The sequence below is a fragment of the Xiphophorus couchianus genome, chromosome 6 (assembly GCF_001444195.1).
Source record: "Xiphophorus couchianus chromosome 6, X_couchianus-1.0, whole genome shotgun sequence".
NCBI lineage: Eukaryota > Metazoa > Chordata > Actinopteri > Cyprinodontiformes > Poeciliidae > Xiphophorus > Xiphophorus couchianus.
This window is the reverse complement of record NC_040233.1, coordinates 16,081,724-16,364,071: the sequence shown is the minus strand read 5'-3', so window position 1 is coordinate 16,364,071 and position 282,348 is coordinate 16,081,724. Positions and strand designations below refer to the sequence as shown.

At 37.8% G+C, this 282,348-nt stretch overlaps 12 protein-coding genes and 1 long non-coding RNA gene across 16 annotated transcripts; 5 read left to right on the top strand and 8 right to left on the bottom strand.

The window, feature by feature from the left end:
- Nucleotides 1-36,110: 36,110 nt before the first annotated feature.
- Nucleotides 36,111-38,276, bottom strand: foxc1a (forkhead box C1a). The gene has a single exon (XM_028019512.1). It carries the CDS (start codon nucleotides 38,052-38,054, stop codon nucleotides 36,636-36,638), a length of 1,419 nt encoding a protein of 472 aa, XP_027875313.1. The 5' UTR covers nucleotides 38,055-38,276; the 3' UTR covers nucleotides 36,111-36,635.
- Nucleotides 38,277-41,950: 3,674 nt separating this feature from the next.
- foxf2a (forkhead box F2a) lies at nucleotides 41,951-45,343 on the bottom strand. The gene is made up of 2 exons (XM_028019731.1): nucleotides 44,057-45,343; nucleotides 41,951-42,966 (listed from the first exon to the last, which is right to left on the bottom strand). Exons 1-2 carry the CDS (start codon nucleotides 44,994-44,996, stop codon nucleotides 42,785-42,787), a joined length of 1,122 nt encoding a protein of 373 aa, XP_027875532.1. The 5' UTR covers nucleotides 44,997-45,343; the 3' UTR covers nucleotides 41,951-42,784.
- Nucleotides 45,344-46,611: 1,268 nt separating this feature from the next.
- foxq1a (forkhead box Q1a) lies at nucleotides 46,612-47,975 on the bottom strand. The gene has a single exon (XM_028021864.1). The coding sequence runs from the start codon at nucleotides 47,803-47,805 to the stop codon at nucleotides 47,053-47,055; it is 753 nt and encodes a 250-aa protein (XP_027877665.1). The 5' UTR covers nucleotides 47,806-47,975; the 3' UTR covers nucleotides 46,612-47,052.
- A 29,135-nt stretch (nucleotides 47,976-77,110) lies between these two features.
- irf4a (interferon regulatory factor 4a) lies at nucleotides 77,111-84,038 on the bottom strand. Its single transcript, XM_028021639.1, has 9 exons — nucleotides 83,953-84,038; nucleotides 83,073-83,272; nucleotides 82,651-82,837; nucleotides 81,854-81,933; nucleotides 81,565-81,742; nucleotides 80,829-80,909; nucleotides 80,223-80,621; nucleotides 78,845-78,957; nucleotides 77,111-77,981 (listed from the first exon to the last, which is right to left on the bottom strand). The coding sequence occupies exons 2-9, from the start codon at nucleotides 83,268-83,270 to the stop codon at nucleotides 77,832-77,834; spliced, it is 1,386 nt and encodes a 461-aa protein (XP_027877440.1). The 5' UTR covers nucleotides 83,271-83,272; nucleotides 83,953-84,038; the 3' UTR covers nucleotides 77,111-77,831.
- dusp22b (dual specificity phosphatase 22b) lies at nucleotides 84,027-90,703 on the bottom strand. The gene is made up of 7 exons (XM_028021640.1): nucleotides 90,492-90,703; nucleotides 90,263-90,296; nucleotides 90,097-90,179; nucleotides 89,280-89,329; nucleotides 88,138-88,212; nucleotides 85,530-85,701; nucleotides 84,027-85,102 (listed from the first exon to the last, which is right to left on the bottom strand). The coding sequence occupies exons 1-7, from the start codon at nucleotides 90,510-90,512 to the stop codon at nucleotides 84,962-84,964; spliced, it is 576 nt and encodes a 191-aa protein (XP_027877441.1). The 5' UTR covers nucleotides 90,513-90,703; the 3' UTR covers nucleotides 84,027-84,961.
- A 3,750-nt stretch (nucleotides 90,704-94,453) lies between these two features.
- ripk1l (receptor (TNFRSF)-interacting serine-threonine kinase 1, like) lies at nucleotides 94,454-103,552 on the top strand. 2 transcript variants are annotated; one of them, XM_028021133.1, is made up of 11 exons: nucleotides 94,454-94,725; nucleotides 94,872-95,037; nucleotides 96,701-96,857; nucleotides 96,952-97,089; nucleotides 97,182-97,413; nucleotides 97,512-97,661; nucleotides 98,754-98,830; nucleotides 100,153-100,237; nucleotides 100,347-100,949; nucleotides 101,051-101,188; nucleotides 102,303-103,552. In XM_028021133.1, the coding sequence occupies exons 2-11, from the start codon at nucleotides 94,877-94,879 to the stop codon at nucleotides 102,590-102,592; spliced, it is 2,031 nt and encodes a 676-aa protein (XP_027876934.1). In that variant the 5' UTR covers nucleotides 94,454-94,725; nucleotides 94,872-94,876; the 3' UTR covers nucleotides 102,593-103,552. The 2 variants fall into 2 exon arrangements, with proteins under 2 accessions (XP_027876934.1, XP_027876935.1); XM_028021134.1 differs by having other exon boundaries at nucleotides 94,467-94,725; nucleotides 94,855-95,037.
- Nucleotides 102,928-110,700, bottom strand: opn7a (opsin 7, group member a). The gene is made up of 6 exons (XM_028021135.1): nucleotides 110,533-110,700; nucleotides 109,356-109,443; nucleotides 108,148-108,310; nucleotides 107,735-107,862; nucleotides 105,607-105,941; nucleotides 102,928-104,856 (listed from the first exon to the last, which is right to left on the bottom strand). Exons 2-6 carry the CDS (start codon nucleotides 109,441-109,443, stop codon nucleotides 104,227-104,229), a joined length of 1,344 nt encoding a protein of 447 aa, XP_027876936.1. The 5' UTR covers nucleotides 110,533-110,700; the 3' UTR covers nucleotides 102,928-104,226.
- A 6,265-nt stretch (nucleotides 110,701-116,965) lies between these two features.
- mep1bb (meprin A subunit beta b) lies at nucleotides 116,966-124,444 on the top strand. The gene is made up of 14 exons (XM_028020764.1): nucleotides 116,966-117,104; nucleotides 117,210-117,228; nucleotides 117,323-117,373; nucleotides 117,477-117,520; nucleotides 117,604-117,682; nucleotides 119,294-119,411; nucleotides 119,580-119,758; nucleotides 120,281-120,499; nucleotides 120,669-120,821; nucleotides 121,377-121,592; nucleotides 121,699-122,166; nucleotides 122,256-122,435; nucleotides 123,186-123,336; nucleotides 123,972-124,444. The coding sequence occupies exons 1-14, from the start codon at nucleotides 117,030-117,032 to the stop codon at nucleotides 124,198-124,200; spliced, it is 2,181 nt and encodes a 726-aa protein (XP_027876565.1). The 5' UTR covers nucleotides 116,966-117,029; the 3' UTR covers nucleotides 124,201-124,444.
- Nucleotides 124,442-175,706, bottom strand: phlpp1 (PH domain and leucine rich repeat protein phosphatase 1). Its single transcript, XM_028020763.1, has 17 exons — nucleotides 173,787-175,706; nucleotides 144,657-144,853; nucleotides 143,680-143,805; nucleotides 141,575-141,723; nucleotides 135,994-136,140; nucleotides 134,001-134,228; nucleotides 133,347-133,549; nucleotides 132,963-133,023; nucleotides 131,814-131,909; nucleotides 131,058-131,213; nucleotides 130,115-130,315; nucleotides 129,522-129,684; nucleotides 129,317-129,447; nucleotides 128,988-129,101; nucleotides 127,922-128,116; nucleotides 127,061-127,289; nucleotides 124,442-126,977 (listed from the first exon to the last, which is right to left on the bottom strand). Exons 1-17 carry the CDS (start codon nucleotides 175,393-175,395, stop codon nucleotides 125,658-125,660), a joined length of 5,325 nt encoding a protein of 1,774 aa, XP_027876564.1. The 5' UTR covers nucleotides 175,396-175,706; the 3' UTR covers nucleotides 124,442-125,657.
- Nucleotides 169,948-171,820, top strand: LOC114146572 (uncharacterized). Its single transcript, XR_003595914.1, has 2 exons — nucleotides 169,948-170,215; nucleotides 171,415-171,820. It is a non-coding gene; the product is annotated as an uncharacterized LOC114146572 (long non-coding RNA).
- Nucleotides 175,707-177,896: 2,190 nt separating the features above from the next.
- On the bottom strand, nucleotides 177,897-223,339 carry LOC114146876 (phosphatase and actin regulator 1-like). Of its 2 annotated transcripts, none has more exons than XM_028021291.1 (12): nucleotides 223,123-223,339; nucleotides 202,417-202,581; nucleotides 195,452-195,532; nucleotides 194,360-194,563; nucleotides 193,633-193,963; nucleotides 191,541-191,740; nucleotides 191,092-191,248; nucleotides 186,519-186,574; nucleotides 185,527-185,588; nucleotides 183,524-183,664; nucleotides 181,320-181,396; nucleotides 177,897-180,158 (listed from the first exon to the last, which is right to left on the bottom strand). In XM_028021291.1, exons 1-12 carry the CDS (start codon nucleotides 223,232-223,234, stop codon nucleotides 180,143-180,145), a joined length of 1,602 nt encoding a protein of 533 aa, XP_027877092.1. In that variant the 5' UTR covers nucleotides 223,235-223,339; the 3' UTR covers nucleotides 177,897-180,142. The 2 variants fall into 2 exon arrangements, with proteins under 2 accessions (XP_027877092.1, XP_027877091.1); XM_028021290.1 differs by lacking the exon at nucleotides 223,123-223,339 and adding an exon at nucleotides 205,349-205,938.
- Nucleotides 223,340-223,938: 599 nt separating this feature from the next.
- Nucleotides 223,939-232,088, top strand: LOC114146803 (NAD-dependent protein deacylase sirtuin-5, mitochondrial-like). Its single transcript, XM_028021185.1, has 9 exons — nucleotides 223,939-224,092; nucleotides 225,392-225,496; nucleotides 226,922-227,055; nucleotides 227,148-227,373; nucleotides 229,181-229,268; nucleotides 229,366-229,419; nucleotides 230,585-230,708; nucleotides 230,876-230,991; nucleotides 231,159-232,088. Exons 2-9 carry the CDS (start codon nucleotides 225,397-225,399, stop codon nucleotides 231,229-231,231), a joined length of 915 nt encoding a protein of 304 aa, XP_027876986.1. The 5' UTR covers nucleotides 223,939-224,092; nucleotides 225,392-225,396; the 3' UTR covers nucleotides 231,232-232,088.
- Nucleotides 232,089-241,195: 9,107 nt separating this feature from the next.
- Nucleotides 241,196-281,339, top strand: LOC114146909 (adenylate cyclase type 1-like). Of its 2 annotated transcripts, none has more exons than XM_028021353.1 (20): nucleotides 241,196-242,125; nucleotides 246,598-246,747; nucleotides 246,964-247,082; nucleotides 256,690-256,801; nucleotides 268,852-268,979; nucleotides 270,031-270,189; nucleotides 270,657-270,798; nucleotides 271,755-271,910; nucleotides 272,716-272,913; nucleotides 273,494-273,591; nucleotides 273,703-273,787; nucleotides 274,249-274,338; nucleotides 274,660-274,922; nucleotides 276,171-276,297; nucleotides 276,729-276,845; nucleotides 276,983-277,129; nucleotides 277,221-277,319; nucleotides 278,040-278,154; nucleotides 278,232-278,356; nucleotides 278,658-281,339. In XM_028021353.1, exons 1-20 carry the CDS (start codon nucleotides 241,517-241,519, stop codon nucleotides 279,072-279,074), a joined length of 3,456 nt encoding a protein of 1,151 aa, XP_027877154.1. In that variant the 5' UTR covers nucleotides 241,196-241,516; the 3' UTR covers nucleotides 279,075-281,339. The 2 variants fall into 2 exon arrangements, with proteins under 2 accessions (XP_027877154.1, XP_027877153.1); XM_028021352.1 differs by having other exon boundaries at nucleotides 276,729-276,890.
- Nucleotides 281,340-282,348: the final 1,009 nt, after the last annotated feature.

Here is a 282,348-nt window from a genome sequence, read left to right as displayed (position 1 = left end):
TTTCTAAAAATGGACAGGTTTGTTTTTGTTTTTTTTACTTCCAAAGCATACATCCAGGTGCCATATGGGTTAGGCTGTATTAACTAACTATTTACCCTAATTATCATAAACGGAACTGACAAAAAAAAGTGATAGAGAAGAGATTAAGATTTTTCAATTTAAACAGATTCATTGTGCTGATGAAATTCCTCAAAGCTGTAGGAACAACATTCCCCTGATTTAGTAAGAAATAGCATTTCATTTACAATCAATAAATAATGCTACTATTTTTAGTGGATAACTACTTTCAAAGGTGTCAATGATAACAAGCAAACAAAAAAAGTGTCTACAAAACCAAAACCATGTTTCCTTTTGAAAAGCTGACAGTAATTTTTGTAACTTTAGTTATTGTTGGATTTTACGGCTGTATATGGAGTTTCTAGTTTTTATTCTTTTTGTCCTTTTTTAAAATGGTCTCTTTTGCCTGCTTCATTGGTGTTTTGTTTTGGATTTGCTTTCTAAACTATATCAACATTTGTGTAAGTTATGTAGACGTGGGTTTTATTTCTTTTGTGTGTTCCTGTATCAGGATGATGGCATCTTTTTACTTGCAAATTTCAATGTCTGGCACTTTGTCTTTTTCCTCCTACTGCACAAACAGCTTTCAGTTTTTGAACAGATTTAAATCTAAGTCTGCAGTATGCTTAATCATGAAAATGAATGATCACATGCGATGCAGCTTTAACATTCCTAATGAGCGGACTTGCAACATTGTTTGTTTTTGTGACAACAAGCAGCTGTGAACTGACATGCTAGTCAGAGAACCTGTAAAAATACAACAAAAAACATTGTTTTGGTTTCTATACCATTTCCCAGTATAGAAGACAGAAGCACCAACAACATGGATTCCTAGCTGTTCTTTGGAGTAGACATTATTTTGACATCCTGGACAGCCCTCATTCTGCTCACAATTCTTAGTTTGTCCTTTGCATCGTTCTCTTGACAGCCCCCACTATATAATCCTCTCCACAGATTTAGGAATGTATGCGGGACACAGCTCGGAATGCCACTCACAATTTCTGCCAATCAAGAGAGAATAAGAGGGCAGTTAAATATATTCAAAAACTCCAGACCATCTTTACAGCATTTTTAAACTCTAAAAGCTTTATTTTGCTTCCTGCTCTGGATTGTAGGAATAAAAATGAAGTAAATGTTGCATTGCCTGTAACGACACAGTGCCATCTGGCTGTTTTGCCATTGAGTTTCTGGCATTGGCTGTTGTTGTGCACAAGGGCTAAAGATATATTCAAACATTATGCGATGGCTAAAAATAGCTTTGCACTCTGCCTTGAACAAAAAAAGACAGTCCTGCTAATAATCACAGCTCTGTGCAGTACAAGCTGACCAAAGCATCTAGTCTGAGAATGTGTCATTTTTTTTAGGAGGAGCCTGGGAAACTTTAGACACCACGCTTGCTGCCCGGAATAAGAACCATGGGAATGATTGAAGAGGTAGTTTTATGAGTGTGGGCCAGAACCTAGAGCTAGACCACTCCGAGATTAGACTCCTTTCCCCTCTTCTTTGTGGCCAACAATCCTGGCATAATTCACTCAACGACTGGTTTGCGAGAAACAGATGATTTTATGGTAACATAAATGGCAATGTACACAATGAGGTCAGGGAATCATGGACTGTAGGGAGAAGTCACATCTTGCTCAGACATGGTCTTATATCACTGGGTAAGAGATTTTTTAATGGTTTACGGCATGGTTGCACAGACATGTAAAACTGCAACCAAACAGCAACCAGTAAGCCATCACTTCCCAGGTAGAAACAATTGTGACTGCTGAAAAAGACAAAAAAACATTTATTTAGACCCTCTCTCATTTCTATATTGTATTTCTTCCGATCGTTTCTTTGAATATTCCATGTTATAGGTTTTATGTGCAGTTGCTTACAAGACATTACAAATATATGCATGTTTGGAACAGTCAAAGATGTTTAGTATTTTGCATAGTCACACTATGACATACGGCAGGGTTTCCTATGGATTGCATATCCTGGCATAAGACAGGACATTCCATATTTTACTGGAAATACATCTTGCATTATTGTAGATAAAGTGCAGAAGGCCTGCCGTGGTGGCGTAGCGGTTAGCGCAACCCATATATGTAGGCCTTTAGTCCTCGACGTGGCCGTCGCGGGTTCGACTCCCGGACCCGGCGACATTTGCCGCATGTCTTCCCTCCTCTCCTTCCCCATTCCTGTCAGCCTACTTTTGTAAAAAGGGACACTAGAGCCCACAAAAAGACCCCCTGGAGGGGTAAAAAAAAAAAATAAGTGCAGAGATAAAAATTAAGATTTAGTTTTGTATGACTTAAGGATTTAAAATGGTTCTGACAGTTTTGAATAGTTTGTATACATACTAAAAGATGAATGTTTAAATATTCAAAAAGGGTGTACAGCATGCATTTAATTAGTTAATGTGTTGCAAATATTATCCTGAATTTTTGCAAAGAAAAAGCAAAGCCATTGCTCGGCTGAGAACGATAATGCTTTTGTTAATATAGCTAAAAATTAGCTTTTTGAACAGGGAGAGGTGTTCAAGGGAAACAAACTGGTTAATGAGTGCACTCAGACAGGAACTTGTAATGCCTTCTGAAGGTACCTTTACGGAGAAGACAGGTTTTTAGAAACTTGATTTGAGTTTTTCTGTTTAGCTTTATCTATAGGTGAATTAATGGTTTATGTATTGTATTGGGGATAATCATTTCCATGTCTCGTGATTCTCCGGCTTTTTAACAATATTCAGACATTACAATGGAACTAAAGGCAATTGCTAATCTAAAAAAGTAAATAAAATGTTAAGATAGTAATTGCCAATGTCCAAAATCTCTTATGAATTTGTGTAAAATATTGACTACCAGTACGCTTATACTTCTCTTGGGAACAGCGCATTAAAATGTCTTGGGAACAAAACATTATATGAGACAATATGGAGTTAATTTGCACTTTCATTGATGTTGCATGTTCTATACAGAACATGTAATAGAAACTACTTAAGTATTAGCTTACTATATACAATAGAAATGTGTCTTGTGCCTGCAAAAATAGTGTCACCTAATTTAAATGTATTTAATCTGAACTGTGGAGTTTATAAGAAATAACTCCTATTTAGATAAACATTTGAAAAATGCTTGAAATATACACGATTTGTTAATTCAATAATGAGCTATGATCAGTTCTCATAATGTTTGGGTTTTCTACTCTACTACTTCATTTTGTGGCGGCACCACAATGAGCAAGTGACAAACTGTGAATGAAGCAGTCATTTGGCATCTTTTTTTTTTTCTTTTTTGGCTTCGTTGAGTGCCAAAATAACATAATTGTGGACAGATTCATTTGAAACAAATGAAACAAGTGCAAAATATAAACTGAATGAATCACAAACTAAAACTATGGTCTTTGAAGATTGGTGGGGCCCATGTTCAAAAAAACAAAACAAATATTTGCAGGTGCTGAACAGGACAGCGCTGTTTAATGTGCAACTCCCCCTTAATGTTAGTAAGGCAGAAGAATAAGACACTCCCAGTTATACTGTAACTCATATAGAATTATAAGATTTAAGTGTGACAGAGTTCTTGAAAAAGGTTTTGAGATGAGTAAAAATTGGACAATTATGTGTAGAACAGTGAAGCTCTCGTTGGCGTTGATTCACTTTATATTGCAGAGGCAGTACAGGGTTCGCTAATAGAACTAGTTCAAGTAAAACTGATGTTCTTTTGTAAGGAGTACTGAAGTATCCCCATGCAGTTTAGATTATTTACTTTTTCCACAATGGGCCGGGTTGGGTTGGATTTTTATGTTGTTTTTTATTTTTGTTTGTTTTGGGTTTTTTATTGCCTGAAAAGGCTGGTGCCCACCCTTTTCCCAGTCACTGGTGCTAGATGATTATGAAATCAACAAACAGATAGTTGGTTGACTCTTGACTTAAAAACAATGGCTAGACAAAGGACTACTGTGCTTTAATTGCAATCTATAGTTAAATATTTAGGTCTTGAAATGGTTTTAAGCTGTATTACAATCCATTATAGGTAAATTTGTGGAACATATGTGTTAAGACATTTTTTAAAGATGTAGCTGGAAAAAAATATGATTTGTATGCCTGTATTTTCAATGTTTAAAAGTGAAAATGATGGCTGTCATCAGTTATGTGTGTCAGCGCTGTTTCATTATTGTAGAAATAAGTTACTCATAAATTTCCAATGAGTTACACAGTAGGTAGTGCTTAACCACAGATAAGGGCAGTATTACACAGCCTTTATCATGTCATCTGGTCTCCATTGGTATTGTGATTCTTTTCCAGATAAAAATGTTGTTATTGATTTTAAACATTTGTGATCATAGAGTGTCTTCACAGAGAATCTCAGCGTGTTTTTTTATTATTATTATTATTTCCAAACTACCTCATTTAGTGAAGGGTTATTCCTAAGTTGCATCGTTGTCATATATATTTATCATAGTTATTTTGGGTTATCATTTTAAAGTTCTGAAATATTTGTTCTTTCCAGTATAGAGGAGGAGTTTTGTGTCTGTCTGTGTTTGTAATGTGCATGTATCCACTTACTACCAATCAAAGCTCCATTACTACTGCTTTTAAGGCATTAGAGATGTCAACATTGTTAAGGCATGTGTATTGTTTTTCCAGTCAAGGAAAATTAGAAAATGAATTCCTCTGGGCTTGAAGTAAAGTGTGTTGACTAGGGGTGTGGGGAAGAGGGCCAGAGAAGGCAATGATAACGTGTGGTTAGGGGGTGGGGACTGCTGCTGGTGACAAGGTGGGGGTGAAAGAAATGCCAAATTGTGCTCAGTCACTAGCTGATTATTTTTAAAGAGAGCTGAAAGGTGAGAAAAGAAGATACCTTTGTGGCTCTGCCATTTGTTTACTGATAATTTACACTGATATGCTGAATGCATGCTAATTTAATATAGTAATATCCTGCTTTCAATATACAGCTATAGTTAAATATTTAGGACTTGAAATGGTTTTAAGCTGTATTACAATCCATTATAAGTAAATTTGTGGAACATATGTGTTAAGACATCTTTTAAAGATGTAGCTGGAAGAAAATATGATTTGTATGCCTGTATTTTCAATGTTTAAAAGTGAAAATGATGGCTGTCATCAGTTATGTGTGTCAGCGCTGTTTCATTATTGTAGAAATAAGTTACCCATAAATTTCCAATGAGTTACACAGTAGGTAGTCCCTACATAAAATTGTCCCTACATGACCCAAAGAACATTTTGAGAATTAAAGCACGAATGTCCCAGCAAGAAGCAAAAAAACTCATTCGCACATTTGTCTTTAGTCAGATTGATTACTGCAACAGTGTCCTTACTGGTCTGCCTAAAAAAATCAAGAACAATGCTGCTCGTGTTCTCACTAAAACCAGGAAGAGAGAGCACATCATCCCAGTTCTTAAGTCCTTTCACTGGCTTTCTGAATCTCACAAAATAGATTTGAAAATGCTGTTGTTAGTTTATAAATCACTGAACCGCTAAGGACCAAAATGCATTAAAGATGTTTCATTGACCTTCCAGATCTCAACAAACATGAGATCTGGAAGGTCTGATGCTTTCAGACCTTTCAGACCCTAACCTTACCCTTCAGTGCACCACAAATCTGGAACAAACTTCCAAAAAACTACAAAACAGCTAAAACACTGAGTTCCTTTAAATCAAAGGCAGAATTCTATTTGTTTAGAATTGCTTTTGAACCATAACAAATGTAACATTGACTATAATGTGTTCATTGAAATCTCACGTTTGTCACTGGTTTCTCAATTGTCGACTGTTTTTTTTTTTTTCTGATTTTTTTTGTTTTTGTGTTATTACGATGTAAACCAATTTGAACTGCTTTGTTGCTGAAATCTTTTATATAAATAAACTTGATTTATTAATACAATATATGTAAACCTAAACCAATATAAACCCTAATCAACATTTGTGGTGTGCCCAGCCTCAAGCGAAGGGGCAAATTGTACGTAAGGGAGGAGGGCTAACAGCCAGCAATGACATGGGATACAGGGTCAAGCTACAGTCCCAACCAAGTGAACAGGAAAGGTGTGTGAACTTTTGCCTTGTCCCCTTCTGTCTATCATTTAGCAAATGGAGCACATCAGCCTCACTGGGGGAGAGAACCTGGCTGAGTAGGAGAGTGAGAGCTGGGAGGTGGGGTTGGTTTAACACCTCACACAGACTCCCTTTGTGCTGTGGGCAAAGGTTAGCATTGCTTTTGGAGGCGGGGGAAGGGGTTTGGGGGGGCAATATGGAGTGAAAGGTGTTAGTTGCAAATAGCGGGGTAGCACAAAGAGGTGGCCAAACTCACAGAACAATTACCAGTTGGTCATTACCAAACTCAAACATTCTGTCATCCATCTTGTCTCCTTGCCTAATCTGACAAGATAAAAGCTCTAAACCTTGACTTAAACCTCCTTTTTTCTGATTGCAAAGACACCCCAGCAAACAAGAAAAGTCAACATTACTAATTATTTTGTTGATCTCTGATTATGATGCCTTTTGTATTTCCTTTTTTTTATATATCTTACTACATATTCCATCACTAAATGGAACATGTAGTGATGGAACATAGAAAAGTCCAGCTTTTCTCAGATACACATATGGATTAAAACAGAACAAGATACCTGATTAGATAAGGCATAACTAAGTCATATAATTAGACATATACAGGAAGTTTTGTCTAACAATATTGACCTTAGATGCTGAAAAAAAATATCTGCTGGTGTTTCTGTAACTTCAAACATGTTTTCAAACGACTGCTAAACATTTTATAAGCCAGAGTTAATAAGTTTTATAACTTATAAACCTGTTTTATAAGTTATAGTTAATTATTTTAAGACAAGAAGGAGAATATTTGTTTTGGAATATCGTCAAGCTCAGATTTTAAAGTGGCATCACTGTAAAACAGCTGATGAAATGTTTGCATTTTTTCTTTTTTTTTCTTATAGGTAAGCCACATATTACTGTATAAAAATGGCCTAACATTCCACATAAAGAGGTGTTCTGCCCTATGCCTAAGCCCTTTTATGTGGCACATTCAGTCAATCCAAATATCAAATTCAAAGATATTTAAATCTCACATTCTCATCTTTAGATGTACAATTATTGAAACACTTTTTATATCATCAATAGCGTTTATGGACTTTTAAAACACTCATCTTATAGAACATACAATATTTCCCAATAAGTTCCCTTTTAAACAGTTTTTTAAGCTGGTTTGTGTTTGTACTGTTTTTGAACTTATCATTCAATCCATTACATACATCTACTCCACACACCGATAAATAAAAACTCTTCTTGGTTGTTCTAATACATTGTTTTTTGAAATGTCCTTCTCCTCTTAAATTATAACCCCCCTCTCTGTCACAAAACATTTTTTTTGTATATTTGGTGGAAGTTGATGATTTCTTACCTTAAAAATGAATTGTACAGTTTTAAATGTTACAAGGGCCCAGAATTTCAGTATATTTGATTTGAAAAATAACAGGTTTGTGTGTTACCAATATCCCACTTTGTGTAGTATTCGGATTGATTTTTTTTTTGTATGACGTATAATGGCTGTAATTGAGTAAGGTTGTCAATAATGGAACAGAATAGTAAGAGTTAAAGAATTTCAGATTTTGTCCCTCCATACGATTGATTTAATTATCTGCAAATCTCTGGCTGTGACCCCTGTAATCCTGTTTTTTTTCACCCAGTAAAAATTAAAGTTTAACTATAAATAGAGGGGGATAATGCAGTTGACCCAAGGGGTTAATTCTCAGTCTTTTGGATGCTTTCATCCCCTGTAGGCTCTCTGTCCGTGTTCTCCTCAGGTTACATTACCATGAACCCGAGAACTACCACAAGGAAATGAGTTCATATGGAGAAATGATGCTAGGATTTGGTGCGCTTGGGCACTTTCACAAGCACTCCCAACACCAGAGCCTGGAACAGAACATGCCTATAAACTATAATTAATGCCTCCTCTCCACTCTACATCATGAGGTCAGTGGGAATTAAACTAAGGTAGAACGTGTGGAACAAACAAACAAAAGAAAACATTAAATCACTGAAAGGCTGCAGTAGACAGGAACCGAATGTGGAGTAGCCTTCTTGTTTCAACACCCGTCAGAAAAACAGACAAACATGCACTTGAGGAGAAAGAAAGTCAAATGAAATATCTCAATTAATACCAGATGAAATGGTTTGTTGAGTACAGCCAGTGCACAGTTTGTCCTTGCAGTTTACACAGCCAGCAACTTTTCTGACTAATTGTTCCCGTCTATAATCCTTAAATGTTTTACATAATCCCAAATATTGTTTAGACTTGAAAACTCCTGCAGGATCAGTTTTATAAAGTACTTCGTGGTGCCAAGATAAATATACATCTCATGGTACCGGACCCAATCGTTTTAGCATTTATCTTTCTACATTTGTTCACCTAATCAAAATACATTTGGTTAAATAGATATATGTGGCCTGAATACACATACAGAAGTCAAACAGCTGATGACACATCAGTCGCTCTTTATTGCCCAGTGTTTATTTTTCTATGGTGGTGACACTTTTAGCCTGAAGCCAATGGATTTATGTCACACAAATATGATAAATGCATGATGCTAAACATGTTCACACACCACAAGCTACACAAACTCACAGAGTACAAACAAACACACGTGTCTACGGTTTCACCAATTAGAAAAACACTGATTGCCAAAGCAGCTGAGGTCTGGAGGTTGCATTGGAAGTGCTACTGCCTCCTTAGGTGTTGAGCTAAGAAAAAAATGACCAATGAAAATTTGCTACAGACAGAATCAAGTAACACAAAGCCTGGATTCTATGGCAGGTGTCTTGCCAACATGTGTGATTGTAAAACAACTAAGGTTAATTTGTTGCTGAAAGAGTAAATTCAACAGATTTTAAGATTAAAAAAGGATTTGAGAAAAACAATCAATCAGACAGCTACAGCTCAGAAAACAATTAACTGAAGCAAAAGTAAAAAAAACAGGATAATTGGAAAAAAAATGGATAGGCTATGTATGTCTTTTTATTCAGTGTGTACAAATAAATACCATTTTTTTGTTTTTTATGTGTTTGTTTTATTATTATTGTTTAATCTACTCTCACTGCTATGTCTCAATTTGATTAGGAATGACAAAATGTTATACCTTCATTTAGTTTGACTAACCACACTTTTGATAGCACATCAAAAGAATCCTGGACTATGTTAAAATAGTTGAACGTTTAGGATGTTGTCATTCAAAGCTACCCCAGTTTTAACGAGCAAAGCAGCTAACTATCCAGTTTGTTGCTCAGAATATATGAGCCCAATGCAGCAGTAAAGAAAAAAAAAAACAATGGACAGATTTTTTTCAAATGCTAATTCATTTATCCTTAAAAACATTGTCATGTTTGCATTTTGGGCTTTATACACAGTAAGTCATTATTTTATGTAAGAAGTAGATGGTATGTCTGAAATCATCTTTTTGTGGGTTTGAAACTTGCATAAAAAGCATTTCCAGTCATAACTATCTAATATAAAGGTTGACTTTACATTCACACAAGACAACTGAGCTTAATAGAAATGTTTTTACATCTTTTTTACTCAGCAGTTTTCCCACTGATACAGTCTTTCATAATGTTGACATTACTTTGTAATGGTGTTGGAGTTTTGAGATGGTAAAAGTCCACTTTGGTCTTATACCTGTGTTAAATTAATCTGGATTTGTAATAAATAATAATGTAGAGAGAATTATACACTACAGATAAAGTAAAACCTTTTCACAGAGCCTCAGTTCAGAAACCAGTTAGAGCTTTTAGACAGTGACCCTTACTGTGTATTGGAAATGAAAAGATAATCAAGCAATAACATCACTGAAAGTTTTGTTTTAAGGGTAAAACGTTTTGATGTTTTAGGTAATTAAATACTTCAAATAAATTTAGCTAATTTCCCATTCTCTACATTTCACTAGTCCTTTGTAAATCTTTAGACATATCTCAAACCATTCTTACTTGAAATCCATATGCCTCTATAACTGCTTACTGCCTATGTTCCTCTAAACCCCCAGTGCATGCATTAATCTTGTCGACTCAAGAGGGAAAAATTCAGCAGCTGCCATCGCAGTCCCACCCAGAAAGCTGTGTCCCAGGAGTTCTACTAATTCCAAGGTCATGTGCATGCCTCCACCCCTTTCCTCTCACCCTGTCTGCTTACCTCAGGGAGGAGGATGTAGGATGGAATGGCAGAAGGGGACAGAGAATGCAAGGTTTCATAAGTTTCTCTGTCACACAGACCTTTGGCTGCAGAGAAAGTAGAGATTATTAAGGTGTGACGGGGCACGTATATCTGGAGGTGGGAGGACAGGGGAGGCCCCGTGCTGTCCACTGGCCTCTCTCCATCTTCAGTGATTGAGTACTTCATCAGTGGCGCCCAGACCAGTACCAGACATTCCTAAGATTTCCCTCCTCCTCTTCCTCGGTGACCCCTGGTAATGACAGAAAGAGATGTGACCACTATTCATTTGTTCCACCAAGAAAGTGTCCTATCAAATTCTGCTTTGCTTTTGGGGATTTGTGAGGAAAATCTCTGACAAAAATCATATATATGGCTATATATATATATGGCCAAAATGGCTATATATATATATATATATATATATATATATATATATATATATATATGAATTTTGTATATATATGGTAACATATATATGGTAAAATTCTGGCAATCATGGAATTGCTGGTATTTTAACAAAATTAGAGACTTATTTAAATAATATATTGTCTCCAACTGATGATAGCCCAACCTACTTGCTGATGACAAATTTTGCAATAAAATTAAAACAATACTCTTTATTGCATTGAACACTAATCCTCACATGTTCACATTTTCATGAAGTACATAGGAAAAAATAGTAATGTCAAGAAAAAAAATCATACTCCTTTCTGATGCAGAGATCACCAAATGTCACTCTTCATCCAAATTTTAATGCATACATGCACAAATACTGATGTAGGCATGTCAACATCAGAAGTTAACATTTACTGTTTGCATATTTAAATGTTTTCTACAGTATCTTTCTCATTTGTACATCATTGTGGAGTGTTATATATTGTGGTTTGTTACATAAGTTACATAAATCTTAAATACTTGTAGCCTATGTTTTCTACAAATATTAGAAGAAAGGTTTTATGTTTTATGTCACCTGACCATGCACCCCAGGGTTTTGAGTAAGATAAATAAAAAATAAAAAAAGTGTGACAGCACAAACAGCGTAGTGCTGAGGGCCTGCAATTTCTGAACATTCAAACAGCAGATTTCTGCAGCGTGTATAGTTTTCGGATGGTATTGTACACAACCGATTTGTGTACACAACCTTTTCCAAGATGGCGGCGCCCAAAATGGCTGCGGCTGCATGGGCTCTCGACAACTTGCAAGTATTTGAGCAAAATACTCCGCCTAAAACGCTACAAACTTTGCATCCACTCAGTAAGTTAGCATATGATCGCCAGCGTCTGCTGGAATTACGATCAGCAAGTGATTTCGGACTCATAAATACGACTACTCTCGAGTGTTTACGTGATCTCGGAGTGCTACGCAAGCAAGACCCAGCGGCCCGCAGCGCAGCGGACTCGCCTAGCAGCACTAGCCGGAGGAGGAGAAAGCGAAGGCGGTGCGACCGGCAGCGGAAGCGCGGCTGTCGAAGTGGACTAACAGCTAAGCTAAACGCTAACCCCCACAGATCGCCGCTTCCGTCCATCTTCCTCTCCAACGTTCGCTCTCTGGACAACAAAATAGACCATCTGCAACTAGAACTGTCTTCAAAGAGGGAGTTGAGGAACTGCTGCGCTCTCATTCTGACGGAGACATGGCTTAACTCGACCATACCGGACAACGTTGTTAGCCTGGAGGGGCTCGCTACATTCCGCGCAGACAGGAGCAGCGCTCTCAGCGGTAAAACCCGAGGAGGGGGGCTGTGTATCTACATCAACAACAACTGGTGTAAAAATGCCATTACTATCGCCAGTTACTGCTCCCCGGACATTGAGCTTCTGACTGTTAACTGCAGACCATTCTACCTGCCCAGGGAGTTTACTGTTGTTAGCATCACTGCCGTATATGTGCCCCCCAGTGCTAACACTAAAGAGGCTATGAGTGTTCTCTACCGGACCATCAGTGATTTGCAATCCTCACACACAGAGGGCGTTTTCATCATTGCTGGGGATTTTAACCAGGCCAACATGAAGACTGTTCTCCCTCACTTCAACCAATATGTGGAGTTTCCAACCAGGGGAGTGAATACTCTAGACTTGGCCTACACCAACATCAAAGAAGCATTCAGAGCAGCCCCCCGCCCCCACCTAGGCTCTTCAGACCACCTATCTGTTATGCTAATTCCTGCATACAAGCCCCTGCTGATCAAAACAAAACCTACAGTGAAGCAGGTGAGAGTGTGGACTGAGGGGGCCATGGAGGCACTTCAGGACTGTTTTGAGTGCTCTGACTGGGAGATGTTCAAGGCAGCAGCCACTTACAACGACCAGATCAACATCGATGAGTACGCCATGACTGTGTCAGCCTACATCAACAAGTGCACAGAGGACGTCAGCATCACTAAGAACATTATCACCCGGGCCAACCAAAAACCCTGGATGACTAAGGAGGTACGTGGAATGCTAAAAGCACGGAACTCAGCCTTCAAGTCTGGCGACAAGGAGGCACTGAGGACAGCGAGAGCCAACTTGAACCGTGCTATCAGGTTAGCAAAGCGGACCCACAGTCGAAAAATACAGGAGTTCTTCCACGACACCAGCAACACCAGAAGTATGTGGCAAGGCATAAAGGCGATCACAGATTACAATCCATCCTCCCCCCCAGTGGGTGAAGTTGATGCCGACTTTCTAAATGGACTCAATAACTTCTTTGGGAGGTTCGAGGCACTGAACAGTACTCCGGCAAAGAAAACTGTTCCCCACCAGGAAGAGGAGGCACTCTGCCTGGACACAGCCGATGTGTTGAAGACCCTGAAAAGAGTCAACCCACGGAAGGCCCCAGGCCCCGACAACATACCTGGGCGGGTGTTCAGGGAATGCGCAGGTCAGCTGGCTGGTGTCCTAACAGACATTTTTAACACCTCACTGGACCAAGCCACAGTGCCAGCCTGTCTCAAAACTGCCTCCATCATTCCGGTGCCAAAGAAACCTCAAGTCACCTCTTTCAACGATTACCGGCCTGTGGCACTGACTCCCATCATGATGAAGTGCTTTGAAAGGCTGGTAAAAGAACACATCGTCTCCAGACTCCCCTCCACATTCGACCCGTTCCAGTTTGCCTACCGCCGAAACCGCTCCACTGAGGACGCTATCTCCTCTGCCCTACACCTGAGCCTGGCTCACCTGGAGGAGAAGAACACTCATGTGCGGATGTTGTTCCTGGACTTCAGCTCAGCGTTCAACACAATCATCCCACAGCATCTGGCAGGAAAACTGGAACACCTGGGCTTCAGCACCCCCCTGGGCAACTGGCTGCTAGACTTCCTCACCGACAGACCTCAGTCAGTCCGGATCGGACAACACACCTCCGATGTCATCACCCTCAGCACAGGCTCCCCTCAGGGCTGCGTCCTGAGCCCTCTGCTGTTCACTCTGATGACACACGACTGCGTCCCCAGGTTCGCCACCAACCACATCGTGAAGTTCGCGGACGACACAACGGTGGTGGGCCTCATCAGAGACGACAACGACCTGGACTACAGAGAGGAGGTGGAGCAGCTGGTGGACTGGTGCAGAGACAACAGCCTGATCCTGAACGTTGACAAGACGAAGGAGATGATCGTCGACTTCAGGAAGAACCGGCCCAGCCACGCTCCACTGCTCATCAACAGCTCGGCTGTGGAGGTGGTCAGCAGCACCAAATTCCTGGGGGTGCACATCACTAACGACCTCACCTGGACTGTGAACACCACGTCTCTGGCCAAGAGGGACAGCAGAAAGGATCATCGGGGCCCCCCTTCCCTCCATTCAGGACATTTCATCCCAGCGCTGCGTGTCCCGAGGCCGAAACATCATCAGTGACAGTGAATTTAACTGACCCCTCACACCCCCGCCATGGACTGTTCTCCCTGCTGCCCTCTGGAAAGAGGTTCCGCAGCATCCGGTGCAGGACCACCAGGTTCCGAAACAGCTTTTTCCCACTTGCCATCAGACTGCTGAACTCTTAACTGGACTGCACTTAAAATCTGGTCTCCACTTTATACCTTGCACATGTACAGAGCTAAATAACTTATATTTTACTGTCATTACTGCACTTTATATTCTATATTTATATTTATATCCATATTTTATACTGTATTTTATTTTATTCTGGAGTAACCTCACAACATTGAAAGCTCAAAAACATTGTCCTGAGCCGTATGCAACGAAATTTCGTTCTGTATTCACCCTGTGCATGCAAAATGACAATAAAGTCAGTCTAAGTCTAAGTATAAAATATCTATTCTGTCAAACTGGAAACTTAAATAAAGTCTAGTATTAGTATCCTAATTGCTCCAGAAACATTGATGCAGCAAAGTTATGTTTGTTTGGTCCAGCTTTCTCAACACACTTTAGTGCATGAAATGTGCTGAAAAGACAGTCTCCGTACTGGTTATAGGTGAGATATTCATTATAAGAATAAGCAACTTTTGTCAGCAGCATTAACTCTCTCGCTAACCTTCAGCAAACACTGTTCTATCAAACTTTGAACAGTGTGTTAACTTCTCTCAGGTTGGGAAAATATTTTTTTTTTCACCATGATGTAAAGTTTAATGGGAATAAATGTTATGCATTCAACAAAAGTCATTTTAAAATAGGGTGTTTTCTAAGCTTTTGTTTTCTTGAGTAAATTTATTTGTTTATTTTCTTTCCAATGAGATATAGGGAGTTACATAAATTGTGGTCTGTATGCCTGCCCTCCCTCCTGTATTTGGTAAAGCTGTAGTTCTTGCTTAATCCAAGCTGTGGCAGGCATAAATCCTTTTCAGGCAGGCAGATTATAGTATAGAACAACCATGGGAGAAATTATCAGCTCAGTCATTCACAATTAATTGACTTGCCTACAAAGGGCAGATGTGGAGAGTTAGAGGAGAGAGAAAAAAGCCAAAACCTTGGTGTCAACAAGGTCCATCATCTTTAGCCCAGGTTAGTGGGGTTGTGGGACGCTGACAGTGGGAGATAAATGGGAGGGAATTATCTACTCACTCGGCCAGATAATTGCTCCATTTGGCCCTGAGTTAGAGAATAGCTTCTAATTAGCTCCCTGCAGTCCCCTAGAACTTCATTCAACCCCCTAAAAGAAAACACTCACACACATGTTGGAGGTTTAACCAACTGGGTGACTTTAATGACACCTAAAAGTTTCTAACTCATCAGCCAGTTGGCAGCATGTCTGATTCGATTGTCCACTTTGGAAAACAAAGAAAATGCTTGACAAATTTGACATAAGGTGCAAGTTAGATTTCAAACGGCCCTTGGCTAGCAAATGACATTCAAGTTTTTACTGTTTTGTTAGTCTTTGTGGTAGATATTTCCAAAGACCACAGAGTGATGATATAATTGAAATAAACAAAAAAAAGTGGAGAAATCAAAAGTTAGCTTGAAGGAGAACTTCTTAAACTTTAAAAAAAAATTTATTGGTAATATATACTGAGTTACAGTATATATAAAATATATACTGTATGTATATAATTTAACTGTAGTCATTTGTATTTCAGTTATTGTGATAGGTGATTTTTGTTTGTAGTCCAGTCAAAGGATTGAAAATAGTTCTTATGAATAAAAAAGCAAGACCCCCATTCTTGATGAGCACTTTGTTGTTAACAGTATTAGTCTTGTCAATGAACTGAAAAAATAGCAATTAGTGATTCTCTTCAGAACTACATCTAAAGGTGGCAACATTGGGTGGGTGTCATTCCTACTTATAAAATACAAATAGGTATAAATGTTTAAAAAATAAAATAAAATTCGGAGAAAATATATTCTGAATTATGGAAATTGAATGAGAAAGATCTCTGTCAATGGTATGGCTACCCTAGGTATTAGAAGAGAGATTAGTCAGTAACATAAGTTTATGTTTAAAAAAAAAAGAGAGAAACTGTTCTAATAGTTCTAATAGGGTGATTACCAAGGCTTGCATCAGGATGGCTGAGAACTATCGTTTGAAAATATTTTTTTTTGTCTATGTGAATGCATCACGTGTGAATGTGAACCCAACACTCTGAACAAAGACATTCAACAAAGAGATGCAAAGTTTACACTGCAGTCTTGGAGAGCTAGTAGAAAAAACGATTTCTGAACATGAAATCTATTCAGATTTGTGTTTGGCTCACAGATTTCTTTCTTTAACTGTTGTGTGTTCAGCACCACAGTGCTGAACACACTGTTCAGTATTTCTGTTGCTGTGAGTTTGGTTCCATAAATCTTGGCAGCTTTTGTGAAGAGTCCAGATGGACATAGTTGAATTTGCATCACATATGATCAGTCAAAGGTATTGGGAGGAAAGAATTCACCCTTTGTCCTGAGAAGTTGTACTGTAGGGATGCTAGGGCATCTGGCTGGCAAGGCTGGTGTTGCATTTCTTGAACTGCAGATACCTGGAGGTGGTTAGGCAAAGCACAGTGAACATGAATAAGAAAGGAAGAGAAGGACTCTCTCACTGGAGACATAATGGAAGATTTGAATTTGGTTTTCAGAGACAGGGACTCAGGAATGTAAGCAACTTTAGTCATCTAGAAAAAAAGCAGCAGGATGAATGTCTTTACTGAAACCAGTGACAGGTAATCTGGCAGAGAGCAGTGGTTCATTCTGGTCTTCTTAAAGTCTTGAGTTGCAGCAGTATTGATTGTAGTTAGTGAGGATGACTGTGCTCCCAGAAGAGCAACATTACCACAAGAAGAAGAAAGTGAGCGGAAGTTGAAAAAAAAGATATATATAAAGAAAAAACAAAGTAAACCCAACCATCCAGTGATCATGACACAAATAACTTCTTCTTTGTCTAATTGTCTAATCAGCGTGAATCAGTGTTCCTTTGCTCTGCCTTGAAGTTTTGTTATTATACAAAGGTTTCAAACCTCATTCACCTCTGGATCCAGAAAAAATATATCTTGGTGGGGAAATAAATAGGTGGATAAAAGAGAGCTATTACAAAGTAACTCATCACTTTAGACTGAAGCCATTCTGCCCCAATGGTGCTAATATATAACATTCTCTTTCCTTATGACAGTTCACAAAGATGAAGCTTATCACAATACTCATGTAGGCTTAAAGACAAGAAGCCTTCATTGTAAACCAGTAGAGTGACAGGAATTTAGCCATTTAGGCTATGTAAATAAATCTGTTACTGGACGAAGGAACATATAGCCAGAGGATTAACTTTAACTGTCTCTTTACTCCATGTACTTTCATATGACATTCATGTGAAAAAAGCACATTGGTCCCATAGCTGAAAAAAGGGCTTGAGACTATTTTGCTGCCAACTTAGAGGAATACCATTAACTTGACCAAACTAGAGATGTTTTGTTAGATATGCAATAATTTCCTTCACTGTGTTAAAAGCTTAATCTCAGTATGCAAACATGTTTTTGAACATCTCAATCTGAAGAACTCCATAATCAGTCCACATATAAATTTTGGTGACATAAGGGGCTTCTGTAGGGAAGATAACCCCCGGTCCTGGCACATGAAGAAGGTGGTGACAGTTTTAGAACGCATATCTCTGTCCCTGCGTCTGGACCGCATAGGGACCTCTGACATATGTTCGCCTGCAAAGAGTGCCTCATCTCTGGCCTGCTGTTAGGGTTGAGTGGGGTTAAAGTGGGTGATGATGGCTACAAGGATAGATGAGTTGCAAAAGGTTTACAACTTTGCGATAATCACTCTGATGATTTCTTGTGTTAGTCTTGGAAGCAAGAAGGACAGAAGGTCACATTAGGCATTGAATGCATTTTATCCTGCATGATGTGTTTCCAGAACCACCATTAAAACTGACTTGGTTGGGTGTAGGATTGTGAAGCACTCTCAGTTTAGGAGATGCTGCAGAGTGCTGTTTCAGTGTCCACTTTAAAATTGATTAATATAGCCATGAAACTTTCATTAGAGCCTCACATTCAAGTCTCTACTTTCATTTTTTCAGAGTTTCTTCTCCAGTATCAGCTGTTTGTTTGAAGGGATTTGAGATATCCCAGTCTAACCACAGCAACTAAGAGCTATGGAGATTTCACTGGCAAATGGGTGGGGATAATGGGAAGGGCAGCCTGGGAAAATAAACTACACCACGTTATCCCTGTATGCAACACAATCCTTTCTCGAGCTCCCCTGTTTATGGATGTTGGGATTTCATCTGCAAGTGTGACATATTTCTGACCCCAAACATAAGACCATTCATCCAAATAAAGGTGGTATTTATAAAGGTAATGATTTGTCCATTGACCAGACATGTTCAACTGCAGGAAAACTATTGGTTACTAAATGATGGCACTACACCAGGGGTCCTCAGAGAGAGTGGTATATCATTAAGTCATTAGTCAATTGTTTTGTTTGAAATCCAGGGATTTATCACTTTTCTTTTAAAAGTGGTTTAGGGTAAATGAGGGTCAAGATAATATAAAGATTTACTAAACAAAAGAGACGGAAGACTTGTTAGCTGTTACCTTATTGTCGTGAGTAACTTCAGCAGCATGTAACCTTCTTTTGGTGATTTAAATTCCTATAAATCACCCCGTAAAGCTGGTATTGGCGAGTTGAGAATGTGTCACACATCACCTCTGTGAGAATGAGCATAGCAGAGCTCAGCAAAGTGGATGGAGCTGATAAAGCTGGATTGTCTGGCTGTAATCAGAGCCAGATGTGGTCAGGCTCTCGCCACGGTGGTCCAACCACATCTGCTATTTCAGGAGGAGGGAGTGGAGGGGGAGTCACAGCTGGATGACCCCTGACCCAAAGAAAGGAACCACGAGCCAAGGCTGACAGCCGCCATAGTTGAGGCAGGCGACCTGCTCTCATCTCCTTCATTTACATTGTTAACAATTCAGCTCAAACGTTCTAGATGAACCCGCTGAGATGATTTAAACTTGTAGCTAAGGACAAATAATAAAAATAATCTGATTTTATGCTGAGTAACTGAGTGTTATTTTAGAAACACAGCAAATATTTCAAATTGATTAACATTATTAGTAACTGTTGTTATAATTATTAAAATTATTCTTAGAGAAAGATCAAACAGTTGCAATATAAAGGCAACATATTTTGTAGAAGCTAAAATCAAATAAAAATAAATTGAGTTAAAAGTTACTTGAGCAAAAGGTATAAAAATGTTATATAGTTAAACCAATCAAACCTGAATAGAAATATTCTACACTGATTACAGATTCTTTATAATATGTTTTGGATTTGCTAAACCTATTTGTGCGATCCTCCCCATGAAATTCTTTCTTTTCTCCCAAGAATCTTATGATGTAATCACACTCATAAAAACTCAGTATTGTGCAAATGTGTATACCATATACTCATTATAACAAAGCTGTTATAAAATCAGTTTAGTTTTCAACTCTGGATAATTAACTAACATTCAGTCTTCTTTGAGTTTTTCCCCATTTTTTTTTTCATTGGAAAATGTCACACCTTTATTGTACCCTGTATTTTTACCACAGGTCAATCTAAGGTGGAATGTACATAGAAAGTATTCGCTGAATGTGTTTCATGTATGTCATCAGTTGCCCACAGGGTAACACCCCATTTCAGCCAAAGGAATTATACAATAAAGGCTTTTCATATTTGGTTTTGATGGATAAGGTGGGCAGCCAGTCAGACGTAACTCCCTACACTTGCGTGATAGGGGTAAGTCAGCGTCTCTGTGACAGCAGGCCTTCTATCTCCTGGACCTGATGATGGAATTGGCATAAAAAAAGAGATTTATCTGTCTTCACGGCACAAGAGACAAACGAGGTGCTGCATAAATATCTCCACGGCAACCTCTTCACTTACTTTCAATTCTCCTTCACTTTTCCCTCGCGTGTTACTTGAGTAAAGGCATGCAGTTGAAGCTATTGGAATGCAATGGCTAAATTGGGTGGAAACATAAACTTGCAGCGAAGCACACACATACACAAAATATGTTGACAGGACAACTATTAGTTGTGCTCAATACAAATCTGACCTTTATCTAAAATGGATGAATAAGTCTCAGGTGAGAGGCTGAGGCTTAGGCAGAATTTTACCTTTCAACAGGACACAGACCCTACTCATGCAACCAAAGCCGCAGCTCAAGTGTTTTGGTCAAACCATCTTCAAGTGTTACAACAGTTAAAATCCAGGCATTAGTCCAAATGAGAATATTTTCCCAGACTTGAAAATAAAAATTAACGGACTTTAATTAATGGATCCTTGAGTTAACTCTGAGATTGAGCTATTTTCTCTAAACTTTTTTTTTAAAAAGCTAAGACTTGCAGCTGTAATTGCAGCAAGTAAAGTAGAACTTAGACTTTGTCTATCAATAAAATTCCATTAAAATGCAATGTGAAAATGTGGAAAAGCAAAGTACACTATAAGCAAATACAAGTATTTAGAATCATTTTAGTAAGGCTTTTGTCATAATCAGTGTTGTTAAATGTGAACAAGTCCATCTAAATTTCACTTTATTTCTAATTACATATTCAAGTACATAATTGAGCAAAAGGTTACTGTTATTAACTCCCATCCTAATTTAACACTACAATAAACATAATCATTTTATGGCGTTTCATCTGACTACATTTCTGGTTTGTTGTTGAAAGTCAAACATTTATTATTTGATGCTTGCCTTAATTAAAACAGAAAGAGACATTTAAGATCAGTAACAAAAAAGATAGAGACACTGTGTCTTCAATTAGTTTGCCTGTACAAACAATTAAATAAAATTAAAATAATTCAGTGTGCTTTTTTACTATTTGTCAAAAATTCACTGTGTGAGATGATCAGTCATAAACTTTGCCACCAAGAAACTTGTTTAGGTTAATTGTCTTATGAAGGAGGGAGAGTCAGTGTGATTTCTTCTGACATCCTGTTATCAGCACCCAGCACCAAATTACATAAGAGTGATAACACCCAGGACAATGCCAAACGCAGTGAGGGGAAGATACAAAGCACAGGCACCTCCTTTAGACCTCAGGCATTTCCTTCTGGGATATCCCCCCATTATGACCCACGATAGTAAAAGGAGAGATGGTGGTGAGGGGAAAAGTAAATGTCAAACTGGCAGGGTCCATTAGGAAGTGTCCTCCTGGGAGGGTTTGTGGGTAGTAAGCTACACTGACCTATAATGGGTTTGAGTGACAGGCAGTCAGAGTTGGATCGGCCGGTAAGGAGTGGCTCGAAAGAGGCCCTTTCTCTATTGTTCTTTCTATACTCCCGGCAATGCTTGAGTGAGGGCAGGTGCTTCAGAGTGTCAAAATAGGAAGACCCACAGACAGGCCTGGCTGCAGTCCATGCTCTTCTGACATATGACAAAAGCTCACCTCTCACCTTAGTACAAAAGGGACATTAAGTGAGAGCTGGTCATTTTACAAATAGTGGCTGGAGACTTTTTGACTTGCTTGGGTAGAAAAAAGCTAAATAACTGACCCAAATAATCCAAATAATTTTGTATAGTCACAGCAGTTAGTCAATATCTTTGGAGTTATCTTTTTTCATTCAATATCAATCTGATGTAAAGTAAAGCGAAATTAAAATTCAATAGCACATTTAGCGCTTCATAACTAAGTGCGAGCCTCAGATAAGGACTGAATTCAGAACAGTTTCTGAATTATGGCCAGAAGAAGTAGCATAGTTGTTATCAGAGACCAAGTGATTATTTTCCACAAGATTTTCCTGTCAGGATGTTATGAATGTCTCCATCTGCAGTGGTCAGTGATAAATGGTGTCCCTTTTGCTGAGCTGATGTCATAGTCAAGGACTTTCTTCCCCTTCGGTGAGTGAGAGAGGGCCGAAGAGTGAACTCACAATGTCCTGTCCAGGACGCATGGCTAATATCTGTGTGTGTCAGTGTGGCACGAAGGGCTTTATGTTTCCATATTTTCCACCACTATAAAAAGTATCTTGGGGGATTCTAGTCTTTTCCAAGCCACATGACCCCCCTCCACACCACCGACTCTTGGAGTACTGCAAGTCCTGAGCACATTTCTGTACAGAAGCAATTGGATCTTTCGTCATTACATCTGCACCAGGGGGCATTATTTACACTAGATACAACTTTATTGATTGCTTTTAATTCCCAGTGTGAGACTGGAATGTATTTATGTTGGCAGCCAGGAATGCTTCCTCCAGAATAATTTATGTCATAGCATTACATTAACAAGTCTTGGAGCTTTGTTTGTTTTCATTGGGTATCTTGCCTTTGCTTTGCATTTGGGTGACTGGGGGTTAGGTTTCCTGCTGTACAAAGGAACCAATGACAGCAATGTTTTCATTTGACTGGTTGCACTTGAGAAGAGAGTGGCATAAATTTTGTAAAAATGGATTTCAGCAGGTTTAAGTGTAAACACTTATTACTCCGTTCTGCGCAAAGAGAATACAAAGTTATTTAAGCTATGAAAGGAAACACTGCCTCATATGGACGTAATGTACTTTGCAATTTATTCAAACATGTGACTTTATCTCTTTTATTACACACATAGACTCATGATTTTATTCAGAGTCGGCCTGAGGCGCAAGCAAAACACTTACAGGAGTTCCCATATCAACAGGAGGCCACCCAGCAATCTTACAATTTTACCAGAAAGTTCTGAAAACTTAATATTTGTATTTATAATCACTTAATTGTTTTGTTAAAAAAAAAACTATTTTTAGAAATAGCAAATTTAGAGCAATTTCAGATTATTTTTATATTATAAGTTACATTTATTTAAGGTTAAAGGAACTGGAAGTTGTATTATTTCTAAGCAAAAGAAAATGTATGTATTTTGATGTTTAGGTTACCATAAGTAGTATTTTTCCATAACATTTTTTTTTTACTCTTGCTGTTTTGTCACAATTAAATATTTCAGATCATCTGACAAATCTTAATCTAAAACTCTGCAATTTGTCACTTATGTTTAAAATAAGAGTGGCAAATTATCACTAGTGTTTTAGTTCAATAATAATTGCTGTATATTCCCAGGCTTCACATCCTCTGTAACTGTCATCCATGATTCTTCCAAGTTCGTGTTAAAAAATTGAGACACAACTGCCAGACCAAGAAAATGGAAGTGTAAAAGTGACAGTCTCATGCCATAGTGTGAATTTATTAAATTTGTTGCTAACTAAACCCGTAATGAATGTACAAACCGTAAATGATCAAGCTTGCACAATTCATTAAACATTTGAGTAGTGACTGGTGATTGGTGGTAAATAGGCCTGCAATTCTCCCTTTAGGCCCTATAAAGCTTTGGGATGGTTCTGCTTTAATTGAATATCTGGACACGGTATGACTACATGGGCCTCTGTAAAGCCAATTTCCCTGATTACTTTCTTTTATTTTCCCCTTAACTTTATCTTCTCTTTTCCTGCCAGTGAGATTACGCACTGACTCAGTTTTTCCCAGTACCAGAGGGAGTTTGTGGCCATTGTTCTAGACTGTGACGGCAGCAGGGCTGTCGTTAATGGACAGCAACACTGATTCGCCTGAACTTCCTGTGCAGACTTTGACAGAGCTCATACCTCGCTTCTCTGCACCTACAGCATTCTCCACCATGCCAAAAGAGAAAAAACAGAGAGAAACTTTAGGATACAAGACATGTTTTTATTATTATTATTATTATCATCATCATTTTCATTTTAGTCCTTTACTGGAAAAAGAGTTCATATTTAACCACGTTTACATATCCTACAAGTTGCAAATTAGTTTCATTATTAATGTGCACAATTTTGTGGAGGAGTGTAAAGCTGCATGACCACTTTTATGAAAGTTCTTTTACTCCCTGTTTGGGCACGATTCAACGTCAGATTGTTGCTGCTGATTAGATAAGAATGTTGCAGCCGTCAGCTCTGGTCGCTGGTGCAGAAGGAGGAAATTCCTATCTGATGGGGTTTTGAAATTGAATTCTAGATGGTCAGGCTGGAAAAAGAAAAATATTTACATAAATGACATCTCCATCCCTTTCAGTTGTAGGCATGGCCTATTCACCATATTATAAACAACTGAAATTCATACAATTAAACTGGGAAGGTTTATAAAGACACTCTTGTCTTTAAAAAATTTGATAAAACTTATAGCTCACATTATATTCATGACACTGGGTTTGATGTCAAAATCCAATAATTTCTTATTAAAGATTGTGTTTATTCAATTTCCACAAAATTATTAAGTGATATTAACTTCCTGTGTATGGTTTTGCTACTGTTTTAGGACTGTGCCATTTTCATTTCATCTTTACCATCTAGAGTGCCGTCAAAAGACTTTACATGTTGTTATTCACAGGTACAAACTTCATTGTATTTTATTAGTATTTTGTGTCATAGGTCAACACAAAGTAGTTTTGCACATCTAGATTTGGAAAATACACTGCTACTTTAGCAAAAGTACCTCAAAGTAAGTCACATTTGAAGGATACCATCCATGATAGCATCCTTTTTTAAGTCTTACCTCAGATTCTCTGTTGGATTTCAGTAAAGACAATGACCTTTATAACAAAGGAAATATCACAAAAGTAAAGCAGTGTTTATTTAGGGTCATTGTCCAGCTGGAAGGTGAAACTCTGCTCCAGTCTTAAATCTTTTATAAACACTAAATAGATTTTCTTCAAAGGTTGCCTTGTATTTGGTTACATCCATCTTTCAATTAACTCAGAGCAGTTTCCTTTTCCCTGTTGAATAAAAGCATGCAAGAGCCCACGTAACGATGCCGTGTTTCACCATGGGGGTGGTGTGCTGTATTCATTCTTAAATTAAATTGCTTACAAGTAGACTACGTCTACAAATGAAGTGACTTCTGAATGACATTGATTGCACTGGATTCAGGAAAATCAAAGTAAAGAAAGCCTAACACACCACATCTTTCTGATTGTTACTTATAAATTTAAACACATGTATTTTTTGCTTTCCTCTTCTCTATTGTCTTAGTTTGTATTGATCCACTTTGCTTTTTGGTTCCAGGTTTAGATAACATCACATTACTTTCCTTTGCAGTACTTTTTACCCATCAAAGTGGATTTACTGGAAGCATGGTGGAACTGTAAAATCAAAATTGGGTTACCATTCATTTCTTTAGATATTTTTCAGAATTGTTAAATTGGAAAAGCAAACTAATACTGCTGCAAAATTGTTTTGTATCAATAAACCCTTACCAAGGTGAAGCCATATCTTTCTTCCAAAATACTAGAGAACGTTTTCCAAACTTCTATAATGTCCAGTCTAGACTACTGCAATGTTCTTTAACATTTGTCAACATAATTATTCTACATCCTTTTCTGTGAGTGCAATTATCAGCAGTATATGTTTTAACTGGCACTAAAAAGAATGACCACCTCACATGGCTTTAAGATTTTTCTAATAACTAAAGCTAGAAGCTTTATATGATCTCGTCTCATCAAATTTAACAGATCTTCTGGTCATCGATACAGCAGTGAGGGTACTTTTGTTTTGCCTGCCAGATTCCACGATCCAATCATAAAAATAATGGTGATTGGCCTTTTACAGTAACTGTTCCAAACTTTGGAATAGCTTACATTTTTATGTCCACAAAACACATTCAAACTGCGCAGATTTTTTTCTCCCCTTTTTGACTTCAATTTTTTGACCCAAATCCTTATGCTGCATTTTGGGATTTTATTTTCTGACATTTTTATGTATGCATTTTATGTTTTATTTGCAATACAGAGCAATGCATTGTCTGTTTTGCTTGTGAAGCACTTTGGTTAACCTCAGTTGTTTTTAAATGTGCTATACATATAAGTTCGCCTTTGAATTTACAGTGTCATATCACCAATATCAGAAAGAAAAACACAAGAAGCCATTAGTTGTTCAACAGCCCGCATTAGAAAGGTGAAACCTGTTTGCACCCCTGAGATACAGATATGGTGCCTTTCTCCCTGGTCTTATGCTAAGTTATCATGTAATACTCCCAACACACAAATATATTTATTTTATTTTTTATTTATTTTTATTTTTTGCGGGGGGTTTTGGGTTTTTTTTTTCCTTTCAGCGAAAAGGAACCATAGTTGCATTTCCAGATCAGATATTCAAGATGAGGCTTGTGGAAGAAACAGAGCTTCATGGACATAAGGAAATTCTGTAATGGCAGCATACACTTGTAAATAAATGAATTATGATGACCTATTCAAATTATCATATCACATGAGTCACTTACATAAAGTATCCATTGTGTGCACTCTCCCTTGCAAGAACAACACTTCCTGAATGAAGCGTGTGCTGCTTGAATCCCTTTCAACTTCTTTTGCTAAATGCCAGAACACCACAAACAGAAGCTCAATTCAAGTGAACTGGCTTACTGGATTCTTGACCTCACTGTCAAGCATTTGTCAGACCCCATACATTTGTTCTCGCACATGGCAGAGGCAAGTCAATTGTTCACAAAATGCATGAGCGGAGTGGCTCGGTTTGTTTCTTAGAGGTTAATTTAAGAGAGCAACCTCCCAACAGCATCATGCCAACCAATTAAAGCACACAGCCTGGGATTTTTATAAACTTCTGAGCGACTGGAAGCCCTGGCCCTCAGTTTAAAGGATGTGCTTTGCCAGGTGGCTGCAGCACAGAGCTGTTTATTTCTGTGAACTGCTGGGGATTGGAGTCCTGCAAAGCTGCCCGAGCGCTTTCATGTTTCCATATACTGCATGCCCCATGCAATCCGCTGGCCTGTTATGAACATGAAGTAAACAAAACATTAGGTCATCATAAATCACCAGCCAATGACATGTCTGGAACTGAGATTAGACAGCCAGAGTGGAGCAGTGGAGCATGAGTAAACTGGCCTCTCCTCCAGCAGCTCCTCCTCGGTCCCAATGTGTAAGATCATTATTAAAATTGCAGCTCAATTAAGATAAGACTAAATGACTTTCTCTGTCTACTGCTTTGATGTACAGGGGATTTTTCTTCTTTCGAAATCTAAAAAAAAGGCAGTTTAGAAGGAGCAAAGGGCTAGACAATTGCTCTAAGCATGCTTTGATGTTTGAAGTCACAGCACACTGCACGGGATTTGGGTTGATTGGAAACGTGCATGATTTTTCTTTTTTTAAAATTTTTTTAACCAGATTATTTTCAGACAAACCTCCGTCTTCAGAAGTAAATGTTACAACTCATTTGCTCCACTGCAAAGAAAATGTAGCCGTGTGTAGGGGTGTGTATGTTGGGGTGTGTGTCTGTGTGCCTTTTTTTTAATTCCTAAATTGCTCATTTGGGTCGCTGCAGGCACTGAATGCTGAAGAGTGGCTCAGCCGATGGCCATGCTGAATCAGTGTAATTGAACACGTTTCCTACTGTTGCTAGTGTACAGACCCAATGGTAATTTTGTATTTATAAAGCTGCTACTTCAATGAATGTTTGAACATTTTTGCTGGAAAGGTAATATTTAATACAAGAACCATAGATTTTCAGAAGTAATGCACATCAGTCAGCAATTTTTGTTTGGTAAAAAAATTTATTCTTTTTTTCTTTCAATAAAATCATAAATGCTGCATCATAAAAAAGTATAATGTTTCTCTGGAACTCATTCAAGCAGAAAGCTTCTCCTTCTATTGTTCATCCCTGTTCTCTTTGTCCCAAAGTTCACATATTTGCTTGACTTCTCACTGTAAACACAAAGGCAGAAACATCAGAGGCCCATGGACTGGGGATGTTTATATGAGCAGAGAGCCTGGAGATGGAACAGAGATATGAGTGCTGATCTGTGAAAGGAACCACTGCAGTAAATCGCTGCTGCTTGCCATCACACACAAATGCCATCTGGCTGTTTCACGAATCACGGAAACAGCCTCACACCTGGACACCTCCTCAGAAACTCACAAAGAACCACAGCTAATATATGTAGTTCTTTGAGACTTAGTTGATTTTTGACAATAACCGCTTTTGTGGTTTCCACAAGTATGATTTTCCATTTTTGTGCTGTTTATAATCTGTCATTCCTCTGCATGAAAGAGTTGACTTAAAGAAAATGATTTAGCTGGCTGAAGAAAAAACAACTGACTGCTGAAAAGAGTCACCGAGATGAAGAGTTTCTACTCTCAGAAATCAGTATGGAGTTTGTCTGCAGACTAAAGTTCAGACAACTCCTCTATGTTGACCTCTGCTGAGCTTTCCATATATGGAATGTTATATAGACATTAATTTCTCAGCCCTTTATTGAGTACCTCCACTGCTTTAGGTCTCAGGAAATATGTTCAGATTGATGCTGGCAGGTTTGAAACAAGGACTTTGCAAGACATAAAGCCATATTGTGGCATGTAAAGATAAGCACAGAATAATTTTACATTTTCTTTTAAAATTTAATTTAAAACAGGTTTTGTCTGCATTTATTTCCATTCATCCTATAATCAACTCTGATCAGGTTTCCTATACCTGTTAAAGATAAACATTCCCACAGAATAATACTATCACAGCCATTTTACACTGTCAAGCTTATGTTATCAGGGTGATGTACAATTTTACTTTTTAATGATAAAATGTATTTTTAAAAACTTTATCTTCTTTGCCAATGTACAGTACAGACCAAAAGTTTGGACACAACTGTGTGTCCAAACTTTTGGTCTGTACTGTATATATGATTGAAATAATGGGCTTCACGTCATTTTTTTTTTCATCCCAACATAATGTTTGTAAAACCATATTCACATTAATAGTTGAAGAAACAATCATTTTGACAAGCTCTTAAGTTTGGGGATGTATCTTCAATATTTTTCAGATGTTCTCAGGATTATTAGTGCATGTTTTTTAAAACTAAACCGGCTTTATAATAATTTCAATTGTTCATAATTATTTGGAGTTTCCTTCATATATTCATTCCAAACAGACAAACTTGTAATTTAACAATGTATTGTTTAATTCTTTTTAATTTGGAATTTTTTTTAAGACCTAAAATCTGTGGAAGAAGCACTAGATTATCGATCTTGATGATGCCCATTACGGTTTCAAAAACAGTGAAAATATGAAAGTGGTTTTTAAAAAGGAAAAGGAAAAGGAAAGATGTTTTTTACTCATCTATGTTTCAGCTCAAAATTTTCTTCCTGCAAAATAGTTCACCTTGTACCATGACTTGCTGAAATTTGTTGGAGGAGGTGAAGGGGATGCTTTTCGTTTCAGTTGTGCTGCAAGTATTCAAGTTGTATTGAATGTGAATGATAAATGGAAAAAAAGAAAATGCATTTACACAAGCATGGTTAGTTAGCATGCTTTTTAGAAACTTACGGAGTAAATTACATTTGATGAAAATCCAGAAATACTGTAATGAAATGAGATATTCCTTTGAACCTTATTTGACGGAACAGCTCATATCCACTCTGTCAGCAGTACTATAAAAACAGGACACACTGAGGCCAAGATGGAGGAAAAAACTGTTTTCCCACTGAATATGTTATTATTATTGTGTGATTAGGTCTAGTAGCTCTGAATCTGATAACTTTATGACCTGGTGACCGCTGTAGAAAATCAACAGTTAAAATGTTATCTGATATATTAATCTCTGGGCTGATCTGCCCAAGTGTCTGTTTTCCATGAATAAATCACTTAATACCAGAGAACAGAGTGCTGCTTTTGCTATTGTCTTTATTTTCAGCTTCTAAGCTACTGCAGAATAATCCAGCAAGAGTAATAGCCTTAAAAATTTTATTTGCAAATTTCAGGTAACACAGTTCATGCTTCTGGGACTGTGTTTGGCTGGTTTATACACATAAGTACATGCACACATGCCTTATTTAAATTAAATTTCAAGGTTGTTTTATATATATATATATATATATATATATATATATATATATATATTATTTTTTTCATTTTTGGGGAAAGTTCATTATTGCCACTGTCTCTGGTTTACGTGACACTCAAGGGATTATTGTTAGTAGATCAATCCCCCATCCCTGATTCTTCTTCCTTTTTTATCTTTTCATTATTTAACTTACTTTAAATGATTTTGGCCAGGTGTGCTGACAAATACTGAATGAACCAGAGGTAGATGTTATATTAAAACATGTTTCTTATCTATACAGACTGTACCTACAGTACTATACTTAGAAAATCCTCAGGAAAAAGCAGTTTGGGGTTACATTACCGATTTTTCAAAGTTATATGTTTTATTCAAATTTTTCGGATTATTCTTTTGGCCATGTTTGAGGGAAAATGTACTGGAGATATTTCTTACAAACCATTAGTTTTATTTATTTATGTATTTATTTAGAAAAAGAAGAACAAGCAAAGTTTATGGATCACACTTTAAAAACTAATTGTGGATTGTATTATGAGAAAATTCAATCATAAAAATGTTATTAATATTAGTGCATGAATTGTTAAATCTCTAGTGTGTAAATAAATCCTATACTGAAACATTATGATAACACATTAACCCAAGATGACGCTTCGATCAGCTGTTCTCATATATGGTGTTGAATGTTCAACAGAGAACAGTATGACTAAAATTGCATAAGTTGTATTGTGAATTAATTTTATTCAAGGTTTTCTCTTTTGGGGTTTTTTGTTTTTTTGAGTGAGAGGGTGGCAGCAAGAATTTAGGTATATACCAGGTTTTGCTAGTTTTGCAGCAGCACCAATGCTGCAGTAGCAAGCTGAACCTTGCTGGGAGACTTTGCAATTCAGAGGTAATAATTGCACCGCTTAGATATGATTGTGAAGAAAAATGTTTCAATATTAATTTAAAAGTTTGTATCTGGCTTAGTAGCAGTTTTAATTCTTAAATTAAAAATAGCTAGAAAGCTGTACATCCTAACCCCAGTTGTTGCTTAAATTTCACATTTTTGGAATAGGATTCCATATAAAATAGGATTCTATAGCTAGAAACCTATACTATTTTTTGTTTACTTTAACATAGAGGTGAGTTCGTTTAGCAAAGGGCTCATAATGATGGAAATGTGCCATCCAGTAAGTAAAAATTGGTTAAAATTAAACTTGTGGCTTTAACTGTACTTAAGTTATTCAACTTACATAATTTATCATCCAAAATATTGATCAGAATCTATCAAAAGATAAAATCCACGCAAATTGTTTAACCACTTTTACTGATAAAATTTTTAACAGTTTTTTTTGTTTGTTTGTTTGTTTTCAGTGCAGTGAACGAATCACACGCAGGGAAGGCAGTTCTATCGCGGCCTTATAGTTTAGTAGTAAAAGTGGTCTTCTGCTGACGTTTACACGGCTCAGTGGTCGCCTTGCACTATAAAATGAGATGGGACCCTCAAAAGACACAGACAACTGCTACTGTGGCTCAGATAGCAGGAGCCGAACTGCTTTGAAGTGATACAGAGTTCAAGTCTGTTCTTTTGGCCCCTCTCTGAAAGTGAATTTGCTCCTCCCTTGGACTTCATGTCATGACCTAATTGCTCATTGGTACATATAAAATACTGAAGCTGTCGTATATTTATTTTTAATTTTTCAAACCACAAAAAATAGCTATTTTTAATTGCTTCCTATATTTTATTGGATTGATTTAATTTATTATAAAATACTGTCCTTTAAACAGAAGCGATGCTATAGAGACGTACTTAGGCATCATGTGAATATAATTATGTTCAGACGCAAACTTTGCCTTTTATTTCTCTATATGTGAATAACTCCTATGATATTTTAAATACAAAAAACAAATCTTGGAGTTTGACTTTGTTATCATTGTGCTCCAAACACATATAGACTGCACACGAAAATATGACAATCAAATTACCAATGGCAATGCATTTTGAACGACTCGCTTTTTATTGCGGAAATGATCCAATTCACCAACATCAGGTTTTCTAAAGCATCGTATAATGTGTTCTTGAAAATCATCTTCCAACTAGAGCTGAAACATTTTGACCAACTCATGGCTTCCAATACGAAACATTTCTTAAATCCACATTTTTCATTTTCTAGATATAACCAGTCACACAATGCAACCTCATCTTGCATTGTGTGCAAGATGAGGTTGCACTATGCATAATTGTACAGTCTAAACCTGTCGGACTGTAGTACAGTCCTTTCAAGACACGTGACCAAACTATTGCATTAAATTATCTGAATTTTACAGATTTATTTATGTGACTGTTGTAAAAAAAAATAAACAGCCCATTATATATGCTACTTTGAATACACTGCATACGCTTCCTATTTAAAATTAAACTATACGGTTGAAAATGTATTTCATGCTGTTCTATAACTGAAACATTCATTTGCTCGCTCCTTGCGTGAAGTTCCCATAGTTTGAAACCGCGGGGCCGAGCTGCAGAAAAGCAGGTTTTGTGTGGCGGTCTAGAAGGCAACTCTGTTCCTTTCTCAGTCTGCCGGGTTACTCGCAGGTCGGCAGTTTCCTCCTGGTCTGAATAAACACTACTCCATTATCCCACCAAAAGGAGTTAGTTTTATTTAATATGAATACAATCTCCGCATTTAGGCCCCAACATTTATTCTACACCAAAACAAAAACAAAACAACGATCGGTTTATTCACTTAAAAGAAAGATAATTTATATTTTGCCTTTAAATATATATATATATATATATAATAAAACTTGCAACATAGGAGGCTGCATGCGGTGGTTATATTTCCCTCTGAGAGACAAGTGTTGGACCTCCGGCCTTTCCCTCGGCTGGCGGTACAGCACAGCAGACAGAATTTGAGTCTGTGAGCTCCTAATTAGAAACAGATGGGTGCTTGGAGCAACCGAGAGCTGAAGCAAGGCATTTTCCATCCTGAGCTGCGGTCACTCAGCCATACAGGTGCATACAAAGTCTGCAGGGACTCCCCGACTGGCCTTAAGTCCATTTATATTCCCATAGTCTCCCCGCGGAGAACTTAGTGAAACGAAGTTAGTGTAAAGCAGTATTTTTAGTGGAGTTTTGTGATAGTAAAAGTAATGCTGACACAGATTTCATTTTCGAGCAAATTGCACTGCGAGAAATGATAAAGTCGTGTGGGGGGGTGATTGAGTCCCAGGTTGGCAAATAACGCCACCATTACTCGACTGCCTCCTCGTCTAACTGCAACTAAAAAAAACTGCGCTGGTATACAGCCAACATCATGATAAAAAGCGATTTAAAAAAAAAAAGACTTAAAATATACAAATAATTATCTTCAATCGTCGTAGTTTGAATAGTCTAATTTGGGATATGAAGAAAAATCTCAGAACCTAACCCAACCAGATCAGTTATACTCTGTCTCTGTTCGTGATTATTTGGGATAAACAGGACAAAATGTGATCACGGAGGTAATGGGTTTAGCTTAGGGGTAGGTCACTTAGTAAAAGTGAGACTAGTCTTTAAATCATCCATGAAATAATCATGTTTTCGTGTCTTCTGTGCATTTCAGGGACTTTAAGTGGCCTTTAACCAGCGGCATTGGCCGCATCAATCCGAATGTAAACAAACCAATATAATTTTGGTGATTTCCTTGGCACTGTAAAACCATGGTTCAGGGTGATGGGGTGTCGATGGAATGTGTCTTCAAAAATAAAATTCAAAACACCAAGAATTAGTATGCACCTTTTTTTTTTTTTTTAATCAACTATACAATCCCGATTCTGGATTAATATGAAAGGCAGGCCCGACAGTACGGCTTTTGTCTCTGGCATTTGACCCGAAGCACTGAGGGAAGTTGTGCATTTTCAGGAATGTGGCGGAACGCTTCAGGAAGACGCAGAGTATAAAGTCTGGAGAAAGACTCGCGCTGTGGCCTTCAGATTTTCTGTACGTTTGGGTGCCCCGGAAAGACTCGAGCCCTCGTTTAATGACGTGTATTCCCCACGAGCCCCATCTGATTGTTGTGTTTTGTGTGTGAGAAAGGATTTTTATCTTTACCATATCTGCTTTAGGTGGGGCACAAACAACAGGCTGAGGGCAAGTTAATTCTTACCACCACCTCTGAAAAACGGGAAATGAAAGTGAAATTAAATGTGTGCTCTATTTTTGCTGAGCAGCAGGACCCACTGGGAGAAACTACAGGCCTGGAGCCAATTGTTCAATACGTTCAGTGCCAAAAGCTCTGTGTTTTTTGACGTTCAGTCTGTAGGCGTTCTAGATAATAAAGCCAAAAATCATCCAATTGTAATTAAGGAAAAAATTAATACAATCTCAACGTATAGGCTCCCTGTCATGCTCCTTCTTTGTTTGAGCTTCGTCCTGTTTTATTGTTGACGCTCTGGCGGCCGACATCCTCCTCATTGACCTCCGTCTCCCTCTCTGCCTTTTCCGTCTCATGAAAAACGATTCCTGCTCTCTGATTGAATTTTATTCCTTCCTGACCTGGTCCGTTCTCTGAGAGCGCCATCAATCTTTCGACTAACTCGACGTTTGTTTATTGGGCCCATACACTCGAAAGGGAATCTAGGAGTCTGACTGAGCTGCAGTTGGAGAGGCTGCGCACATTAAAGGATTTTGGCGATATAGCATCAATAATTAGATCAGAGACAGATTAAAATCCACAGATGTGATTGCGTAGATCGTGTGTTAAACGTGGTTACACTCAGATATACGAACGTGCTCTACGTTAAGTCAGAACGCTTCGAATTCTAATTTTGCCTTTATAATCTGCGTTTTTTTTATTTTATTTTATTTTATTATTTTTTTAAAGTTTTTTTGTTTGTTTGTTTGTTTTTTGAAGCATGTGAGGCTACATATTGACAGATGTGTCTTGAATGGTTTTTCAAAGTCTGCGAGAAGAAGCTACCAGCCAGTGCGTTAAAATAATTCTATTAACGGATTGTACATTTTGGGATTAAAATGTGCAAATTATTCAAGTGTTTAGATTTTAAAAAGTAAAAAAAAAATGTTTCATTTAAATTAAACTTCAATTTTTTTATCCTTAAAATTACCTGATCTTTTTACCATCCATACTATCGCCGTGGTATCGCAATGATAATGAAGTATTTATTATTATTATTATTATTATTATTATTATTATTATTATAACAATAATAATAATAATAATAATAATAATAATAATAATAATAATAATAATAATAATAATAAGTTGTTTGTTTATTTGATTTGTTAGTTAATTATTATAACTGCGCTCCTGCGTTTACGTACGCACACAATTTCGGCACGCCTTTTCAAGTATACTTGCCAACATGTCTTTTAAATATAATTCCTAAATATTTTCAGCACTCAATAAACAACATAGCATATAGCCTATAAATGTTTCAACATCTAAAAAATTCAGAAATGTGGATTATTGATGCATATATAAAAGCATTTTAGATCTACTTGATAAAAGATATTTTACAAACCTTTTACAATAGCTCTACTGATACAACACACAACCAGTGAAAATCTACAGTGGAGATTTCCAATATATCCGTCTGAAACACACAGAGACTCGGAGTTAATAAAAACGTGCAGGTCACATTCTCTCTTCCTTTGAGTCAACAACCTGTCAGACTCGCGAGAATCGAAACGTCCAATCTAAAGTGACAACGGGAATATCTTTGGCATGTTTGGTATGATATTAAATCGGCAGCGGTGTGAGCCAGTAACACACGACGCAGTCCAACACAAAGTTGTGATGCGTGTACGGCTAACCTCCATGCTTCATAGCTGCTGGCTCAGGTTGATTTCATTTATTCTGTTACACATGCTGATGATATAGACTGAAACAATTTAAATTCAGTGATGTCAACCAAAAAGACCGTAAACAGGCAATTTATGGTGTATTTGTATAGAAACACTCACAGCAAGATGCATTTTAAATTATGAAACTCTTTGTAAAAAAAAAAAAAAAAGGCCTATATTTTAGGATACAGCAAATATTTAGATTTCGTATTACTTTGATAAACTTGTGAATTTAAAAATTAAAACTACAAAAATTTAAAGATGGACGAGACTGCATGTAAGTTACCATCCTAAATTCTTGTTTGTAAGAAATGAGGCGCAACTCTAACTCACATAAAATGACAATTTATTTAACAAACAAACAAATCCTTCAGAATACTTTTCAACATTTAATTAAAATATCACGGTGATATACACGTTCCTTTTCTTCTTCTTTACTTTTATAGTGGAACATACTTTTGGACAGTTAAGGCAATTCAATTTAGAAACACGTTTGGAGTGTTTGGTCCATAATATTTGGCGACAGTTTTAGAAATAAATTACTATATATGCAACTATACACGTCCAAGACAAGTGACACATCTCTAACATATCACATAAAGCCAGAAAAGACAAAAAAAAAAAAAAGAAAAAAAAAGAAAAGAAAGAAACTTACGTGTTATTTGATGTAACACTGTTCTTTAGAAAAAACCAAGATCAAGTCTTTTCTGTCTTTTTATGTCTCACATTTGTCCATACTGTCATGGGGCAGGAAACAGAGGTAAAATAGGGTTTTAATGACAGAGTTCAAACACCGTGTGGTTAAGAAAATACTGAGCTTTCCTTCTTTCTTTTCATTTTTCTTTGGTTTTTGGTCAGAATTTGCTGCAGTCGTATACAAAAGCTCCCGAAGTGCGATAGATGGACTGACTCGGTGGGAATGACATCTGACAGCTGTTATTCCCATTCACCGGTGAGTTATTCAAGCCAATCCTCTGGGATTCGAACATCTCACGGACTGAGTGGAAGTTCTGCTGCTGCGCCGGGTACGTTGCACCCAGATGGCCCAGGTCTCCGGCCTGGTTCAGGTACCATGACGCTAGCCTCCCTTGGTGGGTATGAGGGCCCTCCTGCCCTGAGTTCAGATTAGCGTGGGTCAGGGAGGACGAGGTGGTTGTGACTGAGTAATCTGGCAACGTTTCGTCCACGGTGCTCGGTGCCAAGTGGCTCGACCTGTCCCCAGCGTAAAGGCTCATGTTACAATGATAGGTAGCGTTGGAGGTAGTAGAGATGGAGTTCTGGTTACAAGGCGAGCTATAGACAGATGTCTGATTTGGAGAATAGTTTAGGGACAAAGATGGCGTTATACCTGTTGTCCTAGTGGAAGCGGTCAGGCTGGAGGGGAGCTCGGTGACCCCTTGTGGAGACCCCCGGAGGGAGGTCATGATGTTGTCCACACTGAAGCCCTGCGTAGAGGCCTGACTGTGGTGCTGCTGCTGGGGGTGCTCGGAGCTGTCCATAGCGATGGACCTGCTCGAAGGGATGCTGTGCGGGCTCCCGCTGGACATGCTGCTGCTACTGTCTGGACTCTCGATTTTGGGCACTGCGTTCAAAGAGGGCGAGTCAGCCTGCGGCGGCGTGACGGCCCCGTTTTCAGTCTTAATATCCTGGATCCGTACTGGCTGGGAGCCTTGCACTGGCTGGTCCTGATCCCGGCCCTGCTGTCTCGGCGGCACGTCCTTCTGCAGCCGCTCCTCTTTCTCCTTCAGCGCGTCCTTCTTCTTGAACCGCCGCCTCCTCCTCAGGAAGCTCCCATTCTCGAACATGTTGTAGGAGTCCGGGTCCAAGGTCCAGTAGCTGCCTTTGCCGGGCTTCTTATCATCGCGGGGCACCTTGACAAAACACTCATTCAGAGACAGATTATGTCTAATGCTGTTCTGCCAGCCCTGCTTATTGTCTCGGTAGAATGGAAACCTCTCCATGATGAACTGGTAAATCCCATTCAGGGTCACTTTCTTGTCGGGCGAGTTTTGGATCGCCATGGTGATGAGCGCGATGTAGCTGTAGGGGGGCTTCACCATGTCCTTGGGCTGAGGCTGGGGAGTGTACGGTCCGTAAGCCCGGGCCATGCTGGCGGGGTACTGGTCATGAGCCGCATGAGAGTACATGTTCATAGGCGCTGCCATCCCCGTGTAGCCTCCACCGGCAGCGGCCCTGTAGTAGCTGGGGTCGCTGCTGATGTACGGAACGACGCCCAGAGAATTGGGGCTGGAGACGGAGTAGCGAGCCTGCATGTCTTCGCTTTGATCCGGAGTCTGCAAAGGGTGAGCTCCACTTCTCCCTCCGATGATGGTTCAAATCACAGCGCCTTGCTGCTTTACTTAAAAAATAATAATAATAACAATATGAATAATAAAAAAGAAACGTCTTCAAGCGGTCCCCATCCTTGGAACTATTCGAAAAAAGTTCTGAACTTTGAGACATCCGTCACCACACAGGACTTTTTGCGCAGTTAAATTCTTTCCTCCTGTTTTTTGCTGGCCGGGATCCCCCGCCCCCTTTTCCAGAGTGTGCGGGTTGTCCAATGGGAGGCCAGCCCGTGCACTTGCCTGGCCACACTCGCAGCTCTCAGGGAGAAGGTTTCAGGAGGTGTCGGTAACTCCCAGCGCGCTCCTGCCAAAAAGCTTCAGACGTGACAGAGCAACTAATATGAACACAGAGACACAACATGATCGCATGTTCCTGCGCGGCGCATCCTCTATCAGTTAAAGCTATTGCCTTTAAGGTGAAAGGGAGAAACACAGTGCGACACTTTGATATTGGGGGGAAAAAAAAAAAAAAATCTCGTTTTTTGTCTCAATTTCAAACGTATTTTACAATAGTAAAATATAGCAAACCCATTTTAAAATATTATTATTTATTTTTATATATGTTGTTAAATTATAGCTGATGGTTTAATTAAGTTATTCAGCAAAGCAGATGGTGTGTCTTACACCCATGGGAACGTCTCTAAGGTGTTGACAAAAGAGCTCCAACTGTGGCTCAGTGTGACATCAAAGGAGGAAATAAATGTCCTTTTATATTGAGCAGTAAGATGCAATCTTATTCAGACCAGAATTAGAGACAATTTGGGTCGAAACTCACACCCTGCAGATGTGAGAAACGTGAGGAAGTAACGGAGACCAGCATAGCACGCTACGAAACATTTGAAATAAAACTGTTTTGTTTTATTGTGTCGGAAGCCAGACAAACACTGTGAAGAATTATTATTTTTTAAAATCTTTTAATTAAACATTGTTTTATTTATTCTTACAACAGAAAAAAAATCATATTAAAATATTATCATATGCATTAACGTGAATGCTATAGTTTTAGAGCCTAACGTAGAAAAAAAAAGTGATTCAATTAAAAAAATTTTAAAAAATTGACTGAAACACAAAAGGTTCAAAAAGCTGACACCTAAGGCCTCTCTGCTTTAGGTCGACAGTTGCTGCTCCTCTGACTGTCGGGAGCAGCAGCGCATTAAAATCAGCACCGAACACCCTGAGACAACAGTAATAGCCAGAGTTTCACTGAAATCCTCCTCAGGTCTTCTTAATTAAATGTCCGTGCGGTGGCCTGCAGCGTTCCGCTGGTTTCTCCTTACATGGACCCGGGCATGAACTTTTTCCACCGCCCTGGGCTGTTTACACAGTTCACGACGGGCCTTTTACTTAATGCGGCGCTCTGCCCACCCAGTGCCCCCCCCCAAAACTCCTGATAATTTAAACTATTTGCAACTGAGGCACCGTGACAGGCATAACAGAGTGTCAAATTATTTCACAAAAAAGACGACGCAATGATCATAAACATTTCTTTGAAGAAAGGTACATTTTAGGGGTCACTTTAACGCCTTCAGTATGGTACTGCATCTAGACATGTTATGGTGTAAAGTCATATTGGATCAAATTTAGCTCACTATAGATTTAGAATTATTTTTGATCTTATGTTTTCATTACATCTAACCACAAATATTTGTCTGAAATAGCAATAAATAAATAGAAGCATGTTTATATATAATCAAAATGCAACATCTTTTGATGTATTGAGATTACTGTACAGGTCAAGACATACACCAAAGTCTCTATATATTAATAACAATAGTCCTGATTGTGTAACCTTAAATTATGATTATGATGACAAACGTAAGTGATGAAAATGTGACTAACAAATGGAACAAATTAATGTAACACAGAAATGCAGTGACTTTACTTTCGTACAAATTACTCTCCTGCAACTTTAAAAGTGAGCAAGTAGAAAGACCACGTTGTTTAAGTCTTACCATCAAAATCAGAAGTTCGGTTCCCTCTAGTGGCCAGGAAGGGAAACTTGTACAGACTGTGAAAATAATTTTGTCATTTTTAGACCTGTATTGGATTTCAACTTGATATTTGTTAGTAACCATGGCTTGTTCGTTTAAAGGCCATGCAATTCTAAATAAAAAAAAATGCAGGAAAACCCCCCACAAAAAATTAACAAAGAAATTTTAAAAAGCACGTGTCAAGTATTACTCACCCCGATATTCATTTTTTAAAACCGTTTTATAAATCACATACTTAGTATTGGACATAATTTCTCAACAGAGACAGAACAGAGTGTTGCAGGAAGTTTCTGGTGGGGTGCTGCCATCTCTTGATACACTTTAGTACTACATCACTGCACTCAGATGAAATATACTTTCTCTCAGTCGCTTCTCGAATCATCATGCATTTTGCAAAGCAGTAAGTGCATCTCTCAAAACATTTCATACAAATAGCAACACGCTGTGTATTTTCTGCAAAAGTCAGGCTCTTTCTCAAAATACTTAGTTGATTTCTCAAATGTAAACATCTGTCAATGGACATGTCAGCATTATCAATATGACAAGTTCTTGCTACCATGGATACCGTTTTTTATTGCTTTGATACCATTCTCAACTCAAACTCCATATTTTAGAATCAGTTAATAGTTACAGCTCAGGAAAAAACGTTTTGCAATCAATAAAATTTGCATTCAAGCATTTCTGATTCTGGATTCATGCCTGTGTGAGAGACAGAATTGATGGACTTTTAGTATCTAAAGCTACAGAGTCTGGACAAAGAAAAATAAAAATAATGAAGTATTAGCATGATTACGTGAAGTTGGAATTTTCATGGCCTAGATCTAAAGATACTCCACTGCCAGTGTTGCTTACAAAACCCCGGGAGTATTTTTGATAGGAGGCTGATTGAACTGCGACCATAGCAGAAAGAGTTCATAATTTCAGCACTGTAAAGGACAAGTCTACATGAAATAATGCTTCAACACTGCCAAATTCTCCTTCTTGCAAAGAGTTGGATCTATAATCAGAAATGCTTAAATGCAAATTGCATTGACTGCATTATTTATTTTAACGGACTTGTAAATAAAATACGGTAAATAATAGGCAAAATACAGTAAATGTAAAGCAAAATAAAAACCCAAGAATAAGAAAGTTAGAAAACACAGCTATAGAGCACAAAAAAGTGTTCAACTAGGAAACTGCACAGGCAGAGCTGGAGGAACAAAACACAATTCTCCTGTGCTCTCCATCTCCATACTAAAGAAAATAACTCTGGGTTTATTTAATGAGGAGTAGCGTCAGAGGAACGCCATCACCATCTTGTTGTGGATCACAATCCATTGCCTGGTGATGTTGGAGCATACAGTATGTCCTTGGCTTCTTCCAGTGTTTTGCCTCCTAACTTCTCTGTCACAGCCTCGTTCCTCTTCCTCCTCTTCTTCTTTCTGGCTGTTGATCACGTCAAAATCTTTGTCATTCTATTGACAGAATTATAACACTGTGTTGTTCTCTGCCCATGTACATTAAGCTTGATTGGCAGTTGATGGTTCATGAGCCATACCTTTGAGCTATTTCAGAAACTGGCTGATTATTGGTTGATCTAAAGCTTCACACATTTACCAATATTGGAGAAATGCAGGACTCACCCGGCAGCAATTTACCAATTCAGTACAGATCAATACGTTCAACATGCATGTTTTCTGCTCTCTGTTATCTTTTTTCCTTCATTACAGGCTATTTGGAGTGTCATTCCAAATCCTATTTTGACAGCCTGAAAACACTGTAAGGACAAAAGACTGAAGCAAACACCTGAGGAGACTAAAAAGGAATTCAATGAAATGCCACTGATGAACAAAATCATCATACATTACCTTTATTTTTTGGTGTGTTACAACAATTATCATGAAAGTTAGATGTGAGTAGCTGAAAATTAAGATTCTAACTTTTGTAAAGCCGGTGTTTGATGAGCAATGAGTTGTACATTTTTTATTTACATGCAAGGATTAGGCCAACAAGTATCCACAAAAAATTAAATATTCAACCTCCAAAAATATTAATTTGTTAATTTTCCTCCTTCTACAGAAATAGTAGTGTCACATTTGTGGTTTTTAACTCACATGAAGCTTAACTTCCAGTACTATGCACAGTAAAGAAACAGGTTGCTGAAAGTGAAACAACCCCGTGCACAATTCTTAAAAAATAAATAACAATGTTTTCAGAATGTTTAAACGATGATTCGAGAATAGCTTCGGCCTTTGACTTTTAGCTAGCTGCACTCACACTTCTGCATCTGCACATTACCAGTTCGACGAAACCAGAATTTCTTGTAGAAGCATGCACGCATCATTAACGCCTCTTTTGCCAGAAATTTTATTACAACTTGGCTGTTGCTTAATGCCCAGAAACCCTGTCTTTACATTTAGACACCTCAAGATGGCAGTGCAGAACAAGTCAATGGGATCGAAGGATTTGAACTTTGCAGTTTGGTGGAGAGCTGAGTGGATAAAATGACATCTTAACTGAATAAGCATTAGAAACTGGGTATTTCAAATAGACTTCAAAAGATAAATTAAAATTTTGTATTTTGTTCAGGTGTAGAAAAGGGAGAAAGAGTCTAAGATTGAAAACAAGACAATCATTGAACGGAAGGAAAATAACGCGCATATGGGCTATGTATAAATGTGGTCATCGAGGCACACATGGCTTTACGTCCTGGCAGTCGCTGTGGTTGTGGTGGTGATGAAGCTGAGGATAATCGGATTCTCCGGTACTCGGATGGAAGGAAGAGATTCCATTTAGGTTCAAAACGAAATCCTTCCTTTCCGGCGCTCGAACAGCTGAGGGGCTGCAATATCGAGGCAATCCCACTGGAAACAAACAGAACCAAAGTCAGGATCAGCATGTGTGTGGGGGCGTTGCCGCAGCAACACCAACACACACCACACAGGGCAGCTTTTTTTAAAGCTTTTTTTTTTTTAAAGCCCTTTAAAAAAATGCCAACAGATTTTTCATGTTTTGTTTTTGTTGCTACAAAAAGTTTTTTTTTAAACTTGTTTATTGTAATATTTTTTCTCTTTTTGCAAATGAGTTAGAGAAGTGACTATGCTTTCCATGACTTAAAGAAAATGTTTTAAGTAGTTTGTAGAAAACTTTTTTTCAACTTAAACATGCCTAAATTAGTAAAATTAGTCAAAAGTTTGGCAATGTTATTTCAAATTCAATCTTAAATATAATATTATGCAAATTAAGTTTAAGCTAAGTTAAAAGATAATAATTTTGTCTCCTTGTGTTTGAGTGTCCACATAGTGATGTAACTTCTTAGCATCATTTGTGTAATAATTTGCTACTTTATTGCATCTTCTATGTATTTTTATAGTTGCGTGTGCTGTTTATAACAAAAATAGGGACAAGGCATAGGTGCAGCATATGTAGGACATACCAAAGGTCACAGATAATTAAAAATCTTCTCAAATTGCACCACACAGTTTTGAGGCCCTGAAATGTAGCCAGATCTCTCTTCGAGCAGTTTATGCAGCTTCCTTTTCACTCATCTGTTATTCTTTTTTTTTTAAATTTCACGACAGGTGCCATTTTAAATGGAATGAAACTATCAACATTTAAATGTATCACAAATGAAAAAGCGTCTATAATTCACCTACAGTTTGACGTCCTAACATTTAGGGTCAATCATCGTCTTTTTTGGAAGACTTTCAGTGAAAATAGCCGTTATTTTCTGAAATGTATTCGAACATTATATACAAAAAAAATATAAGCAAATATTTAAAACACACTACCGGAAAATATCTAGAATACACATCCACATTTTTAATTCAAAATTAAAAATATACTGGAGAAAAATTCTAAACTCGTTTAAGACAAGCCAACACCAAATAAGTAAATAAACTGCAGCGCAGATATCAGCATCATATCACAGTTTTCTTTAAGTGGATTTTTTACCTGCCACCTCAGATGATTCTCGTGTGTTATGATGAAAATGGATTTGAGGCAAAAAATAAGGTGAAGTTGCAGAGGGATTGCTGCAGCTTGATGGCAGAGCTTGCTGTTTTCTGTGTGAGGACACCCCGGGTGCGCTCCAGTGCGAGGCGACATTTTCATACGCACATGTACGGTCCAGAGTGGCTGTTGTCTTTGGTGAAGAGTGTAAGGGACTGCTGCTGCCGCTGCCTGGGTAATAATTGGTGGGAGATGCTGTCTCACATGCCGTCACGTAGGATGTCAGGGAGGTGGGTGAAATATGCGGGTTGAGATGGCCTACTCCAAGTCCTTCAAATCCCCCTTGAACTGCACTACCCACTAAATCTAGGTTGTAGTTACTGTGGTATGGTATTGAAACTTGAGGAGACTGGAAATCAAAGTTCTGCGCCAGCATGGACGCGCCAAACCCGATGCCATTCATCATCCTGTGCACTGGTTTCATAGCTTGGCATTTCCTCCGGAATCCTCGCGGTCTGCGGCGAAAGGACCCCTCCTCGAACATGAACTCGCTTCCTGCGTCTATGGTCCAGTAGTGACCCTTTCCAGGTCTTCCCAGACCTTTGGGCAGTTTTATAAAGCATTCGTTGAGAGACAGGTTGTGTCTAATAGAGTTCTTCCATCCCTGGTACGATCCTCTGAAAAAGGGGAATGTGGCCTGCAGGAACTGATAAATTTCGCTCAGAGTTACTCTTTTGCTCGGTGAGTTTTGGATTGCCATTACTATGAGTGCGATATAAGAGTAGGGCGGCTTTTCAGGGCGCCTCAAGCTGGTGGTGGATTTTTTCCCTCTAAGTGCGCCCTGAGCGCTCTCCAGGTCTGGCTGCGGGCTGAGCAGCGCGGCGCAGGAGCGCGCAGAATCACAGGGATCCAGCTGTTGCTGCTGAGGCATCTCAGCAGTCATGTTCACGGTTCTGTTTGAATGCAAGCCTTCCCTGTATAACGTAGTTTACTCCGCTTTCCTGACGCAGCATTTCAAGAAGTTTCTTTAAAATGCTTTGCGAGGTTTACAGCCGTGGCAATAAGCGGTCCTCTGCCGTCTTTCGTCTCACTGGCCATGTTGGCAATGATCCTTTATGTCAAGAGGAATAAAGATATTCCACTTCACTTGTGCATTTGTTACCCGGCCAAACAGAACTCGACTGTATCCGTTTTCTCCTCTGTGTCCTTAGCCCCATTACATCCTGCGTTTCCCCCAAATCACTGCAAGAAATCAGGAAATACTCCCTGCCCCACTGGCCAAGATCCAGACAAGGAGTCGGACACAGCGCATTACAGCAAGACTAATCCCCACCCACGATTCACTTTTCAAAGTATTTCTGTCCACATTTGATAACCAAATATCTTTCGTTGCAAAAATGACATCTTTGACGGTTTGTGCAGAAGTTGTTTAGTATTAGAGTCCTACTGTGTTATCTACAAGACAGGATTTTATTTAAAAAAAATATTTTTATTTTATTTGTTGAGTTTGTCAAAGCATGTAGCTTGTATAGGAATACCACAAACACAGATTCCATGTGCTGTGTTTCCTCTTGAGTTTGAAATCAATCCCTTGATAAATTAATTCTTAATCAAGAATTGTTTTTAAATGAAAAATCGCTCAAAAAATGAAAGGGGAGGGGGGCTTAAAGGGCTTTCTTAGAGGGTGGATTGAAGGGGTCCACTGATGTTCATGTGTCAGGTGACACTCAAAAGATATCAGCAAAAACAGAATTTCAAGTGTTTCATTAGACTCTCCAGCAAATTGCTAAAGCAAACAAAAACATAAAATATTCATAGATAAATGACAAAATGAACAACCCTGCACCTGGAAATATGTAACCTATTTTCCTCTCCCCAACTTAATGTAAAACATTGGTTAAGCATTGGTTAAGTGGTCTTTGGCAGCAAAGTTACAGTCCAATTGCCCCAATTGTTATAATTGTTTGGCACCACTGTTGCCTGGCAGAAAGATAAAGACGATCCTGGATTTGAACACTGTGGGTTCAGTCTGTGCCCCGGCTTCCTCCCACAGTGCAAAAGCTTGGCTGACAGGTCAAATGGTTTCTCTAAAATTGATCTTAGATGTCTGCATTGTTGCACAGGATGGAACGGTAACCTGTCCATTGTGTATCTCCTCTGACCCACTGCTGGACATACATACCAGGCCTCTGTGACCCTGCAAGGACAAAGGTATATACCAAGGGTCTCAAAATCTAGGCTTCAAGATCTGATGTCCAGCAACTTTTAGATGTGCCACTGATCCAACACACATGAATCAAAGAACCAAATTACATCATCAGTAATTACCTGATTATTTGACTCAAGTGTGTTGAAGCAGAGGCATCTAAAATGTACAGGACACATAACCTTGAGGCTTTGATTTTAAGGCCCCGGATGGATGGATGGATGGATGGATGGATGGACGGACAGATGGACAGAATAAAAAATAATGTTTTAATAATAGTACAACATTCAAAATGAACTCCATCAAAATTTCCAAGATTTATATAAACGAGCAAACAAATAAATGAACACTATTGCTTTGGTATCTGAGGAGCTTTTTATTGGTTCCAATAAGAATAAGACACACAACACCATTGTTTATTTCTTTTTGCTGTGTTTAAATATTTTATGATAGAGGTTTTGACAAAGAAAACAAAGTGCATTTTGAGACTTTTTGACTATCAAATAACAAAAGTGTTAGTGTACTGTACACAGTCACATTTACAATTAATTGTTGTCAACAAAGTAATAAATAAAAAAAGGCGGCCTGTAAAGGTAAAAAATAAAATAAAATAAAATAAAAAACCAAAAAACAAACAAACAAAAAAAAACATGCCAGCATCAATAAGGTAATAAATTAAAGCATCACTCACTGATGACTTTCAATTCTCAAACAAGAAAAAAAAAATACAAACAGTAACAAAATGAGTCTGTCTTTTGTTCTGTTCATAAAGAAAAGCATTCCAGCACCAGGTTCAACGAGCAGCCCAGCTAAACGGATGGGGGAAAGCAGATGCACTTGAGTGAGGCAGCATAAGTTCAGAGTATGGCCAGATCAATGCAGGGTAAAATGGCTGCTTGGTTGAGTCTCTTTTGAAAGGCTTGCTGAGGATGCTCTCAATAGCAAATGAGCTTGTAAACTTGGGACGGGGCTCAGTCTTGCTGCTTGGGTCAGTCTTGTCGGTACCCTGAGGATCCTCTGCGCTCTCCGACACGTCCTGCACTCGGTTGAACTGCTTACTGATGCGCTTTCTCCTGCGCCGGAACACCCCATCAGCGAACGTGTACTCGCTGTTAGGGTTGAGCATCCAGTAATTGTCTTTTCCCCAGGGCCTGGATGGGTCCCTGAGCACTTTCAGAAAGCAGTCATTCAGAGACAGATTGTGTCGCACAGAGTTCCTCCAGCCGGTGTAGCTGCCCCTGAAGAAAGGGAACTTTTTCATCAAGTAATCGTTTATTTCCGCCAAAGTCAGACGTCCGGTGGGGGAATCTCGGATAGACATGGCGATCAGAGCGATGTAGGAAAGAGGGGGCTTGGGTCTCCGTGTGTATGGTTTCGATTTGCTGCTCCCACTTGGAGTAACCAGTGGAGGGCTGTGGGCCACGCAGTCTCCATCGGACCCCAACTCCTCCTCTGCAGAAAGAGCGGACTTCTCTTTCCCCTTTCCATCCACGGGGATCTCAAGCTGCGTCATATCATGGTTTCCACACAACACTTCTAACTTCATGCTGATAGAGGTGATGAGTTGCAAGATCCAGCGTAAAGCGCAGAAAAGCTGTTTGCGTAAAGGTGGTTTGTGCGTCAAGACGCGCGGTGCCTTGGAGAGTCTCTCAGGGCCAGTGTCTTTCCAGTCATACCTGCCAGAGCGCAACAGCCCATCTCACCTTTACTCTACGGACTATTGTTTATATCATCCTCACCTCAGGACCAACCCAAAAAAGGCGGGGCTTTATGTAAAAAAAAAAAAAAAGAAAGAAAAATGCATGTTTACCATCTGAATAGGTATTACAAATAGAGTACTGGCGTAACAGTGAATAGAATAACATAAATGAATACTGACTGATCACGTAGTATAAAACAAACATAAAGAGACAACTTCTCTCAGCATCGCACCTGCTGAACGTGTTCAGTCAAACACTCTAGAACTATCTCACCTGTTACAACCAGGGGGCGTAACTCTCTACTGTAAGTTAGTGACATGACAATAAGAGCATTAATAAAGATACGTGTTCAAAAAGCACATCAAAACTTTGAAGAAGCTCCCTAGATCAACTGTTCTTTTGGAAAGAGTCAAAAAGGAAGTCATTATTAAATAAAAGCCAAAAGTAATCCCACTTGCTACAAACAAACAGAGAAAAAAAAAACACTGCTCATCTTGAACCCACCATTCCTACGATGAAACATGGTGGTGTCTGCATCACAGTTATGGAGATATCCTATATCTATATATTATACCCTTTCCAGTTTCACATGATACATTTCAGCTTTGTGAGATGTCTGCAGCTTGAGAAATTGTTTTAACCTAACCCTGCTTGAAGGGAATTGGTTGCACTGTAATTTATTGAGGAGTTAGAATTGTCAGAGTAAAAGGGGGTGACTACAAATTTTAGATTTTTATTTACAGAAAAAATAAACCATGTTTCAGTTTCTCTCTACTTTATAAACATGTTACTTTCACACTATATGCTAATAAAATACTTTTAACTTTGTTGTTGTAGCAGGAGAAAATGTGAAACGATTCAAGGGGTGTGACTATTTTTACGAAGCACTGTAAAAATTCCTACAGTGGGTTTAAAACTTACTAGTATGACATTCAAACAAATCAACAGAAGTGCTGCTTGTGCCATCAATATTTGGACAGTTCAATGCACTCATGATCTGCCACATCAAATCTGTCAGCTATAGGTTGTAGCTTTCACAACCAGACTAGAAACCAGTGTTGTTCATCTTGTTGCTCAGTGCCAAGAGGATGATTGATGACAAATTGCTTCCAACGATTTATGTTCTCTCTAAATGAAAAACCTCGGTTTTAGACAATTTGAGTCAAGGCTACAAACCAAACAAACCAATTAAAGTCTGAACTCTGCCTTAAAGTCCTTAAAGCTAATGTTTATGTTTTCTTACTATTTCAACAAATTATCCTCATAGTCATATATTTCCCTGGGAGTTTGTTTCGGCTAAAATAACTATTTGTTTAAGAGTCACCGTCGCTCTTTAAAAACAAACACCAACACTGCTTTCTTCTTGGTTCTCCAGCAGCAAAAGATTATCTGAAAAACAATACCTTTTAGACACACCTGCAGACAAAAGCTGACATAATAGTCACGAAACACATAGTCACCAACTGCTTCCATAGAGGAGTGTGCAAACCATGGTTTAACACTGTTGCTTACACATGTTTGTACTGGTGTGGATGTTTGGATTGTCCATGTAGTAATCTGTTTGTGTTAAGTGTGACACCTGAAGCTGTGGTAAGGTCACTATTTTCAATGGTGGCATGTCAAGTGGAGATTCCTTTAAGCCAACCACACAATGACAGGAGCCCAAACAGTAGGTATTTGTTTGCTTCTCTGCAAGTAGGAGCTTGTGAGAGCACAGGGTGCAACTCTGTGAGTTCTCTCATGCATTGTGATTTGCTGAAGGAGAGCTTAAGCAGTAAGTTATAGCGTCATAGCTGGAATTTCAAGTATGAATGCACAGTGTAAATAAGGCGTACAAAGTGCGATCTATGGATATATTTAAACACCACGTTGCTAAGCTAAGACAAACTAAGGTATTAGTATGAAGTGTGTTTCTAAAATAGTATAATTTTCTAAACATATTCTGCCATTAACTAGTGTCAGAATTACTTCATTTGTGAAAATGTATTTTCTATGAAGAGAAGAAGTTTCCCCAAGCTTTGAACATTCTATGTCTTTGTTTCTTTTCTACTTACACCCATTGCCCAGTTTTTTGCCTGCACAAAAAAATTGATTCTTGGCACCCACAAAGAAATTCAATACAGTGTAGTTCAATTTGAAAGTTATTGCTTTGCTAGTTTCACTTTGTGTCTTCTAATATTTGAATTACAAAAGTATTACATGAAATAGTAATAATAATAATTTGAGCAGATACACAATCAGAGAGCATCTTCCCCTTTCATGAACTAATTTTTTTCAAGCTTACACATTATCAAGCGTTATGGTGAAAACTTCCTCGGTACAAAAAAAAAAGTTTTTGTCTGAGCTGCACAAGTATGTCAACTATGGCTCCTTTTTAACAGCACCGACGGTAAAATAGCTATGAAAGCATCGTCGTGCACATGACAGACAAACTGATTTTGAGATTTCAGATCAAACTTTTGGAAATGTCTGCTATTCTGGGTTTGACACTTGTCTGGAAATTTTGGAATGAGGAAAACAATGACGTGAATAATCACGGCTTGGTACATACCACTCCCACACATGCAAAACATAGCGCAACAGTACACCTGACCATTTGATTGGAAAGCACATGGGAATTCCAGGCATTTGCCAAAGTAAATAAAACCTCCCCACGCAGATTTCAAAATAGATGTCTTTATTGTGTGTATGAGTATTAATAAGCAGGAGTTGGACTAAGTCACTAATGTTCAAGTCTTTCCGTGCAAGTAACAATTCAAGTCACAAGCAAATACATTTCATTATTTTTTTAAAGACACATATAATTTCTCATCAAACACTAAAATACTAAATTAAAATAAGTTGAAGCCTAAATATGCCAAAGGTATGGATAACCTTTGGCTTAACTGTACAAAACTTTGATTGGGAGATTGTCGTGTGGTGCATCATGCACATTATTTCTTCCCATGAACATTCTTTGGACAAGTCACGATAAAGTGCACAGAGACTTAACAGACCACTAAACTTCACCCATGGGTGGTTTCTTTTGTAGCTCTTACAAATGAAAATAGAATAAAGTTGATAAGGTGACATATGCCACCAATGTGTTTGACCTTTTAGAATTGGATATCTTCGGGCGTGCCGTGGTGGCGTAGCGGTTGGCGCGACCCATATTTGGAGGCCTTGAGTCCTCGCTGTCGCGGGTTCGACTCCCGGACCCGACGATGTTTGCCGCATGTCTTCCCCCCTCTCCTTCCCCATTTCCTGTCAGCCCACTGTCATATAAGGGACACTAGAGCCCACAAAAGACCCCCTGGAGGGGTAAAAAAAAAAAAGAATTGGATATCTTCAGCACAAAGAGCAGCACTTCATACAGACCCAGCTGAGTTCCAATGGACATCTCAATTGGTTTTCCAATGCAGGCTTCTCCAAGTTCACATATGCATAGGACATGGCCAGTTTGACTGATGTTTTATGAATGGCCAGAGGTAGCTGAAGGATGAGTTCCTCCTTGTGGCATTTCAATCTGGAGAGACTCACATGGAGAAGAAAATAGCAGTTAAAAAGATTTAATGGTACAATTTCTTTGGTGCTCGGACCCGGCAGAAGACCGTGAGCCGAGGATCGCCGTGAGCAGGTGGTCTGCTCGGCGAGCTCGGGATAGTCTTCCCCCCCGGGACCGAAACTGGTGGTGGAGCGGAGCTTGGAGAGGAAGAGCACAAGGGATCCTGGAGGACAACCCTCATGGTGAAGGTGGAGAAGGGGAGGAGGTGGGTCGAAGCGCGGCTGACGAGCAGGAAGACTCCAGGGTAGCTTGGACTTTTGAAGGTGTCTTTGGACGACGATTGGCTGGAGTGGCGTGAAGCTCCGGACCGGATTGGCTGCGGTCGGGCGTAGTGATTAGATGATGTGGTGAAGCTGGTCGAGTCTCCCAGTTTGAATTTTCGCCAAGGCTCCATTATGATGCTGTCTTATGATCTTGTCCTATGAAAGGACAAGTTGTTCTTATTTAAAAATTTCTGAACACAAATGCAAAGCATGCAAATATATAATTTCCTGGACAGAAACCTAAAAACGTACAGTTGTCGAGCAGCACTAAGTTGATCTTGCAGAGAGCCTGTAACCTGTAATCTCTAGCCTATAAACTGGCTCAGAAGTTCATTCCCCTTCTTTGTCATTAAGGAGTGTAACAAACCAGACTTATGTGCATTTGAGACTGAAATCAAACCAGCAATGTGTTTTACTGCCCGGATAGCAACCTTTAAGTTGCACTTTTGTGTTGTTGTTCAGTCAACTTTCTTTAAGTTACCCAGTTAGAATTTGTTTAAAGAAACACAGAAATGAGTCAAGAAAGTTCCCCTTGACTAAGTGTTTGCAATGGAATTTCTTCCAATCCCTTGTTTGAAAGTATGAGGAAGAGTAAACAGACTTAGATGTGTATGGAGTTAAGCTGTTGCTAAAAACAGCTCAAAAAGAGCAAGACACAACAAAATGTTCAGAGGTGTTGCAGTGTGAATATCAACTTAGCCTTATCATCTTTTTTTTAATGCGCTCAACAAATTAGGAGTGGTCAGCACACCATTGAAACATTGATTAGCTCCTCAGTGACGTAAAAAGCTGCAGCACATACCACTTTGTCCAAAATTAACCGTATGATGATGTCAGCAACTCTATCTGAAAGATTTCAATAACAACAAAAAGCCTTTGCGTGCAAAACTGTGAATGACTTCAGATGGCCAGATGTCTTGCCCTTGATTAGAAGAATTGAAAGTCAGTGTCTGGAAGACAGTTATTGTTCTACCCACTCCTTAGAAGGGCAATTAAAATGTAATCTAAATCCAAAGAGTTTCCCCCATATTATTTATGCTGTTGTGCAAATCACTGAAAATACACCTCAAAATGCATTCTACAACTAATTATAGTTTTCTTTCCTGTCTGGTCATGATAATATGCTGACATGCTTTCAGTGTGTTAATATTCTATACATTGCTAAAAGCTGATGGCTGCTGAATACATGTACATGTTTTTACAAGTTAAAGACTGAAACCATGTCAGCATATTGTCATTACGTGACAGAAAGAAATCTATAATTAGCTACTGAGTAAGCATTCTGAGGTGTATTTTTGGTGTGTTGCACAACAGCTTAAATATTATGGAGAAACTTGGGATTTAGGTAAAATTTTAATTACACTTTTAAACAGCGGGTAGGACCACAACCGTCTTCCATTGACTTTCACCAGCTCTGATCTTGTGAGGAGCATCTGAGATTATCCCCAGTTTTGCACACAAAGGCTTTTTGTATGTATTAAAAGTAGTTTTATACTCCAACGACCAGAAGTATGTGTAGGTCACCCGGATTTATGTTTTGATTTATGGCTGTAACATTGTCAAAAATGCAAAAATTGGGTGCTGGTGTACTCTTTTTGAAGTCTTCACCTTTCAGTAAGTCAGTCATTATGAACTCAGGCCAAATCCCATCTTTCACTGTTGAGATGGTAATCAGAGGGTTATAAACACATAAAGTAAAAAAAAAAGAACAGGTGCCAAATGGCTCTGCGATAAAGATCTGTCGTTCTTTCAAGGTCATTATAGCAGTGGACCTTGCTAGCTTATAAGCACTCATTGCATAGTTAAAATAAAGATGTATACTTATTCCCCTTTACTTACCGTGCACATACACACTCACATATAATGACAATGTTGGACAGACATATCTACCTAACAGTTATGTTTTTGAACTGTGGGTGGAAGCTATAACACCTACAGAGAATTCGTGCACGCACAGGAAGAATATGCAAATTTCATTCCAAAAGACACTTGGCCAGGATTCAAACCCAGAGTGGAAAAGCTGCAAGGCAGGAGGGCTACCAGCTTTTCCACTCTGCAACCCTGCAAAAACACTTATGCTCCTTTAAGTTTTTATCATTGTATTTCATTGGTATTCTGTGTCGTAGACCAACACAAAACATGTCATTTTGAAGCAAAAAAATAGTGATCTAAATGTGAAATAAAGCTAAAAAGTGAATTGTATTTATTTGATTAAATGCAACGGCTCAAATGGGACTGAGTCACTTTCTTTCGCAGTGATTGCAGTAGAAAGTCTTTTTGCCATGTTTCTGCCAGCGTTGCACTTTCAGAAGCTGATATTTATGGGCATTTGTCTTCGGATGGATATAATTTGCAAACATCATTTTTGCAAGTTTTGCCACATATTCTCGTTTTACTTTAGGTCTGGATGTTGACCGAGCCATTATAAGGAATGAATACTTTGATCTAAACATTTCATTTGTACATTTGGCTATATGTTCAGGGTATCCTGCTGGAAGATGACCCTACATTTAAGTTTGAAGTCTTGTGCTGCTTTTAACAGGTTTTCTTCCATGATTACCATGTCTTCAGCTCCATCTAACTTTCCATCAACTGATTTTTTTTTTCTGTCCCTGCTGAAAAAATAACAACCCTACAGGATGATGCTTAAACCACTGAAAATATCATTCACCACTGGGAATGCTCAGGTATCAAGCATGATATGCACATTGGGATACATTAGGATAGTTGTTTTCCTTTACTTTCTTTTTTCTTTCCCCCACTCCTCCGTTTTTTTGCATGTAGGTAAATAAGTTTGGTGTTGGACCTATTATGTCAGAGCACATCTTTCACAAGTTTACTGCGTCCACAAATGACTTATGGCCGACTATAAAAGGGAAACCATATAAATTCTTTTCAGAAGTGGTTTTCTTAATGTCATTTCTATCCCCTTTTTTCACCAACAAACCGACGCGGTACACAGATGGACACTATTTACTGCTCAGGTAACTTCTGAAGGCCATTTGCTGCACTGGGTTTTATTTAGGGGTATCAGAGTACAGATGTCTGAATGTAAATGCATACCAAAATTATGATTCTTAATCACCAGCCATGTTTGAAATGCTCACTGGAAGTTATTTTAGGTCAGGCATACAAGGCTTTGTGGTGAGCACAGATGCCCTGTGTGAAGGACTAATAAAAAGCAGACATCTGAACTTCTTCCAAGCCATATTGTAGAGCAGCCTACATTCTCAACTTCTCTTAAATAAACTTACTCAAACCGATCATTTTTAAAAAGGCAAAATGAGAGCAATTCAGCCAAAAACATATCACAGAACGTTCAGAAAACATCGTTGGTATAACATCATAACAGCCTTGGCGATGACAGAGAAAGAATCAAAAGACCAAGTCTTTCTCTGTTTGTTATCTGAAGGTTTCTGTTTGTAGTGATGTCTGTGCTGAGTCTCTCTTAGTGCAGACAAACACCCATAAGCTGTTACTGACAAGCAACAGAGGTTCAAAACCACTGCCAGCATCACTGGATGATGACTAAACATTGCAATCTGTGTAAAGCAGGGAGTGTGGGAGCAAAGGAAGAGCCGTTTCAACACTGTAACGGAAACTGTTACAGTTTGGACAATTTTTGCAGATTAACTGCAATTGTAAAATAATAAAGTTTAATCAGAGTTTTGGTACCATTCCTTTGTGTTCATATGCTTTTTAAGTGCCAATGAAGCGTACCAATGAAGCAGCTCTCCAGTTTTATCACCTTCCCTGATCTCACAGTTTACAGTTTCCCACGGAAAAACATTAGAGGAAAAATTAACATTAGGTCTTAGATCTAATTATTACAATCTACTGTATGTAGGTGTTTTCTGAAAGTTACATCTTGTGGCATTCTGTGATCCCTGTGGTTACAGATAATTGTAATCACTGGTCTGAGTGATGGCCAGTAAACCATTAAAAGAAAAATAATTATTTTTTGTGCCGAAAAATCTTTAGAAGATTGCTCCATTGAAACACAACAACATTTTAACCAATTTGAATAAATAACTGAACTCAACTGCAATGTTTGATTAATTGGAATATGTACTTTTCTAGAAATCCGTCTGTATGATTTGATTGAATTGACTTTTGTTTTCTGCATACTTTGACATGATGTGTGTTGTGAATTGGCACTATACAAATAAACTGACCTGAATTGTATTGTATTTACTCAGGCATCTATGTAATTTATTGGTGTTGCATGTTGTCATAGAACAAATTTTTTTTCAGTGTGAGAGGGACATGATATTTAAAAACAACTCAATTAATTACATTAGTCGTTGCATTACCAAAGACACTAACCAGTCTTTGGTGATAAAAACCACACATCTTCTTCATATGAGCATACGGTTTAAACTTTTACACCATATTAGGATGTTGAACACAGTAAAAATCTTTTATATAACAGTTCTGTTGTCCTGCTGGAAAGTCAAGCTCTGCCTGTGTGTTAAGTCAGCCTCAAAAAGGTTTTCTTCCTGGAATGCTCTGTCCAGAATATTGCCCTGTGTTTCCAAAATTATGAATCAATTTTCTTCATCTTCACAGCTATGTGCCACTCTGCATTAATGGATAACATAAAATCCCAAACAAAAATATTGAAACCTGTGGATGTGACAAGATAAGATGTAAAAAAAAAAAAAAAGAATAAATAAAAATTACTGAAAAACCAAAATTGTTTCAAAATATTTTAAACTGTACAAGACAAAGCATCTAATTATTGTGTTTTTTGTGTGTTGCACTTGTATGACCGTAAGTCAGACATCTCCAACCTTAATCTCGAATGGACAACAGTTGTGTGAGGTCATGGTCTGGTGCCCTGTACCTAAACATTTTAGTCCTTTTTCAGAAGTCTGTATGTGGAATCTTGATGGGCAAAAATGTTCAAGTTTGTTGGTGCCTAATTGTTTAATGAAGCCTGAAATAAAAAAATAAATAAAAAAATGACATCTCACATGTGGAATCACAGCAACTGCTTGAAAACAGAACAAAAATATCTCAAAGCTGTTAACAGGATTTAACCTGTTCCAACTGTGCTCAACCTGTTTTTGCTGCCTACAGGCACTCCAGTCCTAAAAAAGAAACAAACGAAAAAAAGGAAAAACCTGTGCACTGGGATTCCCTTCAAGCGAAGCATGCTTAGATAATATCAAAGTTACTAAGTCTGCAGGTCTTGTTTGGGTAACTTTCAAACAAGATAAAAAAGAAGGCATGAGAAAAGTAATGGCTTGGCGTGTAGACAACAAAGGGCCCTGCGTGCCAATGAGAGGAGGAACTCCCTTCAGGTGAGTGCCTGTAAATTGTTCGCTTTGCACGAAACCGACACTGATCTTCTAACACACACCTTATTCACACCTACTCCAAAAAGAGTCATTGAAAGGCCAAATGCCATCTTGTCAAAGTGATTTAGAGTTGTATGGTTTCAGAGCGATCATAATGTTAATGATCCCATTTTATTTTTAGTGTTTGATGGCTATATTTGTTGCTGCTGTTGCCAGGGTTGTCTACCAAGTTTAATTGCTTTGTTTCTACAAAACATCACAAAGCAAAGTTAAAAATATTAACTGGTATTTACTTTGCCACAAAGCAGTTCTTGCTGTTTTCCTTCTGGGTTGTTTGTTGTTTTATTTTTTTTTTATTTTAATTAAGTACATTTTCCAATTCCATAAGATTTTTGGTAGAGGAAAGTAACCCAAAGTGATTCGGGTTTTGTCGTATTCGGTAAAACAACGCATTTCACTAGTACACGAAAGAAACTGCATGTGCATGGAGTAACATTTATCTATTTCTGTGATGGTGGAGCATGTTTATGTTAAAAAATGGAGGGAATAGATAAAACCAGCACTTCCACTGGAGGACTGCCAAGCTGTCATGCCAGAACACTCTGCAGAGTAAAACACAACCTGACAGCAAAGTTAAATGGCATTCACTTCCTAGCAACTCACTTCCAGACCTGTTCTGGATCCTTTCTTTTGACAAGACCTCAGCTAAGTTGAATACTTAACGTTTGTGAGGTTATTCATAATGCCTGTGAACAGAGACTGTTTACAGCATGGTTACAGCAGTGTGTGTTCCAACTACGAGAGCATGCGAGCACTGTGTTGTTTGTTTACTGTTTCTCTATGTTTTTGCACACGCGCTGAAAACAGCAATGGATCATTTCTGACGATTTAAATACACAAGCTGTCCTGAGGGGGAAAGCCTTCTCCTACCTGCCATGCTATAAAGATTAAGCACCTCAGCTGTAGTCCACACATTGCTGTCCCACTGTGGCTCTCCACATAGCTGTATCAAATTAGCACTCAATGCTTCATTAGCTTAAAGGGGTTCTATGTATTCTCCAGGCACATAGTGCCATTTTATAATGCAATGAAGTAACTATGTTACCATCAGTTGTTATAAAAATACTGGGCGCGTGAAATATAACTTAAAAGAAACTTCACTTTGCAGATTGACAAATTAAAATTGGCCTCTTTCTGACATTATGCCATTTACAACCTTTTTTTGGAGGGTTGGACCGAGGGCTAGTTTGTATCAGCTCAGCAGACTGGCAGTTCAATTAGCAGTTTGCTAATTGCTGCTGTCGCTGGTCGTCACTTATATATTGTCCACTACTCACAAATTACGAAGCGCATTGTAAGAACATTAAGCATTCTCACATTTTGTAATAAACTGAAGTGAAAAGCAAAACTGTGAACTGGAAGGAGAAAAATAAAAGGTTTAGAATCTTTTTAAGTGTTAAAACTGAAAATTGTTGTGATTTGTGTTCATGTGCATTTACTCTGCTGAGCCATCCTTTACTAAAGTGGTACAATGAAATGCTTTTAGAAATGAACTAATCAGTAAATAGTCCATCTCTGTCCAATTTGTTCTAAATACAAATATAAATCCAGCCATTTTGTAAAGGCAGCAGTGGTTTCTTAGGGAGGGCTAATGAACAAACTGCTTCATGAAAAACAAAAAACACTCCAGACTGTCAGGACTAAACTTTTAGAGAAGTTTAAAGGAAGGGTAAACTCTGAAGATAGCATTTAATCTTCAACACACGGTATTACAGCGTCATGCTGTTGGGAAGCTTTTCCTTATCAGGGATAGGAAACTTGATACTGCAAAAAAAACTTGAGAATGTTGGTTTAAGTACGCCTTCCAGCAAGTCAAATGTACTAAAGTAAATGGCCATTTTAAAAGACACATGTTTTATTGTTTTGACATTTCACTACCAATTAACTTAGCAAAGTGGACACTTCAAAAAGCACAAAAAACTAGAACAAAGTTCAAAGAGGCAATATTATCTTACTGCATTTACGATTTGTATTTTAAATGATGTGTTCAGTGCCTCTGATGTTCTTGTGATATTGGAGAGGTGCTGAGCTCAGTACTGGGAATGATGTCACACTGAACCTAATCTAACCACTAAAACAATTTTCTCCCAAAAAATCTTTCTTCACAATAAATTAAATAAGCAATATTTGAGCAAATTAAAGAAGACATTCTGATTTCTGTAGAAAGGGATCTGTAAATCATCCTTGTACAGGAAACACAGAAGGGTCTCACAAGATGGTTAAGACAATGACATACACTGTATGTTCTCAAAATTCTTGAGATAAATTGAATCACATTCTAAAGTCAAAAATTACGTATATGCTGTACAAGGCAGCAGCATAGTAGTGGAATCTGAGTTTTAAACTAGACAACATTAAACAATCTTTTGCTACGCTGCGTAAGATCTTTTCCACACCTTTTTTTGGTTGCTCCTATAATCTTTGGCAAATCGGGGTTGAATGCCAAGGGGTTGACGTCAAAACCACGGATTATTCAAACCAAGGTCATGGTTTTAAGGACTTTATGGAAGATTTATCTTTCATAAAGTTATAGGATCAATTAAATTAAAAAAAACAACCTTTGGACAAATTAAGTAAGACACTTTCTACATTTAATGTAGCATCTTCACACCAAGTGGAAGGATTAGATTTATTCAACTATATGTAACAATATCTTAATGCATGAAAGTAATACTTCTAGATTTCATGGAGATTTGTTTAAATAGGCAGATATCGTAATAATGTCTTAGTCAAGCAATTATAAAGTTTCTTCAAAACTACTTTAATGCATTGCTAGCTATAATTCCAGATTTGTATCTCTGGCAGGTCTGCTGTGAAGAGAATAAAAATTCAATATTTATAAATTCTTTTCATAGACTAAGATGACACATTGTACCAGAATTCATAACTTCTGGTATTATAATTGGTGTTACAGTTTTAGTGGATATGGCAGACTATGAGATTTTCTCTTTCATTAACTGAACTCAAGCTACAAGGACATTCTTGCAGCAAGAACTTAAAAATTTTCCAAATGTTGTTTTTTTACCAATCATCCCCTTGTAACCAATGGCAGTTGGTGAAGGTGCGTGACAGATTTGGTTCCACCCTTTGGCATGAATCATTTGTCATTTGACTGATCAGTAACTTCAGATAAAGCAAAAATGATTCAGTTCTTTACATAAACATTCCTGATTGTGAGAAGAAGGGTGGGTTTGAGTGCTTGAAAAAAAGCCAAATTGGCTTATGAATCATGAGGGTAAGGCTTGAACAAGGTCATCAAATGAACAGGATCATCAAATCTGCACCTTGGTTTTCGGCTAACTAGAAATTCACTCACGTAAATAGAAATTGTCTCTGCAGGAAAGATTGGAAGGAAAGCCAAACACAAAGTTTCTGAGTAACTCAAATATGACATCGAGTGTACATGTCAAACACTACAATTCCAAACCAAATGTTATTTAAGTAAAGGAAGAAAATAAGGTTTGTAAAACCTTCATAGTATCCCAAACCAGAAAATCTAGACATGGTACATTTCATTCTTCAGTTGAAAAAATATTGACAAAATGGAGAAATAGCACCGTGTGTTTTAACTTCAACTCCACCATGAGTATTGTCCACATCTCATCTACCATTAAATATTGTTTTTTTTCTTTTTTTCTTTTTTGGACAATGTCATGTTAGGATTTTTCTGGACACAGTTTATTGTTTTTATCATACTGAATCTCTCCCAACTAAGCTTCTTCACATTTTCATTGTCAGGAGGGCTAAGCCCTTCCCAACTCAGCTCTCTACCCCACAGGTACTGAGATCCCTAAGCCTGCTGGATATTACCTTATATCACACAGATCACAACCATTGAACAACCACTTCCCCCTATTACAACTGGCTGTTGACTTCTGATCTGATTATGACTCAGTTTTTAGGAGATCCCTTGGTGAGCCGGGAATTCTAAGAAAGAAATGTATGAACACAATGCAGGGCCCTTTCCCATCAATTGACTTGGTCATGCCCAGCTTGTGAAATTTCTAAAGGAGATGGAAACAATGCGTTTGTAATCTGACCTCCATTCAGCATCAAACAGTCAGCACCAGCAGGACACAAAACAATAAAAGAACATTCATAGTTTGGCAAAGGGCAAGAACATAATGCCTTAGTAAGTGAAACCAAATACCAGATTTTTTATTATTATTAATTTCAAATTGGAGCAAGTGTTTTATATTTGGTATAAGTTGGTTTAGTTAAGTTTAATCACTTTGTAAAATTTGTAGTAAGTACAGAAAAACAGGTGTTTGTTACTGAAGAATTTTAAGTATCAAAGGTCTTCTGAGGCGCTAAAATGTTGATCTCTCTCTCTCACACACACACACACACACACACACACACACACGCCCACACACACACACACACACCCCACACACACAAAAAAAACAATTAATCTCATCAAGTGACAGAGAAAGCAAAAAAAAAGAACAACTGAAATTCCTCACAACTCAGATCTAAGTTAGAGTATCTTCACCTCATCTAAAATGAATGCAAATTTCCCAGGCTAAAGGAATGTGTCCGTTTTACCACCCTTCAAAAATAGACCGGAGAAAGAAATATTCATGTATCTTGTTCAATTATAACTTATTTGGCTCAGTTCATCTAAACAAATTCAATAACTATACATTCAGTGCAGAAAAGGTGAGTCCAGAACAACAACAATCGACTAATGAATGCTTACAGTTGAAAAACCAGCAAACACTCCCTGATTGTAGGAGGTGATGAGCTCTTTTTAGAAAAGCATAAACACTGTGTGACTCATGATGACACATTGACTCAACTTTACAAAAACAGTTTTCTGTGGCTTCCTTTGGTAAACACAGCATTCAAATATCATATAGAAGGGTGTTGTTTGAAGTCATATAAAACGAACAAAACAATAAGCATTGAAAAGAATGAAAGTTGTTTTTAGCAGCTTTCACATGACAAAAAGTAGTGTTACGTCTAGTTTAACATTTTTACTGTTGATGGCAATGCTTAGAACACGTGTATAAACTATTTTTAAACTATCATTTTATACCCAAATGGGATAGAATAAAATGGTTATACAATGGTAAATTTAATACATTTTTGCTCTTTGTTTTGGTATATTTTGACATATTTCAAAAAGGGCTCATGCCAGAGTTAATTCTCACGTAATCTTGAACAAAATAAAATAAAAATTAAATTGTGCTTCTGTTGTGCAGGAAAAATGAAGTCGTATCTTCAGACACTGCTTTACTAACAGGTGCTCAAGCAGCACCTGTTAGTAAAGCAGCACACATCACATCTCTTGATAACAAAACTGAAGAAGTTCTTGTCAAAAGAAAAAAAAGTGACACTCCCTGATTAACAATGTCTGCCCAGCTGGTTGTGTAACCACACATTGTACTGGGCAATAGCTGGTAATCCCCATAATTTTTCAATATAGTTTTGGGCTTTATAACTCAGATATGCACCTAAGCATCTGGAAAGGATGTTGTTAGCTGTCAGCCTGTTGGTATGTCTGGCTGGATGTTCCAACATCAAGTTAGATACAGCAGGGTGGTAAGAGGCAGTCAAAAGTAAAAATCTAGCAGTCCTTTTCTAGTAGGTGTACATGATTGGTGGCTGTTAATTAAACATCATAAGATTCAAGCAAACCACATAGAACTCTTAACATCAACATATCCACACAGCATTTAACTACTCAAACATGCACCCAGGATGTAATCTAAATGTTTCAGATACTCACTCAGAAGAAAATGTTTCAAAGGAATGTTTAAATCATAGAACACATTGAGCCTCTTTAAAAAAAATGTAATGATTTTCCACTATGTCAGCTCATCATTAGCATCTTATACTCATGCATCACTATGTCTCTGTGCAAAATATATTGACCTGCCAAGCATCCAAGCACTGATTTGAAGAAGTCCCAAACTTTTGAATTCTTAAGTCTTGGAAAACCTTGAGATCTTTGCTAATTTTTCAGTGAAGAAAGAAATTTGTCCAACTTGATTATATTGATGGTTCAGTTTGAACAAAGTTGAGTGTCATGAAAAGGGAAGGTGATGGAACACAGTGGTAAGCATGCCAAATGAGTAAATAATGGCAAAAACAGAACAACAACAAAAAACTAAGTTTATCCATTTGAAAATTACACATCTTGTGTTTGTAGTGAATTCAATTGAAGATAGGTTGAAAAGGTTTTGCAAATCATTGATTTCTGTTTTTATTTGTTTTACGTAACATCCCAACTTCATTGGAACTGAGGTTGTAGGTACAGCATGTACAGTATACAGCATACAAATATTTTCAAGACACTGCGAGTCAAAATAATTTTTTCTGCCATACACAGGCGTCATATAATGACACATCATAAGACTAAGTTTCATATTAAACCTTGCATAAACCTTTAATAGTTCCTATAAATTGTTCCTAATTTATGGGAATAAATGATGTTTTATAACTAGTTTTACGACAGCAAAACACTATTTCAGGCAAACACTCTTTGTTGAACTGAAAACAATAAAATCAACAGTAGCAGCAAATATAGTTTCATTGAAGATTGTTGCTTCCAAAAGCTGAGTGTACTTATTGCACCTTTATGAAGTGATATATTTGGTGAGTCATCGCAATTTGTTTTATGTTTAAGAACAAACTGTAATAAAATAGAATAGTTATATAACCATATCTTATGCATGTACAATAAGGCACAGAAAAACTGCCTGCCCGTTAGGAAAATTAAAGTTGTTCAACCCCTGAACATAAACATGCTTTCTGTTGTACCAAAGAAACAGTTCCAAAACAAAAGCAGAGTTTCTCCTGCGGGGGCTGTCAGTTAGGGTGAGGCCCGGATCCAAACAACCCGAAGAGAAGCACTGAGATACACATTCATACCAGCAACCTTGAAATTCCTCAGTTTAATCCTCCAGGAGATTTCACAGCATATCTAATAAGGGGACTGATGACCAAGACACAAAGTAACGACACAAACATTGGAAATAGTAAACAGTAATGACTAATGTCTCCATGCAAGGGAATTCTATGATTCGAGATTGGTGTTGACATGGGTGACTGCTGTCTGGCACGCGATGTGGGATTAAGGACATAAACAAACCTGCGTCTGGCTCCGCCCAAGACTCACATGCCCAAACTCCCTCAGTCAGGAATGTTTCCCCAGGTCCACAAAGAAGCAGGTTTACAGGTATACTATCTCAGATCTTGTCAGAGTACAACTCAAAGAAATATGTGCATTCCACATCAAATAAATAACATTATGCATTTTATTTTGCATTTTGCAATAAAGCATTGGATCAAAAAGGCAGGAAAAAGATGGAGGGAGAAACTAATAGTGATTTGTTTCGGAAAAATCTTATTGCTAGTACTAAATGACAACCATATTTAAGGAACCTGTTTGGCCCTCTGATCCCCAGTTGTATGTAAAAGTTTATGGAGAATGTGTCCATCCAACCATTATCTGAACCTGCTTGTCCTTGCAGGGCTTTGGGGGCTGGTCCAGAAGATATATATATATATATATATATATATATATATATATATATATATATATATATATATATATACATATATATATATATACAATTTTAAACAGTTATAAATCATATTATAATTATATTCTATAAACATCAATGATGCTTGCTTCAGATAGTTCTCAACAGCTTCACATAGGATAGTAAATTTAATGACCTGCAACTTTTATCTTGCTTTCTGATGTTACATCTGCTTCTGTCTTTGTCACCATTTACAGTAAGTAAACAAGTGGTTTCAAGAACCTGATGTACAATCAAACCATTAACTTGTTTAACTTTACCAGCAGTAATATCAGTAGGGAAAAGGATTCGGGAACGCTGATAAGGTTTTACCGCTCGGTAAGAAGTTATTCATAAATCCATAAAAATCACCGGATAAAACATTGCAATTGTATCTATTGTCTGTGTATGTCAGGAGGGAGAGCCATAGAGAGAGAGAGATAGGAAGATAGAGAGAGTGAGAGGGACTGCCATTTCCAGCAAACCTCTTTAGAGCATGCAGGGTGGGATTTAAAGGAAGAAACCTGAGATGAACAATTGTGTTGGGAGATCTAATGGGAAACAGTTACAATGAGCTTGTGTGAGGGTTTATCTGAAAGTTAAAAACTACAAACAGCAAGGTATGCTTTCTTTGTACCAGAACAGGCCAGGCTGGCACACGATGAATGAGATCAAAAGTTACTGTGAATCCAGTCTGACATAACTCGTCGCTCTTTCTCTTCCTCTCTCTCTAGTTCTTTTTTGCAGACACATACACACACACACACACACACACACACACAAGCAAACAGTTATGCTATATAAACATACCATCATTATTGTCACTGCTTTATGTCTATTATTATATTCACCTATTTCAATTTTCAGGATTTTCATTACACAGCTGGAGATAGGCACCAACACCCTCCCAACCCCAATGGGATAATGGTGCAAGAAAATGGATGGATGGATGGATGGGTTTTCATTACCTTTATTGAGGACTATAAATTAGACAATCTCAGACCTGAGACCTTATAATTTCCTCATTTCATCATTTCTCTTTTATTGGAACAATTTGTTTGTTACTGCTTATAAAATCACAGTGACATTCTAGAGTGAAACAATAAAACACACCCCCTACTGGATGAAAGAGAGAACGTGTTTGTAAGTTTACCTTTTATATTAGAGTCTGTACAATGAACGTGTTATAATTACTTTTAAATGACATCTTTAACTATATACTTCCAACAGAAAGTCAGTTATAAAAATTATATATTGTGTTTTGACTATTCTTACTCTTCGGGACAAATGTGAAATTAATGCAAAAGTAATCAAGGGGATTACTTTGCATGCTTTTAGCAATGCTTTTCTTTTAGTTATTTAGACAATATGAAAGTAAACATATCTGTGACAGAATCAAATATTGATTGCTTTAGAGCTTTTAGTGACCTTGCTCAAAATTTGGACAAGACTGTCCAAACAACATTAAAAAAAAGACAATCTTACCACAAAAAGGCTACATTCACAGTATACTGACAGATCAGATCATCACTAAACAGTGTTATTATACAACACAAAGATATTCTCTAGCTAAGTACACCTTTGTGATTTTATTATTGATGTTCATAACATTGTCCTATCTAATGTGTACAGGTCTGCAGCACGTTGTTCTAACCTGAGTTGTTAAAACAACCTCACTGCTGTAAAAGTACAACCCCTGGTGGGTCTTCATAGGTCTTAATGTTAAAGAAGGAGAGAAAGCTTTTGTCAGGATCTGTGTTTTTCTGTGTATATTTAGAGTTTCCTGTGTCTTTGAGTCTCCGTGTTGTCCTGTCTCCCCCTTGATTGTTCCCAGGTGTGTCTCGTTTCTGTGATTACCCTCCCATGTATTTAATGCCACCTGTGTGTCTGCATCTCTGTCGGGTCCTTGTCTACCAACAGTCAGTCATTTGTTTTTTCATTCATGTCCATTCGTGTACCTGTGCTACCAGTGCTGAGCTTTGTTTTCCTGCTCTGCTGTGCTGACAGGGTTTTGGACTGTTTGGAACATTCAGACATTATCATCATTAAACTCCGCTTTTTTTCACTTAAACCTGGATCCTCAGTGTCTGCCTCTCCACCTCACCCCGCACCTCATGTCAGCTTTGAGTCTCATTTTAATAGAAGATCAATATTAGTTTGAGGATTACAGTCTTTCTCATTTCTGCACATTGAGAAATTCAACTCCTGTCAGGTAGTTTATAATGATTTTGCATGAATTTGTCTGTTTTCTTCATCCAGATTAGCAGGTTTGAATTTACAGGGATCCATGATTAGTTGAACATGTTATAACATTATTAAATATGTTATAATTTTCCTATTTACTTAAAAATATGTAATTACTTAAACATTTTTATATCTTTCAGCCATAGAGGTCGCCATATTTTTGTTTTCTTTTTTTCTTTTTTTTGATGACATGGTCAGGTCTGTTTTGAACTGCAATACAGAGTAAGCACAGTAAGGTTAATATTATCCAAGTTGTTTTTTAAAATTATTATTATATTGTGTTTGACTGGTGTAAGCTGTTGGTTGTATAAGAAAAAAACCTGAAATAGTCAGGTAAGGCTTCTTCGCTTCAGACTTTGCACGTTATTTTTGTTGATCTAAGAAATCAATAGCTTTCATCATGTTTGTCACTATTTGTAATTCTGTTGATAATAAACAGGCACCAGCTCCCTGTGAAATGCTCTGCACTCTCCTTGTTTAAAATAAGACAAGTAAGTTTGTTATTTTTTGTGCCTGAAACATTAGGCAGGTGCACAATAATGTGACAAGGATATGATGCTGACTTCAGAATACTGATTGAACATTATTTTTCTGCATGCACGGGATATTAATTCTACTGAACTATGAAACCCTTAATGCGTATTAAGCAAATGCTTTAAAAAATAATACTTTTTATTTTAATAGGAAATAGAATCTTGAACAGGACAGTCTTTGATAGTGCTTATCATCAAGCAGTCAATGTTGTGAGACCACTTTCCTATAAATTGCTTTAAAGGTCAATATGCAAATAAACAACAAAGTGCTAGTTCGTGTGTCTGTTTCTCACCTTACAAAAAAAATGAAAATCACGTTTCACATGACGTTTCACATGTGTGATTTTCATGGGATTTTTATCTTGATACTTTGACCACTATCTTTTTGAGCGATTGCTTAAGTTTTACATGGAAATTTCAAAATGATTATCTAGTGTTTAGGCAAAGCGTCTGCAGCTCGTGAGTCAAATCAAGAGAGGATCTGCTTATCCCTCTGTTTATGCTCCCTGTTTCCTGTGCTGCTGTTTGGTAGCCGGTGTGGGAAGAAACACTGCATCAGGAGACCAATTAAACTTCAACAATGAATAAATAACAGAAGAAATGACATTTATTCCAAGACTAAGTGCTTTCTGGTGGGTTAATCAATCTCACTGTTGACATCCGAGGATAGCTTAATATGGTGGCAAAAATGTTAACTGCTCTGCATATATAGACATGTAGGGTAAATTATTACCCTACCTTGCTTCTTTAAGTGTTATCTAAATGAGCTCAGCCCTTTCCGGATGAATTATAGTCATTAAGAAACACTGTGGTCTCCCCTTAAGCGTATCTTGGAGTGAAAGTGACTTTCATGACACAGCTCTTTGACTATAGGGTGATTACACTACGCTGTGTTTATGTCAACTAATAGGCCCCATGATGTTTATTGATTGACCTCAACCAAAGCAGCGACCGTAAGGGATGTTAGCCTGATTTAGGTACTCAATAATAGACATTGATATGCAGTATCATGCCTCTTGCTTCACTGTCAAAGCACTTTCTCAGCTTGGTCTCCTTATAGTTGCAAGAACTTAGCCTGCCCTCTGTAAGTGCATTGAATCTCCTGGGTGGTCTCAGGGCTTCAGCTGTGTAATACGGGTGTCTTGCTGTTCCAAGGACAATGCGAAATACAGTGGGATTGCCTTATTTTAGTCAGATAGGAATAGCACATGAGCTTGAATGGACTGATCAGAGGTGATGCCCGTATTTGTGGTTTGGGAAAAGGCTTTTGAGTTCAGCTCGACAGGTAGATTACAAAAGACAACCAGAGTGGAGTGGGACGTTGTGCAAGAACCAGTTATAATCAGAGTGTGGAGGTCTGTCTTGTCTCTGACCTGGACCTGGACTCCTTTTGGGAGGATTGAGAAGAAGGTGTGGTCTTCTCTCGTCTACCCCATTTCCTGCCTACAACACAAGCTCTAATTGAAAATTTGGGTGGGCTTGTTTATTTACATGGTTGAAATGTGGTGAGGTTGTATTTATATTTTCATGGCGTGTTCTCAGCAGTACTGCATTACAAAGCCTTCCCATGAGAATGTCATAGGAGTGGAAGAGGAGCATAGAGCTGTGGAGCACTACCAGGGCTTAATATATCTGTGCATCTGGTATGCATGCTTTAGAAAAATTATGGATATTGAGACTGAATTTCATTTGTAGCCAGCAACGCAGGGATTATGAAGTCAACCATGTCATGTCTCCATTGCTTTTAATATGTAACTAGCTCCATCTGAAGATTACAGTGCCTAGAAAAGTGTTACCCCATGAACTTTTCCCCTTAGCTGAATTTTTAACCACAAATGTCAACGTATTTTATTTGGATTTTTTTGTTACAGACCAACAGAAGATAGTGCATAATTCTCAAGTGGAAGAAAATTTATTCATGGTTTTTAAAATAACATAACATTTTAAAAGTGCTGTGTTAATTTATATCCATCTCCCATTACAGTTATGACCTTAACTTATTTATTGTAACCAATCTTTCAACAATTTTGTTGGGTTCAACATTTTGTAATTTATTGTAATATGACTCCAGCTGTTCTGCAAAAGTCACAAAGCACTGTTTAATCCATAATCGGAAAAAATACAGGCCATAATCCCTGTTAATATTTAGTTACCATTACAGATTAAAAAATTATTCAACAGTAAAACCATACTTATTGTTGGTGAGAGGGCCCATTTAAACTTTTGGTAAAATTTAGTATAGGATGTGGACTAACACCACAAACATGTTCAAGAAGGGAGTCTAGTCAGATGAGATTAAGGCCTACATTTTCAAACACTGTGCAAAACTGACACCTGCACATCACCCTGAATATATCATCCAATTCAAAAAACATGGTGGTGGCTGCATAACTTTGTAAGGATGTTTTTCTTGAATGTGACAAAATATGAAAAGGTTAAATCACTACTATTGTACCTACTGTTACTGCGGTCCTCTAGCTGACAAGTCTCTCAAGTGCTGTAAAGATGAGTAGTCGAAACTTTCTTTGAGTTGTGTCAGACTGGTTGAATTGTATGTTTGTGTATGATTAGCTAAGTACATCTTTTTAGAAGAGACATGGTCACAGAGTGACTGGACCTATTCGAATAAATACATGAAAAGACATAGACATATGCACACACACACACACACACACACACACATGCAAATATGTACTCCAGGTCTCTACCGTCCTCCCTACCCGTCTGCTGCAGACCACACACACAGACCACACAGAGTCTGAAAACAGCCCAAGAGCCACTCACTTACGAATAACCCTCAGAGCTACCACTCTGACCACTTCTGTTTCTCTGAATCTGTTACTTGATTCATAAAACAAGAACGAGGGACCGTATGTTAATGGAAGACTTTCAATTTAGGAAGATGTTAAATGTATTGATGTGGATCGTCACAATGTCATTTAGCTTCACTTTAGTGGCACTTATGTGTTCTCTTTTCATTCACAATAACAACAACGTCCAAAGGGTAAGCAGTGACGAAATGCAAGAATTATGGTTATTAATTTTACTTTTTCCGATAGCTGGCAATATATCGCTCTCTGCTGGCCATTTTCCTCACTCCACCTTGGTCCATACATACAACTTTGTTGAATCTTTAAAAAAATGTACACTTGCTGTTTGTTTCTTTAAATAAAAGGAAAATGTGGATTGTTAAATAAATTTGAATTTCCTACTCTGTCAATTAATGTTTCTGTCTAATATCCCTTATGTTCAAAGGTCATGCACATTCCCAGCCAAATTAAGCACACAATGTAGCCCCATGTATCAGTGCCACGTAATGTACCATATTGTTCTGCTTATCAAGTTTTATCTGTTTATAGTCATGTGTTTTCCATTACACTGACTCTCCTTATCCGATAACTGTTGGTGCTTTCCTGTCATCATAATGTATTGAGCCAGGAGCATTGTTGTCTGAAGACACTTGTATAAACAAAGACATCTCAAACAATTCACTTGAATTACTTGTGCTAATAAAAACGTAATAGATTTTTTGGAAAGAGAACAATTCTCATGATTTTGGTAGGTCACATACAGATAATCATTCATGCTACAACAGGAGGCTATAATCATTTTAATCGCACAATAAAATATAAAGTACATGGGAAGCGATGAGGAAATTATAGGAACTCAGCTTCGAGGTAGGCTTACAGGCAGTTGCCCATTTTGTTATGACAAATGTTTATTTTATTTGCTGTCTCTCAAACTTTTACGACTGCCTTGCAAAGATATGCAATTGGTTTATGAGGATATGTATTTTCAGGAACTGGTGGAGGAGAAATGACTCGTGAGTTTTCATGGCCTAAGTCAAAAATTAACTTACTAACCTAATTTTAGCTATCTGCAAACTTTTAGTGATATTGTTTTGTTTCCTTCCATAGATAAAAATTCAACACAGGCTCCTATTCCAAAAGAGTGTGTATTTACGGGCAGACAGACAGAAAGACTGACAGATAAATAGATAAATAGAAAAAGAAAAACCTCCAAAATGAAAATTTCTCAGTTGAGATTTCAATCAGTTTTCCCCCAATAGCCTGTGTTTCCTTGCCCATATGACATAATAACTGTTCTCTGTGATATAACTTTGATTTTCAGAATTTAACGTTGTACAATGTGATGACATCAACAGGAACTAGATTGTTGTGACAGGAGTTTACTGATGCTTGTGTGGATTCATTATATTTTTACTGGTGCATTTGCCACTTTAGTCAAAGCCGGTAAAGTTTTCCTGGTCAAGAATATTAACAATTAAAACGACATTTTCTTAATCAATAACTACTGGCTCTTAGCTTAGCTTAGTGATTACTGACTTTGAGATCTTCTTGAGTTTTCCTAGTCTTATTCTAAATGGATATCTAAATCCATGAATTTTTTCACTATTATATTTTGCTACTTTCCGTTCACATTTTTCTTTATTACGGGCTGTGATGACATTTACCAACCTGACAAAACAGTAAGGATGAAATCCTGAAGCAAACCCCTAAAGTGACAAAAAACATCTATTCAATGAAAAGCAATTGATGGACTAATTCATCACAAATTAACTTTATTTGCTGGTCTGCAACAACAACTACCAAAAAACAGACAGTTATTTATTAAGTTAGATAGTATATGTCAGTAGCTAAAAATGAAGCTTCATTATCTGCAAGGCTGGAGTTTGATGAGTTGTATGTTTTTTTTTAATTACATGCCAGGACCATGACAACAAGTGGTCATGAAAGAATGAAAGACTCAACCAAAATCATTATGAATTCATAAATCCTCCTCCTTCCACACAAATAACACTGTCCTTCTTGCTGTATAAGAATGACACAGAACAGAGGCCGGTTTTGTTTTAGCCAATGGGCACAGTGGAAGATAAGAAGGGAGGTAAAGATCTTCAAAGCTTACACTTGGAGGAGTGCCAGAAAGAGTAACAACTTGACAAGCCTACACAACATTAGATGTTATCTACACCTCAACATGTTGCTAGAAAGTGACGGCATGAAAACACATTTTTTGATATCTATCTATCTATCTATCTATCTATCTATCTATCTATCTATCTATCTATCTATCTATCTATCTATCTATCTATCTATCTATCTATCTATCTATCTATCTATCTATCTATCTATCTATCTATCTATCTAAATAATAATCATTTCATTCAACTGCATATATAAAATGTATATGTCAAGTGGAATTTCACTGCAAGGCTCCAGCAATAATAAATAAATAAAATAAGGATTAAAAACATAAAAACTAGTTAAAATAAATACGTAAACAGGTAAATACGTAACTGCAAAACAGATGAGAGTTTGCTGCATTTTAGCAGAACATGAAATGATATTTGATTAGATAAGACAGTCAGTAACAAATTCTCCAAGATATCTTGATGTAAAAAGGGACAATATGTGGAAAAAGCACCTAGTCACTGTCGCATAGTGCGTGTCTTACTTTACACTACGGGTTCTTTGTGGGTGAAACTTTATTTCTCTGCTTGCAAGCATCAGTTATGTTCCTCAATTGGGGCATAAACTCAACATTAACCAGCAGATGTCAGCAAAGCACAACAGAGTGTTTTCTGTGACAGAATCTCATTATTTTCTTGCATGAAAACCTTGCTGTGTTTTCACAGATCAAATTCTCTTTAAAAATGTTTTTTTTTTTATTGTTTGTTTTGTTCTTTGCATATGAGCAATTAAGCTCATAAGTGAAATAAGTGAAAATAATACTGGAATGGAGAAATTTAAAAAATGTAATTACTGCAGTGGTCTAATATAATGTTTCTGGTTTTTAATTATTTAGCATTAAATCTTTAGTGGGATTTACTTGTATTCTGTATGTTTGTAGAAAAAAAGAGCTCTGAGAAAAGGGAACTGGGGTGAACCCATTCATAGACCAAATATAATATAAAGAATGCTGACAGGCTGATGATTGATTCAGTTGAATATGTGTCTCCAACGTGACTGCAAATGAAACATGATTTAGAATTCTTGACTGTGAAACAAAGATATGGTTTTAATTACAACATGAAGAGCAGGGTTTGCTCTAACAAGTCAGGATTAAGTTCTCTGCACTATATATACACTTTGTAAAGTGTTTAATGAATACAACAAATGACTTGTATGTTGAGTTTGCGATTGCTGTGCTGGCATGAATGGGATAAGCTCTTTATTTGGTGGAGAAATCACACAGAAATTAGAGAGTTTTATTTGATTTGGAGGTAGATTTTTTTGGTGCTCGGACCATGAATGAACTGATCAGGATGAGGATTAGTTTTTCTTGGAGTGGAGACTGGAAAGGAGAGAAGCTTTAAGGAGCCTGGGAGGATGAAGTTGGAGGATGGGGAGGAGGCGGGTTGAAGCTCGGCTGGAAAGGTAAATCCATGCAAGAGGAGTCTTGTAAAGAGATTCTTGAATGATGATTGGCTGAGGTGGAGAGAGCACTAGATGCTGGCTAGCTGTAGCGGAGACATAGGCATTGGATGAAGGCAAAGTTGGTCTAATTATCAGCAAATCAAGTGTCGCTCCTATTTAAGTAATTTTACCTTTATACGATAGATTATGATTATACCATTTCTTTGTTATAAGCCCTTCATTACAGCATATAACACCAAAATTATATCTGAAACTGCTTACCTCTCATATGTCTTGGGGCAGCCACTGTAGTATTTACACTTACTATGTTATAACTTCTTGCATTTCCACATCCAAGTTCTGACTTTAGGGCGTCACAGAAGGTTTCTCAATTTTGTTTGGAATATACTTTTCCTTTTAAAACATTTTTGACTGAGGCATAATATGTTTGAACTACTCATCTCTTTGGCTGTTTACTAGCTTTAAATTACACTTCAACTTTCAATGGCCAAACTGCCTTAGATATAGTTTGTAAGTAGTTGAAACTAAAACGTGTCGGGCTTTCAGACGAGTACCACAGAAGGCAGCTAAGTACCGTTAGCTGTACTTATACTACAGTTTGACCACAATGGCTGTAGTGTGAAATGCAGTAGAACAATTGAGATGCTTGATAAAATTGTGTTAGACTCACAGCAAATTTATTTTGACGTTTAATTTATCTCTACACAACATTGTTTCATCAGAGATAAAAAAAAAAGAAGCAAGTACAATCAATCTCACTACTTTTATGAAAGAAATCATAATGTAAATTGTCTCAACATGAAAATCGCTAAAGTTCATCCTAGTGATTCTGTAGAAACCAGTCCAGCATCACAATATGTTTTTCAGAATGCAGATATGATATTTGGGGTTTTATTTTTTTATAAACCCTTTATATAACAATATATATGAGCATCCCTTGACTAGGATTTCAGCTCCAGAGCTTCAAGCAAAGGACACAAACAATGTCACTACTAGCAACAGCTTCTACAGACGGAAAAACTAAAAGCCTAACTACGAATGATGTGGCTTCCTGCAAAAGGGGAAACACCATGACAAATGCTTGAATGTATGTTTTTTTTTCCTTTTTTTTTTTATCTTTCTAACCACGTATCACTCTCATTCTTGCTCTCAGTGTCTGCAAATGTTGACAGCGCAGAGATAAAATGTTTCGAGTAGAATAAGGACAGCTTTTATTTAAACGCTTGTTTAAATAAAGTTTTTTTTGATATGGCTTTTTGACTGTCATGATTTTCAGGATTTCCTCTGATTTGCTCTTTACTGTAAGTCATTAAATGTGATGTGAAATAGGTGTCTGTTTTTGAGTCACCGATGCTGTAGGTGGGGGAGTCACATGTTTTATCCTAACTCCATAAATGTCAATTCCTGATAACAGTAATACCACAACTGTGAACCCACGCACACAAAGGCATCTGGTCCTTCACTATGCATACTCGCGCACATGCATATATGCAATGCTGACAGCAAGAATAGGAACTCGTCGGCTGAATCATTTTGAGTTCTTGACTGTGATATAAAGACTGAATTTCACTCATCAGACAGTCTGGGGGCTCACTGGCAAGACATTTGAGGAAAAAGGATTTATGGTTGATGAAAAAAGAAAGCATTCCAGACTGTGATTTTGGTCAAAGTTTGTGAAAGGGATGTGGTTTAAGTGTGAGGGAAGTAAACGCAGAGATCGAAACTCAGGACCACAGAAGAAAACATCACAATGTTTAAATCTCCTCTACCTTGCCTTTTGACATTAACAACATCAGCAGAACGAGGAATTTTGCTAAAACAATCAGTGCTTTCCATGTTTGTGGCATAGTTAGGAACCTAGTTTGGCAAGGTTTTTGTGTTATATTTAAGCTGTGAGCCTCTGCATCAGAGATGCCCAAATTCAGGATCTGCAGGATGGTTTTCCGATCTATTTATTCCAAATGGATCGGAATAAATAATTTTTCCACTGCAATTACAGTAATGAATTTTAATTGGCTTGGCTTTTCTGACTTAACTTTACTTCTGGTAACACTGCATTATTAATGTGCTTCCATTTTGTCCACAAAGAAGCCAGACTGAAAGAAAGATAAACAAGCCATAGAAAAATACTGAAAGTTCTAGAAGAAACTTTTTTTACTTTAAGAAGAAAAGCGCTAAGAGAAAATAGCTTTGCTTTATTATACCCTAGAGGGACACTGCAGAGACAGCAATTCGAACTTAAGCCTGCAAATCAATTTGCAACATACTAACATACTTAAAGAATGGCATATTAATGTATCTTCCTTGGTAATTAAGTATTTCGAGGAATAACAGAGGTAGATGATTATAAAAATACAAAAAGATTACAATTGTATATTATATGATAATGATGACTGTGATGATTATTATCCATTCAGTAGACAAATTCAGACCTTTCTCGACATAAGTGTCCCATTACACCTGTTATCATTATTTACCATAAATTCTGCTCTGATTGTCCGACCATCAGTTCATGACCTTAGATTCAAGCATGCTGGAGTCATGCAGTGGCACTATGACACAAAGTACACTAGTCAGTCCACCTGCAAAGAGACTATGTGGCTGAATTAAAAAATAAAACAGTAAAGAAATGTGGGTTTAAATTCATCCATGGTAATATAAAACAATCATTAATCATTATAGCAAACACTTTAGATCAGCAACCGCCAAACATGGCACACCCAGGTACTGGAGTTGGACAATAACTTCCTTTTTTAATATATATACTTATGAAGGTCATTAGGTTAGCTTGGGTAGTTGTTTTTTTCTTTCCTTAAATCAGGTTTCATTATTTCAAAACTGTATTTTGTGTTAACTCAGGCACACTTTATCTGATAATAAATTTACTCGGTTTAAACGATCTGAAGTATAATTGTGAACCACTGCTCTAAATGAAGGACCTCATGCATGGAACCACTGCTCCTTCTGTGCACAATCTGCACTCCGACCATCAAGGTAGTTTTCCTTCCCACTTGCGAGGCCACTAGTTTCAGGTCAAGCGCTACAGGTATCATTTCCCTGTGAGTTACGGGATGAGTGCTATTTTCCAGTCAGCCTGGCCCACCTCCACTGAGACAGAGTTTGAACCACAGATTGTTCTCTGATAATTTGCTGTGCACCATTTGTCCACTTCTGTTGTGTGGGTAAATACCACACAGAAAGCTGTAGCTACAACTCCTGACGCGCTGCATGTCTACAGGGTTAGGTAAAAAAAAAAAAAGACCTTCAAATCGAACTGTTTTAAAAACATTTATTACCACCCTTGCAAAAGTTAAACTATACAATATTTCACAAGGAACAGAGCAGCCAAAAGGCCAGAATAAACAAGGGATGTGCCAATGACACATAAAAACAAAACAATCAAACAAAAAAAAACTGCCTTAGAACCAATCACTGTTGTAAGTTATCTTTTTCTGTAAGCATATGTCTTTTATCTTCTTTCTTTATCTTGCATGTCAAGTATTGTAGACTATAAAGTAGATGAGCTGCTTTAAGAGCGGATAACCAGAAACTGTCCTCAGTCAAAAAAAGAAGAAACAATTACTGTTGTCTGCAAATAAGTATTCATTCACACTGGCTTATCTCACAGACGTATCAATGTTTGTCTTAGGGGCCATTCTTCCTGTGCACCTGTGCTAGTACTTCCTGTCTCAGTTTGCCCTCCGCTCCGCTCATCTCCCCCACCCTCAAACCGCATCCTTCACACTGTCACAATAATATTTGCTGAAGAAGAAGAAAAAAAGAAAACTCTTACTATCCCAGTCCCTGATACAACAAGCATGTAAAAACTTACAGGGTCTTCCCCATCTCAACCCCTCAGTGCCTAAATTAATCATTTACAGTACACATGGCTGCAGCAATATTAAGGCACAATACAAATTCACAGCTTTACATTCACATTAATACTCTTGCTGCTTATGTGATTGTGTGGCGAGTTGGCATTTTTGGCATGCTTTTCACTCCTGAATATGCTGTACGGGTCTCTGGGGAGGATAGTCAATAGCTGGAGCGGTGTTTGGTTCCTGAATGTGATCGTAGGCTCGCAGGTAGTGCCCAGTGTTCTGTTGGTAATAATAGACCAGTTTCTTGGCAAACATCGGCTCTATCTGAAATGAAATGAAGCACAAAATAGGAGCGATTAATCTAAGAATGGGAGCTAAAAGTGCATATTCATGTTGATTTAAACAGCAATATTTTTTTATTTTTGATTTTTACATTAATTTTATTTTATTTTTTTTTTTACAGATGTGAGTTGCTTTAGTAGAGTCTTATTAGAGTATCTTATTAGATGTTGCACTTTCTTTATTCAAACACCTCATTGATGAGATGTTTAAATTAATTACAACTATTATTTATGAAAATACTGCGTGACTAACAAACAGTTCAGATCATAATATAGATGCATGTTTCAAGAATGGGTGAAAAATGGGTGAAATTTATGTGAATATTTTAACAACTCTCACTTTCCACAGAGCATAATAAAGCAGTCTCACTTCAGCATTTTATAAGGACAGTACTATAAACTCAAAAAAATATCAATACCTGATAGAAAAGTAAATGCATCTGTTTTTATGTTTTGCTTGCAATCCATTTACTTTCTTGTTTTCTGAAGTTATCTGAAGATTGAGATGCAATACACTATCTCGAAACGCATTTGTAATTTTTGACTGATATTTTTTGGATCTGCTTTAAAATAATGAAATAAGATCACATCATGGCACAGAAATTAATTCATTATAAGTATGACTACTGCTAGCTAGGGATCAAATAAGTAGTTGCCAATTGCCAAATAAATATTAATTAGAATGTTAAAAGTTGGCTTGAAAAAATGTTCTATCCACACATCACTTTATTTAAAAAGATATCATTGATTCTGCTTTGTTCATCATATAATGCTTTAGCATCTTCTCTGCTTTTAAAAACTGCTTTGTTTACAAGGTAAAGTTTTTTTTTGTTTTACGCTCATCACCTGCGCTGTGATGAGCTTCCTGGGGCGCTGCGGGTCTGGATATTCGTCTCCAAAGCAAAGGACCACCTGGTGTCGTGGTATGTGACGACCATTATGGACAAAGTCTTGTAGATCTGAAAGCGGATCAAGAGAAGATTAGTGCTAACTTGACATTTGACCCCACAAAGACACTGATGTGTCACACTGGACATTTAAAAAACATTCAAAAATCCAATTTTAACTGTATGTCATATCCTCAGTCACAAAGACATTTCTGGTAACTACTAGTAAGTTTGATGGAAATTCAGAGCAAAATGGCATAAAAAAAAAAAAACGGTCTCTTGTGTGGTGTGGACCACATGTGGGTGGGGACTCCACACACTTTGGCCCCCTGATGCGACGTCTTTGTGATACTTCAACACTAAGAGAGGGAATTACCCAAATCAAGCACCTGCAGCATCTCTTTCATCATTGTCATCTCATTCCCAGTGACCTCAACTATTGTTTTTGAATGGCTAGTGGAGCATTATTGCTTCAAAACTGTTTGCTACAAGGCAAACATATTATATCTATTTAAAGGGGAAATAATCTGTATTTAAAAGGTGGGAGAACTCCTACAACATTTTTCCCAATGCTGTAGGAGTAGTTCTCCAATGCTTTTTCTGACGAACTTGAACTACTAACAGTACAAATAAATGCTATACAAAAGCAGACTAAGATCATGACATAAATAAATGTTAAAATCTTCTGACCAATTTTAAAATGTACAGAACACCTGGAATAACCACACATACTGTGCACTTGAGTGGTCTTGAACAATAGTTGAGGAAGATTTTCTATCATTTCTTTTACAATAAATTGTATTATCAGTACAGATCCAATATTTGATCATTAAAAAAAGTATATTTTGTTTTATTCAAATTTCTATTAAGTCATTAACACTGATTTATGAATTGCTTAAGAACAAAAACAACCCAACATAGGTAAAGTATGAGCTAGTATCATGTCTATAAAGAAACTACTTTCAGGAAGTTTGATGTTTCCACAAACATTGCCTAATTCAAGTGTCAATTCTTGAGCTGCATCATGAGAAAAACGTCAAACACAGCACAACTGGACAAGCATGAAATAATATGTTTTCAGCGAGATTGCACCCAAAGAGTTTTCAGACAAGAAATTGTCATATCTTAGCAGTGCTACATGTACTGAAATAATTTGAGGAAACTGAGCGTCCAGAGAAGAAAAGAAGAAGTGGCAGGCCTAAAATACTAGCAGATTAGCAGCATCTGAAAAGGCCGAGAATCTGTAAAAAGAATTGCAATGATCCGACGCAGGACCTCAGAGATGTGTCATCTACGAGTTGATGCAAAGCTGCAAACAGCTGCATGTTTCTGCTTACCAACAAGAAACTGATGGGTGTCAAACAGTTTGCACGGTTGCTCCTTCTCCAGCTTGTTGGGTTTGTCCACATACGGAGCCAGCGGTCCTTCCCAGTACACCCGTCCCTGACACAAGCGCTTGGCATACAGCCCATCAGCTGTCATCCACAGGAGCACCCCTTTCTCCAGGATGTTGGGAAGCAGCTCGGCTCCTTGCCTCTGAGACTCGGGGTAGGGGGCCGGAAAAAGAACGATTTCTGCGCCGCTGTGGAACCTGTCCTCTGAGCATGGAGAAGAAGAGGAGGAAGAGGAGGGAGAGGATGGGGAGGTGGAGGTAATCCGACAACCTTCTGGAGTGGTGACAGTGACTTCCTTCACCAGTGTTTCTCTGTAGTAAAGGGACACATGGAGGCTGAAATCTGTGAGAAGGAGGGAGACGTGTTTAATAAATGCACCAAAAGGAAAATGACAGAAGCTTGATCAAAACTCAACCCATAGCAACAACACTGAAATATAGAGCATTACTCTATTCACTCAGATCTTTTTAGATTGAAAATTGTGCACAGACACATTAAAACAATCAGTCTTCCTGTAATGTATACTTGTATTTGTAGATGTTGTTTCACCTGACATGGCATTGTTGTGGTCCATTGTATACATTGGTGGCTGAGACTCTGAAAAGTATGTGTGGAATGAGAGCTGGAAACCTGGAATTGATAAATAAAGAGGGTAAATACACTGATTAACGGACCAAATGAAAATCCACAAAAATGTGAAAGGTTGTCAAACGTCAATTGTACAACTAATATTTATAGATTTATTTTAAACACCCCATCCCCAATAGATATCTAAAGAATGCCTGATTTTATCAAAATCTGACTCATTTATGTCAAATAATGCTTAATCAATAATTTTGTCAAAAATAATAATAATAATAATAATAATACAAGGTCAAGCTACCACACAGGAATTCATCAAAAACTTAATAATTACTGAATTTGCTTTTTATTTTATATTTAGATTACATTACTTTATATCAACAGCCCTATACATTTATAGATAAATCATCTTATATATTAGACATGTAACATTTTAAATTACTTGAACACAAATATCAATTTGTCTTTACACAATGACATAAACAAGAACATTTTCAACATTTCTTTCTCCTTTGACTCGACAACATCATGCATCTCAATATCTTTGGCTGTATGATGTTAAGTTCACGATAACAGTAAATAATATGCAAGAATAAAAGGCAAACATCCACAGGATGCAGTCCTGGTTTGTCAACTCGTTCCTTAAACCAATTGAAATCCTGCTACATGCAATGCAGTTCATTTCAATTGTATGCTTGCTTACCATTTTCTGTGTGCGAACTGGGCCAAACTCGACTGATTGGCGACTGATAGTGGCACTGACCATACTGCAGGTCTGTGTGTTGTCCATGGTGGTTTGCATTAGGAAGAGAATGTTGTTCTGATGGTGCGTGGAAATCTCTCCAGTCCCTTCTTTCTGGAGAAACAACAAAGCTGGGTACCTAAGGTGGAGGGGGACAGGGACTGTCACTCAGAAAAACAACCGTTACTTTCTCTTTAAAACTGATCGCTTGTGGGGTTTTAGTTTTAGAATGGCAGCCAAGTCTACTGACCTGGTTGTGAAGTGACGTATATGGTGGAACATATCCAAGCGGGTGAGATGGCGTCTCCTCCACACGGTTCATCTTCATACCTATTTACGGTCAAAAACAGACATGACAAATATTTTGCCTTCAAATCTAAAAACATTGCATTAAGATTGTGTAATTTAACACAACTCACTGATTAACAGCACTCAGTGAGTTGATATGGATTTTGCAATAATATTTTGCAATCTTTTTTTTTTGTGATCCACAGAATAAAGATGTTTCATGCACATGTACAGTGTGCTTTTTTTATTTAGGGGATATCTTGCAAAGAGTGCAACAGACCACAGAGTGAGAGAGTGCATCAAATTAGTCAATTAACATAAAGTCCAGGCAGCCAAAGCTGCTCATGTGTGACAATGGCTGTTGTATGATGGTAGAAACTTAGTTATGCAAGGCTGAGGTTGTCTTGTTGTGTTCTGTGCACTCTGCGCTTAGTAACCGTAGCCCTCTAAAAAAAGCACTACGGCCTTTTTGGTTCATGCGTTTGCTTCCTGTGCTTCCTGCCTCACCAGAATCAGCAGTGGTGCAAAAACGTATGTGAAAATTAACCAGTAGAGTATAAACAGTGTTAGTTGCTGTGTAAAATGCGGGCATACTTTGAGTGTTTTTGCAACTGCACAGGCTTGTAGCAGACTTTATGATTTGCTTTCAAAACCTAACCACAAATCATCTTACACTTACCACGTTCTCTCATCTTCGATGCACATGTAATTGATCTACATGTTGACTGCTAGGTTGCATGAACAGCTTTTAACACTCACCCTTTTTGGTTCCCTCTGGGATGATTCTGTAAACTTTGTACGGCTCTGAGATGTCCAGTTGGCTTCTTTCCACTATTTCATCAAAGTCGTTGCTCTTATTAAGGGCACAGCGTAGTCTGGTTTTCCATGTGGGGGGATCAGGTTTGTCAACTCCTTCCTTAAACTTTCCCTTGAACATCGCCCAAGCCTGTTAACAGCAGAATCACAAAATTCAAGAACTGATTAGATTTATTTCTAACTTCCTCTTTCTCCGGGACAAACTAAGTTGAGACTATGTTAATCGAGCAAAAATTAGCTTTTGCTAAGGAAAATCTTAAAAGTTACTAAGCTTTTTTGATGTTTTATTTTTTTTACTTGTGAATTTTGTGCATTATATTTGCTTTTGCAGCATGAGGCAGCAGGTAAAGACAAAACTGCCTAACCTTAAAGAGTGCAGCATCCTCCTCTCTGTTGTAGTCCTGTTTTCCTGCATGTTTCCATGGAATCCTAAAGATGGTTTTTTCCTCATTTTCCCAAACCAGGCCAGGATATCTCCTGCTGTCAATCTGCTCTATGAGCCACTGCCTCAGCTTGCCGTTGCCGCAACTGCCTGACAGACCACCATCTTCATCCAGGTTCATATCTGCAAACAAATGAATTAAAATGAGATACAAAGCAGAAATGTGGCAACATGAGGATATTTACAATTACACCTAATGCTTCCAGAAAGGTTTTGAAGAACTAATAGGATACAAGATATTGAGATGCCAGATTTAGTTTAGATGAGTTATAATTGAACTTTCCAGTTAATCGTATGCAGTATTTTACTGTAAGAGATGTTCGTTTAGTAGTAAATATAAACTGGTTTCTAGGCCACCGAATTTCTCTTTAGGCGTACATCACATCACTTTTGGTTACATGCCATCTATACATTCACTTCTGTGCATGCACATTTAGAGTTTAAAGGATTAAGACATGGATGCTCTAATGAGTGATTTTCCTCATCACGATTGGTGGTTTGTCAAAAAAAATAAATAAATAAATCTGACTCACTTATGTCAAATGCGTGAATGACGTAATTCATCAAGCTTCTGTAATACCTAAACACAATAAATGAAAGGAGCTTAGAAAATATTTTAAGTGGTGATCAGGCATTACACTATCGTCTAACAAGAATGCTTGATGAAAATGTAGCGTTTTCGTCCCCGAGTGTATTAATGTTCTGACAGAAACTTTTTTTTTTTTTTTTTTGACCTGCTGCAGTAAAAGTTTGCATTCTGGTTGTAATTTGTAATCATTTGAAATCGGTCTGCTGCAGCTTACCTTTAGAGATGTAGAGTCCACCGCGGAAATCTCTAATGCGGCTCTCGGGGTCCTATAAACGTTATCACGTCTTCTTTTTTTTTTTTTTTGCTCACAGGGAGGAGTCTGTCGGAGGTTCAAGAGGAGATGAGGAGCAAACACAACTTCTTTTCTGTAAAACTCTCAGCTCAACCCACGCAGCTCTCAGGTGGGGAATCCCTTTAGAGACACCCTGAGCGCAGATCAGGACGAAATGGAACAATCATACCTGTACAGTCACATACATACCCCCCGTGTTTATTTTTATAAATGTTCAAACTATTTTCAACTGCAAACTATCCTTACAAAACATTTAACGTTAACATAATGTGTGTTCATGGATGACACCCGCAAAATACGTTAATAATAAAAAATACACACATTTCAAAATAAAAAAAAGAAACGCGCACACACACCACAGACTTTGTCCGTTAGTAATACTGCCACCCAGTGGTCACACCATGTCATTATACCAAATATATAAGACTTATGGTAAATTTTAAAAGTAAAACGGAACTTTTATTGCTGTTCTGCAGCTTATGAAAATAACCAAGACCAGACTGATAAAAGGGTGTGATCTTGATGTTTGTAATGCCACCATGCATGACTTCTCTTGCACATGAGACAAACAGGAAGAGAACCAGGAAACCAAGTAGCAAAAGGCGTAGAGTGTCTTATCACCTCCAACCTTACAGACCATCGACCGGCAACCTCTACCCAAGCAGTTGGCTTTACTTCTTTTATTTATCAATTTCAGGTCACATAGACACATTGAAAAAAAAAAAACATTTACAAGCAAAAAAAAAAACAACCAAATCTTAGAAACAGTTCAATGTTAGAAACATATGCAATGCATGTAAGAAGTCCATGACAGTCATTGAATGTGTAAGAAAGAGTCAGAGAACAGTGCATTTCAGATTTCCACCCAGGTGCAAACCTCTTCAGGATGTCACAGTCAGTTTGGTTGAGCTGCAAAAGATCTTAGCTCACTTCAAATACCTTCAAGCGGAGTAGACACGTGGTTTTCCATCCCCTCCTGGTTGACATCAGGCACCCTGCCCAGTAGCTTAAGTATGTCTGCAGTATCATTGAAGGGGTTGTCCTTGTATGTCATTTGAAACCATTCCCTGAACTTATGGGGAAGAGAAAGAAAGATTGGTAAACAAAAACTTCAAAAGATGCATAGAAATGCACAGATCACCTTCCATTAGAATCTTACTCTTTTCCCTAAATCAGATCAGTTGTGTGATCTGCAGGTCTGAAAAATCAGATTTTTTCCCCCCTCTATCTTTATTACTTGTATGAAAACAAAGAACTCCCATTCTTTCAATCTATAAACCCATCAACTAAAAGTATGCAATTACATGCACTTTTTGAACCAAAAGTGAGTGAGGTTAAAGATGTACTTTGACACATGAATGGCATTGATCACCCATTTCCATCACTTTCTTTTGAATCTGAAGCCACAATCTCAAAGTCTAAAAGGATCCAGATAATTTTTCTCTTATGTGTTACAAAAGAAAAACAAAAAACAGCAATTACTTTCTCATACAACCTACCTTTCCAGCTTGAGTATCTTCAAACTCCTGCAGCTGCTTCTGGAAACCCAAATTGGGGTTGGCGCAGGGCCGGACCACTCTCACCGCATTGAGCACGTCCTGCCAGCCCAGGCCTGTCATTGTCATGATGTAGGCTATGACCAGGGTGACGCTGCGAGACACTCCTGCCAAACTGAGGGAAAACCAAACTACATGACTTTCACTTTTCACAAATATTCCATATACCTGCATTTTGGTAAAAAAACAACCAAAAAACAACATTTTGTTAATTATTTTTTGAAGTTGGTATTACAGAAGATATCTTCTTTAAATTATACACACTGAGTTCATTATGTATTATTACCTCACAAAATTCTTCTAAACGACTACATTTTTTAAATTCAGTCTGTTCTATTGCTGTTCCACCACCAACCTACAGAAAACTGTTCAAATGCTAACAATACAAATGTGTGTTTTTAAGTTTCATTTAAATTGACATATTTTTTTTACACATGTATTTCTGAATATTATAACAGCAAACAGGACAATAATTCTGCAAAGAAAGAGCTGCATATAATTTCATCAGTCTTAGACAGCTAACAAAATGAAAATGTTGCCCGTTTATTATTGTGAGCAAATGCATTATAATCATCCATATCAAGGTTTTGCTAAAATGTATTGAATATGAAAAAAGAAAAATCAAGAGTATGTTCACTTATTCGCAACAAAGTCTTTATATGAAATGATATGTTATTTTATATTATATTCTTTAAACAAAGTCATTTAATAAATAACAGACATAATGTACCTACCATCTAAACTCTTGTGTTTTTATAAGTAAAAAAAATAAAGTTACTGTAAGCAGTTTTGGACTTTTAAAGGCACATATTTTTGATTACGACTCTTATTATGAAAGTCTACAGGAAGTTATGTCTCACCCCATTTAGTGTACTGGTTGACCTATTTCATGGAGTATGCCAGTTTTGTTTTGGTAGTCCTCCTGAGTATCATCTACAACACTAGAAGCCCAAGAAACCTGACAAGTTATAAACAAGTTAAAAGAGATAAACTATTCTCAAGATCACAAAAATCCAGCTGAAATTTATCTAGCTAATATGCAGCCTGTGGTATCGACTTTCTTTTTCCATCTTTGAAAACCTTCCTTGTGCAGTTATTACTTTCAAAATACAGTTCTATTTATCACCGTACTCTTTGGTGTTTGAATTCCATCTTATTGAGCATCTGCAAAATGCTCAGGGCATTCAAATCCTTTTAACAGTAATTTAATCTTTCACCAGTATATTTACATGTAGGGGCTAAATACAAATGTAAGTGGCGCTTCAGATTTCTTTGGGTGAAAATGTTTGAAAACCATGCATTTTCTTTCATTTCATTTTATACACTACTTGTTGGTCTGTCACAATAAACCCAGATAACTGAGATTTGTGGCTGTAAAGTAGTAAAATGTGACGTATACAAAGCAGGCACAGTAAAATGCAGCAAAATGGTTATTGTGGTAATACACCTTTAAATGTAAACAAATTTGGAATATAAAACAAAAATGAAACTAATAGTTTGTCATGTGTGCTTTCTGAGTAACAGCGTTTCTCTGTGAGTCAGAACAGTTGTTGTCATGAAACATGCGTATTTTTGGAACATGAATGAAAAGTGAATTTTTAGAAGAGGCTTAATTAAGATGCACCCAACTAAAGAGAGGAGTTTTAAAGGTTGGACTCAGCAGCGCGGTTCAATGCTCGTTTGTAACTGATGAACACCTATAAACCGACATAGATATGGCCTTCTCAGTTAGCAGCAGTTATTTTCTGCATATGTCGACACTCTCCTAGATTACACTGTGAAATACAGATGCCACACTCACTGGACCAGCATAATCATGAAGTGCAGTAACCTCAGACCAGAAAACACAAAAAATGCTTCACTTTCTGCCAACTTTCATTTGAAAGGCAACTGAAACAAGGTGAATTTTGCAGAGTTGAAGATATTCAAAGTTTTTTGTTGGAAACGCAACTGAAGAAGACGTTGAAGACATTTTGTGACTTGATATAAAAAATGGATATTCATTAAATGTGATACCATATAGTATATACATATACATAGTGAAAGACATAGAAAATGAAACTCAGGAACTACTGGGTAATAAAGTGGAAGTAAGATCTAAGTACTGACTAAATAAACACATTGAAAGTTTGCTATAAATTAATAGCTTTTAGAAAGGTTTCTTTGAAGTCAAATTTTTGTGTCAAGAATCTTTTGACTCAAGACGTCTTTATAAATAGCCAAATGGATTTCTGAGAAGACCCTCTGTAAAACCAAATATAGTTGTACCCTTTTAACACATAAGTGAGCTATCACACCACACAAATACAATGTGGTAAGCCTTGTTACTGTACTCTGTTTTGGGAAGTTCAAGAATAGGCCTTCCTTTTTTTTTAATCTTGCCAGTGCAGAAGTTACACATGGCTTCACTTGTGAGCAGTAACCATATATATAAAAGACCTGAGCACACACTTAAGTTTGTGACTTCATGGAAAATAACATAGCTGTGCAAAATGTAGCTGGAATCCAAGCAATGAAGAAAGGTGTGATGAAAAAGTGACTTTGAACTCACCAGTGAACAAGGCAGCCTTCTCCTTTCAGCCGGCACTCGTGCATGAACATTATACTCTCTTTAAAGTGCTGAGTTCTAAAGGGTGATAAAATATGTAAATAGTACTTGTTATTATAGGTCATGACGACAATAAATATTATGGGAACATCACAAGTTGTACAATGAAAACTATACACACACGCGACCATTACAACTAATTATTCATTTACATATTTGATCACATTTGCAGATTTTACACATTTTTGTTTTAAAAATCTTGCAAAAGGAAAGGGATAACAACAAACTTCCTTTGTAGCTCAGCGAGAAGCTCCACAGATTTTCATGTTCAAAAGCCAATTCAAATTACTACATGCAGTGTGTATAATTTACATAAATATCAGGTTTGATAAATTATCCAATTTTGCATGTAAGCAAGGGCATGTTTAATAATCTTTTAGAAGCCTTGTACATCAACCTAGCCTTGCAAAAAATAATCCTTTCATTGCCATCATGTTTTGCTAGTTAAAATTGGCATTTCACAACAAAACACTAAACAGCCGCTAGGTTCTAAAGGTTAGTGTTGCCTACAAAATATGGCAACATTAACTAAAGACACTTTCATTCACTGTGTACTTTTGTTAATAATTACAAAATAATCTAAATATATCCAGTTGGCCGTGGATGGACAGATGGATTTTAGATTGATTGTGCTTACAAATCCTACTGACATATTTTTATGGTGTCCCAATGAGCTTCTTTGCATCATCTTGGCACCATCATCCTCAAAAGAGTAATCTTCTTCGTGTGACTTCTGTTCTTGAAGTTAGTCAATTTCCAAGTGGTTCTTTGGATACTTCCAACACCAGCATTAGCAATTGCATTGGAAAAACGTTCTTAAAAAAGGAAAACCCCTTACATGTATCCTTTATTTATGTCAAAGGAACAGTTGCTCATCAGCAACTGATTGTGGTTGTGCTACTCTGGGTCATGTGAGAGATTGAGTTCACAGTCAAATATTAAACTTGTGAAATCGTATCATTTACACGTTAACTTATGGAAAATGAACCTTAGACACCCACAGAGCACAGCCCTATGTGAACGCCCTCTTTCTGGTTGGCTCGCCTTTCCATTGTTGCATGTTGAGCTCCGTGAATAGTACTTACAGATCCTGTGAGGGCATGTCTGTTGCTGTAAGGCAGAGATAGGTCATCTCCTGGTGGACAAAGCACACTGGTCACCTGCTAGCCCTTAAGAATTTGGAATAACATAACATCCAAATTGTCACAATTCTGGTTTCACAATTGTACCATCATTCTTGCAACTGGATTTATTCAAAACATAGGCAAAATGTGGGTGACATTGAATTTTTTCTTTAATAACTTCATTCTTCTTTTTTTTCCAATTTGTAAATGAAACAAACTAAAACTAACACAAAATCAAGAAAAAATAAATAAACAAATAAATTGCTGGTATCAATAACAATCAACAGTATATGAGGCTTTTTTTTTTTTTTTTTTTACTAATATTATTTATACTAATCTGTGTTTCTGGTTTTACACAACAAAAAACTAATTTATTTCAGAGCTATTCTTATGTGTGCAATAATAAATGTAACTGCATTTCAGAATGAAAAAATGTAAAGCAGCTTAGGGTTCATTTTGATGTTCCATGAAAGAACACTGCACAGTGGATACTGGCTACAACAAGAATAACTGCCTACTCTGACGCCTACACAAGCTGACAGCGAAGCACAACACCATGACTACATCGGCTGCTGACAATTGGCACAGAGCAGGATACTCTGAAAAGCACCAGAGAGAACTACAGTGGCTGGTGGAGCACTTCTGCACAGCCTGGTCAGTTGGAGTCAACTTCTCTTTAGCTACATTTATCTCCCTACTCTGCAAGAAGAACCGTGATTTCAGGAGAACCAGCTGAGGGCTCTGGGCGTTATCACAGGAAAACAGGGGAGCATCTCACCGGTAGCATGGGAGCTGCACACTCATGAACAGACAGGATGTGTGTGATGTTGTTTCTGGCTAACTGTTCTCTATCTCTTGCATCTGAGGAAAACAGACAGGAGCACAGTAAACAACACCGAAAAGTGGGCAAATAAAGGGACCAAGGAGAAAAAGCTACAACACACCTTTAAAGTTTCCCAAGTACAAATCTGGCAGAACCTTAAGGATGGGGGGGGGGAAAAACAGCTAAGAATTTTCCAACACCAAAGAGAACGTGATGAATAAATACATCATATCTGGTTGGATAACTTTATTCTCATACACATAACTTTTGACAAATGAAAGCAAATACTGATATTAACGCCACCAAATAACGAAAAACTTATTTGCGTAGTCTGCCAGCTAAATTAGTACCTTATTGATGCCGTTCCCCATGCCGTAACTCCGAGTCGGATCTCCAACGCTACAAATAGGCACAGTGTAGCCTACCCTTGTTTACTAAGGATCTGTATCCCGCCTTTAATCGCGTCCAAATCCTCACTTTCAGTGAGAGTAAAGGCGGCAGCCTAAACACGAGTGAGGCTGAGGTGATTAAGCAAACCGCCAGAGCTTCTTCGCGCAAGGAATCCTGGGAATTGTAGTATCACAGGTGAAACAGTTTTGCAAATGTGCCTTTATAAAAACAGTAATGTCCACCAACAAGAGAAAAGTGATAGCAATGCCTTTGGTACAATCTTGTAGGAACTCATGGCTGGCTTCTTTATAAATACACAATTTTGACGTAAAACTGAGAAATGTTTGAATACAAACCTCCATGATTTTTATTTTGATTAGATCATGAAGATCATCATAGAGCATATTCTGCATAGAGGGGTTTTTGGGAATTTTACATTTACTGAGTGCCACACCAAGATCTATGCAAATTTACTGCTGTAACATATCCCCATTACTGTTACAAAATATTTACAATTGAGCTACAGTAGTATTTTATGAATACCTATATTCACATGTCGCATAACCCTAAAAATTTGGTTCAGAAATAAATCAGTTAAACATGGTATTGGTGAGATGGTCTGGAGTCAGATTGCTTCATCAGTGTCTAGTCAACATGTTGTTAACGGAAAAGAATAGCCCAAAGGTGAATGTCCGGCCATCTATCAAGATGCTGCTGCCAGGGTTCACACAACCAGCTTTGTGGTTTAAGAGCCAATTACTTTTCAGATAGATAGAAGTTGGTTTCGATAGATTTTTTAAAATAAAGATAATTTGAAAATAACTTCTTGTATTTAGTCAGGTTACCCATGTCTTATGTTTAAATGTATTTGTTGATTTGTGACATTTAGCTGCAACCAGAACGAAAAGATCAAATAAATAAAACTGTAAATAAGCAAAAGCTTTTTCACCAAATGTGTCAGTTTTACCAGAGAGTTTTACCTGCTTTTGCTTTTTTTATCACAACCATTAACTCACAAGAGCAACCCAATTCTCTCTGAGCAAAACAGACACAGATCAAAAGCTAGCAATAGGAAACAACTGTGTGACTTTTACAGAGTTATGGCACATGACTATGCTGCTCTGATTATTATCATCATTTGTAAAAACATCAACAGGAAGTTCTGCTACTCACTGCCCCACATTAGTCTCACAGATTAGTTCTACTTCCTGGTGATCGGATGCAGTGAGTTGGCTAGGTTAATGTTTGAATGGCAGTAGGTGCATGCAGTAGACAAGAAGTGATGGATGTCTTCTGTGAACGGCTTATTAAATGTTTTTATTGCATGGTCGACAAAAAATAAAATGAACTTCTAAAGAACTGCAAAAAGTTTGCAAAAATCTAATACAAGCTTATAGGAAAAAAAAACAAACAAACATCTGACCTTATGATCTCACTGATCTCAAATATTCTACAAACATTCAGAAGCATGGATTCGATTCCGTTATTGCAATCAGCTAACCATTTTGCTGATGTAATTGTCAGTAACAAAGCTCAGGTACTTGTTACGTATAAGAGATGGGTGGAGAAGTTTCTGAATAGCCTACAGATTACCAGCAATGTATGTGAGTAAAAACGTCACAAAAAAAGAAACAGAAAAACACATAAGCCACTAAACTGACACAACAAAAGACTGGTAAATATGATACTGCTTTGTTGTGGCTTTAGTGTGCAAAAAGGAGGAATTTATAGTGTGGGTGTTTGAAGATAGGCAGCCCAAAATGTAGGCCTGCATGTCAGTCTTCGCCCACACTCCCAGAGGTTACAACACAGGTGGTTTCCCGCTCTAGTTTCACACAAATGCTTGTTTTATCAATGAACTTGATTTTTTAATTTTTATTTATTTATTTTTTTCATTTGAACAATGGTAAAATTCCATTTATGCTGTGATAACTATATCAAATAGGCCTGTTGTTGCATTCGCTGCATATACAAGTCTGAAGTCAGCTTTTCAACATGGTTTAGCAACGCATCTGCCTGCTAATATATTTGGATTATTGTCGAATCTTAATAAAGTAATTGAATATTGTCTTGTAAAATTCTAGTTGTAAAATGTTAAAATAATTAATTTCACCACTAGGTGGCAACAAAGTCACACACATACACCATTTATTCCTCACAGAAATGAAATGAGACCGAACTTCATCTAGTTTGAGGTTGGTTAGAATTGATTTTTTTTTTTTCTAAATTCCTCAATATTATGAGAAAGAATACGTCAGAGATGTATTTATTTATTTATTAAATCAAAAGTTTACATGCAGAATAATTATTGTCTATTTGAAGGAAACAATGAAGGAAAGCTTAGAAGATTACATCATGGCTTTGAAAACTTCTGATAAATTAACTGACTCATCTAAGTTAATTGGAGGCACACCCGTGGATGTATTTTAAAGACATACCTCCAATACACTTATTTCTCTTTTGACACAATAAAGTAAAAAATAAACTGTAAAAAATCTGCCAAAATATCATGAAGAGAATTGTGGTGCTGCACATGTCTAGGTTATCTTTGGAAATAATTTCCCAGAGTGTTAAGTTGCTGTGCTCATCTGTTCAAACAATTATGCAAGCTTAAACATGATAAGATATCCAACCATCCTACAGTACACTCAGGAAGGCGACAGGAGAAACCAACTGTGAATTGTGGAAGTGGCAGCATTATGTTGTGGGGCTGTTTAGCTGCAGAAGAAACTGGTGTTCTTCATAAAATATACACATTATGAGGAAATAACATTATGTGGAGATATTGAAACAACACCAAAAGACACCAGCTAGGAAGTTAAAGCTGGGTGGAAAATGGCTCTTCCAAATGAATAATTTGACCTTGATTTTGGCACGGCCATCATAAAAGCCTAATCTCAATCCTGTAGAGAATTTGGCAGACCTGAATCAACATGAGTTAGTGAGGTGGCATACAATCCTGATCCATTTACATCTGTTCTGTAATGAGGAATTGGCCACAATTCCTCCAAAGTATTATGACAAGCTTGTGGATAAAAACCCAAAACATTTGAACCAAGACATACAGTTCAAAGACAACTAAATACTAAGGGGATGCATATAAATGTTTGAATTTGAAGACATTAATAAATAGATCTGACATATTATTTCTCGTTATTGTGGTATTAGCAAACAGAATGCTTTTTGGTAACTATAACTGACAAGAGAAGTTTGGTTTGATTTAACCTCAGACATAAGAGAAATAGTTTGTTAGTTTTGTTGTTGTTTTTTAATCCAGTGTATCTAAACTTCTGGTTTCTGCTATCTTCAGCGGTTATTGGATGAGAGCTGGAGTGCATCATGTACCCAGCCATCAAAGGAGTCATTGTTCAGACCAAAATTAAATATAATTTAAAGAAAATTGTTATGTTTAAGTGTAGTGAGTGTGTCATTGGTGTTCCTTGCAATGTAAACTAAAATTGGATTAACTTGTTTGCTATGTCTTCATAAATATTCACAGATATAGTAAGATTAATTTTAGTAATCTTACTTTTCTAAAAGTAAGATTTCTAAATTATATTAGTATATTTCATGGGATGAAAAGCTCAGTTTCTATTTATTTATTTGGTTGTTTTTACTTAGTTTGTTTGTAAAAATCCCAGTTTAAAAAAAAAAAAGTGGTTGTCAAGGCGAACTTGCCACTTACAATATGGCGGACTAATTGACGTATGGCTTCGACTGGGGAGTGAATCCAACTCCAATGTGAAACCACTTCTCAGAAGAATTCAGCATTTTTTTTTTACAAAAAGATGACAGAAAGGTGGAGTCGGTAGTATGATTGCGTATACTGTAAATGCACTTTTGAGTCGTTTGAAAGCATCGCATATTAAAATCTACTAGTCATCCTCGGTGTATTTTTCTGACCTCAATCTGTAAAGCCTGGTTGTAGTCTGATACGTGTTTCGCTTCTAAAAAAAACTTCGATGTTTGACGACACTTTACCGGAAATACAAAGATTGTGCGACTTTACTTGGATTTTAAGGCAGTTTTTAATATTTGTTTTACGTCTTTGTTTCAGTATTAATGCTATAAGACACTTTAATCAATTACGTGTTTCGGTAAAAAGTAAAGTAAAGAAAGCCAAAGTTTGTTTAGTCATAAAACTTAGCTTCTAGCTTTCCTCTTGAGGCTATCACAGTGTTTTGAGTGTTACGGGTGAGTAATTCACCGGGCCATTCATGTAGTTTATAACATTTGCTTATTTTTATGCATGATCAACTGTCTGTTAAGTTTTTAACCACTATGTTTTACCCTTTTGAGCTGTACTTTTTGTAACTCCGACAGTGTCTTGTTATTGGCAGCGGTGATGGCTACCGCGCCTGAGCTATCGCTTCATATGAGATCAACAGACCTCATCAAAAGGGAACCTCTGGATTATGGAGGATTTGGAGAGGTCTATTTGTGTTACCATGCTACTTTGGGCCAAGTGGTGTTGAAGACCGTGTATACAGGTCCACTTCGCAACGAGTAAGTGTTCAATGTGCCCACCGCCAGACTGGGTATTCCCCTTCCTCTAACGCGTATCACGAGTACAGTCTGTTTAAAGAAAGTATTTCTAATCTGGAAGTGCGAAAGAAAAAAGAAGAAAATAGGAAATTGCTTCTCAGATGTGCAAAGAGGCGTGTTAAGCATCACAACTTATGATTCTTCTGTGGAAAAAGCATGCACAGATTTCTTTTTTTTGATCACTTCCTTTTCATTCAGAATGAGACGTAGGTCCATCTGAAATGCGGATGTCTGACATCCGTTTTCTCAGACCAGAAGCAACACCTACATTTAAAGCTCTTCTAAGAATTTCTATAGCAATATGGCTTTGCTTGCATGCATTGCCCTTCACAGTTATTAGGCTGGCATTGGCAGCTTAAATTTTATTTTAGTTTAGATGCTGTCAGTTATATACAGTTTTCTTTGCATTATTTCATGTGCAGCTTTGTCCACAAATGCATTCAGGAAGTGTAGGTGAGAAAGGGAAATGATGTATTTTCATGCGTTAGGAGTTACAGTAATCAAATCGGTGTTTTTATCAACATGTTCCATCTAAAATATTTCTGCAGCATTAAAGACCTCAGATAAATAGCTTGTGTGTAAATAGTTTGTTTATAAAAGCTATTTATCTGCAGTGTCTTGCAGCAGTATAGCATTGGACCTTTTATATTTTGTTTCACTTAAATGTTATTGTACATTCATGTAATTTGTATTTTTTTTGTGTGTGTCAGTCAGAGTCAAATCAGCACAGAGATTTATATTTACCGCCCATGAGTCAGTGGTCTGTAGAACCAATTATTTCTGCAATTATTTTTACTATTTTTAGCAACTTTGCACACCTCAAAACTGAAAAGTCAATTAATTTTTTCCTATAAAATAGCTAAAGACCAGTCAGATTAGAGGGAGACTAGCATCAGTAGTTAACAAGTATTGCTGCAGATTCTGAATTAAGTTGAGGTCTAATGCATCCATAAATATGATTTGATTTAAACCATTCTGCTGTAGTCTGGCTGTTTATGATTGTTGTCCTGCTGGAAGATGAACATCTACCCCAATCTCTTTCAGTTATTAGCAGGTCTTCATTGATTTCGCAAGTATTCAGCTCAATCAGTCCTTTCCATCAGCTCAGTGCAGCTTCCCTGATACTGCTGAAGAAAGGCTTCCTCACAGCATGATTTTGCCTCCACCATGTTTAACAGCGTGGCTGGTACATTTATGGTGATGTGCAATGTTAATTTTCTACCACATAGAGTTTTGCATTTAGACAGAAATGATTAATCTCAGGAGAGCATCTTTCTTCATGAAACTTCCATAAAGGACAGATTTTTTGCACAAATGATTGTTTTTACAGATTATTCCCTCCTGCGCTGTTGATTTATGCATGTCCTTCAGAACTATAATATATCTCTTGTCTGCTTCTCTGATTGATACTGTCTTTGCCTGGCATGACATTTTAAGAGAGAAATCATGTCTTGTTAGGTTTTTGCAGTTGCAGTTGTGCCATGCTTTTCCCTGTAAGACAAAGAAATATAGTGTTTTTCCATACAATGATTTTTATCCAATGTCCCTGTGTGATAGACACCATGCATGTTTCTAGAGTGCCTTTATTTACAATCTGGCCTTCTGTTTTCACTTTAAATCCCAGAGAAAACAAAAAGTCGCTGCTGGAGGAGGGAAGTATCATGGCAAGCCTCAACCACAACCGCGTGGTCAAGTTGCTTGGTGTGATCATGGAGGACAGAGATTGCTCTCTTATTATAGAGCTGCTACCCAGAGGCAACCTGCTGGTCATGCTGGAGAAGGTCAGTCTAAGACCAGTTTAGGGAAATGTTACATGTCTCGAAATGATGATCAATTTTAATCTGTAGGATTGCTATGCTGTTGTGTTGTTCTTAGGTCACTGTGCCAATCTCCATTAAGGGAAGAATCATCTTAGAGATCCTGGAGGGGATGGTGTATCTGACAGAGCAGGATGTCATTCACAAGGACATAAAGCCAGAAAATATTCTGGTGGATAAGGATTTTCACATCAAAGTATGCGATACACAACGCATTTATTATGCATTAATTACTTTGTCAGTTCATGTAATAAATAAATAAAAAACAACCCCTTCTGCTGTGCTTAGATTGCTGACCTTGGCCTGGCCACCTGCCAGGCATGGAACAAGCTCACAAGAAAGGAGTCTCGCAGGAAAAGCCTCAGGGGGGTGACAGCTGGGGAGAGAGGTGCTGGCACATTAAGCTACATGGCCCCGGAGCACCTGGAAAGCATTAATACACCTTCTTCTGTGAAGTCTGATGTGTACAGCTTCGCCATTGTGGTTTGGGTCATTCTGACCGGGAAAGAACCATATGAAAGTGAGCTGTGATGATTAATCTAAGTCTAACAAAACATCTTGGTCAGGTTATACACCATTCTTTTATCAAACTGTGACCAAAGATTTCTCTTTCTGAAGATGCAAGGAGTGACGACCATATTAGCCAGTGTGTTCGCCATGGTAACCGACCTGCAATGGAGCCCATCCCAGAAGACACGCCTGCAGAGATAATTAATCTTATGGAGAGATGCTGGGCTCAGTATCCCATAGAAAGACCAACATTTAAAGGTATGCTTTTTTTTGTGGACACCCTAGTACTCTGCATCAGAAAGACTTGGGTTGCAGAGTACAAATAATACAAATAAAGAAACTGCTGATGAGTGAAGAAGTGGAAGAAATTAACATTTTTGTGCTCTGCTTGTTTGGTTTAAAGCAGTTTTTAATCACACTGTTGCCATCTGTCGAGTGAGACGGCAACAAGATGGAGATGGGGAGCTGGTATTATTAAAGATGAGCTGGTTGGACATTTTTGATTTAAAGATGGACTCAAAATCAACTCTCAAACCTGCTTTCCAGTTTTTAAGGAGTGATGAAATCTGAATCTTTCAAAAAGACAATGATTTTTATGAATAACAATTCTCTGTCACATGAGTCCAAGTACACCTCTGTTTTGACCAGCCATTAAAAGCGTTAAACTTGGAAAAGCTACGGCATGGCCCCCTTCCTCACCTGACCTGAACCGAAGAGAGAACACCTCTCTTAATACAGTGGGATACATTATGTCAACCACAGCATCCCGACATGTAGATCTGTTGACTGACAACAGATCTAGAAACTAACAGACTTCATGAATTTAACTGTCATTGAAAAGAAACAAGCATATGTTGGTCACTGAAATATATATTTTTAAATGTCACAAATGTTTATTGGAAAAATTTTTGACATATTTATAATTCTCATTTAAACAGATGAAAATAAAAATTAGATGAAAAAAAAATAATTCCATTTAGTTGCATAGCAATTTTGTACAATAATAGTTGCCCAATAATCGTGAACATATTGATAATTTCTAAGAAAGCCAAAATCTTACTTTTGCTTGAAGTCTATTAACATTTTGGATTAATATAGAGCACAGTAGTTGGTGATTAATAAAAATAATCCTAAAAAAACAAGACTCTCCTAATAATTGTTCACATCATGTTCTTGGACTGAGAGGAAGCTGCAGTACCCACACATGCACAGGCAGAATATACAAGCACCAGAAGTCTTTTGTCTAACAAGTGCACAGACGTCTAGCTCTTTAAACAGATAATAAAAAAATACAAATTCGCTCGAATATAAAAAACTCACCTTTTTTCTTCTATGATCTCTCTCTGGCAGAGGCCTATGACAGCTTCCTTCCTTTCTACAAGGAAAAGCTTGAACCACTTGTAGAGAATGATGTATGCCTTTTGCAGGTGAGTATGAACTTAATAACAGATCTTAAGTCGCTGGAATGGAAAACCTGAACCAGTTTTGACAGTTTTATGATTCGACATATGTAGAAAATACCTATTGAACATGTTAACGTTCTTTAGTTAACATTTGTAACCATGCCAAAGAAATTAATCAACACCACATGTTGGTAACAGTCCAAGTAGTTTTCACTTACAAAGACATCAAAGCAAATTAGTTCATACATTAAGTTATGTATAAATACAGAGCAATCATACAAGGAATAATTACATATTTAGCATAATTTCCTGTCTATTGAGCACATTTGAATGTAAGCTGTACCTACTAACTTTGAAAAGAAAAAATAAGTACATGAATAGGATGGACTTGTCTATAAGCCACAAATGTCTATGTTTTCAACATGAGATATTTACACAAAAAGTTTTTTTTTTTTTTACATTTAATGAAATATTTCTATGTCATCTGTGTAGAAAAACTTTCATTGCTGATGTGTAAATTTGTCCCGCTCTTCAAAATAAACTGTCACCAAATCCCAAAGGTTCTGTGGAACTCCTCTGTGTGCTCTGATCTTCAGCTCTTGCCATGAAAGCTTTTGAATGGACACAAGTCAAATGATTGACTGGACTATGTTAGCCACTCTTTTGAGTTCCTTTGCTGTAAGATGTCTTTTCTGAAAAAGCCATCTTTTTTTGTCTTCAGATTCTTATTCAGAATGTCACAAAACATTTCTCCAGTCACTTACTCAATAAGATTTGCAACTATGTGCTCAAAAACTGCCCCCCACCATAATGCTCCCACCTCCAGACTTCAGACTTTGTGTCGTGCCATTTCTTCCCCAGACATAGTTATTGTAACAACATCCAAATAGGTCAATCTCAGTTTTATCTGGTCTTACTGTATTCTTTACTCATTTAGTCGGCCTGTCCAAACAAACTTCAACAAGATGTTTTTATTCCTCAGTGGCATGCCAAGAGGACATTGTGTTCATTACTTACTGTTTTCACAGAAAAATTGTATCTGCTAATTCCAGGTATTTCTGAAGCAGTGTGCATGTGCTCCTTGAGTCTTTAGGGTTATTTTTGAAAGATCACTTTCTAAATACTAAAAGAGTACAGTGTTTATCTTTCTGTGCCTGTTTGCAGCTTCCTTCCTTCATATGTACATTGCATTGTACCTCTGTCATTCCTTTTTTAATGCTTAACTTGATATGTAGATTTATTTGTTTTGTTTACTTTGTACCGACACCTGGTGTAAATTGTATTTGCCAAGAAAAATGTTGATATATTTAATAATCATTCTACCTCCTGGATTTATATTTTTACAGGAACAATATGAAGGTCCAGATGAGCTTGTTGAGAAGATGAAATCATTATCAATGACACATGACAGTTTTTCAGCTACAGATCAAGGTGGGTAAAGTTGAAAGTTTACTTTTTATGCTGTTCTTTGAAATTTTGAGCAGCTTTATTGATGTAACCTCCCTGTTTTTTTTGTTTTGTTGGGGTTTTTTTTTTTTAGATGGTCCAGCTCCTTTGAGTTCACACAGAGATTTATCAATGCCAGTTGAAGCCAGCATTGAGGACCTACGTAACATCAGTGATCAACCATCTGGAGATCCTCTTGAGACAGATGCAAGGATACTGAGGATGCCCTCAGAGCTGGAGGAGAAACTAGACCAGGAGTTTAACTACCACAAGCATGGCAGTTACGCTTGTAATAACCAACCCGAATCTGCCCAGGGCCTTCAGAAAAATCCCTCAAATCCTTTCCTTCAAAACCCTTTCAACTTTTCTGACATTGGCTTTAGGCTTCCAGCTCAAGAAAATTCTTCTGTCCATTCTTGGACAAAACCAGAACAGGAACAGCCCACCAGCCAGACAGAGGCTTATGGTCGGCCCACATCCGATCTCTATGAGTCCATAAACTCCTGCTCGTCTAATCCGTTGCATTTGCACCCATCTTTCAGCACTCCTTCTCTGTCGCAGTTTAACCAGCAACAACCACATTTCCTGGACCGCCAGCAGTCCTTGCCAATCTACCCAGTGTCCGAAACCCTCGACCCCAACCGAAATGCTGGCCATCATTTGACCTCTTCAAAGAGTGGATCTCTACAGGACACAGGTACATATAAACCCAAGTCTCCTATGAGCAGGTTCCTCACTGACACCTAATTTATGCTTTTGATCGCCTTTTCTATGGTGTGTTTATCTTGTGTGTTCCAGGACCTCTCTACATTCAGAATGCCAGTGGGATCCAGATAGGAAATAACAACACAATGAGCATTAGAGGTAGTGAGTTACTTCAGGGTTTGTTTGATGGCAACACTGCCTCGCCAATCCACGAAGGCATCTCTAAATATGGTAAATCATCACGTTTACATAAAAGACATTTATTAGCAGGTCTCTCCCTAAGGTTTGAAGTTGATTATTCTGTTTCCCAGAGCTACCTAGTTTTGTTTTGCAAGAACAAATAAAACAGAAACACCAACATGTACATAGTGGAGTCAATAAATTAAGTTTTCAAGATCATAAAAGCTTTATGAAGAAGCTTTAAACTTCGTGGGAAAGTGTAAAAAACAGTGCTACCTTTTCAAGCAAGCCATTTTCCACTTTTTAATTCAGAGAACAATGTTACCACCGTACTAATAACTGTAGAAGCAAGCAAAGAGCTCTGTAATATTTTTTTTTAATATAGATTGAACAGTTTTCAAAGACACACGTGAAGGTTAACTTCACAACAACTTTAAAGATGGAAGATTGGAGAACTTATTTTACTTAATTAAACAAAAAGACATGTTTGACTCAAAAATGTTGCCATCAAGCATACAATTTTTTTTCCCTTTGTACACTTAGCAAAACTAATCTGGGGCATATAAGGAAAAGATCAAATTCAGAATTTAAAGACGGGAATGTTTGATGACTAATCTGCATTTAGTGTTACTCTGTGAGTAGGAGAGATAAGTAAAAATCATTTGAAGCAGTCTGATAAAGTCTCAAGGCTGAGTGGCTGCATTTCTCCTCTTTGCTACAGCCAAATACAATACAAAGTGGTCCAAAGCGGAGCTTCTTTCAAAATACGGTTTCGTTGAAGTGAACTCTGGCGCGGTTTGAAAGCTTATATGGAAACTGTCTTTTACCACAGACAATAACAGAATACAGATAGTGGAGGTTTGGTGTCGTTTGCCATGGCAACGGGTCTGAGTATAGACATTGTAAAGTCATTATTTACAATGCATTTCATGGTATGCAGTAAATATGAATGTTTACTGTTAAAAATAACTTCGTCAGGAGATAATAAACCATGTGAATTAAAAGACTGATCAAAACATTGATTAACAAGAGGTTGTTGATCCAGGATGTGTTGGTCCAGGAATTTACTACAGCTCAACTGTTACAACAGATTGTACTCAAAGCATTTTCTCTCTATTTGAGGACTTGTCATTTATTGTCATTTACTGCCTTATCTTTCATTTAGCGGACCATGTGGTAAAAGAGTCACAGCTGGACATGCTGAGGGAGAACATGGGGAAGAAATGGAAACGCTGTGCGCGACGCCTGGGCTTGACAGAGGTGGAAATAGAAACCATAGAACACGACTACTACCGCGATGGCTTACCAGAGATGGTGCACCAGATGTTGGAATACTGGAAAAGAAAGCAGGGATCTTTGAACTGTACAATTGGGAGGCTTTGCCAAGCTCTTCAAGGAAATATAAAAGTAGATGTCATTCAGAAAATACTGGACTTGTGCGATTCTTCTGAGTAGTTTTCGCTCTTTTCGTTTAACAGTGGTCATATTTTCTGAACTATTTTTAAGCCGCTGAGGCCAACTTACTTTGGGTTTCATGGGAAACGGTTTAACAATATTGTACCAGTAAGTGTTTTGGTGTGGCTTTAAAATCTGAAATATTACCTACTTTTTAGTAGTTATTATGATGAACAATTTTGGGAAGTATGCCATCAAGCATACTTTTTGGAGGATGCTCTTTAGTAATAAAAAGTTCACATTGACTGATTATGAATGTAACTAGTTTAAAAAGACATGTTAAATTTCTGCTGGACCAGTTTTGATAAAGCAAAGACAATATGCAAACGTTTTTTATATTACTTCAATATTATCTTTGTAGCTCATTTTACATATGTGTGGTCTGAGCCAAACTGACGTTCTTAATAGGGGTTTTCTGATGTTTTTGTTTTGTTACATGGTGGAATAATGATAAAAAGCCATCATGTTTGAGCAACATGTTTAAATTGAACCTTCAAGATAGGTTGAGTCAAAAATACCACGTATAGTAGAAAATGGTATGTTGAACATACAAAAGCATAAAACTTTTGTGGTGCAATATTTCTACAATAATATTTAGTAAATTTAAGGCTTGTTGCACATTTTGAGCTTCAAGAATGTAAACCCAGTGACAGTGAAAAGTAAGCATAAATTACTTCTGACCTTTCTGTTTGATGACTCATTGCACAAATTACTGTAATTTTCACAATATTTTCATTCTGATGAGCTGTTTCTTGGAAGTATTGTAGATGATGGTCTTTTCCTCATGTTTTGCTATGTGTTCAGGTCTTTGTTGAACTGGCTTTCTGGACTTCTGCTTGATTAAGATTAAGGTTGCATATATTTGCACAATCAGTGGTACATTTCTACAAATTCAAGGCTCTTGTCGGTAGTGTTCTGCTGAAAGGATATTACAATAAACATTGTCCATATGTGTCTGTACATCTGTTTGTGTTCCCAGTTTTCTATTTATTGATTTTAAAACCCACTCCAAAGGCTTTGGAGACTTTAACAAACCACAGTGAGAGTCATTATTTACAGTTGGAGACAACATGAAGCTGTAGGGAAACCTTCCCAGGAGGGTCCATACCACCAAAATTATTTTAACCACCAATTCAGGAAGTTACAAAAAATAAATAATTCAGAACTGCAGGCATCACTGGCCTTAGATAAGGTCAGAGTAAATTTTTCAACAATGAGCTCTGTTTTTATATATATATATATATATATATATATATATATATATATATGAAAGAGCAAATGTTTAAATCTTCAAACCTATTTTTACTGTATCACATCAATACCCTCTTTTAGTTAGTGGAAGACTTGACCAAACTTTTTCTTATTCTGTCCATAGCAAAATAAAATAAAAAGATGACAAACATGTTATAGGACATAGCTGTTGCCAAAAAAGACATAACGGTATAGTATAAATTTCTGAATCTTAAAAAAATTGTTGCAGGCTGTAAGGAAGGGCAGTTATTAGCTTCTTGTTGTTAGCACTGGTGCAGGATGATTCCAGGTTCAAATTGCACATGTAGCCTCTCACTTTGACTGGTTGAATGGAATGGATATTTCCACATTTTCTAAACATGTCAGACACATTCTAAATATTATCAGGGCCAAGCCTCCTTTGTGTACCTGGGAACCATCTCCAAACTGATATTGAAATAGTTTGTATCTGATGTCCTTACGGTGGCCATCAGGGACTTCTTTGGATGCTCACTCTCACACATCTGGCTAAATGTTTGCAAAACCGGAGTTTCTTGATCTCTTGATGAGTCCGTGTTGGCGGCTGGATTAGCAATCCCACACATTTGAGGGTAGTGTCTGAAGCATTCAAAATTGTCCATGCACCTCTGACACCTGAGATCCCTCATAGTCACTGTAGGCAGTTTAGTAGAGGAGATGGATAAGGGAGGCTGGTTGGTCTGTCTGTGAGCTGTGCGACGTCTGAGCATGACGTTTGGTTTCGAGCAGCACTTCGCGTGGCCCTTAAACACGAGACATCCCTTCAGACATGTTTGGAATAGCGTTCCCAGGTCCCTGCACATGATTTGTCGAAAATTAGGCCTCAGCATTAGGTAGATCATCGGGTTGTAGATAGTCGACGACTTTGCAAACATAGCAGGCATTGCAAATGCAAGAGGGGGAATGCTTTCGATTTCTCCAAAGGCGGCCCACATTGAAACTATGGCATATGGACTCCATGCTGTAAAGAATCCAATGCAGACAGCAACGCTTAGCTTGAAGAAGAAAAAAAACAAGCACAGTAGAAAGTGAATACATAACTACAACTCTATGAAAAAGTGACATCTCTACATAGTCGAATTAAAGGAGGTTATTCTGCATTACTTCTCCAGAGTTGAAGGTGAAGTGGGTTTGTATTGTCCATTTAAAAATGTGCAGTATGGGGCAGCACAGGGCACCCCAAATATAGTGGACAATTAGTTCACTGAGTAGCTATCTTCAGCTGGCAAATTACTATTGTTAAAGGAGAAGACTAGATGATTTTCTATCAACAAAAGAATGTTGTTTAAATTTTAAATACAGAGCTATTGAGATTTTGTTGAATTGAAGAAATATAGTTAAAGATTTTTTTTTTCTTAAATCTTTCTCTGAGTTTATGAAACTACTACAGCTGCTATGAAATGTGACTTTCAGACTTGCTACACCAATTTACCGGGTGCACCAGTAATTGAAGAGGGGACTGTAATTTTGGATAATTTTTAATGATACATTTTATTTGTTATCAATAGCCCCAAGAAACGTCATACACTAACATGCATGTTTTTGTCTAAATAAGATGTTAATTGTTTTTTCTTTTGTTTTCTTTTTGAGTCAAATATTATTAGATAGAATGTTGTTTTATTGTTGTTTTAGCATTTATGGAAAATGCAGCATATCAGGGATGAAAGCCAATCAAAAAGTATTAGATCAGTCTTCAAGTAAACTAAGATGTGACTCATAAATAATTTCTGAGCCTCTCACCTCACCTTGATAATAATCGTCTGGATGCTGCTCATGTTCATCTGCCTTGATGCATGCTGCTCCATGGTCTTCCTGGATGCCTGCACAGTCACCAAGATGCTCGTGTAGGACGCAACAATTACGCAGCATGGAAGGATGTAGCAGAAAACAAAGAGCGCCACAGTGTATGAGCGGGCCGTGCCGAGCTTATTGGACAAGCGCCAGTCAATGCAGCAGGCGGTTCCATAAGGCTCTGGTCCGTACTCTCCCCAGTGGACCAGTGGGGAGCAGGCAAACAGCAACGCATAGACCCAAGCACAGGCTATGAGCAGCTGGCCGTGAAAAGGCCTGAACCTGTTTCCTGTCAAAACAGACAAGGATTAAAATGTATTGCTAATTATTTAAGACAAGTAATCAACTTTCCACAAACTGCTTATTTTAGGATACATTTAGAGAATTTTACACCACAATCTTGCTCATTTATTGTTAGTTGAAAAATGTTAGTTTTTCACAAGAGATGGTAAACAAATATGAAGAGTTGGCTGCTTACAAAGTAACAAAGAAGAAGAATTTCTGACTGCCTTGTACTAAGCACAATTGTCAATTATTGAAATAATTGCTGTGAAAGTTAGAACAAAAGAAAATATAATTTAGGGCATACTCATATTGTCCTTACTGTCTTACCCCAGAACAGAAAGGCACTTTTGGTTTTTCATGAGCTCCTTGTGCCTGTTATCTATTTCGTTCTGAATATGGTATTCACACCAGAAGTCTGACTCAAACCTGATCAACCAAGATTCACAAAAGAAAAAAGAACACTGAACAGCAGTGGGATGGGTCAAAAATGTTAAATTGCTAAGCAATTTTCTGGATCTAGCAGATTGAGGAGGGATGTTTCCTTCTCAAAGAGAGACGTGCTTCACTGCACATATATGCCGAGGTTGTGAAATTGGTCCAAGTCTTTCAAGTTTGTCATGTGCAGATTCTTACTGGTGACTCAGAGCCAAACTTCACACGGAGCAATTTACTCCTTCAAATACTCAAAAATATTATAAATGAATTTTAGTGGGTTTTGGACTGGCTTACAAAGGTATCCCTAATTTTAAAACTTTCTAATGTTGCCGTTATTCAACCTGGAACTTTATTGTAAATTATTGAGATTTTCTGAGACAGACCACAAATCTGTCTCAGTAATGTGAACTTGTGAAACTAGCAGCAAAATCATGTGCCTCTTCATTTTGCTCTACAAACATATATCTGAGCAATATAGCAATTTGTATTCAGCCCGTGAAATATTAATGTTGTGTGGAAAAATCAGCATTAATATAGTCATAAAACTTGAAAAGATGTAACAACCTAATAGGCATGCTGTAATGAATGTTCCTTCTGGTGCAACTGTTGCTCTACATTCAGTTGAACACTCTGTTTTTTAAACACAGGCAAATGTGAACCAGCAAATAAAATGCAAATGACTGCATGTGAATGTAATTGTTTTGAAATTCAATTACAGGAAAAACATTGTGTACTTTTTGTAAGCAGTCTGGACAACTGCTTACATAAATCCAACCAACATGTTGAGATAATGTAATTTAATCCACATATGCTAAATGAAAACCAAAATTCTTGTGCAGGCAAAACTGTTTGCATCTTTAAAAGTTAGTCTCTCTGTGTAATGCTCTCAAACTGTGTTGGACTAATCTGATAACCAACAAAACACCAAATTTGGGTAAAATTTTTACAGAATTTAAAACAAGTGTAATTTTATTTTTAATTTCAGGAAGCAACTTCTTATTTATGAAAAATAATTTTGATGATATGAAACGTTAATGTGAGACAAAAAGTAACAATAATAAACAAAAAACAAACGTTAAAGCTTATTCACAAAACTTCAGGTATGTGCAGACCTTTCTATGAGAGTAAATTGAAGACACTTTCTTCAGGCCAGATTAAAGAACCACCACACAACATCACAAATACGTCATATCGACTGCAGCCCCTTCACTTGACAGTCACAAAGGAAGGCTAATGTGTGCTCCACTGAAGGCTCATTCTGCTATTTCCATCAATAAATCAACTACTGGCCTCTTCTTTTATAGGGACGTGATGGTGGTTAATAATATTAGATTGCAAACATAACTTTCTTGAAAAGCTTACCATAAAGCGGACAGCACACTTTCACAAAGCACACCATGCTTAGCAGGGTTAGAGTGGTCAGACTGCAGAGGCCAAACAGTATGCCACAGAATGCGTATAAGGAGCACAAAGTTTTCCCATACAGCCACCTGCGTGGGAGGGCAGGGGGTGTGAGAAAGCAGAACAGCAGAAATGATCAATGAGGGAGAAGGTGAGAAAAGACAAAGAAAAGAGTAGGTTGAACTATATTTGCAGTGTACTCTCACTGGCAATCACAGGGTTCATCAATCGTCCATTAAACAATCATGAAATGTTAAAGAGTGTCTCTTGAAAAAACTGAAGGTATTTAATTTTGCAGTCATGATGAAAAATATTTTGTCTTTGTTTGTTTTTCTCATTAATTGCAATGCTACAGCACATGCTAAGTTCATTACCTGTGGTAGAAACTTGAGGTTATGGCCATGGGATAAAGGGACAACGTAAGACCCAGGTCGCTAACAGCCAGATTGACGATAAAGTACTCTGCAGGCTTCAGCAGGTGCTTTTTCTTGTAGGAGATATATAGCAGTGTGCTATTTCCAAATAGTGAGCATAGTCCTGCAAAACAACAAAACCACAATTTCATGTTTTCCGGGAAACAGCTAGCCTACCTCAGTAGGAAGACCGAAGAATACATTTTAGGTTTTGAAGCATATTTGGTTTTAATGTCGTCTACTTAAAATCATAAATCACCTAACCACAAGCATCCAAGACATCAGCTATATTATTTCCTGTATTTTTATTTTTATCTTTTTAAAAAGATCGGATTCTGACCAGGAGTGTTGAAATAAAACACCTTTACATTAACACCAATTATGTTGAAAAGCTGAAGACCCTGAGCAAGACCAAAGTAACTTCAGACTGCATTGCCTGTGCTCCTGTAGCATTACACCGTTTATAGCTGACTAATTAATTTTGCAATAAATGCATTAACCTTTGAAAAAAATGAAAAGAACATTTAGAAATTGACTGAATTAATTAGTTGGATTTAAAACCTCGGGTAAGACAGGTGCATTAAGTGGAATAGGATTGTTTAAGGATGAAATTGTTATTACATGATGCAACACAACCTTGTACATGTTAGAAGAAGACATTTAACAACATTCCTGTACAAGTGCCATTCAGGTGACAGCTGACACTAAATAGAGTACGGTGCATTCATATGCAAACTCCATCTGCAGCAACATGGAATGTAGGCTCTTCTTGGAAATACAACCAAGATCAAAACATAGGATGAAAGTCAACTTTGGGAGCAGAGAATTGGTTATCAGGGGCCTTTCATGGTGTTGTGTCAGATAATATTACATGAACACCTGCCTTTTTGAACCCATGGTGAATATAAACTGGAGCAATAATTAAATAAGAAGATAAGTGGCAATGCCATGCAAAACGAGTGGCATCCATAACACCTAACAGCAGAAGTGAGCTGGCATGACTTCGCGTTGGGCTGTATTTTTCTCATGCTGTGATTCATTCCCGCTTGAGTAGAACTCGCAGAAAACTCATTTACAACATTATTAACTCAGCTGTTGGTCTGTTCAAGAATAATTTAAAAACAGAAAAAAAAAAACATTACCTTTGAAGTTCTGTAGACTTAACTCACCGAAAATTGAGTAGACTACAGCCACAGTTATATCCAGAGGCACAGGAATGCTGGAGTGGAACGCCATGTCTTCAGCCAAGAGTCCCATCTAAAATACATTGTTTTATTTTTGTTAAATCCAGATATTACAGTTCCTGTCTGTTTTAGCTTTTTTTTTAGAGTCTATGTTAATAAATAATTTCAACTGAACAATTCCTTATTTTGTTAACATGTCAACCACCAAGACACCTTGCCTGATCATGTACAGAAACATTAAAAACATAAACCCGGATACCTGTGCTCAAGAAGTTAACAATGTGCTGCCACTTGACCCCTCCTCTGCCCCGGATGATATGGTAACCACTTTCAATGCCACTCTCCCCTCTACTTTTGACTCCCTTGCCAAATATACATTAGCTGTTAGCACCAAACTGACCATGCCTTAATGCCTTGAAGGATATTTATAATGTTTTTTTTAATTTTTTATTTCACATAATTTCTTTTAAATGCATAAATTATTTTTGTATTTTTTTAATGTGAATTTTATTTCGCATGCCTGCTATTTTGAACATCATTTTAAAGACGCAGCTCGAACAAAAATGTCTCATAATTGAATGGGACACAATCTAACAATCATTACAATTGACCAAAAGCTGAATTCACATAGAATAACCTACATGCAGCAGTCAACTTTTGATGTTAGCGTTAATTGGCATCTCATTAAGTTTATTGTTAATTAAATGGTTCAACGAGATTTAAAAAAAAAAAACATACTTAACAGGTTGATTTCTACGTTGCCCAAAGAAAAAAATCCCAAGTGGATCCTGGGAACAATTAACACGGTCATATCTGTGAAGCACCGATAAACTGAAATCAGCAGAGAAATGTTCTCTGTCCAAAGAGAACAACGATGGGCTTATAGTCTACTTCCAATAATGTTTACCCAGGTAGAACAATTAAACATACTGAATTATTCAGATGAGAGTCCTTAAATGTAGGCCTAAGCATATTTGCTTTCTCAGCTTTCCTCAGAAAAAGCGCTGGAATGCCTCACATTATAAAAATATATATGTATATTTTTCACGTTCAAACTGCCACCTATGGACAAACAAACGGATCTAGGACTAAGTTTCAAACGTTTTCATTCATCCCTTTTTCCTCACCAGTTAAATAATATCGAAGTATAAATAAAACGTACCTTAAATAATTACTTTCCAATAGTCCACGATGCGTTCATCAAACTTTTTTGTTTCCTCACACTTCCAACACTGCTAACGCCAAATAAAGTGAGTCCAGTCCTAACAAAGCGGCGGCAGCAGCAGCAGCAGCGCCTATCAATCTGGATTTTACTACGCGTCTGTGTCGAGAGGCTTCACTACAGAGAGGAAGATCCAGATGTCCCAAAACACCGACCTGGTCTCAGCAATTAATGACGTCAATAACCGCTGGAGTCCACGTGGGCAGGTTCGTGTCCACGGAGGGGTGCAGAAGCGTATTGTGCCTCGCTCCATTAAGCGTCACAGCACCTCCAGCGAAATTCATTTTGATGAAAAAGTGGCAAGCAAACAGTTGAGCGCATCCACGCGTTGGTAGGATGCGAGTGTGTGAAAAGTCATTGTGATTTAGCCTGGTGTTGATCACTGCAGCAGGAGATTGAACACTTTTTATTTATTTATTTATTGTAAAATATTAAATTTAATAAGATTCTCTAGTCCAACTTTCACTTCTCACTGATGCAGCGATAGCTTCTAGATTTGACCACCTTAGAAAAAAAAAAAAAGAAAAAAAGATATGCAACATATATTTTTTACATTTATGATCGTGGGATTTTGTGATTTAATGATATTGCAAAGTTACTATCTACTGGAACTTTGAATGAGGTTTTCCAATGACAGTTTGTTCATCAGTGTGTTCATTAATAATGGTTTACGTGATTTAGACTTCAGTTTAGTATCAAATTTTGCACTGATTTATCAGAGTTTATTAATGGATGGTGTCTTTGAATTAGGAACTTCTAAGTATGCACCATATATCTTATTATATAATCTGACAAATATTGACTCTTGTGCCTAAAGTTATATTAAAATGTGGTTGAAATGTAATCATTTTTATTCAATGCTCTTTCAAACTTACCCAAATTCTTGCAAATTGTTACACAAATCTTAGTGGTTAAAGCTGCAATAAGTAACTTTTGTAAAACAAAACAAAACAAGGTACTTACATACTTGTTAAGAACGTCACTATGTCACGACGTGATAAAAATGAGAAAGATAATCTGTGAATCCTATGAAGTACCATGTACAAAGGAAGATTCTTTAGCAGGAAACTTTTCACAAGACTTAAACTAGAGCCTTTACTACAAGTCATTGAATTCTTTCATTTGAAGCCCTGGAGGACAAGGATAAATGTACATTATCAATGTGATAATGTGCTTTTTACTTTAGCAATACCATCGTTAGTTACATTAAAATTCTCCAAGCCTTGTGTCCTCTGATTTTTGTAACATAATAAAAATCGTAATAATTAAAAAAAAAAAAGTAGCAATCGTGCCTTTCATGTATCTCAGTTACCAAAGACAGTAGCGATGTGGCTCTTTTAATTAGAAGTCACACAAACATTTCTGGCATCAATCAAACTGGGTCAAAAGGAACATGTGGTGGCAGCTTCAAAATTAATTTTGTGTGTTCCAGAAAGAGCAGAACAAGAAACCATCCACTCTGTCACACTTTGAAAGCAGGTAGGAATTATCTTCAAAAGAATATCCCTCTGTGAAAATATTGCCTCTTGTGACCCCCCCCTCCAGCCCCCTGCTTCTCCCCCGACCCCACCCTTCACTTCTTCCCAATATTCATGAAATCCCCCTCATACTCACATTACCAACAGGCAGGTGAGCCTGGAACTGATTGAGGACAAATTTGAGATGAAAGCACTATTCCAGTTGTAATGGTGCTGTCAATGAATTTAATTGTCATGTCCGCAGAAGGAAATGAGAAATGAAGGCACATGATAAGATAAAACACAGCGTGGACATCAAAGTGGTCTGGTGGGATTACAGAATGAGCGCTTAGGAGGATTTCACCTGGTGGGAAAAAAGCCACAGGCACCTTATGTAGTCATGACTACAGATAAGTGGACTAACTTCCAATTTTTCTTGTGAAACAACTTTTATTTTAAACAGAATTCACAATTCATATTGCAATTCATGCTTGAAGTCAGAGAAGAAAGGGATTTTAAATCACAGGTTTTTAAATGAACAGCTCCTGGTGACTAAAGTAAAGCTGCAATAACATGCTTTAGATTCTCATCTTTACTTTAATCAAATCAAATTAATCCCTGTAGCCAATCTTTGTGTTGTAGTATTTCCTTTCTCTGCAGTTGGTTTTCTAATTATAGCTGAACTCTGCCTTTTATTTTATATCCAGGTTTTGAACTATGTAATCTGATTTAGACCCCCCCCCACCACCCCCCCTCGAGTGTGTTGTGGGTTTTCACTTCATGTTTGTCATGTTATTTCTCCCCTACCAATTGCTACTTTGTAATTATTGTTTGTTTGCTTGTTTCTTACCCCAAAGACTTTGGACTCTATAATGAATTGGGAGATAAGAAATTTGATAAAGTCCTTCCGGATATTATGAGGCACAAAAATGAAACATAAAATGTCAGATAAAGGCTAAAATAGTTATAACAAGATTTTTAGAAAGCTTGGACAAAAAAAAAAAGCTCTTATAATCTTATTGACTGGAGGAACTTCCATTTGAATTTCAACACTTCCATTTCTGAATAGTAACGATTCTTCATCATTAATTAACAAAGGCTTATACTCCAATCATTCAGGATGGATATTCAGCTTGGGAATTTGCAGAAGATTAAAAATCTACTACGGTCAATGAGGCAATGCAAGGAAGTTTTATCAGTGGCATTTCCTGCAATGCCCACCTGCTGGTGGGGCGGCTTTGACGGACTGGCCCACTGGACACGGGTAATGAGGGGTGGAAGAGGCAGACAAACCTTGAAAAATGACAGCACAGTTTTACATCCAGAGTTATTAAAAAATAATTTCTCATCACAATTAAATAGAATATTAACTGTATGAATATACAGTATGTACATATTAATATAAAGAATTTCTTGTCAAGCAAAATTCTAAGAGTTTCTCTGCATTTTGGTTCCAACACTTTTTAGGATCTGAGTAAAATGTTTCAAGACCGACAGAGAGGTTCTGATTCAAGAATTGGGAGTTACAGGAGTGTTTTTAGCTCCCTTAGAGATTTCTATAGCCCTTTTCTATTTCAATTTTTATACTTTCCTTTTATGTTTTAGTTTTATGTTACTTTTCAGATCGTAACCAGTTTTAAACAAAAATGTGTGATCTTTGGTAATAGGAAATGCAGTTTTCAAATGATCATTTTATTTATTTTGAGAAAAAAATTCTAGAAAAAAGTAAGTGTCTCCCTCGTGAAACCATGAAGCAATTGTGACTGACAAGTTTTTTGGGTTTAGTTTCATTAGCCACTTCCAGGCCTCAGTGTTGATGATTGAACAAAAGCAAAAGGACATCCATCCATGGAAGAGCTTCTCGTGAGTGAAACATGAGTGAAACTGTTTGCATGGTTTGCCATATAACATCTGTAGTAAAGGTTATACATACCAGATTCTGGAAACAGAAATAAAGCATCTTTGACACATTTCAGCCAAAAAGAAAAATCCTTACTTTAACTAAAGAAGCATGATACTGTATATTCCAACCTATTCATCTTGGAACTGGATATTCCAATATGCAGTTCCAATATGAATAGGTTCATATTAGAACTGTTGTGTGCATATTCACAGCATTTTCTCTTACCCTATAAAAATAATCAGCTTCTTTAGTCTAGGTGAGAAAAAAAACTAAAGTATAATACCTAAGGTTCAACACTTTAAATCACTAAGATTTATATTTGAGCAGTATTTATTTATGAATCAGTTCACATCTTACTGAGTTTGAATGCAACAAAATAAAAATGATGCAAGAGAAACGATATCTGAAGTTTTTTGTAAGGGCTTCAAGGGTCATAAACACTGTATGGTTTTGAAAAACATCAAGTGCATTATCTTTGGAATTAACATTTATTCTTTACGCCTTTTAAGTTACTATCAAAGACTTCTGCAAAAGGATTCATCAGACCTCTAAAGTGAGAAAAAAGTCTGATTTATGAGGGTTAATATTGCAAGAATGTCTGGTTAAAAATATACATAAATCCTGTAGCTAAAGAAAGCTCCAAGGAAAATATTGCCAGCGACCTAGATGCATCAGTTCAGCTTCACTGGCTTCATCTATCATGTAAACCCATTTTTTAAGGAATATAAAGCAGGGCTGAGGAAATATCAATAGGTAATCACTTAAGCCAAACTATACAAAGTCTGCTCTGTGGCATAGCTGTGTAATTGTGTTCCCTTTGCTTGTCCTATTTCCACCATAATCACAGACAAAATATGCGCTTTGTTACAGAAAGAAACAAAAATTTCAGCATACAATGTGTTATTTTGTGTATTTATTAATTTGATTATATATAAAAAACAATCATGAATAGGGTACATATAGTTTTTAACAATTTTGGGTCAGATGATTCAGAGCTATTCCTCAAGAGAGACCGTCTAAATCTGGTGAAGTGTCTGTCTTCCAGATCAGCTGGAAAGTGTTCTCCCCTGATCAAGTACAATAATACTGTTGTTAAAAAAGTATTTGTACCTCTGGCAGTATGGGTAGGTGCCAAGTATTTCTGGAAAATGAAATCAGTCTCCAAGAAGCTTATCAGTCGCAGGTTTCCTTTCATTCAATTTTCCAAAAAATATGCTTGAATAAAGCACTCTATAAACAGTCGGTGTCTTTTGTAGTGACTTTTTACTCCTTACTGTTTAATAATTGGTGCCACATAATATTAAAATTTTCTGAATAATTGAATTACAGGTATGTAATGAATATACAGGTAAATTACTGATAAAAATGAACTTTTGAAAGATTTCCTGATTTTTGATGTACATATGCCATCTACACATAAAAGCAAATGGTCAAATATTATTGATAATTTCAACTACATACAGCAAATCCTACAACAATACCAGAATAAAAACTAAAACAGGTCAAATTACAGGATGTTTGTACATTAACATCACCGTACTTACATAAACCTCTTCAAATAGTTCACCTTGTTATTGACTTGTGTCTCTTTTTGTAAGTCTAACATTGGTGTCTGTGGAGACATTCCAGTGCTGGTGGCGCTGACAGCAAAGTATTTTTTAACAACCAGCTGCATTTGGTTTGAAAGAGAATGAGCAGGTAACCATAGTGATGAAAAGAAGCACACTAAATCAGACAGGCGTACAGTTTATAAAGTCAGTTCCTGCAAAATATTGTGCTGCAGTGGTAAAAGAAAAAAAATAAATAAATAGATCTATGTTTTTACAATTATGTGTCTGTTAATCATGCGCTACAGAGGAAAAACTATTGTAGTCATATTAGCTAATGTCATCAAGAAGCACTTGTGTTTTCTTAATCCAAGGTGCAACACTGATGTGGAAATGTGCATCAGTACTTAAAGATAACATGACCACTTCCACAGAAGCTCAATAATTTATTCTTTGGAGAGATTTCACAGTTTCCTAAGTATGAAACTATAATTTCTGCCAACCCTGTTTAATATATGTGACCTGTATGTGAGACAGTGACATTAAGCATCCTGCAATCATAAAACCTGGTAGAAGCAAATATTAAGACAGACATGACTACCAATACTTTTGGGAGGGCTTTGCATTATTTTTATTTTATTTTTTTCCTTCCAGAGATTTTCTTCCCAGTATTTTGTTCCATCTATCTTCCTAAACTCTCTGACTTTCCTGCTCCTGTTTAGGAAAAGCAACCACATGGTGTGACGCTGCTGCCACCATTTTTCACAATAGGGATGGTGTGTCCTCTGATCTGTTGGAGGCCAAGAACCATTTATAGGTCTCACGTGACCGGTACTACATGGCTTGTGCTAAATTGCCAAAGGGACTTATTGTCTTGCAACAAGTGGCTTTCTGCTTGCCACTCCAACTCCAAAGGGCATTTATGTCTACTGCCCAGGTGGAGTGCACAGGCTGTACTGTCAATAAATTCTCCAGCCTGAGTTGTGCAGCTCTTCCAGAGTTACCAAAAACCTATTAGCTGCTCTGGTTAATGTTCTCCTTCCTCAACTTGTCAGCGTAGGAGGATAGCTGTGTCTAAAGGTAAAAGGGACTGGAAGGGGGTCTAAAAAGTGTATAAAACACTTTTAAAACAAGATTTATCATTATTATTTTTTAAACACCATGTGTCCTGTTTCTCTCACTTCACAAGTATATATTACTTTACCTTGCTTAATTAGAATCCAATTTAAATGTACTAAAGTATTTGGTTACTTCCTAACAAGATGTAAAAAAGTCAAGTGTGTGAATACTTTTTTGCAGGGCTAAGATATTCTCTGTTTGCTGTTCTGAGGTATTTTGCTAAGGTGTAAAGATTTATTGGCATAAAAGCAGAGGGGAGCGAAGTTGTTGTGTAACTTTATTGTTTATGGCTCTGTCAGTTATTGACTTGTGAAATGTGTTTTATCATCAACCATTGTCATTTCTGCCTCCGTAACATTAACTTTGCACGGTCACTGCCATTTATGTACTTCTCAATGAAGACAGTACAACATGGTGCGAAGACAAAAAAATGCTGTTCTTGTACTTCACATTTGTTGCCTTCTCTGTGTTACCGCCCTTTGTTTGGTAAGATATTGATTTGATCTAATAGTATGGGTTTTAAAATTGTAAAAAATATATATATTGTAATTACTTTGTTATTCAATACTTTTTACCCTATTCATCCCGTAGCCGACTGCAAAGATACCAGGTAAGCATTTTCTTTAGAAACCTGTGGACTTCGCTCTTTCATAATGCTAAACACAAATGTCTTCAACATGTTTATTTATTTCTGTTTTCCGCAGACTTTGATGTAGATGGTGGACGAGACCTCGACATTTTTGACATCAATGAAAGTATGTCGAGACAACAGTTTGGGTCACTTTGTTCTCCGTTTTTTCCTGGTTTGCACTTGGTTACCCTGTAAACCGATAATACTTGTGCTCTTTGTGCTCACAGAGGCAGGGCTGAATCTGGTAGAGGGAGACATTGTACTCGATGAGGTAGATTTGAATATTTTGTCTAATTTCCATCTGTACATGTGAAACTTGTAAAATCACAGATTGGTTTATTCTTGCCACTACAGACACAAACATGGAATTCTATCATTGGGGATGAGTACAAGTGGCCAAAAACTGTTCCCTATTACATGGAAGATGACTTAGGTAAGAATGTCTGTTGAAGCATTTGGTAAAATATAGCCTGAAAATAACTTAATGTAAACAGATTTACTCAACATTTGCATTTAATTTCAGTATGACTTGGCAACAGTGCATAGCTTTTACCTGTGCTACATATTTGCAACTTTATTTTGTTTATTAACATTTTCTTAACAAGTTTTACTTTACGTGTTTTAGAATATAATTGTGCATAAAACATGTTGGCGCCCTACTGACGACACACTGTGAACATAACATGTTGTGCCATCTTCTTATTGTCCAAGCTCTAAAGCTGATAGAGAGCCAAGATTACTGTCAACAATCATTATCATAAGTGTCATAAGTGTGCTGGTGATCTACAAGTTGTTTGTTCATAATCCTGCACTGGAATCTATGTGGTTTTGAGAAAAAATAAATAAATAAAAATTGTCAGATGCAGATACAGAAACACAGATAGACAGTACTTCTGTGAGTATGTAAATATCACTTTACATGGCAGGTGAAGAACATAAGATAAGATAAGACAAGATAAATCTTTATTGTCATTGTCACAAGAACAACGAAATTCAAAGGGTGCCATCAGTCGGTGCACATGCCCAAAAACAAAAAATAACTGTCTCACAATTCACACACAATGCAAGAATCAACAAACAACTGGCAAAAAAAAAAAAAGTAAGAACAGCCACATTCTCACATACATCAATTATGATGATTAATGGTTGTTTTTGATTGCATTTAGTTTTGTTATTGCTATCGGGTAGAAACTGTTTCTGAGGCGGTTGGTTCTTGTTCTGGTTGCTCTGTATCTTCTGCGTGAAGGCAGCAGTGTGAACAGAGAAAGTCCGGGGTGAGAAGTGTCCTTTGTGATGTGTTGTGCTTTTCTTAGACAGCGGTCGCTGTGCAGGTCCTCCAGTGAGGGGAGAGGGCAGCCAATGATTTTTTGGGCTGTATTCACAACCCTTTGGAGAGCTTTCCTTTGAGCCGTAGTGCTGCTGTTATACCATACGCAGATACAGTAGGTCAGTATGCTCTCTATGGAGCACTTGTAGAAGGACACCAGCAGCTTCTCCTTGATGTTGTTCCGCCTGAGAACCCTCAGGAAGTACAGTCTTTGCTGGGCCTTTTTTATCAGCTCGAAGGTGTTCATGTTCCATGTGAGGCCCTGCTCAATGTGGACCTCCAGGAAACGGAAATCAGCTACCCTCTCCACACATTTTCCCCCAATGGTTAGTGGTGTAATGTCCGTTTTATTCCTCCTGTAATCTAATAACATAACACTGATTAAATCTTGATCATATCAGTGAGTGGGATGGTTTGGGTAGAAAGTGAACAGCAAATGTGTTTGATGAAGGCCAAAGAGAAAAACCTGGAAGACTGAGTCAGAGCATTTTTAAACCTGCTGCTCCTCTATCAAAAGTGGTACAAGGAAGGAATAGTGATGAAAAGGTCTACAGCCAAAAGTGCAGACAGTGAGTGATGTCAGAATCGGAGTAACATCTACCTTCACAGACTCAGGTGTAACAGCAGCAACATATATACAGGTTCACATGTAGCTTTGACGATGAAGAACATTTAAACTTTAATAGACCTGATTCGCTTGTGTTGTCTCCTCTGAAGAGATCAATGCAAAAGGCGTAATTCTAAAGGCCTTTGAACAGTACCGCCTCAAGACCTGCATTGACTTCAATCCATGGAGCGGGGAAGAAAACTACATTTCCATCTTTAAAGGAGACGGGTAAGACAAGAAGAACCTATTATTTCTTTTTACCCTTTTAGATGGTAAGACAAGCTGTACCTTGTTGGGGATTAAAGCATCATTAATTCAGCACATGAGAAGGAGTCGTTGAGATAAGACTGCTGGTTTTATTTGATGTTCATAAAAGCATTTCTCCCCTTCCCAAAGCTGCTTCTCCTCTGTTGGTAATCGCAAGGTCGGGAAGCAGAGGTTGTCAATAGGAACAAACTGCGACCGCATTGCTACGATAGAACATGAGTTCCTTCATGCTCTGGGCTTCTGGCATGAGCAGTCCAAGTCAGACCGTGATGACTATGTGCAGATCATGTGGAACCGCATCTTGGAAGGTACTAGTTTTTTTTTTTATGACAATAATGATTCTTTTTGTAAAATCTTGATTGCATATGCAGTGCCTTACAAAAGTAGTCTTACCTCTTAGAATGTTTCACACATTGTTACAAAAACTTCAGTATTTCATCTATATTTTCTATGAAATATATACAAAGTAGTCAGTAATGTCCTTTCTGTGCTATGCATAAATAAATTCCAGAGCAACAGAAGTCAACTATCTAGTAAATGATTTTCACTTGTGTATAATAAACTAAGAAAAATGTATCGCTGCTTCAGAGTTTTATTGCAACTTTTAGTGCACCGATTGTTTCATTGCATACATGATAAGTATATCCATAAGAAATTGACCTATGCTCATCAAATTTCTAATGTATCATCTCCTTTAAAATGTAGTCAAAGTACATTTTCCATAGACAGGTCGGCAATTTCTAGAACATCTTTAAACACCTATGAATAAACAAGCTTTTTAAGAGTTTTCTAAAAGTGTGCTGAAAAAGACTGTTTTTTTTTCTCTGTAGGCAGAGAACACAACTTCAACACATATGATGACACCGTTTCCAGCTCTTTGGGCGTGCCCTACGACTACAACTCCATGATGCACTACAGCAAAGGTGCTTTCCAGAACGGTTCTGAGCCCACCATCGTCACCAAGATCCCTGCTTTCAACGATGTCATTGGACAGCGAATGGAGTTCAGTGACAGTGACCTGCTGAAGTTGAACCGCCTCTACAAGTGCAGTAAGAGTCAACAACATACAGGGCTTTTTTTTTCTTAGCAAAAACAAAAGTAATTGAAACATTCAGGTCGCTTTTTTCAGTTGGGCCACATTGAAACATGTGGACAAACAGAATTACGCTATGTTGAGTTTATTGCTGTTCCTACATGTGCTTACCACATTTTTTCTAGCTCAAGGCTCAACTTTCCTGGACTCGTGTGACTTTGAGCGTGAGAATATCTGTGGGATGATCCAAGGACATGGGGACAAGGCCGACTGGGTCAGGGTCGCTAGTGCAGCTGGAGGGCCTGACATGGACTATTCCAACATGGGCAAATGCACAGGTGAGATAGATCTTAGAGAGATATGAGACACTGTTGAAATAAACATTGCATTTCTACACTAAATAGAGTTTAATTTAAATTCAATTTCAAAAGCATCTTTCATAATCTTTTATTTTCATTCTTTACTTGAATAAAAAATAAAGTCAACACATGATTTTCAAAAATTCCTTTTTAATTTTGTTTTTTCATCCTTTACATCTATCTGTGCTTGTAAATGTTTTAAAAAGTTTAAACCAGACATCCACATAAAAAAATTCGAACTTCACTTTCATCTCCAACATTATGATGATATGATACGTTTCCAACATGCCTACTCCACCCAGATTTTGAAAAAAAAAAGTTAAAATAAGTGCATGATGTTTCTTCTACTGTTAGCTGTCTTTTACACAGTACTAAGTTAAGTACTAAGTTAAGTACTTTTACACAGTACAGTACATAGTACAAGGTTTTTACATAGCTTTACCAGGGATGCTAAAGTGAGTCTGCTACTGTCACATCCACAGTGCAAATACAATACATTACGATTGACATTAATTTTTTATGCCCTTGTTCTAGGATCAGGATACTTTATGCACTTTAGCACTGGTACGGCCAACACTGGAGACACAGCCGTGCTGGAGAGCAGGCTTGTTTATCCAAAAAGAGGGTATCAGTGTTTGCAGTTTTTCTACTACAACAGTGCTGGTCCCAGCGACACCCTGAAGATCCACGTCAGGGAGTACGATGAAACTAATCCCAGTGGAACGCTGCGCTTTATAACAACACTAACTGGTGACTATGTCAAAGCTATGCTGCTCACACAGTTCTGCTGGAGAAATGAAGCCATCGAGTGATTTCTAATTTCAATCCTCTTTTTTTTCTTCTCATTTTCACATAGGATCTCCTCAGGATTTGTGGCAGCTGCACCATGTGAGTCTAGATGTGAAAAAAAAGTTCAGAGTTGTGTTTGAAGGGACAAAGGGGGGCTCGGGTCCGGCAGCAGGAGGACTCTCACTGGATGACATTAACCTTTCTGAGACCACCTGCCCCGAGTTTGTATGGCGGGTGAAAAACTTCAACCAGGTCATGGATACGACCCCACCCGACACCTCTATCTTTAGCCCCCCCTTCACCTTCAAGGAGGGTTACACCTTCCAGATGCAGCTTTATCCCAGCGGTAAAGAGGACAATTCTGGACAGTTGTCTGCCTACGCTCACCTTGTGGCGCGGGAGGGGGACACCGGACAAACATGGCCTTGCCCATGGAAGCAGATGACCATGATGCTGATGGATCAGCACCCTCACATTCAAAAGCGCATGTCCAATCAGCGCAGCGTCACCACTGACCCAACCATGAAGGCAACAAGTGAGGCTGTCACAGAGAAGAATCTTGTAACATGCGCTAAGCTGCTTTTTATAGTTTAAACTTCACGCAACCTTTCAACATTGTTTCAGATTCTGACCTTTTTTTCTGGGACGATCCGAGGAAGGTTGGCACTGAGGTGACGGATACCGATGGGTCCAAGTATTTCCGAGGGCCGGGTTTTGGTACTCCAGTGTATCTCACACACCTCAGAGCTAGGAGCAGAGACTTTATCAAGGGAGGAGATGCCATTTTTCTACTCACAATGGAAGGTAAAGTCAACAAATGACTACATAAACTCAACGTCAGCTCCTCTGAAAATGCTCCAACTCCCACTCATCCTGACTATTTACTTACACATCAACACCACTACATTCTACAATAAAGCTACGTCAGAACATCACAGATTCTTGGAGCTCACAACAAAGAGTTCTCTTGGGCAATAGATGGGGAATTGCTTGCTTTTCTGAACCTGTCCCATCATCACTATTCCCCATTTTATCCATGCCTATCATAATTTTTTCTCTGTGTCATAAGCTGTGTGGGACCCCTTTTCTCTGCTTGGATGATTTTTTCCTTGATTTTGTTATGAATTTTACCTAAACTCAAGTAAAATCATACATGTACAAGTAATGAGTTAGTCTTGAGAATGTAAGGAGTTCAATACAGATATTTGTGTTCAGATGTAGGGACCAAAAGTAAAGTCATTGTAATAATAATTACAATGCAGTTATCTGTTCTTTAAGAAAAGTACAGATAACTGCAAAAAATACTTAAAAATACTGTAATAAAGTTTTTGTACTGTGCTACCTCCCACCTCTGGATCTGATTACATAAGCCTATACAGATCAAACCAATATAAACAATCCAAAGCCTGCTATAATAAAACAATACGTTTGATCTGTGCACCTATGTGACACCATCAGGGTTGTAACTGTGCTACTGTGCTGAAAAGACATTTCCTTGCCCGTATGAAAGCATGCAAGGATATAATCGCTCATTTATCTTATCTTTGTTTATAGATGTGGCCCATCTGACACAAACCCAGCCTGTGCCTTCCACAACCTTAAAACCTATCACATCCACAACCACTAATGCTTCAGATATTTGCCAAAATGTGCTGTGCCAGAATAGTGGAATCTGCATTGGGGATCAAGGGAAGCCTTCCTGCAGGTGAGCAGGTTTTGACTATAAAAAATAACCATAGTCAGTGCTAAGCTGTTTTTTTTTTAAATGATACAACAAAAAATACCAAAGATTAATTATTTTTCTTCGTAAACTCTGCTTTTGTTATTGACACATTGACAGGTGTAAGACTTCTGAAAAACACTCATATGAATTTAAGACCTACATGATTATGAGGAAATAATTAGTTTAAAACTGTCTCAATTTCCTAAAAAAAGTTACAAAAAACAGAAAAACAGTTTCAAGAGAATACTTGATGGTTCACAAGCTGGAATGGATAAGTTATACTGCAAAATGAATTTTGTCACAATATAAGGCAACATGTTGAGTTTATTTTAGCCAGGAACAGAATTAATGAATGACACCAATCCATTATTATTATTATTATTTTTTATTAGTAATTGTTTTAAAAAAATCAGCATGAGATAATGTAATTTATGAGCCTATATCAGAATAATATCAGAATGCCCTTAAGATATGTTAGGGTGTTAAAATTCATATTCTTACATTTAAAACAATTTATGACTCTTTAAGACCCCTTAGAAACCTTGAAACTATGTAGGGATCCTGAAAACACAACAGTCAGATTTTCTTGTTTCTATCCCCTTTCATCTGCTCTGCAGGTGTGTGGTGGGCGATGACTGGTGGTACTACGGGAATGTCTGTCAGCACAAAGGCTCCACGCAGGATAAAACCACTCTAGCACTGGCCTCCTCCCTGTCTGTGCTGGGAGCAATGTTAGTGATCACAGTAGTCAGTGTCCTCTGTGTGAAGAAGAAGTACAAGAAAAAGATTATGAACAACAGTAGCAACATGTACATGCAAAATGTGCATGCCAATGATAGACCCTAACAATAACTTGGACTTTTTTCCAATGAAAACATTACAGCTGTTGATGGAGAGCTGGATTAAATCTAATGTTGCCTTAGAGTGCCACCTATTGGTCATTTGATGCAAAGACATGGAAGCGATGGAGGAAGTTTTAATGTGTAAATGGACATATTCTAAATTAAGCTTTTATTAAGGTTGTCATCGTTGCATAAAACTGTGAACATGTCAAAAAAATAAAAAATAAAGTCTCAGACAACAACGCTTATATTCACAAATTTAAAATTTATTATACCAAAGACAGGAACATTTTGTAGTGTCTCGTTTCCATGTGGCTATACTTGTTGGTGTTACTGAACTAGACACAGTCATGCCGGTGATAACAGTTACTGTAGGAGGGAGGTGGGACTAATTACTTGTGAGTATCCATGTATGTGAATGTCTCATGTGTGTACGTGTGTGTGTGATTGTTTGCGTGTGCATGCAAATACCTATTAGTGTTCAGTAGATACAGTGATGACTACAGGACATCACAGTTCAACAAAGTGGAGCAAACCATTGCAACTTAGTGTATAAATGTTTTACGGAATGCTAGTTTCCATCCTGCAATTGCACATTTACAGTTGTGTGTGTGTGTCTGTTGTGATGTTGTATTTGTGGGTTTACACCATAAGATAAAGGGGGCACGCCTCCATAACAGCAAACAATAAATCCTCCCCACAGCTAAAAGCCTTCACCGACATACAGTTCCTTTAAAAGCATCAGTATACAATATTTTTCTTATTTACAATCATTGAAAAAGAATCACCATTTCTCTCAGAGAAGATTAGTAAAAAAGTGACTGAGTCACCATAAAGAGTATGCAACTCCTAGGAGTTAGTATTGGAAATTTTCTACAAAAAAATCTCTATGTCATTTTACAGGCCAAGAGCTGTGATTTACTGAAGAAATACAGTATTTTAAATGCCCTATCTAAAACAGTTAGGTGTGGTATTAATGGCGTAGGATTCACCAAAAATCGATTGATAATAAAAAGATGAGTCTGTATTTCAAAAGGTTCCTTTTAGCAACTTCACTGCGATCACACTGATTTAAGTTCTTACAAAACAAAATAACAATGGAATTGTTATCCATATTAAGTACAGTGACAAGCTAATGCTATTTGCAAATAGACTAGTGTTGATTATGTACTGGAAAAACAAAAACAAACAAAAAAACATCGGGTCTGCGAGAAGGGCGCGTGGAATTTGTGTCCTCTCAGGCGATTTGAGGAGGTTGAGGATCATTAAAGGGCTCATTTGCTTGTTTCACTCTGAGAATGCTTCATTACATGTTCCTCCAAAGGGATGGCGCATGGCAGAGAAGCCTGTTGTGAAACACTTTCACATGTGCATTCTACAGCCTCCAGGCAAAACCCACCCGTCCATGGGCATGAACGGAAGAATCATGGCGTGCTGTAGAGGAGATGAATCTGTGTCCGTCTATAGAGGGGTGTCGTAGTAATCAGTGGGCTGATCCGTCCCGGCTGGCTTCTGCTGTTTCTGCTGATGCTGCTTCATGATCTCCTTCACCTCTTCCTCCAGCTCAGGGGGGATGATGAACTGGTCGTCCGGGTCGGGCTGAGCCGGAGCTGTGAAGTAACCCCCTGATTTCTTGGACGGGGCGTCGGCTGCCACCTCGATGAGGTTGTGACTCTTCTCTTGACGCGCCACCGAACCGTTAACCCTCCTCTTCCCCGGAAACTTCCCACCATCCCCAGCTCCTGCTCCCACACCTGGCCACGACTCGTCTCTCTCCAGGCCGTTCTCGGCCTCTGCCAGGTTCAGGTCGATACTGTCCTCCAGGGGCTCGGGGGTGCACGGAGGTGGAGGAGGTGGAGGAAGGTTGAGCAAGGTGCGTTCCTGGCTGGACGTTACGGGTAGGAGGCTTTGGGGCGATGATAACTGCGACAGCTCCGCTTTCAGGCAGTGAACGTCTGCCTCCACTTCCACTCGGCTCCCGTTGGAGAAGACGCCGGCGATGGGCTCCTCGTCCTCGCTGTCCAGCCCGTTGTCGGACAAGGCGCTGGAGAAGGTGGCGCTGGACAGCTGCCTCTGAAAGGAGCCGGCCAGGCAGGCCGGGTGGAGCGCACAGCAGTTCCGAGCGGAAGCCAGCTCTGAACCTGGGAGGAGATACTGGCAGGTTTGGGCGGTGGTGTGGGACTGCTGCTGCTGTAGAGACAGCAGCTGGGCTTGATGGTGCAAGTGAAGCTGAGGGTGGTGAGGCTGATCCTGCAGCAGCACAAAGGAGCTCTGCGGGGGCTCGTCGGACGAGGCCGTGGAGCCCACCTCGCTGCTCATCTCGCTGGTGCTGATCTCGCTGCTGATTTCGCTGCAGGAAGACGGCGGAACGGGCAGGGAGCCGTCCGAGGGTCGATCCTTAATGGCAGAAGACGACGATGGGTAGGCGCCCAGGCCGGGGCTAGGGGGAGGCTGGGGCGGGTCGGAGCAGCAGCAGGAGCAGCAGTCTTCACTCACGCTGAGCTGCACCACGACTGCACTCAGGCTGTCGGTACAGCCGTAGCCTTGAGCCAAGGTGCAGAGCTTCTTAGCCGCAGCGAGACCGTCCGGGACATTCCGAACCGCCTCCACTGCTTCTGTAGGAGACACAGCGTCCCACAGCCCGCGGCTGCCCAGGATGAAGAACTCATCCTGAGGGGTGAGAGTCACCGTCTGCACATAGGGGCAAGGAATGACTGAAGGGTAAAGGAAGGAGTAGCCCATAATCCTTGTGGAGTCAGTCACCCCGTTCACCTTGTTGTCCTGGAAGAAAGGAGGATGAAAATCAATACAGAGAACATTTGAAACTAGATTTCCTTCAGTTTTTTTTTTTTTGTAACCTCTACCTCAGTCACGATGGCTCTGTGCTGCCTGATCCTACGGTATTCCTCCTCAAGGCCCACGTTGTGAAGCAGCGACAGGGACATGGGCTTCCCGTCCCGGCACAGGATGGCCTGGCACTTTCCCACATTAGCTGCTGTGAGGATGAAGCAGCCACTGGGGTCGGTGGGGTCGTGGCGGATGTGACACAGGGCTGCAGAGCCGCCAAGTTTCTGTCCGGCTGTTCCCAATTTCCTTCAAGGGGAAAAAGGATGAAAAAGAAAGAGAGAAGACGACGGTTTATTGAACAGATTTTAAGTTGCAAATATTCAAGAGGGAGTGTTTATGTACAAACATAATCATGATGCCATTCAAAACCCGAAAATTAAAACCCTGGGACTGGGACAGGTTTGGTCAACAGATTCATTTTCCATCCATAATCTCTGACAACTTGATGGTAGGGACGGGTGAGCTGTGGTTAAGAGTTCATCATAATATTTTGTGGCATTTATTGCGATAATTAAACTGATGATATAAAGTATTTAAAAATCTGCTAAACTCTTTTTGGAAATAGACTGTGACCCAACATCACTGTAGTCAAAGCCCTCTGAAAAAAACAAACAAAAACCAAAACACAATGATCACTAAACAGACTGCTTCAAGAAAACACAACTTTAAGTTATGCAATGTTATCATTAAACACACACAAAAACAACATTTAACCACATTTTTTATATCTATTGCACTCACTTGTAAAATTAAAAAAATCACAAAGACCACCAAAATTCTCTTCCTCCACCAAAAAAATCACTTGCTTGCAAAATAACGTCCAGTTGTTTAGAGAACATAGCGTGTTACTGCTTAGCGTGTTACTGCTGGTCATGTACCTTTGCATGACGAGGAAGGTGTTGGTCATGTAATCCTCTTCGCTTTTTGTCTTGTGGATTTCCTCGGCCAGGACGTCGTTCATCGTGCACTGCAGCAGGTAGGGCACTTCCACGTTCCTGTCTCCGTCAAACACGCCATACAGAGCTTCCCGACTCCCACAGAAACTGTTTACTGAAAGGGCGGCAACGCAGAGTCTGAAAAGATACAGACAATCACTCTGTGAGGAAATGACAAGAGCTAAACAGAAAAAAATTAAGTAATGCTTATTATGATCAGTTTGGATGAATACCTAAATATCTGCTAAGGTTCCCAAACATTTTTCATGCAAAGAGGTGTTTTAAATTTTCCAAGTTCTTAGTCCATTATGTTAATTCAAAAATATAAAATGCCAAACTTCCCTTTGAATTTACAGCATATATCCTAGAGTGGGCAGACTTTAAATATGAAAACTCAAAAATACAAGAAACTGAAATAAAAGAAGCAATGGAGGTAAGAAGCAAGAAAGCAAACATTGAACGAAAGAAAAGAATAAAGAACCAAAGAAAGAGAGAGAAAGAAGTCATGAGAAAAAAGGAAAGAAGGAAGAATGGCAAGAAAGAAAATGAAGACAAGGAGGACAGAATAAAAAAAGACAGAGGGATGGGAGCTAAAACAAAAGGAAGGACAAAAAAAGGAAAGGAAGAAGGACACAAGAAAGTGTATCAGGAAGGAGAAAAGCATGGAGAACATTCAGACAGTGGGGTAGGGAGTAAAGTTTTTCTGTACTTCTCCAAACATGGAAAATACTGAAATCAAATTCCAGACTTTTCCAGGCTACAGTAACCCTTCTTCCCTTTCTGTCATCAAAGAAAATATTTAATTTGTTCATTGCTTTGTAGTTCTAATTTTAACCAAGAAAGAGGTTCTGCAGCAAGTGCTCATGTTTTAGAAGAGCACTGCTTCTATATTTCTTTCATTAAAGTCATCTTTTAGAACACAAATTCTCAGAAGGATTATATTAGTGAGGCTTTTCAGCACAAACACGATGGAGGTTGTTCTTTTCACTCTTGACTGAATTTAGCTCACTTGTTCTTTACGCCTGAGGCCTCTGTGTAACCATGACTCCACACAGCGGGCCCCCCAGATGCCTCATTCGATGAAAAGGTTGGTGGTGGATCAATACGGAAACAGCGAATGTTACTGGAAGACAAAAAACACAAAGCAGATCAAAATCATTCCCTTATCTTCAGGCACATAAATACATAAACTAAAGCTATAGGTTATTATGAACAAACAGCGGAGAAATAATGAACATAAAGGAAAACTAAATAATATATCGCAAGGAAAAACAGAGTAAACTGAGAAACAGCTTCTAGTGGGAAATGAAAAGATGTGCTCAGATGAAGTTGGCGTACTTAAGCTGCTCGAGGGTTTTATGGTCCAGGTTGAGGCGAGGGTTGCCAGTGAGGTCCAGCTCCTGAAGTTTTGGAGGCAGATTCTCTGGGAGAGTGATCTCACTCAGCTCATTACAGCTCAGGTCCACACACTGAAAAACAGAATGTTGCAGATGGAGGCTCAGAGCTGCAAAATCATGAAGATGAGCTGCTGCTGAAGCCTTACTTTCATCTCCATCAGCTGCATGACCTCAGGGAAGACCTCGATGGAGTTGGAATGGGCAATAAGCGTGTGCATCCGTCTACAGTTCATGATGGTGGTGGGAACAGTCTTCAGCATGTTTCCACTCAGGTCCGCCTCCTCCAGCTCCTCCAACTTGGCCATTTTACTGAAGGGTAAAAAGGAAACAGATGAGCTGAAGCATGAACTAATTACCTGAGATTCTTTAAAGAACAGAGAAGTTCACAGATGAGGTCAGCTGTCATAATGTGATCTTTTCCTTGCATGTGTGTGCTGACTGTGCTAAAACAAAACATTCAGTCAAATGTCATATCTTATCAGAAGTACAGAGTTCTGTCTAAATTATCCTTCCTATACATTTCCAGGCTTGGAAAATGCTCAAATTAAATGTTATACTTTTCAGGACCACATGCAGGCACTGTTAGATGGTGATGTAGATGCAAGAAAGCAAAAATATATCCTAAACTTTTTTAGGAATTATAAATTTTTCATTTATGAATAAACCCCCCCCCAGAACATTTATAATCATCTTTATAATACATGTTCAGATTTCGTGAACTCGTGAAGGAACTCTTTACCTCGCTGGGAAGGTTTGGAGGTGGTTGTATGCCATGTGCAAAACCCGCAGGTGTGTGTGACCTGTGAGCATCGGCACACACTTGTCCGTCAGCCAGTTATTGGTCAGGTAGAGCTCCTGCAGGATGCTGTGGCTTTCCTCTGACAGACTGGAGGGTGGCAGGTGCTCCAGCTTGTTGGCTGATGCATTTACGCATCGTAAACTGAACCCAAAACACATGAGAAGTGCTCAGTTATTTTCATGGTTTTTAAGGGACAGAAAAACAGAGATGCATATCTAAACTGGGAAACACATCCAATGATTTACTATATTATGCCAACTTTCAAGCTGCCACATATCAGAGTTTTATGCAGAATTAATCAGAGGCAATTCACATGTATTTTATTTATTTGAGCTGAATGTGAGGAAACTTCATGGGGTTCAGGAATATTTTTGAGATAATGAAAACTCAAAGGGCCAAGGGAGACTAGAATAACCAGATTATTCACTGACTATATTTTTTGCCCAAGTTGTTAAAATATGATGCCGTCTCATTGATGCAATCTTGATTGGTTATCAGTACGCTCGCTTGTTGTGGTGTTTTCCCATGTCAGCTGATCAGCTGATTCTTGTTCCTCTAGTAACCAAAACAAACATAATTAAAAAAAAAATTTTTTTCTTCAGTTGGCTTTTAACAAGTTTTGCATTTATATAAACCTTCAGTGGAAAGCCCTATACATTATTTAAAAAACACACCAATGAGAAGCTTTGTTAAACTACAAATTTTCCTCTCAGGCTGTTTGTAGATTTAATCTCCCTTTGTAATGTTTTCTTCAGTTAGTTTTGTCTTTGATCTTCGTACACCTGAAGTCCCTGTTCCCTCAAGCTCCTCTTTGACTTAAGGATGCATAATTGTAAAAAAAAGAAAAGAAAACCAGTCACTTTTAGCCAATTCTTAAAGCTACCTGTTGGATTTGAGGAACAGGTTGCAGGGAAGTTCCACCAGTTGATTATGCTGAACATCCAAAACCTCCAGCAGAGGGCGCTCCACTCTTTGAGGCAACTTCTGCAGCTGGTTATGTCCAGCACTCAGCTTCCTTAGGCTGTTGCTGCAGAACAACCTGCAGCATGAGAAATATCCAGAGAGCTGGGTCAGCACTGACATGTGATGGATACGCAATTTCAACAGACAGATAGATGATTAAGATGGATTGATAGCTGAGATTCTGTAGGGTGGGCAGACAAGCAGATATAGATAAATTGAGGTAGACTGCAGTTATTGAAGAGAGAGTAAAAAGGGAAAGTGAAGGACAAAGCTGGATGTGCGGATGAGGAAGGAAGAAAATTTGAGAGTAGCAGCGCCTCTGGTGCCTCCTGTAACTGAAATTCATCATCCTGACACTTATTGGGTAAAAAATAAATGTCCAGACAAAACGGAGACCAGCGGTAGGAAGAGAGAGAAAGAGGAGAACAGGAGAGAAACCAAGAGAGCAAGGTTGATGCAAAGCATGGCAAAGAGTAAAAGGTGCATCTGAACCAACCTTCTAAAAATGCTACATAAAGAGAAGCAGCCAGTTCACAAAGCATCTAGAGGTTAGCGGCTATCAGTGTGATTTATGAGGCTCTATGGGGGATAGATACATCACTTGACAAAGGGCAGAGAGAATAACACGGCATTGCTCCACATTTACAGGCATGTTTGCGGCGAGAGGGAGACTCACCTCGCCGGGAGCTCGGTGATGAGGTTGTGGCTCACGTCCAGGACTTCCAGTTTCTTCGCTTCACACAGCCAGTCTGGCAAGGACTCCATGTGGTTCCTGGTGGGGGACAAGGGGTGATGATGATGAATGATGTGTCGTTTTCAAACTGTGTTACTTAGATGGAATATAAGTTAGAGTGAATAAATGTCCTTTTTCTGCATTATGTAGCACTATAGATTTAGGTAAATGGAGTCCTGGCAGTGCTGTCTTACACTCAGATGGGAAACTCTTCTTCATTATGCGACTCTCTGAAGGCCACTTGGTTTTGTCAAATTTTAAAATTAAACATTATAAATCAAACATAGTCTCAATGTCGAGCTTTGTTAAATGTCAATGTCAAAACATTGAAATGAAAGTTTCCATCATTGTAAAGAGTAAAACAATTGACTATTGGGTTAGGCATAGCAGTTTTTTTTAACAATGCCCATTTACATTCTTCTTCAATAATCTTTATTCTCGTGCAGTTATATGATCTTAAAAGCATGACCACTCATCATCTCTTCATTATGGCAAGAGGATATTTTACAAGTAAATGAAATGTGTCCTGAAAGTTAATGTGCTGAAAGCAGAAATAAAAATGGCCAAACGTAAAGAGTTCAGGGAGGTAGACAATGTCCAGAGTGTAATGGCTAGCCAAGCTAGTGTAGCTCAAAATGCTAAAGACGTTGATGCTGTTTCAGAGAGCAAAGTGGTGGAAATGTTATTCTCTGATGGCTGTGGGCTCCTTCAGCTGGATAATGCCACGAAACAAAATGGGATCTCAATTCAATCAAGTGAGGTCCATAGAGGCCCCACCTCAAAGGACTTAAAGGATCTGCTGCTAACATTTCAGTGCCAGAAACCACAGAACAACTTCAGCTGTCTACTGGAGTCTGGGCAACCATGAGCCATAAGACTGTGTGTTTTCATGAATAAGCAAATGGTACATAAAAGATCAAATTTTTACTTATGATTATCTTTTTTATTCTTACTTGTTTTCGGATGGGTTAGGTAGTTATGAATATATACTGGATGTACGTACGTTAATCCAATAGATCCAGAATTCATCAGTTATTTGACTATTTTATTACAGTTCCTTTTTTTACAAAACACAAATACTTTTTTACTCACCTCGAGATATCCATGTAAGTGAGATTGGAGGGCACAGGACTTACATCTAGCTGTCGTAATTCTGTGGGGAGAAATCCAAACACATTAACCTACAGCAAGGACGGCCTAATAAAAAAGCAGGAAGATCTAAAATGGAGGAGAGGACTGGGGAGGGAGCTGCAGAGCGATGATGAGCGAAGGGGAATCATGGAGAGGGAGAATTAGAGAGTTTTATTGATGAGAAAATCGAAAGAATGAGAACAGATGAACACGAGTGGCACATCTGAGATGACACATCTATGGTATAAAACACCTATAGAGAAGGGATTCAGGTATAGCTGAGAAACAAATGAGGATGTGGTTCAAAAGGAAAAGCTCTACCTATTAATTCAGAACTACACTCACCATTGTTTGAGGCGTAGATGCCTTTGAGCAGGGAACCTTTGACCTTAAGACACGTTATGTGGTTCCTCTCGCAGTGGAGGACCTCCAGCCTGGGGAAGATGGAGGCGTCAAGTTCCGTCAGCTGGTTATCCCTCAGGTCCAGCTGGGTCACATGCCTCAGCAGGTCCGGCTCGTCTGGCACCATGACGGAGATCTTATTCAACCTAACAGAGGAGGAAAGGGGTTCATCTTCAGCTGGACCAGACTGTGAATTGTGTTTACATATTAGTGGTGGATTTCTGTTGCCCTCTATTCAGTAGGAGTGTGATTTACAAAACAAGATGAAAGCTGAAGAAGAGTAATAACTGCAGCTGATTTCAAAATTTCTTCGACAAACGGTTAGTGAAGCATTAACTGTGAAATAGTGCAAGTCACTCCAGCTCTGCGTTTCCCCAGACGACAAGAGGGGACTTAATGGGTAGGCAAATGATTTCTAGCTCTGATGTTTTTCTTTCCATAATTAGTGAGATTAAAGCATGTCAATGTGTATAACATTTGCGACAGGAATGACTGGAAAATCGAAGTCATGCATTGTTCTGGGCAGAGTTCAATGAGTTCATTCAGAAAATCCCTTCTAAACGTAAAAACTACAGTGAGCTGCCTGTGCTGTTTTACCTTAGATCGATGTGTTTGACATGGAGCAGTCTGAAATTCTGCAGGGTGAGCGTTTCCTGGTTGTTTCCAGCCATGCAAAGCTTCTCCATGGAGGCCAAGCGCTCGAGCACCTGGGGCACGTGGCTGAACTGGTTGAAGGAAAGGCCTAAGTAGCTCAGCCTCTGCAGGGACCCCAGCTCACACGGCAGCTCACTTAAACTGTTTCCGTCCAACAGGAATGTCTGCAAACTGAAAGAGGAACGGTCAGGGATTTTGACAAGGACACATCTAATGTTGACTCAGGACTTTATCAAGCAACATCAGATCAACATGCAACATGGTATGCCTCAATAATCAGTTTACTTAATGTCCAGTAGATGGCAGCAGCAGAATAGCTACCCTACTGGTCACTTTAGGAATTTACAGGCATACCAGATCCGTCCTGCAGATTACCTTCTCATCTTCAAAAGTTCATACCCTGCATACCAGCATGTTTGGCTTCAACTGAGGTCTGAATATGAAGGAGTGTTCTGAAATGTAATCCCAGAACTCGTTCACATTTTGTGTTTTTACGACCACAAAGTTTAGCTTAGATTAATGGGATTTTATGTGACAGACCAAGAACAACACCAAGTTGACTAAAATTGAAAGCTTAAAGAGAAACAATGCATGGTTTTCAACTGACTATGCCATGTATTTGTTTTAAGCCTTCCTGAGTCAAAGCTCAGTTGCAAATCTTTTAGGATATGGCTCTACAAGCTTTGCATATTTGGAAATAGACCTTTAACAAACCTGGTAAAAACATTATTTTCCCAGTTAGACTGAATGAAGTGTCAATTTTCAAGTGCTGCCACAGATTCTGAGGTGCACGCAGGTCTGGAATTTGACTGGGCACGTCTAATATAAGGAAGCATCATGTTCTTAACCATTTCAGCTCCTGATCTGTTCAGGGCAGTTGTCCTACTTGAAGGCGGACCTTCACTCAGTTTCAGGTTTTATGCTGCCTCTGGTGGATTTTCTTCCTGGAATGTCCTGTAGTTAGCGTCCTCAAAAAATAGAATCTCCACACCTACTTTCATGGTTGGGATGGTGTCTTAAATAAAAGTACGAGAAATAAAATGATTTCTGAAAATATTCAGAAGTTCCATTGGAATTTACTTAGGGGTGTCAGAGTACTGATACCCCTAAGCTGAAAACAAATGCACACTATATTTCTCTGAATTTTAGTTGGGAGAAATTTTGAAAATCATCTATGTTTCTCCTTTTACTGTTTAATCACATATTTTTTGTGTTGATCTTTCACATAAAATCCCAACAAAAGACACTGAAGTTGATTGCTTCAGGGCTGTGATTCCTTACTTAAGGCATTTCATACCATCTGTTATTGTCAGCATGTGGCTGACAATTACAGCTAAGTGTTGGTAGTATTTATAGAGGTAATTTGTCAGAATTGTGTAGAAAAATAAATTTTTAGCAGCTTAAGGAGATTAATAAAATCTGTCAGCAAATGTGTTCAAACCCAACTCATAGCTGATTAAAAAAGATCTTTTATCAAAGTGAAATGTGCATTAAAGTTGACAGACAAAGGAAGCTTATAACCCACTGGTCAGGCCATTGTTGAGCTAAGATCATTACAAACAACACAATACAAAAATAAATAAATAAATAAGTAGACCAAAAGTACTGCATGAGTAAGGTCATGCCCTTTTAAAATCCACACATTTGGCTATGCAAACATTTGACACAGAAAAGAATAAAATAGAAATGCGGTGCACTGTTGCAAAAAGTGTATCTACAGAAACTAATAGCAGATAGAGGAAGGTAAACACCAAAAGCAAACAAAATATAAAATATCCTAAAAATCAAATATGGGGAAGTATATTAAGCCCCTGACATTACCAAAGATTTAGATCTTTAATATATGTAACTTTTGCTTTTTGACACTGGTAAAAAAAACAAACAAAAAAAACATTTTATTTCCATTGCTTCTGTGTAAATTGCTTCTTTTGCTTACTTGCTCATGGCCCCCACAGAGCTGGGGACAGAGTCCATGTAGTTACAGCTGAGGTTGACCTCTGTCAGGGTGGGGATGTCACAAATGGCCAACGGGAACTGACCAAGGTGGTTATTGGAGAGGTTGAGGCTGCGGAGACGAGAGAACCTGGAGAAGAAGAGAACAGAGATGGAGAGGGCAAATTTAAAAGCTTTCTTATATGTTGTAAGGATTAATATAACAATAAAAAAATAGCGCATTCGTAAATATATACATGGGAAGTGAAGCAAAGTCTAACTTGAATATATTTAGATAAATAAAAAAAATACAATGAATTTCAACATCCCCAAAGACAGAGTAGTTTTAAAGATTCATGTTGATTTGTTGAGTAAACAAATGAAGCATGAGTGTCTGTTATTTATTTAAACATCAGAGGCCAGTGGCATTCAGTGTGTCCCCTCTTGACATATTAATGACCCTTATAGGAGCCCTTAGGAGAACAAAACTAAAGTGAACTTTGCAGAATGAGCTTTTCTTTATTTATCAAACAACTTTTTATTTTTCCACAGTAGCTGCCATAACAAGTATTTGATTGTATTTTTTCCAAACTCAAGCTAAACACACATTCACACAATATATCATGACAATGATAAGGATGTCAGAGCTATTGATTAGGGTGGCCAAGTAATTCCAACTGAGGGTGGCTCCTGCTTGAAATTGGTGGAGATTATGTCAGAAAACACCTCTTGATTACTAAATTAGTCTCTGCAAATGGCTGAGAAAGAGTCATGCCTTCGCCTCAGTCTCTCTGTGTCTCCTCCATTATATCATGTTAGGTCATTCCGACATGTAACATAAGATACTAACTAGATAGTTTAAAACCTGATCTTGGTAGTCACATTGTCTTGTTACTGAAATAATAGTAAAACTGTGTTATAGAGAGACTGCTCTCTGAGACGGAGCATAATGTCGCCTCTGCTCCAATTTTAAATAATTCATCACGGCTGAGCAAGAAAAAATATCTTGAATGTTCTTACTAATCCACCTTCCTTGCAGTGCTAATGAAGCACTGATTACGTGAGCAACTCCCAGCGTGATAGCATCATTTTGGTTTGTTTTGGTATGTAAGCTGCAGTTTTAAAGTACAGGTTAGCATATATGTTTAATTTTATTTATTTATTTTTGTCTGTAACAATAAAACACTTGCTCTTGTGTTCTCAGTAATTGTAGACATCTAGCCTACAAGAACAGAGCAATTTACTATTTTGTGGTAGCAAGAACAAGAACAAAGTTCTGGTCATGTATTTCACATCGCTAAAATATTTAAGAGCAGAAATCTTACAAAGTCCTCATATGACCTTTATTCTGCAGCATTTGCACAGAATAATTTCCAGACACCACACAGGAAAAAGTTCTATATGGTTGAAGTGTCAAAAACAAGCTGCAAGAACTCCCAAACCCAGACTCCAACTGTAATTTTGTTCTGCAGTCCTGGGAGAGAGAACAAATTACTCTGTTGCTGCTGAGTTTGTAAAGGTCTGTAGACGGATAGTTCTTAAAGAAAAGCTACAATTGAGGCCAGCAGGTCTGTGGTTTACATTAACAGAAACTGAAAATCAGCCAAAACACCCAACTGGTGCATTTCTATTACATTACCAGAGGAAATGCTCGTCTCACCATAATGACCTAAAACGGTGAACTCTAACCCGATACAGCGTTGACAAACATTTCAAATTTTCAAGATTTATTTTGCGTTAGAATAGGCAAAAAGTTAATTATATCACATTTTGCCCTCTGTAGTCCATATTTAATACTAACAAAAGTTAAAGAGAAAAAAATCTACTGACTATTACAAGATTTTTGAAAGTCTTGTAATATCGAGATTACAAGATTGGCATATTTCTGTAACAAAAACATGCAAAGCAGTAAAGTTTGAAATTTAGTTCTGAATATCCTACTTCCAGAATAGATACTTAAAATGGTACAACAACATCACTGGATTATGGAGACCAAATATGCTTAAGTTCTTTAAAAGAGACAAGCCGATCAAGAATCCAACAACTGATCGCAAAACAAAAACTTCGTCCAAATACGAGCTCAGATGTAAGATGTATGTCTTTGTAAATACATTTAACTCTCCTGTGAAGAAAGTCATTCAATAACAAAAACAGAAATATTACTTGAACAACCCCCCCACCCCAAAAAAACCATAAAGTTTTGTTTGTGCTGTTCTGTAATGACAATATCAGTTTGCTAGTTTTGCCCCACATCTGTCATAATAACATACATGTTTCAAAAAGTTAGAGATATGAAAATGAGAAGGTAATGTGTTGATTTAATATTTGCTTCTGGGTCATAATGATTGTCTCCTTTTTTGTGCACAAATTCCCAACAGGGAACAGCCAATCATAGCACTCTCCCTCCCTAACTGACCTGCACACACAGGAGAGTTTCACACTCAGACATTTTCAGATGTTTCAGATTTGACTGATGGCTAATTGCCCCTACAAGTAGAGGTAATGCTTGACAAAAAAATTCATGACAGTCCACTGGGGAAAATAATAAAAGGAACCTGATGTCTCTTAGATCTATCACAAAAATCTCACTCAATTACTTGAAGTGCAGTTTTAAATAATGTTAATAAAACAAATCAATATTTCCTGCCAAAATTGAAAAGAATAAAATCTGGAGGTATTTGGCACGTAATACCCAGATGTGTCATATTGGAGGCCAAATTAGACCAAAAGGGAGGGAGTACTGGGGTAATATTGCATTAATAAGCTGGCTTGAACTAATAAAATGCTCATAAATGCCACCAAAAAAACTGTCAGTTAGCTCATTGTTTCAAAGGTCCAGCCAAGAAGTCCATTTATAGCTTTTTGAGCAGCTGCTGTGTTTTGGGCAAATCTCTGATAAACCCCTGGTACGGTGTGCCAAGCTCTAAAATGGCCAAAAGACAAAGTGGGCATCTAGCTGGTGAAGCATTTAGCAGTTGAAAAGCCAGAAATCCTCTGATGAAGAGAAAATATAAGATTAAGAGAGAATTAATATTTTGTTAGGTGAACCAAGAATCAATTTCATTTTTTTTGTTACAAAGGTTTAGAGGTAGAGTATAAAAGCATAAAATTAAAATTTTTGATTTCTGCCGAGATTTAAAATCCCATTACAGATACTATCCAATAGCTTTAACATAAGAGCTTTTAAAATATTTGTCTAGCATTTCTGCCTCAACTATTTGTATTAGAAGCAGAAAAGATATCACACGACTATATAATAGAGGAATCGTCATAAAAAAAAAAAAAAAAAATAACTTTGTCTTAAATAAAGTGTAATGATTAAGAACTGTTTTGGGGTTTGGCACCTTACTATTAGTGAATCGCGTAGATGGTATTACTACAACTATAGCCTGCCGTTAACAATTACTCCCAGAATGTAGATATTAAACAGATTTCTAAATCCATTATGTTAACATAATGACAGCGAGAGCATAAAAATTCAAAAAGATAAACAGAGCAATGTTGCTGTACTCTGTTCCGTTTAGCCTTCCGGTTATCTGCACAAGGTCTTGCTCTCTTGGAGCCTGAATGAACCACACACATATAAAAAATTGTTTTTATAATAAATTTTATAAATAGTTTCTGCTCCAGTGACATCTACTTTGGTGCATTAACAAAACAAAACAAGACTGGATTTTTTAGTTTTATATATTCATATATATATATATATCAAAATGCAGAGGCAGTACACAATGTAGTACACTTCTTAACCTTGCCTGCTTGATACAGGCCTCTCAAGGGAAATGTGGGAACTCAAGTAACTCTGCTGCATGTTTCTGTCAAAATCCCTCTATTTTCAGCTAAACTATTCATCTCTTTCTCATTACTGACCTCATTTTCTGTCATGCTGGGTCAAATGCGGATGAGCCTACTTAGATTTGGCAAAGCAAAATAGATGCTATCTCCCTTGACCAGCAGGGGAGCTGTGCATCCCATATTCTGAGTAAAAAAACGGTTTTCCCTCCCATGTCATCCTCCTTTTAACATCAGTCATTATTACCCTGGAGATTAAAAAAGAAATAAAGATGAGTCAAACTAATATTACCATGACAGGGACTCATAACAATTTGACCCCATTTGTCAGGAAGGCACAAAAGCATGTCAGATTATACATGCACTGCCACGCAAACACAGAGTTCTCTAGGGCAGCTAAAAATAAAATAAACTTTAAAAAAACACAACAAAAAACATAAAAATGTCATATTGTATCATGACTTTGCATGCACTGACCCCAAATCTACAGCCTGCAGCCAAATTTACAGGCAAGCGACTTCTCTACTAACACACTCTCCGCTTTGCATACATACATGCAGTACGGAGTTACAGTAACAAGCAGTATATTATACATTATATATGGCTACACACGCAAACACACATGACCACACATGTAGCATCCAGTGTCTTGCCTGTGGTCTTTAATCTGGGACCATGATAAGCACGCAGCAGATGGTGCCCACAGAGAGAAAGAGTAAGACAGGCAAGGCACATTAAAAGCTTCCCTGCAGTCGCTTCTATCCTTCTGGGCTCTTTTGGCCTACACTCCAACAACCCTGGCTGGCTTCTTTGGTCCTCTTGTGCCAATGGCTCTTGTCCTAGTCTGGTCAGGTTGATGACTTGCAAGTATGCAGCTAAAACCCAATTCTCTCCAAATCAGACAGCAATGTGGTGCTGTTTTCAATGAAGTTTCGCCATCAATGTCTCGTCTCTCATATTTTCATATCACAAGTTTCCTTTAGCACATGGTTTACGCTTCACTTTTCTAAACCTCACCTTGCCACAAAGTTCATCATCTGAGCCACAACATTCAATTCAAAACCAATTTGACCTATTATGACTTTCCCATCATTTTTTATTTTTTTGCACTGTCATGTTGCAAACACAACATTTATTTTTCGTGATGATGGATAAAGTGCATACTTGCAAAGTGGAAAGAAAATAAAACATGGTTTTCAAACTTTGTTTTACAAAAAAGTGTCTGAAAAAATGTTGCGTCAATGCTTTGTAGAATCACCTTTCCACTGCAATTACAGCTGCAAATGTTTGGAGGCATGTCTCAATGACCTTTTTACTTCCAGAGAGAAATCTTGCTGTGGCTCTCTGCAGCTGCTCTGGCACTTCTGAGGACCTCTTGGCTGCTTCTCTGATTTATGCTCTCCTTGGACAGCCTGTTACTTCGGGTGGATACCTAACCCTAACACATAGATCTGCAGGTGTGCCACACACTTTCCAATTTCAGGAGATGCAGTGAACAATACTTCTTAGGAATGAGTATCGTTTTATAACTTTACCCTAGTTTAAACTTCTCCACAAATTTATGCCTGACCCGTCTGCTGTGTTTTTATTTTATATAATTATGGTGCTGTCCGCTCACTAATGTTCTCTAACCTCTAAGGCCTTAACAGAAAAGCAATTTTTTGACAAAATGTGGAAGTGTTGAAGTGGCATAAATACATCAATGATACGTGCAAAAGTATACATTTCCAGAAATCAACCCCTTGATGTCTAGCCTTAGATATTTTTCCTGTAGGTAAGTCACAGTATCATACCTTTGCAGTTGCTGAAGGCGATGGTCTGCAGGGAGGAAGTTGTGTTTTAGGTTGAGGTGGGTGAGATCGTGGCTATAAAAGAGGTTGGGGGGAAGAAGTTCCAGACTGCAGCAGGACAAATCAACTGAGTTGATTCTCTGGGACACCATCTAATAGGAAGTAGGGAGAAGAAAAGTGTAAAAAATGAATGGGAGAAATAAAAACACAGTTGAACAGTATTATCTCCATGACATGAGAACTGTAGTTGTGTATATCACCATGATAGGGGTCAAACAACAGAAAAAAAAGATTTTGACCTAACGTTGAGAACTTTAAGTTGTTCGATTCACCTAAATGTTGAAGAGTGAAGTAGTAGTTTTGTGTTTCCTTAGAGTGAACAGAGACACCAAAAGCACCATATTTAAAAGAATGTCTCTCATTTTAAGGAGGAAGTTCTACAATTTGTGAACTTGAGCCTTTAAGAGTGGAGTTAGCCTGCAGCTCTGTCGTCATCGCTGAAGCACGTGCCATCTTTATCCAAGCGTCTATTCTGAGTGTCCCTTTGGGTACCGGTGACATGCACGTCCCTGTTAATATTTAGAAAAGAGGTTTTCTGGCTATGTCCTACTTGAGTTCAAATGAGAGAGGGAAGAGAGAGAGACACTGTGTGCGAGGGCACCTAGAGACAATGGCTTTATACACCACATGACAGTGCCAGTAGTCAGCTATAAAATGTTTTTGAACTGTTAAATGAATTTAATTCTGATTAAGCAACATAATTCTTTCTAATTAGCAATTACAGTAAAGAAAAAAACTCATTACTATATATATATTAAAAAAATCCCTTCTCACCCACCGCGGGTGGTTCTTATCCTCTCTGAGCTCGGGTCCCCTACCAGAGGCCTGGGAGCTTGAGGGTTCTGCGCAGTATCTTGGCTGTGCCAAGGACTGCACATTTCTGGACTGAGATGTCTGATGTTGTTCCTGGGATCTGTTGTAGCCATTGGTCCAGTTTGGGGGTGACTGCCCCGAGGGCCCCGATGACCACAGGCACCACTGTGGTCTTCACCTTCCAGGCCCTCTCCAGTTCCTCCCTGAGGCCCTGGTATTTCTCTAGTTTCTCGTGCTCCTTTTTCCTGATGTTGCAGTCGCTTGGTATTGCTACATCTACCACAACGGCTTTCCTCTGTTGTTTATCCACTATGACAATGTCTGGTTGGTTCGCCATTACCATTTTGTCTGTCTGGATCTGGAAGTCCCATAGGATCTTAGCTCTGGCGTTATATATATATATATGAATCTTTGGTTAATTTATTATTAACCAAATATTCTCAGATATATTATTATCTGAGAAGGCTATTTGGCCTTCTCAGATAATAATATGATATCTCAACCCAGTTGCTGTAATTGCCATTAAATATTTTGAAAAGTAAAAATAATTTTCGACATGCTATTTTCGTTAAAATATTAAGAAACATGGGCAACAAATACACATGGCATCAATATGAAGTGGGAGAAACCTGTCATTTCCGATAGAAAACAAAACCTTTTGTCCACTGAAGCGTTTCCATTAGAAAGTTCTAAATTGAATTTTAGTCATTTCAGCAATCTCCTTAGATATTTTGTTTGCATGATGCATGGTAATACAGTAGTTTGACCCCTCACATACAAACAAGCATCTTTTTCATGCCAACGTTATATGTCTTCCGACATTGTTGAAAGAAAAAGTTACTCACTGAATCAGTTGGGGTTAAATAACTAGGTTCCAACTGAAACATAATCATCCGTGCAGCAATTTTATGGGAATTTTCCACTTTGTTCGCTTTGATAAATCCAGGTGGTGAGTTTTTTTTTTTTTTTTTTTTAGAAAGGCTGTGTACTTTATATTTTCTCAGTTGAGGGACTCCATTTAATCAGCAAAAACACAAAAATCTCAGTGGATGGGTTAAAAAATATTTGTTTATAACCTTGTCTGCAATTTTATGCCCACTTGGCCATTCCATAGTGGGATTACAGTGCATGTCAACTGAACAAATACAAAACGGACCTGACACTTTTGTAGTGCAGAAGAAAGACATGCTTTTGTTCATTTTTCCTCTTCCAACTCCCTCACACACACTCCGTACCTTGGCAGCGTGTCTGTGCCAGCGCAGGTGCTCTGTGAAGCTGTCAAAGCTGACATAGTAGGTTTGACTTTGAGGCCCTGCCGAGCTGAAGGCCAAACAGTGATTGTGCTTCTTCACCTCCTCCACCTGTAGTCAAGGTAAACATAAGAGTGACAACAGGCTTTGAACCACTTTGACCACATACACACACAAAAAATAACACATTTGTAAAATAAATGAGAGGAAACAAGGAACAAAACTAAGACAGGGACGACTAATTTGAAATGACTTTTGTTGAAGCAGTAAAATACTGAACACCTGCAGGGTAGATTCACTCAGTCACCAGGACAGTTATGAAAATATGCAAAGCACACCGTCTTCTGATAAACACATGTGCGTGACAGAGGCAACAATGAATGTAGGTGAAACATCTTTTTTGAAAATGCAGTCACACTTGATCATAGGATGGCCTTTGTGAATGAATAGCTCATTGAGAATGGAGCTTGAATGGAACACCAGCACACACACTCAGAATGTAAACAAATGCGGTCTTATGTTGTGTGTGAAATGTTTAGAAACAGGGTGTGGCAGGTGTATGGAGTGTTCTTTGTGTCAGGCATAAAAGTAGATAATTATTTTCTTGAAAACCCTTGGACCTTACTTGGCAAGTAGGCATACAAGGCTGTAAATGGATAAAGGTGAATTTATTGAATACTCTTGCACAAAAGGTTAAACTGTGTCATGACTTCAGATTAGAAAGAAGCAATACATTCTAATTAAGCTGAAAACATTCACATAGAACCAGTGGCTCTCTAAACTGAATTTAATAAAACACAAACAATATAAATATCAAACTCAAACCAAAGAACAGTTACTTAAGGTCACATACTGATCGTCAGGTCATTTCACAGGTTGTTTTACGATTCAAAGCATAAACCATAAAACATTGAAACAAAATGGATAAGCAGGAAAATGTGTGTCATGTTTCCTTTACATACCTTCCCGCCGATGAGCGGCAGGATGTGCATCTTCCCAATCTGGCTCTCCTTGACAGAGGAGACGATGAGACAGGTGCCGCATAGAATGACCTGCCGTCTGGTCCATCGGTTGACAGGCAGCTGGAGCTTCCCTTTCCGGACGTTGTAGGTCCCTGAAAGCTGGACCCGCTCGGAGCTCTCAATACTTTGGGGCTTCCCTGTAAAAGAGAAAAAAAACGGTTTAATACAAAATACATTGGCAAGTACATAGGTAAATAGGCATGGTAGTGCATTTAAAAGTGTATTTAAAAAAACCTATGACTATTGACAATATAAAACATAATTAAAATCATAATTGGCTTTTCTGTCAGATCAGATAAGTAATTTTATATGCATTTATTAATTTTTTTACAATGAGTTTATGTAGTAATGCCTTTCTTAAAAACAGGAAGTGAGTGTATGGGTAGTAAGTAATCTGGATTTGCAGTCCCTGATCTATTTATGTTATTGAATATATGACAGACCATATTCCTGATATATGAAAAAACCAAGAGAGACTTTTTTTTACTGAAGATATACTCCTATATAGGGAGCCGGTTACGCCTCTCAAACAAGATTTATCCTAATTTTCTCCTCCTCACTAGTGACCAAGTCCTCACTTTATGAACTCAAGCTGGAGACTTTGGCATCACCACTTTTGAGTTAATACGTTGCTATGCTCTAATGTCCAAGTTTAGCATTCCAAATATCACTTGGTTACTCTTTTTCAGCTTTTGGCTAAGTTCTCAGAAGAAAAATTGCAGTTTTCAATACATGATATTTTATTTTTAAGTCGTTAACATTGTAAAAGTAGTGAAAATGCCAGTATATGTGACTTTTATTTATACAAACAACCAGTGCATGGAATCATATATGTTGGTCCGGATATCTGCTACCTGTCATTTGAGCATTAGCTGTCAATAGTAGAAGGCTAGCCTGTGACTCTCAGATGTTTTCTGACTAGGGCTAATAAGTAGGGAAACTGTAACAAAACTGACTTCAGTGACATTTTGCAAAGTATTGCGTATCTTTTGTGTATCTTAAATATCATCTATGCAGAGCCAAAGGTGACGAAAAGCTTTATTACCACACAACCAAGCAAACCGGTTCAACAGCAAAAGATCCATCTAACATTCAAGATAAATGTTAGGCTTGGATGGCCTACTTTTGCAGACAGAATATAACAGTGCTGATTTACATTCAGTGAGGCACATCTTACATTATTATTGACTCAGATAAAATTCCAGTTGTGTGTCTCCTTAATTAGGCTCTTGGAAATTCTGAGCTCCCTCAGTTTTATCCATTTGTCTGCCTTTTTTTTTTTTTTACCCAGTTCAGTCTTGCCACCGCAACCCTGCCAAACCTGACTTTCAGACTGCTTATCAGGCGTTCTGTCAGCTGAGGCTGTGTTATCACCCTGTCTAAACACCCAACTGCTTTCTGTCTACCTCCACCTCCACAAAAACGTCCCCAGGCTGGCACGCACTGTCCTCCCTCCTCCCCTCTATCAGTTTTTCCCTCCTAGATCTGCCTCCCTTCCCTGGCTTTCAATTTCACCATTCCATCTATAGACTGTGTTTTGTACTTGCTGTATCTCTAACCACATTGTTTTTTTTGTATTCAGTCAACTTATATATCTCAATGTTGATGACGTTTACCTCCAAAATGATGTCCAAAGAGCTTCACAGAAAATAATTTTAGTCCTTTTTATGGTAGACTAGCTCATCGCTGGCACACATTTCCATTGACACTAAACACAGAGTCACTAGGGTGAGCAAGTGTGAACTTGCACATAGTCTTGTTGCTGTAAATAATTCAGGTCTTTCACATGCCAACTGAAGGCTAATGTAGTGCAGTAAGGTATTTCTATGTGGTGGTAGGTCAACACAAGCTGATCAAACCTGAACCTTTTTTGATGACCTGACTTTTTTCACAACATTCAGATCAATAACAGACAGTAAAGAAGAACTGATCTATTTTTTGTTGTTGTTGTAGATATTAATCTTTTGTTCACAGCAGAATCACTAATTTTAAAGATGATACTCGACAAAATGCTGAGCATGTGACTTAAAAGCTAAACATACATACTTAACTGCAAGTGTCAGCTATTTTTTGATGTGCTAGAACATTTTGAGGGCATGTAGAATAACTCAAGATACAAAGAAAAATCAATGGAAAATATTAAGTATCTCATGGACAAAGCAGCAATGTACAACATGTCATATTTTTCAAATGTTTACATCATATAACCCTGCAATCTTCCATTAGTGGAAACGGTAGAAACAAATTAGTTGGTGGAGCAAAATTTTCAACAATAAAAACATCATAAAACACACCTCTACGGGCTAAAGTCACATGTCTTGGCATCAAGACTGAACTCTTTTCCAGCAAAGCCAGCAATAATAAATTGAAGTTAATTGCTAATGAATATGTATGAGACGTAACGATGTAAACAAGATCTTTAATTCTAATGTGGTACAAAAAAAAAAAATCCAGTGCCCCATTATTAGCGATTTCCCTTCAATATCTTCATTAAAAACAAGATTTGCTTGAGTCCTAATTCCCTTGATTTCTACTGTTGCTCTCCAAATTCATTTACTTGCACTTCTAAACCAAGTGGGGTGTGAAGGCAGAGAAGGAAACTGCAGGTTTTTATTGCTTTTTGAGGAGACTTTATTATCACCACCCACTCCAGGTAAAAGCTGTAAAACGACTGGATATTTGTGTTGCTATCATAATGTGTACACAAAGGCAGAGGTGTTGGCTGATGATTTTTCTTATAAGCATTCTATTTTCAAATTTAAGACCATAAATGTGAAAAAAACAAGAAACAGCTGAACAATACAAGTAAATCAAAGTTCCAATTTAAGTTCTACTAGAAAATATTTTGATTAAACCAGCAAACTAAAGTTGGGAAAAATTTTTAAAAGTTTGAGGAAGTGGTCTATAAAAAAATGTTTTCCCACTGTTCATTTTTAACAGTACTTTTTAATTTAACTTTAGTTGTAGTGTTTCCACAAAACCGTAACTCACTTTTAGTCAGTACTTAGTCATTGGTAGTCACCAAATTTTAAGCAAATGTTGTTGAATATATTATTATACTAATATTTATTTAAGGATTCTTACATTTTATCAGGACAAATTTCTTTATTCAAAGGTAAAAAACTTTCACTAATGGGAAGCACTGTTTTACACTACACAGACACAAGTATTTACTTTATTTACTAGAAAAAATCCCTTAGACTAAGTGCCAGTATTGTCAAGTTTTTGTTTCCGAAAAAAGATGACAAATGAATAATACTGAACATTTTTTTAATCAACAGAATGATTACTGGTATTTATAGGGTTCATTCCCCTCTTATCCAATTTGTATTTCCTAATTTTTATTTTCTTTTATGGTACCCTTTCTTTCTTGAGTGTTTTTCATCAATGTTCGAGAAATTACAAAACTTTTTTGATGGAATTATATATTCATTTATAAAGATCTTTTAAACCATCCTATTTCCAATAGCTGTGGTTGTGACCCAATTTTGGGCCAGTTGACATTTATGAAATATGACAGATCATGACCAGTGATTAGGTAAGAACATTTTAAATTGACCTCCAGCAGCTTTATGTCATTTGTTGGAATCAAATAATGCTACTTCTTTCCAGTAGACAACTATCAAACGATAGAATTTTACTTTAAATCATCCCCTGTAGGTAAGAATTGATTTGCAAAATGTTCAGTGGAAGACAGCTGCAAAAGTATAAAAGAAATGAAGGGGCAAAGAAACTGCAATTGTTCAAAAAAAAAAAAAAAAAACGCAACATATAACATTTAGAAGAAGCCTTCTTTACATGAAAACAATTTTTTAAAAGCTTTTAATCCCTTCAATGTAAAACAAGTTGTATACAAAATGTCACAAAGGTCTATGAGACAAAACAGGGTTAATGGAACAGACTGTTCCTCCCCCCTTCCAACTTTGTGGCTCGCAGAGGTTACCAGCAGGAGAATATTTGCATGGCTGATCTAAGGAAGAGAGAATGTGTTGCGTTAAGCAAATTATTCACAAGCTTTTAGCTTCCGTATGTCACATGGGCATATTCCTACTATTTTTAGGCTTTTGTTGGAGCATGCTCACTCCCACACATGCGTATGCACAAAAGACAGACACACACACACACCCCTACGCCTCTTCAAATACCTCTGCATGTGACCACACATTCAGACACGGATACATTTGGAGCTTACAACTATCCGACATGGACGTGTGGGATGTTAGAGGATATACTTTAACAGTCGGACCGTGGGAACGCACCCTGGAGGAAACAGCGGGATAGGTGGGAATCCCAAGTGAGCATCCTGTGCACAGTGGACGGCAGGAGAACAGCAGGATGACCCTGCGACAGGGGGCAGGAAATTATAACAGGCATTTGCCATATTCAAAATTCATGAACTACAGACGCACTTAGGCTGGAAATTTTTTGAGAGCCGATGATGTTAGTCATTAAGGTCAGTTATCCCATAATCTATGGGGAATGGATAAGGAGTGAAAGTAAAAATAGTCGGGGCCTGCAAGGTGGGTGTGTTCGTGTGCTGAAGTCAATCTAATCCCAGACTTACACTATGACGAAGCAGGAGTACAGTGTGTGTTTGTGTGTAAGAAACTAAAGATAGTTTCCTTCCTTTCCCCCAGGCAGAGGAAGTGACGGTTTCCCTTCCACACCGGGATCCAATAACGTGTGTTCACTCCTGCTGCTTAAATACAAACCAAACACACATACACACACATAGAGGACCAATGAAAACTAAACTAGTCAATACCTATTTCTATTTATGTCAGTGATTAAAAGTGTACAGATGTAAATAAATGGAAAGAGGAATCTACAACTTATTACATATTAGGTCCATGTTATTTTAATGTGGTTTATCTCTTAAGGCGAGGAGGTAAAAATTGGGATGAGTGGTTTCACATAATTTTAGTTTAGTTAACGCTTAGTTCTAGTTTTTGATTTACAGTCCAATCAAGCAGAGATGAGGGAATGTTCTATTCATTAGACTTAAATATGATACATGCATTCTTGCCACTTGCTACAACACAAATTACCACTTATTGAGCTATTTAAATAATAACAATAATGCAAAATTAGAAAACATAATAAGAATGTTGTGAATCTCTAAAGCAAAGTACCAAAGCTCTTGAAGTGAAGCAGAATTATGTTCAAGAGTTTGCAGGAAAACCTGAATATGGGCCTTGTAGTTTTATCATAAGGTAAACAAAAACCAAAGACCTAAGTATTTTAGCAGGGAATAGAACAAATGAAACAAGTCATTGCAAGTAAATAAAAACAAATGAAACAAAAGTTGAAGATTTAAAGAATGAATGATGCAAATTTAAGACGTCACTAAATGTAATTTAAGACATTGTGGATGTATAAGACTGCATTTGAGATCATTAAATTAGACTATGTTTTAAAGCTACAGAAAAGTTGTTTTCCTTTAAATGGGCTCAAAAAAATCTAATACTTACTAAAAGCTTTACTTACTCTGATTAAAATATTTTTAAACACAACATGTATGGATGCAATAGTTTTTTGAAGACCAAACTTCCTACTTTGAATATGTGGTGCAGCATAAACATCTTATCAATTATAAACAATATGTTCTCAGCTGGCAATTGTAAAAAAAAAAAAGAAAAAAAAAAGAAAATGTTACTGTTGCTATGGTAATTCTAGATTTATTTTACATGATTAATAATTAAAAACAGCTCACATGAACTGAACAACCTGATGTTTACAGTGCATGTGCTACAACAACTATGTGTTACTATGTGTTTTAACATAACACAAGTAATTGAAGATCAAACATCTGAAAGAAAATGTTGAAACCTCACTTTGACATTTGACTGGCAAGTTAAGCAATAGCGATATGGTTGTAATCAGATTGCTAAGTTATGTACATCCCACATGGCATGCAAACACTAGCATTATTTCAAGCACTGGTGCCATTTTTGTTTTTTTGGTTTAATTCAAGTGTGTTGAAACAGAGATACATCTATAAGATACAGTACACCAGTCCTTGAGGACTGGAGTTTGACACCTGGTATTTAGGTCATTCATTCATTTAGAATGGCCAAGTCAAAGTACAAAGATTGAGCTATTTAGAAAATTGTAAGATTTTCTATATCAAATATGCAAATATTGATTAATACCTAGTGGCACATGGCTTTACAGGTAAAAACACGAGCATTCACATCTCCAGCGGCCTCTAATTTGTGTATTTTAAAACACAATATGAAAAACAAAATCTTTTAGAGTAACATGTATCATATAATCAATTAATAATAAACAACAGTCTGAACTAGTGATGTCTCTCATTTTCCCACATGAGTTATTCAAAATAACACCCAAGTCTGCTTCATTTATCTTTCATTTAGCAGTTCAACACTTCACTACTTTAGAGCCTATATACAATGAGAAGAATAAACCCCGGATTTATCACTATGCCCTGCTAAATGCAACCTGACATTGGCACACCTCCGTTTCAGGACTGGGCACGCCATACTGTAGGGCATCTATGACCCACATAAGTCACAACAGAGCATCAACCGACATATATGCAACTGTGACGTGCAGGATAGAAAGCCTCACTTCTAATCTGCAGTAACCATTTGATGGAAAACAAAGTATAAAAAAAATCTTATCAGACACTAGGTGTGGTGCTGTTGGAGGGTAATAAATGGATTAAAGGAAGAAAGAAGAACAAGATAAGTGTTAAACTTAGGAAGGGGAACGGTTAGCACTGGGACACAACTGCCTCATTTTTCTGGTTCATAGGACGTCCAGGCGTGCTCATGCAACATCAAAATGCAAAACGTGGGGTTTTTATGCAAGAAAAAACATGTGCTTCCTTGACTATGCCATTCCTTTATTTACTTCTCCACTGCTCCTCTTGTACTATGCTTGATTTGAGGTGATTACACAGATTCAAAGTGACAGACCGTGCAAGGCCAGCTGCCTGGCAGGGGTTGACGAGCCTCGCAAGAAGGTGGCAAAGGCCATCATGGGTGACAGGTCATTCACTGCACTCAGTTAAAGTGCTCCACAGTTTTTCCTCTCAAAATACATTTTACCTCTCTGTGCACATTTTAGGCAGATGCATGCCTTCAACTGAACATGTGAAGCACTGAAACAAGAATGCACCTTTTAAGAAACCCTGTTTAAAAACACCAACTTTCTGAAATTAGAGATCCCAATTAGTGGGTGTCTAATCCTACAACCCTCTTTAAAAATTCACAGATGTTCTCACACAAACAGGTCAATACAGCAAGAGGGGGCCGACTCTCCCTCGGGGACTGGCAATGTGCTGATGTGTGAAATGTATCAAGCTGTACTTTGCCTAAGAGTGATAAGAAGATGGGGAACATTTGCATGGGAAATTAGTGAAATGTTCCTACATTATCGCAGTGTGACGCCACATTTGCACAACCTCATCTTGAGTTATCCGTTTTCTTGAATCGAGTTGTGCTCGGCATAAATAGGCAGGGTTGCCTCAACGATTGAAAAATATAAGGCTGAAGTTGTAATATTTTGACTGCCAGGGAGGTAGAATTAAACAAATGTCCAGCAGTCAAAACACTACTCAAGGACACACTGAGGTATGTTTAGTTAGCTTAACTTCATCCCCACAAAAAGGTTGAGGAAAAGACGCCGGCTTGCTTACATCATTTGAGCCTGACAGTAAGGCACTACACCACTTTCACTCCAGTACCATAGCAATATTGTAGCTTAGCATTAGCTTTGGATTGTGTTGGGTGATAAATGGAAAATGATAGCATGCTGAGATGGTGGACCACATTACAAGCACACATTATGCTAATTTATAAGCCCAACCATTTACTTTCAGCATCTGCTAAAATAGATTTTCTAGCGGTCCAGTCATGCGTCACAAAGCCGTAAAATGCTGATCGTCCTCTTGACATTTTAGATTCTAGCAGTTTAGGCTGACAAGAGTAATAAAACTGCTATCACTTGATTACTTGAGTAATTTAGTCATTTCACTAAATTACTATTAGTGAAATGAGCTATGCTAACTACTATTAGCATAGTAGTTTGCTAATAGTAGTATTAGCAAACTACTAGATACATAAATGCAAAGGTTTTCTACACAATTTTTTCATTTTAAAAATATATTTTTGTTGACTTTTTATGCAAAATTAAGAACCTTCTGGACATTTTTATGTTTTCTGTGGAAGATATCAATTTCCAATTTTCTTGCCAATTCAGATTTTGATTGATTTCCTTTGTTTTTCAAAGCCCTATACCCAAAGTAAAATCAAAGTAAAAAAAGGCAGTTGCAGCTTCTTTTTTTTTGCCAACAACCCTGCACAAACACATACAAAACTGAGTCAAAGTACAAACTGTTGGTGCATTTATAGACCATAAGCAGATGAAGTTCTTAAATTGATTGGTGATGTTTCTTTCTCAAACCACAGTATTGCATCTTAAGAGCATTTACACAAAATTGCATCATACACATACATAAAAATAATTCCACCAGGCTCCATTTTATGGACAATTTATTTTGGAAGACTGAATCAGATCACAACTAAAGATGTAAATTAAACAGTTTTAAACTGCTTGTTTAATGAACATGCACGTTATACACTTACTCATGCTGTATTGTGTTTACATTATCTCTGCTAAATACCTTTTTAATTGTAAGTAATTAGAGCACAATTGACAGAGAGTCTGTGTGTGAGTACTTATTTATCAAGAGCGCACTGAAGAGTCCTTTGAATCCCTCAAGGAAAAGCTGAACGACACTCGGTGCTCTTTATACAGATGTCTGTTGTGAAACACAGAGTATCCTTCAGCTTTAAAGCATCACCCTGGCGATGCTTTATTAGCATCGCCAGGGTGATACCCCCCACCACAGTCTCAAACATTAATGATTGTGGCCAATGAAACCAGAGACTGAGTAAATTTATGTGTTTGCCTGTGACCATGTGACATCAATCGTTTCCACCAGAGGAGGAGGCAGGCAGTTAGTAGTTTGATGAATGATTAAATTCGCTCATCTCTTTCAATCTTGTAACTGCAAAGGATGCCATCACACAAGGGTGCGCATGTGCACGTAGATATGGTACAAAAGAAATCCTCTGTCCAGTGACACAAATCCTGAATCCAAATAAGGTCACAGTCTGCAGCATCTTCCCCATCGCACCATTATTACCCTGTGCCCCAGGGGAGAAGAAACTACACAGCTCTCTGCTTTTTGCAGAGCTTTTTCAGGTCATCACAGTACTACTTGCAAACAAAGGAGGCAGTGTGAGGAGAACATAAAACAGGAAGAAGGACTCTGTTCCGGTTCCTACAGATATTGCATTTACCCTGTCCCACATTCATATTTCCGGAATTCTAAGTGACGTTTAGCACCTTTTTAAAGCACAAAGAAAGTTCACAATGAATTCATTGCTAACATTTCTACAGCTTTCAAACTTTAAATATGAAATTTAGTAAACCTAAATATGGATTAGAGCAAGGGCAGGAAGATACTAAAGAAAGAACATGTATTTACACCAGAGCAAAATCTCTGACTTTAAATATCTGCTCATGTCAACCTGATGCAAATCTTTTGCTTATCAGCAGAAGCTAATGCAAACGATGTACAGTATGCAGCCAGATCTTATGTCAGCACGAATGAGGAACTACAAAGTTCCACAACAGGCTAGTGAATCACATTTTTCAGCTATGAATTATTTTGTTGGAGAAAAAACAAATGACTAGATTCTCTTGCAGCAGCACAAAAACTGCTACAATATATGAACATGATTCATCACCAGGTTGATGAAACAAAAAACACAAAAATCAAACTGAAACCTCCTACACAGGGGAGAAGTATTAACGCTTTAGAAGGAAATTACGGGCCCTGGTAAAGGTGTGTGAAAACAGATATATTTCCCTTAAGCTTGCCTGTCCACTGACGTACATGGATGTGTGTTCCCCTCTCTCCTGCCTTCGCTCCACATCTCCATTCCTGCCTCCGTTATGTAATGAGTGTGTTGTTATGAAACTCTGCACTGGAAAACACAGGCCCACTGATCAGCTACCTCAAAGCTCACACAGACACACTGGAGCTCCGGGGATCGTTTTATAGCCGTTTGTGTGTAGTGTGAGACAGAGAGAGAGAGAGAGAGAGAGAGAGAGAGAGAGAGAGAGAGAAAGAGAAAGAGTGAATGCAAATGCTTCATACAATCTGTTTGTATGAGACTTTGCTACAAATTAATTGAATGCATAGATGTAAATACATTTATGATTGCAGGGGCTGATAAACTGCGGAGGGGTCCCGAGCGAATAAGCAAGTATGTTTGCAGAAATGTGGTAAAATAAAATAAACAAGATAGCAGCAGAGAAAGAGAAACATTTCCATAGCAACACATTGTACTGACAGAATACATACTCCGAGTACTGCTGGTTAGTTTATAGGAAAGCAATTTATTCTGATAGTAATGTAGCAAAATGCATAAAATGTCTGTCTGGAGTGTTGTCTTGACTCCTTCATGTATGTTTGAGAAATCTTTTAATACCCCATGGCAACCATTCGGCTGTGCAAAATGCCTGGGTGGACCAAGCACCGCCTTCTCCTACTCAGAGCTGCAGTTTCCAAGCTGCCGAGCTTCTACCTCACAGAGAACCACGCAACTCACCCTATCAGCTCTTTCAGACTAGCCAGTAGTAATTAGCAAGCACCAGGTGTAACTGCACATATGTTGAGCTCATTATACAAGCTACTTCTCACTGCAATGCTGGTAAAAGGTTTGCAAAAGGGTTAATAGAAGAACGCTGTTGAGAAGAATTTCTGAAGGCGAAGTTTCAGAAGGAGCAGGAATTTTTGATTTCAAGGTGATAAATTACAAAATAAAAAATGTTTTAAATATATACAGCATTTTTATAACAACTGAAGGTAGCATAGTGACTTGATTGTGCTATAAAGTGGCATTATGTTCCTGGAAAATACATAATACTGTCCCTTTAACTTTATGAAATTGACGATGTACTGTAGATATAGATAACATTACTGCAATAATCAATCTTATAATATTTTAGCAGCATTAAACTTAATTGTTGCTCTCCTGTTTTCACTATGAGCAGCTTAACCACGATATCCAGCTTTAAATTTTCAAGTAAATACAGTAATGTAGATCAATGGTCATTTTAATCAAGGTTATCATTCTGTGAGGATCTCATATCAGCCCAAGCCTAATTATTTAAACATTAATCTCATTTTAACCCGTATAAGACCCATGCGTTTACACAAGCTGATTACTGTGAGAAAAAGCTTAGAAAATATTTCAGTAACCTCTACTGATTAAAGTGTAAACAAAGTTGACATCTGAAAAAACAACACCTACCAAATAATCTCACCTACTTTAATGAACTGAAATCAGTTAATCCATCAGTCAGGATGGACTGTAATGCTTCTTCTGGTGTGTGTAACGGATGTTTTGTCAGGCACCTTCTGTGACAGATAAGCATCTCATCATGGCAAACCTGATTTTGTAATCTGCCATGCCGAAAACCAAACTAAATAACCTGGTTTATTGTCAATAGAAAAGGTAAGGACCCGGTGAGGCTAATTTAACAGTCATCTATTTTTTTTTTGCTTTTTAATCAGCTCAGAAAAACCTTTGAAGACACTGTCACTTGCAATTAGTGTCTGCACATCCTGCCACAGAATAAAGACCGGGATGATTTTCCACCAAACCGTGTCATATTTTCTATGCTAAAACGCACAATAAGCTTGTTCAGCGGAGCAAAAGATAGAAGCTACTGTATGGCGGAAAAAAGATATTAGCAGGTCATGAACATGAGAAAATAGGAAATTGCACATTCACACACAAGTTGAACTAAGCCCGCACATGTGTGAATTGAGTTACTGTTGTCCGCTACTAAACTCGCGGGAGACCCACAGTCCTAGTTATGTAATGAGTCTGTTTTACTTTCTCTCTCGTTCTATCCATCCATCCATCCATCCATCCATCCATCTATTTTCTGTACACCCTTGTTCCTAGTGGGGTTAGCTGGTACCTAACGTTCCGGGCGAGAGGCGGAGTACACCCTGGACAGGTTGCCAGTCTGTTGCAGGGCAACACCAAGACAGGCAGGACAAACAACCATACACACTCACACCTAGGGAGAATTTGGAGACATGACAGTCATGTTTTTGGACTGTGGGTGGAAGCCGGAGTACCCGGAGAGAACCCACGCATGCACAGGGAGAACTCTGCATGCAAACTCCATGCAGAAAGACCCCGAGCCGGGAATCGAACACAGGACATTCTTGCTGCAAGGCAACAATGCTTCTCTCGTTCTTTCTTCAAAACAGACAAGTCACAGCTAAAGATTTACTGTCTATGTGCTCATGTTTCGATATTGCGGGGGGAAGTAAAAGGTTTCAGCAGCAGTAAATTTCTGATTTGTTATCTATATCTTTTTCCATAACTATTTCTTTGTATTTAAAATGTGAAACTACTGTATATTATCCTTATTTTAAGCTCCCTTTTGAAAAATAATAGATGAGTCCTTTTGATACTTTTACAACACAATCTCTCCAAGCTATTGCCCTCTATTGAAATGTACACTGCTCAAAAAAATAAAGGGAACACTTAAACAGGTGTTTAACACTTAAAGTGTTCCCTTTATTTTTTTGAGCAGTATATATACACATGCAACAGCTTCAGTTTTGATTTTGAAAAAAGAAAATTATCGCATCTTCTCAGGAAAAAAAAGAGAGGGAAAGAAGGAACAAGATAATTTTCTTGAAAACAGAACATTTATGTCATACAATGCAATAGCTTCTTTATATTCTCTGGGTTTCTTTTTGCCCCCGATGGGCCCACCCAGCCCCTGGCCCCTCCCATAGCCTCCACACTCCAGCAGGCTCTGCAGTTGTCCTCGGCACAGCCTGTGCCATCATGCTCAAGGATACTCCGCTGACAGCTATGGGTCACTGCAGTCCAGGCACAGGTTGGCACACACTCATGAATGATGCAGCGCTGGCCTTTATTTTAACAGCCCCTCACACTAACACTTAAGGACACATAATCAGGCTTACAAACAGGCAGGCATTTGCAATGACAAGAAAGCAAAGGCAGGATGTGGTGTGCAATGCAAACAAATCCGAAGTGAATCCAAAAGACAGCAAACGGAATGTGTCAGTGCTGAGAGAGCCTCAGCCTGCGGGGAGATCCTAAACAAACTGTGATCTGTGGCACACATCTGCACTGTTTACACTTTATGTTGATGAAGTTGTATCACTGCAGGATACCATATGGGGTCAGACTACTGGGAGGGCAGATGGAAAATACAAATTAGAAAGAGCATCCTGCACACCTTTCCATTGTTTCGCACGATTCCAGAGTAATCAGCGAATGAATAAAATCAAGTAATCAAAGGAAGTTTTTGTTTTCAGAAACAATGCTTAAACTATATTCAATAAAGGTCCACTACAGGTATTTAATGACTTATAAAATAACTTTACAGATTATTCTGTTTATCAAATTTGTAGGGATTAAGTCTCAGATGGGCACATAATGTACACAGATAAATACATTAATAAGTCTGTTTCATTATAGTTATTTTTATGTATAAAATGACTATAATGAAGTAATTTCATTATAGTTCTTTTTGTCCCACACTATGGAAGTTGATCTTGACCAAAAAAACACTAAAAACCTTCTTCGATCACATAGCACATCGAGTTCTGATTTCCTCAAGCAAAGCTTATCATACAAATTCATCAGAGTATGCTTTTAGAGAAAATAAAGAGTTCCAAGTTCTAGTGTTTCAAATATACAAAGCAATTTGTCTTTTTAGATGATGCATGCATGGATGAAAACATAAATGGAAACATCTGTTGTTAGGTTCCTAATTAGAACAAAATAATAAAATAATTCTATGAAAATTAAGTTCTAAAAATACACTGATCGGACATTCATGGCCTATTTCCGATTTTGTCCCCATTTTGTTCGATTCTGATTTCAATTTAAAACCCATAAGATAAGACATAGGAACAAGATCAAATACATTTTTCTAGCCTTCCTGCTCTGAGCGATGAGTAATAAATTATGTTATTATTTAGATAAAGATCAGAAACAATTGTTATTGAACAGGATATTAGACAATGTGATTATAGGGATTCAATTTTAAACTTCACTATCCCTATATTTGCATATGGCAGTCTCTGTATGTAACCTCAAGACCAGTACAAAAGTAGGCTTCTGATTAGCAAAATAACAGTGAATGAGAATTTTGACAATATTGTTCGAGTATGCAACCGTTTTTACTAAGGTAATGCAGAACGATAACAAAATATACTTGCACATATTCTATTCTAAAAAAAAAAAAAAAAAAAAAAGAAAGAATTTCCCTGCTGGGATGAATAAAGTAATTCTATTCTATTCTATTCTATATAGTTGGAAGTAATTTAGTTTTTATGTCTTCTGACATTTAGAGTGCGAATATGATTGAAAATTATCTTTTTTTTATTCAGGTTTGTTTTTGAAGAGGATCTCAAGACCCAAGGCTTGTTGACTGGGAGAACCATCTCCATAGGGAATGAAGATCCTTCACTAATATTTCCAAGGAGCATGTTTCATGATAAAGCTCAAAAAGGTTACAGTATATCTACCTTGCTCAACTCTATTAAATCTTCCTGTTATCTACTGTTATCAAGCTCTCTTGCAGCCTGAATGTTATGCAGACATGTCTTGACATTTAGACAATATTCTCTTTTAAATAGCTTCTCACATCTCTGTGCTTCCTTTGAGCCTCCTTCACAAAGTAACAACAGAAGAGTATTGCTGTTACTATGAGTGGGCAGCGGTCATTTTTGATGTTCTCACTGATGGGTAAAATATCAAATCCTTAAGTTTCTGATGGCCCAGTCACCAGTCAGGGCTGATCAAGCTGAAAATTGTCGTATTCCGGTCACCAATGATTTCTTGCTACATCTCCAGTTGAATTGAGATTTGAATTTACCAACATTAACGTTTCATAATTTTAAAGACCATATTTTGGGAAATGGTTAGCTGTTGATCACAAAAAAGATAAGACTGTAGATATTTTCAACCTTTCTTGGATTAATATAAGAGCTTCCCCAGCCTCACATATTATCTTTTCACTCAGGACACTGGTTGCTCATCACCGGTATCACTGTGTCACTTCAGCCTCCGCATTCTGTCACTCAGAAGTTGCTAATAGCCTGTATTCAGCAGCAGCCTGTCTGCAGTCTCCTTCTGTATACAGCTTTAATAAAGCACAGCATCTTATGCTATACAGAAGGGCTAAAAGACACAGAAAATGAGATGGGAATGGGGTATTGTCATCTTAAGGACTATATAATACTCTCAGAGGTTTAGGCTTACCCACCCAGCATTCAACTCCCCTGGGAAGCACATCGGGGTGGATGTAACATGAGAGCAGGGGTGATGGGAGAGCAGCGATAAGAAAGAGGCTGACAACACCTCCCCCTGATACCGAGGCTAAAGAGGTGAGATGTGATCGCTAATTGGTGAGCCAGTGCAGCTTTGATGTAGTGCAGAAGGTTACTGCTCTTTGAGGCCAACAGCCTAAATATTTCTGGATAACTTTTATGGTGTTAGCTTGCAGGGATCCCAACATGTTTATCATCCTGGAATCCCATTTTTGTTTACACCATAGCATTAAAAAGAAGAAAAAAAACTTTGCGAAATATGATGCCATTATCTACCATTTACATTGACTTAGCTTTAAAAGTCTTTGTATACTTTAAAAAAAAATAAATTATTATTTTATGTTTTCTTGCCATATTTTAATCTCACAAAGTACTTCATTTTGTGACAGATTCTTATATGTGGAAGGTGCTGGAGGGACGGAATAAGAGGGTTAAACGTTATCAAAATAAATTAGGTGATAAAAATGGTGTGGAAGTGGCGCTACATCTATATTTCATGTTATTTTATGTAAATGCTCTCAAATACCAAATACATGAGTGTTGAATGAGATCCAAACACTCAGTCTAACAACTTGCCCCGATTTTGGTCCATAAACACATCAACCCATCACTCTGATTTTTGAGTTGGTTGAATTATGAGCCCACCAAGAACACTGGGTAGGCTATATCCTTAGTGGGACCTACATTGGTGTGCCCAGATAGATTTTCTTTCTGGGCCTCCATTAGGTTCTTCATGTAGGGCCACCATGGACAAAACTATGGGACCCATATTGTTTGTCCTCTTTTATCCCATATGGGGCCCACCTAGGTATGTGGGCTGGGTTGTAATCACTGTTGCCATGCAGCAAGGGGAGTCTGGGTCTGAATCCCAGCCTGAGGTCCTTTTTGCATCCTAGTCGGTGGTCCTTGAGTTTCTATAATTCACAGTGATATTAGCATATTATCTGTTTTTACATGAATGTTTTATAGCTTGTAATAATTGAACTCCATGTCAACTTCCAGAATGGATAATTGAAATAAAAGTAGGTTTTAGAAAATACTTTGTGTCATTTGGAATGTCTTCTTAAGAGAGAGAGAAAAAAATGATTAAAATCATAAATCATATCTGGTATGAAAAAGTTGGGAGATTTAATTTTAAACAATATCACCCAGCCGTGATAATCTGCAACCTGGCCCCATTGTACCGGTTCTGCTGCCGAAAGGCCGCTGCTGTTCAGCAGCAGTCTCCCATGACTCTGCATGAATAAGTGGGTTAAAACAATACACTGATGAATGATCCCAAAAAAAGGGCAAATTGGAGCCAAAATGACAATATAAATTAAAACTTTAATTTCAATTTGACATTACATGATTAAAGTTTAAAGTTATAGAAATTATTATTTTTGTTTATTTTACTGGCATAGTAATTGAGTAATTTGCTTATTTCTGCATTTATTCACACTTATGGCAGGCTTTGTCCTCATAAAAATGTTTGCTGTTGAAACAAATAAGAAAATAGGTATTATAAAGCCTTCCTTTTGTCCTTTTTACCATAGGCTTTTATCATTCCTCCTGTTGTCAAAATATTAAGATGGTCAGAGGTCCAAAGTCTATCCTCTTGTACAAAAGTGGTAGTAAAAATAGATCTTGTTAAGGAGAAAAATTAAGCTATCTGGGAAGCAAAAATGATGATCATAATTATCCTCTATAATACAGCAGGCTCTTCTGAATATTGTTAATTAAATAACCTAATGAACAAGTTGCCTTAAAGCCGATGGAAATGTGAGTTAGAAGATCACTTAAAAAGGTCAAAAATGAGATGAACTGATGCACATAATCTAATTGTCAAAGTTGTATCACACAGGCAGACATGACAATTTTATTTTTTTATTCTTGTTTTTCTGATACCAGTAATTGACACACTTGATCATTTTTGGACAGTTAGACATTCCAGCTCCCGATCCCAAGATCCTAATCTGCAAAACTTAAAACTAAAAGGAATTCAGGCTAAAATTATTGACATCCTTTTCAAAACTCCTAATTATGGGTGCATGAGGTCTGACAACCTGAGACACAAATAATGTCAGAAGTTACACCCACGCTTATTCAACTGCTGCTCTCCCACAAAAGTGCCATCTCCTTACTCTTTTTGCGATCAAAACTGGGCCTAAGCATGCATAGCTCTGTCAGCAAAGCTGATGGAACAATAACTCGAAATCTAAGGCTTTAATAAATACACAGAAACAGTGGGGTCACAAGCACATCAAAAGTGGAAACAATGTGAGATTAGCCATCAAAATGAAAAAGACTTCCCTGTTTCATTTTAATATCTGTTAAAATATGGAAAACAAACTTTAACAAGTTTTATTTTTACTGCTGTATATTTTTTTATCCCAATTTTGTAGGGCAGCATTATTATAGTAAATCATCAAATAATTGTGTGCGGCATAGTGATAATCACCATTACAAATGTGATTTTATGTCTTCAGTGTGCACTGAGTATGTGCAACAAATCACAGAGCAGACAGTTTCCTTAGAAGGGGGGACCCATTTAAGTACGCAGCAGCAACATTTTCATAGATGCAGAACTAGAATAGGGCTGGCATGAGAAAGAAACCACTGTACTGTAAAATCAGAAGGGGGTGTGTTTGTGTGTGTGTGTGTTTGTGGGCGTGCATGTGCGTGTGTTTGACTGGTGGGATAAACAGAATGTTGCAGCCTGCTTCAGGCTCCTGTCTGAACTTGTTTTACTCACATAAGAGGATATGAGCATGAAACATTTGTGCCATTTCATATCAGAACTCCACAAGCTGAAGTCCTCTTTGTAAGATTGTCATGATTAACTGTAGGTCATAAAAGCAATAAATAATTTAATTATATTTACCATTATTGTCCTTATCATAGCTAAATAGCAATACTTTAAACAGATCCATAACTATACCATAACTATATAATATATATGTTTTTCCCATTAAGGAAAACTGTTGCTGAAATAACGCATGTCAGCACAAAGCATAATACCAGGAAGGTTCCATTGCAACATGTATGTGTGATCACAATGATAGAAATTGTATCCCCTGGTTGATTAGCCTCAACATCAGAAACATTAAGTACATTATTTGGTACGGTTTGTATATATTGTTGTTCAGGATTAAGAACTAAAAACTGAGTTCAGCCTTCCTCCTCAATTCATGTTTAAAGAGGGGCAGGTTGCAGTCGGTGTTTCTTACCAACACCTGATTATCTTATCATCAGCACACATTATCACCAGTATAATGCCAAGATAAAAAGACATCAGCAAGGAGCCTTAGAGAAGTCATGTTTGCCAAACAATCTGGGAATGATTAAAAAGCAAATTTTAGAAAGTAACAATTTTATAGTGAGAAACATTACTTATATTAGCCAGTCTTCCTAAGACAGAACTTCTCAGCTTATTAACCCAAATATCTGGCTGTGTAAGGCAATGAGAATTTCCAAAAATCCAAAAAGTTTTACTTCAGACTTCACAGACCTCCGTAAGAATGTCAGATGTTAAAGTTTATTACTGCACACTAAGAAAGTGGGAGTTTTTAGAATGGCTACCATGATGAACCTTTTTCTCACACAAACTATGATGTTAGCATGACTAGCAGGCTTGCATACATGCATTTGAAAAAGCTAAAACATATTGAACAATGGCTTTTGGAAAGATGAGACCAAAGTTGAGAAGTCTGTACACAGCATATTAATGCAAACACCCCAAATCAACTGTTAACTGTGAAGTGTAGCTGACAATGAAAGAAATCTAGATGCCCAGTCAAAGTCAAGATGCCAACTTGAGTGAAATGCTGTGGCAGGATGTTAAGAGAGTTGTGCAAAAACACATTTTTTTGTTCAGCAGCACTGAAGGGAAAAGTGGGCCAAAATTCCTTCACAATGATATTGACTGATAAATTTATCCAAAAAACTTCAAGGTGGTTCTAGAGGCTGGTAAGGCTTCACACACTCCTTTTCCATTGTAGTCTTGTGTTTTCAATTATCCTCCGACATGCCAAATGTCTGATGCAGAAGACATTTGAGGATGCAGAAGGCAGCCATACAAAATTATTTCTCTGACAGTGAAAAAGTTACCGGTAATGAGCATATGAGAATACCCAATATTTTAAAAAACTAAAGTAAACTTCTTTCATATATATGTGAAATTTTTGATTTTAATGTGTGCATGTGGCTATTATGGGAAAGAAGCAGCCATTGCAAAAGCTCTTAAATACCACCAGAGGACAAGCCTGGAAGTAATCAGACCCCAGATCTGAGGTTAAGGCCACATTCAGAAGCAACCAGAAGCAGAAGCAGGACATTCACAGAGCAAGGAGGGAGAGCAGGAGAGCACAAGAATCAAAGTGCCAGGGTTGCCTGATGATGCATGGGGGACAGAGCGAGTAATGAATGAGTTTGTGATGTTGCTGCACATTCCCCCAACCCCACGTGCTCACTTTTCTCCTCCTTTTCTTTCTCCCTTTTTCCCTTCCCTTTTGTTTTGTTTAAAATTTAACAAGGCCTGGAACAGCGGAGGGCTGAGACGGGCATCCGGGGTGTTCTGGCACAGCTTTGTGTCACATGCAGGGGCCATGTGAACAAAGTGGCACTGAGGGAGAAGTGGAGGGGGGGAGGGAGGGTGCGGGCAGTGGAAGCTTAGAGGGGGGTGTAAGAGTTAAAGGGAGTGACAGTGAGAAAACTAAAGAGCGAACGCTTTCAACCAGATGGGCAAGCAGTAAGCAATGCAAGAAAAGAAAAATTTAAATAAACAATTTAAAAAACAAAAACAGAAGCTGCAGTTGAAGGCTGGGCCATGCAAGACAAGCTTGTACAAGGAAAAGCACGTGACGACGGAAAGTGACAGGATACTTCCTGGTACAAAAGGTGCCTGTCACAGTTTTTTTTTTTTTGCAGAACTTGGGTAATTATCAAACTGCTGCCACAGGAGACAATTTCCACGTTAATGATTGAGACCAGTGGGAGTGCTTTCTTCTCAGTATATTTTGGCTGAAACTTACTTCTCCAGAAATCAGACACACTGACGTAACACTAGTGCCATTTAATATAATATAACAGCCTTGCTTATATTCTTACCTTGTTTTCATAAATTTAGTGTTTTAAAAGTCTTTAAATTTACAGACTAACTTACAAAGTTTTAGAAAAGGTATACTTTAATGACAAACTGTTAAACCTTCAAAAGGATGACTGTTTTTCTAATAATAATAAGCTGATACAAAATCTAAATGTTATAATAAGTTCTGTTACCTAATGAATCCGAGCATGTAATTTATGCAAGTTATAAGTTATGAAAGTATTACAGAAGAGTCAAAGGCCACTTTCTGACTCTCAAACGTGACCAATTCTAATGTCAAATAATAACCTGTCAGTTTCGGTTTAAAATCCTTTTACTATAAGAGTTGATAAAGTTTAGGAACAGCCTGACTTTCCTCTAGCAGAATGGAGCATAAAGTAACTGATATAAGCCCCCCCATCTCCCATTATGTTGCTACACACTGCCCGACAGCTGACTGAAAGAAAGATGCACTTGCTCGAAAACATAAAAGACATTCTGGTAACACGTATATTAATATATTCAGCAAATATTTCCAAATATTAAAAAAAAAGTTATTGAATATCATGTTCTGTTTTCAAGTCAATCCCAGGTGCAGACTTGTTGCAGCCTGCGCAGACAGGCTGACTTGTAATTTTTTAATACATGATGTGAAACCCCGAAACCTGGCACATTATTTCTTTGTGTAATCATTTAGAGAACATAGCTGCCAAAAACACTTACCTAATGGTAACACAAAAAAGCATTAGAAAATTATTGCATGCTAATTGAGTCTGGGTTCAACATGACAACCACAAGCATATCACTCACAGCTTTAAGCAACTGCTTCATGGTCTTGCAGAACATGTTTTATAAAAACTATTTTTCAATGCAGAGCATTTTCTGTTATCAAGTCTGCCTTCCCCCACATTTTAGTGGATATTAAGAAATTCTCTATTGAGAGTTAATCAAAAAAACGTTGCACATTAAAGGTGAAGAAAATAGAATGATATGAATTTATCTGTAAAATGCAAAGTGAGCTGAAGGTCTCTGTAAAATATGTAAATTTGCATATGGCTGTATCATGGCAGCTCCTTTTAAACCTTTTATCTTAGACTCACCTGCCAATGAGGAAGCATTAGACTTGTACTTCAGCCTTTTCTGAGAAGTACAGATGAGCTTTAAACTAGGTCAGTTCATACTAACAACTATGTCCTCTTTTATTAGGAACATAGCCCAAGCTCCACCCAAACAGTTAATCTTGCTGTATCCTGATGATGCAAACATAAAGTTGGCGTCAGTCTCCTCACACTTCAGTAACAATCATTGTTTACTCAAAAAAATAATGTCTTTTGTTTTTGACAGGTCTTTTTTTTTTTTCTTTTTGGCTCTGATGACTAAATATTTAATTTAGCAGACCAAAACAGTGCAAATACAGTTTTTTTTTTGTTTGTTTGTTTTTTTGCTTTTGCTCAGGGAATGTTAGACAAAATGAAATGCTAAGAAGCAACAGGGCAAAAACCCCTCTCTAGAGACCCTGGTTTTGTAAAACAAATCAGCATTAGCACCAGTGGAGTGGTGGTATTTAAAAACCTCCCATCCAGGAAGTGACACACTTCTGTCCTGTACACTAGCAGGCATGCGGGCCTCATGTTCCCTAATCGGAATTTTTGGGCCTCTTTAATGCAGAGAGGTGCAGATGTTGTCTGGTATTAGGCTGTGCTGTTGCTGATCAAAGCCGGGGATAGTGAGCCCCTGCTGGCATGCCTCTAATCCTCCCTCATGCATGCAGTCCAAACTGCGGCTGGTGCTCGGGTCGAGAACAGTCGGTCTTCCCCATGGAGGGATCCTTTTCAATGGCTTTGCTGATGGGCAACAACGAGTTCAACCATGTGAGGATTTTGGGGAGCAGTTGGCAAGAGCAGCTTGGAAGACAGCTGAGAGGTCAGGATTCTACCACAAGGCCAAAGAAGCCGTTTCCCCTTACAGCTAATTTTCCTAGTTCTATGCCTAAGAGGTGCCTGCTTAGCCTGACATTGTTTAGCCTAGATTCGGTTGCTAAGAGCAAAGAAAGGAGGACTTTAGTTAAATCATTTCCCCTTCTGTTTCTGCCAACTTATTTTTGCCAATTTATTTTTAAAAATAAATGTGTAATTATATATACATATTGTATATAAATAAGACAATACAATAAAATGAGGAACTTGCAAAGGGTTTCACAAGAAGTCAAGGTCTTTAAAAAGCTGGCTAGAAAGCGATGGAGAGATTCCAACGTGGATTCTGAAGCAATCTCATCTGGTCTAAAGGACTTTCTTCTTCTTTTTTTTTTTTTTTTTTTTTTTTTTAGAGGAAAACAACTTATACAGAAGGAGCAATCAACCTGCAAGCACGTCAGCTTTGTATACGAGCAAGAATCTTATTCTGACAAGCCACATGCCCTAGTAATGTGCAAGCTGAGGATGAAGCAAACTGTGAATGATGATCATCTTGAAAACTTAAATTGCCAAGAATCTCGTTATAGTACCGTACTTGTTGAAGTTTCTCATGTGATGAATTTCCATGCAGGTTTGCACCACATAAACACAATATTCTGCTGGTATTGTATTAACTGGTAAAGTTACTCTGCAAAGTGCATGAACAATGCAGAAAACTGTAATTGTATATTATTTTAACAGTAAAAGAAATGGTTGCTTTTCTTATATAATTACATATAATTTTTTGTTGTACATTTTTGTGTAAGCAGGTGGAGACCAGGGTCATACCATCCCACAACTAAGAGACAATTTACAACCTCCTGGTACAGTAGCTGTGTTTGGTCAAGTTCTTTCATGAATGCTTTTAAAGACATTTATGAGGGCGACCAGCAGATCTTGGAATGGAAGGCAATAATATAGAGGAAAACAGAGATATGGGAAGATAAATGGAATCTGTCAGATGGTGTGAGGGAGGAGGAGATGCAAGAAAAGATAGCGAGAGGAGGGGGAGGTGGATCGATCATGAGAGAAATTGAGAGAGGGAGGAAGATTTGGTCTGAAAGTAGAGAGGGGATGGAATGTCGGCCATGAAAGCAATCTATATAAAAAAAACAGTTCTGTTAGCTTTAACACCCAGGAGCTGAAAATGCTATCCTCTCAAAGTCTGACTCAGCTGATGCACAGATCCAGTTGAAGATTCAGGTTGATTTGACCAACTTGCACATAAAAAACAGTCTTAACCCTTGTAAGGTGTTCATATTTTGTTTACACAGCCACTGGTGTCTGCACTTTACAGTTCAAATTCAACATAAAAAAAGGCTTTTCACATTAAAATACAAAACCATGTTCATTTCACTCCAATTCCATCCAAAGAAACAGCATATATGGTTGATCTTTTTGCTTTTTAACTAACAAAAAAATGTACTACTTGTTCATGTTTGTTTTATGACAAAAACATATACATTTTAAAAATAAATTTCTATTCAATATGAATTCACATTTATTTTTATCTTGCAATTGATCTGTAAGGCTTTATGACAAGCTATTGAATGCCAAACTTGGACATTTTCCTAACGCTAACCATTGCAAGTATATTCCTAATCCTAACCTTTACCAAAACTTTTTTCTCACTGTACCTCAAACCTAACTAGTAGAGCGCAGTACAATTGAACGAAATAAAGATCAGAAAAATGTCTTCAGTTTCCACAAATTACCTCCCTTTGTTGGTGAAAATGGTCCTCTATATGTAGTACACACAAGCACACATATAAACCCAGAGGAACCCCCTTTCACTTCTTCCTCCTACACACACACTAAAAGACACACGCACACAAGCCCACACACAAACAACAGGCCTAGAAAGAAGCACAGCATAAAGAGACACACTTTTATCAGCTCTGGGTCTGGTGGACCCGAACACCCTGAAAGTAATGTAAATGTTTAGGGAGGGTGTATAGTGGGTGGTCATCATTTTTTTTTCAAATTTATGTTCTTCACAGAAAATGACCCAAGGCCAATGAATCTCAGTTTGAAAAATGAATTACTTCGATTTGCTTTGCTACAATAAAAAGTGAAAATAGGTCCCACAGACTTGAACATCTAACATCTAAGGGGTAAAATACAAGAAAAACATTTTGTTTACTGTTCTTGCTTTTTCTGAGGCTAAATGACATGAGAAATAAACTTGAACTCTGAAACGTGTGAAATCTTATGCCATAATTACGTAATACCTGCAAAAGGCCATTAAAAAATACTTTTAGCAAGCATAATTATTATTTTTTTTCTCCCCTCCAGGGGGTCTTTTGTGGGCTCTAGTGTCCCTTATATGAAAGTAGGCTGACAGCAAAGGGAGAAGGGGGAAGACATGCGGCAAATATTGCTGGGTCCGGGAATCGAACCCGCGATGGCCGCGTCGAGGACTCAAGGCCTCCAAACGTGGGCCGCGCTATCCCCTACGCCACCACAGCATGCCCTAGCAAGCATAATTAAAGGTATGAATTAGGGAGCCTTAATTCTGCACGCGATATTTGCAGATTTCTTCACATACAGGGGGATAAATGATTATTCAAATGTAATAAATCTAAGAGAAAATGACACCCGAACATCTGGCTTTATAATAGATTATTTCAACATACCAAAATACAAACGAACAAAACAAAATGGGGGGATATTAACACAATGGACAGCAGCCTTCAAAGAACAAATGGAAATGCCAACAAAAAAAAAAAAAAAAAGACTCTACAGCTTGTTGTTGGAAATTTGAAAATTATTTTCATAGAAGTGCAAAAAGTGCGAGTGTGGGAGCAATCTGGCGCGCTGACTGTACAAAAGGAGCGACGTGGCACAGACAAGACAGAGAGACTGGTTCTTCACTTAATAGCTGCCACAGAGCCTGCTGGAGAAAGCTGGGAGCTTCATTAAGCCTTTAAACCCTGCAGAGACGTTTTAAGTCATCACGCCACTGGCTGCTGCATCCTCAGACATTCCCAGAGGCAACAAGGCAAATATGGAGTTCACAGCTGAGATTTCAGAACGATCTGCACAAGTAAGTTTCATGACGACTGTTTTTGAAAACAACAACATGCTGAGAAATGGAATACTGACTTTTATTTATGAGGCCATTTGGCATCTATCTCTCTCAGCTACACTGAGAAAATGTTTTTTGCATTTTACAAAATTTCTCTTTTGAATTAGTATTTTAATCTGAACAAAGGAAACAAAATTTGTGTTTTTAAACTAAGCATCATCTTGGAGCTGCGCACTTATTAAAGCTTCTAGCGATCTGATATCAAAATGGAAACTCTAAACAGGTTTCTAGTGATAAAGAAAGTCATAAGGAAGTAAATGAGGCTTATTGTAAGTGTGAGGCTTCTCCTTGTTTCTTTGAGTAAATAAATTGACAGTCATTTAATGCTCAGATTCATAAAAACATTAAACTTGTAAATTAAAATAAAATGCATTCGGAGTTAACCCAGATACTCCTGGAAATGTTTGCTGTGGAGTTTGGCTTGAGCTCAAAGTAATAAACTCGAGATATTGTCGGGATTTGCTGAGTAAGAAATTCAATAACATTGAGCCAACAAGCATTAAAATATTATTTATTTCAAGTCAAGAACATTGGCAATGAATTTTTGATGTAATAAAAAAGTAATGCACTATAAATGTTGTTTTGAGAAACCAAGCTTTACGGTTATAATGGGTGTTATTATGGTCGAGTGCTATATGTAGGTCCTAGTGCACATATTTCTCATGACGGAAGAATCATCATGAGCAGTCCCACTGCGTGTTACCACTTTGTTCTGCAAGAATCATTTTTCATGCCAAGCTTAAGTAGTTGGTAAACAGTACACAAATAGGTTTCTAGGTCAAGAAATTTATGAGGTTTTAATTACTCTTTTCAGGAAAAGCACTGTTTTCAAAACATCTAAGAAACATTTTGTATTTAAAAATCTCATTCATGGTGGGTGAAAACACCAACCTAAGCAGGAGATACTCTCAATACTTGGTGAAATCATTATCTACTGCATGTTTTTACACATATGGGCAATTAAACCGGAACTGTAAAAAAAAAGAAAAGAGAACAGACATCAAATCTCCAGAAAAGCCAGACTTTATATAGTTGTCAAATTGTGGACTTGTCTGGAACATAATTTGCATGAACTAATTAACTTTTAGTTTCTTTTTTTTTTAGCCAATCTTTCTTATGACAGATTTTTTTTCTTACTTCTTTCTTCTCTAATAAAGCTGACCAGGCATTACAAGAGACTCCTCTGTGGGCAGTTCTGAAAGGATCCCTCATCGGCCTGCCAAAGAGGACAGCGGCCCTTTGATCTAGTCGTCCTTCTATACATGCGTGTGCATGAGTGTGTGTATGAGGGGCAAAGTGTGTTTTCTCATCTGGCCTCTGCAGAATTGGTTCACTCGAAGCATGCCCTGACCTCTTCCAAGTCAAACCGATCTTTGCATTGTTCAGACAATCTGGCATAATGCACCATGGCAACTGTTCCATTTAACAGGCTCTTTATATCTTAGTACTCCAAGCCTAATCATGCGGAGTACCTCATGTGTCACTCATATTAGCACCACAACAAAGCATACTGCCTTTCTATTAAACGTATTTGTGTACCAATAAAATTTGCATTACACTGTTGTTCAGCAACTAGCTAATTATGCATGGTTTGTATGTTGGACTTCTTGTATCAAAGGTCGCTCAGAGTGAACGGCCATGCAGAGAGAGAAAAAAAAAAGGCCTCTGGAGTGACAGGGGACCGGCCTTGCTGTCAGCCGAGGTCAGTCGTATCTTCCCCTATCTGTTTTGAACAACCATTCAAAACAAGCTCAACATGTGTCTGCACACTATCACCCTCATGCATCCCCGCCTCCAAAATCCCCTTCCTCCACTTCCTGCTCAGCAGACGTGGCTAACATTCTAGAGAAGCCAGCGTACATTCCTCACATGCTTCAGCTGCATAAAGAAATGGTCAAGGAGCCAACAGACATGTCATAAGGGCATCAGTCCTTCTTTCTCAAAGCAGGACAAGCTTGTGTGCCTGAGAGTCCTAGTCATTGTCCTTTCACATATGTGCTTGGGAGTTAGGTCACTTGCAGAATGAGCAGCCTGGGTTTTGAGTGGTGCTGTCGAGGGTAGCAGAGCTGGAGGCTATCTCAAGTGACCGCTGTTGAGCTGTCTCACATGGGATGTAGAGTTACCTTAAGAGCATCAAGGCATCTTTGGCCCACTGCATCGTTTTATCTCCCTACACAGGCTCATGTATGCTTCATCTGAGACATTTTTTTTAATGCACATCCCAATTAACTTCCATGAATTTTTATACAGCCAATCATATAATGTCATCCTAATTAAATCAATCCTGCACACCAGCAAGGGAGTTTAAGGATCACCACAGGTTGTTGAGTGTGTGTGATTGCGAACTCAAAAACTTGAGGCCATTTTTAGCTTACAGGAGCTCTCAATATGTCAAACTTTAGTGCCAACAATTGCTCATCAAACATCTTTACCAGACGCACATTTCAGCCACCCCCGGCTCCTCTTCCAACAACCGTAGCAATACTGGTGAAGAAAAAGGGGGCTTCCTGAGCTTCGGAGGAGCAGCATGTTAACTCAGCTTGGCAGGCAGTAAGTGTGACAGTAGTTGTGCTGGATGCCAATAGGACAGGCATTGCGCAGCATCTCAATGACTTAAACTCACAGAGTCCACAGAGGGGGCTTATGGTCCACCCAGGCCATACCGCTCCCACCGCTATTCTCCATCCAACCACAAAGGCATTCAGGCTTTTCATTTGGATGATAATGGGCCAAAAGCCGGAAAGGGCCCCTTATGTCTGCACACCATAAGTTGTGCTGAATGCCTTTGTGGCAGTGTCATGCATGTTCAAGGGAGCAAAGTGGGCTGCTTCAGGCCAACAAAGACAGTTAAAGCCGGAAGAAACGAAAAATAAATACGCTGACTGATCAGAGGAAGTTCCTGAGGCAAGGTAGATTTAGACAAGTGCTAACAACCTCTGCATCACAATCCCACTTGTAACATTGTGACCAAAGAGCAAACAAAGTCAGAATATGAAATATTAAATAACATCCATCCAAAGCAGAGATGCAGCAATTAGTCATCCCAGTATTGGAAATGGACAATTTCTCCCATTCTCTGATCAGTAATCATCAAGTCAGTTACTGAAACAATGTGATTTTTGATTTTGTGCATCCATCTCCCACCAAAAGCCAAGCATGTGCACTTTGATGCACTTTCGAGTTTTAATACAAATCAGATAAAGGTTAGGTACATACGCTTTGATGAATAAACTGTGAATCTTGTAATTCCTTCATTTCCTGTTCGATTCAAAACTCCTGCCTCCAAGAAGGAAACTGTAGCCCTTTTATAAACTTTGTAGTCATTATGATAATTTAAATTGTCTGAATCAGAAAGTCAAATTTCTACACCAAACAACAACAAACAACAAACAAGAATGAAAATCAGCATTAGCTACCAAAAACTTGACCAGTGCATCTCGAATCTAAAGTAACATAATTAATCACCATAATAAAAATGCATCATCAACAGGTTTTGGTACGAGCAGAAACACAATATGAAAAAATTTACCTGCATAAAAACGTAACAGGGAGCCAATTTCTGTGTTGAGTCCTTCCTCTTGAACTCTCCAAGGGTCCTTAAATCCAAGCTTAAACAGAAAATCATTCTGGATCTGCAGAGGCCTCTCATCTGGACTCAGCCTCCTCACAGCTTCACCATGCAGCTGAACATACAGTGTGGGGCTGGTATCACTACAATCTCCATTTTGGAGTGTTGTTGGCTCCTGTTTCACAGCATCTTGACCACAATCTTGATTGCCAGGTGTAATATCTGTGGAGCAGAATCTTGACAATGAGCCGGCACTACTGCTGGGTGGCAGGCTGCCCAAACTGTGTGAGTTCAGTCTGCTGTCAGGGCCCACGTTTTTCGTCATGTCATTTAAATGTCCCATGCTGCACTGCGTGTAGCTCGCAGTGATAGTTGAGATGCCATTACTGTGGTCAATGCCTGAGCCAGACACAGGACAGTCGAGCTCCAGCTCGTCTGAGGAACTTCCATACATGTCGTGGCCCTCTGTGGCACTGTCAAATGAGGGGCTGAGGATGGATGCTTCTGTTCCCAGGATCATGTCATCACTCAGGGAGTCTCTGTGCTCACTGAGGCGGGCCCCTGAGCTCAGGTCATCAAACGCACTGCTCTCCACATCTGAGCCAGAGTTTAATCCGTAGCTGTCCACGCCATTCCTATGCTCCGAATCGTCGTCATTATGGATATCCATATTGGAGTTCAGGTCTGACAGCGAGCAGGTTATGTTATCCTGTGACTCTGATTCGGGGGTGAAAAGTTTCCCATCAACTTCCTGTTGCTTTTGCCTGTCATCTGCATTCTCCATAAGCAGCAGCCTCAATCTGTCACCGGGGTGCCCACTCACTTCTGCAGATCCTAAGGAAGTCTGCTGGTTGCACTTTCTTAGTGATCCGTCTTTCGCATGAAAGGAATCGTCATTAAATTCACACTTCACATTGCAGTTGCCATTTTGGTCAGTCTTGGGGGTATCTTTACAAAATATGCGCATCACCGAGCTCGAGATCGACTTGCTGCAGAGTTTACTCAAACGGAGCGCCACCTCGCCGGCTGTGTTGTCCATAGTGCAAAGGACTGGCCTGGGATATGAGGACGTCAGCCTATCGTGTACGTGAATGCAGCCCCGGTGCAAATCCGCTCTCACCCACTCGCGATCCGCTGGCTGCAGCTGCTGGTTCAAGCGGTGCTTCAGCAGAGTCTTCCTGTCCAGGCTCCGGGTGTGAAGGGACGCGGAGGACAGGGCCGAGCTCATCTTCGCAGTGACAGCTGAGCTGGCGGCGGTAGTTGTTGCTGCAGCTGCGGCGGAGAGGTTCCTCTTCAAGCGCCGCCGTCTCAACAGGAGGGAGCTGGAGTTACTGGACGAGCCCCGGCCATTAGACGCCACGGCCCGGTTTGACGCACTAGTCGCCGGCATGGAGGCGGAATGAGATAGGCTATTCCCGTTCTTAGTCTCAGCGCGGGAGGGTGCCGACCGTCTACCGCCATCATCCGCTGGAGTCCCCCGGGCGACAGACGGCCCGCCGGGCTTCTTCATTAACTTGGTCGCGCCTCCATCTGACGGCGCATCCTCGGCGACAGCCTGCACACTTTCCATCTCTGTCAGAGAAAAGTACCCTCCACTCTCAATAAATAGCGGTGCGCAGTGGGTTATTCCTGAAACCCCCTACATTTAAAAGCCTTAAAATGTTCCCAACGTGATAAATGTCCGCCAAATAGGCGGCGTTGCCGAGTTATGCCCTTAGTTGTCATTCACTTCTCGCCGTCTTTTCCCCGTCGAAGTGCTCTCCGCGGTTCCAAAAAAACATTTTACCCGATTAAATTCGCTGGGAAGAGGCAGGGCGCTAAGGGGGCAGATCGGGGCGGAGACGTGACTGTACCGTGCGTCCCAAAATACAGTGCTAAAATATGAAATGAACGTCGGCAGACCTCCTACGCAAATACTGGCTGATATATATTCATGAGGAGGGCACAAGATGGGGTCGCTAATAACAACGCAGGGAATTCTGGGAAACGTGTTCGCCACAATAAGAGCTCTTCTGAGGAAAAAGATGCAAGAAATACGTTTCCCATAATTCCTTTGTTCCGTTTCAGTTGAGCAGGGCGGTGAACTGAGGGGAGGCGTAAACATAGCTCCTATAAATGTTTGGCATTAGCCTGAGGTAGTTGTATGCTATAGTTTTCTTTACTTGTTGCGTGAACCTTGTTTGTAATGAAAATGAAAGCATAATTTGCCTTCAGCGAACTGCTATTTAACTGTTCAAAAAACGCACCCATATTTGCGAATAATTCAACAAAAACTGCCTGTTTATTTCATTGTATTGCAAATAATTAACATTCCAATCCATGGCTAAAATAAACTTGGTTGTGTGTCTTGTTACTTGCGACTAGTGGTGGCGAGTGAAACTACTTCGGCACCATCTCATCAAGACGCCATTTCACAAGGCCTCGGCTCAGATACGCTCTCATCTTGTTGTATTTGTTGCCATCTAGTGGAGAGGATTTTGTTTTTTTTTTATTATCCTCTAAATTCAGCAAGAAAAAAGCTGTTAAAAGTCTGAAGTACAATTTCAAAGTAGTTTTTTTAGTGTTTGTTTTGGCGCATTTGTATAACTTGCTTAGCTGAAGAAACATGATAAAAACACCACTTTTAAGCCCGTTTTCTGTGTCACCAAATAAGATTAAAAAGCCTTGTAGTTAATTTCAGAGTAGTTAAGAATATCCAGAGATTATTACATTTGTGCATTTTTGTTGTCTCACTGTTCTATTTAACTAATGAATTTATTGTAGGAGCTAAACTTTTCAGGCTGGGAAATGAAAAGATCTTCCATTTGGAACACACAATTTTGACCTGTTGTAATTTGCTAGGGTTAAAGACTTATAGTTCATAATGCTTTACTATCTTGCAGAGCATGAGAGACCTGTAACTTTGACAAACTAGTTCTTGCAGTGTCTTGAAACAGTATTCACACATCCCCTGAATTAAAATAAATATGGCAATTTATGCTATGGATCAACACAAAGTTATACGTAATTTTGATAGAGAAGCAAAACAATTTATGTTTTTCATTCAAAACCCCCTCTGAAAGAACTTCTTCCAGACTTCTCTGTACTTAGATTCACTCATCTTGACCCAGCAACTCTGATCAGATTCCATGTCCCTGCTGAAAAGCACATTCCCTACAGCATGACACTGCCACCATCAGTTCTCCATGGGGGTGGTTACATTGGATTTAGGCTAAATGCAAATGCATGTCACAATTTTCACATTACTTGTAAAAACATAAACTAAATATTTGCACTATTTCCTCCACTTAACTATGCACTGTTTTCACATAAAATCTAAATGCTGTACATTGAAGTTTTTGCTCAGTGGTTGCAACAAGCAAAATCTGGAAGAATAATTTTGCAAGGCATTACTCATAGCAAATAATTTAACCTCCCATTTATAACATTGAACTGGGGATTAAGAACTATAACAAAAATATAGTAAAGCCTTGTTTTAAATTATTGACACCTGATGTGTCGTAATTGTCCCCTACCACATCTCTGGAATGCCTCAGGTTTAACTCATTGACTAATTCTTTGAAATGCAAGCAATGTCTAATGCCAGTGTGTTAACAGCCTCCTTAGTTGGTAACATTTATCAATGTGTATTGATGATAAATATCCCAAGTTATCCTTTTAAATGTTATTTTAGTCAAAGCACATTTACTCTATTCTGCTGGGTCAAGTGTTCACATTTGTAAAAATCAGACATGCCATAATAAAAACACCTTTCTGATTTGAAAGATTCCTCACTTAATTTTTCAATTAGAATCAGTAATTCACTGGTTCAAGTATTTTTACTCCTTTAGTGATGCAAATATTAAATCTAGGTCATTAGGTTTATGCCACTCATCAATATTGGCATTAATGGAGTATGCAATTAGTTTGCAAGTTGCTTTTTGGAAATTAGCATTAGTATGCATAGAATGTATTACATAATTCAAAAGTACTCCATTAGTCCCAAAGGAAAAATAAATTAAAAAAGTACATTCAAATGCCTAAAAGTTAAGGCTTTTAAATACCTTAAAATGACAAGTCAAACTATTTAAATGCATTCAGAAATAGAATTTTATTGGCATGATGTGTTCCTTACATGGTATTCTGCGTTTCAGGAATTAAAAAACAAAAAACAAAAACAAGACTACTTTGAGTCTCACCGCCAACTTGTTAAAAGAAACAGATTATTGCTGATATCATGTTCCTTGATTCCAGCAAAATGCCAAACCTCATGCTTGATCCACTGGCTCGGGTCGTGATATAACAACTTCAAAATAGTGTATGTTCATTTCTATAATGTTCCATTTTTCTGAACCTGCAAATATTTCTTTTTTAAAAGGGGACCAACTATAGTTCTGCAGAAAGTGAATTTAACATAAAACACTGCATGTGTGTGTAAGAAGAGATGGCCTAATCAAATCAGGATTGTTTTCCACTAAGTGGTATTGATAAGAGTAATGACTGGAACAACACCCCTCTTCTGGCATATAAAACACATGCAGAACAAAGAAATGTAATGTTTTTCATCCCCAGATACCATCAGTTCACCCAACACTTCTTAAGTTTTTAAAATAATACAGAACCCATGTTCCTTTACAGAGATGAATCACAATATGAACAGATTCTAATCTCCGCTGCTGATGAAAATTTCATTCGCAACTTTTAAAGTAATACAGCATAAAAACTAAAAATAAAAAATAAGCAAAAAGCATAAGTGTTGAAATACTGGCTTAGGGATCAGTTATCAGAAAAACAAAAATTAACTTACAAATCCAAAAAAAAAAAAAAAAATTAAGCTGAACTCTTAACAGTACAAAGTACATAAGCAGTAAAAGGTCTTCAAAATGGTCACTCAGAACAGAGTAAAGTCAGAGCCCGTTAAATACAGTCTGCATCACATACCATGACACTTTCATTGCACCTTGTCCGAACGTATTGGTAAAGCTATCCAGGCAGATTTTACGTGGTCCTTTAAGGAAAAATTGTTCTGCAAAAACTCTGAAGGAAACATCCATATAAAACAAACTGCTAGACCCTGAAGACAGAAACGTGTCTGCACTGAAAAAAGAAAAAGAAAAAAAAAACATACAAATGGTGTGGGGAGAATTCATCTGAACCTCCTCTCTACAAAGGGTATTGCTTTGTTAAAAGCTTCAGGGACATGAGTATAAAATTAAAGTGTATAATACAGTGCACAGTTCGAGCCAAGAATAAACGTACATAAGCAAACAACACACATAAAAAAAATAATAAAAAAGAGAAATGTGGCAAGCAATCACTTAATACTCTCTTCAAAGCGTTGGAATGCCTGTAGAAATTTAAATTAGGTGTTCATGGTTGAAGTGGTTCTATTAAAAACATAAAAATTGACCAACTAAAAAAAAAATAAAACAAGATTGTTGTACATTAAAATCAGAAAATTTCTGTGAGCTGCAAATTTAACTGTAAAATGCATAAGACATTAATAAAAGTCATCTAAACAGGATTTTTTAATTCCCTAAATTTAACTTTCCTTCTTGTGTATCAACAAAATATACATCTGGAGAGAGTCTGGCAATTGTCCAGACTCTCAAATTCACAGTTAGCAATTAGATGTCAGCATTGCTGGTTACAGTTAGAATTGCACATATGGAGGAGCAGGAGCAGGACTACATTTGACTCACAGAACTCCAGAGGGCGCTGTAGTCTGGGAAAAGCAGAAAGAAAAAAAAAAATTGCACACGATTCTAATGCTGGAGGCTTTTCCTCCTTTATGTTTCTTTCTAAAATCCCAGCAGGAACAGTAGAGATTGAGTCTCTTCTCACTTAATCAGCTTGGAACAATTAACTCTCCATCCTCACTCAGGATTGTCCACAAGAGCTAAAAAGAGTTCATAGTGACAGCCTAATGGAGAGGAGGGGATTAAAAACATGTCCACTGAGACAAGTAAACTGGTGTTGTTGATGAACCCAAGTAGGTTTGCCGCAAGTATCAATCAACTGCAAACAAGGACTCTTTCGGCTGTCCAGTCTCCACACCACTGAGCGCCAGCCTGAGAGCTCAGCAGAGAGGTTTAAGAGACAGTTGAATGAGCCCCTTACAGGGGCAATGTGCATTACCTAGAGTTGTTTTGTGCTACTATAAGGGACTGAACAGTGGCTGTCAGCATCTTGGTGTGCAGCGCTGACTCAGATGTGTAAATCCTGAAAAGGCATTTCAGAATACATGGCCTTATTGAAGAGACGGGCACCGTTTTACTGTCCAGCACTTAAGGTTCTCCAGAGGAGCAGACTGGATTGCTCGAGACAGTTGTGGTCTACTATGGTCTGTGAAACCTGTAAAAACAAATAAAAAAATGTTTTAGGTATTTTATTAAAACTATGCTCAAATTCATTACCCAAAACTACAAACATCAACACAAAGTAGAAAAAGTGAATAAGTGAAGTGGATATAAGCCCAGTTAAAATGGACAGAGAGCATCAGTTAACAGGAAGACTTGACGCAGCTTATCGGATTTAGGACTGGACTACTGGGCCCCTTTGTAACACTTTATCCTTTGATCTAATCCATTCCATTGTCACTGTAGTCTTAGAGGCAGCAAAAGACCACAGCCATATACGTTTTCTTCCAAGATTGTCCTGCATTTATCTTCAGCCATCTCCCAGTCATCTTTGGTTGGCTTTTCTGTCTCTGCTGAAATAATAATAAGAAAAGCATCCCTGTAGACAGGTTCAGACCTGGTTGGTCTCATCTGACAAGCACAACATTTTCCACATTTGCTGTATCCCCTACATGGATTGTGGTAATGTGCTTCCTTCTTTCCACTCTTCCAGAAAGGTCAGATTTGTGAATTTCAAACAGACTCTCCCATTGAGCTATAGATCTGTAAGGGCCCTCCAGAGTAACCCTTAGCCGTTTCTCTGATTAATGGTCTCCTTGACTGGGCAGCACGTTTTGGCGGACAGCTATATCTTGGTGGGTTTGCAGCAGTGACCCAATCTTTCTATTTTCAGACAATGGAACAAGCATGGTCGTGTGAGACATCCAAAGCTTATTAGATGGTTTTGTAACCTAATCCAGCATCAAACAGCCCCACAACCTCTAACACACTTTCACAAAATACTATACTGAGATTACATTACACACAAGTGGAGCATTTACCAACTGGATGACTGCAGAAAGAAACTGGTTGCACAAGATCTTGCTTTGGGTTTTTAAGTTCCAGTACAAAGGGCTGAAAACAAATGCACACTACAATTTTCTGATTTTTATTTGTGAAGAACTTTGACTGTTGTATAAACCTCTCCTTGCACTTCACAATCAAGCCCTACTTTGTGTTGATCCCACACTTTATAATGTAACGTTTATGGCTTAAATGTAACAAAGTCTGAAAAGGTTCAAGGGTAACAAATACTTCTGCAAGATACTGTAAAAATAGGGATGAGGGGTGCAATAATGTAAGGAAAGTCAGATGCAAAATTAATTCCTCTAATTACCTGGTTAAATGACGACTGGACTCATGGACTTCCATCTCGTTGCTCTTAAAATCGTTGAGTTCTTTCCTGATTGCTGCCTGTAGACATAAAATAAGATTCAGAAAAGTAGCAATAGCTTTTCAGAAAAAAAAAAATCCTGCAGTCTCTAAGCCATGTATTCCAACACTTTTTTGTGCACTTCATGCATTATTTATACTTCATTCAAGGCCATGAACAATTCCACTGAGTTCTCTTTCCACACACCATAAGACCCACATATTTTCCCTCTGCAGACAATCATGAGCCCTAATATGATAAGCAGTCCTTTTCTGGTCCAATTATGCCTCTATGAATAAATTTAGGAAATTCAACATGCCTAAAAAACACAAAGAAATGTAGACCCTCTACAATAGCCACAGCCATTCATTCACACACACATATGATTCATTGGCATGTCATGTTCTCTCCCCTTTCCTATTTTTAACAGTGGCTAAGGCAAATGGGCCTCAGTGTTATATAATAAGTATAGGTTTGTTAAACAGTAAGTCATTGATTACTAATTACAAGTTTCTCAACACTTTGATCAACTTATAGTTTGCGATTTACATTTATTTAATAAGAATTGTTAACAGTGCCAATACATGTGGCGTTTTATAATCAATTAATGTCAAATGTATTTTTTTTAGTACAATTTCAGGTGCAAAATGGTGGTGCAAAATGGTGGTCCTACACAAATATATGTATATATATTTCAGGGGTTTTGAATGTGGAGATGGAATCATATGAGTAAACTCAGTCAATTTAGAATTCAGGTCACCCAAACTGTAAATGCTTGTGTGTGCAGGTTTATGAAATACATTTTACTTTTTGGTCTTATTTTGATGACTCTGAGTTCAGCTCCTAAACATCACATTTATGCTAAGGCAGTGGTTCCCAAAGATTTTCTTCTGGGCTCCCCCAATGGTTCCCAAAGCTTCCCTTCCCCCCACCCCCCACCCCTCTCCCATGGATTACAATAAAATTCCCCACAAAAAAAGAATAAAACAAAAATCAACTGGGCACACACATCGCTCAACCAGACATAAACCTATACACAAATTTTGTTTTCAAGCTCCTTTGAAGTTTATGTCACACTTCAGGGTGCAACAAAACACACTACAAACCATCTTTACAGTGAAACACTTTTGTGTAACAGTTTTTTTTCTTTTCATTCATCCATACTGCTTCCAGCCCCCCCCTTCCAATAGTACTGCGCCCCGCTGGGGGGTGCGCCCACACTTTGGGAACCACTGTGCTAAGGAATTGTGGTTCTTAGACAATGGCATAAAAGCAAATATCAAAGCTAGGTTTCAGCAGTAGTAGTTCAGTAGTGGTTTCAGTATGCTTGTTAATTAAGCAAATCACATCAGCCCTCACCCTCTGCTAATGATCCATCCTCTGAGAAGTTCCTGACCCAGCTCACATACTGAGCACCGTATTACTGCGTCAGAAGTCCATGTCCGCTGAATTACTGGCTTTATGAGATACGTCTTCAGCAGTGGAAAAGTTCAGGACATAAATCGGTTTGCCAGGGGGACTTTAATTCCAATTTAAAATGTTATGTGTGACGGCAATCCAGCAAGGTGATGTTATTGCTTTACTATTTAACATGACTCAGGGGGACATCTAGAGCCTCAGGGAGCAAGTACTGAGGACAGCAGAACAAAAATTCTTTACCCAATGAAAGAAAAAGGAGAGGAAAACGTCAGCAGAACAGCACCATGGTTAGGGGTCCCGAAGCGTGGTTTATCCAATTATTCTCTTATGTAAAGGACTTAGTTGCGTAATAAAAATGCTGATTCCCTATGATGTTCTCAAGAGTTCCTCAGGTGTGACCTGGGGAACTCTGAGTCACGAGTCAGCAAACTGAAAGAAGGCAAAAGATGCGCTCAGCACAAGTCTGGCTCTCATTAAAAGTCAGCGGCGTAGATCGGTGGACAGTCAGCAGCCGCACCGCTTCAGGATGTTTACTCGCTTTCAGAAACAAAACAGCTGAAGTGGAACATGACACTACAAGACAGGAGAAACATTAAATCTAGCTGAGTCATGGTTCGCCTGCGTCAGGGGCTACATCATGTGAAGCAGCCATGAGGAAGCTCAACTTCAATTTGTACAGAATGAAATTTAGGTAAAAAAAAATTAAAAGATTACATTAGTTTAATTAAAATAGCCAAAGTAATACTAGCCTTATCAGCTGCCGTGAGTCGGGTCCAGGGTTTGTCGGCTCGCCGGTCATAGTCCTGGGCATCCGAGACCTCTACATAGTCACTGAATCTGATAAGAATTTTGGCTTGTCTCAGCTCCTCTACAGTGGGCCTCTGGCTCAACTAGAACAGGAAGAAAAAAAAAATCTTATGAAACAGAATAATGTAAATCTATTTGAAGCTGCTGGATTAGACGGACCTCAAGACTTTTTATATAATCAAGCTCACAAAAGGAAGACTTGCGAATTATATGGATAACAGAGTTCTACAAATCATGCTATTTTGGACAAGACCTTCAAATTTAAAATCCTGTGCATCATCTTTAAAAACATCTATTTGAAAAAATTTCTAATCACCTTAAATGACCAGGCGAAAGTTCAGGTATTTAAGAAATAGAATTCGGTTAATAAAAGAATAGGATACTTCAGCTATTCTTTTATTCTAATTGGTTATAAACCAACCAACTTTTAAAATTACATTATAAACATTGCAAAATTACAGTATTCTTCAGCATCGTAATCAACATCTTTTACCTGAGAAATAATGACTGTTTATGGTCTGTTACTGTACTCAAACGGATGTAAAAATATATCTTGCTATTTAAAAGTCTGCAAATGATAACACACTTCACTGATATTAATAAAAAGGTTTATCCAAGTCAACTTAAACTTTCAAAACAATCATCCTAAGAATTCATCCCTAAGATTCCCAGAAGTTTTAATGCAGAACAGGAACCGGTGTTTTTAGAAATCAGGTTTCTGGTGGAATCCCTTTCAGAATAAGGAATACATTTTTATTTTCACATTTTGTTTTTATTATTTACAGAACTACGTGCTGACTAAAATAACAAGAAGAACTCTATGTCAAAGGAAAATTTAAGCCTCAAGTTTGTCAACTAAAGAACCTGTGTATTTTTATAACCGTGACAAATTCTCAATAATATTTAGTACCTGAACTCCGACTGGTCCATTCTAACAGAATATGTGTAATAATTTGATTTAAACCATTTCAGTTTAGTTCTGACTGCATGCTTTCAGTTGTTGTTGTTCCACTGGCAGCTGAACACTTGAACCAGTCTCATGTCCTTTTGCAGTCCTTAAAGAGTTGTCTTTCAAGACTGGCCTGTGTTTACCTCCTGCCATGTTCCAATTAGTCCTGACCAGCTTCCCTGTCTCTGCTGGGGAAAAAGTCCCCAAATCCTTAAGGGCAGCCACCACCATATCTCATTGCAGAGAGAGTTTTTCACCAAAGTACTTCTGACTAACATTAGTCCGAGTTAGTCAACTTCAAAGGACAGTGTATTTTTTTTTAACTCTTACTGCTTCACTTTCCTTTCACTTAACTGGTTCTGAAAGAGCAAAGTGTTCACACCACCAGTTAGGAGTGTTTTTCTTCCCAACTATTGTTTGCAAAGAAGAATTCAGAGTTATTTGTCACTATATAGTACTAAATTAACCTTAAAAGTATAATTATGCTCCACTTTAATATTACATTGACTTAATTCAAACACTTTCTTACAGTAGACATTTCATTTATTAGATACCATGTTTGGAAACCCAAACATTTAGATTCACTTAAAAATGCTAATTGATTAATATTTCTTTAACTTGGTTTTATTTCAGCTCAGCATCTTAGCTCAACAACATTAGAGATTCTACTCCAGTGCACTTTCTGCTGGTGAGCAGAAAGTGTTGCTGTTTAAACAACATTGAGGGGAACAACACCTCTCTATGGGGTCAAAATATTTGGAAGCCAACATGCTGAAGGAGCAAGGGCAGCAAGGACACAAGGCTCTCCAGTGAAAAAGCTAAAAAAGGAAAACAACATCAACAACAACAAAAAAACCCCCATAATGCCAGCCCTGTAAAAGACAAGATTTTTTTTTACTGTTCTCAGTGTTTATTTATCCTGACCTTTCATTTGCTCCCTTCAGTGATTTGAACAGCAAGTGTGAGTTTGCACCTTCAGAGCTATTTCAGACTCACCTTTCGTGTCAGCCTTCGTTTTATTTCCCTCTTTTCCTCCATCTCTTCCTGCTCATTGCGAGCTGCAGAGATTAAGAGAAGCTGGTTTACTTTACAGCAGGCAGATACAAAAAGGAGGCTCTTTGTGGGATTTTAATGAAACTGTTGAAGGGATATAAACACTATTTATAGAAAGTGGCTCATTAGAATGACACTTGACTGGAAAATACTTCCAGTGTTTGCTTAAAATAGTTCAGTTATTGACCGTAATGCTGTTTGACTTGGGTTTGGGGAGACAATTATTGCTTTGTTCCTTTCAAGTCCTCTCTGTGCTTTACGGGGCCAGTAGTTTTAATTTAGCGAGTGGTCCACTGTAGATTTTCACCACATCACATGCACAAAAACATCAAACTCAGGAGGCAGTTACAGAAACAACCGTCAACAAGAATCCTCCTGGAACCCTGTTTGCAAAAGCTCCGCCAGTCAAACATGTACTAGTGCTCAACATGTATGCACTGCTGTCGCTGCTTCTGTATTCTAGATGGCTCCTTACTAAAACAGAGAAAAAAGCCGTTTGTTTAACCTTGGTGTTGGTGTGTGTGCAGAAGCAATGGATTTATCACTCATTTGTGCTTTCCTTCTGTGCTCTGCCTATCATGCAGGAGCCCCTGGGAAAGCAGGAACTGCTGGTAAGCTTGTCTTTGATGTGAAAGCGGCAAAGTCCCAGGCAACAGAGCTGCTTCTCGCTGATACGGTGTACGCCTGAACTAAGACACAGGTCTCTGTAGACACGGTTTCTCAGGGAGTCCTGCTGCATGCCTGCTTCATGACAAAACGAATGACCAAGGAGGAACAAAGCAGCAAATGTTTGTCAATCGCATAACCATGTCAAACTGCTGAACTGCATGAAAAATGGGGTTCACTGATGGCCAAAGTAAATGTTGACGTCATTTTATTTTTATGAATTTACAAATTCATAAAATTCACAGTTTGGGGAAAATTCTAACACTTACGTTTGAGGATGTTCCTTTGCTCTAGTTCCTCTGCTGTTGGTCTCTGGCTCAAGCGCCTGACAAGAAACACATGCACTGTCAGAACATTACCCACTACAAAAGCTCAGACCACCCCGCCCCCCCTAAAGGTGTCACTAAGGTAATAGATGTGAGTATTTTAATATCAGCATAACTACAGATGTTCTTTAAAGACCTCAAATGGTTGTTAGAGATGCTTATGAAGACCAAGGAACACAGTAGATGTTAGAGAGTTTTTAGTATTATCATTTTATTTTCTTACTCTAGTTCACATTAAGTCTATAGATCTTTGTGATTTTCTGTTTAAAGTGTTCTCTTCTTTAAATGACCTGGAGGTCACTACTGTCTGTTCAACTTTACGAGAAATAGATAACACTGAGTTTCTCAGACTTTAAACCCTTTTGCAAGAACACCTCCTAATTTAGTAACCACCTGTGAGCAGTCGTATTTTGTTTTCTTGACAGTATTGACCAAGATTTGAACCGGGCTCAGACCTTTGATCAGATATCACATCTGGACCTGGGTTGTTAGATGTTTGGGTTAGAAGCTTTACGACCTCTGTTGTTTTTCCTGACTGCCCCCTTGCCTGTCCTTCTTTGACAATAAAAACAGGAGCCGTTGTAAGGGCAGCCCAGAACGCTCTGTGGAACTGATCGGAGGAGAAGTTTGATAGAGCCTTCCCTTTTGCAAAAGTTCCACGTAAAATTCATATACGTTGTCTGTGGTTCTTTCTTTTATTTAGGTTCGAAAGGAAAATACCTATCAGTAGACAAGGATAAAGTTAAGGATTTGTTTAAATAGTGGCTCATGATTAAAAAACAACAATATTCTCTGCTCTGAATATTTTATGGAGCATACTCATGTTCACCTTCTGAAAAAGGAAGCTGTGAAAAATAGCAAATATACACAGACATGGTTGTCCTTCTAAACCTACTGGCCATTCAAGATTAACCACAGAAGCAGCCAAGTGGCCCATGGTAACTCTGGAAGAAAATTGACAACTCATGTGGAGGAATCTGAGGGACAGAAACAAACCTTTTCTTAAAACAAAGGTTTGTTTTAAGAAAAGACAAATTACTTTATTTGTGGTAAAGTAATATTGTTTACTTTACCACATGGCATGTAAGGGTCAGAATAGACCCATGAAGATCAAAAGTAAACCTTTAGCATGCATATGTTATGTTTGGCTACCACTGAACAACAGCCTGGTGTAAAGAGATACACCATCCAGTGGAACATAGTGGTGGCAGCATCATGTCTTTCTTCAGCAGGGACAGAGAAGATGGGAAGAGCTTATAAGAAAACTGACCAAGTTCAACAAAATGAAATTCTGAAATAAAGGCTTCAGTTTGATGTTGGAGTTTACCCTTCTAACCCTACAATAACCCAAACATAAAGTCAGTCAGTATCCATTTGCTAGAATGGCCTAGTCAAAGACCATACCAAAATCCAACTGAGAATCTGTGACAAGACTTTCAAACGTTTGCTAACAGATTCGTTCCTTCCCGTCTGACTTTGATTAATCTACTATGTAAACAAAAGGACATACATAACTGCATGCATTAGTTTCTTTTACGTCACAATTATTTTCTGCTTTATGTTGGCCCATCACATACAAGAAAATTTGTTAAAAAATTCATACAATTTTGTCGTTGGAATCTGACAATATGTGAAAGTGAAGTTCAAGACCTTTGTTCTTTTTTGCTCTCAAACAAGCAGCACATTAAAAGACTGATGTCAGACTGGTTTGAATCTGTAAACATCTTGATTTTCATCCACTCTCAGTGTAAGGCAAAAGCAACACATTGCAAAACTAAGTTCAGTAGGGGAAAAAAAGCCTCCCATAAACAGTGACAGAGCAGAACAGCCAGGGCTACTTCCCGCAGACACAATGTCTGCTAATCCTCAGATAACAGATCTTGACAATGGAGCAGTTCAGGTTCTCGAAATGCACATGTCTAGCACTTGAGTAGATGAGCTGCAACAGTGGAAGAGCACGTCCAGTTCCATTGCTGTCAGCTAAGATCATTCAGCCGAGGCTGTACTGCGCCCAAGCTCACCAAAAAAGTGAAATAAAACTAAAAACAACTGAAGTCTGAAAATATGCACTTTAGTCTGCATATGATAAAGTTTTATTTTTGCTGAGGCTGCAGACAATGTAGTTAGAATTTGGTGTCGACAGCACAAATCCATCGACCCATGGAAGCTGCTGCTACTGGTGAAATGGTACAAGGGGCCTGGGGGGCAGTTTCTTGGCGGATGCCTACCAACCAATCATTGATTGCATGCTTTGAGCGATCAAATCTTTTTTTGCTGATCATCATTATGTTGATCATATGTCTGCATTCTTTTTTTGCATTTTCTAATGGGTACAGAATTGTTGCTTAAACAACCACGTACCCATTAGTAACAATGAAGCATGGTGTAGGTGACTAATGGGTACATTATTGTTGTTTTCCATTTTTCAGTTGATTTAGGTGACTATTCAAAAGGTAAATCTAATGGAATAACATCCTATTTCAAAGGGAAAACATGATTTCTGCCTGGTTTCATGAACAAACGCATATATCTCAGCAGTCATCAGATCTAACTTCAGTTAAACACTATTGTAATCAGGTGCTAAACCTCAAGCCAAAATCCAACATCCAACAACATTAATTTTAGATACAATTAAGGCCAAGAAGTGCCCTACTTAGTATGAGTATGGCAAGTGCAGCTCAGAAAAACTTGGTTCCCTCTTTTCTCTTCCCTGTATTTATTCTCTAGATTTTTGACAGCAAGTCCCTGGAAAGTTAAGTAGTTGACATTCACAGAGCAAGTTCTTCCACAACTGACAATGAGATTTAGAATGAAACACCTCGACTTGGTCCCAAACTGAATAAAATACAAATAACTTCAGAACCTTTTTTAGTTTTTACTTTTCAAATGCTTTCAACACAGTGGTGGCTCATTTGACACCATTAGAAGATTAAATGCGAAACCTAACAGCAACTTGACAGGGGCATGCCTAAACCTACTGAACCGGTGTCCAACTGAATGTATGAGAATTCATCAACGCAATGCAGTAATTAAATCATCAAGAGCCATACCATACGCTTGCTTTGATCCAGCATAGGGCAAATCAGACGCTATCTAAATATAAATAAAACGCTTTTATTAGAGCTAACAGAAAGGCTATCAGAAATTCTAACATTTGAGGAGACAAAGTCATGTAAAAAAAGATAAAAGGATAATCATGTTCTTACATAACTTTCAGAGCAATAAACTCTAGACAAGCTCCTTTAGGTACAGCTTGTCTTTGTACCCCACTTTGCCTTAAGAACTGTCTTATTTGAGGCATAGATTCAACACGGTATTACAAATACTCCTCAGAGAATTTGGTCCATATCAAGGAGTTTCAATCCCTGCTCTGTCTGTCTCCATTGTTGAGTCCTCGGGCAAGACACTTCACACGCCTTTTCTGCTGATGGTGGTCAGAGGGCCCAATGGCGCCGGTGCATGGCAGCCCCAGTGGTACAGCGTGGTAGCTCACCACCATCAGGGTGTGAGTGTGTGCATGAACTGGTGACTGATTGCAGGTACTGTAAAACGCCATACAAGGCAATAGAGGCCATTTACCATTTGTTACTGAATTTCTTTGGATCTTGGCATGATGCCTAGCTTTTGAGGATCATCTGATGTACTTTACTTTGTCAGGCAGGTCCTATTTAAGTGATGTATTGGTTGAGAACAGGTGGGGCAGTAATCTTGCCTGGGTGATAAAGGTGTGATAAACCACATTTAAGCTATGTTTTAACAGGGGGTATGGGCAATTTTTTATTTATTTATTTTTTTCACAGAAGACCTTATAAGTTGTTTCTTCTTTAATAATAAACACCATAATTTAAAAAACTGCACTTAGTGTTTACTTATGTTGTCTTTGACTAATATTTAAATTAAACATGCAAAACAATAGGAAATCAGGAAGAGGACAAACACATTTTCACACCACCGTATGAGCTCAGCAAATAAATACTCATTTGTGTGGTTTAAAGAATCAGCTCCAGCATCATGTGAGATTGTAAAATTGCTGGTATGAGAAAAAAAAAAAAAAAAGATTTTCATTTCACTGTTGTGAAAAACTGGAGTGGAGCTAGTTTGGCACATGCATCACCGTGGTGATTCAGTGAGCGAGGGAGGAAGTCAGGCAGGAGGAAGAAAGAGGAGAGAGATAGTGAGCACACACTGGAGAGAAGACAAGAGAAGGAGACAAAAAGGGAGGGAGGATGCATCACTGAAATTAGGTCAGCTCCATTTTCAGAGACTTCTTAACGAGATAAAGCATGTCTCCTTATCAAATGTTTAGAAGACAAGATGAAAAAACAAAAGGATAAAAATAGAGTTTGAAAAAAAAAAACAGAGCGCGATCCGTATTAGATCCCATCGCAGTTCTGTCAGCACAATCTAACCCAAAATGCTTGCTTTAGTTGAAGTGAGCCATTGCCCATAAGTTGAAATCATATAAAACGTTGTAGTAGGTGTAAAGTAATTGTATTTAGGTTAAAGTACAATTCACCTTGTGAGTTTGGTGCCTATTTGCTGCCTTGATTCCAGCCTCTCCTCATCTGTCTGCATAGGCAAGATGTTTTTCTCCTCCAGCTCTCTTTTTGATGGACGATTGCTCAGCTTGATGGCCAGAGAATCTTTTCGTAGCACTTTCTTAGCCAGAGTACCTTTAAAAATAAAAAGGCCATATTAATGATTTAAAGTTCTTTCATTTTGAGCCCAAACGTGAAAGTTTACGGTATACACAGCACATTCAGTAGTAAATGTCTCTCTCCTGAAAGACCCCATAGTTGCTCTTACATTAGAAGGGAGGGTGACACAAATTTTAATTTCAAAACATATATAATTATCCTGATTATAACATCTTACCACCACCGATCCATTACAAGGGCCTTAAATGTCCCTTGTAATTGATCAGAGTTTAAAAACTTGAACAATATAAACTACAGCCTCGCTCACTTGTGAATATGGAGTCGTCGTCTTCATCATCTTCCTCATCGTCATCCACATCATCCTCTTCATCCTTGTACATACTGGGCAGGTCTTCATAATCAGACTCGTTGGGCATATTCTCCTTGTCGTCTTCGTACTCGATTATTACTGATGGTACTTCTCTCCTGTCCAAGGGAGCACACTGAACACTGCCCAGTAAAGCAGAGCTATGGATGAAAAAGGAAATTTTGTTATAAATTTTATTTTTATTAGAGTTTAATCATCTGGTCTTATTAAAGAAAAGCATTTTTGATATAGAGTGACATGTTAAATGAACAAAAGATTAAATTTCTTTGGTAAACCTTATATTTGATTTTATTTATTCGATTTATTAAACCTATGTGTTAGTAAGAAAGCCTCAACAAAAAAATAAATAAAAACACATTGAAATACAACATGCTGCTTGTTAAGCTTTCATGCTATCACTACATGACTATGAATATACAGAAGACATTTTCTGTAGTGATCAGAAAGGCCATCCAATCAAACTGAAAGATGTATGGACATTGGGAAGTCAAATAAATGCAGATAAATTGACGAATGAAAATTTAAAAAAAACTGACCGATGAGAGAAAGGCAAAATGGCTCAGACAAATTGACAGACTATGAGTAACAAATGGAAGGACAAACAAACAAAACGATGGATCATCAGACAAATGAACAAAGCAGTGGATAATGGATCAATGGACGGACAAACAAATGGACAGAGGAACAAACATCATGAGAGGTGGAAGGACAAATAAATGGATTGCTGGCTGGAGAAAAGGACAAACAGTTGGAAAGATGGCCAGGCACAAACAGGCAAATAGAAAAATGGACGGACAGAAGAACAGAAACAGGACAGAAACTCCTGTTTCAGTAGTAAATGGCACAAACAGGCAAATAGAAAAATGGACGGACAGAAGAACAGAAACAGGACAGAAACAGACGGACAGAAGGATAATGTGAGCTCAGGACAAAGAAACAGACCTATGAATAAAAAGACAAATGGACAAAGAAATGGGCATATGGAAAAATTCAACATTAATACAGGAGGCAAAGTGTGGAAATACTAACTTTTTCTATGCTCCGATTCTTTTTCCATACAAATTAAAGTCTGGAAAACACTTTGCTTAACTTTTCCTGACTAAGAACCCTGAGATTCATGAGCCAAACAACCTAATCAAAACCTTAACACATAAAATCCAGTCCAATGTGATTCTGCCACAATAAGGTAAAAACCTGTCTAAGTAATTCAAAAGAAATCCTGAAGAATAAACTTCCGTTTCCTGAGGCATCACAGGTTAACCAGCTGCATATATGACAGAATGATTAATAAACAGTCTGGTTGAAGCTTCTTATGATGAGCCACTGTTATGCAACCACTCCAAGCTTTTAGACTAATTGTGAGCTCTGTCAGGAGCATTACTTCCTTATCCCTGCCCAAACAGCTCTGGTGAAAAAACAGAGATCCTAATGCAAGAGGTTACATAATGTCCAATCTACTACCGTGTCACTCTTCTCCAAACATGAAGAAGCTGGGCTCTCGTCAAGAGCAGCTGGTCATGTTATGTCAGGCCAAACTGCTGGAGGGACGCCTACTCCATGCGCTTGTGCCCACACATACACACATTTCACTGAAAAAAAACCAGGGCAGGCTGCCCTGAGAGGCAGTGTGCTGATTTAGACCTGTACAACAGAGCAACAGAGCTGCCAGGATGCGACCTCAATGAAAACAGAAGATACTTTGGAAAATAAGTTAACACTGAACTCAGTGCCAACAAATGGACAGAAAAATTCAAAACCGGAAAACTGTTTTTTTGTTGTTGTTTTTTTCTGCAGTTAATAAATGTTGTGGGGTATTTTTTTTTTTCTTTTTAGAGAGGATTAATGCTAGTTAGAGGACTACAGACTTATTGGCATTTTGCTTTAAATTATGTTTCAGTTAGCACACATGTTCAGCAAAGTTCAGTCAAATCCAAAGACACTGTGAATCAGGTTATACAGGAAGTTAGACCAACATCAACTCCTAATCCATCCTTTCCTCCCCCCAGACAGATTTAACAAGACAGAAGCTGACCTTTCAAACCGCTGCATGGATAGTGCCAGGGTTTTATTGAGCTCCTCTATGATGCGGCTGGGGGCGTGCAGGCCGCCGTATTGGAGCTGGAGAGGGTGGCCGTGGCTCTGGTGAAGCCCGATGAGCTGGGAGGGCAGAAGCGTGCCGTGGTGAGACGACAAACCCTGGGGAGGCGCGCACTTTGGCGGGAGCGTGCTAAGAGGGTTTAGGGAAGGTGACGGCGAGGAGTCCAGCCCGCCTGGAGGCACGCAGATCATCACTTTCTTAGGAGGCAAGGGTGGGGAGTGCTTTGCCCCGGGCATGCAGGGCAACTTCATTGGCTGGCAAGAATCTGGAGCAAAACAAAAACAACAAGGAGAAAAAGGAATACATAAAATTCAGGATGTGGTCGAATCAAATCTCTTAAAAACTGCCAAAAAAGAGGGCTAAAGAAAGGTTGTAAATGGTCACACATGGCTACCAACATCAATGCAGAGGGAGTGGGAATTAGGCCAGAAAAATGGCTCTTCCTGCACCAACAGATTGGTAATGACAGTGAGAGCCCTGCTGAGTTAACTGCAGGGGACTTTAATGAGACTACTATAATCCTATGAGCATGTGTGGTGCAGGTACAGCATTAGGAACGAGCAGTCACTGGTCATGAACTGTTAAGCTTGCCTCGTCATCTTATAATGACGAGGCAAGCTTATAATTAAGGCAGCAAATCCCAAGGAAACATTCGACTGACCTGTGCTATGGTTTGGGATCCTAGAGAAAGGCTTTGGAGGCAGGGCAGGAGGCTGCTTGTGGTAAAGTGGGGGCTTGGCTGGGGTCTCCTGATGGTCATTTGGAAAAGATACAGATTTCTTGGTGGGCAGGACCATAGAGGTCTTCATGGAGGGTTCCTGAGGGCAAATACTGCCATCCATAGAGGATCGGAATTCAACAGTAGCTAAAGGAGGAGAGAAAAACAACAAAACAGAGCATATATTATCATCGAAAACATGCATTACTGCAGTGGTTAACAGTGAGACTGTTCTATTAAATTGCACCATGTGCCTGGAAAGTACATAATTCCTCCCATTTAAGGCAACCTGGGCTTCCTGGAAACCACAGGAAAGTGACAGGCCGATTCCCTCTATATCAGGCTGCATTGAAGAAGTAATTTATGCAGTCCTGACCTAGTACTGCGATTATATACTGCATAGTATATGGACACACTTTTCAAAAACTAAATTCTATGTTCTCATGAGTTTTATGCAACTTGCTAGAGCTTAAAGAATTCCTGAAACATTTTAATCATGTATACAACAGATCATGAAACTGTGGCAGGGAAATGGATAATCTTAAATTGTATTATTATTCTTTAGTCTCCAACTGCAGATTTCAAAGCAATTGTTTCTAAATGTTTGCAATAATCTTTAATAAGCATTTTCAGACATGTTCTCGAGAAAGAATCTGGTTGTACTCTCTTTAGTCTCACTGAGACGACTCTCCGCTGTCTGCAGCATGAAATTTGAATTAATTTCTTACTCTTATTATGTATAGAAAAAAAAAGGGAAAATTTTCTTATCTTCTCTCCCCACATTTTGGCAAAAGCAAGTGGACTTTTACAGCATTGCCAGCTTCTTCTTTTTTTTTTTCCTTTAAAGCCCTAAGGCACAGACTTTGTTCGACTCAGATACAGAACGTTTTTAATACAGGCTACTGACATCCAACAAAATTTTAATAATGAAAGATTATATCGCTGGATGCTCCATGTCAAATGTTTAAAAAGGAAGATCAGAGAGCGAGGACTTATGACACGGTAAATAAAAGGGTAGTTCAGCATTCAACTCACCTTTTTCAAAGATCTCCTTCAGAACTCCTCTCTTGATGAGTTCATCTCTGCTCTGTCGCAGGGACATCTTCCTCTCCAAAGCTGGGAGTGTAAAAGGAGAAGTTAGTTAAATGTTTGTGAATTCCCACCATCCATAAACACATCACTATCTTTTGCATGTTTATTAATTCAGTTGGCTTTCGCGCCTTTTAGAAAGCACTTTATAAGACAAGCAGGTCCACATCAATCATACGCAAGTTCACTTACAAGCATTTCTATTTGATTATGCTCTCTAAAAAGTTATTTTTTTATAGAAGGCCTGGTCGACTGTGTCCAGTTGTTGACTTTAAGAAATCTATTCACAAAATCAGGGTTTACTTGCAGTACCATTACACGCACAGAAACAAGATATTTTGCATCCCGTTGTTGAGCAAAATATGAGTGCTTTCAAAATGTCAAACATCACTGTATTGGATGTGTGCAGAAAGATGCTAGAGCTGCAGCTCATTGTTAGTGGTCGTCATGGTAACACAGTATGCTTTACTGTGCTTTTAAGGAGTTTAGCAGGCAGGAAAATAGATTTGACCTGTCCAGCAGAGATCAGTGAAATGAAGGTTTATCACATCATCAGCAGAGCAATTAAAGTCAGTGAAGCTGGTCTGTCGCTAACACTGCTAAAATACTTACTAATTATTATTTATTCAGCCAAATGCTAATGCAGTTTATTTTTTTTAGAAAATATTTTGTATCAAAGGAGGCTAAGAAAACAATAAGACATTTTGACTTCCAAACTTCACAGAAAAGCTTGAAGCTGCAGCAGGTAATCTTAATCAAAATGTTTCTTATGTAGTTTGTTAAAACTGTCACTATGCTGTGAGAGTATATGAAAGATAATTTGTGGGGCGAAATATTACATATACAGTACATATATAAATAAATAGACAACCAATCAGAGCCAGCCAGGAGGAAGATCTCATCACTGTCAATTGCGCTCGTATGTTAAATTGTTTTCACATATTATAGCTGCAGGTTAATTCACTGGTTTCAGTACATTAATGGTACCCCATGCACAGAGACAAACATTTCAGAAATGTAAGCCACGCTAATCACAAATATTAGATGCTAAAAATGGCATGAAATATAATCTCCACAATTGTGTTTTCTTTATTTTAAAATATATTAGTAGAACACTGTTTTACAGTGACTCGTTTTTTACATGCATGGTGACATTAATTCTGATAATATAAATAAATAAATAATGACCACACTTGGCAGAAGGGCTAACTAAAAGATAACAGTTATCACCGTTCTTCTTTCTTCCTAAATTATAGATCTGAAACAGAGAAAATTGGTACTGGTAGGGCAAAGCACAAAAACTGGAGACAAGCCACAAAATTCTGATCTCTGCTTTGCTTCTATTTTTAGGTTTTAGAAAATGCAGCACTTGTCCTTTCGGCTACCTAAGGTGATTATATCCAAATCTATCCCTGAATAGGAACCAGGTAAGAATGAGAAATGAGGATGTGCAACAACACTGCCCATAGAGGACACCCACCAGGCTTCTGTACTTTGGCTTTTGCTTAGGAGAAGGATCACAGCTTCCGCCATCTGTGCTTTTGATTCAAGAGTCCTAACTCTGCCTGATATTTTTTGGCAATGCCATTGTGTTCGACGGCAAGTTGCACTACTGAGCTGATTTGTGACAATAACGGCACCCTGACCATCTCTTCGTTTTGTCACTGCACAGCAGACTTGAGGGCAAAAGCTCCAGAAGAAATTCAAAAATACAAAAGTCTGGCAGACAAGGTTGCAAGACAATAATTTGGATAACACTGAGGCTCAAATGATCCATGTTACTAGTAAACAACATGTTGGGCTAGATTTTATACGTAGCTGAAACATGCCAAACATCACAATGTATGTAAACGCTTTCAAACGTAAGCCAGTCTGAGATCGGAGCCAATTGTGAAATTAGTTATTACATAACCGTCTAATCTTTCCCCATTTTTAAAAAGGAGACTGATCAGAATACCTCCAGTATGGTGCATAAAATAAAAACCCCGCCACTTCTGGAACCTGGTAACGTGGTTAATTGAAGTCTTTGAAATGCAAATAAATTGTGCCTTTTGCAGATGCTATTTTGAGCTTTTCCTGCAAGCAACCACATTAAAAATTGATTATGCCCCACATGAGGGAGCAAATTTAACATTAGGTCATGCATATCAAGGGGATAGTAAACAGAGCTATCAAAGAGTTGACCCAGAATCAACACCGCACAATTTTTAGACTAATTGTGCAAGCAGCAACTTCACCAGACTACTTTCCTCAAGCACTGCAGGAACTGCATGGAGAAAGGAATCATATCATATCCATGGTTTCAAGCTGTACTTCAATACAAATCAACAAATACTGACACTGACACTGACCATGATGGCAACAGGCAGGAAATTATTACAATTACTTAAATATTTTGGATATAATTACTAGGCACAGTGTGGTGAAATAAACAAGTAAGTGACGGTAAAGATGATATTAATTTGAATAAATAATGTATTTACAATTGATTACTATATTATTTATTAGTATTTTTCAAAGTCACTCCACTGGATTTTTCTGATATCCAATCTTACATTGAACTGAGGGAAGGAAAATGCAATCTGGCACTGAAATTGCACAAAATGAATTTAGAGTTTGACTTTCCTGATCTGTATGACTGCCGTCTAATTATGAAACCTACAAAAACATTGTCAGTAAGTAACCAAACAGGGAGAAATCCGGGGTAAATTGTCACTATTAAAAAGGCAGTTTAATCATTCATTCAAGGATTATTCTTCTTTTCCCATCCTAAATGGAAAACAATTATCCAAGGTTTCATGACATAACTGTGATGAGCAAGGGATGTGCACACTTATGCAATACCATTAACTCAAAAGCTTGAGTGAGAATATTAGATACTCAGATCGGAAAGACCAACCACGTGCAATCAGAAATAAAAGAGACAATTGGTCAAATTGAAGCGGACCCATCTAACACCACCTGAGCATGAAGAGAAAATAATTCTCCTTATCCCCTTAAAACGGTTTACGTAATATACATTCATTATTAGATGGTGAAAGGTAGATTTTCATTTCAATATCATCAGGATGGTCTAGTAGAGAGCGTTCTACTCCAATTTCACAATCAGCCATAGTAATCTGTCTTTTCTTGAGCAAGACTGGTTTTTGCTTTTTCTTGATTGCAGATTTTTTTTAGTTATTTTTTGGGGGGAAGGGGACTCCCTAAAAGTGATAAAATTATCTTCCTCCTTCTCTGATGGATGTAGTAGTTTTGTATAAAAACATAAATTGATGACATTATCGTCACGCTGTATGCGTCAATGAACACAATTGAAACTATATTTGAAATATCTCATAGGAAACCTATTTTTCTTTACTGATAAACTGATATTTTTGATTTGCTGAGTGGCATTAATATGAGAGATACTTTTTTTGTTGTTCTTTTTTTCCCCCTCATTGTCCTTCAAATCCAGATGGTTTTCATATATTTTTTGTAGTATTTGGTAAATTCATCTTTTAAAGACAAATGACTTGGGTAATTATTTTGGGCATTCTTTAGCATATATAAACACTTGAACATGACCCATTCAGTCATCTGAACAGTGAGTTTCCATTCCCCCGTCCCCAAAAAAGTAACCTGCACTTAAGCTGTAAATAATTTCGATGTTAGATGGATACCGTGTCTCTAAAAGGTCTCGAGGTCAAAAGAAGCCTAGTCTATTTAATTTGTTCTAAGGCGAAATAGACACTTACTTACTCTGCTTACAGCATAATAAATGCAGCCACAATATCCAACCTCCTCCTCTATTGATTTCAGTGCTGCACGTGGATTTTTAGAAGAAAAAAAGGCAAGGATATTCAACTGTCAAGTGACCCAGATAGTCAGAACATATTCTACCAACCCCGAGGCTCAGTAGCTCAAAGTGAGCGTTATAAAAACGGCATTAAAACTTTTATGGAGAATTTCATCAACAGGGAGCCAAAAGCGCTAATCTTGAGAAGTTTTGTCAAAACAAGATCTCTGCACCTACAGACGTCCTGCCAAGCTTTTGATATGTATAATGAATAATCAGGTTGTACATACAAAATATGTACTTTATATTGAAATTTACTACTTAATCCAGTGAAACGTGGCCCTCGGAGAGACGCTGTTCATCTGTTAATGAGATTAAAAATATGACACAAAGATAACATCAGAGAAACCAGATGCCTGTTCTAATGAGTCCTTAGATCTATTACTGATACAAGCTTACTGTGAAAAATGTGCAAAGCGCTACGAGTCAAAATCATAATACAGTCCACCCATTCTTCACCTTTCCTGAGGTGAAGACTACAGTAACTCTGTGCTGGAATTCATCTACTTAATATCATGCCACATCTATAATCCTCTATAGAGATCAGCATCCAATTATCCATAACAACATCTGCATAGACAGCGGCTGGTTTGCTCCCTGCTGAAGCAAGAATCGTTTATAAACAGTTACGTTTTGAGGGCAAATATGAAGACAAAAAACACTGACATCCGAAACATGAAAAATTACACATTGTTAATTTAAAAAGCAAACAGACCAAAAAGTTACCATCAGTACAAAGTAAGAGAATTAAGGTCTTAGTAGGCCCAAGACAAATAAAACAAAACGGAAAGTTTAGTCAAATTTCTGGAACAGCACAGAACAAAACAACATAATATTTCCCACATATCACTGACAGATAATTTAGGTTATGGTTTCAGAAGTTTTGCAATCTTTAATCATTCCATTAGCAAAGCAGAAAGTATATTTAATAAAGTGCCAGAGCAAGTGATTGGATGATCGGAGCTATAGAGTAATGCCTTGCACAGGGGCACATTGCCATGTGACCTGAGGAAGCAGGAAGGGAACCCTCAACTTCTGGATCACAACACAAGTACCTTTTCCATTGAGGAACAGTTTTCCTCAGGGACCAACAGTTGGTAAAATGCTATTAGTTACTATAAGGGATATTAATTCCATATTATACTATTGAAATTACATATTTTGGGTTTTTCTTTTTTTTTACTCTAGGTCATCATACTGTGAATCTCTTAGCAGCATTCTTGCGGAAAGATAGACATATTTCAATGTTCAATGAAAATCGAGGTCACCACTGCTACAGTTGCCAATATTTGGGCTTTTTTTTTTAAACCAGTTCTTTTGTTTTGGTCCCTCATATTTTTCTATGTTCATCTTTTGTCTCCCCTCTCCCCCATTTTCTTTTTCTCCTTCCTCTCTCTCATAATGGAGTGTCAGCCACTTGTTTTGTTTGCCGTCAGCTGTCGCCAAATAATTTTGGTGCCTCTATTGTTCACACTGAATCCTCTTTCAAAGCCAGTGATAACCTGCCATGTCTAACTGCACTGCCTCAAAGTAAAGTTTCCATGATGTTTTAAGTGATAAAGCACAGCAAAAGCAAGTAGCTCAGGCAGCTGTTTAAGCATTACTCAATCCTCCATGAAGCATACAGGTCATTTTATTTTATGCATAAAGCTGACGTTTAAGGTGACCTATATTGCAGAACGTTCAAAACTAGTTAGTTCTGAGAAAGCAGCCGCTGTGCTCAGAGCATGTAATTTCTGTGAAAGTCTCAGGACAGTACCCAGAAAGTTCCAGAAATGCATACGGTAAGTTCTGGGGAAATCTGTTTCATGCAATTTCTAACTTCTTTTTTTTTTCTATAGATGAAAGAGCCAGCTTTGGTCGCTGCTTTTTGCAAGAGGCAAAAAAACCAAAAAGTCACATTCCTTTTATTTGGGGTTATAAGAGTTTAGTTTCATGCTTCGGCCTAAAACGGATGTGACAGGGAATTGTCTCTCCAGAAACACAGACAGACTACAGCAGCTGCCTGAGCTTTGGGAGCTACTTGGGAGACCACTTATCACTGAAAACATCATGGAAACTTTACTTTGAGGCAGTGCAGTTAGACGTGGCAGGTTATCACTGGCTTTGAAAGAGGATTCAGTGTGAACAATAGAGGCACCAAAATTATTTGGCAATGGCAGCATTATACAAACAAAACAAGTGGATGACAAAAGAATGAAAAGAGCCATTTCTCTCAGCTCCACTGTGCATTAACACCATGAATAAAAAGCATCTTTTGTTTCTTGGTTCTTGATTATTGTCCCTCACCACAAAAGGGAGATGCTGTTATCACAGGGCAAGCATAAATGCACCAATGAGGATTTACAGCAACTCCATCATTGTTCTATCAAGCAGGCTCTCTGGTGTAATACAGCAAAACCTCAAAACAGTCAAGCATCTAACGCAGCAGAATGTTTTTGATCAGCTTTTTTGTACAGAGCTGAATGCCCGACAATTCAGAGAAAGAGAAGTTGGTCGATGCATTGGGGTGTCTAGGGGTTAAGATGAACTAGAGAGAAATCTACAGAAAAAAAAAATAGAGTGAACCAAAAAGTAAAATCCGGCTCATGTTTGCTGGAAAGCGATGAAATCAAAATTAAAGCTGTTATCACAGAGAACAGGATCAAATTAGATTGAGGCTGAATCATTCAGCAAACTCACTCTGGGGAACCCTAAATTTCATATCCAGAATCAGAACAGCTTGTCCTGTTCAGCCTGGAATTAGAATAATTGCTCAGAATCTGCAAAAGCGAGAATTTTGTGACCAGTCTGGGAAGTGCAGCCTCACAAACTGCCTCGCAAGGTTCAAGCACACTGACAGAAGCTTTCAGGATGCATCTGGCCATAAAAATAAACACAGCCACAAATGAGGCCACCATGTCCTTCAATTGCGCTGCCTGGACAATCACCGAGTTGTAAATATCTGAAAACATTTTAAAGAGCACATTTAAATAAAATAAAACAAGGCCGCTATCCATGCTTTGTTTTGTGTCTTTATTGTCTCTGTGCAATAAAAAAAACACATCGAATGAAATGAAGAATACTAATATTTCACCTGCAGATGTCTGCTTGAACTTTTCACTCTTCTTCTTTCTCCACTTCCAGGGCTTGAGGAGTCTGCCAAGAGTCGCAAACTTGCTCCGGTGACGGATGGGCGGAGTGTGTGTGCCAGAAACCAGGGACTCGGAGCGCATGGCAGACAGCCGCTCTACTTCCTCAGCTGTAAATAAATGATTAAACAAATAAATAAATGAATAAATAAACAACAAGCTTATCTTCTGGTAAACCGTTGTGCACACTGAACCAGGAATTGGAAGAAGCAGACTCTTTCACTTTTTAAAAGGCCCTGGCGGTGGGAAACGTGTGCTGAGTGGCTTCCTGAAATCTGTAGTAACTTAATGAGACTGAACCAAGAGCATAAACAAACCTGCACGTCAGATATCATTATGCAGAACGTGCTCCGAGTACAAACAGTTTGAGGCTGCGCCCCATTCCGAGCAATTGATGTGTCACTCCAAAAAAACACACACTAAACAGACTGACAAGCAGCTCATTATGGAGGGAATTTTTCAGCTCTTCATGAAATATTCATGAAGCCCAGCCTTCTGATTTTAAAGTACTGTCTGACATCAAAAGCAATGAATGTACAGCATTTTGTACCAACGCAAACTGTTACACATAAATGTGATGCAACTGCAAAGAGCAACAAACCACCACACTAATGAGACAAAAAAATTTGGCCAGACCCAAAATGCTGAAAAAATGCGAGAGGTACATGATAACACACAGCACCATGAAAAATGTTTTCAAATTTTGTCACATTACAACCTTATGATCCATGGTTTTTAATTTTATTTATAAATACATGCCTCAAAACTCTGTTGGGCATTTGTTTCTTATAGATCGAGCTACAAGCCTTTTGGAGCAACTAAAGACTAAAATGTTTGCTCACGATATCAAGCTCTGTCAAATTGCTGTAAGATGCCTGCCACTTAATTTGCAACTATTGCCACATAAATTCAATTGTATTTCGGTCTGGACTTTGACTGGGTTGTTCTTAGAAAAATATCTTTAGATCTAAATATTTAGGATTGTTGTCCTGTTAGTTTCATCCTGGTCTCAAGTCTTTTGAAGTCTCTAATAAGTTTTCTAACAAGATTACCCAGCAGTTAAAAAGACCACCTCTGACCAGCATTACTGTCCCACCCCAAGAAAAGCAACCCTGCAGCAAATGACTGCCAGCATGCAACAAAGCTTCATTTTTGTCTAATCTGAAGAATATGTTCTTCCACGTTTGGCATGTACGCAAAAAATATTGGAGCAAACTTTAAACAGGACTTCTTTTGGATTTCTTGAAAATAATAATAATAAAAAAATCCACCTGCTGCTCATCATTTTTCCAAAAACATCTGTTTGAACTCAAAGCGAGCTTTTACTGTGTGAACAGTTTCTCCCACCTGAGTAGCAAACTTTATTTAAATCAGAAAAATTTATTTCACTAAATCCAAAGAGTAAATGTGATTGTAATTGGGCATTTTTTCTTGTAGGGTATAAATCAACTCAAACTCAATCGACTAATGGAGATTAATATCTTGGGGTTTTTTTTGTTTGTTTGTTTGTTTTACACAGATTAACCTTAACAACCTTAAAGTCAGACACTGCCAATCATTTATTTTTATACTGGGAAATAATTGGGTTGCTGAATAGATTGGTTAACTAACTGGATTTATTTTTATGTAGGCATGATTTTTAGATGTATTCATAACAAAATATCAATGTCCTAAAAAATTGGAGCAATAAAAAGGTTAAGAGTTAGTCCTCTGTTTATAAAAGATGACCTCTAGCAAGATCAGATTTCATCCATGACATTCTTTCAGTTAATCTTGACATAAAAGAATATGTTTCTTTCCAGCCTTATCCCTCAGGAAAAGGGATGGCTGGAGAAATAATCTGACAGTAATGCAGTGTACATATATCTCCAACAGATTGATACTGAGTGCAATCTCACTTGTTTGCTGATCTATAAATAACTTCACAATGGGTGCTGATTTTTAAAATTTTCTTCATTAGATGTCGAGAGACAGATAACAACTTGAAGCAGAGTGACTTTAAATACCCACATGATGGTGTGCCATTTTTTCTTTTCTTTTTTGTTTTAGAAACTTCACTAAAGTCCAAGTGATGGCTTAGTACATCAAACACCTTCAAAGGCTTCATCACTGTAATATGAATGACACTTTGGGTGCAAGAGTAGGTTTGAAATGAGTTCAAAGCGATTAAGATTAAATATATTCTCCACCCAAGAGGTCTTCAAATAAACAGACTGGAGCATTTTCAAGCAGGACACATGTGACCACACGTTGAGCGGTCACTGTGATGGTGCAACGTTCTACAATCTGTTCAAGATCCTGGCAGATGAGACAGAGTATCTGCAAAATGAAAGGAGACTGAGGAAAAATTTACAATGTATCTCTTAGTAACGTGGTTAAAGTGCTGAGGTTCCTTCAAGACAGGCGATCACTGACCCCAGCATTTTCTCCCGTTTTGTCTTCATCAAGATCCACACTACACTCTTCCCCTGTTGCAGTCCTACAATGTGTCTACTTTTAATTAAAAACACTTGTTTGCCTACCAAGATGGTTGAGTGATGATGTAATGACTTTGAATTAGGAAATGCTTGAAGCAAACAGGCTGTAAAAGCTGCATGGCCCCTACTGAGTAAAACAGGGGAGGGGAAACTATTGAAATATTTCAAATTACTTCATCTGAATGTCTATTTTTGTTGGAAAGCAAAGCAGTCGTGAAGTTGTCCTCTACTCAGACAAATTCTATTCACTTTAATGACATTATGAGAAATCGAGCCACTCTAAAAAAAGCAATGAACTGTTTGAGAGAGACCTATCTGCCCATCAAACGCCCCTATAGAGCCTTGAGGTGCAGTCACACCGCACGGCTTGCTAAGGGCGAAGCCCCACAAGCCTACTCACCGTCCTGCGTGTTATTTCCACGGCTGCAGTTGCTGCAAATGTGCTTGATTTCCTTCCCGATCTGACAGTGGATGGTGAAAGGCATGTTGTTATTGTGGTGGTGGTGGTTCTGCTGCTGGTGCGGATTCTGGCCGCGGTCCTTCTTGTTACTCAGAGACATTATTTTGACCAGGCTGAACGCCTTTTTCTTAGGTTTCTCCACCGCCACGGGCGTGTTTTCTCGGTACCCCGTGGGAAGCCAGGCGCCGTGCATGATGGTAAACGCGGGATCCACCGCCGCGTAATTTGCCGTCTTAAACATACGGACGAGGAAAAAAAAAAATCGGAGCGATGTTACTATGATGCGGGGATTCAATTTAAAGGGCCATCTTTCGAGTCCAACCTGACCTACTCCGTGGATCCCGAATCGATCGCTCTTCCGTAATTCCACACCTTTTTTACCTGAGATCCGTATTGTGCTCTGGGGTAGATTCTGTTGCGCAAAGTCGCAGCTGCTGGCAGATCCAAGAGAGCTAATAATAAGAGAGTCTGAGTAGTGAATGGCAGTGACTATCTCTCCCTCCTTGTGCTGTGGACTGCAGTAGGTTGTGGCTAATCCACGATTAACGGATGTGAGCACTGGCTGCAGCTGATTGGCTGCGCAGTGCGCTCCTGTAACAACCCTGTGTGAACGGAGCAAAAGTTGGTTGTTCTCCATCTACTGTACAGGTCGCCAAGCTGCACCATCCTACATATTGTGATCATTTTTCTGTTATGTTAAATCAGCACTAAGATTATTTCTCAATTAACAAAACGTCAGCACAACAAATTACAGCGATCACCACATTCAGGAGACCACATGAATAAACCTAATTCTGACACTCACTGATTTGCATAAATCAGCACAGGCAAAAATAAATACATACATAAAAAAATAAAAATTGGAGAAATTGTTTTTTTTAAACATAGAAATAAACAAATATAATAACTTAAACAATTTAAAATTAATGCTTTGTATGCATGGTAAAATCTTCCTTTTCTGCTTAATTGCCTGTTATGTCTCACTTTGTTGTTATTTGTAATATATTTTTTATTTCCTGCTGCATTGTTGCATTTTCCTTCACAATAAATACAAATCATTGTAACAGTTCAAAGGTCATTTAACCCTTTCTCATCCATCTCATCCTGTAACCACACATTTTGCCTCAACCTCCTTCCATTTTACTCTCATAGAAAATCTGTTTGTACTATGTACTCAACCATTTTGTATAGTTTTGTATTTCTGAGTGGTATGGTTGCACAGTACAGTATTATAACATCAGCATGTGGATATTGTATTGTTTGATATGGTGATATCGCTTATGATTAACCCACATCTCGTTCTCTTCCTTCTTTTATTTCCGACATCACATTATCTCCACCACTGTCCCTGAGCTTTTCGATCTTGCTCAAAAAGATCTTGATCAGTGGTAAAGGACCATCTAGGTAATTCACAACACATTATTGAAAAGCAGAGTTTGAATGGATTCCACCTGAAATTCCTTATACTGTCAAATATCGCATTCAAGCAAAGTTCCAATATTGCACACATTGATGCTGTATATATATATTTTTTATTTGAGTCACATTACCAAATTTCCTTGCAGCAAACTATGACAATCCACCTTGAGGATGGCAAACATTCTCGAATGCCCTGTGTATAAAATCTACAAAGGGCTGTTGGTGTTGAAACCAAAATGACAAAGAAATGAACTAAAGAGGTAAAATTACCATCAATGGTTGTATTTCCTCTTAGCAATAAACAAACAGCTTCAAAACATGTTATTGAAAAGCAGAGTTTGAATGTATTCCACCTGAATACATTCAGGTGGAATGTATTCAGTAGAATACATACTACTGCATACTACTATGTACTACTGTGACACTGACTGTCGTTCTATATTTTGGTGTATAATTACTTAATCACAGCATACTGCTGATATAGAAATATGGAAAGCGAATGGAGAATCTCATCACTAGATTCAATAAATCCTGCGGGAGCATGATCCAATAAGAACCATCAAGTAATTTAAGAATTAAGGCGATGAGATGGTTATTTTACACTCATGCTTGTTTTACATCTACTGCATGATGCTCCACGATCTGAGTATCTAAAACTTATATGAGGAGCCATTCTAAAGGCAAAATGTATAAATGAAATAATTAAAGGCTCATAAGAAACAATAGCACTAACATTTCGAATGGGAAATTACTAATCTTAAAATAATAGACCCCTCACTAAAGAGACTTTGAATAATATCATTCTTCAAAAATTTCAAATACCCACTAATTTGATTCCAAAAGCGTTTTGTGTAAATTCTTGTGAGCCTTGCAAATATTAACGGTCCAGTAATGACCCATTAACAATACAAAAGACATGGGACCCCCAAGGCACATCCCAGCACATTTCCTGTAGAGCAGTGACTGATAATGGACTGAGGGCTGAGATGGGATTGTTGTGGGGGAGGAGGGAGTGTCTTTGATGTTCCCACAATGAGCCCCAGCTTATTCCAGTGGCATCAAAGCTCTCTCTGAAATGAGGTGGAGGCACACACAATTACTCCCATCACATTGCAATGCAGTGCTTGCATTGACTTGCCATCAGTTGCCTACTTTATGACAAAAAAGGTGCTATGTTGTGTCTTGCTACACTTTTAAACTCAGAAATTTGTGAAAAAGGGAGCTTCTTCTAAGCCAGAGCTCATTTGTAAACTATTTGAGAAGGTAACGAAATTGATTTAATGTGTATTCTTTTGACCAGAATGACGAAAATGCTTTTCCATCTATTCCTTGTTTATATCTGCGTGTCCTTGCAGGGCCGAAAGGAGGTTGGTTGTTGTTGCCAGTGATTACTCGGCAAAAAAGCAGGGTACACTCTGGACAGGTTTCCAGTCTATCACAACATAGGGACACACAGGACAAACAACCAGGCTAGTGCAACATAGTAGTCAGTTTAGAGTAAGGGCAATTTAGAGTATTCAATTTAGGTTTAATTAACCTAAAGCTTTGTTTTTGGACTCTGGCAGGAAGCAGGAATAGCCTGAAAGAACTCACACATTTACAGGGAGTACATGCAAACTCCAAGGCTTCATACAGACTGTTGTAGTTCAATCATTTTTATCTCTGTATACAACCCAGGTCTGTTTGCCAGTTTCAGGACCCTACCAGAACGCTTCAGTGTTGTTATCTTGAGAAATAATGAGATTTGGTTAAGAGATTTGACTAAAAATAGCCAAATGTTTCAAGCCATACAAGTCATACAAATGCAACAGATACAGAGTGGCATTCAACATCCAGCGCTGGGCGTCACTTAGCACACCTTAGGGGTAACACCAAGTGAGGCAAAGATTGTAGCGCGAGTTTAGCTTTTATTCTTCTAAGTAATCTGTACCCTCCCTAAAGGGTAGTCTAATCAGTTTCAGTATGTTTATGTATGACTGGCGACAGTCGCACACAAACATGATTGTGTTAGCTGTAGCAGTGTGCGTGTAAGCAGATAAAAGAGAGAGAGGAAAACACAGAATCCATAACAAGACTAAGATTCAAACCCAAGAACCTCTTCCTGTAAAGTACCAGTGATACCAACTATTCCATTAAGCTGCAAATGCCTTGGTCAGGAACATAGTCACATTATGTATTTATTCCAAAAAGTCTCATAAAATAACTGGAAGCTTGCCATGTCACTGGACTCTCTTTGTTAACACATCACTGATCAGATACATAACAGTCAAATACTTAACTTTAAGTGTACTTTTAGTCTTCCAGGAAGTCTCTAAGAAGTTGCAGCTAATCCTACTTGACCTGCATAAGGATTTTCAGTGTTGTTTTACCATGTATTTTACTTGAAGGACAGATTCTAGATTTAACTGGTTTCCATGGCTGTGATGCAGGTTTTGGGTGAAACAATCTTACAACTTCCGACAGAGCAGCCTGTCACTATAAATCTGCTGTACCCATTCGCCATGCTATCTCTCTGTCTCTTCCCATCTGTCATTTGCTCTCTGCGTTATTCTCTGTCTAACTCAATGTAAGAATATAACACAATTCTATGATAAAGTCTAAATGACATAAGATAAAAAGATATTGAATATAGATTTATCTTCAGAATATGACTATTTTCACAGCCTTTTGATGATGGTTTTGTCTCCACCTTCTGCGATGTCAGCTTCAGTTTGTCAGACAGTAGATTTATATTATGTGAAGCAGATGGAAATGCTTGCAAAAATCTGGACATTTTTATTCAGACGAGAAGCTAAACAGAACAAGTAGAGCAGAAATGACAAACAACTGGGAGATAAAATGTATCTGCTTTTTATCAGCACAACATCTCTCTCTCTTGACATTATTAGTCACCGTGAATATTATTCAGCTCAACCACTGACACCAACAGAAAAATACAAAAATGCTGTTGCTAACTGTTAGGGACTGTGCTTAGCTGTTTGACTATTACTTCCCAGTGGAATAAGCAGAAGGATATTAATTGTTCAGTACTGTTATCATTTAGAGCTCTAGTCTTTCTGTTTTAGTCTATCTAAATATGAATGTGACTTTCTTAATTTTCATATAAATGCAAGCAACTTTTCATTTTTGTGTACAAGTCCATTAATTGAAATTGTATATAGTTCAGTGAAAGACTTTTAACTGATTGTGAGGAATAATAATCTAAAAAAACTATATTCATTAATAATAAAGTTGATTAAATAACAAATATCTCATTAATATTCTGTACTACAGTTATTCTGCTACAAACAGTTAAAAGCACAGAAAATGTGAAATGATGCTCACTGCGGTGCTGCTCAGCATATGGATCTGACTGTTAAGATGTCGCCCTCTACTGGCTATAGTTGATAATATTGTAGCAAATACAGTTGACATTAATTTGAAAGTTTTAAAATGTTAGAAATCCTAATTTGGGGACAGACATTCCGTGCTTTACAAAACATAAAAAATGCAGAAACTACTGAGAAATTTTTAATCAGTTTTGCAGGTTCAAATTGTTGGTATGACACTCGTACCCTATGTTTTGTGCAAAATTTTCCCTAAATAAGTGTGGTTTTAACAAATCCCTTTAAATGTTAATCACTCAACTGTGAGCCCTGAATGTTGTTTATGTACCCACATAAGTTCTTATTTAGAAGAATAGAAAAACTGAAAAGAAAACAACAAACAAAGAAAAATCGGAGAAAATGGAATTGAAAATCTGTTCTATTTTAAATTACTTAGAAAAATCAGAAGACAAATTTACACTCAGGAAAAAAAAGTTAAACATTAAAATGAGCATTTCTGTCCATAAATAAATAAATGACTAAATACCTGTATTTAGTTATTCATTCAAAAGAAGGAACAAACTCAGTGAGTAGTTTTCCTTTCGGCCAACTCTGAATGATAAAACTAATGAAATAATTCAAATTAATTTGAATAAATTCAAAATGTTCCTGAGTAAGCTAACAGAAAAAATAATTTAATATAAGAAATATTTTGGCAGGTATCTAAGTAGTCATATTCTGTCCATCACAACTTTAGGTTCATAAACAATATGTTTTTAACAATCTCAGCAACATTATTTGTGGAATATAAGATTATATAAGTTCAAATTAATATCACTATGTAAACTTTCCTCAAATGTCTTGGAGAGAGGGGGAAATGTCTGCAAAAAGGTAATTTAGAGTTCATATGACTACACTACCCTACTCTAAAAAAGAGAAAAGTTTGATTATGATAATAAAAATAAGCCTTCTTAAAAAGAAGGAAGAAGAACTGCATCCTACAGTAAAGATTTGCACTAGAATAAGCAAAAAAATAAATAAATAAAAAAAGTGAAATTGTGTTTTACTCTCTAAACAACAACATCCAGTTTTCCCTGAAATGATCAGGTTTTGTTTGTGGAAAGGCTTTTTCTTACCTACCCAATAAATAGTACAGTCAATGCTAAACAACAGACACAACAAGGCCCAAGTTGGTGAAAGCTGGAACCAGCTTTGCAGCAACTAAAATCTTTTGTGTGGTTTAGAAGGAACGGCAGTGCATTTTCCTCTAACAGGGAATATATTTTACTAACTCTGATATCTTGAAAAACACAGAGGAGAAACCAAACTAACAACTGTCCTCAAATGTAATGCTATTCCAGGGAAGACTTTGATACTTTCAAAAGTATATGCATCACCAGAAAGGTAAATGCCAAGTTTCAAAGCAACATCTGCAGGCAAAGAATATATTCTCAGGGGAGCTTCATACAACACAAAAAAAGCATAACACAGAATACATTTGTTTCAGGTCATACATCTTGTTAAAAGAATATGGTATAGTGCCTTCCTGAAGCATTCAGTATGCCTTAAACCAAAAGCTTCAGTCTCTTTTATTGAGGTTTTATGTGATAGCAAAACACACAGTTGTGCATAGTTGTGATATGGAAGGAAAATTCTACATGGTTCATAAAACTTCCTTAAACAAAATCAAAAATGTGTAGTTTGTTCTTAGATTTAGCCCCATGTGGTCTGATACCTCTAAATAAAATGACGTAAGTGCTTCCAACTGTATAAGGAGGTCACTTAATTAGGAAACAGAGTCCACCTTTTTGTAATTTATTCTTAGTAAAATAAATCAAGTAGTGAAGATCTCATAGGCTTGTTAGAAAGTAGTCAAACAACCTCATGGAGACCAAGTAAGACAGCAGACGGGACTGGGATAAAGTTATTGAAAAGGTAAAGTCAGGGCTGGAGTAGAAAAGTAATTTTCCAAAGCTCAAACATCTCAGAGAGCACTGTTCGATTCATCATAAAGTAAAAACAATTATTACACAACTGTAAATGCACCAAGCTGCGGCCATCTACTAAACTGGCAGACTGGGTGAATAGAAACCAGAGAGGCAACCAAGAGAAGCCATGATAACCCTGGAGAAGCTGCAAAAAAAAACAAAAAAAAAAGCAAAAAAACCCCAAATCCTCAACTTGAAGAATCTGTGATCAGGCTGATGATTCGTCATCTACTTCATAATTCTGACCTTCAGGAAAAAGTGATGAGGATCAAACCATAACCAAGTCATTTCTTTGCAAGTTATATAGTCTGGAGAGAACAAATGTAACCTTTATGGCCTGCCTGGAGAGGGGTACATGCAGGAGAAAACAAACACTGCACATCACCCTGAACATGTCGTCATCAAGACTAAACATAGTAGTGACGGGGTCATGCTGTGGGGTTCATTTTAAGAAGGCACAGAAAAGCTGGTCAAAAGTAAGAGAAAAACTAAAAGAGCTAAAGACACTGCAATTCTGAAGAAATGTGGGAAAGTATTTCTGTAAGGAAATACATAGCACACTTCAGATTGTGTCTGTAAGGAAATACATGCCACAATTTAGACTGTTATTTTGTAAAGAATAAAATTAGATCCAGGTGAGTTTTTCCATCCATCTCACAACTTAATAACAACAAGATTTTATGCTCTAATGTTTCAAAATGAGAAAAAAGTATATCAGGTATGAATGCGTTTGTAAGGCCATGAATGTGGACAAGGTTTAGCAAGTGTTAAAAACCAGATAATTAGTGAAGGAAAAAAATACAACTCAACGCACACCTTTTTGAAATAAATGTGTGCAATGTCCAGATTGTTAAAAAAAGGCAGTGAGGTTCCTGCTGAGTGAAGTTCTGCAGCAAGCAGAAAGTGAAACTGCAACTCTTTGACACACTACTGTACAGATGGCAGAGTGAATAAATCTCAACATGTGAAAGAAGGATTAGCTTAGAACCTCTCTCGTGACGATAATACTCTAACTCATGTGACTTGTATGTTGTTCTGAAGAAAAGAAGAAAGCAATGTTAAGGTTTTGCTAATTATTTTATGAAAAGAAAAAAATATATACAATGTTGGTCCTTCCAAAACATGTTTTCCATATCTAGGCTTTATGAATTATAAGAAATAAACTGCTAGTAAAACAACATAAAAATAAAACAAACTGTAAGAGCTTTAATAGCATTGTAAATGTGATACTGCCTGTTGTCTACTACTGGAAACGGCTTGATACGAAAAGCTAATAAAGAAGATAAAGAACCTACTGTTACTATAACTCCATCGGGATCTTAATGTTCCCACAAAAAACATTTTACCGATCATTCATTAAAAATTTCTGGTGAAATGATTTTGCAAGTCATGACTTATCAAGCTGTTTGAGATCTTTTTTTTTATCGTTATCTATTGACAATGGATAATGACGAAGTTTAGGAAAATTGCAAAAAAAAAAAAAAAAAATTAAATTAAGGACAATTTCCTACTACCATTATTTTTTTATTTCATTTAAATATTTTAGTAGTATTAAGAAATAAGTTATTTTTATCTGATTATTAAAAAGCTGGTCAGCTTTGTCTGTTTGTGTCTGTCTATACAGGAGGAAGTGATATAAAAAAACCCTCCACTAGAGAGCAGTGTTGCCCCAAGGCTTGCATAAACTTCACAATCTAGACTCACAAGTTTATCTATAATGAATATCATCCATTTTCTAAGTTATTTAAAATTGTACAGGTTACCATTACTGAAATTCAAACAAGCAACCAATCTACCAAGTTTGCTTATATGGCAGCTTTATGAAACAATTTCATATTGAAAACTATTAGGGATTAAAAACCAACTTTCAGGACTAAAGTCTCAGGCTGTTAAATTTTTGATTTGATCTATAAATTAAAAGTATTTCTCCCATATTTTTGGTGTCCAATGTAAGGATACTTACAGCAGAGTATTTGTCATTTTAAATTCTAAGCCCGTTTGGCTAAATTGGTGTAATTTAGACAGAGAGTTTCAGGCGAGGTGATTAAGAATCACAGGCACCAGCTTGACTCGGAAAGGAGGAAATTAACATCTCTGTTAGGAAAGCACAGTCTGTGCTGGTGTCATATAATGAAAGGTGCAGTGAAGTCGAAAGTGAACAATGCTTGCCTTCCTTTTTCTCTGCAGCCACAGCCTTCTGAACAGGTTGCGTCCAGGCAACCAAATCTCGATGCAATCACATCACTTGACAGGAGGCAAGTGAAAATCAAAAGCCAAGTAATTGCGAAAAATGAAAGCAACCTCCTGCAAGCTCGGCCACATAGTTATACTGACAGGCAGAACTGCACCATTCCTCTGAGACGGTCTCTATCTGCACAGATGCTTCTGTTTCTTTGACAGACATTTGATTTTTTTCTGCTTAATAAGCACCACACTGTTGGGAGGAACAAAATCTCAGAGAAGTTCAGGTTTCCCTTGACCTCATTTTGCTCTGCTGAAGTTAAAGTTAATATCGCTCTTTGTTTCAGGCACAGGTGACATTACATAATCTTTCTTCCTTCTATTTAGAAATGGCCTGTAGCTCCTACAATATATCTTCATAATTTCAGGCTAAAGGCTTTACAAGTATGAACAGCGTGAAATTAAATTCATATTAGAGTATCTGAATTGAATTTTTTTTCAGACTTTGTCTACATTAGATGTTTTCAATTAACTAGCGGGCTAACTCTAGCTATTCTTGATCTTCCATTCATACATGTTTCACTGATGTTGTGAGGTTTATCTGCTTTAACTATTATGCCTATCACCACATGACATGAGGCTTTGGTTGGTTTGTCAATTACAATTTCTAAAGTATGAGCTATTTTCTTTCTGTGACCACAATTAATTTATCCTCCTGTAATAAAACTCCAGAGGCTTGGCCATCAACACTGTGCCAATATAGCCACAGATTACAAAAGGTTTAGTCAAAGTGTGACTTTCTAGGGTATTTTTTATATAAACATTAGCGGGGCTGAATGTAAATATCTGAGTCTGTTTACATGGCACAACCCTTCGTGTAGATTTGAGGAAATTTACATTAAATCACAAGTAGTTCACCCAAATTTTAGTTTTAAAATTTATTGAATTTTTAAACAGTATATCATCCCACCTCCCCCCCAAAAAATCTATGAATCATTAAAAACAAACTTAATAGTGCATTCCTGCCAATTATATCTAACCTTTCTACCAGTGTATGAGCACACAACAAAACTGGTTTGATTTTTATTTTACTTGACAAGAAAAAAAACATGTACAAGAGAGTACCATCCAATGCATTAGGTACGGTCAAGGGCTTTACGCCCAAATGTTTTAGTTCCCAAATGAATCCTGGGATTTATGGCACAGTTTGGAGGGAGTGCTGAATGCTGCAGTGCAGCTTCGATTGAACTCGTCTCAGGTTTGCAGCTGCATTGAGGGGAGTCTGACTCTGAGAAGGCACTTAGTCAGCAGAATGGTCCTAAAGAGCTACTGCGCCATGGGAACTGCACTGGTGACACCTGCAACTAATGCCTGTGTTTAAACATTCATCATCTGCGTGATGCATGAAATTCTTGTCCAAACAATATATACATTTTGCCCTCACTGAAAATATCTAACATCGTTCCCAGTCATTGAACATTTAAATGTCTTTTTTCACAAGAGTAAATAAAATGCATGTTGTCTTAAAGCACTTGAAAGCAGCATTAGAAAGTAAAATATGATGCTCTCTCTGCAGCATTTCAGCCTTCTTTTCTTCTTTCTTCTCAGCATGCATTCATAGTTTCTATAAATATGAGCCATAAGTACGCCATCATGCTGCTTTCAGAGGCATTCAGAAACAACCATTTACATATCGTCCTTCATGTAGAAAGCACATCACAGCCAAACATCTTCCCTCAACATGTACTAAACAGCCTCTCAGCTTTAACCATCTTGCTACAGGGGTTGGTAGATGTTCTGGCCAGGTGGCACAGACGGTTGATTGAAATTGTGAGCAGCAAGGGTCCTTGATGTGGTGCTGCTATTTTTTACTCTGATTTTCCCACTCATGTTTTATTCAAACTCAGGATGCTTCAGTACAAGAAGGTCTATTTGATGCCAAGTACGGATGCCGGGTGCTTGGCTTCTGTGCTTCTGTCCGTCCCATGATCATCTTTTTTAGTGCCAGTCAGGTGCTTTGTGACAAGGAGGAGCAATTTGAAACAGAAACTGACAACTGGTATACATGTCTTGCTTCTAATTATTGCCACTTTGTTCACCAGATTTGCAAATAGCATCCAGTGTCATGACAAACAGCTAAAAACATTACAAATTCAACTGGCTCCAGCTCAGCTGCGTAATGAGAAATTCCCTTTCCGTTTGAGAAAAAAAAAAACATTTGACAGCTTGGATTGATGACTAGAGTCTGTTTGTACCCTAGACACTTGTAACTGTAATTTGTATTCCTAAACCAGATATTTGATCTGACCAGATATACGCAAAACACAAGATTAGTTTGTGCATCAGCTAATTTTGTATGCGGTATTGTAGTGCTGGGTAACACAGAGTGCTATGAAACGATGACCTAATATGCATCTGGTGTGTATTGATTGTTTTCTTTTAGGCAGCCAAGCTCACTCTATGATGGAACTGCAACAGAAGTAGTGAAGGAGGGAGAGGTGGGTGGTGAATGAGAGGAGTTTAGATTCTTTTCCCCCTGCTTGTTGTGGCTGCATTACAATAAACACACATGTAACACATTCCAGGTTTATATCTTTCTTTGCATTTGTTTCATATCAACAATTGCTCTGATCAGAAATTGGAATACAAGGTATGCATGTAGTATGCATGCATGCAAATACACATTCCTGTAATACACCATGCTATTTTATCTCTACAACATCCCCAAAGCAGCCAAGTCCGGGTTGGGACTTTGCCTCATTGTATGCAGCTCAGCATTAGCATATTATAAATGAGGGAGCTCCAGCTTCTGGCACATACCCCCTCATGTTCCAGATGTTTAGAACAGCTGGCACACAAACAAACTGACACCAAATATGGTCCCTTTAATAATTCAGATGAGAATAGAAAGTTATGAACAGAAGCCAAGTCTCGTTTTCATGGACACTATTTGATACGTTTTGCTCTGTGATTTATTTTCAAAAGTAATTTGTAAAATATTGTTTTTTTTCCCTGTCTGCTGTTCAATGCCATTGCAATGTTGTTCAATTTTCTGGGAAAGTGTTTTGCATCTGTTATTGTTTGTTTTCTAAATGTTATTTTTGCTAAACGTGTGAGCCATCATGATCAGTAACATTTTTGCTTGTTGTAAAATGTCATGGTCCAGCAAGCGCAAATTATGTTGTATTATGTAGCAGACTACTCTACGAGTCATTCATTAAACCTTTTTTTTTCTTCATTTACTCATTTTATCTGCACACTGAAATAAGATAGAGCTCTTGCCCAAACAATTCAAAATGAAGTGACTGAAATTGAAAAGATCATTTTATTTTGTTTCATTTGTTATTCACTGTTTTCAAATGCTGTACGATATAGTCTTAACACAGTTTTAACACAGTTTAAACCGACGATTTAAACTGTGCGTTTATGAAAAAGACACAAGGGCTTTTTGACTGTCTGGGAATAAGTTAGGCGAAATCTTTACTTTAAAATGACCTAAATTACGGTAATTGTATTTAGTATCCTTAAACAATTTTATATTACTTTTTTCAGTTTCAGAATTTTATACTAATTTTAAACCATGTGGAAGAGCCCAGATGATGATGTCAGAACTTTGTAAGTTTCTAATTGTTTATCTCACAGCATCTGATTTAATTGACCGCACACCGGTAAATAAATATTAAGTCGGCGCCTCAAACATACTGCTTCCTTGTGCGACAATAATTGGAAACCAACTTATGTTATCAGCCAAGATATAAGGGAGAGAACTGTGGATCTCTGTCCGAAAGGGTGCAAAGTTCATCTGTTCAGACAATTACTTTAAAGTTAATAGCATAAAAATATCCAGTCATCTTATTGTTTAGGAAGAAGATGGGTTCTGTGTTCTGGAGGTGAACATGTGTTTTTTGTGTAAAAATGTGTGCATCAATACCCAGACAAAAGCAAAAGTCCTTGTGGAGATGCTGGCTGAAGCTGCTAATAGGGTTTTGTTATCCACAGTGAAATAAGTCTTTTACCAGCTTGACCCCAAAGGCGACTCAACGAGGAAGAAGCAATTGCTCAAAAAGCACCATAAAAAACTCCCATTACAGTTTAGAAATGCAGCCAGAAATGCATCCAGGAACACAGCACTCCATTTTTGGTAACATTTTCTGTGGGCTGTTTAAATTAAAATTTAAGTGTTTGGCCATAATGACATAGCCCTGGTTTCAGACTGACAGACAATTTGTGGGCAGAACTAAAAATAACTGTGTGTGAGCAAGTTGGTAAACAAAACTGACTCTGTATCATCAGTTCAATCCAGAGGAATAGATCAAAATTCCAGCAAATTATTATGAAAAGCTTGTGGAATGATATATGATCAAAGTCTAACAGATTAAAAGACAAATATCAGCAGTTGGGGAAAAAGCAGGATTTATAGTAACACAAGTTAAATTTTATCGTGTCGTGAACTAATCCCCACAGGTTGCAGTTCCTTAAGCTTTTTAGGGTTTCATAAAGTGTATGTAAACCTCTGGTTCAATTATATATAAAACCTAAACAAATGTTTCAAAACCTATAAATGTCTAGTCCTTTTGTCAGAGCCCTTTGTTGAATTTATTGTGTAAAACATGAGTCTGCAGACAGAAATCTCATTGCTGCTGAGATGAGCTTTTGACAAATAGACAAATAAGAACACTCAGACAACCTCACCATCAAAATAAATGCTGCATCAGCATGCATCCCATAGCACACTAACAGGAAATTTGCATTTAAGCACATTTATTGTGTGCTCAGCAAAGTGCATATTGACTTTATTTCAATTGCCAATCTCTCTTAATTTCAGCAACCAACCCCTCCACCCAAAGGAGAAAAAAACAAACTACTATTCCTGGCAAGCTCCACATAGAGCGTAGGCTCTCAGCTGCTATGCTCTTGTTTGTGTGTGAGATCGCTAATGACATAAAGCTTTACGATGCTTAACGATGATTGAAATCAAACAACGTTAACTAGGTCATCCATCCAACCTCACCTCCGGCCTTTTGTGTTTTACGGCAAATCACACAATTGTTGAAAGCTGTGCACTGAATGATTCCATTAGGGTGGATTATGTCTTTATGTCTGTGTGCAGAGCTGGTTAACTGTTGAACAAATTAGTTTAGTGGTGACTCTAAGCAGGCTACTCCAATAAATCCATGCTCTTTTATTTCATTAGGAAGCCACAGGATATCTGTCATTTGTGCTACGGCCTTGGAAGATAGTGTTGTCACAAGGAGCAGGCTCCTACAGGGTTGACTGATTAACTATAAATCATGTAAGCAGTAGCAAATTACTCAAAGCATGTCATAAATCGACTGGTGTGGTATTAAATGTACATGGTCTACTCTTTATGAAGATGCTATTATGCATAAAAACCATTGATTTAATAACAAAATATTTAACTGGTCTGTAAGAGATGGGATTCATCTCTTGCACTCTTTACAATGGCAAATATACTTATTTATGAGCATCATTAAAGAAAAACATCAACAGGAATCAAAACAATTGCCCTGCTTTGAGAACTAATTGCTTGGTTCTTGTTTTGCATCCCCAGCAGCCTAGGTTATTTATTATTGCTAAGCACCTCACCACATAACCACTTGACTTTTGGTTTCCTTGGCAATAAGCAAGCTAAATCCTGCTCCACTTCTTCAGGTGGAAGTGAGTCAAGCGAGCTGTTGTACAAATCGCCCCCGTACCATCCTAACGCTTTCGCATGAGCTAGTTGTGGAGCACAGAGAAAACTGGAACAAAAACAGGAGCACAGAGACAAATGACAGTCTGTTGTAATCGACAGCAGCGTTTCTCCACAGGCAAAACACTCCCTGGCACCAGCGTGCTTAGCCTCGAAGCATCCTTTCATTCATTGATCAAGAATGCACAAATCTTTTCCGCTGATGCCTAGGCTCATGAAGCAGTCACAGGAGCATTTAAAACAGCTGACAAATTGTTGGCAAATGAAAAGCTGCACAGGAGCCATAGGTTTTCCTTCTTATTTACGATCATATAAATTCAGATTATTGTCCTCCCAGTAGGACAAGAGAATATACCTGACACAAAATCATTAGTTAATTATTCAATTCCATTATGCAGCATTTCAAATGATGAATTAAAAGCTTCTATCTTGGAACCTGTATATTCTCTTATAGCGCACCTCACTATAAGACGCGCCCACAAAGTTAAAAAAAAAAAAAAAACTGGAAACATGTATAAGCCACCGGGCTATAAACCGCTGGTATCTCTGCCACTCTTGATTTTCCAATTTATCTGCTATTAAGGACGCAACCCTGCGTCTCCAACGTGGAACCATAGATTCGTCCACGCCGAGCTTACGTGCAGCGGCTATCGATAGCCTCCAACTTAAAAGCTGCATCATATGAACATTCTTTGTGTTGTTTCCATGATGAGGGGGTATGAGTTTGAAAACATTTCTCTGTTGTGCCTGCTGCTATAGCATGTGCTTGTTTATAATGAAAAACGTCTCTTTCTTCTTTCATTTCCAATTTTGACTTCCAATGATTCACTTCCTGCTAAAGAGCCCCCTTGCGGTTAAAGAAAAATCCACAGGAAAACCGCACCGGGATATAAGCCTCATGGTTCAAAGCGTGGGAAAACAAGTGGCGGCTTATATTCTGAAATCTGCGGTAGAATCTTTCGGCTGATCCAAAATGCTGCAATGCTATTTTTTGAGGAAAATTAAAAAGAGAGATAATATTTCCCCCGTTTTAGCTTCCCTTCATTGGCTCCCTGTTAAATCCAAAATGGAATTTAATATTATCCTCCTTCTCACATTTATAGCCCTCAATCAAGCTCTGTCATATATCAGAGATCTGATTATTCCATTATGTTCCATTGTTCCATTATAGCACTTTGCTCTCAAACTGCAGGTTTAATGGTTGTTCCTAGAATCTGAAAAAGTAGAAAGGGAGGCAGATTATTTAGCTATCAGGCTCCTGTCATGTGGAACCAGCTCTCAGTTTTAGTCTATGAGGGAGACACCCTGACTTTGAAGACAAGGACTAAAACTTTATTTTTTGATCAAGTTTATAACTGAAATAGCTATATTTGGGAAATGGTAAAGATGTAGAAATACCTTTACCATTTCAGAAAAGACCAAAAAGCTGTAAAATCCATCTGTCCAGCTCCCATCCACTCTGCCTATGCAGACACACTCACACCCATTTGCTGCACTAAGCAAGGACTGATTGAGACTTTAGCAACAGATATTTATATGTTTCATAATGTCATTTATTTATCACTGAGGGTAACACTGCTATTTTGTTATGTTCTAGGAACCTAATGACAAATAAAAATCTTATGTTTTAATAAGATAGCTCTTGGAGAACTGAAAATTTCTTCCTGTTGAAGGAAGGTTTTTCTCCCCACTGTCGCTCCATGCATGCTCAATATGAGAAATTGCTGTAAAGTCAATGACACAACGCAACTGTCTGCTGTTGCTAAATTCCAGGCGCAGAGAATGCTTCAAAGACTGCTGGATTTCCTTAGAAAGAAAACTGTTTAAACTAATTTGAATAATAAACTGAGCTTAGCTCACTGTTTCATATTAAGGATCTATTGCAATGTATGTATGAATGAATTGAAATTACTTTTTTATAAAGTGCCTTAAGATGACGTTTGTTGAAAAATGTTCCATATAAATAAACTGAATTTAATTAAATTGAACAGACAAAACTCCAAATACCGGTACTTTCAGCTTTAATAGCATTGAATCCATACGGACACCACAAGATTTTCAAAATTTCACATCACTGACAGATCAATGTTTTGTGTTCATCGGACACATACAATTCTAGGATATAGTGCAAGGAACAAAGTCTGTAGCTGTAATGTGACAAATGTGAAAAAAGTTATGAATATTTTGCATAGTACTGTTGCTGCATGTAGACACAGCACCTCTTGCATGTGATGAATTGGTACAGGTTATTATGGACATTTTTAAAGAAGAAGTATCATATTTATAATGTCATTCTTAGTTATTAGATACAATAAGTAAGCATAGAAAAACAAATTTTAAATGTGTCAAAAAAAATCTAAATTTTGGTTGAGTTGAGTAAATCACAGGAAGGACTTTCATGAGATTTAAAACAGGCAGCTGGCTGCAGCATGTGTCCGAATTTCACTGTAGTGCAAAAGATCTGAATCCTGTTGACTCAGTCAGCATAAAATGCCAAGTCACCATGGTAACAGAGTATGCAACACACATGGATGATGGACACAGAGAGCTATTGTCGTATCTTTGTTGCAAGTTGAAAACTGAAATTAAAATGTGGGGAATGTTGACAGTTATGACTAATAACTGGAAATAAAAACATAAAAAGAACTCGTTTGTCCATTCTGGGTTTATGCATCACAAGCCTGAGCCACTGCAGGCCACGTTGGAGCGCTTCTTCGTATTATGTAATTGCGTTCAACAACAGTGGTGGTAATAGCAAAATCCACACAAAACCGTTGTTCAAGCGATTAGAAAGAAATGTTCACTTGTTATTTATTTTTGCACTAAGGAAGCAAATTGCCTTTAGTGTCGGTCCATAAAGTTGCATAACATTTCAGTCACTACCCCTCTGATTACCAACAAGCGTCGCTGCCCATTGATAATTTCTGGAGGAATAAACCTCACCGCACAACTGTAACACCGGTCCACGAGGGGAAAATAAGATGCGGTCGTTTTCCTCGCTTAAAACAGGGGCGTATTGAACCATGACAACTACCCCAGTGGACACCGCGAAATCTGGCGTGCGTCTAACACTGAGGATCAGAGCGCAGGGCGGGCATGTGCTCCTACCTGTCCGCAGATTGAAAGATCTTCTGGCTTCAACCAGATATGGGATGTCGCTCGTGGAGCGGAGCCTCCTGAGCGGTCTTCGGTCTGAATTGCTGGCCGGTGTGGTCGCCATCAATTTGAGCCAGTGTCCAGAGATGACTGCTGGCCGACTGGGACAGAAGCAGAGCCGCACGGCCACTCGCGCGCTGGGAGGCAGCGATCGATGAAGAGGAGGGGGGAGTACACATGCACTGGAGAAGAAGGCAAGAGAGAGAGAGAGAGGGAGCGGGAGGAAGAGGCGTTGGTGTGAAATGATAAAAAAGTTTAAAAAAAAAATAAAATTAAAAATTCTTTTTTTAAACACAAAAGTAGTAGTAAATAAACTAATATTGTGATTGGGAATCAGCTACTTTAAATAGAATTTAAAAAAACACTAAAATGAAGTGATTCGGTCACAATAAATAATAAGAATTCAGATGAACTGTTTTTGTTAAATTAGTTCTATTCAATGAAGTGTAATTTAGTTTAGTTTTTACATTAAAAAATAATAAAATTATAAACAAATTAAATTTAAAAATGGTGAAACAACTGCCTTTATTTGTGTTTCTATTTTTTTTATTTATTCATTCAGTTTATTTGTATTTACACGCAGAGAATGAAAGAATATAAAGTCCGCAGTTGAAAAAAATGAAACAGTTTAGAATATGTTTGTTTTTATCCATAGCATTATTATTATTATTATTATTATAATGGAAATTGAGTGAAAATTGTTTTGGAGAGTGAATAATTATACCTGCCTGAGCGACAGTTAAGGATATCCACCACTAGAGTGCGCACTCGAATTACACATAATCCTGGCTTTACGACACTCTTGTTCCTTTGCGGTCCCTTCTGATTATTGAGGACAGATAGGTAAACAAGCCCACCGTGTCTTTCTCGTCAGACAAAAAGAAACTTCTGTCGAAGTCGGTGCAATTCAGCTCCTCCACGTGTAAGTTCCTTCAAAAAAGTTATTTCGCCCACGTTGTTTTTGCTCGATGCAAGTTAAGGTTACGTGGTTTTCTTTGCTCTAACGACATCTTTAGGAGGCAGTCACGCACTTCACGACTGTTGGGCAACACAACGCATCTGCATTTTGTAAAGAATCCTGAAATATAACGGCATTAGGCTGCTACTTAAAAACTATGCTTGACATATTTTGTTTTCGAGTTAAAAATGTAGACAACATCAGAATACCGACAGAGATTAAAGGGTGTATAATTCTTGTTTTGAATGTAAGATCTGGCATTCAGTACAACCTGTTTCCACTTGTTTGACTTTGTTTGCGTTGATAGGTGTGCCAGTACAACTATTTATTTTCTCCCGTTTCCCAATTGTTAGATATTAGTTAAACAAACATATTCTTAAGCTTTCCTCTGTGTGTACATTACTTGCCGTATCAGTGTAAAGATCCCCAGACTCTGTCGGTACTGTTGCAGCTTCTTGCTGCAATAAAAATACATCTCGGACTGCACAGCATTTTTACACCATATCTTATAGTCATTTAGACGATATGTTGACTCGAGAAGTTACAAAAAGCATCAAGAGCAACATCATCCATTTGTTTCATTGCCCAAAAGCAAAATGCTGGAAGCTGTCTTGGGTGGTTTTTAAATTGTGTAACTTTATCATCTGAACTGTAGTTGATGGTCACTAATTTGTCAAGGAATGCAGTGGAAACGGGCTTTGATGGAATACATTTACCTGGGAATGCATATAAAATATTCTAATGTGTCATGTGCTCTGCTTGCTAACAATATATTTGGCCAGTTGTATGAGTTTTCAGTGTCCTAGTCTACAGCTTTGGCCGGGAGCAATGCAGTAAGTGTAGGTTTTATTGTAGGTTTTATTGCAGCCAAAATCGACAACAATATTGCAGTGATATGTATACCTTATATCAGGCAGCTCTGCAACAAGACAGAAAACTGTTTTTGATGGTAAAATATTAGTCATTTGGGTCTTGCTTTCTGAAATGTGTTTTGGTAAAGTTTTTGGGTTGGTGTCTTTTTTCTATTTTCACATTTGTAACATTTGTAAATCACAACTAACTGGATAATATTCTTAATTCAAAAATATTCATATAAACGTTACATTCAGGAGCAAAAAATAGTCTTTGTTTTAGCATAAAGGATGATATTTAAATCTCATAAGAAATATTACAAACCTTAAAGAAGTCTGAAACTGTGTGTGGAAAGTAAAATGACATGCTGTTAAAAAAACTGTCATTTTTATGTTTCTTCTGATCTTTTAGTGACAATGCTTCTCAAAGGCCGAGCTGTCCTTTCACTTGGTCTTCGCATGTGCTCCACACATGTGACAGCAGGACCAGTGATTGAACCAGGAAGACCCAGTTCAGGTAAAACAAGAGCTTTTTAGAACCACATAGACTCACTCTTTCTACCAGGCTGTATCTAGTAGAAAATTGTTTATCTATCCATCCATTTTCTTCCGCTTATCTGGGGTCGGGTCGCGGGGATAGCAGCTTAAGAAAGGAGGCCCAGACTTCCCTCTTCCCAACCACTTGTTCCAGCTCCTCCGGGGGAATTCCAAGGCGTTCCCAGGCCAGCCGAGAAACATAGTCCCTCCAGCGTGTCCTGGGTTTTCCCCGGGGCCTCCTCCCGGTGGGACGCGCCCAGAACACCTCACCGGGGAGGCATCCAGGAGGCATCCTACCCTCAACTGGCTCCTCTTGACGTGAAGGAGCAGCGGCTCTACTCTGAGTCCCTCCCGGATGACCGAGCTTCTCACCCTGTCTCTAAGGGAGAGCCCAGACACCCTACGGAGAAAACCCATTTTGGCCCCTTGTATTCGCGACCTCGTTCTTTCGGTGGTGACCCACAGCTCATGACCATAGAGATGGGTGAAAACAAGTATGCCCACTCCTGCCCAGCGCTTCTCACCATGGGCAACTCCAGAGTGGAAGTATGTCCAGCCAACTCTCAAGGAGACTGGATCCAGAACCAGAGCCAAGCGTCGAGGCGAGACCGACTATTTCTAGCCAGAACCTCTCAACCTCACATACTAGCTCAGGCTCCTTCCCCACCAGAGAGGTGACATTCCTCGTCCCAAGAGCCAGCTTCTGCAACCAAGGATCAGATAGCCAGGGCCTCCTCCCTCCACCACCACCAATCCCACACTGCACCAGACCTCTTTGGCCCCTCTCACAGGTGGTGGGCCTATGGAAGAGGGGACCCATGTCTTCTCTTCGGGCTGAGCCCGGCCTAGACTAGACATTACGGAGTTGTTTTCTAAAGATATTGGTATTATTTTAGCAAAACCCATGAAGTGTTTTCAACTTTTATTATGCTTATTTCATTCATTACCTTAATGATTGTAAGGCGTGGCCCTCGTGCCCCCCCTCCAGGCCTGGCCCCAGTGACCCATGTGATTTGGGCGAGGGAACACCAAATCCAACGTTCACATCCATCAAAGGGGTCTACAATTGTTTAGGCGTTGCAATATTCAATGTAACTGGGATATACTGTATCTTGAAGACAAATAAACAAGTATTACTCTATTCACTAAATTGAGATTTTGGGTGAATTTTATGTAAATGAACACTGTTCTTGGTATAGGGTAATTTAAATCCTAACATGAGAAAAATCTAAAAACAGCATGACTGTTGAATTACAAAAATGTAGTTTTAACAGTTTTGTAAGTTTCCAGCTTTTCATTTTTACAATTTTTTAAAACATTATAAAAAATGTACCTCCTTTTGTTTAATTAAGTTGATTTAAACTTAAATTTGTTGGATATTGATAAGTTCTTGTTTGACTCTCAGACATGTCTGAATTCCGAAAGGCCTTCGCTAAAGCCAAGAATATAGCAATCATCACCGGAGCAGGAGTGAGTGCAGAGAGTGGCGTGCCAACTTTCAGGGGAGAACATGAGAAGTGGAGGAAGTGGCATTCCCAGGTACATTTAAACAAAGAAGCTATGTCTGATTACACATTCTTCCCTCTGAGCTCCATTCTTTAAACTTGTCCATGTGGATCTACCCCCTAAAGGACCTTGCTTCTCCAGAGGCCTTCTCTCGCAACCCGTCTCGGGTCTGGGAGTTTTATCACTACAGGAGAGAGCTTGTGTTGGACAAGAAGCCCAGCGCCGTCCATTTGGCCATTGCAGAGTGCGAAGCTCGTCTGAAGAAGCAGGGGCGCTCAGTGGTAGTCATCACCCAGTGCCAAGATGATTTGCACCGACAGGCTGGGTCAAAACATGTGCTCAAGGTTCACGGTGAGTATTAGTGGGAAATTCTGTAGTGATGAAAGTTGTAAGAACATGACGAGCTATTGTCTAGATTTTTTTCTGCACATTTTAATTGACCATATCAAAATGTGATTTGAATTTTTCTGTTGGAAGCTGATCCTTTCACTTGAAACGTAAAATAAAATCAATTTAATAGAAAAGTATCATGAAGGTTCCTCATAGCTAATGAAGTGACAAGTATTAAGGGTCTTAGACACTTGATGAGCATATGAAGTGGACAGATTCACTGCAAAAACACATTTTGTCAGCCATTTAGTCAATATGTCCTTGTGTCATAAAGAGTGCAAACAAAGAGACATCTTTGTGTTTGGGTTTTGGATTTTGTTGTGACCTTAGACACTCAAAGAACTCTTCACAGTTAAGAGGAATAAATATTATAGCACACTATTTCTAAAAGTATTTACTTGTGAGTTGCTTACATATGAGTTTAAGAGACATCCCATGTTTATATCACATCTTTAATGTCAGACCAACCTTTGCAATAATAACAGTTTAAACTCTTCTGGATTTGCTTTCTGTGAAGCTAAGGAGTTGTTGTAATTTTTGACTGTTCTTCCTGAACCGCATTTGTGTGGCCAGACTGTGACGTAATCTCATCCTAAAAGATTTTCTGCCATGTTAAGATTAGGGCTCTTTGCAGATCAGCCTTGTTCTTTCACACCAAATCTCCTCATCCTTGTCTTTCTGGCTCTTGCTTTGTGCTCTAATGCAGAATCTTGTTGAAAAATAAGGGCTCATTCCCAAACTGTTTCCACAGAGTCATGAAATTACCCAAAAAGTGTCTTTATATGGTGAAGCCTTAAGAGTTTATTTGACTGGAACTAAATGAATGAGTTCAGCTCCTGAAAAACAGCCCTACACCATAATCCTCTTTGTACCAAACTTGACGTGTGACACAATGCAGTCAGGCAAGTGCTGTTCTCCTGGTAAATGCCAAAGACAGACCTGCGCATTAGTTTGCCAGACAGAGACTCATGATCATGGTCATCACTGCCAGGAACTTGTCTCCATTGCCCCAGAGTTAAGTGACGGTGTTCTTTACTCCACTACATTCAACACTTTACATTGAACTATTTGGTGTAAAGCTTTACTGCAGCTGCTCAGCCATGGATTCTCATTTCTTGTGAAGTTCTCTATAAGATTACGTGAAGCTTGCAAGTCTGTAGCTAATGATCATGCACAATGTTGGTGATACTTCGAACCTAAGCATCTGCTGCATTGAATCCCTCTTTATGGAATTTACTAGTTCCCCAGAGGGACCCATTCCTTAAAATGTTCCTAGAAAGAGTCTGCATCTCTGTGTTCTTGTTTAGATACCTGTGTCATGAAAGCGATTACAACACCTGCATTCAACGATTCGGATGATGGAGTAAACATTTTTTTGGCAATATCATGCGTCTTGTTTTTGCAAAGAGATTATGGTATTCCAGTGAAACTAAATGTTTGGAATGTTTTTTTTTCTCAGGACTCCAAGCAGCACCACAACTATTAAAAAAATGAAATTGGGGCGTGCTGTGGTGGCGTAGGGGATAGCGTGACCCACATTTGGAGGCCTTGAGTCCTCGTCCCGGGTTCGATTCCCGGACCCGGCGACATTTGCCGCATGTCTTCCCTCCTCTGTTTCCCCCCTTCCTGTCAGCCTACTTTCATATAAGGGACACTAGAGCCCACAAAAAGGCCCCCTGGAGGGGAGAAAAGAAAGATGAAATTATTTTTGTGTTCATTGCATTTTGTGTGCTGTGTGTATGTTTGCATGTGTGTGTGCAAACTGCAGGCAGTCTGCTGGAGACACGCTGTATGAGTTGCGGACAAGTGACTGTGAACACGCAAAGCCCCATATGTGCTACTTTAAAGAGCAAAGGGTAGGCAGCCCTTGATTAATATACACACCCTGATAAACATTCAGAATTTGTGGTCTGATCCCTTCTGTTTGACTTTACATATTTTGTTTGTTTTCAGAGCACCTGGCGCAAATGTTCCTGATGCACAGATTCCTGTGGATAAACTGCCAAGGTGAGATTATCTACACAATATATTAACACTGACAAATATATTTCCTAAGCTTTTTGGCTCCCCTTTTTACTGATTTCAGGGGAAGTGTTCCTAATGTCTATGACCTGAAATATTTTGACAGAAGAACCTTTAATCTCCTTGTTTTTAAGCTGGTTAAATATTCATACGTGGTAAAAAACAACTATTAAAAATTGTGTTAAGTTTTATATTTAAAACACTTAAGCAATGGTTTTCAGACTCATGGATTTCACTCATTTGCTCTTTAATGTGGTACAAAAAGTCCATGTTTTATATTCTATTTATTTTGTATGCTTCTTACATTTGAATAACATAAAAAGCAAAATGAAAACCGGTTATGTCTCACCTTAAAAGAACCAAGAAACAACCAAACTAAAACATTCAGTTCATTCTTTTTAGCTGAATGTCACTTTATACTCTTCTGATTAGAGTAAACGGGGGATCTAATGCATGTGCGTGGTACATATACGCACAAACACAGCGTAAAAAGAATGTGCCAGCTTGCTGCTGGTAAAGACACATCGTTCCAAAACAGCCCTCTGTTCTGATTTAAATTTTTAGCTTTGCTTTACTTCATTTGTGCCCTCCAGCCAGACAGCATTATCGGAGCATCACTCAGTAGGGATCATTTTTCAATAGAAGATGCAGAAGAATGAGAGAAACTATGAAAGGAACTGTCTGCTAACATATTTGCATGAAAGCATTTGTTTAATGGCACATCTTATCAAGCTGTCCCACTTATCTTATTCTCATTTCAACTCTGTTGTGAACCAAACCTTCATAAATAAATGGCTGTATATGTATAATGCTAATTAAGCATTATACATGTTTTACACATAAGATTTGGCTCCAGGAGATACGACGCAACTCCACATGCCCTTTAAATTCAGAGGCAACGCAGGGAATTGAACTTGTCCACTAGAGGGCAGTGATGTTCTTCGAGGTCAAATTTAGCCTAAATATCACCAAAGTCTTCTGTATTCATTTCTCAGTGACATTTAGGTGATTGCCCCATTTTTATTTTTGACTTTGCCTTTGAAACATGTTTCTCAGCTGACTAAACCCTCGTTGTTTTGCTGTTTTTAGTTTGGTTTTTTTGTAAGTAGGAGCTGAATTAACTTATACTTCTTGCTGCTGTTCTATAAAGATGTGAGGAGAGAGACTGCCACGGTCTTCTGAGGCCCAATGTTGTCTTCTTTGGGGAGACTTTGGACTCTCACATTCTGACTAATGTGGAAAAGGAAATTGAAATCTGTGACCTCTGTCTGGTGGTGAGTTGTCTTTTATGTAGGTACATTGACACACATTTCACCTGTGTGACAGTTTTATGTAATGCCATATTTTTCTAGAGTGTTAAGGACTTGACCTGAATTGCAGCATTGTCCAGAGAAATCTGAAGTTGACTCTTGGGTTATTGCTCTCTGTTGTTTACTTGCAGGTGGGGACGTCATCCATTGTTTACCCAGCAGCCATGTTTGGCCCCCGGGTTGCATCCAGAGGTGTTCCAGTTGCAGAATTTAATATGAATACAACACCAAAAACTGAATATTTCATGTAAGTCAGTAACAACACTAAACTTCTGTTTTAAAAACATATGTGATAGCCTGCATTTATAATGTTAGCTTCAAAAGAAACCAAAAGAATCATTAGCAGATATAACACCACTACTCCTCAGCGTTCTAACATTTGTGTTATCTTTTACTCTGTTTGATGGGACACAGGTACCATTTCCAGGGTCCATGTGGAACTACGCTGCCTCCGGCTCTGGCACCACATGACTCAGAGGAATTGTAAAAATCATTAGGCTGTTTTTTTTTTTTTTTTTTTTTTTTAGATGAAAGTTGGTGGTTTCTTCTACATTCTAATACAATCCAAAGCTGCTGTATTTCATCACAGTTTATCAAATAGCAAGCTGCCCAAAAAAACAGTTTCTTTTTTTTAAATGTTATGAATTTCTTAATACTTGAAAATCTTGCTTACAAACTGGAATCAGATCAGAGAACTTTTTAAACAAATTTTGTCTTCTTAAAATAAAGGTGGAAAAATGCAACTTCATTAGGAAAGGGAATGCACCCCACATTTCATACTTTCATAGGAAATGGTCTTCCTTCTTCAGATTAAATCTTTAGAGGAGATTCTTCTGTTAGTAGAAACAATTATGCTTTAGAAAGAACTAATATTCTTTCTTGTGGATGGGATTCCTCTGTTCCTTTGCTATCCAATGAACAGGTTTGCAGACATGCTCTTGTGCCTTTTCAAGCTGTTGATTCAACTTTGACCAAATGCTTGCTTATAAACCTCAAGTGCAAATCAACCAATGTTACAGAGATTTAGTCAAGTGTTTAGTTTACTGAAAATGGTAAAGGGTAAAGCAGAATAATCTATTCCTCGTTGTGTTTGACGGTGTTTGATATTATGTTTGAAGTCATCTGGTTACATGTATGAAGTATTCAGGAGACATTAGATGCATGTTTATATTGTTCTGCGTCTTGTTTTCTCAATCATATATGGTTAGAACAAAAAGCAATAACATTATTTTTTTTTTACATTTTCATTGTCTATGGACTATATGCACAGCTACTTTTTAAAGCATTAATACTGCTGACTCATTAACACAAAGCATATTAAAATTCTTCAGTGATGCATACTGATTTTTGTGCCGTTCATTTTTCTCCTGATTCATAGTAAAAGAACACAATCCTGCATGTGCTTAATGTGAACACTAGAGGCCAGCGTTTAGCTTTCTTTAAGTTGTTTTATTTTCTTCTGGGGATGGGAGATGGAAACAATTTTGCAGTTTTGTTCAGTTGTTATTCCTGATTGTTCTATGATAAGGCTGTTGAAAGAAAAGTAGTCAACATAAAATATTTGCATTTCGTACCTTTCACAGTTGAAATAGGTTGTAATACAGAAACATTTGTGTTAGAGCTGCACTGTTTATAACAGGAGTTCCCAAATTTTTCTGCTCCTGACCCATAAAAGAACAGTGGTTTATTAAATTGAAATATAATTAGCATGATATCACTATTGCAATGAACTGCTTGGATGCAATACCTAGTAGGCTATTGCATCCAATAGCCTGCTTGGTTATTAGACCCAGCAGGCCATAGCAGGTATAATACGTTGTGCTTTGAAAAAGTATTTGCTGCCCCACAGATTTCTTCTGTTTTTGCTTTTTTTTTTGACAATTTGAAGATTTCCATTTCACTTCATCAAACAATTTTTAAAAGTTATTAATGTCAACCTGCCCCTACACAATAGGGCAGATTGACATTAATAACCTGCCCCAGGGGGTAATTACTGAAGCAGTAATTGTCCCACTAAGCCCAATAACAATTGTGGTAACTGGCAATATGTATTTTACCTTGATGTGGAGGAATTTTGGCCAACTCTGTTTTTTTAATCGATAAACTGTCTGTTTAAGGTTGTACCACAACATCTAAATCAAATTTAAGTTTATATTTAGGTAAGACCACTTCAATACCCGTCTTCAGGTATTTTGTTTGCCATTCAGGGGCAAACCTATTTTGGATTTTTTGATGTGGCCTAATCCAAGTCTGCTTGAGTTTGAGGTCGCAAAATGATGTTTGGACATTATCCATCCATCCGTGAGTCAATCAATCAATCAGTCAATTATTTTACATGCTTATCCCTAGCGGGGTTGTCAGGGGTGCTGGTGCCTATCTCCAGTGGTCACAGGTGAGAGGCAGGGTTTAGATCCCACCTTCTAAAGTCACTTCACCTATCCCATCATCCTTCCATAAAAGGATAAGAAAAAGATTCACTTTCGCTTAAACATCAGAAATTGTATTTACCCGTAATGACATATTAAGAAAGCATTTTACATATACACATATACATTTTTTAAAGTAATTTTGTACCCCTCTTAATCACTTTGAATCTCTAAACATTGTCAACAAATCAAACTCCTACTCTTACCAGCCTACATCCCATAAAATAGCTGCATTTGAGGCAAGTCTCTTCTTTACCATTATTATAATATGGGTGCCACACAAGACGCACTCAGATGTTGATGTTTGGCCTGAGTGACTTAAATATAACATCCAAACGCTTTACTAGTACTTTAATGCACAATGAAGTGTTTAGCACTCATTTTAGAATACTTAAGAACTACCATAAAGTGGTTTGGGAAGACCACTCAGTTTTCAGTAAAACTGTATAATGTGTTGCTTATTTTTTGTTTTTTAAGATTGGTTTATTGTCTTTAGTTAACAAGTATGTCCTCTTTGCTTTGTTTAAAATCTCTCCATACCTAATTTTTAAAAAGGCTTGTCATAGTCTGCACTTGAGGTTAGGAAGCACTGGTCTGCTCATGGCAATGTACGTCTAAAATGCTCCTGCATGACTAAGTTTAACAGGTTTTTTAGTAAAAATAATTGTGATACATGGTTAGAAATAACTTGATTTGACCATGGAAGGTTATGTTCAATAGACAGTCATAAAGAGACTCTTTCAAGAGAGCCATTTATGCCTGTGGCCAAAAGGGAGAAGGGTTTTGCCAGTATAAGTATGATCTCAGGGGAGCCTCTTATTGTAGGTTCGTTTCATGGCCACTATAGTTTTAGCTCTCATGATAAATTTTTTAGTTCACAAAGCAGAGCGGCTCTACACAAACTGATCTCGGGCCACTTTGGCAAGAAGCGTTATTTGTGGCTCCTTTTTTTTTTTTGTTTCTCAAACATGGCATCTAAAATCACATGCTTTCGTCTTTTAAAGTATCCCTGTTATTGCATCCCATCATCATTATCTTGATTAGATCTTCCACATCTGCTTTTCTATTGCTGGTGCCTTCCTGGAGGCAGACGTAAGCCCAACTTCTACTTGTCACTAGGAGAAAAAAAACAAAAAACACAGAGAGGCACTTAGTGGAAATCTCAGCTGTCATTTTTGGAGCAGGTTTGACCCGAGAACTCAACCTCCACTTCTTTTGTCTTTTTCCTTGTGGATATGAAGTGCAAAACAGTTTTTGAGACCTAAATTGTTTAGGGTAATAGATTTGTCATTGGTGGCAGCTTAACAAAATTATTTTTATTTAAATACATTTTATTCACACACATCTCTGCAATATTAGTTTTTAACTTATGTTAAATACATTGCAGAAATGCAAAACTCCTGGTAAGAAACAACCAATCAGAACCAGGTCTTAGCACTATCAATCATGCTTGTGTACATGCTGCTCACACCCTCCCACTTGCTACTACAACTCCTCACAGCAGAGCCTCTTGTGAACGTGCAGACTAGTTAGGATGGCCACTGATGACCGTTACAGCAATCTTGAGCAGCACTTACATGAGCATGATTGATGGTGCTAAGACCTTCCTCCTGGCTCTGATTGGTTGTTTCTGATCTGGAGAGGTGTAATTCTGCCCTAATGCTACTAATCAAAACAGTTCTCCGGTAAGCAGTATAAGAATGTATATGAACATATATGAATGTATTCATATTTATGTTGGGCCCAGCTATCATTTTATAGGAGTTGGCTCTTACTAGTTCACCACAAAACATTAACTCTTAAGAGTCGATGCTTTTGAGCATGGCCTATCACTAGTGTATGTGCATCAGGAGAAAAATATGCCTGAACCAGTATGTATTCATCCTGCGTGTGAGTAAAACTTTTCATTTTATGTGCAGACTGGCAGAAATGTCAGAAAAAAGCAGGGAAGGCTGGCTGAACTTTCATAAATTTTAGACAGTTCCACACTGAAGCCATCCAGTTACACAGCACATGTCCACATCTATTTAGAAAGACACAGTTCACTCTGCCATGTTAGCAGTGCGGGATGTATTTTATTTGACAGGCTGTGCTTTCATATGGCTAGTAGTCCTGCCTTAGCTGGATCGTGTTATGGTGTTTTTTTCCATAACCATTGAAAAAGAAAGTAATTTTGTAATCATTCATTACAACACTCTTCTATTGATTATGAGGTATTTTAATATTGCCACAGTTGAAATTCCTTTGGTCACTTTAAGTCTTCTAATAGCTCTATAATAGCTAACAAAAGCAACACTTGAAGGTCCACAAATCCAAAATGGCATGAGCTGAACACAGCTAAACTAAATACCTTCAAAAACAAACCACGACAAATGTAGAGCAGAGTCGAGCAAAGGCGAGCAGTGGAGAACAGATGAACCAATAAAAATAAAATTAATTAAAACCAGAGAGGTTAAATGCTTAGGGGTGAGTGGAGATAGACATAAAATGCAAGTGTGATAAAAAGATAATTATTAACAGCTGTGGAACTGACAGCAGAGAGATGAATAATAACACAAATGAAGCTTGAACTACTAAACACTACAAACCATAGGAGAAAAGACTTGATATAACCTAAGAGTCATAGATGTAATTGCCCAAAGAACAGAACACAAGAATAACTAAAAACTAAACAAACGAATGAACTACTATGGGAAAACCTTAATGACAATAATATTATTGTCATTTTTATTCTAACAATAATAACACCTGAGTAATTAAAGAGCATCACAAAATAAAATCAATTCTCAAACACCTTTACTTTGACATATTCTGCATCATCCATTGTTTTAGTCTGTTGGTCTGTCCCTCTGTGTATTTCCTTGCCATGCACTGCGTGCAGCAAACTGTAGGTGCTTGGATTCAGTGTGGCACGTGATCCTTCGAAAGACAACCTTCCGTATGATGGAGGACACTTAAACTGGACACAAAGACACATGCGCAAACACACGTACACACTCAGATTATCTGAATTATCTAAAGCTTTAAGAGGATTTCTGAAAAGTGGGTGTTGTACTTGAATCTCATGTGCCTGATGGCTATTGATCTACTGAAAGCTTACAAACAGAAACGTGTGCAACAAGTGCAGGTACTTCTTGCAATCACAAACAAGTTTCTTACTTCTTTTTGTTTAGGCGTCTAATGTTGTCATTTGCTATATTAGGCTACATACATACATGTACACTCAAGTTAAATCAAAAACTCTGAAATAAAAAAAACTGTCTTTGTTTGCAGAAATGTATGTGATCAGAGATACTACCACTTCATTAACAACCTTGGTGTATATTCATCTAGGTATGGTGATGCTTTCTCACTTGACAGTTTGCTGACTACAAGCTGTGGCTCGTCAGCCTGCACTCCTGAGGAATTCAATCAACACCCTGCAGCACCCTGCCTCTTATATATATATGTATATGTATATACAGTATATATATATATATATATATATATATATATATATATATATATATATAGATACGGTAGATGTGTGTAGAGTTTTTGTGTTTATTTTGTTGAAATCAGTTTTCACTTTTTTGGGGTAATTTTGTTTGAAAAAAGCCAAATTTTGTTGATTTTTCTTTTTTTTGTAAAAAAAAAAAGAAATATAAAAAGTAAATTATCTAATTGACACTGTATATACCGTAAAAGGATTTCCCACTTAACATTCAATACATTTCTGTAAGTATATGCAATGCTTATTCCCTGTGCTGGCACATTCTTTTTCCCTTTTTTTTTTTTTTACCCATAATTCCTATGAGACCTCTCTCATGTGTGGATTATTTGTTCTTTAATTCCTTTGTATGTGTGGATTACTTGGGCTGCTGCTGACATCTGGTAAAAATTAAATTTCAAAAGTGTTACAAAGAGAGAATTTAACTGTAGATATTTTTCCAAGCTTTGTTTTCTGCCAGAATCAGAATCGAAATGTAACCCATTGTATGATTCTCTCAGGAAATAGTTGGATACTAGTCGAGATTTAAAGAAAAACAGCGACAATTTGTCTGTCATTTAATGTAATTATAATATTACTAGTTAAAATAAGATTAGGGAATTCATCTAAGTGGGTGCATTTTTTTTCCAACTGAATTGTGTTTGATTGCTTTATTTTATTTGGATAGCCACCATAATGTTACACAAAGAAGCCTATCAACAGGTTACATTGTATGCTTCTTCAGGGGTAATAAAACTTATTGATCTGTTGTGACTACTAACATGTTCTGCAGAGGAGACAAATGACTTGATGTGCTAAATGAAGGATATTGTTCCATACTTTCACAACTGAGTCAAGTTTTGATTTGGTAATTATGAGTGGATTTTGTCAGCCATGACTAACGGTCTTCAGGAGATTTCTGCTCAAGGCCAATTGTTGGGTCATTACTTTCAGATTTCAGTGAAAACTACTCAGACTGTTCATTTTCATTGTACTTCCCACATAAATAATAAAAGAGAAATTGATTTACCATTAGGTCGCTATGCAAATGTCTAAAAACATACATGCAAATGCTATGTTGGTATTTCTTCATTGCTGCTATTTCTCTGCAGTCAACACTCTAAAGTGACACCGAAGGGAAAACAAACTTTACTTTATTTTGGCTTAGCACATTGTAATTATAGCTGACATTAGCTAATTTGCAGCTTGTGTTGCTAGTCCCTCCTGGGTATGTCTTGGCTGTTTCATTTGCTGCTGTTGAGCCAGCAGATGAAACAGCCAGTGTGCAGATGTCCTGTGTCTGTGCACTGCTGGGGATTGCTGGTTTCTCAGCTATCATTACAAACAATCTTCTGGGGGGGGGGGGTAACACGTCTAAATATTCTCGTTGATATGTAATCCACATTTTCTTTTCATCTTTTTTCTGTCCCTCTGGAGAAGTAATTTATGTGTGAACTGTTTCCAGACGCTGAACATCCCTGTTCCATGATAATAGGCACTTTTAGACACGGGGTAATTTGTGGCACGTCTTTCTGCTTTTACTATAGAAGAAGGCAAACCCTATTTAGATTGAAAATACATTTTATTCTTAACATATTTATCAACAAAAGTCAAAAATGAGTTTAACCCCTTAGATAAAAAGTGGAAGAAAAACGATACATAATTTTTAAATTATTTTTTTTTTTTGTTGTTTTACTAACAATCAGAAAGGTTTGTCTTGCATTTGTATTCAGTGCCCCAGAGCCAACACTTTGTAGAAAGAGCTTTTTCACTGAAACTTTTGTGGCATGTCTCTACTGGCTTCGCTCAAGTCTTCTGCATCTTCATTTTGCATACAGTTTTTTTTTGTAGCTCTACTTTTCTTTATTTGATGTTTAAATTGGAAGAAAAAGAAGCATATAAGCTATAAGATTCAATTCTGACCTCAAATGAGTAGAGTACCTTTTTCTACATATTTGCTATGGCCTGTACATGTTTGTGAAAAACATTTAATAATAATAACTTGTAAACATTTCTGTTTTGACTTGTAAAAAAGTATTGAAAACCATTTATCCTTCCATTTTCACTGTAATACTTTATATTTAAATATTTCATGACCTCCCATTAAATCTCAATATCTTTTGTGGTTGCAACATGAGAAGTTGGGTTACAAACAGCTTTGTAAGGCACTGTAGGTGAGCTCCAAAAAAAATATACATCTCATGTCAAAGAAAAGAAGATTTCATGAGCTGAGGTTAATATTTAGACATATTGTGATGGAAAAAGATCTGAGACACATGCTTATATTTTCACTTCATATTAGATGTGTAGATAGTTTCTATCTTTTGCTTTCATTTCATTTTTTTCTTTTGTATTGAAAAAGTGAAAGACACAATTAGACATGAAGGCGGAAAAGAAGAAAATAATGTTTTAGAAGCAAAGCATGCAGCAGGAAGCTGGCTTCCTCACTGTCCCTTTTGTCTGGTGCCCTTGGAGTGCAGCTTTGTGCTGTGAACTCCCATAAGACCTCTCTTTGTTCTCAGAAGATAAGGCCTGACAGAGTGTGACCGTCCACTTACACCTGAAGTCACCAAAAGCGTAAAGCATAACAGGTACACACAGAACGATGCTCTATTCCTGCTTAGCCAAAATCAGACCAAGAGGCTCCCCAGCAATACGGCACTCAATCAAACAACAAAATAAGTGTAAAATAGTGACATAAAAATTTATTCTTCCAGAGCATTGGTTGGAATGTTATTGAAGGTGACATAAAAGAGAATTAATATATAGCTGCTTTGTCATTGGGATTCATTTTCTAGATGCAAGTCTCAAAATGTTGAATTATGGATATAGGCAGTGACAGAAAATCAGTAACAGATTAATTACAGCCTGGTTGACAGACTACAAATTATAAGAGCGTGTTATTTCATTTGCATATCACCTTGGTGAGAAGCCCCTGCTGACAGGCGACATACAATAGCATGATTGTCATGTTTATGTGTCAGCTTATTAAGTCCAGGACATCTTTGTAGATAAGACAGAATACCAGTGTGAAGGCAAGGTGTCCTACATCCTGTGTCCCACATCTCAGTGTCTCTCTCACTCTCAGAGGAGGAAATGCTGAGAAGACAGACAGGAGAAAAGGTTGAAACAGAAGATTTAAATCTAACTTGTTTGATGTGACAGAAAGCAAACTGATGATCTGTTTGTTGTCATGATTACTGCTCTTTGATTAAATATTCAATTTTCCCATTTTTTTATTTGAACTAGTCTATGTTGTTATTTATCTTTATACTACTACACTTTTAATGTATATAATGTTCAAACTTTGCAACTAATAGCAATAATTCATGCTATCTATCTATCTATCTATCTATCTATCTATCTATCTATCTATCTATCTATCTATCTGTTTGACGATGCCTAACGATTGAACAAATGATTTTATGTTTATTAGAAAACTTTGACTTATAAATGCGAATAAATTAGGTGAAAACCACTAAACTTGATAAAACTAATCACCATACCTAAAAATGTCTTCCTCTCTCTCTTCCTCTCTCTCTCTTTCTCTCTCTCTCTCTCTCACACACACACATTCTCAAAAGAATCATGCAAGAATGAAACACAACAAAGCATAAATTTCTCAAGCCTAACAACTTCACAACAACATAACAAAAACAATAATAATAATGATTCAAATTGACCACTTTGAAAACAATAAATTACACTAAATATAGTCACAAAAATGTCACAAATCCCTTGCTGTGAATTCTGTCTGTATACCACTTTTTTTTCTTTTTAAAAAAAAATAAAACAGCTTCCTTTTTTGTTTCTCAATTTGGCAGGCAGCCCTAAACTAAACCTCCTTGTTTCTATTTTTCATCCCATCCATTCCCCCCTCGCTCTCTTTGTTTATCTGCCACACTCTATAAACTCACTCCATTTCTGTGCTGGATCAGTGAAAGCTGGGACACAAACAGCTGAGCCAAAGAGACACACAGACAGGGAGAGCTGTCGGGTGGAGGGCGGGGAGAGGGACAGAAGGCGTGCAGGAGTCGCCGTAGCATGGTCGAGTGCTGGACTTTGGCACTGGCCGTCCATCTGTCACTTTCTTCCACCCTCTCTGTGGCACTGACGGGTCGTGGTGATGGCAGCCAGTGACGGATGACTAATCTTCTGCTGGTAATGAATGAGACACCTCCCTCGGAATGCCAAAAACGTTGCATGTGTGGAGGGTCCTGCTGTGAATGGGATGGGATTTCTTATGCAATGCCAGTACCAAGCAAATACATTGATCACTTTCTTGTATGCTGATTCACAAGGTAGGACGAGCACTCAAAGATTAGATTGTCAGGGTTTGTTTTGATGGAAACACGTGATGAGCAGGTGGAATGGAGAAAAGGACACTTTCGTTATGAAAGACGACGATGATGATGCGCTGCTCATTTTGTTTGACTGTCTGCCTCCAGTCAATCCGTCTTGACTCTGTGCGCTGAGTATCTCAGACGTGTCTTGTATTCAGCTCATAATGCGCAGGCGTGATCCTATCAGAGCCCCGCAAAAAAAAAAAAAAAAAAAAGCTGTAACCATCCAGAACTAGACGTCGAGTGTGTTGTTCCTCATGTGGCGCTCAAATGAAAGCTGAGACATCCTTTTTGCTGGTCGACTTAAGAGACTGTATAAGGGGAATGAAGATTTCCTTTCTCCATAAACCTTTTGGACAACACAGTCCTACCTGTGGATAGTACACAGAGCGCGTCTGTCCAGTCCCCGCGATCTGGGACGCTCTGTTTTCCCTAAAGCTTGCTAAGCGCGTCTTCTGTTTTTTTTTTTTACCACCGTTGGCGACTCGGGTGGGATCTGCGGTTCGAACTGAGCCTTGTGCAGGTATTCAGTTTATGAATGGCACTAACATGGAGGAAATACCGTTTCAGAAAGTCAAAACCAGGCGGAAGAGAAGTCACTGTCCACCGGGTGTCCCCCTGACCACCATCGCTTGCGAGGATGAGTTCGACTGCAAGGAGCTGGAGTCTCTCTTCCAAAACTACAACCTGAAACTGGAGCAGACATCCACGCTCAAAGCACTGGCTGTCCTCATCTTCACGTCCGCGACGCTGGCTTTAGTGGAGCTGCTGTCCGGTCCGAGCCTCACCATCTCCAAGGGGTCCCATCCGGTCCACTGTGTCATCTTCCTCTCTCTCTTTATTGTAACTAACGTCAAGTACCTGCAAGTGACTCAGCTCCAGCAGATCGTTAACCTGACACTTCTCTTCAGCTTCACGTTTTCCTTCCTCTGCTGCCCCTTCTCCCTGGGCGCCATGGGACTGGAGCCCCCGACGTCCCCGGAGCAGGGCGTGTGGCAACTCATCCTGGTCACCTTCGTCGCCTACGCGCTCCTGCCTGTGAGGACGCTCCTGGTTGTTGTGTTTGGAGTAATGGTCTCCATCTCCCATCTGATTGTGACTGCCACTTCTGTCACGATGAAAACTCAAAAACTGTGGAGAACGGTGAGCATACGTTCACTCACATTTTGATGTGTGTGTACTTTTTTTTAAATTTATTGTTATGATTGTTTGAAGTATGCTGTTAGTATACTTCATACCAACAGCAGTATCCACAGTAGTTGGTTATAGCCAATCCCGGCCACAGGCACAGTTTGGATGTCAGTTCAGCACCGAGGACAGCTCCCCGTCGGGAGGCCTGATAGGCTTTGTTTAAATCTGACCAAAACAGGTCACAAATAAAACATTACCTGTAATCAGTTCAACTCAACACATAATTTATTGTCAGAATAACTGATGATCAAATAGACATACACATTATGATAAAAAGCACAATTAACTAAGAAATTATATGCGTACATCATAATCTCATGTATTCCTGCAAAACACGAATACTAGTCTATACAAAATAAAATGTATATAAATAGTTATTGGTTTATCAATCAGTAATAATATATATATTTTTTACTTTAAAGTACATGGCTGCCCATGGAATTGAAATACTATTCTTCTCAGGCTTATTCCTGGATTTATCTTAGTTTAACTTGTCATAGTGATATGTTTTAGATATCTTACAGTATATGCATAAAGTTTTGAGAAGTTATACACTTTATCTTGCAGAATAAATATTACTGACATAGTCCTGCTATGTCAAGAGATTAAAAATATTTGATCTGCATCAGTGTATGTCAGAACATAAGGGAATAAGTGCTGTGAACCTGAAGGTAATAACTTGAACTCAGAATAGAGAGGGTGAACACTGATGTGGTAGATTTAGCTTAAAAAACACAAATGAATTATACCAGTCTAAGAGGCTATTTTGATGAGAACATTTTTTACTTTGTCACAGAAACAAAACCCAAGCTTTTGTTTTTGGAGTCCAAAATAAATTTCAATTCAAACACTTTGCCAAAAAATACTCTAATATAAAGAAATAAACGTGATAGGTTGAAATAAGAAGTAGCATTTTGTAAGTATATACCTTCCATTTCATTAAAAGATCAAATGTTTTCTAATATAACATTTGAGAGAGCTTTGAGATTGTCAAACACTTTTCCAAGTTTTAAGTCCAGGCTAGAAAACAGAGGAGACTGGGGCTTGGTGGTTGCAGTGGAATCTGTCCATGAATAAAATAAGTTCTGCTCAGGAATATGAGGAATTTAAAAATCTTAAAGCTCAAATATATGGGCTCTGGTTGAGTATGATACATGGCTTTTATTGATTTTTGATACATGCTTCATCTACTGATGGACTTTTCACGCTTTTTTCCCCATTTACACATATGCATAAGTGAAAGAAAACAAAAGCTGACAGGTGTGCTTTATGTCACAACTAAACCAGTATGTAAACCACTGACAATTTCCCTAGGTATAGGTTTCTGTTCCAAAGGGACTTGGATTTTAATATAGAACTAAGTGACACCCTTCCAAAACCAGAAGTAGGCCAACTTAGAGAGCCACAGTCATGAACCACTTGGACCACATGTATTAGTTGTAGAAAATAGGACAAAGTCATCTCAATCATACCCTGTGCATCTTGGTATTTCTGTTTACGTTCGTGGCTGACTGTCATTTGGTGCTTTGGAGGAAAATCCATCACACCAGTTACAACCTTTCAGGCATATTGGAACATTTAAGTCTTCATGTCACTTATGATATCAGTATTTTACTGTTCTTACAGCAGCTAAGAACTGAGATTCAATCAGCTTTTCACATCATCCGCCATGAGGGCATACTTGAAGAGGAAATTGTTTTTTTCTGTACAGTACCTAAGAGATACCTGTGTAGCGCAGTGAAGGACAGTGATAGCAAAGCAACCACAGATAGCTAATCCATTAAGCTCAGAGATGAGCTGTGTAGCATGACCCTGCACGCCCCAGGTTTGGACCAACCACCCACTATAGGTCTCAGTTATTCAGCCTGTTTCTTTCTGTCAGCAGAGCTCAGCTTGCATCTCAGTTTGTGTCTTATTACTGACATTTGTATGAAATTGAACTAGTTTCCTTTTGTTCAACTTTAGGTCTCAATGCCAAACTTAGATCAACGTAAGCACATATACATATTAACATATTGTTTTATATTTTAAACAGGAAAGACTTGACAAATCAAGTCTTTGTCCTTGATTTTATTACAATGAGAAAATTCTACACTTTTCATAACCTTAATTTCAAGCAGCTTGTTAAAAACAAAAATATTAATTTTATACAAAATATTCATAGGAACAAATTGATTTTTCTAACTTTTGCTAATTGGGCTTTGTTAATGTTTTTTTTACATTGTCAATGATCACTATATTGTTGCTGATATGTTCTACCTCTGCAAAACACAACAAGTGACATAATTCAGATTAAGTCAACCTATTATATCGCAGTTTATTGCTTTTTCATTTATTAAGTTGAAAGGAGAAGTCAGTAGCTAACTGCTGCAAGAATGTCACTTGTAGCCAAATTAACACAACAAATAGGAAGAACACAACAGGGAAGAAAAAATAATACATACATAAATTATTTTATTTATTTCCCATGGCACTTAATTACTGTCAACAGTGAAAGTGTGCTGTGCACACTTTGGAGGTGTGTATTTTGTTCATAAAGTCAGCATCAGCTAGCCCTATTCAGCCAAAAGAAGTTGTGTCCTGAACAAGGTTAAAAGGAGTCACACAGCTGCAGCCTTTGTGGTGATGGATGATCAGAGCAAGGGGTCACCAGTGATTAAATTCCACAAATACATAAAATGAAGAAATAGGCTACATCTATTTTTGACCTTTTGGTAGCATGGGGTCTTCTTCTGTATATTTAAATTTGAAAATAAAAGCAGTGTTGCTTGTTTCAAAAGAAGAAATAATCAGCAAAAAACTATGAGTTGTTTGCAGGGGCGCCACCAGGAATCTTGGGCCCCATTACAAAAAATTTAATTGGGCCCCCCCATGCAGCTGCTGTTACAATTTTTGAGTCTATCTGACCCATCAAAAGCGTCACAATTTTAAAGTCTTGCAACGGCCTTGCTTTCTTTGGTTCAATACTGATACTAGACAATATTTACTGCTCATGAATTTAACATCCAACAGTGTGCATACAGTATACAAGTAGGTTGTTTACATTTTTTCTATTAGTTTTAGCTTACTGAAATGTTTCTCCCCACCAGCAACAGTCATAGGCAACATGCAAAATATACATGAAGCAATCCAGACTTCTCAAAAAATGCTATGTAGTTGCATTTTATTCAAGCTGCAGAATATAACTTTAATAAAGAATATGTTTTCTCCATATTTGTTAAAACTGTCACCATGTCGTGCCAGTTTGTTATGAGACAGATAATCTATGAAAACAATCAATCTCCTCCACCTGCTCCCTGAACTACTATTGCTAGCTAAAGAAATGCAACGTTCCAACCAAAACAACCAATCAGAACCAGGAGGACAGTCTTAGTGCTGTCAATCATCCTCATCCACTCACTGCTAAATGTGCTAATAGTGGAAAAACAACTCGCTCTGTGCTAGCTGCAGCATAGCACAGAGCGAGGGGGAGGAGGATGAGCAGCCATGAGATTGTGATTGACAGCACTAAAACTCTCCTGCCACTGATTAGTTGTTTCTAGATATCACTGGGAGAAAGCAAATGAAATAAATTGTTCACAGATTATCTTTCATGCCATAGTGTCACAACATAATGACAGTTTTAAGAAATATGTAAAATATATATATTTTTATAAAAACTAAATACTGCAGCTTTAATTTCACTCAGGAGAGGACGGGTCAGGAGGGACGTGGGTTAGAGCTGCTGCTGACTGACTCATCTGTTGTTAAGTGTGGTAAAAGGAAAAGGGACAAGTTCAATATATAAATATGTTGATAATTTCTTTCCTTAAATCATTAAATGTTAGTGAAATGGAGGCCAACAGTCTGTAGCTAAGCTAACTATGCTGAATGGTTGATAATCTCACACAGTCTACCCAGCTCTCGGAGAAAAACTGGGTTACAAATTGACACTTTTCTCTCTCTGTCTCTATTTTTTTAAAACCTGACTTTATTATATTTCTCAGCAGTATAGTAACAGCCACAGTCGTTCTTGTCTTCCACTGACTGCTGCTGAACACCGTCAAGCCTTCCAAGCAGGAACGAACCATTTCATTCAGATCCAGGGGGGGTTTGGGGCAAATGTAGATGTGTGCTTTTTGGGAGGGGTAACATTTAATTTTTACTGCTAAAACAATTTTAGAAAACACAGTATTGTTAATTTGTAATTGACAGGGCCCCATTTTTTTTATTTCTACGAACAAAAAAGAAAAAAAAAAGAAAAATTGTGGAGGGCCCACTGTCGGTCAGGGACCCTTGGAATTGTCATAACTTTTCCCCCCTATATGGCGCCCTGGTTGTTTATGCCACACTTATATTTTTATATATTTTCTATATTTTTTATACACATGTGTGTATATATACACATATATATATATATATACATTTGTTTCCCTTATTCACAGCTGGTTGCAAACACGGTGCTGTTCACTAGTGTCAACCTGTCAGGGCTGTTTGTTCGCATCCTGACTGAGCGGGCCCAGAGAAAAGCCTTCCTTCAGGCCCGCAACTGCATTGAAGAACGGCTCCGAATGGAAGACGAGAACGAGAAACAGGTAAATGCATCTGTGCTCTGAGTCAAACCTGGGCTCAAATCAAGATGTACATCATATTTTTCTGTGATTTCTATCTAGAGCTGTTCTTATTCCTGGGAGCACATTTATTCATAGCAATAATGTTTCTGCATTGCATTATATACATGAAAGTGCTTCATATTCTCCCTGCTCCCCCCCCCCTTTTTTTTTTTTTTTTTAACAAACGCATGCACTCAGGAGCGCCTGCTAATGAGTCTGTTGCCCAGGAACGTAGCTATGGAGATGAAAGAGGATTTCCTGAAGCCCCCTGAAAGGATCTTTCACAAAATCTACATCCAGCGTCATGACAATGTCAGGTAGGACCTGATCATGCAGCATCGCTGTTGAACAGCACAGCTGTGCACCAACTAATTCACCACAAGCTGATATTTTTTAAAACATTTTCAACATATTATGAGCTGCCTAGCTTTGGACGCTACCAGAAGTATTCTTGCATGCTATTATTTCATCTTATATGTCTTAGATTGTTATTAACTATGCATAAACTGGCATTGTTAATACTCATCCTCTGAATTTGATTAGATTGATCAGAACATCCTCCTTTATGGTAAAACTTTACCACTGTACTTTTTGGGGGGCAATCAAGCTTTCTATGTAAAATCAACAAAACAATGGAACATTCTACCAGAAGATGTAGAATGTTCTACATCTATTTCTTTAAAAAAATTTCCCTAAATTTTAGAGAAAATTTAGCTCTTTTAGATCCTTTCAAAAGTTTGTTAGATATTACTCAGAGCCACTATCATTGAAAAGAATGTTTTAAAACTAAAGTGTGGTGTTGTGGGTTTAGAGTTGTGTAGAAAACATGCATGCAGTATGCAACCATATTGCTGAATTGTGTCTACTTTGTTTATTTTACTGATCATTCTTTCTTAATTCTTAACTGTTCTTAATCTTTTTCTTATCATGATGTGTCAGGGCATTCTGGATGGAAATTCCTTTTAAGCTGTGCGTCAATTGGTAGCCATCCATCCATCCATTTTCTAACATCCTTGTCCCTTAGAGGGGTTGTCTATCTCCAGCTAACGTTCCGGGTGAGAAGCGGGGTACACCCTGGACCCATTCATTATTACCTGGACAGGTGGCCAGTCTGTCACAGGTCAATTGGTAGAATTTCTACTCAAAATGTACATTCTCCTTTTTAGTACACACATTCTTAATGGTGATTTTTGAAACAATAAATCTGCCTAGATTTTACTAAAGAAATAAAAGTTTCTTTAGCAAGACTCCCACTTTCAAAAGCCTCTAAAATTACAGCACCATCTGCAAAATGATCTGATGTGACAGATGAGAGTCCATTGCAATTATTATTGTTGTTATTTTTCTTCGGCTGCCTAGATGGAAGCAACACTTTAATGCATCAGAAAACCACAATGTTATTCTCTAGAAACATTAACATTGCACCATAATTGGTTCTAACTAATACACAATATTATCTTGGAGTGTTTCAACAGTTTTTTTGTTTAGTGATTTCAAAGTTGCAAATGATCAGCTCCACTTGATTTACTTGTCCAATCTTTTGCCTCTAAATTAATTTCTCAGACCAAATAAAATAAAATAATCTCAAAATGTGCATTCAGTGCAGGACTTTGTTACTTTGTTTGTAACAAAGTCCTTCAGTGCAGGACTTTGTTTCTTATGAGGTTCTGCTGTTCTGTCAATTGTGTTGGACCTTTAACCCTTTGTCAGAAGAAGAGCTAAAAGTAAATTTCTTGCAGGAAGATGCACTTTCTCTATCCTCCTTCCACTTTTTCTCTCTGCTTCTCTGACTTCATTGTCAAATCTGCCCTTTCAGCTCCAGCATTTCATTGTTTTGCTGTGTCTTATCTTCAGCTCTTCCTCCTTCCTTTCTTCTGTGCTCTCAGAGCAGCAGCAGGGAGGCTTGAGGAGGAGAATTTGCTTAGCCCTGGGATTAAGTTGCTACAGGGGATTAAATGCAATGGAGACTAGATTCTTGTTGCATAACTCTCTTGGTATGTGTACGTGTGCTCATGGGTGCTCACGCTGGTTAAATACAGAAAGACCTTGTTGGAGAACAGCTGATTGCTTTTTGCCTTGAACTCCATTGAATGCTTTTAGGGGTGACGTACAAAGGGGAGGACTTGACTGGGGGTGGTCTTTTATTTCTAACTTGATTCTGTTTCTTCCTTTTGTGACAGGAATATTTGAGAGCTTGCTATATATGAACATAAGTGGTAAAATATGTTCCCATTTATATTTAAAAAAGTAAAGTATGCCACATCTAATCATTTGAAAAAAAAATAGTATTTGCCATCCAAAATAGTGCAGCCAATTATGCTTTTTGTCTATCACCTCTAACAAATTAATTTGCTCTAATAAAATGACAACACAAACTAGTTCTAGCCTGTTCTTGTCCTTTGCTCTTTTAAGTAAAGAGATACAGTATGTTCAGGTAGCTTTACTTATCATCATCTAAATTAAAAGGTTTTCATCACTTTTTGTCTTACTGTAACTTTCACATCAAATCTACCATTCATTTCCCCCCACTTTACAAAAGTAATACACCCAAATATAAACTTAATACAGATTAATACATTACCACAATCATATCAAGGTTTGAGTAACTCAGATGCAATTTTTTTTAAAAACAATAAAATAGCATTACATTCACTTCATTGTTTTGTATAAAATAGTTCTTGAAAATAAATTTGCGAAAAACAGTTTACTGCACTGAGTGGGTTTACTTTGAAATGAAATCAAAACAATTAAAAATGAACGATCAGAGTCAGTGACTGGCAGTTCATTAATCATACAAGCCCACTCAAAAAAAAAAAAAAAAAAAAGAGAGCATGTTATATAGTCAAATTTTGTTGCAAACATATTGCGCTTTTATTGACTTGCCGTCAGCACATCCTCTGCCCACACTGTATCTCCAGAGGGGACCATCGAGCGCTAACCCCGAAGCCGGCTCCATGCTCGTATCTTTGACTGTGTGAATAAATTGACATCACATCTGCCAGAGCAGCTACAGTGATGCCTCCTGGAGCAGGAAAGAAGATATTTGCATAATTGGGCAAATAACTCTTCAAATAAGTGCCACTGGAGAGGAAATGATGAATGAATGTGGTTGTGTGTCAATGTGTGTGTTTGGTCGTGGTGGCGGCACAGTTTGTCAGACGATATCAGGTGTGACATTCTAATCACCACAGGATTAATGGACAGGATGAATTTGTGGTTGATTCAGGTTCAGTTTGGCACCATGTAACTGCAAATCATTCAAATCATAATAATGCTTATAGATGAACCTTTGACAGTTAAATCTTGATATATTTTGGCTCCATATACAATTTCAGAATCCCTACTATTCATTCATGTAATCTGATTCTTGCTCTTATTATGTGCCTTACATTTTCTATACCACAGAAACTTAGAATGCAAGAGGAGCAGCCAAGCAAACACATTGCAGTTCTATGCTGGAAGTTGTACTGAATGAGCTCTTGCACTGTCTTACAGGAAGAACTATGAACCTGCTGGGAAAAGGCATCACCTTGACTGTAGCAGGAGTTTCTTTAGAATTCCAATTGGCACTTCAGTGCTACAGTACCACAACATGCAAGTCACATATACAGTATCTCTCATTTTTTTTCACCTCTCTTAAAATATCATAACCCTGTGATATAAAAAAGGCCAAAAAAGGCCAACATTTTCTACAAATGATGTGACATTTGTCCTGTATAGTTTAACTGAAAACTAAGAAAACTTGTTAGAAGGAAATATGTGAGCCAACTTTTACAGTAGTATTTTTTCAAAGCACCCTGTGACTCAATTCTAACATCCAGTGTTCTTTGGTAGGAGTCTGTCAGCTCCGACATCTCAACTCAGTGATTTGCTCCATCTATCTTGCAAAAGTTGTCTAGATACACTAGACTCTGAGGATGCCTAATGTCCAAAGCCCTCTTCAAATGGCTTCCAGGGATTATGTGTCAAATATAGTTCAGGCAAGGCTATTCCAATATGTTATTTTTCCTCTCAAGTCATTCTTTTGTTGCTGTTACTGTATTTTTTGACTAAACTCATTTTGATCATGTAGAATGAAATTCAACTCCATGTTCATTTTTCTATCAGACACTTGGCGGACTAGAGTTTAAACTGACTAGTGTTTGGAACTGTTCATGATGCCATCCATCTTGGCAAAAATCAAAGTTCCATCTGAGAAAGGTAATACCAGAATATCACACCACCACCACATTTTATCATGAGTATGGTTTTCTTTTGATGATGTGCACTGTTAATGAGCTAAACAGACCATTAAAATTTTCAGATCAAACATTTGAATTTGGTGTCAATAAACCTATTTATGACAGGTGTTTTTAATACAGTTGCTTGGTCATGGTCGAATTGTTATTTTTCATACAGTGTCAACAACTTTAGTGAGTTCTCTTTAGTCTCAATTTTCTTTTTTGGAGTCGCTTAAAACTGTCAGAATCTCTTCACAAGCGTGACAGATGATGATAGGCATTTTTGCACATTTTCTTATTTCATATTATCTGTTAACTGATTAATGATTCTTTGGCAAAATTTGACTAAAATGTATGCATTCATTTTATAACTAACACTGACACCTTAGTTGCAGCTAATTAATCAGCTAGCCACTAATAGTTTAGTTTTTTTATGCTACTGTTGTGTTCAAAAATATTATGCAATGAAAAACAAATTATTATTCACATATTTTAAAGGCTGTACATTTTTTACCTTATAATCGTCTGGCTTATGAGCAGTTATATTTAACCTAAAATAACATAACTTTTCTTTCAACCATCTGACTTGGGAAAAGGTAAAACTCTTTGGGGACGAAAATCTTTTGGAATTTTAGTTTAAATGTCTCACTCAGAGGGTCTGATAAGACTGAAAATTCAGTCTTATTCTGAATGAGCAGGAAATTGTTTAGTACATTCAAAAAACATTCCAAAAGTGCATAATCTGTGCAAGACATTTCTTTTAATGGACAATGTGATAAATTTACAAAAGAACTGTTTTTTGGGTGAAACATATAAGTTCTATCATTTCAGGGCAGCTTCTGGTAACCGCAGTATGTCTTATTTGTCACATATCATGTCATATTTATAAATGAAATACCATCTTGATTAAGCAACATTAAAATGGATAACTGTTGCAGATGTTGAACAGAGAAATCTGTTTTGAGGACTTTTTCATTGCATTTTATTTTTACCACTAAAAAATGGTTAGTCTTAATCCAGACTAGAAATGAGCTTTGGTGTGATACATATACAGTATATTGTACTTTAGTTAGGGCTGCACAGTGACACAGTAGGTAGCACTGTTGCCTTGCAGCAAGAAGATCCTAGGGTCTTTCTGCATAGAATTTGCATGTTCTCCCTGTGCATGGTGGGTTCTCTCCCGGTACTCCAGCTTCCTCCCACAGTCCAAAACCATGACTGTCAGGTTAATTGGTCTCTCTAAATTCTCCCTAGGTGTGTGTGTGTGTGTGTGTGTGCATGGTTGTTTGTCCTGTCTTTCTCTGGCGACCTGTCCATGGTGTACCCCGCCTCTCGCCTGAAACATTCACTGGAAATAGGAACCAGCACCCCTCCCAACCGCACTAGGGACAAGGGTATAAGAAAGTGAATGGATGGATGGATTTTAGTTCTGTATACACTTAATGCACATGCTTAATATAGAGCTTCTAAAATAAAATAAAAACATACTAAGATTTTGTGATAATTCTGACTTTATTTCATGTTTTAGCCACTGTTTGAAGAGAGAAAAAACTCAAAATGAGATGCTTAGGAAGTTGGAGTATTCCATCTCTTTCTGAGTCAATGACTATATAACTGAAAGCATACAGCTCATCATTTATTACTTTATTTGATAATTGACTGCATCTCAAATAGCTTCCTACTAATTTAAAAGTTGCCTGGAGTTTGTTCAGAATTACGAATCTAAGAAGGATCCCATCAAACGGATTGTTTCTTTCTGTGAGAAGACACTTTGTTTGAATTGCCTCAAGTTCTTTGCTTGTATCTTATACCTTTCCTCTTTTATTTAAAAGTGTGCTCCAAGCAACATACCTGTTTTGATTCCTGCCTGGTGTCTGTTGGTGTCTATGTTGCATACCTACTATAATCACTGGTCCTTGGCTTTTTTTTTTTCTTGCAGCAGGTATCTGTTGTTACTTTGACTACTTCACATAAATCTCACCAAGAAACAACAAAAAATAATATTTGCAACCTATTTTCATTAGAGTCATGAAAAGATTTCTTGCAGATTTCTTCTTTGATTGTGTTTTGTTGTTCCAGATTGTCAAAAACAATTGTGTCAGACACAAATAACCTGAAAAAATGGAAAAAATACATTTTTAAATGAGGATTTAATTAAATCACAAAAAAGGTTTTCCCCCCAAAAACTTGAGTTGACATAAAAATATAATTACTCTCTTTATTAAATTATTATTAACTTTAATTAACTATGCAGTTTTTTGTTCCACTACTTGTAACCAGCCTTGATTATTTTCAGACCTGTGGAATCCATAAATCACTTAAGTACAACCTATTTGGACTGAAAATACAAAGTTGTCAAAGAGAGGCCCTGATCAAAAAGAACGAAGAGATGAGCTGAGAAACAAAGTCAATGACTTATATCAATTTGGAAAGGATTGCAAAACAATTTCTAAGCCTTTGGGACTTTGCCAAGCCACAGCAAGAGCCATTATCCACAAATGGAGAAAAATATTGAACAGTGGTAAAGCTTCCAAGGAGTGGGTGCCTCATAAAAATTACTCCAAGATTGCATCAACAACTTACCCAGCTCAAAAAAAAAAAAAATAGCACTGGTAAATTGGGAGCTTCGCTTTTTGACTCGACTCTCTCTTTACCACATCAGACCAATACAGCGTCCGCTTCACTGCAGATGCTGTACCAACCCGTCTGTTGATCTCCTGCTCCATTTTCCCCTCATTCATGAATAAGATCCTGAGATACTTGGAGCAGGATGTATGTACCTGGAGAAAGCACTGAACTTTTTTCTGGCTGAAGACTATGGCCTCTGATTTGGAGACACCGATCCTCATCCTGGCTTCTTCACACTATGCTGTAAACCGTTCCAGTGAAAACTGTAGATCATGACCAGATGAAGCCAATAAGACCACATCATCCACAAAAATCAGAGACAATCTTAAACCCACTAAAACGGATCCCCTCAACACAATGGCTGTGCCTAGAAATTCTGTCCATAAACATTATGAAAAGAATTGGTGACAAAGAGCAACATTGGTGAAGTCCAACTCTCACCGGAAACAAGCCGGACTTACTGCCGGCAATTCAGGCCAAACTCTGACACCGGTCATACAGGCACTTAACAGCCCATATCAAACGGCCTGGTATCCCATTCTGCTGGAGTTCCCCCAGCCACGTTTCGCTTGGGACACGGTTGAATGCCTTTTCCAGATCCACAAAGCATACTTAGATCAGTTGGACGAATTCCCAAGCAACCTACAGGACCCTGCTGGGGTATAGAGCTGGTCCAGTGTTACACGACCAGGACGAAAACCACACTGCTCTTCCTGAATCCGATGTTTGACTGTCTGATAGGCCCTCGTCTGTAGTACTTCTGAATAGACCTTACCAGGGAGGTGTAAAAGCCTGGTTAGTACACACACTGCGGTCCCTTTTATGAATACGGGGACCACCACCCCAGCCTGCCAGTCCAGGGGAACTGCCCCCGATGTCCATGAAATATTGCAGTCGTGTTAAACAACACAACCCTACAACATCAACACCATAACCTCATTACAGAATTTCAATGACGTTGGCCCAAAGTGTTTACAGAAACATGGTATTTAATACGCTACATTTTTAACAGCCACAGATGGTTGTTTGATAAACTATTTAACACACACTGAATCCACTGCCCCTCATTATGGCGACATCTGTGAGACAACAAAGTGACATTTAGCAGCTCTCTCTCAGAGATCCAGCACTCTGTCATGCTGTGAAATCTCAAGCCCACATGAAGGTAACAGTCGGCAATCAGTACAAGAGCTGCAGACGTGTAAGTTGTTTGGGACAGTTTTATGACTAATCCCCTTCACACCACCAACTATCACACAGTACTCAGGCCCAATCCTTTAGAAACTTTCTCCTCTGCCTTGTTACAAAACATGAGGAATAAATGAGGACAGCACAGTTTTTGGGCCAAGGAACAAATTGGATGTCTTAACTGTTCCAGAATTATCAGCATGTGATTTTGCTCAGACATAAAGATGATTAGATTTTGAGAGCAGCTTGGGTTTTACTTTCTTATGTGTTGCTCTGACATTTATTTCAATGAAACGTGTAATTTAAGAGGATAAAATGAAAAATGTGTCCTCCAGCATATTAAAACAGACTGTTTTAGAGCATCATCCCACATCTGAAGGGAGGTGGATTTGTTTTCTGACATACTGTACCATTATTAATTAAATGGATTTGAATGAATTTAAAAAAAACCCCGTAATGATACATTCAGCTTAAAAAGGAGACAATGGATAATACTTGGTTCAGTAGAAGAAGATGGAACATTTAATTGTACTTTTAAGAAAACGAAGAATCATAATTTTATGAATAGCAAAAGCCTGTTACAAATTGTTTGAGGAAAAATACTGGGATTAATGAATAATAATTCAGTCAAAGGCCCAACATTATTTATAACCCTGAAAAATTTGGATTTAAAAATGCTTTCATAAAACCAAAATGTTTGTATCTAGTTAATAAAACAAATATTATATCAAACTTTAGTCATGCTCTCATCAATGCTAAATGTAAAAAAAGGAGAAATGTTTGATTGTAGTACAGCAATCGACCAATTTTTCTATTTTCTGTTTATCTTTTGTTAGTTCCAGGTTTTGAGTTTTAAAGGTAAAACATGCCATCACCATACAATTAGCATAGTTTTGAAAGTTTTAGGACATTATTCCTTGGTTGAAACCCTTCCTCATCCACAACAGCAGAAAGAATATGTTTAGCTCTAAAACACGCAGTGTGTTAATTATAGAACTTGTCCTGTCTGACTTTTCACTGATGGGATTGTTAAATAAAAGTTATGAAATAAAAAAAATGCTTTTTCCCCACCTAACTTTTTCATAGGTGTGCTGTCCATTGGGGTGTTTGTAGATGATCCAGAAGGATCTACTTTCTGCCAGCAAGAGAAACCTGTGTAGCGAAATGCTTGATTTGTCCTCTGTAATAGCTTGCTTGAAGGTGGCAATAAATAATGAACAAATATTGGAACTTCTATCATGGAGGCATGCTGGAGAGAGAACATCCTGCATGTTGTAGGTCAGGTCACCATGACTACAATGCTTTGACATTGGGCAAAGCTCAAATTATGTAACACTAACCCCCAAAAAATTCAATTTGCACAAATTTTTTGAATTATTTCCAAATACTGTCAGTGGAACGAAAGATCACTTTGTGCTACATTTGTCATTTAATTGTGGACTTTGATTCTTTCTTTTCACATAGCCTTTTCTCCTAAGTCAGCTTCAGTCTTACGTGCAGCCTGCTAAGATTGAAAATAAAGTTCCCTTGAAGACTGTGACAGTCCCTTACTGTTGCACAATGTCTTAGAATGACTACGCTGCAGCTCCTAACAGGCCATGTCTCAGATTCCCATGAGATGCTCCTGCTGCTTTTTTTAATTTGCTCTGCTTGACTGCATGCACTGCCTGTCAGTTGGAGAATGAAACAGATTCTGTCTGTCTCCTTTCTTTTCATTCTTTTCCATTTCTTCGAAGGTTATCCATGTCATTTTTTTGTGTGATCCATGTGCAAATTTCAAAATGTTGTTATTTCTGTCAAGAACAGTGTTTAGTTTCTTTAATACTGTATGGTCTTATTATAAATAATCAATACTGACTTCATTTATCCCTCTCTTTCTTTGTTGCAGCATTCTTTTTGCAGATATAGTTGGTTTCACCAGCCTGGCCTCTCAGTGCACAGCTCAGGAACTGGTTAAGCTGCTAAATGAGCTGTTTGGAAAGTTTGATGAGCTTGCCACGGTGAGTCTGTCTCCCTTCCTTGAAGCCATATTCCCTCAATTATAGTCACTGTTGGCATTCAAAGCAACACTCCCTGCGCAAAGAGTGCTTTGTCCAAACTCTGACGCAGCAATGACTGTATGTGTGTGAGCTTGTGGATCTCTTTGGCCACAGGCTATTGGCACGCTTCTGTAGCTTAGCATGATGTCACAGTGAATATTGGAAGCCCATATGATGCCTAATATGATTATCCAGTGCTTCATTTGAGGAAGAGTTGACAGACCTCTTTAATCTCAGCCAGATTTACCCATGGCTAAAGCTTGCCTCCTCTCTTGTTGTGTGAATGAACTGAATAGAGTGGATAGCAGGGGAGATGAGTTATACTCATCTCTAGTTGCTCTTGTTATGGACGAGGTAAAGATTTCAGCAATCCAATCTGTTAATATTTTGCTTTGTGGGTTATGGGTCAGGGTTGACAATTCATCTGACCATTTTTTTAAAACAAAAAACTTGTACTGCTCTTATTAATTTGTTTTCCACTGTAGCCCATTTAATAGAATAGGGCAGAGGTTTTCATAATTAGATTTGTTGATTTTTGAAATGTGGATTTGGCTGAGGCAGCATCCATGTGATTCTATAACCTGCAGTTCACATGGCCTTGTCAAATCCATTAATCTGCAGGATTGCAGTGAACCTTTTTTTTTTTTTTGCTTTTACAGAAGGGTTTTCTTTGGCCCTGTTAAGAGCTTCTATTTTTGACTTGCTTGTTTATAGGTACAAATTTAGGACTAGCTAAAAAAAGACAGGAGTTTTGTTGTCAGTTGTTACTGTCATTATTTTTGTAATAAATTGTGAATAAGTTGTTTCAGGGTTGTAGCTATTTGCTGTCTCTTTGGGGTCCTTAAAAACAATTTGATTTACCTTTATTTTGGTTTCTTCCTTCTGCAGTTTTTTAACTTTAGAGTAAATGTTTTACGCTTTCATTTTTAAAACTAAAACAAGGCAGTTGCATCTTTAGATTTAGATTTCCAAGCTGTTTTGATACTACCAGTTGCACAGTTGAATAGATGACTGTGTCCAGTACTTGGCAGCTAGCTTAAAGCGTTATAGTGCCCTGAAAGGCTTGTCCCCAGCTATTAAACTTGCCCTGACCCAAAGCCACAGTCATTCTTATCCACTTTGGCAGGAAGTGGCAATGCCAGTGACTCATAGCCGTGGTCACTTTGGGCACGCAAACTCTCTTTCGTCCCATACGAAGAGCAGGCGATGCCACATGGCCACTGGGCATCATCTCATGGTACTATTCCAGCACCATCCCCACACCACCTGTCCACTCTTTGGACTTGTCAAGCTGCATGGGAAGCGGGCCAGGAACACAGTGTTCTCCTGTAGTGCTGGTGATGTAGCAGACCAAGTCTGCTCTTCTCCTCTCTCTCTAAATTTTTTAACATGAATGAATCTAAGCTAGGCATTATCTGAATGCTTGCCCTGAGTCCAACCTCAGCATCACTCCACCTGTAAACAACGATGGTCAATAAATTTCTTAATTTTTTTCCCAAAATTGACACAATCTCCACATCAAAGCTTGATAAATATTTTTTTGTGATTCAGAAAGACTTAACACAACTCATCCACCTTTTTTTTAATCTTCCTGGCACAGGGAGAAAATACAAACATTGCTGTCTTAACAAATAATTGTATTTTCTTCCAAACTCACGTCACATGTTAGAAAGGTGACACACAAAGCTTCATTAGCTTGCATTTAGACACGTTTTCCTGCCACCAGAGTGTACAGGTTCATTTACTGACACCTCTTCAGGCTCTGATGTTGTCTCTGCCAGCTCTTAACTAATTAGGACTGAATGCACCACGCGTAAATTTCTCTTTCAATCCAAGAAACATTTCTATGTTTCTCACCTGTTTTAAGAAGCTTTTCAGTGCCAAAGTGCTTGTGAGTTTCAAAGTGGGATTTGACTGCCCTTCTCTAGCAAGTAAATATACTTTGATCTAAATCTCTGCCACGATCTCAAGTTTTTTGCAGCCTCTAACAGTTATTCTTTTAGGATTGCCATGTATTTTCTGTCACCCATATTCCCATCCATTCTGACTAGTTTCCCCTGTCACAGTTAAAGAGAAGTACCCCCCATCACTGTCACCTCCATGTTTACATTAGATGTTCAGTTTTAGTTGTCTGCCCAACATTGCACATTACATGTTGGCCAAAAAGTTTAATCTAATCAAATAATCTTCTCCCTCTATTATTGAGTTCCCAACATGGCTTGTGGTACTGAGACGCCTCTTATAACTTCCTTTCTATTGTGGGTTTGGATTTTGCTGCTTTTACATGAAGGCCAAATTTATGGAGTGCATAACAAATAGTTTAAAAACAGATTCTCCCACCTGAGCTTTGTATCTCTACAGCTCCCTGAGAGTTACCATGGTCTTCATACTTGCTTCTCTAATCATGTTTCTCCTTGCCTGACTCATCATCTTATTTTGGTTTAGATTAGTCGTGTTGCACCATATTTTTGGTTGATGGATTGACTATTGCTCTGTGCTTGCACAACTGTTTTAAAACTTAATGCTTTAAGCTCACCTGCAACTTTTCTCATGACCTCTCTTGTACGATGCTATTTAGTTTCCATAACTGACCCTCTCAAAGGCATGTTCTGTGTTAGTGACAGAGTTTAAATGAGAAGATGCTCATTGGTACAGATACAGTCCAGACTCTGTTCAGTGATATGCAACCTACTTGTTTATGTCTGGTTACCACATTTCTATAAAGAAAAGCTCATCTCAGTGTGGCAGTGCAGATGTTTACACCAGAGCTCTTGTACTGTTTTGTGCTCTTGTTGCTACTCAGCAAAACCTGTTACTTTGATCTCCTCACACTTGACTTTTGCGTCCTCTTGCATAAATACTTTTGAACTCAATGTTGCATATGTTGTTGTTTTTACTGAAATCACTACAAAACCAAGGAGTAGGAAGACATAAGAGGAAATACTTGGACTGATAACTAATTACACTGATATAGTGTAACAAGCAAGCCAAACTCAGAAACAGCTGTGTTTCTGTGTTTGAAACACATTTTTAAGCACAATGCTTAAAAATGCATATGCATCTACAATGCATTCTACGGGAATCAATCTGACCTCAAAATTGCAGCTAGTAGCAGCCTACCTTTGGAGCAAGTGGTCTTAAAGTACAGTATGTGGTTATCTTTTACTTGAATGCTACAAAACCCAACTCCAACAGTTTTAACAAGAATGAATCAAAATTTTTCTTAGTTTTTGGGATATGTTGAATTATACCATAATGTTACTTAATCTCATACATCACTGTGCAGTTGCTTTGTCAGAACTGATTCCTGCAAAATGTTTGACTTTTCAGACATTGCTTTACTTTCTGATCAAGGCAGAAGTTCTTCAAGCTTGTTCACTTTTTTAAAAGCTTGCAAAAGTAACTAACTCTCTAACTGTAAAACTTACTGTAATATATATGCTTTTTATCCCAATGTATCATTTTCAGGCAAATGACAATAATTTTGAAAAGTTAATTTATTTTCGGACTTGAATTCAGAAAGTGAAACCCGACATGCGCGTAGTTTGCAAAAGGGTGACATTTTTCTATTAAATATCTTTTTTAAATGGTCTTATGCAATATTCTTGTGAAACTGAGTTTTGACTTTTGATTAACTGTAGGCCATGATCATGAAAATTAAGAATAACAATGCTTGAACTACATCTCTCTGTGTTCAATGAACCCATATAATGTAAATGTTTCACATTGTATGTTGAATTAATGAATACTGTATATTAACTGTTCAATGATATTCTGATTATTAAGAGGAACATTACATGAAGGAGCATTACACAAGAGAAACACAGTTTATATGCACAACAGAACTTAATATTTCATAGGATGTGCTTCATTCATTCATATTTGGGTTCAGCTGCAGAATGTTTTGAGATACTCCAGCCTTTTGTACATATCAAGACAAGCAAAGCTGTGACTGCTGTAGTACCATAAAACAACAAAAAACTTTTGTTGGACATTTCTGAAGTGATCATATATGTAGAAATTCACTCTTTTAATCATATGTTGATGTGATTTATTTTTATTTTAAAGACATAAATGTAATTTTTTTTCACACCAGTTGTTTTTTATGGGATCCCCTTCCCCTCCTCCCTTCTCTCTATAAACACTTTGAGCTGGTTGTGTTTCAAACAGTCTGTCCAGTGCGCTATGTAACATTGATAGCTCTGTACTAGATGAGCCTTGGTGTGTTCGTGCACACAGTATACCATTGCTATTTCCCTGGCGGAGTTTCACAAAGCTTTTTATTCTTGTCCCTCTTTTCTCTCCTCTTGCAACACCTCCCTGCATCACAGCTTTCAGACTCCTCCGCTCCTTGTTTCTCAGCTTTTTGATTGACATGCAGCAGCCTACTTCCTTCAACTGTGTCTTTTAAGCCCTGTGGTTCTCTGCACTCTCTTTGCTTTTCATGTTTCCATTTTTAGAATGGCTCAATGATGGATTTATCTACTGTCTCTCACTTTCTTCGCAAGTGAGAGATTTGTTTTAGTTCCTTCATATATGACTGTGAAAGCTGACAGAATATTTCCCAATAAGCATGCTGCACTTTAGATACTTCAGCAGGACCTAAAGTCAAATCTGGTTTTACTTCAAATATAAAAACTTTGAAGAAAAGGCTTTCTCTCTTACTTTAACAAAACATTGATTGTATGTATAATCATTTGAAAGAATTATTTGATCAGGACAAAAAAACATGTTTTGGTAATGATTTCATTAGTTAAAAACAACATAGAGGCAAGTATCTTTATATGAACACATCCTAAGTCTGCTAAGATAATGGAGCAAATACACAGGCAAAACTTTATACGCTCTTTTCATAAATAGACACATAACCCTTATACTAACATTCTGACCTAAAAACAGAGTAAATATTTTCTGTAACCCTTTGGTATTTCAAATAAACCTGTAAAAGGTAAAGTTTAGTCTAAGTGACAGGGGAGGGAGGAACTTGTGTATCTCAATATCTGGTTTTAGCTGTAGTTTCGTTGCCCTTAATTTAAGGACATGAAGTATTCACTGTCCACATGGTGACAGCTGCCTTCCAGAAAACAAAACCTGGGCTTATACACAGCCAAATAATTCTGTCTTGTTTGTCTCATGAGCAGATGCAAGGATCATTCACCAATCCTGCTGTTTCCCCTCAGACGTCTGTGTACTTAAAACTGTAGTCTGAAGCAAAACCCAAAACATTTAAGCCAGCTTGGATCCTTGACAGCAGAATAAGTAGGATAAATGCCTCTAAGAAAAAGCACCATGACAATGGTTTCTGTTGCAGTAATTGTAGCGTAAGGCACCCTGAGCTAACATCGTTTGTCACACAAAGCAAATTTAGCCCAATATAACCTGAACCAGCTTTTCCACAGACACACTAATGTAACATTCTCAGGTAGCATACCATTTAATTGTTTTCACAAATTAATTTGTGTAATGAGCTTACAATTAAAGAGAAATGCTTGACACCACTGAGAGTTAACCTTATTCTTCATTTCTGCCAAAAGAAGGAGTATTGTGTTGGAGACATTTTCCATTTAATAAATTCAAAACTACAGAAAAATGAATAAAATTTATATATTTTTGTATTCAATTTTTATTTTTTTTTAAATATGAAAGAGGATTAGAGCCACTGACTTTTGGTCAAAATTCAGATTTTGTTTCTATATATGTGAAAATCCAATTAAAAGAACCAATCATTCTCAAGTGACAAAAGGATCATTTAACAGTTTCGATCAAGGTTTTTCCTCAACCTTCCTAAATAGGAAGCAGGCTGTGCCGGAATCTCATTTAATGTATGGAATATGTGGAGTCCAAACTTGGACTTTTGTTTGGAAGCACATCATAAAATACAAATATCTATTTGTCAAAAGGTTGTATATTTTACGAAGAAAGAAACTGTTCAATTAAATTTTTCCTCGGACATATAGACAAAGCGAACCGTATTCAAACTCCTTGAATGTGTTCAGCAATAAAGTTCAATGTATCATTTGTATTTTATGTGACGGAACAACACAAAGCAGCCATTAGTTGTGAAGTGGGAGGAAAGGTATACATACTTTGTGCATACATACTTTTATGTGGCTTGTGGAAAACCGAAAACTAGAACTCTTGCTACTTCTCCAGACAATCTTTTTGTAGAGCGCACAAGTAATAGTTCTTCTTTCAAGAGATTCTCTCACCTGAACTTTACAGCCGCTACAGTTCCCATCAGCCTCTTGTAATTCAACCAATGACACAACCTGTAATTTTGGTCATTTAGCATTATATGTTTCAGTCTATTTCTGTGTTTTGTATGTTTCAGTTTGCTAGTTTTAGTTTCTTCCTTCACTACCTCAGCTTTCTCTCTTCCTCATATGTGTTTCATTGCCTATATACCATTCATCAAATTCTTCAGTAGTTCATAAATATTCCTTTGTTCACTTACATCATTATCAGATGCCATTTTTCTCCAGGCTGCTGTTAGCATGAATTGCCATATATTGATTGATTTTGTGCCATACTCTTTACATTTTCAACTGATAGATTAAACTCATTGATTGATTGTTTTGTACACTGCTCTAAACTTATTCACAACTTTATCCCCAACATGCCCGCTGTGTTCCTTGGCCTTCATGATGCTATTTGTTCATAAATCACAATTGTTTCTCATTGTAACATGAAAAAAGTGGAAAAGTTAAAGAGGTGTGACCATTCAGTATATTATTAAGTAAAGAATGATAACATATTAATAGTAATTAATAATTTAAAATATAAAATATTTTTGTTAAAATTATTCAGGTATAAAATCTTTAAAAATATATATTTATATTTCTTGAAAATTAGGATGAATTTGGTATTTAGTTTGAGAACAGTTCAGGAAAATAAAACAATACTCAAAGCAGGTTAAAAAAAACATCTTAGTGACAACTGGACTGACTTACAATGAGTGAGAGAAGCTGTTGGATGAAAAAAGATTGGATGGATCAAAAAGAAAACTAAAATAAAAGAACAAAGGTGGACCTACTGTTAAGATACAAAGTCATACTTAACCCAGGGAAAGGAACACATCTTTCTTTCAAAACAGAAACTGGTTCCTTGAAGCACAGATCCTCACTAAACATTATCAGAGGAAAGAGCTGATGTAACAGAGATGCAAGATCTGTCCTGTCATGATTTCTTTGAAACAAATGCCTTTGAAAGCATCACAAACATATATCTAATCATATGTTTAGACATATGTTACAGAACCTTTTTTTTTTTCTTTTTCTGGGATTAAATCAAGCTGAACGTATTCTGTTTTGGGTCATTTGGGATTACCTTTGTGAATTGATACAACACTTGTTTCACTGTGCAAAATGACATTCAGTCAGCATCTTTACAAGATCTTTTGCTTTTTTCTGCATGTCGATAAGCATATTTTGCACTAAAACACGCTTGAATGACAGACATGGAACCCATTTACATATTGAACAGTATAATGGATGAATATTATTGTGTTTTCTTTCATTCCTTCTTTTTTCTTTTTTTACTTTTTAAACACAGCGTTTTAGCATCTTTGGTCTTATGGCAAATGTGCCGAAGCACAACTGAGACTTACGGAAGCCCTCCATTTTCTTCCTGATGTCTTTCCTGATTTCTGTTTCTTATTTCCATGATGTCGAACAAGAAAACAGTGAGTTTGAGGTGTTGTCTTAAAGCATGTCCAAAGCTGTGACTTAACTCAGATGTTGTGAATTAACCTCTTACAACTTAAAAAGCCATTACATTATCTGGACATTCCTAAGCTGTTTTTTAAGACAAAGAAATCTTAGTGAGCTAATGATCTTAAAGAAGGATATAGAAATTATCTAAAATATCTCTTCTCTCTTGTTATCCTGACATTTGGGTTATTTTGGAAATCCCCACTGACCTAAAATAGAAAACATTTGGTCTGATTGGATTTCTGACAGTAAGAACAAAGACTGTCTTTTTACACTGTGTATGTATAGTTCTGGTTTTATTTATACATAAAGTAAATAAAAAGAAAGCAAAAATATTCCCTTCCCTTATCCTTTAATCTTTTTCTATTGCTCAAATGATTTGCAATCTTAATCTGCTGTTGAATTATATTTTTGTACAGCATCCCAATTCATTTGCAAAACAACCTTTTCTTCCAAACTGAGTTATTGTTGGCAAATTCATACAAAACTGTTCAGTATCTTATTGTCCACGAATATATTACCAACTTCTCAATAATATATTACCATTTTCTATATGTCAGTCCAAGAAAACAATGTTTTTTTTCACTTCTTTTTTTATGAATCATATCAGCTGTCCAAAAAGCCAATGCCATCCTTAGAAATGAAGCAGTTTTGAAACACTAAGCATTTGTTATTTGCCATATCTGTTAATACATCAAGGTTTCCTTCACATATCTCACCCACTCGCTCCGACCCGCTAGAGTGGAGTGAGAGAAGGAAGTGTTGATAGATTTTTCATTTGCTATAAAATAGCTGGTGAAAACCAGTGAAGAGCAATTTTTACTGGAGATGGAGGAAGATTATAAGAAAATGTCGGTGTCTTCTGTTACAAACCCTTTTGCTAATATTCTACATCCCTAACTTTCATTATTGCAAAAAGAAAACCTTTTTCTGAATTATTAAATAATGTTAACATGAAACACAAGAAAGAAGAAGCCAGTTTAAGTTAAAAAATGCAAGTTGTCAAATTGCATGAAAAAATAAGAACTGTAATTATTTATTTGAAATAGCAGTGTATCTTACTGTTATTAAACACTGCATAAATTTGCAGACCGATAGCAAGCATTTCTTCCAAGTTGCTGCAAAGGAAGCCCTTACCTTCAGCACTATCAGCACAGCAGTCATCTGTGCTGCTGTATCAAAAGCAAAGCACAATGTGTTCCACTCTCCCCTTTGGGAACTTAGAGGAAATGAACTGCTACCCTCAGCTGGCTCATATTTTTCTTCATTATCATTTATTGAATGTTCCTCCTCCCTGCATTAATGCCTTGGTATTTGCCTTGTTTGTCCCTTTCTATTTTTATGTGTGCACAAGACATGGGCCAGTATGAGATTCGATAACCTTGGATGATAACCTTTAAGTATTTATCGCTGATTCACAGCGTTTTCGTATCACTACGAAAACAAAAATGTGCAACACTACCAAATTTCTGTTATCTACAATAGGAAAAAACAGTTATTCCCAGTATTGCTATGGCTGTAACAGCAATGTTTATTATGGTAGCACCAATTTATTAAAGATAATTCTAACAAAATGGCCATACACGATAATTTTTAGATTTTACTTTTCAAATGAAACTGCGAATAAGGGTTACACTCTAAAGCTTTTTTTCTATCTACTTATGTCGATGACCACCCAGACTGCTCACAGTGCTGCAGTCACATGATGGTGGTAATCCTGCTTGAGTCTGAATCAGCTTCTAAAGCCTCACACAGCAGATTAGCAAAAGGAAAAGTACAGTGTAGGAGACTCTTTAAGTACAAGGGCTTTCCCTGCTTCCTGTAGCGTCGCCATGCCTCACCAACACACCATCTGTTTCTGCACAACCCCAACCCCAAGTTACCCCAAGGGGAGAAAGCCTGCTCTCTAATAACAACAAAAAAAACAAGCATACTTGAAATATGTTGTTAAAGAGAGAAAGATTTCAAAAGAAAAAATGTTAATTAGAATTATTTAGTTGTTAAGTAGCTAAAATCTTGCAGTTGGTTCAATAAGAATAGATAAGCGACCATATGTCAGAAGCTATTTTAAAATAAAGCACTGTATATAAAGGGAGCAATAATAATAATAATCTTGATTTTAATAATAATAACTTATGAAACACTTTCTAACAAAGCCCTGATTATTTAAAAAGAGGTAAAGAACAAGTTAAAAACATAAGAAAACAAATACAACAAAGAAATTGTATGCTCTGTAGATTTATGTGGTCTCAAACTGCTGTGATACTAAAATTTTAACAAAAGTTGAGATGGAAATTGAATTTAAGCTTTTAGCTTCTCCAGAGCCACACAAGCTCACAGCCTGTTTCAGTAGCTCTCAGCTAATTCCTGAGTTTTTCTTATGTTTTTAGTCTGTTTTTACAGTTGTTATGTTGTTCTGTGATCCCTACTCTTTTGTTCACATTGGAGCAGAATTTCCTCTGGACTGCTTTGTTATTTTTCTTTTTTATGCTGTTTTGTTTGGACACAATGGCCAAGCGCCTGTTGTTTACACCAGAGATCAGCTGCTACCTCTGGATAGCTTCGCTCCATTGCCTCTCTCTGTGCAATCAGATATTACCCGCTTTTCCACATTAACAGACACACCCACAAAGTTCTGACCAAATACAATCATTTCACATGCAGATTGTGGCAAAAAACATCACCAGATGGGTTGTGACAGGAAGGGATGGCCAACACGAGGATGAGAACAAAATGGATGATGTTATCATCTACCAAAGACTCATCTTGAAAGATCAGTCTTTGTATGTCTTCAGCTAATTTGGAACGTCATTCTTTGCAAGAACTTCATTTGAATTTAGCATTAATTATTTGTCTCACAACATGGGCAGCCAGAGAGTTTTCCGTGATGTACATTCAGGTTTTGTAGGTTAGTGTCTAAGAATAAACGCTTCCTCCTTTTCACAGCAGGTAAATCATCCGAGACATGGAACAACCTCTAACTCTTCAGCTCTACTGAAACTCTCATGGTTTCCGTGATAAAAATAGTGTCCATCCTGTCTCGTATCCACCAGTGTGCATAATTATGAGTCTTTGTGCTCTACACATGCATGGGCAGCAATCCCATTACCTTAATGGAAACAATGAAGGGTTATGAGGAGGCGCCCACGGTAACCTGGTCTCCCTGGTAAAATGAATGTCTGTTGTTAATATCCTCTAATGAAAGGCTATATTTGTAAGCCATCTTTCCACACTGCTGCTTATTGTTCCAAAGAGTGAGTGACTCACCTTATTTCCTAAAATGAGACAGATCCATCGCATCGTGGGAGCTGTTAGTGCCAGTGCAATTTAAACGTCTAAAAAAATGTTTATTAGGTAATAGATTAGGAAATGGACATGTCAGCCCAAGAGAAGCCACTAAACAACAATGTATATGTAAACTGTAAACTGTGCAGTTAGACCATTTTTAAGTGATGGGGAAGTTCTCTCAAGAGCGGATGCTTTTATACAAAACAAAGCAGAATGCGTTGGTCTAAATTCTTGGGCTACACAAACTTTGTGTCAGACTTTTTTTTAATGAATAAAATATTTCAAAGTTTGCAGCATTGTTTTCAAGCTGGTTCTGCTTTAAACCTTTACACAACTTTATTCCTGATCTGTTTGAACAAGCAGAATCATGGGCTTCATGATTCTATTTGTTCACTACTGTTCTCTAACATGCCTTTGTTAACCTTCACCAACCATTTGTATTCATATTGAGAATGACAAGAGAAGTCTACATAATAATAAGGTGACTTCTGAAAGAACATGTTTGCAGTGGAATTTATTGTGGAGTAATTTGGTTTTTCAAAAAAATGTCGAAAACCATGTTTCATTTACCCTGTACTTCACAGCTATTCCTTATTTTTTGCATCGGTCTGTTACAAAATGCATAAATTTTTTTGGTTGGTTTGTGTGACAAAGTAACTGTCAAGCTGTACCTTTCCAAGGTACTGTAAGGTAAGAGGATATTGGCCTGAGACTGATATAATCAACAAACTTTTCAACAACTTGAAAATATAAAATTTAACATGACATAAAAGCTGTAAAATGTAACATTTGTGTTGTTTGTAACAATGTCAAGCATGTAATAGAGTTTAATAGACATGTTTTGAAGGAATCCTTGAACATTTCTTGGTGAACTGAAAAAAATAACAATAAAAATGTAGAGCGAAAAAAGAAATGCCTAAAACTAATATGTCTCTGAATCACATACAGATTCATCCTTTTTCGATATCGGATAACAACTTGTCAACTTGTTCAATCTCTCTTTTTGATTAATAGGAGAATCATTGTCGCAGGATTAAGATACTGGGGGATTGTTACTACTGCGTGTCAGGGCTGACTCAACCCAAGACTGACCATGCTCACTGCTGTGTTGAAATGGGTTTGGACATGATCGACACTATAACGTGAGTTTTTCTTGGATAGTGTCTGATTTTATCTGTTTAAGCACTATGAGTGGGAAGAACAATATGAGCTATGTTTTATTGTTGAATGTACATTTCAAAATCTGAATTGCTGTTATTCTTGAGGCAAATACTTTTTTAGGGAAAGTGCATACGCAATGTTACTTTTGTCATCAAGTAGTTTGGGAGATAGATTATTGCCCAAATGATGGATAAACACGGGGACAAAGTTAAGTCTGCTGTATTTACAATCTGCTAGAAACATTTAGACATATTTTTCCTCCAATAGTAACGTAGAAAATTGCCCCAGGTATGTTATGTTTGAGATTTTCATTTGGTTTCTGAGACCAAATAATGACAGTTACTTTTTTTACCCTCTGTGAGTGGTGGTAGTATATTTTTAGAGAAGATTGATCACTATTAGGTTGTGCTCAGTTATAGTAAGTAAAGATTTTATACATTGCTTTTACATGGTGGTTTGATTGAAGCATGTGCTCATAAAATTTCTTGCGCAAGATGGAGGCTGTATTAATTAAAACTGCAATTGTTGTAGACATACGTAGCTTAAATATTAATATACACATCCTGCAATAATGAGCTAGAAAACTGTCTTGTGGGTCTGTGGATGCATCTTTATGCAAGAACTTACAATATATTTTGGGAAAAAAAGAAAATTATCTTTTTCACGTAGCCTACTTATCAAAGGAATCATCACTTGCCGCCCATTTATTTTTCATCATAAGAGACATCAGATATGATGAGTAGGCCTATTTTCAAGCTGTCTCATACGGATAAAAGATGATGACAAAAGTGTTATGATTTCAAATAATTACTTATGATATCTTTGTTGAAGTTTTAAATTGTGGAGAAGAGTCCAGCTCTTCTATTTCAATTATTTTTTAAAAAAAGCAGTTGTGAAACAGTGCAATCCATCATTAAAACTTTATCTTGTACTTTTACTGTATATAGTTCCTATATATACTTTATATTTACAGTACCATATATACTCTTCCATGACATTTTCACCCAAATCATTTCATGCATGGTCCCGCAGGTCAGTTGCAGAGGCAACAGAAGTCAACCTTAACATGCGTGTGGGTCTGCACACTGGCCGAGTGCTGTGCGGAGTGCTGGGGCTCAGGAAATGGCAATATGACGTCTGGTCAAATGATGTGACGCTGGCCAATGTGATGGAAGCTGGAGGACTACCAGGGTTAGTGCAATTATAGATAAAAAATATTGACAAGTGTTTATATGTCGAGGCCTTAAAAGGTTTAATCAGAATCAGAATTGCTAAGTTAGTGGCATAGATTTTTTTTTGTATGAAGAGGAAAATAGTAGCACTCCCGTGCTCCTCTCGATTTTCTTCGTGAGGAGCATGGGCGTAGTTAAGGTGGCTCAGGCATCTGTTGGGCTGCCTCCCGGATGCCTCTTCTGGACACATCCCACTGGAGGGAGGCCCAGAGGAAGACCCAGGACATACCAAAGGGACAATGTTGATGGATGAGGAGAGGGATACTTTTGGTCTCTCAGCGTAGGCTGCTGCCCCCACTACCCGACCCCAGATTAAGCACAAGATAATGAATTGATAGATGGATAGATTTTAATAATTTCTGTCTGCTGTTGAGTTTTTTTCAGATTTGCCTCATTTATGTTAAACTTGCCTTGTTTGCATTGCAGAAAAGTTCACATCACCAGATCAACACTTGAGTGCCTAAATGGAGACTATGAGGTAGAACCTGGAAATGGCCATGAAAGGAACGCCTTTCTCCAGAAGCATGAAATAGAAACTTTCTTTATTGTGCCATCTCACCGACGGAAGGTATTTTCTATTTGGAATGACTGATTAATATTATACAATGCATCTTTTGTTTTACTATGACCTATTATTGAGACCCTGTTTTTAGTTACAAACATTTTGAACCTCCAATAGAGCTTAGAAAGGCATGTACATTATGTCAGGGCACAGTGGAACTGTAGCTCTCATTATTATTGTGCCAAGATCTACAAACTAATGTACTCTTCAACTTGAGCTAGGATTTTCTCAGTACACGTGTTAGTTTTGATTCATGTAAAGCATTTTGCTAGATTATAAAGAAAAGAAACACAGCCAGTGGAATCCATCATCTCAAATTTGCACACTTGGACAAAGCTGAAGAGAAATACACATAACTCCAGCAGATGTGCCACAAGCAGGGAAGTTCAATTCTCTGTTCAACTCTCCCCTTTTTTCGGCTTGAATGTATCATTCGACTTTCTTCATTATTTCTGTCAGCCAATTTTGCTTTTGAAAGATAAGGCTTTCATGCAGGTTCACAGTTTCATATCCCAGTATTTTTTCCTCTCTTTGCAATATAAGATACTTTACTAATCTGATTAATGTAGCTAATGGCTTAGCTTCATAAAAGTAATGGCTCAGGCAAAGATATGCTCAAACTGTGGTGTTCGATAGACTGCCACTACTGCAGGGACGGATCTCAAACAAAGCATATAAATTATGTTGCAAATCCCACTAGCGCTTCCTCAAACCCATTAATGTACACTTAATCTTTTTCACATTTTCTAAAACAGGTTTGAGATCAGTTGTCCTAAAATTAAAAAAGGGGTCCTATGGGATTAGACTGCCTCCGTTTAACCATTTCTAAGCTCTGTGATAAAGATTGCATGTGTGTCTGTATGCTCTGTGGTTGTCTATGAGTTCTAGTCATAGACTTGCACATAGTCAAGATTTTACTGCAGGGTTTTGTGACTTAATCCTTGTGCTCATTCTGGTGACAGATATTTCCAGGATTGATTCTTTCGGATATAAAGCCTGCCAAAAAGATGAAGTTCAAAACCGTTTGCTACTTACTGGTGCAACTCATGCACTGCAGGAAGATGTTCAAGGCTGAGATTCCATTCTCCAATGTCATGAACTGTGAGGATGGCGATAAGGTAATAAAACTGCTTTGGGTTGACTTATTGGTGAATTCTTCACAATATATGTATATTTTTTATTTTGTTGTTCTAGATCAATAATTCTCTCAATAAAATTTAGATATATAAGTATATGTTTAATGAAACTTGTTATTTTATGTCATAAGTACTTAATTTCTGTCAGTTGTAGTCTGAAAATTGCTAAAAAGAAACACTATGATTGTATAAAATATAGCAGGAAAGTTTAGATGTGATGCATTTAAAAATAATTAGCCATTTAACTTGCTGACCACCTCATTCCTACACTTCATTGCTAGATCTGGTCTGGCATTTTTACACATAAACAAGAGACAGCAGCCTCACTTCTGTCAGTCTGCCACAGGGCAGATGTGGCTAAAATGTATGTTACCACCATCAAGGTACTTTTAAAGTACCTTTAAAAGTAATTGAAATAAACAAGTGATCGGAATAAAAATGTGTCATTTAAACACCTCAATCAGTATATTCTGATCGGAAAGCAAACGTATTTAGATCCTGACAAACCTGCTGTAGCACAACAGACACATTAGTCTTTGACTTAGGTTCAATGCCCAGAAATAAAATTTTCTGGCTGCTGAAGACACATAGACACAATGTGATGCTTTTAATGATAAACTTTGAAAGCATAATCAGCTGCTCTTATTCACTCTTGACTCTTATTTATCTTTGTTTTTAATATGATAATAATGAAGTACTGGGTAGAATAAACAGTGCAGCAGTGTATTTGTTAAGTGATTTTTTTTATTTTATTATTATTATTTTTCTTTTTTTTTGCTTCATTCAGCGGAGAGCCATGCGAACAGCTCCACAAAAATTGAGGAACCGCTCCAATGCTAACCAGGCTAACCTGATCCAGAGCAGTCCTAGAACCAGGGTCAACCGCTACATTGGCCGGCTGATTGAGGCCCGCCAAACGGAGTCCGACACAGCAGACCTCAACTTCCTCACACTCATGTATAAGTGCTCTGAGCGGGAGCAGAGGGTGAGGCATTCAACATGCTACCTAGATTGAGAATTAGTAGAGCCTAGAGCCTCTGTTTATGTCTTGATATCTTGTTTCCAGTAAAGATCTTTTTTTTTGTCATAATCAAAAGCTGACTTTAGTTCTCCAGGGAATCTGAAAGTTCTGAAAACATCTTTTTCTTCGGGCTACTTAAATTTTAGTTATTCTCATATTTCTAAGAGAAAACATTTTGATAGTATGAAAAAAATACATGTAAAGTATTGAAAAAAACAAACCTTAATGTTTAAACATACTTCAGCTCCCTTTAAGTAAAAATGTCTTCTGGTTACTTTAGTAGAATCTATTAACAGGTGGATTTACTATATAAAAAATGAAGATTAAATTATTTCATGGGGAAATAATTATGTATTTTTACCCTAATAAATTGTGTCCTAAAAAGCTTTTACCTGAAATTAAATGAATGAATTTAATTAAACAAAAACATTAATTCAAAAATACTTTGTAAATCATTAACAGCATTTATTCCTATGTCACAGAAATGTTTTATTTTTTTTCCCCTAACTTCAATCATTTAATCCTGTCTGGTCTTTTACATTAGTACCACCAGGTTCCTGATGAGTACTTCACTAGCGCAGTGGTTCTCTCTCTGATCCTAGCGGCCTTGTTTGGAATTGTTTATCTTCTCATCATTCCACAGTATGTTCATCAGATAATATTTGTTCTTCTCATGAAACTTTTGAAATTCTCTAAGCATCGTTAACTTATTTTGCTTATCTGTGTTTTTTGTTTGTTTTTCATTGAATTCAGGGGCACAGTTGTACTTGTCCTTCTCGTCTTCTGCATCTGTTTCCTTGTAGCTTGTATTATGTACCTGCATATCACGAGAGTACAGGTAAACACAGATCCTGCTTTAGCTTTTATGTAGGTTGATTACATTTGTTTTGCACACTTCTTTCTAATATACTGATTGTCTTCTGTTATCAGCAATTTGCAAAGCTGTCACGTTAAATATTGTTTATGTATTTACTGTGCTTTGCATATGTGTTTTATTTTATTATATTATTATACCTGTTGATTTTTCATTAAGCATGCTTTTCTAAACTATCTCTAGCTGTGCAAAGCAAATACAGACATGCACTAAACACTTGCAGCTGTAATTGAATCACTCTTGTGCTGTTAATTATTAGTTTAAGTTCTTTTTTTTAAATATTTTCTAACTGTTCTATTCTATAATATGCCCTATCATCTTAGTTTTTTTTTTTCTTGATGAACAGTAATAGCAGTGTATAAAATATAAGCATGCTGGTCTCTGGTGATGATTTAATGTCTTTGTCTTTTTTTTCTTATATTCAGTGTTTTCCGGGGTGCCTGACCATTCAGATTCGAACTGCTCTCTGTCTTCTTATAGTGCTTTTAATTTACGCTGTGGCCCAGGCTTGTGTTGTAAGTCCCAAAAGAAATATCCAAAATGTGACATTAGATTTCAGGTTTTTTCAAGTATTTTCTTTTATAGGTTTTAGAGAAATATAAGCTTTAGTGTTTCTTTCAAGAAATGCCTTGTTTACTTCAACAAGACATTGACAAGCCACATTAATCTGTTTTTAAAAGTAAAACTGCTTGCATTCTTAGATTTATGTTGCTTTTCATTTGATATTTCTTGTGCAAAGTGCAGACAGTATTGGTAGTATTTGCAGTTTAGAATAATGTTCTCAAGTATAACTCATATATTGTGTATATTTATGCATTGTTTGTCTCTATTCATAGGTGGGTTGTATGCCCTGGATGTGGGGAAGTGCCAGTTCAAACAGTTCCATTATCATCATAGATGTGGACAGGGGAGCCAACCGCACCATGGCCGAGCTGCCCTGTGATGGGGCCCGCTATGCTTTTCTTTCCTGTGTAGTGGGCACCCTCACATTAGCGCTTTTCCTGCGAGTATCCTGGTTGCCAAAGATGGCGTTGATGCTCCTTTTGGGAGTGCTGTACATCACTGTGCTGGAGCTCAGTGGCTTTCGCAAGACTGCGGGGTAAGGTTCAAAGCATGTCATACATTAAACATACACTTATATATATACAGTATATATACTACATATATGGATTAATTTAAAGCATACCTTGGGACATGTTTGCTATTTCAACTTGGCAATAATGGTTTTAAATGCAAAAATCACAACAAGCTTTCCAAGTAATCACTTTATATAGCACTATGTAATGAATGGGTGGACAATATGAATACATGGATGAACTTTTTCTTTAAAAAAAAAAAGAAACATCAAATAGGAAAACTAAAAAGCCCTTTCTTTTTCCGAAAGGCATATTGACTTTTCTATTATGCTAAGTGCTACATTTTAACACTCCTAAAAGCAATTTCAAGGGGTGTACAACTCTTCTTGCATACTGAGTTAAATTTTAAGCTACTGAATAGTAACTTTTGATAAATGGTAAAAGACTGAAACTTAATTTTTAAATATCTTTATGGGACATGATGCCTAAGAACTGACAGTAAGATTTAAATTCATAGCCTGCAGTCTTATTAACAAAATGGATAGCATATATTTGTTAGAAAATATTTATTTTAGTCATTAAAAAATTACATCTTGATTTGCAGCAAACCACTGGAGTATTGACCTAAATTTGAGGGGAAAAAAAAGATTTACAACAATGCATGTACCTACAGCTTAATGGGAAAATGATGTTGTATGAGTTGTGTGGGTCATTCCATCATCACATTGCTGTAAATGCTAAGTGTTATTCTTTGTTTGCTCAATACAGGAAGTGCACAGATAAACAAGATTTGCAGTTGCATTTACAGTATGTGTGCTGTGATGTACTGTATGTGTGTAGAGGAGTTGTTGCTTGTCCTCAGCCCACACACTCTTTCATTTTCCACCCTTTGAAGCAGCACACATGCTTATTAGTTCCAAATCAGAAGCCTGAACGGACAATGTGGGTTGGATGATGGGACCACATTAGTTCAGAGTGGAGGGGCTTGGACAGTATTATTGGAGCTTAGGTCTGAAATTTGCTTTGGAAAATTCTGACTCAAGTTTAGAATGAGTTTTCTTTTTGTGCACTTTATATTGTTGATGTGCAGTTACAGCCAAATACTTTATCTGCATGACAATTCATTTTGAGAAATTTTATAAGTAATTCAAATTAATCTTGACTTATGATCTCTCTCTTTCTTAGCGCTGTGGTGGGTCCAGTCAACCCTCCTGTGTTGTTTTCTTTGTGGTCTGGTCTATTGCTAACTTCTGTGTTGGTCTCTTCCACAGTGGGGGGTCTTTCCACATCCGGGGTTATGAGCCCATCCTGTCTCTGTTGCTCTTTGTCAGTGCCCTAGCCCTCCACTCCAGACAACTTGACCTCAAACTGCGCTTGGACTTCCTTTGGGCTGTACAGGTTTGGAAGAGTGTAGTGATGTGCAAAGTGTAATGTACTGTGCATGTTTTGAGGCATACATTTGTGAAATTTAATCAAAGTTTAAGCACAGGTGCCATATTTCTGTCATTTCAGATTTATTATATTGGGTAAAATGAGGGGTTCAATGCTACTGGCAGCAACCGGTTCTTTTATTTTTTTGGCAAAAACAAGAGTAAGAACATTTTACTGGCCTTGTTTCACTTGGAATCACTTGCTGTTGTATGTGCACACTGTGTCATTAAAGTTCTAACTATTAAATCTAAAACTTAAACTGTTTTTGACCTTTTAAATAGCTGCTATGTAATTTTGAATTGGGGTTTTTATGAGGAGGCATTTTACTGACCCCATGTGGTAAAAATGTGAAAAAGACTCAGGCATTCTCTGCTGGTTTCTTTTTTGCGTGCTGCCAGGCGGAGGAAGAACGAGATGGGATGGAGAAAGTAAAGCTGGACAACAGGAGGATTCTCTTCAATCTACTGCCTGCCCATGTGGCTCAACACTTCTTAATGTCAAACCCCAGAAACATGGTGAGCCATGCTAATAAACAGGCATGCAGGCAGACTGACCAACAGGTAGATGAAAATAGAGGAAACAAGACAAATAATAAAGACGCAAAGGGACATCTTTGTTTTTTTCTTTTACGGGGTTCTGTGTTTTTTATTAGGATCTATACTATCAGTCCTACGCCCAAGTTGGTGTCCTGTTCGCCTCAATTCCAAACTTTAATGATTTCTACATTGAACTGGATGGCAACAACATGGGAGTGGAGTGCCTGAGGCTGCTAAATGAAATCATTGCTGACTTTGATGAGGTATGTTTTTCATCTTATGATTTACTTGACTTTTTGTTGCTTGAATGTGGTTTTCATTCTAATATTTATTGCTTAAATGTGCATTTTGCAGCTTATGGACAAGGAGTGCTATAAAGATATTGAGAAAATCAAAACTATTGGCAGTACATACATGGCAGCTGTTGGGCTTGTCCCCACCATTGGCACCAAGGTGGTTGTTTATCTATCTTTCTTTGGGATTTTTTTTTCTGAATGTTTAAGAGTTTGTTTGGGCTTTTAAAAGAAAATTTATGTATTGGAAGTATTAGTTCCCTTACTTGTTTTGGAAGGAGGTCATATTGCAGGAAATTGGTAGAAAAATTATGAAAGACTCACACCTAATGAAGTTTGGGGTAAAATTTACTAACTACACTTCCAGAACAGGCCATTGTTGCTGTTTGAAGCCACTTTCCCATCTAAACAACATCTATGTTACTACACAAAATCCCATTGGCAAAAGCTGTAGACCATATTCTTATCTGGGAGGACAATTTCAAGACTTGGATAAGTACAAGGATGTACCAATTTTGATGTTGCACAAATCCAAAAGTTGAATCTGCTCTGGGCAAACTCAGGGCAGATTGTCACAGCTGATTCAATACAAATATTACTTTAGCTTAGTAACTCAGAGGTATTTTGGCTTGGAAACTTAATACATGGGAATATAATATTATGCCTGACAAACATCAACATTTTCAGTTGGAGCTGATATTAATTGTAAAATGAATGAAAAGAAGAGTCTGCCTGATTTTATATTAGCCTTCAATTTGCATATGGCATCTTTCTACCACAAGTAATGGATTTGTGGATTCTGTTAATAACGTTATACAACCTCACCTTTATATTGGAGACACATTTGTATGCAGAGCCTTACTATTTCTCTGTTCTACAGGCCAAAAAATCGGTTTATGACCATTTGAGCACAATCGCAGACTATGCCATAGAAATGTTTGACGTGTTGGATGAAATCAACTACCAATCGTACAATGAATTTGTCCTCAGAGTGGGTAAGTGGACCAGCAAAATGACTCTGAATGTGAATAGGAATACTAAGGCAATTTGCTGTAAATTGATACCTGGACAGGTATCAATGTTGGTCCAGTAGTTGCTGGGGTGATTGGAGCACGACGACCACAGTATGACATCTGGGGTAATACAGTGAACGTGGCCAGTCGGATGGACAGCACCGGTGTACCAGGAAAAATTCAGGTAGATAAAACACTAAATGGTGCATTGTATTTTACTTGTGTAAGTAAAATACAATGCATAACAGATATCAAGCATAAGTTCTATATCAAATGCAAGCTTTGTATTTATCACATATCTCTAAATCATACATTTCTAAATGAAAGTGTAGCTAACTACCAGATTTTTAGTTAATTTTCTGTAGTTTTGTTTGAAATAGTTTAATAGATCTGAATCAAAATCAAATTTAAGTTGAACATTCATTTCCAACGAGTGTGCATTTTAAAAAAAAGAAATGGTAAAGTTCAATGCTTTTGTTTTCCAGGTGACTGAGGAGGTATATCGTATGCTGAATAGCAACTATGATTTAGTCTGCCGTGGTAAAGTCAGTGTAAAAGGTAAAGGTGAGATGCTGACATACTTTCTGGAAGGTAAAGTGCAGGGCATTGGCACTGCAACCACTTCATCGGTGATGCGTTCCACCAGCCTGGCACGCCGCATCCATTCCTGTGGCAAGACAAGCGTGCCGACCCATCTGGGCAGCGTCTCCTCCGCTGCCAGCCTGGCTGCTCAAGCCAGCATGGGAGGCAACTTTCAGACGAGCTCTGCCAACATTAGCAACAGCCAAGCAACATGCCTCCCCTCACCCTGTGTGCTAGGTGAAGTGGAAGATGAAGACGATGTAGAGGTGACAGAGATTCAAATCAAGGCTGTGGCAGCCATTGCAGATGTAGCAGTGTAGGAGGAATGACAGGACAGTTTCAAATGCAGCGGGAAGACCTGGAGAAGTCAGGGCTGTCCACAGATTTCTCATACATCCTAGGATCCTGACATAACCCAAGATGTTTTCGGTCAGGATAACGTGCTGAAGTATTATAAAACTGACAATCAAACTTGCTTTCAGAGATTTTCTTAACTGATTGCCTCTATTCAGAGTTGAGATGTGAAGGGAAGAAAGATGCACCGAACTGCTCAACTTTCTATGAACATCGCTATATCAGATGATTAGATTTGTGGTGTTCTCGGGTTCCTGTGCAGGTATATCCAGGTAATGTGTGCAACCTTGTTTTATATGAAGTACATATTTCCATGTACAAGGAATATGTGTATTGATACCCAGAAAAAGACTGATCATGCATTTGCTTTTGCACTGTCTTTCTGATTATGCCAAGGATATATTGCATTATTTACAGACAAAACAGTTTATTTATATTTTGGTGTATGAAGGCATGCATGTTTATAATTATAAGTGTGTGTATGCATGTGTGTTCAGTTTGAAATTGTAACAAAACAGCACAAAATCCTTCTTGTACTCACCTTTCACCGGATGAAGCTGGCTTTTTATGAAATACGGCAGTTTATCTTAGTGCTTGATTTTTTTAAAAATGTCAAGAGCCATAAGTGATGATACTCTGCTCGAGAGGAAAAACCAAAGTAATGATTTTAAGTTTTAGAAATTTAACAGAGATGGGATCTTGCACTTGTTACTTTCAAACATTATTAACCAATTTATAAAGTGTCTTGTCTTGATATCACCTGGATTCACAGAGTCTAAAGTAAATGTTACGTGTATGAAAACAGCATAAACTGATGGGGGGCTGTTTTCACGGTCGGTATGCACTAAAAGAGCTAGAAGGAGTGAAAAAGGTTAGCTGAATGTTGAATGCGTGCTGCCACAGAAACTACTTCATGCCAAAATGAGAAGGTTCACTTAAAAAAACACTACACAGAACACCAATAAGCACACATGAACATACAGTGCCTTGAAAATTTATTCATACCACTTGAACATTTCCGCATTTTGTCACATTACAGCCACATACTTTAATGGATTTTAATACGATTTTATGTGAAAGACCAACTCAAAGTAGAGTATGGCTCTGAAGTGGAGTAAAAAAATAATTTCAGTTTATTTATATAGCATCAATCACAGAAACAATACTAGTTTTACGTTGCTACTCTTCTATGAAGGACACGTCTGTGGGGTTCACCACTAAAAGCTGTTCTGTCAACAGTATCTCCCACCTAAGCTGTGGATCTCTCCAGCTCATCAACACTCACCATGGGCATTCTTGTTGCTTCTGAATAATCTTGCACGTCTTTCAATTCAGATAGCTGACAGAAGCTTGGCTTCTTTTGTTATATTGTACTCTTTCCAATTTTTGGCAGATGGACTGAGAAGTGCATCAGCAGATGTTCAAAGTTTGGAATATTTGTTTATAAAATCTAGCCCTTCTTTAAACTTTTCCACAACTTTATTGCTGGTTTTTCTACTGTGTTTGTTGGTTTCTGCTTGCCCACTAATGCTCACAAACAAACCTCTGATGCTTATCAGTAATGCTCTACTTTGGGATGGTCTAGAAAGTCCTTAAAATGGACATTGATGTTTGTGGTTGTTAAATGAGAAAATGTGAAAATCCAAGGGGTACAGCTATCTTAACAAGGCACTGTAGACTAATGGGATAAGGATGGCATTCATCCATACACAAGGGAGCACTTACATGGTAATAAGCACACCACTTCTATAAATGCATGACCTTTAAGTGTTTTAAATCCTTAGTCTGTGTACATTACCTTATTTTCTTGAGGCTGCAGAAACTTTGGTGCCGTGTCTATAGCTGCTAATGTTTTTTTTCAGGCTTATACATTACTGTACAACTGCTTTTCAGTATAATAAAGCTAGAATTTAAGAATAACATTAAGCACATATCTCTCAGATGCAGTTTCATAAATATGAGGCATGTCAGATATCTTTATAGCCTGTATCTTTAAGTGCATAGACATCTTCACTTGATAAGGAAAAGTGTGATTACATCACGTTTCAAGTTTTTTGCCTTACTCAATAAGCTTACAGTGATTGCAACTTGCCTTTTTAGATTTATTCACTTTGATATGCAGATCATAATCTTTTTTTGTAAATAGCCAAAACCTGTAAACTATGTTGTATCTTGTACAGTGTAAAGTTATTGAATATTTTGTAATAAATACAATATTGGTGCATAAAATATGAGAGCGCTTTGTGAATTTTAAGAAATGAAATAACTTCTGTCTGACTGTATAAAATGGAAATGTTATGACCAGCAGTGTAAAGGAGGTCCTTTTTTATTTTTTAAGGAGCAATTTTTAGTGTTACCCAATAGAGTTTCCTTCCTGAAACAACCAAACAACATGCAGTGAACAAACAGCTTTGTGTGTGGATCTTTCCTTGTTAGTCACACTCAGTAGATTTTTATGCTACACATTCTATTCTCTTCACGTAATTGGTTTTAAAATAACAGTTTTTGGCTTACGCAGCTGAATGCACAAGACAATAAATGTTTCGTGGGAGCACCTTGGCAAGCTAGGAGCCAGATTAATATCATCATGTCTTAAACTCTGGCAGCAGCCAAAAATTGTTTTCCCAGCACTGATGCAGAGTTTGTGTAGAGTTCACTCGGTGTAACAGTTAAGTCAACAAACATGTATCTTGTGCAATATTTGACAGAAAGTACAGCATGGTAGTTGTTATTGGTCTGCAGAGGAATTGAACTAATTCTGGTCAACTGTCAATGACCTGTATACCGCTCTACAGAGGTCTTAGCATGAAACACTAAAAATTACAACAGTTAAAGCAAATTATGAATAATTTGGAGAAAACAAAAGGAAGATCAACATATACTAATGTTTTTGACATGCTAAATATAGGATAAATAAGGTACGGCATTTTTTTGTTGTTTTATGAGTGCATTATGATTCAATTTTAAGACATGAAATAAAACATCTTCAAGACAAATATAATTTAATTACCATCTTTCAATAAATTACAGATAGATTCAGACCTGGATGGATAGATAGAACACAACAGAGCTGGGTTAGGTTTTTGACACATACTATGGGTGACTGATACTAATTATTAATGTAAATGCAACTGGGTGTTTTTTTTGTTTGTTTTTTTTTTAAAATAACCCACAAACTTGGTATTGGGTTGAATCAATTATTTTAACCTTCCAGCGGCCTTAAGAGATGGGGTCATCTAG

Excerpts from the sequence above, each read along its gene's own strand:
- foxc1a (XM_028019512.1), bottom strand. The coding sequence starts at position 38,054 with ATGCAGGCTCGCTACTCCGTCTCCAGCCCCAATTCTCTGGGCGTCGTT.
- foxf2a (XM_028019731.1), bottom strand. The coding sequence starts at position 44,996 with ATGACTGCTGAGATGCCTCAGCAGCAACAGCTGGATCCCTGTGATTCT. Across the intron at positions 42,967-44,056 it reads AGAATCATCTGAGGTGGCAG|TGGGATTGCCTCGATATTGC; the intron begins GTAAAAAATCCA and ends GTTTGTTTCCAG.
- foxq1a (XM_028021864.1), bottom strand. The coding sequence starts at position 47,805 with ATGAAGTTAGAAGTGTTGTGTGGAAACCATGATATGACGCAGCTTGAG.
- irf4a (XM_028021639.1), bottom strand. The coding sequence starts at position 83,270 with ATGAACCTGGATGAAGATGGTGGTCTGTCAGGCAGTTGCGGCAACGGC. Across the intron at positions 80,910-81,564 it reads CAGTTCGCACACAGAAAATG|GTTTCCAGCTCTCATTCCAC; the intron begins GTAAGCAAGCAT and ends TATCAATTCCAG. Across the intron at positions 77,982-78,844 it reads GGAAGCTCATCACAGCGCAG|ATAGAGCCGATGTTTGCCAA; the intron begins GTGATGAGCGTA and ends ATTTCATTTCAG.
- dusp22b (XM_028021640.1), bottom strand. The coding sequence starts at position 90,512 with ATGGGGAACGGCATCAATAAG. Across the intron at positions 90,180-90,262 it reads GTACTTGGGAAACTTTAAAG|ATGCAAGAGATAGAGAACAG; the intron begins GTGTGTTGTAGC and ends TGTTTTCCTCAG. Across the intron at positions 85,702-88,137 it reads GAAGGCTGCCTTGTTCACTG|TTTGGCAGGAGTGTCTCGCA; the intron begins GTGAGTTCAAAG and ends GTTTTCCCTCAG.
- ripk1l (XM_028021133.1), top strand. The coding sequence starts at position 94,877 with ATGGCTACCGCGCCTGAGCTATCGCTTCATATGAGATCAACAGACCTC. Across the intron at positions 96,858-96,951 it reads TGCTGGTCATGCTGGAGAAG|GTCACTGTGCCAATCTCCAT; the intron begins GTCAGTCTAAGA and ends TGTTGTTCTTAG. Across the intron at positions 101,189-102,302 it reads CGAAGGCATCTCTAAATATG|CGGACCATGTGGTAAAAGAG; the intron begins GTAAATCATCAC and ends TCTTTCATTTAG.
- opn7a (XM_028021135.1), bottom strand. The coding sequence starts at position 109,443 with ATGGGACTCTTGGCTGAAGACATGGCGTTCCACTCCAGCATTCCTGTG. Across the intron at positions 108,311-109,355 it reads TGTAGTCTACTCAATTTTCG|GACTATGCTCACTATTTGGA; the intron begins GTGAGTTAAGTC and ends GTTGTTTTGCAG. Across the intron at positions 105,942-107,734 it reads AGTGTGCTGTCCGCTTTATG|GAAACAGGTTCAGGCCTTTT; the intron begins GTAAGCTTTTCA and ends CTGTTTTGACAG.
- mep1bb (XM_028020764.1), top strand. The coding sequence starts at position 117,030 with ATGGTGCGAAGACAAAAAAATGCTGTTCTTGTACTTCACATTTGTTGC. Across the intron at positions 120,500-120,668 it reads GAACCGCCTCTACAAGTGCA|CTCAAGGCTCAACTTTCCTG; the intron begins GTAAGAGTCAAC and ends CATTTTTTCTAG. Across the intron at positions 122,167-122,255 it reads CCCAACCATGAAGGCAACAA|ATTCTGACCTTTTTTTCTGG; the intron begins GTGAGGCTGTCA and ends ACATTGTTTCAG.
- phlpp1 (XM_028020763.1), bottom strand. The coding sequence starts at position 175,395 with ATGGAAAGTGTGCAGGCTGTCGCCGAGGATGCGCCGTCAGATGGAGGC. Across the intron at positions 130,316-131,057 it reads CTGTTCCTCAAATCCAACAG|TTTACGATGCGTAAATGCAT; the intron begins GTAGCTTTAAGA and ends TTTTGGGTTCAG. Across the intron at positions 126,978-127,060 it reads ACAGAGCCATCGTGACTGAG|GACAACAAGGTGAACGGGGT; the intron begins GTAGAGGTTACA and ends CCTTTCTTCCAG.
- LOC114146876 (XM_028021290.1), bottom strand. The coding sequence starts at position 205,649 with ATGTTTAAGACGGCAAATTACGCGGCGGTGGATCCCGCGTTTACCATC. Across the intron at positions 195,533-202,416 it reads GTTCAAGCAGACATCTGCAG|CTTTGGAGAGGAAGATGTCC; the intron begins GTGAAATATTAG and ends TTACACTCCCAG. Across the intron at positions 191,741-193,632 it reads TCCATGCAGCGGTTTGAAAG|CTCTGCTTTACTGGGCAGTG; the intron begins GTCAGCTTCTGT and ends TTTCATCCATAG.
- LOC114146803 (XM_028021185.1), top strand. The coding sequence starts at position 225,397 with ATGCTTCTCAAAGGCCGAGCTGTCCTTTCACTTGGTCTTCGCATGTGC. Across the intron at positions 227,056-227,147 it reads GGAGGAAGTGGCATTCCCAG|GACCTTGCTTCTCCAGAGGC; the intron begins GTACATTTAAAC and ends TACCCCCTAAAG. Across the intron at positions 230,992-231,158 it reads CCAAAAACTGAATATTTCAT|GTACCATTTCCAGGGTCCAT; the intron begins GTAAGTCAGTAA and ends GATGGGACACAG.
- LOC114146909 (XM_028021352.1), top strand. The coding sequence starts at position 241,517 with ATGAATGGCACTAACATGGAGGAAATACCGTTTCAGAAAGTCAAAACC. Across the intron at positions 242,126-246,597 it reads CTCAAAAACTGTGGAGAACG|CTGGTTGCAAACACGGTGCT; the intron begins GTGAGCATACGT and ends CCTTATTCACAG. Across the intron at positions 273,788-274,248 it reads TGCATATCACGAGAGTACAG|TGTTTTCCGGGGTGCCTGAC; the intron begins GTAAACACAGAT and ends TCTTATATTCAG.